Source organism: Thermobia domestica, chromosome 3 (assembly GCF_964235325.1).
Source record: "Thermobia domestica chromosome 3, izTheDome1.hap1.1, whole genome shotgun sequence".
NCBI lineage: Eukaryota > Metazoa > Arthropoda > Insecta > Zygentoma > Lepismatidae > Thermobia > Thermobia domestica.
Window position 1 is genome coordinate 61,621,049 of NC_137456.1, and position 288,358 is coordinate 61,909,406.

At 35.6% G+C, this 288,358-nt stretch overlaps 5 protein-coding genes across 12 annotated transcripts in view; 1 reads left to right on the top strand and 4 right to left on the bottom strand.

Moving 5' to 3' along the window:
- Positions 1–13,133: 13,133 nt before the first annotated feature.
- LOC145680435 (juvenile hormone epoxide hydrolase 1-like) lies at positions 13,134–143,573 on the bottom strand. 4 transcript variants are annotated; one of them, XM_081750960.1, is made up of 7 exons: positions 142,897–143,570; positions 89,664–89,703; positions 52,504–52,695; positions 37,577–38,118; positions 34,016–34,215; positions 24,680–24,914; positions 13,134–13,631 (listed from the first exon to the last, which is right to left on the bottom strand). In XM_081750960.1, exons 2-7 carry the CDS (start codon positions 89,691–89,693, stop codon positions 13,280–13,282), a joined length of 1,551 nt encoding a protein of 516 aa, XP_081607086.1. In that variant the 5' UTR covers positions 89,694–89,703; positions 142,897–143,570; the 3' UTR covers positions 13,134–13,279. The 4 variants fall into 4 exon arrangements, with proteins under 4 accessions (XP_081607086.1, XP_081607085.1, XP_081607088.1 ...); XM_081750959.1 differs by lacking the exon at positions 142,897–143,570 and adding an exon at positions 94,692–94,877; XM_081750962.1 differs by lacking the exon at positions 52,504–52,695 and having other exon boundaries at positions 142,897–143,573.
- On the top strand, positions 127,292–158,953 carry LOC145680436 (juvenile hormone epoxide hydrolase 1-like). Of its 3 annotated transcripts, none has more exons than XM_081750966.1 (6): positions 127,292–127,412; positions 147,066–147,270; positions 149,230–149,774; positions 153,504–153,703; positions 154,959–155,193; positions 158,562–158,953. In XM_081750966.1, exons 2-6 carry the CDS (start codon positions 147,091–147,093, stop codon positions 158,782–158,784), a joined length of 1,383 nt encoding a protein of 460 aa, XP_081607092.1. In that variant the 5' UTR covers positions 127,292–127,412; positions 147,066–147,090; the 3' UTR covers positions 158,785–158,953. The 3 variants fall into 3 exon arrangements, with proteins under 3 accessions (XP_081607092.1, XP_081607090.1, XP_081607091.1); XM_081750964.1 differs by lacking the exon at positions 127,292–127,412 and adding an exon at positions 137,044–137,199; XM_081750965.1 differs by lacking the exon at positions 127,292–127,412 and adding an exon at positions 137,217–137,363.
- Positions 155,193–188,168, bottom strand: LOC145680437 (uncharacterized). Of its 2 annotated transcripts, none has more exons than XM_081750968.1 (7): positions 187,915–188,168; positions 182,034–182,216; positions 178,484–178,675; positions 169,701–169,901; positions 165,883–165,961; positions 162,711–162,819; positions 155,193–155,457 (listed from the first exon to the last, which is right to left on the bottom strand). In XM_081750968.1, the coding sequence occupies exons 1-6, from the start codon at positions 187,990–187,992 to the stop codon at positions 162,716–162,718; spliced, it is 837 nt and encodes a 278-aa protein (XP_081607094.1). In that variant the 5' UTR covers positions 187,993–188,168; the 3' UTR covers positions 155,193–155,457; positions 162,711–162,715. The 2 variants fall into 2 exon arrangements, with proteins under 2 accessions (XP_081607094.1, XP_081607093.1); XM_081750967.1 differs by having other exon boundaries at positions 162,678–162,819.
- Positions 188,169–214,347: 26,179 nt separating this feature from the next.
- On the bottom strand, positions 214,348–214,869 carry LOC145681805 (uncharacterized). Its single transcript, XM_081753415.1, has one exon. It carries the CDS (start codon positions 214,867–214,869, stop codon positions 214,348–214,350), a length of 522 nt encoding a protein of 173 aa, XP_081609541.1.
- Positions 214,870–216,491: 1,622 nt separating this feature from the next.
- Positions 216,492–288,358, bottom strand: part of LOC145681439 (uncharacterized) — a 136,876-nt gene continuing 65,009 nt past the window's right edge. Inside the window, exons 5-8 of one of the 2 annotated variants that reach the window (XM_081753083.1) lie at positions 263,269–263,451; positions 256,665–256,847; positions 229,172–229,360; positions 216,492–216,742 (exon numbers count right to left, since the gene is read on the bottom strand). In XM_081753083.1, the coding sequence (XP_081609209.1) occupies positions 216,590–216,742; positions 229,172–229,360; positions 256,665–256,847; positions 263,269–263,451 (708 nt within the window). In that variant the 3' untranslated portion in view covers positions 216,492–216,589. The remainder of the gene's footprint in view (positions 216,743–229,171; positions 229,361–256,664; positions 256,848–263,268; positions 263,452–288,358) is intronic. The other variant, XM_081753084.1, reaches the window with a different exon arrangement.

A 288,358-nucleotide genomic window follows, 5' to 3' on the forward strand; every position in this document is an offset into this window, starting at 1 on the left:
TTAATATTTTTCGAGATATTTCAGTTTAAAACCCGATAAATCAGTTACATAACCAGACTGTTCAAAAAATACGGTACTCACATTAATAACACGTGTAGACAACCCAAAATGTCACACAAACAGGTGTTCGGGGAGGTATTCTGTCGTAGTGATGGAGAACGTCTATCTGAAATACAGTGTCCCATGATCACTGTAGATCTTAACAAAGCTGGCCCAGGTCCCATCATGCAGCACACGTTTTCGATAGGGCATACTTCCGGATACCTAGGAGACCATGGTAGCAGGCGTATATCGAGTATAGAACACTTGGTGGTATATTCTGCAGCAAGATGCGGCCGGCAGTTTTCGTGTAAGGTTGGGGCTCAGGATTGTCGACGATACAACCGTAGGTCGCAGTAGTCCTTGAATGGAGGCCAGAAGTGAGGAAGATGTGTAGCGTTTTGCCGTCCATACCAGAATGCCATATATAGTTCCTGTATGTCGAATGCGAATACACGCTGGATTTTGCCCTCTCACGTGCACATATACGGCAGTCACTGTGTCTGTGACAGGAATGACTCTCGGCGCTGAATACCACCGTCCAGTCTTTTTCGACACTACTGAAAAGGTTCTTGGCGATGAACAAGTGTCAGGAGTAATAGTGCAAGGGGCACCAGGAACGTGTACCTTCCTCTAGGAATCGATTGTTTAGTATTCGTGTATGCACATGAGAGTCACGGTGGCTGATTGTACTAGCAATGCAAGCTATCTTTCTGTGCAGGTGCTTCCCGGGGTATTGTGGGGGATGTTTGCTGTTGAAACCTTCCTATCGTGTACACTATCGATGAACCACTGACATGTCACAACCTACTCGGGCGGCAAGATTGCGGTACGACCACTCCGCTTGTCCCAGCCTCGCTATGTAGCCATGCACGAAGTCTCTTAATTGGTACAATCGGCATTCAATGGCGTCTTCGTGAACTTGCAGACACATACCACGATCCAAACACAACTCATTCGGTCACACAAATGCGACCTTGAAGCTACTAGTAGGATTCTCTCTATACTGCGATTAGCGTTCTCTTTACGGTGGTGGTTACCATCATATTCCCGGTCTACGAGTTCGACATAAAGATCTAATGAAATGGTCAGCCCGTTCTCCGGACAGAATCCCTGTAATTTCTTATGCGGATTCGTTAAAGACTTACCTACAGGACAGATGTCGTGTTCCTCAAGAATCGCATCATTGAAGTCTTCATGCAGTGACGCCCAACTTATTCATCATGCATAATCTGAAATTGATTACCACCTAATCACATCATTTATGAATACCCAGTATTTTAACTGAATTACCGAAAGGATGTCCCAGTAGGAATGTATGCGTTTTATGAAAAGTAATTGAGAATGCGTGGAAATATTATCAAATGTATGTACTTATGACTTCAGTAAACACTCTTTGAGTTAGGAATACCTGCTTGCAATTGTTATAGTACTGGAAGAACAGCTTTTTGGATCATGTAATAGTATTTTCTATCTTCTTGATGTTTAATCCTTTAATCATTATAATGATGATTCGACGCCCAATTAATGAAATTTCCAAACTTTGGATTTGAACTTTCAGAGGTATTTTATTATTATTATTATTATTATTATTATTATTATTATTATTATTATTATTATTACTACTACTACTTTGGAGCCGTGGTAGCTCCATGATAGATACTCACCTCTCTGCGACAGTTCTCTCGTTCGATCATAGGTCAGGTGAGTTTACAGTGAACAGGATCATGTCTGAGAGTTTTCTATGGACTTCCTTGTGTTTTCTCATTTGTCTCATTTATTATTAGGGTATAATTTTGGGACTTAAGCTAGGAATATTAATGCTACTTTGTCAACATTAAGTGTAAGGATGGAATGTACGTAAATTAAAATTTTTAGTTTAACATCCAACGATTATGCCTTTAGGCTAAAGGAGACGGATAATTAATGACAGTAAATGTTAGTGAGACTAAATGTTCTGTGCTCTCCTACCAGGAATCAAACCCAGGACAACGTATGAAATGTACGGATTATTTCATTCGTACAATTACCAATTAAAAAAAAAATCTGGGATGAATGAATCAGTTTGAATACTATTTGGTGTAAGTTGAAATAGATATTTCCTTTTTCTTTTATTCCTCCCTCCCCCCCAAAAAATGAATTGTTTCATTCATTTCGAAATTGACTAGAATAACTGGTGTTCCAAACTTTTCCCTCAGTAATTGTGCTCAACGGACGAGTTGGCTCGAAAGTCACAAACTGTTTTTTTTTTTTTTCTCCTACTCAATTATGATGAATCACTTGTGTATAGCCTGATGTTTCCATCCTGGTGGAAACCAGAGAAACTTTTTGACTTGGCGTGACGTAATGAAACTGTTAAGGAACTACTTGTATTGAGAAGTAGAGAACTTCGGTCTATAAAACCAGAAAACATTCTTAAGGAACTGATGCGCCGACCCGGCGGTCCGTCCATAGTCCTTCATGTGTTTTCATATTTATAATGTTGCTCATATAGAAAATTTTGTGTCGAATCGCATTCAGGCTATTAAAAAAAGTATAAAAACGCATGAAAAATGTAAGTTCTGAAGACGTATTTCATGTATTTCCATTCCAGTTGCTTCATTTTTTTTTCTAAATTTATCAAATAAATGCTTAGTAAACTGTCGAATGTGTGTGTGATTTTAGCAGTACTCAAATCTTCTTGCTGAATTTGCTCCCAGTTTATACAAGGTAAGCTGGTTTCGTCTTAAGTAAATAAATAAAAACTTAAGCATTTTAAATATTTCATTTAACTTAATATTACACATTAATGCACAAATTCGTAACCAAAAATGAATATGTTAACGTTTTATATAAAAATCTAGTGAAAGTAATAAGCATTATATATATATATATATATATACTCAAACCGAGAAAATCTTTGCAATGTATAGGAACTCGTCGAAGTATGTGACATTAGTTTTTGATCACAAACGCAGGTGTCTTAAAATGACCGACAATGTTGTTTAATTTTGACAACGTTCCGTGAATGAATTCGGTGTTAAAGAGAGAATTTCTGCAGCTGATATTGACGGTAACTTGCCACCAATTTCCTATGTGAAACATACGAAAAAAAAAAAAAAAAAATAATAATAATAATAATAAAAATAAAGAAAATAGGCGAATCATTGAGGGTACGATTGTAGCAAAATTTTATATGGAATACATTGCAGTGAATGAAATAATTTCAAGATTAGGCTATCGAAAATTTGTCTCCTTAGTTTCCACGTTTATTCATGGCTGAACATAAAGCGCGTCTCAAAATATATTACTTCAGAGATATCTAAAGACAAGAGATGGTTTTTACTGAGCAGTATGACCAGTAATGAAAGCTGGTTCCATCTGAACCATCAATAAAACGGCAGAGCACGGAATGTCACTATTTCACATCGCCGGCATATTAGAGAGCAAAGACTGTTCCGTCTTCTGGAATGCAGAGCGTTGCATTCTGGTTGAATTTTTTGAACTTGAATAAACCGTAAATGCTTACAGTTACGATGTGTAAACACTTCACAAGTTCCGTCATTCATTGCGGGATGAACGGCCTGGAAGAAGAATTATCCAACACGATAATGCACGCCCGTACTGTGCTCACTGCACCAGGCGGGAAACTCTGCCTCTCATTCCCCACAGTCCCGAGAATTCACCTTTCGACCGTAGGCTGTTCGGTTTTCTGAACAATCAATTTATTAGACAAACGCTGTCAGACGATGGAGGCTCTACAAAAAGCAGTGCGAGCAGCTGGAACGGAGTTAAATTTGCAATGGTATTTTCAAGCTTTCATTAAAGGAAGATGTATATATATAAAGGATGTTGAAAAGAAAGAAGTCAGCAGATCAAGATATAGTGTGTTTTCTTTAATAAAACGAAAATTGGTTCATAAAAAAAAAAAAAAAGCTCTACTTTCGGTATGATCCTCAAATACTCTAAATGCAAACGAAGGAATTTCTGTATATAATTAACACCGATTCATAATTATCGAAGTAAAGGAATCTCTACATGCTGATGTACTACATGAATTTGATTTTACGAATAAATAAGGTACCACCTCAGGTGCTTCCTTAATCAAAGAACTGCAATATTTTTTGAGGAATTTATATCAAGCATTCAATCTTACAATGGTAATATTTTATCATACAACCTTCCAGACTGTTATATGTAGCCTTTATCCACTTTCCTGACAAAGAATCCGCACTAGCAGAGTACCTCTATTCTTCTTTCCTCTAAAATATGCTTCTCTTGGGAACGAGATACTGGCAATATTGTGACATTGTTCCTCATGAGTTGTGGAATTTTTAATGTGGAGGCATACAAAATATGAATTTGTGTATTCTTAATTAATTGAAAATTTTATGTTAACTCTGTTCCTATTGCATTTCTACCGTTAAGAAGTTAGTTTATTTATTTGTCTCATTTTACATATATGAAGTTAAAGCTAACAAATGCCTTCCCTCTCCACACTCAACTACGTGTACCTGAAGCAGTTATACAGGAAGTCAATGAAACTCACTCACCAATTATATATTCACATACGTTCATATAGTAATATCTATGGAGCAGTATAAAATTAAATATAAATAAAGACAAAACATGAAATTTAAGAACCTAAAATGTAGTATGTACGTGGAGGAGAATAGTGCCACTGTTAGAGAAACACAAAATAGGCAAAATATTATAGTTAGCAATGTCTTTTGTTTTAAATCCAGTACACATTTGGGCGTTCCATATTGATTGAGACTAAAGTTCATTCAATAAACCTTCTGATCCTGATATAAACATTACAGAATAGTATTACTCCGCCTGTCATCGGATGATTGGCTATCGGTCAGCGCTTCCTTGGAGAAGCACGTGCTTTTACCCTGTCAGTGTTTTACATATTTCCCGCACGCGGCCATATTGTAAACTGTGATTCGTTCGTAAGGTGGGCCAAAGCTACTTAAGGTGCACTTGCGTATTCTCTTTTATTGCATTGATTCAATTTAGTTCTGAGATACAGTGTTGTTTCTGTTATTTAATTGTAAGAAAATTGCATTTCTTGTAATAAGTCTTATAAGCAACAAAAACATTGAAAAACAGCTTACTTAACAATGGACTATTTTCTTCTGCCGCATGGATGCTCCAAGGCTCTTTAACCAATAAAATGAAACAATCACCACGTGTATTTGTTTACATGAGGTATCGAATGTTCCTTGAATAAATTATAGTCTTACTGCAGCTGTGAGATACAAGGCAGAGTGTTAAGATGTTACGGCGTCCTGCACGTACTCCGTCTGCGTGGATATACAGTCGCCATCGTTGCAGGAGTTTCTAGATTTCCTGAAGTTGCATTATATAAGGATAGGCCTTTGCAAAATTACACACACATGTTTCTGATCGATGCTTAGTTCATGCGGCTCCCAATGGGAACACACTTTCTTCATCTCAGATTTTGTCATAATGCGATGGGTTGGTGCCCTCCTTAAATCTGACGCATTTTGTAAATCATGCACAGTCACACGGCTATCACTCATGGCTTCGCTCATATTCTGGATCATCACCAGGGTTCACGATTTACGAGCTCTTCCAGGTCTAGTTTCTTTCCCCACCTGTCCGAGCTGTTAAATCAACTATCTAGCGGAACAAAATCGCACGACGTGAAACTGCTGTACCAGACACTGTTTGGAGGTGCTGATGAATTAACTCTGCAGACACACCTTCTTTCCACAGAAACCACGTGTTCGGCCTTTGACTGTGATTGTCGCTTTCCATGTTTTTAAAACAATGCACTCGGACACTATTTCACTTCCCCTCGTGCACACCAACATTGTATCGTACAAATACGTGCCATAGGCGCTGTCTATGAATAGGAATGTGAAGTGCACCCTGCTGCCTATATGACAACACCAGCTGTATCATTCTTCAGCCAATAGAATCTAGACTTTTTCATAAGAATGATATATATATATATATATATATATATATATATATATATATATATATATATATATATATATATTATTAGGGTGTCCCTTATTTTGGATAATTTCGTGTTGCGATACGCACACACCCTAAATGTATTCTATGTGACCATAAACACGCATTAGTGAAATAGCAGCTCTCTACGAGAATGTTAACCCGTGCCGACTTGACGACAAAGTCATGAAATGGCGTTTCCACATTGTAATATAATTGAGAATTTCCAACCGTGATAACGGAGAAACTAAAAGAGACAGAGAAACGAAACTTTGCACGAAACATATATATATAGTTAGTGTCTGTATCTTCATTTATGTTCTATAGTGTCTGATGAAGGATCCGTTACGTATCCGAAACCGTTACACATTATAGTTTAAAAAACAGTGTGTGTTGACGCTTTGGTCAGTATTTCTTTTGTTACACCTCTTGTTCTATAACCACAGTGGTAGTTTTATAATAGGAATGTCGCACCCATAAGCCATGTCGACTGTTACTCTATAATTGCTAATTAGTAAGAAATTGTTTTAAAACAAAGCACCTGTTACACACTTTTTAATTGTCATGATGGCAACCGAAGTTGCAATCAAAATGGCGCAGGCATAGAGCCGGAAGTCGCCCATGTTAATCAGTTTGTCATATAGCTAACTTTTCGTGATATTGAAAATTAGAGTCACTAGAAATGTCCACACTCGTTAAAGTTTGTAACAAACTTAAAAATGAACTAAAAATAACACTTGTAAAAAATATAATGTATCAAACTGGAGTTCGAGACAGTGCTGCCTGTCACGACGCCTTGCTGTGCCGAACTCCCTTTTATTTTGTTATTCGGGACACAAATGTTCTCATACGGGATACAGCCTCAATCAATACGGAACGATCTAAATAAATAAGTAGTTCAATTATTATTGACAAGAAAGGATATACCATATAGCACCACGAAAGCGTTCCTTTCGACTTTCTCGAAAACTACACATGGGAATTTACTAAAGCATATTATTTTGTTCAGCTCACCGTGGTCTTATCTCTGAATAATATTTTAGTGAAACAGAAATTAAATTTTAAAAGATAATGATATCTATGCCTCATTAACTGTACTATGTATTGGCGTTTAGTTACTGCCATAATAAAAAAAGCTTGATAATGGTATATTTTAGGATCAGTTTCATGTCAATAGTTCCCGTACAGCATATATTTTTAAATTTACAAAGACATTCATTTTTTTTTTTTTCGAAAACTACAAATGAGTTTTTATCATAAGTTCAGCTGAATAAGATATATCGATTGGTATATATATATCTTGCCTTTGAACATTTTTTCCCGTTAAACTTATAATATTTTAGAATTAATCCATTAGTGCATGAAGTTTCCTAGAGATAATTTTAGTTTAAAGTTTGTGAATTTGGATTGGTTTACGATATCTAAAACAACTGTAACAGATTCTACCTGAGATTTTGATTATAGTGGGTGGGAGGCGCCATACGAAAATTTAGATCACATGCATAGGGATCACTGCGAGTAATATATTTTACTAATACTTTTATAATAAAAAAATAGTTTATTGTTCATACAAAATTAACACTTGTTTACTTGTCAAAAAAAATAATATATATATATATTAAGAGTCTTCACCACAGTAAAATTAAACTACCGCAAAATTTAGTTTTTCTGCGATATCTTCAAAATAAATAAAAATAATCGAAAAGCAAACACGTTGTGTACTAGACAATATGACTTTGCATATGATACTTTACTTCAGCTCACCTATCTGCGTTTGGTGTGCCGCTATTTACAGAACCTGCAAAAAATTCTAAGTTATGGACAGTTGCAAATCGAAAGCAGATAAATGAGTTTAATTTCGCAGTGGTTTAATTTCGCTGTGGTGAGACCCTTAACAAGAATTCTATATTTTTTCACTAGTCATATATTTGAAACTCTATTGTCCTTTCAATAATAACAGTATTCCTTAAACAATTTGTCCTGTAAACACAAAGTTGCCAGCTTTTCGAGAATAATAACACACTCCCAGGGTTATTTATAAGATTACGCATCAATATTCTGCCGGCAAGGACTGTGAATGGGTGGTTATATTGAACTTAAAAGTATTAAAACATGACATCTTAACGCCTTCTTTTATAAAGGAAAAGTGCCAAATACATTTACTGGAGCAGTACCAGGACATAATATCATCACTCAGTAATGATCAGAATTTTGCATAGTAGAGGGAAAGTAATGCTTCAGTTATAAGAGTAACACCACCTCTTGTAGGAAGTCCAAAGCAGATACTACTTAATTTTTTTGTTGTTGAAAGTACGGTCATTCCATTTTAATGTGCTACTAATGTTAACACCAAGAAGTGTAGTTGAACTAGAAAAGTTGATTTTTTGTTGTTATTTACCACTGCAAAAGGAATACGTATGATTTTAGCAAAGTTGTTTTATCAATATTTAAAAGCAATTTATTGACATTTAATCAGTCGATTAATCGATGGAATTCTATGTTCAAGTTATTTTCAAAATCTTATCTTGATTTTCCAGTAGTAATAAAATATTGAAAAGGTGAAATAGCGTGTTCCGAATATACCTTATCACGCTATTTCACCTTTTTCATATTTCAGTACTACTGGAAAATGTATTGCTCCAGTAAATGTATTGTAATGACCGTTTATCAACTAAACAAAAAATTAAGTGGTATATATATATATATATATATATATATATATATGAAACTACTGATTCTTGTGGTACACCAGTTTCCATTTTACCTGTAGAGATAATAAAATTTTTGAATTTTTTCATTGATTCCTTTCGTAATTTGAACTAGAAAGTATTCTTCATGCAAGATTCAATCCATTTCTTAGCAATTCCTCGTATGCCATAAGAACGTAATTTTTCAAGTAGAAGACCAAGATTGACAGTGTCAAATGCCTTCGTAAGATTAACAAAGAGACCAATGGCCCATTCATTATTTATTGTGTTCATGACAGTACTAAGAAAATAAAATAAAAAAATAAAAAAAATAAATGAAGAGTTAGTTACGAACGCGATAAATACACGCTCCCCCTGTTGTGTGCGCCACTCTCCTTTGCTACCGCACACAAAGACAGGGCAGTGCAAAACATGAGACTAAATACGCCAACCCAATGACAACACTGCCCCCTCCCTTCTCGCTTCTTTTCTGAATGTCATGCATTCTTTACGCAGAATTCGTAACTTCGTGAAGAATTTTTTTTTTCTTGGATCTAGCAGCGAATCATCGTGTGCATTTGGACATTTTCATCATCTTTTGAACATATTCAAGTTTAATATGACATACTAACCTATGTAGTTTGCCCCAATTTAGTAGCTTAAATAAAAAATTAAATTACGAAGTATTGCATTTTTAGTTAATTTATTTATAATGTCGCAACCTATAGTATTATATTGGTGCAAATGAAATGTCCACTTGGACAGGAAGCTCTAGGGTAGGTACAAATCTGTGCAATGAAATGTTTATACGTGTATCTGGTACACTAATAAGATCTTTATTTGAAAATGTTTACTTGATGACACTGAACCAGGGTTCGAGCACTATTTTTATCTTTTTTGTAGGCATTGATGTCTTGATGTTCATAATTTCATATTAATGTTTTATATGGCACATTCCACGAGACAGCACTAAACACTTTTTTTAAAGGAAATATGTTCTCAGATTTGATTATTAAGAAGCAACAATACGATATGATTATATTATAAATCCGATTCATTATTGCTTAGAATTCCAGAAATTATTAACGATTTCCTTTCGTGCTGATATTAATAAATCTAAATGTCACTGTGGATTTGAATTCCATGTGTTCTGGTTCGTTGAGTTATGAAGAAGTTTTCTTTCTTTTCTTTTTTTTTCTTTCTTTAATAAGAGCGCTAGAACCGCAGCTGGGGAATTTTGAAGTGCTCGTTACGAGCAGTATGTGTGTCCCACTGTTAGAATGAAATGAACAACCGTAGATACAATTCGACTAAGTTGAGTGTTTTTTATATATATATATATTTATCTGAACATAATATAATCTGTTCCAACAGAATAAAAACTAAATTATTATTGGCAACAACGAGCAACATATCGTTTAGCGCCACAAAAATTAGTTCTTCTCGAGAACCACGTATTGTAATTTGCTCTCAAGAATCCATTTTGTTCAGTTTGATATCATTTATCGAATAATCGTGTGTGTCACTTTTGCACTGTAAAATAAAAATTATCACGTTGACTGTCATGTGTGTGAAATTCCATACACACGGCTCTCCCGTGCAGCGCCGCGTGTATGATTTTCAATACATAAACAATATATTGCACTTTCGCCGTTTTCGTTCTATAAATGTGTATGCAATTACGTACATACGGCGTAGAAGTCAAAATTTAATGTCCACGCCGAGTATATGCAAAACCATACACAAAGCAAATTATACATTTATGAGGCTAAAACAAAGGCAGAAACAAAGTATTACTGATGGACTATTGCCTGTGGCACACAGATAATAACGGTCCACAGATATGGTAGTAGTCAAGCAGTCAAGGTGTTAAACTTTTGTAAGAGTTAATCATAATTTTATTTAGTCTATATCTCATTAACTTATATTGAGGTCTTGCTAATATTGTAGTGAAAAGTTTGATTAGGATATACTTCAGTATTAAGATTGAACTTAGTTACTTGCATAGTTATTGTACGCGTCAACTTTTAGATGTACTCTCCCAAGAAAAATGTTTGTGTGTTCGATTTTCTCAAAAACTACTCATAAGGATATAAATACTCACCATCATTTTGTCCAACTGAATGGGACTTATCGAGTATATGTGTCTCATTTTTGGACACTTTTTTCATTAAACTCTTAATAATGTAGAATTAAGTGGAATCCCCTCTTTGATTAGATAAGGTTGCCTACTCTGAAAAATAAAGTTACCGGAACCCCTTTACAAATCAAATCTGCAACTTCAAAATTATCCTATTTTCACGTGTTAGATATGTTTTGACCGTATATTGTTCAAGCAACGAAACTACCATATTTCTAGCATTGACAGGCGTGTGACGTATTAACAAGTTGCAAACAATGCCTTTGGAAAGAAAACTTTTCTATGTTAAACTATAGTAAATTTCTCTTGGTTGTCTTGTTACCGATATTGTAATTGGTTACTTTAAAATTAAAATACCAGTCATATTCAGGGTGTTTCAAAACAACACCGACAGCGTTTGGGAGGTGATTGCTGACACCAAGATAAGACAAAAAGTATACAGAAGTTGTTCAGCCTACGTTTGGCCGATTTCGTTCCTTCCCCCTCCCGGGCCGAATGGACTTACCCGACCTGGCTCGTGGCTTCCTGGGAACGGAGTTGTTTTTCCGCGTGGACGACAATAACGCACAAAACAGGACCATTGTTGTGAGGGTTGTGTTAAATTTGTTTCCAAATGTGTAGGTTTCCGCTCTGTGACCAAAATGCCGCCCAAACTAACCTGGTTTTGGGAAGGCTATGTTGCGGCTCTTTATGACGCCCACTTTAGTGTTTCTGTCATTAAAAAACAGTGCAAGAAGAATGGTTGCAACATCAGTTTAAGTGGAATAAAAATGTTATTAAAAAGTACAAGGGCAACGAAGCTCCACCATTTGGATTACCAACGAAGTTGCCTAGGAAGCGGGAATGCACCAAGGCCACCTCCACCATGCAGAGGAAACTTCGCAAAATGGCAATGCAAGAAAATCCGCCAACACAAAGGTGTATGGCTAATCGTCTTGACGTGTCTTGACGTTACACCAACTTAAGCTGAAAACAGTCATGAAAGCTCGCGGTCATCTTCTCACGGATGCCCACCAAAAGATACGAAAGTGTAACGCCCGGAAGCTGTACGAACGGCATTTGGCAAAACAAAGGTGGATGTACGTCGTAACGCTCGATGAAGCATGGATTTACCTTTCCGACTGCGGCAAACCGAGAGCCATCATGTACCGAGAGAAAGACGCCAAGAACTTCAGAAGGTGGGTCCGTGTCTGTAAAGAATTCATCCCAAAAGGGTTCATGGTCGTTACTGGCTACTGTTACCGAGGTAAACTGAAGATTCGTAGGGTGGCGAAAAACTACAAAATAAATTCGCAGTATTTTCAGGAGTAGATCATGCGGTCGATCTACGAGCATAAATTCCAACAATATACGGAAATGACGCCAATCTGGTGCGCATTCACATGGACAAGGCCTTATCACATACCTCACGATCGTCCCTCGCATTCTACAGGGAGATGGAGGAGGCAAGTGGTATACAGGTGATACCTTTCAATGAGGTACCTGTTAAATCTCCAGATGCAAGTCCTATGGACTATTGTGGATATGGATTGCTGAAGCGGGCTTTGGGAAAACGGAACAACTGTGAAGGACTTTGGAAAGCTGTGCAAAGGGAATGGGACAAGATTCCCCTACCAGTTCTTCATAGAAGCCTATTACAGTGGAAATTACGCTGTCGGGCTATTGTTAGGAACCAAGGGAAACACATCGAGCACTTACGGACCTGGCGCCATGGATTCTTCTAAATTTTTAGGTAAGTCGAAATTGGCCAAATGTAAACTGAACAACTTCTGTAGACCAACCTGGCTGCACAAACTTCCGTTGAGTGTTATAGACTGCCGAAAACATGAAAAAAAAAAAAGAAAAAAAAAAGAAAAAGAAAAAGAAAGAAAAGAAAAGAAATTTAAGGGTCCATAGCTCCAAAACTGAGACCTACCGTAGTCGGGTCAAGACTTGACTTAGGAACTAATATGTGCCCTATCCAAAAATACAATACTCACGCAACAATTTTTGTAGGGCGAGTTTGGCTAAGGGTATATAGTTTGAAGTACTCACCCAACTACCTCTGTAAAATCTGTTGCCAACAACACCGACAACATTTGTGCACCTAGATTGGTCTATACTTTTTGTCTTGTCTTGGTGTCAGGAATCACCTCCCAAACATTGTCGGTGTTGTTTTGAAACACCCTGTATATGGCCGATAAGTATTCTGTACCGGTTACTGGCCTTATCTAGAATAGTAATATAATTTCCTACCTTGTTGGTAGAATACCGGTCAATTCGCAACCCCAGGGTTAGACAACATGATATACTTGTAGTTAATTGTAAATTTTTATTTCATTTCGAATTAAGTACATTGTGCTTCTTTAACACGTTTCAAAATTATCGAAATCAAGTGTAAAATGCCATATAAATATTTTAAAATAACTAATTAAATACAGATTGAAGCTTTTTGCTTCTTTTCTTATTCTGGTAGTGGTTGCTTTTTCTTCTTACTGTGCCTAATAGTGGTACTATTTATTTTCGTTGAAACTTCATCGGACAACGTTTCATCACTGCATTCTCCGTCTGCCAGCTCCTCAACGCAAGAGTCACAGCTTTCGTTCTCACACGTAATGCTCATTACAAGCTCCACAAATGTCAAGATATCATTGGCTAACAACTTAGGCTCCTCAAATGCTGCAAAATGACCTCCTCTTGGCATAAGACTGTACTGCATTAGATTGTAATAGCGATTGCGAAGAGCACTTTTAGAAGACGTCTCCACAAATGCATTTGGAAACACAGCACACGCTGTCGGCACTTCTATGATATAACTGAAAGGATACAACAAAATACCACTTGATTACTTTAGAGTATCTTCATAAAAATAGCGTGGCATTTGTGTTAAAGTTAATTCATTACTGAATTTTCTTTTTAATTACACAATGGTCTGCAATGTTTGTTTGCTCCAATGTTGGTTATGTTTGTGCCCTTACAAGTTGGTGGATATTGAACTACTTTGATGGAACACAGTTGCATTTAGGACTGCATTAAACGTTAGCATTCTAACCTTTGGACTAATCGGAGCTTCTGGAAAATACTTAAAACACAAACAGTTACAAGTAGCCGTGTCACGTGTACGGTACACCCCGTGAAAGAGTTTGGTTTGTAGGTATGATATTTTCACAATTATTTAAACCAGAAATAATATAGATTTATGCCACTTCCACTTTTAATAGAGAGATTAGAGAAGAGATGAAATATATTCGTGGGACACTTGACTGATTACAGAAAATGGCTTTTCGCTATTTGTTACCGTTTTTACTCTATAACAATCAATGTTAAAACCGGAAATAGTTGATTTCTACCACTTTGGTTTGAATGCGGGGTAAGGGAGAAGATGGTACCTATTCTTAGAACACTAAATTAATTCTATTAAACCGCTTCTCACTATCTCTTACCGTTTTTGGTCTATGTAGACCAATATTGAAACCGGAAGTCGTAGTGGATTTCTATCATTTCCGGTTTTTAAGTAGAAACTTTATGATGGAATACAGTGTTGAGATACCTAATCTATTGCTGGTACAGCTGGAACAAAGTCTGCTGCATCGAAAACCGTGATGCCCTGTCAAGGTCCATACCGGAGTCAATTACATTAAACATGACAGATAGTGGCAGGATGGAATGTTTTAGTAAGCAGCAACTTGAATTTGTTCAGAAAGAAACGGATCGACCTCTGTATCGTAAGTTCTCCTATATTCTGAGTTAACGCAGAATCGAAATATTGTGATATACTAAGCAGTGAATCAAAAAAATGTATGAGAAGCACTGCCTAACCAGTTTCTTTTCCTCTTGTTTCATTCTCATTTATAGAACGATGCTGCCTCTCTGAATTTATGAACGGAAATCAAGATGGCGAGAAACTTGAAAAATGTCAGGGTATTTGAGAAGACTAGAAAAGTCAGGGAATCCCACTGAGAGCCAGGGAATTTTGATTTGCTGAGAATGAGATTTTAAAAATAACATTTGAAATGACAAGACGATTTCAGATCTGGTTGATGCTTGTTTTATGGTTGGCATCTTCAGACTTAGAAACTTCTCACTGTTTTCCGAGCTTTCGCTTGTGCAGTGCAATATCATATTGATGAATCATCCACCAAATGTAACTAAATCTCAACGCTCCAATAATAAGTTCATTTTCGACACGCATAATTGTAACTTTTTTTTTCTTCTTTCTTTTTTGATCCCAGTAGTTTCGATTTTTCGGAGTTTCCTGTCCTGTATTAAATGAGAGTACTTATCACACAAATAAATGGATTTTGGAATACGGTTACTCTATTTGAGCTTCTGTGTTTTTATTGTAATATTCTTTAATTCGTAAGGAGGTTTATTTCGGGAGTGTTGATGAGTTTACGAAAATAGCTGATAAAGTTGCACATCAGCATATACATTGGGTTGATATTCAGCGGTTTTGAACTAGGGAAACAACGAGGTTCCTTCTTGCTAACGGTGACGGTTACTTATCATGTGTTACATTGAATGAAGGAAAATGATCCAAGCGATCAATCATATTTTGGATTGCGGGTTTGAAATATTGTGCCTGTTGATACTAACATAAATATAATAAATTCAGTGGCTTAGTCGGTCACTTCAAGGGTCGAAGTTCCTGCGTTTAATCGATTGGAGGACGATATGGGTTTCGTGGTAAATAAGTGTCGAGCGGACGGGTTTCTCGGGGTTCTTCTGTCCCTCCCTATTCTGTTCACATACATTTCGTTCTTATATCTTAACTCAGTAATTAGTATATCGTGTGTGGAACGTTAAACTAATGCTTTAATGTGAAGTATAAATGCTAAGCAATTAGTATTCTCTGTCAATAACTGGAAGGTGCGTTCGGAAATTGTAAAAGTATGAATTTGCAATGGTTAACTTCATTTACTCGTGTAAAAAATGTTCCGGGACACGTTTTTACTTTCTCAAGAATAGACTGTTCTCTGCTCGATTTGTGGCGTGGGAATTCACTTTGCTTGCTGGACAGGACAGTATTCTTGCTGGAAAATAAAATTTTGTAAATATCTAAATGTGTATACTTAATAGTCAACACATAGTAATAAAGACATTATTACAAATTATCCTAAATGAATAATTAGTAACCTGGGAATAAGTATGTATTAAGACGCAATATTTACATGTTTTACTTGAGCATATTCATTTCTTACCTTAGGAACCTAATAAAGCTTAAATATTAAGACCAAACACAAAAATTGCGTGTAAAAAAAAATAAATAAATAAATAAAAAAAGCAAATGCCAGTTGATTTAATGCAGTGGATCGGGGTGGCATACGTAAGAGCAGAAAAATATTTTATACGATAGTTAACAACAGACTTTTATTAACGACAGCATATTGTTGTATAGAAAGGCGATTGAGAAGCCGAGAAGGGGGAGAAGTGCATAGTAACAGCTTTCTGGTGGTGTAGCGTGGTTGTTCAAGGGGCAGGATCAAAAGTGAAGATGTGGTGTAGTTCTGGTATTCTGTGTTCGTTGTATCCAGTGTTCCTTTGCAGGTAACAAGCATGCCGGTTCCTAAGTAATCCAAGACCACGTTCGATCCTTCCTGGTATTCAATAATTATCATGGATTCGGTAAGTACAAGGTGACAAATTTTGTGCTTGCTCCATTTGTAGGAGCGTCTTTTTGCAAAGTTATATGGGACGGCGAACTGTAGTATATTTACATGAAAGTTAAAGAGCATATGCAAATGGTTACGTCCCTTTGAATATTGGGAACAGTGATGCCTTTGTGAATTAAGGTAACAAGCTAGTACCTCATCGTATTTGTGATTCTATAGTGTCATCTTATTTGTACCTCATCTATGTAGAGCTTAAAGGCTTCTGGTGATATTGCATGTTCAAATGTGGATTCTACGATGCAAGTTGGAAAGAGTTCGGGAACGAATCTAAGTAGTTTACAGGGATTCTTACTGAATGATAACACTACAAATGCAGAATTACAATTTTGTATTGAAAGTGTCATGGCATACATCAATGTACACTGCTGCTAAAGATGTTAATGTATCACTTATGTTCTCAGAAAGTGAGATTGCCGAAGAAATATAGCTTCAACGTGACAAAACAGTATACACTTATGTGTTATTACCGACATAAATATGCGGTTCTGGTGTACCGTAAAAAGACAAATGGGCATGTACTATTTGGTGTGCTCGATTTAAGGGAATTGTACAGTTTCTGATCTTTTAATAGCTTTCAAATAAACGCTTTCACACTTAAACTTATAAAATATTATTTCAAGTTCAATGGATGACCCTAGCTAAGTAAACTTTACATTTCTGCATCTCTTCAAGTCAGATATTAAGACGTCGCCAAATGACCCAGTATACTTTATATAGGAAGCTGTGGGTTCCATACTTAGCAGGGTGTTTTTAAAGCTGCAATTGAAGTGACAAATTAGAGAATCGTTGAATTTCTAAGACTTATGTTTAACTTATTATTTAAGGATGTTTCACCACGCTGTGCCAAATACACTTAGAAAATTTTCCAGTGAAGTTTTATTCTATGTTGACTTGAAAGTAATACAGGGTGTCCGAGAAGTCCTTCCCTGATTACAGAAATTGATAACTCAGGCTAGAAATAAGATAGAAATATGAAACTGGTGTTGAATTGTTTACAAACTATGAAAGTTTTGGTCACATCAGTACACTTCCACATGAGCACCCTTGGTAGAACGTAGCACATCTAGGCGATATTCAATTTCCATCCACACATTAGCCAACATCACTGGAGGGATCGATGCAACGACTGTGGTTATTCGTTGCTGCAGGGTTTCAAGATCTGGTACACGTGTTCGGTAGACCTCATCCTTGACATAACCCCATAAAAAGAAGTTAATGGGGTTATGTCAGGAGAGCGTGGAGGCCAAGCTGTTGGTCCATCACGACCAATCCATCGCCCAGGAAATGTCCTATCGAGATAGGCACGGACGTCCAAACCCCAATGAGGTGGTGCACCGTCTTGCTGAAAAACGACATCTGGGCGATACTGAAGCAGCTGAGGAACAGCATACAGCTGCAACATATCCAGGTACACTGCAGATGTGATGGTATCCTCAGCGAACAAGAATGGCCCGATAATTCGATCGTGCAATAACGCGCACCAAACATTCACCTTTGGACTGCCTCTGGTGAACTCCCTGACCTCCCTGGGGGGTTCTGAACCCCAAATGCGTACATTATGGCGATTCACTACTCCACTGACAAAGAATGTCGCTTCGTCGGAAAAGGCAATTCGTCTGAGATAACCATTATCGTCCTCAATACGTGATAGCATTTCGACCGCAAAGTCATATCGACGTGTACCGTCGTCGGGCAACAAGGCCTGAACGAGTTGCACTTTGTAAGCACGAAACAATAAATGTCATGGATAGAGCTTTTTGGCATCTGTAATTCACGTGAGGCCCTGCGCACCGATTTCTTAGGACTTCTCAGAAAAGACTGCCGCACAGCCTCCACCATGTCTGCTGAGGTTCTTGGTCGACCAGACCTCGGAAGGTCAGCAACCGACCCTGTGTTCTTGAACTTCTCGTACCAGGCTTTAATGCTCTTGACATCAGGTGGAGTCCTCCCAAATGTTGTCTGGAACTGTCTCTGCACCGTGGTTGGTGATCGTGTCTCATGGTACCACAGGACACACTGTGCCTTCTCCTGGTTGGTTGGCATGGCTTCTTGGGCTTCTTACTTACGTACTACAAACCTAAAACAAACAAAACAAAAAAAAAAAAAAAAAAAAAAAAAAAAATTGAGACTTGGTAAAACAGAACAAACCTAACACAGACAAAAACTTTTATAGTTTGTAAACAATTCAACACCAGTTTCATATTTCTATCTTATTTCTAGCCTGAGTTATCAATTTCTGTAATCAGGGAAGGACTTCTCGGACACCCTGTGTTACCCAGCAAGCCACTGACATTTATCCATGTCTTCTTTATACATTGAACGTGTCACAAAGGATAAGAAAGTTTCCAGCTCTTGGAGCTACCAGGTCGTGTCAGACATGTTGAAAAAAGATAAAGTGTTCATTCCTAATGTTTTATAAAGCACTTGCTTCACAAGTAGAACTTTTCCTTACTGAATTTCAAACTGACTATCCTTTTAGTCCATTTCTTTACAACACTTTATCGAACATGATTTAAAAAAAAAAAAAAAAGTGATGCAAAATAAGTTTGTAAAACCAGAAGCTTTTCATATATACGAATTGACGTGGAAAATGAAGAAAATCTTCCTGTGAAAACTTTGACGTTGATTTTGCTACACATACTACTTTTAAGAAATGTCAACCCATAACTTATTTGAACATTTTGTCTTTTCGCCAGAAAGTGTCTACAGAAATTTGTTTTTAAACTGCTGAAGAAGTCACCTTTAAATTTTAAATTGACAAAAACTATTTCGAGTTTAAATATTAATTATTTTAAGCAGGGTCTCATGTTGGAGTGAATCGCATGACGTCTCTTTTAGCTATGCTAGTTGAAAATTATTAGTCAAATGACTATAGGACAGATATAGTTTTGAGGCAGTTTAAAGAGTTTTGTTCGAATCAAAGTTGTAAGGCAATTGAAAGTTAGTATTTTAGAACTGGATACTACGTATTTTGATAAAATGGTTTTGATTTTCTCTCTCATGAAAATTCAATCCAGAAACAGAATTTTCAATCAATGCACAATGTGTAGCATATAATTTAAAAGAAGAAACTTCAGTAGCACTGAGATTTGTGTACGATTCAGTATGTTCTTCTGATGACCTTGAGAAACTGTCTACTATAAGGAAATCCATGATTCATTATGCACGGAATAGTCGTACACGTTTTCAAAGGAAACTAATCAACGATGAAAGGAAGAGAAAAGAAACAAAACGAAGTCTAAGATTGGAAAAACAAAGATCTTTCTGAACGAGCTGGAAGCTAAGATAATTTAAAAAAAAAATGGAAGCTATACGCAATATGATGAGGAAATAAAACGTTTGAAGTGAAGTGGGTTACTTATTATTATTATTATTATTATTATTATTATTATTATTATTATTATTATTATTGTCTAAAGATATGATCGTTTTCGTCAACGAGTGTTGTGTACATACATACATCATTTTGGTGTCTTACTGTGACTTTTTCCATTCATATGTGACGAAACTTTAATGTGACTAACGTTACAGATTCATGTTTCAGGGAAGATGTTTAATTTCTTGCTTTGTGCAGGAATTATTATTAGGTAAGTGTTCTGTAATTTTAGGATAAAATACGTTGTATTTGTTTCTATGTTATTCATGTTGCAATATTTACAATCTGCGACGTTAGACATAATTATTTTTGTTTGAGAATAATATTGTTTGAGAATATTATTATTATTATTATTATTAACATTCCACCTACGTTCGTGCACCAATGCTAAGGGAGACATATGATGATGGTGGTGATAATGAATGAAATGGTGGAATGAAAATGTGGGAGAAGAGCAAAAATCCGAGAAAATCCTCGCACTCTTGTGTTTGTTTACCACAAAGCCCACGTGGTGCGATATGGGATCGAACCAGGGACCCCATGCTTGTATTTTAATATTTTCTGTGTAAATAATAATAACAACAAAAGACGTGTTGTTCAGCTGAACAGAAGTACAGCTATCAGGATATGATGATATTATTCTAGTCGTGCGATTTCAGTTGTATCAAACCACCTCAAAACATCTGCACACGAGACTTCTAATTTACACTGAGACAGCCCTTATTATATTTCTCCTTCTACGCAGCTCTATATTTTGGGTCGCCATCTGGAGAGTAGCTCCAGAAACATTAGCACATCAGATAACGCTTTCCAGATCCGGAGTAAAAAACATTCTACCCAAGGAATCGAGCATATGTATCAACTTAGCTTATTAAGATATATAGCAGAAATGACCAAGGAAATTTCAGATTCAAAATTATTATTACAAACTCAATAAGTTGGAACAGAGCAAGATTTGAAATACAATATTTTAGTTTCAAAACTGTTTCTATATTCTGTTATCTGTGCATCATTAAATAGGGCCTATTTGCCTTCTTTCTTCTTCAGTTTTTTTTTTTTTTTTTTTTTTTTTTAAATGAATCCAATGATTGGAGTTTCCAGTGATGAATAAATACATTGTCTGTAGGTTTAGTTTGTAACGGAAACTAGGTGTAAATTAAGTTCTATACTTAGGTTTAGTTCCTGGTAGGTTCCTATTATTTGCAAGCCGTTGAGTTGTTTGATGTTATTCCAGAAGGTTGTTTATGTTGTTTAGCATGCTTGGTTTTAGGTTAACACTAGGGACTCTTGCTTAACTATATAACTTTAAATAGCACTTGGTTCATAGAAGTTAGCTATGTCTGTTTCATTTTCATCATATTTCAGTATATACTTTCTTATATTTACTTGTTTATTTCACTATATTTATTATAAACTTTTATATTAACTTTCATCGTAGAACATTTCATTCGTTGCAATATTTTAATATCATTATATTTATTTTCATTTTATTCGTCGTAAATACGTATTTAACAGACATGCACCAATTGTGAACCCAATAGATCAAATACGTATGTAATACTGCATCAACCTATTGCAAGCAGAAGTATGTAAGTACGTCTCCTTCCGACGTAATCCCCAATCGACATGCAACCTTCGAAATAGTATGTACGTAGTACGAAAACCACTCTTTTGCAAACATTACATTAACGACTTCCTTCTTCCATTGGAACTGATACCATTTGAATAGCCAATGCACAAATAACATAGTATAAGTTAACAGGGAATTTTGACGAGGCTATATCGGAAGATACATTACTTATGAGAACCCGGAGTGGGTTCGAAAAATTCAGTTCATAATTAGATACACAACTTCAAAGCCACGCATACTAAAATATTTCTTAAAAGATACAATTTTAAAATCTTCATTTACATTTTTCACTCCATAGTTGAAATCTGTATTTTTTTATATATATATTTCTTCTTCTTCTTCAGGCAACAGTAGCTTTCCTGGCGCAGAATTTAAAGTCTTTACTTGCCACCAAATTAACAAATCATTTAATAATTATGGATGGATCTAAAATATAATTATAAAGTAATAAATGAATAAGTATTTGGAAATTAAGAACGTACAGAAATTATGTATTTGTAATGCCATCACGCAAGATGATGGGGCATTACAACACATCTGCACACTAGTCTTCTGCTGAGTCTGAACAGTAAGGAGCTTGAATCACCAGTGTGTTGGATCACATGACCCATGTCAACAGGGACGCTATCTTGGCAGATTCTGAGTTCCAAAGGGTATTTTCAACGAACAGCACCATACGTCTTTTCCTCTGCATACTCATGATTCACAATGCAGGACACTCGAACTCAGTCAACGTTATTTTGATTTTGCCACGCACCTAGCGAGCTTACATGCTTCCACTGAGTCAGTTGCACCTTCTTTACTGGGCTGTACACACACATCCACGTTAGGTACTTTGTGAGGATGGTCTGAAGAAAATGGGAATCCTTGTTCGCAAGATCCAACATGTACGAACTTCACAGAATTTTTGGTCGATTCGCTTCATCATTTTCAGCATTAACATTGTGAACGTATACATAATACATTCATTTCCTTGGATCTTGAAGAATGAGTGCCATAGGAAAAATGCATCTGTACTGATATTCAAGAGTTACCTCTATAAAAATATAGTGTTAATCTGTTCAGTTACAACGTGGCGAAGAAACACACGGGAACACAGCAAATGTTCGAAGTACTTCCACCCACAGCTTCATCCATACATCGAGTGATACAGGCTGGAACAGCGATGTCCATCCATCCTCCAAGTGCTTAAGCGCAACTTCCCAAATTTACCATACCTTCTCTCCAGAAAGAAAAGTAGTAGAGATACTGGAGTAAAAATTGAGACAAAACTAAGATAATTTGCTTTGCAGACAAAATTTTATTCAAAGTAAGCGTTTCTAGAACCACATTATGGTACAGTTAAAAGTTCGATTGTCCAATTTTCGATTAAAAATTACGTCCCCCCAAAAATCTCATAGACGCAATCCTGGGAAATCTTTGACACGCAAAGCTAAAGGTTTGTCCATAGTTCTACTAGTATGTGTAAGGATGCGTCAAATAACAACTATCTTGAGGTACCAGGCGTCAATCTTTCTGTATCACCAGTTACTGTTGTTGGGCAACCTCTTTATCAGCAATTCGAATACTTTCGCGTGAATATTTCCTGTATTTCTGAATAATTGTGGCTCTCTATGTAGAGGCCAAGAACCATATCGAAAACATCTTGCTAAATATTGTCATGGTTTACATGACTGATTGAACCTTACTGACACATACTCCTATAGTTTAGTAGGATATTAAAGCTGTGTCTAGTGAGTTCATTGAGCTCTTCCCGTTCTGGTTGTTTATGGATCATTGGTGAGTTGTCGATAAATCGTTTTTTATTTATTTATTTATTTATTTAAATAGTTGGAAGTCATACAGTGCAAGATTTTTAGTGTTGAACAGATTCCAAAGAGAGGAATGAAGTTTCACCTGGTTTTAAGTTATCCAGAGGCAGCCACAGAGAAGAGTGACACAGAAACACAATCTACCTTATAATGAAGAAGAAGAAAAAGACCAAATTGGCGATGTAGTAAAGAAACAGCGTGTGGCAGCTTCGTCTGAAGCTTTCGAAATGACTGAAAATTTAACAAGAGAGTCTATTGAATGACAACCAAATGTTACTAAACGTATTTCACACAATATATGAAATTGAAGATTTTATTGACCGTATAAAAACAATCAAACCAAACAAAGATTACGAACTTTTTTTAAGTGAAAACAGATAATTATTATCCGTGTATGGGGTTTTGTGTGTGTATTCAGTATGTGCGGTACTGCACTTTAGTGATTTTCATGACATTTATGTGCGACTAAATGTCTTTTGTTTGCGGTATTGGATCACATAAAATACCTAGGTAATATTCCCCTTTAAAGTAGTCTTCTTATTATTTTCTTCTTCTTCTTCTTCTTCTTCTTATTATTATTATTATTATTATTATATTATTATTATTATTATTATTATTATTATTATTATTATTATTATTATTATTATTATTATTATTATTATTATTATTATTATTATTATTATTATTATTATAATTTCTCTCTATGGCCTAGGGAACCCGGAGGTTCAATGCCGTATTCACAGAAGCTCTCCACTGACTTCTATCCTTAGCTAATTGGATCCAGTTTCTACTTTGTATTTCTCTTTCTGCGAGATCCATCTTAATATTGTCCTCCCATCTGCGCCTAGGTCTTCCTAATGGTCGTTCTCGGATTGGTCTTCCAGTCAAGACTGAAAGCGTTTCTACTTTCTTCCATTCTAGCTACATGACCTGCCCACCTAAGCCTCCTAAACTTCATGACCCTAACAATGTTTGGTAAACCGTATAAATTATTATTTCATGTAGGTAGAGGAGCTTTGCTAGCCTGATTTTAGACTTTGTACAGTTTTTGAATAATTTGAATTTGGGATAGTCCGAACGTTTTTCATGTCCCATTGGACTTCGAATTAAACAGACTCCGGGGTATTTAAATTATATATTTAATATAATAATAAAACAACATCGTCTAACATCAAGTCTCACAACATTATAGTGTTCCATTACGAAAATCATGTTTACACATCTAGTTAAAAATAATACCTGATTTTCACATTTTTATCACCAGCATCTTAGGAACTTCGTTTTTTTTTTTCCTTTCCTAGTTCGAACAGTGAGTGAATTCCAGGTAAACTAGTCATTATTTTACAGTACAGATTTTTTTAAAAGGTATCCTTACCTGTCCCAGTCATATTTGAGATAATCCCAGGTGAAAGTTTCGCTATATAATCTCATGGACGTGGTAATTGAATTTGTTACCCAATATATCATTATGTTGTCAAGTATCGCATCTAGGTTGTACTTCTGTAGCAAACCACCATCAGATAAATTTCTGAATTGTAAGTTTGTCCATGTCGAAAATTTTTCTATTATATATGCTGCAAGACCAGCTGGTGAATCCGATAAGGAAACTCCTGCATGATTAAAAGATTCAAATGGTAAGATTTTACAATTTTCTATGAGAGTAAATATATTAATAAAAAACAAGACTTTTTTTTTTTTGCCGATATGAACGATTTGGCGTATAGGCATGTTTCTAAGATTAACATATAAAAGTATATTTTAAGAAAATTATAGTATGTATGGGATGTTCGAAATCAAAACCTATATGAATACTCAAATCTATGTAAAAACTAACATGGATACACAAATGCGTCATTTCAGTGCTATAAATTGAGAATGAAATATCGGATGAAGGTCAGGTAAAAATAGTTGTGATTATTTTTAATCGTGGGTTTCATCAATGTACTAGTGGCTGTGAAATGTGGACCAGTTTACACTTTCTGGTTTATCGGTTTTTTTGGTGAAATATTTCTTTTCTTTTAAGGCTAGCCCTTGCACAGCTCTTGCTCCATAAGCTCAGTCACGAATATACACACCTTCAGCACATGTGCATACTTGATGTTAAACAACAATATTACTATTGCGCTTGTAATTTAATGTGTAAGAGAATATATGTTTTAAGATGTATTTTGAAGAACTGAATGCCATTCGAAAGATTAAGGGGGGAGGACAATTTCTTTCCCTTTTCCCCCACTCTATGGGTGGCCATGAACCCAACATTAATCCTACTTCTTGTTCTCTAGTTATAGCCCTTCTTCTTCTTCTTCTTCTTACTACTACTACTACTACTACTACTACTACTACTACTACTACTACTACTACTCTTTATCAATGATCTACCAGGAAAATTCAAGTACTCAAAAATACTATTATACGCAGATGACATAAAGCTCTTTAGAATAGTTAATAATGAGTATGATTGACTCTGAAAAAACAAAATATATGACATTTACTAATAAAACTCAATATTTTGTCAACAAATATAAAATTAATGGAGTAAGAACAAACAAAATAGAACAAATTAAGGATCTTGGTATTATTTATGACAGACAATTGAAATTTGGTAATCACATAATTGATTCAGTCAATCAACGAGAAAAACAATAGGTTTTATCTATACTCCTGATCTTTTAAATGGTAGATCTTATGTGTACTATATAAGACACTTGTTAGATCCAAACTTGAATTTGGTTCAGTCGTGTGGAACAATTTGTCTAATATACTTGTTAACAAACTCGAAGCAGTACAGAAATATTTTATACTACGTACCATGTTATAAAATGAAAAAAGGACTACTATTCACACGAATATGAATATTGATTAACTTTGTGGGGACTTCAATCTCTAGCAGAAACAAGAAATTTTGTGGATAAATATTTTATTCAAATGGTATTGGATAATAAATATAGTAGCGAGTACTGCTTGGAAAATATAGGAATAAGAGTGCCGAGTTACAGTGTAAGAAGTCAGTCGACATTGATAACACTAAATTCAAAACGAGAAATATTGAGAAAAGTGACAATGTCTTATAACAATTTAAAATGAACGTATGTTGGGAGAAACAATAGAGCAATTTTTACAAAATTGAACTATTTTAACTTTATGACAAGGGGTTTGATTTTATTGTTGTTATATATTTTCAGAAAGAACCAGTCTTTTATGTGAAAATGTAGCATTAATAACGAGGATCTTTTGCATACCGGATATGTAATAACGATAGTTAAATGGAGCTTTAATTTCCATAGTTCTGTAAATAGTGTTTTATGCTATTGACTGTTTCTATTTTAATCTTGTTTTATAATCATCTTGAAACTTGTAATTTGAATATAGTAATCTTCTGACAAGGGCCTTAACCTGCTCTAATATTTATTCTATCCTACAAATTTTCTGGTCTGTTTTAAATGATTGTATAATGGTTTTAACATAGTGCTGTATTTTTGCCAATGAGCTGTCCACAGCACTGAAAATAAATTTATTATTATTATTATTATTTGATAATTATGTTTCATCTTTGTGCAGATTCTGCTTTATTTTAAATGTGTCTTTACATAAATAGTAAAACGTAAGCATTATTCTAAATATCTTATTTTCTGCCTATTTATTTATATCTTATATATACCAGTTTCCTTAATACCAATAAACTGAAATCAAATGCTGCATATCAAAATCAGTAATTATTTTATTTATTTATTTAATTTTTTGTGACAGTAAAGTAAGATTGCAAAATAATCTAAAGTTATATAAGTACACACTGCAATAATAATTAAGCAATGCCTAAGAATGAAACTAGTCATAAGTGTCACTCTCAGTCTTTTATCTGCATTACCATTGAGAGATTAGTTAATTGCTAGTTTTACGTAGTCAGAGGTTTCTTGTGACAGACACGATCTTTTAGAATTCAAAATCCAATTGAGCATAGAAATGCTTTTCTCAGTTGAATAATGAATTGAAGGGTAAGGGGAAAAAACAAGGAATGTCCATGTATGTGCTTTTTCGGGTGCTTAGCCCTATCTGTTGTGTGACTCTTGGTACTATTTGACTGTATATGCCATGCATACGTAGATGTAAAATTGTCTATGTAAAAAGGGGCAAAAGATGTAACTATTCCTATTCTTCTTACGCGGTTTTCAACATTAAATCGCAGTTTTCTCGAAAATGCAGTTTTGTGACATTCCTTCTTTCTTTCCCTTACCCTTTAATTGTTCTGATTCAAAGTGGGCGATACTTTACATTTAGTAATGTGATTTTAATTACTGTCCTGTTCTTTACAGGACTGCATTATTATATTTTTAAATTCATTAAACAGGCACTTTTATTCTTTTTTTCTAAAATCATGCTTTATTGTGCTTTTAACATTAATATTTTCCATTGTTTAAGCTTTGCTTTGCTTTTACAATAGTGCACGTCAATTTGATTTAAACTACTCACTATGCAAAACGACATATTTATTGTAAAAATTATTAACGTGTAATAGTTTCGCCAACTATTCACTTTGGCTTCATCAGACACTATCCTGGCTACTGATGAAGCCAGAGTGGATAGTTGGCGAAACTGTTACACGTTGTAAAAATTATTAATGTGTAACAGTTTCGCCAACTATCCACTTTGGCTTCATCAGACACTATCCTGGCTCCTGATGAAGCCAGAGTGGATAGTTGGCGAAACTGTTACACGTTGTAAAAATTATTAATGTGTAACAGTTTCGCCAACTATCCACTTTGGCTTCATCAGACACTATCCTGGCTCCTGATGAAGCCAGAGTGGATAGTTGGCGAAACTGTTACACGTAAATAAATTTTTTACAATAAACGTATTGTTTTGCTTAGTGAATAGTTTAAATCAAATTCTAGCATTAGTTTTTATCTGACCAAACTTACGTCCGTGGTGGCAACCGTATGCCTATAAAGTGTTGTTATGCTTTATATGCTTTTGCTTTGCTCTATTTATGATGTAATATATGTAAATTTCCAAGGTTATAGAAAGTATTTCCCCAGAACGTTGTATGTTTCTAACGTTCTCTGCACTGTGTTACAGCTTCTCGTGGTAAATTTTACCCCCTTGTATATATATATATATATATATATATATATATATATATATATATATATATATATATATATATTCTTCTTTACGACTCACTCGCAAACTGAAGGCGTCAAACAGAAACGCTTAGGTTTTAGTATTCGTGGGCGAATACTCGTCGGAAATATGGAGAAGAAAGAGAGAGAGAAGGAATGCTAGGGAGAGAGACATAAAACTATTGTCCGACATTTTAAATGTTTAAACAGAAGAATATGTTAGTGCAGTATATGAAGCTCAAATTTTAATGAAGAAAGGAATAAATTAGTAACAAGCGGAAAATTAGTACAGATGTTGAGAATGATGTTCTAAACAACATACTAAAAGTCCCCTGAAATCCCACCTGACCTTCGACCGCCATATTAGAAAATGGCCGCTGAAAGTGTCAAATGAGCAATACTCAGATAAAATAGCAATATCTTCGTTATGGTTCAACATAAGGAGATACATTTATAGAACACAGATAACACAATATTTTTAATAGAGAAACAGTTTTTCATAAAACGCATACTTTTGAAATATTTAGCTCTAAATTCTAAAATTCTGAAAACTACCATCAAACTTACATAAAAATTTATTGATCTTAGGTAGTATAAGTATTAGTACATTGAAATTTGATATAGATGTTGAAATTTGAAGTACATATATATCCATCCTCCTCCCGTCCTAAAAAGTTCGAAACAGCCATCAGCAGGGAAAATAATGGTCACCATCTTTTGGGACAGTAAAAGTATGGTGCTGCTTGATTTTTTGGAATGTGGAGCCACTGTCGACTCCAAGTGCTACGTGCAGACACTAACGAAATTGCATGCACGTCTGCGTAGAGTTCGTCCTCACAAAAGTGCCATCCTTCAATAGGAAATGCAAGACTGGACAGAAGCAGGGAGACCACAGCTGTGTTGCAGAAGCCTCAGTGTTTTGCCGCACTCACCTTACAGCCCTGACTTGGGTCCCTGTGACTTCCGGCAGTTTCCAAAGCTTAAGGAACACCTGAAAGAGTAGCGTTTCGCATCCAACATGGGGGTCATTAACTCAGTACGTTCTTGGTGTTGTCAGCAACCGACATCATGCAACAACTAATGCACCGTTGGCGCAAGTCGACGTCGATGGAGACTATATTGAAAAGTAAAAAACTCTTCGGAAAGCAGAAAGTTCAGTCTTTCCTTGAGGGTAAAATTATTTACATATAACAATTAAGAAAATAAATAGAGAGTTGGAGTTCTCTTAGAGAAGATACGTTTTACTCCAAGAAACTGAATAGTTATTGACAGAGACCCAAAGCCTAGTATTTGTGTATTTTGTTGGTGTATGCTTCTAGCATAAGTAAATGAACTATAGATTTCATATGAAGCGGTGTAAATCATGTGTACCAATATAAAAATTATTTGAGAAAACTTATGGCAACTCCGATCTCATGTATACTTTTTTAATACGATTTCTAAAAGAAGCATAGTATTTCCATACGTTCTTGCTCCACTTCAAACGTAAGTGAGAATTATGTTGGCGAAGTTAGAATTCTAAGTTCGCATTGACCTTGAAAGTCAGGGAAATACTTCAAAATATACTGAAAATTAGGGAAATATGCTATATTTCACAGGTGCTGGGGATTTTTTTTTTTTTTTTTTTAGCTGTCCACAGAACAACAGCCGAAAGAATCAAGACATATTGAAGATGATGATGATAAGAAAAAGGTTGGAAAAAGAAAATAATCTTTAAAAATAAAGAAGCTTGAGGAGACCCGAATTTTTTTAAAATTTCAAGCTTTGAAAGCAAAAGAACAAATTAAATATAAAATTTAAATTCTACTGAAGAACGTTCTACATTATTCAAGGAGAGAGGTCAAATTATGATATGTGTTTACTTGTTTATGAATGTATTCGGAATGCAAAGATAATGAAAGATATCGTTAGTGTATATATTTTTTTTTGTAACAGTTAGAAATTAAGCTCATACTGTACTTAAAAGATAAGGGAGACGTTGGGCATCTATGGAGTGCAACTAAAAAAACTATAAACAATAATGCTTGCAGTGTCGCGAGCAGGGCCGTGCCGTCGGGGGGGGGGGGGGGGCGAGCGGAGCGACCGCCTCGGGCGCCGCAGTAAGGGGGCGAAAAATTCGGGAGAAAAAAGGAAAAAAGATAGTCAAAATTGCTTGGAATATATGGGGGCGCCGTCGTATATTCTCGCCCCGGGCGATGATTTTCCACGGCACGGCCCTGGTCGCGGGCAGGGAAAAGTTACTTTTTTAGTTATAGAAAGTCAGGAAAATCCATACCACAAGATCTTGGATCTTGTTCGATAAAAGTCGAGACTGCAGTGTTTTGTTTTATTTTATTTTTGGATCAAAAGATCCAATATATTTCAATCAAAAAGTTTCTTGTAGGCGTTATATCTGGAGCACTACATATAGTCTAGCCGAACCCAAACTAATATCACTTAATTCAGTATGATGTGCTTATTCCGTAGAAAATATGAAAACTCGATTTAGGGGTAGTTCAAAAAATTTGTGACCCTTGATCCAAAAACGCCGGGTTCGATTCCCGGCGGGACCTCATGTGGTTCGGATTCAACATTAATCAGTAGGTTCACGTCTCATATAGCCTCGCTGCTGAAAGAGACGCTACACTAAAATCAACTCAACTCAACTCAATTAATTATTAACCAAGATCGTAATCTCTCGATCCATTTTAGTTTTCCTAAAATTTATGTTTAAGTATAAATGTAAGAAAGCATGTGCTAATAATGAACTTACGACTTTTTCGTATTAAGGAAATCTGATTGACAATATTCTTCGTAGTTTCAATTGATCGTAATGAAATATTATTCTACTTGTCAACTATCTATATAACGTATTGATTTGAGTATAGTTTGGTAGTTTCAATAGGAAAATGCTATCGTAAAAAAAAAAAAAATAATAGTATTATAATCGCAGTCTAACTCTTTACACTTAAAAAAAATTTAAAAAAAAAAACATTATTTACCAGTAGGTACAGTACGCGTATGTTTGTTCGAAGCGTATTAAGTAGGCGAGAGTTAACGAAAACCTCCATCTACTAATTATTGTGGATGACTACTTGGGGATTTATTCAAATTATCATTTTGATGGTTGAAGAAGATAATGATCATGGAGTGTGGAAGAGATAACCAATAGAAGAACGCGCAATGAAGACAGGGAGTTATATCTTAGAAAGAGCTTGAAATTGGTAAGTTTTCCATTATGTACTATTTTCAAAGTTTGTGTAATATTTTGCGCTGGGTAGTTTTATTTCTCCATTAAAATAATCTGAATTAGTTGATATTGTATTAAATTGGACGCCATGCTACATTCAGGGCTCTGGTTTGATTCCTGGTGGGGGAGCATTATAGTTGAAGTGCATTACAATGGTTCGGATTCCACTTTAATTGTAGGCTCATGCCTCTAACCTCGCTGCTGAAAGGTACTCTAAACTTCAACAAAGAAATAAACAATATATTCACGAGGGCACCTATCCAAGTGTAACTCTGACTTCGAGTCGAGACTATGGCCGTTGGATACCTTGTCCCAAAAGAATATAACACGAAAAGGGATATATCCTCGATCGCAACCATTGCGGAGATATAAGCGTGATAAGTTAGAAATTGAGCTCCATACTATACATTACAGAGTCAGATTCCGGCTCAGATTTTTCGGAAACGGTCGGGTAAGGAAACTCAGCGAGTACGTATCAAATTTGTGTGGACAGCCCAGCACGTTTTGAATGAAAAATTTGTGTCCCCGGGGCACTCGCAAGGTCCCAGGCGGGGTCCAACTCAAAATTTGCAAATGGAACCTGGGGTCAAGTAGCATACTATATGAAAACTATTGTTAAATAAAAGAAGATACAACAAATCTCAAGTCTCTACGATAACCCTGTGCAAACGGGCAACTGGTCAAAATGTCAATACAACCTACATCAGAAAATCTATAGCCACGCTTCTAAATCCGTTAAGTTGCGACAATAACAAAACAGAAAAACACGTTTAAAAGTGCAAGGTATTGAAGTAAAGCAAATTGCTGCAGTCTCTCACAGAGTCGCACAACGGACCTTATCCAAGTATAAGTGTGACTTCGAATGACCAATAGACCATAGAACAACCATGACCAGTGGATTTCGTGTCCTAGAAGAGAAAGGATACATTGTCAATCACAACCGTCGTGGAAGGTGAAAAGGTCAAAAGGCAACGGTATATGCTTCGCGCATCGGGACCCCAGATTCACAGATTGCACCATGAAATTTCTATCGGAGGATTTGCTGAACGAGAAACATGATGGTATAGACGAAGATGAGTGACCTTGAAACTCTGAGGCAACTTGGAGAGTAATGGGGTTGGAGAAAACAGGAATAATGGTGCAGAAATAAAATACATCGGAGAAAGCTTTTGAGAGAGAGACTCTGGTGCTGGGCACCCCACACTAATTTGATATGTATTCGCTGAGTTTCCGAAAAATCTGACCCGGAATCTGACTTTGTAATATATAGTATGGAGCTCAATTTCTAACTTTTTACGCTTATATCTCCGCAACGGTTGCAATCGAGGATGTACCCCTTTTCGTGTTATGTTCTTTTGGGACAAGCTATTCAACGGCCATAGTCTCGACTCGAAGTCAGACTTACACTTGGATAGGTTCCCTCGTCAGACTAATACGGTAAAAGCATGTGTATGTGTATTATTTTCGCATGTTTTCCGAAATCGTTTTTTTTTTTTTAATTATTTCTTCTTCGAGACCCTATGTGCAGCTTCTGATTTTATCCAACAATCTTTCTACTTCCTAAAATTATTTTAAACTAATTTTATATCATGGCAGCATTTTACTTGCACATATATCAATTTTATGTAAGCAGTATCATGTACTAAGAATAGCTCTGAAAAGCGTTTCACTTACGACTAGACTTCATTCAGAACTCCCTCATGGTGATATTGTTAGCATACGCAACTTCGGCGTCGGAGACCCGGATTCGATTCCCGGTGGGACCGCATGCGGTTCGGATCTCACGTTAAGCTATAGGTCCACATCTCATATAGCCTTGTGCTGAAAGGGACGCTAAACTCCAAACAACTTCATTTTGATTGTGCCACCACCATTTATATCAGTATTTCTGCTCTTTTTTAATGCAGGGATATGTGGAGTTATATATATATATATATATATATATATATATATATATATATATATATATATATATATATATATACAAGGGCGGATCTAAGGGGGTCTAAGGGGCTATAGCCCCCCCTTGACGCTCAGGTTGACACTGGATAAAATGAGCTTCAATTCAGTTTTACACTGGATACTGGATATAACGGCAAATTATGGTTTAGCCCCTCCCTTGATCATATCCTGGATCCGCCACTATATATATATATATATATATATATATATATATATATATATATATATATATATATATATATATATATATAAAATATTATTTACAGAGAAGCGGTCTGATCTCCCACGCTAAAAGGTGAGAATTCTAAGCAATAGGCCAGATAATTACGAGAAATTTTGAAATCTAACTGGATTTGTATAGTTATCTTTTAGTTTAGTTGTAATTTCGATACTAATTGCTTACCAATAGTGTCTGGCTTTGTTGCCTGTAAGTGCAAATATCCTGTCTCCTCAAGTAGATGATTGTTTTTACAAAGAAGTAACTGATATTTCTTTATGCCCATTAATTCAGAAGAAAACCATTTAGTGATGTTTTTAAGTAGACAGAGTAATATGGCATTAGGTGTACCAACAGTGCACATACTTGAGTGCAGCCCACGAACACTAACGAAAAAAGAAAGAAGAAAGATAATTAGAAAGGAAAAATTCACTGCAGAATGGCAAGGAACAATCTTGGTCACAAAACCATAGACGACTTCCGGACTATAAAGTTCAAGAGGTTGAGCTTAGATCCTTTACAACTTCCACAAATCTGCATACAGGGAAATGCGTTTCCTTACATTCTACTCCAGAGTATAACATGCATAGAGCCTTTCTAGTTCAAGCGTGCCTCTGTTGGCGCTGCTGTCGATGTGTGTTTTCTCGTACCTCCTTTGAAAAAGGAGAGACAAGCTGCTGCTGTGGCCGAAATCTTTCAATAGTTGGATATGGACAGCGTTGTCAAATTGAAATATTCCGAATTATTTCATGGGCTTCGCTGTGCACTGTCTTGTTAGCCATTCTTAGTAGTCTACGATCTTCACTTGCCAAGACCAACTGATTGAATGACAAACTGGCAACACAGCCGAGGTCATTCATAAGAGGACGGCGGGGGTGGAGCCGAAGTATATTTCACATGTTTTTCTAGGGCATACTTGAAAAAGAAAGGCTCTAGTATGTACACTGCTCCACAAAACTTAAGCAACTCGAAGAAAGTGGCAGAAAATAAAACGACACGATCACTGCACCAAGTATAATGAACAAACAGACGGTCCAGATGCACAATGCAACACAAGTGAAGACGAACAATACAGTTAGGATGTACAGAGTGAGCAAAAAGTTCAGCACAACGATACCTCAACAGGTGAAGCTGGATTGTGCGAGGGCATAGGCAATCAATATGGCGTGTGACCACCACGAACAGCTATACAAACACGACATCTGGCCTCCATGCTGCAAATCAGAGTGTTGATTAAGTCTTGCGGCAGATGGCGCCACTCCTCGAGGAGAGCTGTTTGCAAGTCAGGGAGAGTGCGTGCTGGTGGACTGCGCTGCGCTATTCGCCGCCCAAGAGCATCCCACACATGCTCGATGGGATTCAAGTCCGAAGAATATGCAGGCCATGCAATACGCGTAATGTCTTCGCTCTCCAGATACTCGGACACAAGATGTGCACGGTGTGGGCGGGCATTGTCATCCATGAACAGGAAGTCTGGGCCAAATGCTCCGCGGAAATTGCGCACATGTGTATTGAGAATTTCATCCCGGTATCGTTGTGCTGTCAAAGTGCCATGTTGCACAATATGGAGGCCCGTTTTCCCATCCAGCATAATTCCACCCCACACCATAATGGAACCACCGTCATAGGACGGCCGTTCAGCAATGAAGTTTGGATAATAGCGTGTTTCTGGCGCTCTCCACACTAAATTCCGACCAGAATCAGACGACAGGCTGAATCTCGACTCATCGAAGAACATGACATGCGCCCACTGGTGTTCCCCCCATGCAATATATTCCTGACACCATGTGTAACGCACACGTTTTTGCTCCAGTTTCAATGGCACACACAGCACAGGCCTTCTTGCATACAGTCCTGCTCTATTGAGCCGCCGACGAACAGTTTCATGACTGACGCGTTGTCCTGTAGCTTGAAGCAACTCATTGGCCAGTTGAGAGTATGAAGCTTGACGGTTACGTTTGGCAGAAATTGTGAGAAATCGGCCCTCGACGGCCGACGTCTTCTTCGGACGGCCTCCTCTACGACGTCTACTGACTTCACCTCCATTTTGTAAGCGACCCCACAGCCTCGACACAACACTTTTGTTCACGTTGAATACCTGCGCCACTTCCACTTGCGATCGGCCCAATTCCAACTGCCCAATTATTTGCTCGCGGTCGAAGTCACTCAAATGTCGTCCACCAGCCATTGCAAGGTGTGTACCCCACACAAGAACACTAACTCAATGCTTCGAGCCTTGGACACTACTGGGCATGGCATAATTTGTTTATCGCGCTTGCAACGGTGCTGCTTATGCGATGGAGTGGGTGCTTGCTTTGCCTGTGTGTCTCTGTGTATGTGCATGCCACTAACCAGTGTTGAATAGGCCCCACACGTCACTTATACCACGTTCTCTCGGGTTGCTTAAGTTTTGTGGAGCAGTGTATATAAGATGAGTAAAACATCCAAACATTTCCACCATACAAATATGTAACTGACATGTAGAGAACAGTTACAAGCTTAATTAAGAAAAAAAATCAAAACCCGACTTATTAAGTGATAAGTGCTTCAAGCCTGTAGAAGGCGCAAGATTAGAATAGAAAGCATAGAGTTACCTTTGTAGTGTCTCTGTGTAGTCGATAGGATCACATATCTATATGGAGATATTAATTTTAGCATGATTTCGAATTCTATCTATAAAAATTATGTTTTTTTTCTAAAGAATATCTGTTTTATTGACGAAGAAAATTTATGTACAAATATAAGAAAATATAAAATACTAAATGTAGTAAATAGTATAGTACATTCAAATATATGTATTGCCTAACAAAATTACAACTTCTGCATTTGCTTCTACTGCATATTATTGCACAGAAAGCAGGATAGAAAGATGACATCGTGTAAACTTGTATTACAGTATTTTGCGTAGCGAGAATTCTTACGTTAAAAAATTGCCATTACATTAATTTTCTTTTTTCAATATTAACAACGACAAATGTAAGTGACCACACATTTTACATTTTGTAATTTTTTATTTATTTATTTTAGTGTATCGTAGATAACTCTTGTCAGTACAACATCTGCAATTCAGGATACTGTTCGACAAGTATTGTAACATTAACTTTCTCGTAATAACTATTAAGCTAATTTTATGTGGTAAGGAACTTGGATGTTCGTCGCAACAGAAAGAAAAACATGTCCACTGGCCGTTATCTTCTGCCGCTCCAAACCAGTTTGGATTATTGTCCCCCTACCTAACGCACCGTTTTATACGTTATTATCCTTCCAACTCTTTTGTCTATTCAGAATCTTCTTTTGGGCTTCCCGAGTACAAATCTGTGCATTGTGTGTACAGTATTTCACTCGATAGTTACCTGGCCATCTTATACGTCTTGTTGCATTATCCCTATGATATTTGGAGACTTATAGCTGTTGTGAATTTCCGCGTTGTGTAGGCTTATGTAGCCTATGGTCATTATTCAGATTGGACTTCAATGAATCACATGGGTAACCTTTGATTTGCAATATGTTGATTTCAATGCAGATATATTTTATTGCACACTTTGTGTAAATGTGTTTTTTTTTTTTTTAAAGTTCTGTTGTATTTATATAGCTACAGCTCCTGTTTTGAATACTTCTTAAGAATCACTAACATCAATAATACTAACTATAATTCTACAATTATATATGTCTGTTGCATTAACTTAAAAAAAAAAAAAAATCTACTCCAACAAATGGTAACTACAAATAAAGTTATCATTCACTTACTTCTCCGGGTAGAGTATGGCTATATACTCGGCTACAATGGCACCAAATTCGCCACCGTGTACATAAAATCTTTCAAATCCTAATCTTTGCATTAGCTTCTTCATTATCGTGGCAACTGCTGGAGCACCAAGTCCTTGTTTGTTGGTGGCGTCTGAAAATGCAAATCCAGGTAACGATGGGGAAACAACTTCAAAGACGAAATCCTTGTTTTTCATTTTGGTGGTTAGGCGTGCGATTAGATTGTAAAATTCTCGCACCGAACCTGGCCATCCATGCAATAGTAGCAGAGGCACAATATTTACGCCGTCATCAACTTCAGGTTTGACATGAATGAAATGGATGCCTAATCCTGATACGTTGGTTTTGTACTGGGGATACTTGTTAAGGAACTTTTCCCGTTCTCGCCACTGATATCGTGTTAACCAATAAGTCACAAGTTTCTTTAAAAAATCAGAATTTGTGCCGTAATTAAAGTTTGCATTTGTTAAAGGAGGTGAGAGTTCAGTCAAGTCTTCTAATCTTTCATGAAGATCGTGGATAATCTATAAAAGACGCAAGGAAACTAATTCTTTTAAACGGTTTTCAACCAAACAAGAAAAATAAGCAAATTATTTTGACAAGCGTTGAATTATTGCTAAGGAAAAAACAAGTTTAGTCAAGATGATAAGGAATCTATAAAGAAATAGCCACTATGTGCTAAGTGAAGGAGTACAATGTTTTAAAAATTATGTCCTACTATGCCTTGAGAGAAACGAAACAATATCAGACTTCGACCAGTTCTAGTACTAATGCAGAGAATTACTTTATTAATACAATCAGTGAAAGTACTCGTATAAATGGTGACACAATCACAGAATAAAACCAATAAGTCCATTGAAAAAAAAGTTGTTGTTGAGTACCTACTCGTTTTTTTTTTTTTTTTTTTTTAAATTAGGTCATTGATCTACAAAAGAAATTAAATTTTTAAACGACTTCAAAAAAGGAAGAGATTCTCATTTCGACCCTATAATTTTTGTTTGTTTGTTTGAAAGCCTATACTTTTCCAATGGTTCCATACAAATTTCATTAAGATGTGATGATAGTCTTCGGAGCTAGACAAGAAACATCTCAGCAGGTACTCTGTGAAAACAGTGATTAACCGATTTTAATATGCATTCAGGTGCAGCAATTTTGATTTTTTTTTTTTTTTTTTGAAGGGTATTCTTTCTTAGTGATGCCGTATAAACTTCATAAGGATCTAACTATGGTCATCTGATCTAGGCTGTAAAACGCTTCAATGGCCGATAGTGTTTGTACCATTATTTTGCAGGATTACTACTGGTAAGGGAAAACTCAGGGAAAATGGTGCAAGTCAGGGAAGCTCAAGGCAAAAGACTGGAAATCAGGGAAGTCAGGAAAATTTTATAAAATATATTTTTTCTAACATTAATTGCAGACCAATTTCTGCTTAGCAACCGTTATATGAGACGTTGCCCAAACATTTATGGGAGGTAAGGGAATGTACGTATGAGCAATTGATTACTATTTGTTTCTATAGAATAAATATTCACAGTTATTTATTCCTTATTTATATATGGGTCATTCCATGTCAAATCATCTAATTTTAAAACATGACCGTGCTTCAATGTCTCAGATTTTTTTTTTTCAAAATTTTATCATACGTAAATACCAATGAAATTATGCTAAATTATTTTTTCCCTATTTTTTGGATGAGAAATGGGCTAGGGAGAAATTTTTGAAAAATGTGAATTTTGCGCCAATTTCACTTTCCGCACTCAGCATCATGGAACTGAAATTACTATAACTTCCTTATTTTTGAAGTTATTGGGCTCAACCAGGTGTCAAATGAAAGCTTAATTTTCACTCTTTCAGTAGATCCTAAGAAACCTTGCACTGTCAAACATTAATGGGCATACAAAGCAAATTTTAGGGTTTTTTACAAATTGTGTCATTGCTCAAAAGTTACAATGAAACTTTTGAAACATTTTGTACGGTTATCTTAATACGTATATGGTATGGTTAAAAAATAAAGTGGGTGTTTCTTGTATTTTTGTAATTATATATATATTTTTTTTTTTTGTATATTTTACATGTACGGAAATATACAGTTTTAAGTTTTGTTACAAATTGTGTCATTGCTCGTAAGTTACAACTATGAAACTTTTGAAACTTTTTAAGTAGAATCATCGTAGGGCATACATGATATGGTTAAAAAATAAAAAGGCTGCTTTTGGTATTTTTGTAATTACTCGTTTTATTTTTTTTTGGGGGGGGGTATTTTACATGTACGGAAATATAGAGTTTTATGTTTTGTTATAAATTGTGTCATTGCTCGCAAGTTAGAATTATGAAACTTTTGAAGCTTCCTTTTATAGAATCATTTTATCACATACATGATATGGTTAAAAAATGACAAGGGTGCTTTTGGTATTTATGTATTATTTTAAATTTTATTTTACATGTACGGAAATATACAGTTTAAGGTTTTGTTACAAATTGTTATTGCTCATAAGTTACAACTATGAAACTTTTGAAGCCTCCTTTTATAGAATCATTTTAACACATACATGATATGATTAAAAAATGAAAATGGTGCTTTGGTATTTTTGCAATAATAATAATAATAATAATAATAATAATAATAATAATAATAATAATAATAATAATAATAATAATAATAATAATAATAATAATAATAATAATAATAATAATAATAATAATAATAATTATTATTATTATTATTATTATTATTATTATTATTATTATTATTATTATTATTATTATTATTATTATTATTTATTTGTGTTTTAAATGTACGGAAATACACAGTTTTACTGTTGTAACAGATTATGCCTATCCTCTGAAGTAGTGATGGCCAATTCCAGAGTTTTTACTTTCCGGATTCCGGAAAGTAAGATCGGAAAACTTTCGGAATAATTTCGATTTCGGAAAAATCAGGAATTCGGAAAAATTCCGGAAAGTGAAATTTCCGATTCCGAAAAATGTTGGCCATCCCCACTATGAAGTGACAACTGTCACACTTTAAAACTTCTTCAAATAATCATCTTAGTAAATATTACGTATGCTTAAAAATAGAACTGGTATAATGTGTAGTTTTGGTATTACCATAATATTATATTTTTGTACTTTTCCTAATTGTATCATCGCTTACAACTATCAAACTTTTTTAAAAAACTTTTTATAGGATTAATTTGCATTTACTAGGTATGATTAAATAACAAAAAGGGATACCTTTTTTTGTAATAATTTTGCGATTTTGTGAATGGAAAATATAGGCCTAGCAATGTAAGGGGTTGAGTGATTATTACAAAACCTATCTACAGAAATAAGAAATAATAGACTAATGTGCATAGATGAAAACATACATATCGGCAATACTTCTTACATAGATTTACATACAAAATGTTGTATTCTATATTTCACAGCTCATTCTTTTCATTGATGATATGATGTCTTCTTTTAATTTTGCTTTCAGTTGCGTAAGTCCGGGCTGATTGGCTTGTAAGAGATGGAACAGGAACTTCCCAGATGATATTTTCAAAAGTTACCCAACAAAAGTCCTCATTTTCTGGCCAGTAGAATATAGAAGGCCCAGAGCGATTCATGAATTGCACTCTGATGTAAAAAAAAAAAAAAAAAAAAAAAAAAAAAAGTTTCAAAAGTTTCATAGTTTGTAACTTACGAGCAATGACACAATTTGTAACAAAACTTAAAACTGTATATTTCCGTACATGTAAAATATTTAAAAAATAATAATTACAAAAATACAAAAAAACACCCATTTTATGTTTTAACCATACCGTGTACGTACGTGTTAAGATAAATGCACAAAAAAAAAAAAATATCAAAAGTTGTAATTCGTAAAAAAACCTAAAATTTGCTTTGTATGCCCATTATGTTTGACAGTGTAATTTTGCAAGGTTTCTTAGGATCTACTGAAAGAGCGAAAATTAAGCTTTCATTTGACACCTGGATGAGCCCAATAACTTCGAAAATAAGGAAGTTATAGTAATTTCAGTTCCATGATGCGGAGTGCCGAAAAGTGAAATTGGCGTCAAATTCATATTTTCCAAAAATTTCTCCCTGGCCCATTTCTCATCCAAAAAAGTCGAAAAAAGAAATAATTTAGCATAATTTCATTGGTATTTATGTATGAAAAAAATTTGAAGAGAATGTGATTGATTGAAGTACATTGCTCTAGGTGATTTGACATGGAATGACTCATGTCAACGTCATTCGACACCTCTCATAAAAGTCAGGGATTTTTCTGCCAAAGGTCAGGGAGAAGTCAGGAAAATAGATTTTTCTAGATCATTAGAAATCCTGTTTTGCGTATAACACATAACAGATATATATTTGAACCAATTTTTGGATCAAAAGATCCAATATATTTCAGGCAAATTTTTTCTTGTAGGCCTTATATCTGGAAAACTACATACAGTGTAGACAAACTAAAACTATCACTTAACTCAGTATGATGTGGTTATTCTGTTAAAAAAAAAAAGATTTAGGAGCCGTTCAAAATTTTCGTGGATCCTGATCCAAAAAATTCAACATCTTTCATTCAATCAAAAATTTTCTTGTACGCCGTATATAGTGTAGCCAAACCCGAACTAGCACTCAACTCAGTAAGATGTGCTTATTCCGTAAAAAATACGAAAACTTGAGTTGGGAGCCGTTCAAAAATTTTGCTGCACTTTAAAAAATCCAATATATTTCATTCAATCAAAAATTTTCTTGTACGCCCCATATCTGGAGAACTACATATAATGTAGCCAAGCTCAAACTATCACTTACCTCAGTATGATGTGCTTATTCCGTAAAAAAATACGAAAATTCGATTTAGGGGCCGTTCAAAAATTTTGTGGCCCCTGATGTAAAAGATCTAATATATGTAACTCAATCAAACATTCTCTTGTACGCCCCATATATGGAGAACTACATATAATGTAGCCAAGCCCAAACTAATCTCAGTATGATGTGCTTATTCCGTTAAAAAAAAAAAAAAAGAAAAATCGATTTAGGGACCGTTCAAAAATTTTGTTCTTCTTGATCCAAAAACTAATTATTTACCAAGATTGTAATCTCTTGATGCATTTTTTTGATCATTCGTAAAATTATTGGCCAAGATCGCAATCTTTTGATCCATTTTTTGATCATTCCTAAAATTCTTGTATTAATTTACTTTTTGTTTGAAAGAACATACTGTCGCGGTGGTTTCATATAAATTCTATAGAATCTAATGATAGTCTTCGGAGTTCTTCAACGGCTGACAGTATTAATATTGTTATTAACCACTTCATCGTGTGCGCGTTTACGTATAACATCAACATACAGGTAGATGTACTGATTTGGATTGGTCTTTTTTAGCTTCAAAAAATATATTTTTCGCAAGTTCCATGAACATTTTATCAGAATCCGATGACAGTCTTTGAAGTTAGTTAATAAAACTTCTCAATAACTGATTGTTAATATCGTAGGTACCTTCACGTATAATTCTGTAACACGTTGACTGATTAAAAGAAAATATATATTTAGCCATGCATGTTTCGTAAACCGACTGATTTTACAGGAAGTTAAATGTCGTACCTTTAGATATCTAATAAACTGCTGGAGTAACGAAAAAGTGAAAAAAAAATGATTCAACTTTAAAGAAAATAACCAAATTCAAAAATGCACTGAAAAGCAGAAAATAAAACAAAGATACAATACTAACTAGCTTTAACAAAAGCGCTAAGAAACAAAAAATAATGTAAGCGCTAAAAGGGATAAAATAATAGTAATAAGGCGCTTGAAAACAGAAAGTAATGCATTAGTATTATTCTCAGTGGCGTATATAGGGGAAGGGCTATCGGGCTCAAGCCGTCCTCCCCGCCCGAAATAAATTTGATAGTTTTTTTTTTTTTTTTTTTTTTTTGCATTCCACATAAAACAATATCCTTCTTGCCATTTCTAAGAATTTCATTGACTTTCTATTTTCTTATGCTTTTTGTTCAGAAATAACTGTATTTATCAAATTTCATTCCATGTAAGAACTGAGTTCTTTTTTTTTTCTTTCGTCCAGTCTACTCTGCTGTTTCTTTTTCTTAGTTGTCGACCGTCACCAGTAACACTAAAACCAAGAGGAGCTGGTAAGTGAAACTGGTGTTCCACACAACTTGCACAGATAGTTATTATAGCAAAGGAATATTTACATCGTTTAGTTATATAAAAATAAATGTTTGAATTAAAGAAAATCAAGAGGCTGGAATAAGTAGGCTGGAAAATTAGGTAGGGCAAGAGGATACATTCTTTTCCTTCTATGAATAGAATTAAAGGTTAGAATCACTGCTAAATTTTTGTGTATATCATATCACATAAGCAGTGGCGTATTTACGATTTTGTTTCGGGGGCTTTGCTAACTTTCGGGAGGTGGGCTTTGCAGGTCCGTAGCCAGCCCAAAAATTTAGGGGGGGGGGCGGTCGAAGTTTGGGGGGCCCGATCCAACCACATTATAGTTCATCACCATATTATAGTTCACTTGTAAGCCTACCGTGAATATTTTAGGAAGGGCCAGTAAAAATTTAGGGGGGCCCGGCCCTCTAGACCCCCCTGGATACGGGCCTGGGGCTTTGCCTGAAAATGTGAAAATTCTACAAGATATTTTATATACATTACTATAGTAATTAAGATTTCGGGGGGCCTTAAGCCCAGAAGCCCCCCGCTGTAAATACGCCACTGCACATAAGATTTACCAGTCTGCAATTCTTGCCATTAAAACTACAAGCAGTATATTTCACCTTCAGCTTATCTCAACATTTTCTTTCAGGTAAAAACGTACTCAGATAAAACTAAATACTTATATTTTTTTCTAAAATGAAATCATTTAAGTTGAAATAAGATTGCAAATATTCAACCTGTGTTTGCAGGTTTGTCATTTCAGATTTGCCTAAGGGGTAAGATTCTCTACAGACATGCAAGCTTCACGTTTTTTCCTAGTACATTAGTAGACAATCAATTAAAATATTAATTCTCAAACTCAGGTGCGCAATTGCCCCTCTTTCCCATGTGCATAACCGTCCCCGAAACAATCCTAAATACGCCACTGATTATTCATACAAATTTTTTAAGTCTGTGCCAAGTCAAATAAATGAATTTCTCAAGAAATTAGTACCGAAACTAATTTTATATTAGACTGCTTCTTTTTCTTTTTTCTCGTTTTTTTTAATTTTTTTTTTTTTTGCTCTGCACAAACTTCAAATTTTTTAAATGGAGAATTATATTTAATTATTTTCTGCTTAACGCTTTTGTTGAAGTAGATTAATTTTTTTTAATAAAAGAAAGTTTTTATCTTATCTGTGAAATGAGCTGGAATTTAATTATGTAATTTCCATGATTAAATATCGCTTGCTTTTTCAAAATAATTTTGCATCAAATGTAAATTACATTTTTAAATCTTAAAATTATAATATTAATATTTATGTATGAATATTATATATATCGTATGTTCTAAAAATGGCACCCACGGACTACAGAGCACAATTCTACAAGTCAAAATAAAGCGAGAAATATATATAATCATATACCTTTTCTCGTCTGAAGACACGAATTGTAGTACATGGCAGCGTCGCAGATAAAGAACCACATAATACATCTACCAATCCATCAAATAGTTCCATCGATTTTTCCAGAAGGAAGTTAAACTCGGTACACATTCACACCTAGCACCATCTGTTAGCGTGACAATCGATATAACTGTTTGATGGATTCGTAGAGCAATGCTAGTAGTTCCAATTTAATTTACGACGTTGCCACATTGTAAAATTTTTGATTCCCCAAAGCAGTTGAAGGAGGCCCCGAAGAGTATACCATTATGTAACATATTCTCTTTATTTTGACCAGTTTTAGAACACCTGATGTATATACAGGGTGTCTCAAATAGGGTAACTGTTATTATCAGAGTTACAATAAAATGTAAGAATGTTAACCGTCTCCAAATATGATGTTTTCAATCTAAATTGAAGGGATTTTTTTTTTAAATCGGACGAGCCGTTTGGGCTGTACACTCTTTATGTGCCTAATGTTAAATGAAAATGCAACGTTGCTATGTACCTGGATCTACAATACCAAGTAAATGGGGCATGTTTGAAATGGAGGCTGGCCATCGATATGTTAGTGTAAAAGACAGTCACTTCATTCACCTATGTTGTGGGTCCGGGTAAATGGCAACGTTGCATTTTTATTTAACATTGGGCGCATAAAGAATGTACAACTGAAATGGCTCGTTTGATATATATATATATATATATATATATATATATATATATATATATATATATATATATATATATATATATACAGGGTGGTTCAGTAATGTTGGACAGCCCTGAATAAATCGGAAACCAGAAGAGATATTAGCAAGAGTGTGGTGGATCCAGATACTTGTGGAGTGGGGACGTCTTTTGAGGTACCACACAATGTTACCAGGTCAACAGTGTTGCCAGCTCAGTACAAAGTTTTATTTTTTTAAATGGAACATATAGAAGTTTATGCCATCAAAAGAATTAGTACAGAATGTGAATACCAACAAGCGAAAGCGCATCTGTCAGTGTTGCCAAATAAGGAAGTTATAAAGCTTCAAAGAACAAGAAATTAAAGTGTCCGTAGGGCAAAACTAGCAAAAAGGCAAGAAAAATAATACTACGGAATGAAAAGGAGTAACAGAAAGAGTAAACCAAAGAACGCACAGCATCCAGTGAGTAACAGGGTTGCCAAAGCAAAGAGGGAAAAAATTGAAAATTTTGCAGTTGCTATAGGAGGAAAAGTGCCCATATGACATAATGCTGGAAACACCATAGAAAGTCTATGTAAGATTCAGGAATCCTAATAGCGTTTGTTCGAAAGCAATATCTCTAACCGTTTCCGAGATACACCAAAGCTGTGCGGAGTTTGCAACACTGCATAATAATTCCCTCGCCCTCCAAACTACAGGAACGAGTAATGAAAATGATACGCCCAACAAAATGTAAGAACTATACGGGTCTAATCGTCAAATCAATTATGCAGTGTTGCAAACCCCGCACACTTTGGTTTATCTCGAAAACGGTTAGAGATATCGCTTTCGAACAAACGCGATTAGGATTCCTGACTCTTACATAGACTTTCTATGGTGTTTCCAGCATTATGTCATATGGGCACTTTTCCTCCTATAGCAACTGCAAAATTTTCAATTTTTCCCCCCTTTGCTTTGGCAACCCTGTTACTCACTGGATGCTGTGCGTTCTTTGGTTTACTCTTTCTGTTACTCCTTTTCATTCCGTAGTATTATTTTTCTTGCCTTTTTGCTAGTTTTGCCCTACGGACACTTTAATTTCTTGTTCTTTGAAGCTTTATAACTTCCTTATTTGGCAACACTGACAGATGCGCTTTCGCTTGTTGGTATTCACATTCTGTACTAATTCTTTTGATGGCATAAACTTCTATATGTTCCATTTAAAAAAATAAAACTTTGTACTGAGCTGGCAACACTGTTGACCTGGTAACATTGTGTGGTACCTCAAAAGACGTCCCCCTTCCACAAGTATCTGGATCCACCACACTCTTGCTAATATCTCTTCTGGTTTCCGATTTATTCAGGGCTGTCCAACATTACTGAACCACCCTGTATATATATAAGTCCCTCACTTTAGATTGAAAACATCATATTTGGAGACGGTTTCCCCTCTAACATTTTGTTGTAACTCTGATAATAACAGAGTTACCCTATGTCAGGGGATTTTTGAGACATCCTATATATATATATATATATATATATATATATATATATATATATATATATATATATATATATATATATACTGTATATATCGGGTGTTGCAAAATAAGTGTTACAACTCTTGGGAGGTGACTCCTGGCACTGAGACAAGAAAAAAAAGTTCTGTTCAACTTTCTGCTATCGGACATAGTTTCAGATCTACAAGGTGCCGAAAGCGTGGGAAAATGACTTTCGGACGCCAATAGTTCGGAAACTATCCAGCATAAAGAGGGCGGGTAAAAAATTCACTGAAGAAGTCATACCTGCTCTATTGAATTTTGCATGTTTCAAATCCTACCGTGCACGCGCAAGGGATTCCCCAAAGGAACGTAGGGAGTCCTGGATAATCTGCCAAATGAAACTTGATCTAAATGGATATGAATCGATAGGCTTTCTACTAGGTAACAATAATTCGTTTGTCTCAAGTCGATATCTGGAACAAATACAAAATGGCGGATACCTTTATGCCCGTTGTCTGTGGTTGCATAATCGCCAGGTACGGATGCAGGCCAACAGTGACGTTCTGAATATTAATTGTAGCGAATTTGTACTCAAATGTTCTAGAAAGACATCTGGAGTGTCGGTAGAGCATAACAGATGAAGCAGGGTGATTCACATGTGTGGAAACACTTAACGAAAAATGCCCAGAAAGGCACTCATACTCAGTAAACGTGAGTTCAAATCGTCGGAAATGTAAGGATTAGCGTCAAGAACATGAAAGCCATTGCCAATTCACCAATAATATTCCTTCAAACCGATGCAATATGATGTGCATGGTTGCATACCAATAAGGATTCATTTTGATTCAGGTTGATTCATTTTTACATCCAATCATTGCCTGCAATCAAAATGGAAAGTATGATTTAACAAGAATTTTACCTACTTTTTTCCAATTACAGAGATATCTATCTCATAAAAACACATTTCAGATAATTTTGTTGGGTAGATACAATTTGCAAGAACTAACGTTCTCATTTGCAATTCCACTGTTCCTTCCCGCTTCACCCACTTACAAAGGGAAGTTGAAGCGATAATTTCCTAGGAATTAGATTTTCTCCCTTACATTATGACACTTTCACTTTAATCATCTTTTCCTCTGTTGCAACATTCTCGAGCCGTGGAATGATAAATGTCCTCTGTGATTTTCTATTCGAAGTTTTGTTCTGTTCATTTATCTTTAACCGTTTTCATATTAATGGTACTGAACGTTTTATCTGATACAGGCGTCATGTCTTGGTGGTCATTTTGAATACGGTGATCGATATGAAAAATCTTTTGCTTCAACGCTTTTTAGTTTTTAAAGATCTATCAAACGAGCTATCACTCGTCCCATGTTTCTATTTCAAATTTCAAAGTTGGGCCCTGGGCCCCTATGAAGGGCGGTCCTGGAGGGCACCGCGACAACACCATTCGATCTGTCCCATGGCATTTCCTCTTTGAGTTTTTGTTTGGTTAATTTATGTTCAACCGTTTTTATATTAATAGTACTGGACTTTTATGTGATACAGGCAACATATCTTGGCGGCCATTTTGAATACGGTGACCGGCCTAAGGTACTCACGCAACAATTTTTAAAGACGGAGTTTGGCTACGGGCATATAATTAAAATACTCACCAACTACCTCTATAAAAATTGTTGCGGAGGTACCGCAGGATTCTGAAACATGGATTTTCGGATAGGGCACATATTAGTTCCTAACTGAAGTCTTGACCCGACTGAGATATGTCCCATAGTTTTGGAGCTATGGACCCTTAAAGTTCATTTTTTATGTTTTCGAAAGCCTATAACTCCGAAAGGAAGCATTTGTGCACCCTAGTTGGTCTATACTTTTTGTATTATCTTGGTGTCAGGAATCACCTCCCCTTTTCACTTTTTTCTTTTCCTGTTTGTATTATACTCACTGATGTTTTACTAATATGTAAGCCTATTGTAATTGGAATTTATTTCCTGTAATAGGTTCAAATAAAATAAAAAATAAAATAAAGAGTTGTCGGTGTTGTTTTGAAACACCCTGTATACCGAGCGAGTCAAAAGTCCCTTGCCAGACCAATTTGGTAACTATTGAAGATATGAAAAATGATAGGAGAGCATTTTGATTACCGAGTGTAGGTTGTCAATCTAAAATGGTGAAATTTTCGTAATCGGACCAACCGTTTAAGCTCGATACTGATATAGCACCCAATAATTACGAAAAATGCAACGTTGCCACGTCAGTGGAGGACAAGATGGAATGAAATAATTTGGAGCGTGAAATACCGTGGGCCAAGGAGAATAGAAAGGAGAGCAAATTAAAGAACAAAGGAAAAGACCTATTTACAGGGCCCACGACGGTGGCATCAGCACCACAAGGGGGAGGGGGAAGGAGAGAGGAGGTATACGAGGAAGACAAATTAAAATAAGTCTGCGCCTTTGTTCTTTAATTTGCTCCTCTTTCTATTCTCCTTGGCCCAGGGTATTTCACGCTCCAGATTATTTCATTCCATCTTGTCCTCCATTGACGTGGCAACGTTGCATTTTTCTTTATTATTGGGTGCTATATGAGTGTCGAGCTTAAACGTTTGGTCCGATTACGAAAATTCCAAATTTTAGATTGGCAACCCACACTTGGCAATCAAAATGCTCTGTTATCAGTTTTTCATATCTTCAATAGTAGTTACCTAGTTGGCTTATGGCAAGGGACTTTTGACTCGCTCGGTATATATATATATTGTAATGCCCCACGTGGTGCTGTATACAAACAATTTGACGCTTATATTTACAAACACCACCCCATGGTTTAGCAAGAGGATTTTACACACCAGATGGATCCACTATCACCTGCAGACGACGGACTTCTGGCACCTCCCACGGAGCAGACGATGACAACGGAGAAGCAGCGCCACCGCCACCCAAGGATCCCTATAAATTTGATGGACAACAGCAAATAGGTACCAGTTTTCTGATGTCCCTCCTACTGTTTGCAACAGAACATTAGGAATACCCTAACCCCAGGCCTCTAGTATGCTACGGAACTCTTGGCCTATCCTTTCTCCCGGCTTAGCCTGCTACGGGGCTCTGTTTGGGAATCCTAACCTCAGCCGCTTAGCCTGCTACGGGGCTCTGTTGGCCACCTAACCATCTCTCTGCTTGCCACGGAGCATTGGGTCCCTAACTCCACTCTGATTAGCCTGCTACGGGACTCTGTAGAGATCCTGTCTACGAACTAACGGTTAAAGACTACCTACAGGGGTTGGACAAAAAAAATCTAAAACGTTTGCAAAATTGTGAAAATCATACCTAGGATGGGGTGGGGCCTCCTTTTGTGTCCAAAACAGTTTGGATCCTACGTGGAATGGACGTATACAGCTCCTGAATCGTGGTATGTGGAATTTTGTATCATTGTTCCTCCAAAACATGCACCAATTCCTTAAGGGATGCTGGTGAAGGGTAATGGGATCCAACACGCCTTTCTAACTCAGACCACAATGGCTCAATGATGTTTAGATCTGGTGGTTGTGGGACCCAGGGGAGGTGTGATAGCTCCTGGTCATGCTCCTCAAACCACGATTTTACCGTTTTTGCAGCGTGACAGGATGCCAAATTATCTTGGTGGATGCCATCACCATCAGGGAACAATATTTGGGACATGGGTAGAACCTGGTTCCCCAAAATGGCCTCATACTCCTTAGCATTCATCATTCCATGCAGGGCTATGATGGGACCTGCAGAAAACCACGATATCACTGCCCATACTGTAACAGAACCACCCCCATGCTTTACAGTTGAGAGTAGACAGTCTGTATCATAGGCCTGCGACGGTGTTCTCCATACGTAAACAAGATGGAAACAAGAGCGGTTGGTGGAAACAAGATGAAGGTCGATTCATCGGACTACATTACGTGATTCCACTGCTCATGAGTCCACACCTTGTGGTCCTTGCACCACTGGATACGCCTCTTCGCATTTACTGCTGTGACCAGGGGTTTGGCGATAGCGGCCCTGCCATGAATTTTCATTTTATGAAGTTCCCGTTGCACTGTTTTCAATGAAACCGTGTTCTGTAGGCCGGAATTGAGTTCAGACGAAATCTTCATTGCAGTGATCTTTTTAGCTGCTACAATCCGTTTTAATGCCCTCCGCTCCCTATCTGACAGGATTGTCTTTCGACCACTGTTGTGTTTTGCAGACGTCGTTTGCCCATGAATTGTGTATGGCCTCGTGACATTGGACACCGTGCTTTTCGATAACCCCACAATGCTCGCCACTGTTGCCACTGAAGCTCCAACCAGACGGACACCAACGGTCATGCCTATTTGAAAGTCTATCAGGTCGCACATTTTACCGCACCACTTTCACACCACTACACTCACAGGTGAAGTGGTTACTGCTGACGGAAGAGTATTTTGTAAAATACTGTTTATTGTGAAAATTTTATAATAAAAGCCGGTAGTGGGAGTTGATTCCGGACGCTCTTTTTATTAACACTCTACCTACAACCTATATGGGACAGAAGTTTACAATATATATATATAAAATCAAATTTAATTTTCACAAAGGCAGAGACACTAACATAGACGTGAAGAAGAAATAAGTAAAAATCAGTCAATTAAAATTCCAGCTCATTAAAAAAAAAAAAAAAAAAAAAAAAAAGATAAATAACCTCTCGTATAAATGGATGAACTAAACAAGGATAATGCAGGTATTCAACCGTCAGATGTAGAGGTTCTTTTTTTTTTTTTTTAGTTTCTTTTGAACAAAATTTAATTTGCAGAGTGGTGCTTAAAGATGAGAATTTTTATTCTACAGTTTTAACGTTAAGATGAGCTGTATCCATTTTATGTTTTATATTTTAATTCATATTCTCTTAAAATATTATTCTGAAACTCTGGCATTAACTTAGAATTAATAGTTCGCTGGTTGCTGATGTAACAAATATAATTCCATTTTGTGTTCATATCTTTTGTAGATGCAGCTTTTTTTTAATTTATCCTACTTACGATATCACTATATCTTATTCTTAGGACTTTTGTCTTAACCTTATTTTTCGTTGTTGTAAAAATTGTGATCGCATTTGTGTTCGAAATCCTGTAATTTTTAAAAGTTTAGGTATAAGATTAAATAATGTGTACTCACATCATCGGAAATATTTATGAAAAAGTTGTGAATAATTTCTTGTCCATATAACGGTTGTCCTGATCCCCACCAAATGTTCTTTAGTTTGGGAGTTTCACGAATTTTTGGTTTGAAGTAAATATAAACTCCTATACCAACTACGCTAGCCATGAATATAAACAGAATTCCAGCATAGACCGCAAGTCGCAAACACTGTAAAGAAACGTTTTGTTTTATGTGAGTTACGTGATACTATGATTCGACTTGTATGCGTAAAAGAAATTTGTCAATAAAATTATATTGTAAATTCGATGAATTACAGTAAATTCACAGTTACAGTTTTAGAAATAATTAAACCAGAGATGTTAGCTAACCTAAGTAGAATGATGGTATTGAATACATTACGAATTCTTAAAGTCAAAATTGTTAGTTTCGTGCTCAGTCTTGGTTATTCTGAACTACATATCAAAAAAGAAAAACATTCACATGCTTCTAAAAAATATATGGTGTACACTCCACACCAAAAAATTGCGTTAGCTAACGCTGTGCAGTTAGGCCACCCAATATACACCTTCTTATCCCATAATCTTGCCAGATAAAGAGACCCCTCTTTCTCCTTTCTTCTCTCCCATACTAAAATTAGCTAACAACATGAGCGCAATTCTAATTTCAAACTGCGCATGTATTGGTTTCGATAAAATGAAATAATAAAACCGAGACGAAACAACATCCGAGAAGAAACTGAAACACATACAATGAAAAATTGAAACCAATGGATGTCTATTACACAGAGATTCAGAAATGAGACAGAGAAAGAGAGAGAGAAGACGGAAACGAAGAGAGAGTACACAAAAATGTGGAATTCAAAAGTAGTAAGAAAAGAACTTAACATTATTAATTTCCGTATCCAGAAATCCAACAGTAATATAGAAATAACGTTTGTTTTTACATATTTTTTCAGAACTATTCGAATACATAGAGGATGCTTTAAACATTCATTAAGTCACTTTCATAAAGGATAGCATACTCAATTTCCAGTTGAACTGTAGAGCTCCGAGATACATCTAGGATAATGTCAAAAGTTTAACACACATGCTTTGTTTCCGCGTGCTTCGAACGCAAATTCGGTAGTGTTCATTGGACGTAGTGATCCAAAATACATTCTAATAAACCCAGTAGGTAGCGTTGGTCACATCCTCCATTTCAGACTACTAATGCAAACTGAACCCCCCCTAAAAAAACGAAACGAAACGAAAAGAAAAAGGTAGAAAAAAAGATAAAATTGAACGAGTTCTTTTTAATGCTAAATTTCTATCAGAAATACGCTATATTAAAAGTCCAAACTGTATTGTAATGAGAAGGTACAAATGTTCGAAAGGAAAAGTTTATGTTCGTCATAGATGTATCATGTTTCACATTTCAACGTGAATAAAACACATTGAACTATAGGATGGAAACAAATATTGTGTCGAACTAGTATAAATAAAATTTTGTATTCAAATAACCAAAGAGGTTACCATTTTCTAGTCTTTTTCGAAGATTTATCTGTTCCGAACATCCAGCATCGATTTCCTCTCTTGCGGATATAACGTAATTTGCACAGATAGAATGCACAGGCTAGAGCTCAAACGGATCATTGTATCAGTCGGATGATGTTGATTAGGTTATAGACCATCACTCGGTCGAGGATTCAAACCCGTAGTGACCCGGTAATTCGACTGAGACGGTAACCCAGAGGATAAAAAAGATATTTCACATATTCCCTTGTGTTTAAATAGTATTTCTGTCAGAGATGACCGGGACTGGAGATGCTATACCCAGAGCACGAAAAACACGACACCGAAGTTCCCAGTTAATTAGATTTTCTTGCACCGTTTTAACTTTGAAACACGCACACGCACATGGAGAGAGAGAGAGAGAGAGGAGGGAGAAGTGAAAGATACAAATACAGGATAGGGAAACGTCAAGAAAGAGAGGGAGGACGAATATAAATATGAAACATACTTATTGCAGTGTATGATATAGAACGCACACACTATTTATTCGAATTATCGCCAGCGATGCCTTCTAAGTTCTCCAACAGAAGATGAATCTCTGTTTGTAGACATTATTTTATGCGAAAAAATCAAACTACCTGATGGAGAATCGAAGCAGGATTTTCCATTTGGAAGTCTAGCACTTTATCACTACACCACCGATTGCTTTACTCAAACTTTGTTAGCAAATGGTGTAGTTTTTCTTTGCGAGAATGATAACACAAAAAGTTTATACTGCAGACCAATGATGTGTTTAGAATGTCCTGGTAATTCCCTTGCCCTTTCCCAGCCGACATTCATAAATCATCTTTATCATGATACAGGTGTTTCCTTCCACATTCTTTGGTATTGCTCGTTAGTATGATAAGTTGATTCTTCAGAATCACTTTGTGATAAAAATCAACTTTGGCGTGAACAGGATTTGAACCTATGTTAGATAGCTGTATTCACAAGTTCGTTGCGTTACTGCAACACTACTTTTCTTAAAAAAATCTTTGTTGAGAAGCAACAAACAAGAAGTCGATGAACATACTGTGAATTAAAAAAGAATGATAAAAAACACTTGGAATAATGAACAAAAACAATGCATATATACAGAGGTGTCTGCATAGGCAGGCAAGTTACATTATCATCAATAGTTTTAGCATGAGTTATATCTGCGTTATCATTAGCTGAGGTGACAAAGGTATAGTACTTTTTTGTTTTATATTACATGCGTGGAAAAAGACTGTAAAAACAGTTAAATGATTCGCAAAATGTTTTCTTTTTCGTGCAGGAGAGAGAAAGCTGGCTTGATATTTCAGATATTGTTTGTATAATTCTATATGATAAGGCCGATTAGTATACAAAAGAAACATGATAGTCTGCATAGCGAGCCAGATAACAGCGTTATTTTTAAATGTCGGAAAGTAATTACAATGAGGCCACAAAATAAGTTCTGTTATAGTAAAAGTATGAGGTGAAAGACGACAAATTTTACTAAGTAAAATACAAAAATATGTCCAGATGACTGGCACGTTGCAACAGGCATGAAACTTATGTGCTAGCGTATCGATATTGTTGCAGTATGTGCATATATTACTATTTACAATACCTATATTGTGAAGTTTCTCCAATGTTTCGTATATATTATTGACTATGAAATACCAGGTGATTCGTTGGTTGGTGGTGAGAAAGGAAGCGTTGAAGTTTTTCCGTATAGCATTTCAATTTCTGTGTGGGTACTTTAAGACGACATTCGGTATACTAGTAACCCACAAGCGAACATAGCGCCTGTAAAGGTTATTGACCAAACCAGTTTCAATAGGATCTTTTGCTAGCAAGGCGTATATCATATCAAATGATATTACACAAATGAGGAAATTTGTAGCTCCAAGGAAACACGTGCACTGGCACCTGAAGGTCTAAACAGTGGAAGCAGACGTTCATAACGGCAGTCGTAATCGAAGTCTCGTGTTCACAGACAAGCTTACAACTTCTATGGATAAGAAGGGCACGTGCTTGTACTTATATGTGTAAAAAAGCTATGCCTCCTTCACGTGAGGATAGATAGAGTGGGTTCTTGGTCACACGTAAGATTTTGGAATGCCATAAGAAAAACAATGCTTGACTAGTTAACTGGTTACATATTTTAACTGGTAATGGTAGAATCTGTGCAACGTGGCTTAAAATACTAAAAACGGACGTTTTGAAAAATAAGTTTCTACTATAAATGTTCATGTTTCGCTGTCTATGAGTGATAAGAACACTTCGGATTTTATTTGTTGTAAGATTATAGGAATGTTCTACGGTTTGGTTGATACTATTGAACCATCATACATCAAGTATTTTGACACATTGAATTGGGTCATAGTAGTTGCTATATGAAGCATTGTATTCTGCATGAATTCATATTATTTTTATTTTCCTGTGATTGAGTTACGCTCCACAAGCCTGTTGATACGAGGTTAATAACCGTTGTAAACAAATATCGGTCGGATTTTGTAAATAATGGTGGCAATTATCGATGTAAATTTGTACAGCTATATTGGTATTGTAGACAGAGATACCAGGGAGTAAACATTCAGTCGCATACATAAGTGGGGCAAGAGACAAACTGGACAATAGACTTGACATTGGATCACCTTGCAAAATACCATAAGTGATGTTTATTGGGTTACTTAAGCCACCATTAACTTTTGTCAGTCTATGTGTATAAATTCATCGTACAAGAGAAATAAAGGAGGACCTAAAACCCTATTTCTCAAGGACTTTGAATAAGTATTCATGGTTAATCCTATCGAAAGCTTGGGAGTAATCCGTGGCTAAAAGAGCAACAGGTGAAGGAGCAGTGGATTCGTTGTAGGAAATGAAATCTACCATTTAATAAAGCCTTATAGATCGGATTGTTTTGACGAATTCCATGTTGAGAGGAACTTAACAGTTTGTCACTAAATACTTTTATTCGTGCAATAAGACAGCACGTCAAAATCTTTAAATACATACACAGAAGGGAAAAAGGTCTTAGATCATGAATACTCGAAGTGCGAGAATGTTTAGGTACTAAAAGTGTAACACCTGTACGGAGAGGTTCACCTAGAACAAGAGACTGCCTATATTCATTGAAAAGCTTTGTAAGAAAGGGTGCTAATATATCACTAAAGGTTATGTAGAATTCTAGAGGTAGGGAATCAATCCCCGTAGATTTTCCGTCTTCCAGAAGCAATGGCTGATTTAACCTCGTCTACTGAAAATGGACTAGATCCTGTCCCTATAATACTGTAGGAAGATAGTTGAGAATTCAGGACTGTCATAGACGGAAGGAGGCTTGGCATATAGCTGTTTGCTCACCTACATACACGTGACCTGTGGAATCTTTAAGCTGAGATATAAATTTCTGCTTTCCTTGCATGAGTTCTCTTTTGATTTGTACAATTTCTGGAGTTTCTAAGTCGTCATTATTGATGTATTTTACTGCGAGTTGTGAAACCTTGGATGCGGCGTTTGTGCATGGCTAATAAGTAGGCTTTAATTTCTTGAATTTGAGGTCGAAAATTGCTACCTTGAAGTTGTTCTTTCATGTAGTCTCTTAAGAGATTGGTGTAATATTGATATTGAGTGAGTACAATATGAAGCATTCCGATCTTGACAATATTGTTGAGTAACCACTCGAAACTTCGGTTTGACTCGCTTTTTCCAGAAATTAATAAAGGAGCCTTTGGAATATTAATGATGGTGTAAAAGAGCTGCCCATTCTTCTCGAATAAGATGGATGTAGTCAGGCTCCTGGAGGATGGAGGTATTAAAATACCACAACCCACTTCGTTTTAAACATTTTGAGACGAGTAGATCAATGGTCATTGTATCTGCCAGGTAGTCACTAAAGCAGATGGGTATTATTTGTACATCTCCAACCCTATGAAGAGGAGATTTACTGATGTAGAACCTGTCCAAGCGAGATGAAGACGATCCAGACGTGAAAAAGGTATGTCTTGGTTCATTAGAATGAAATATGTGCCACACATCCACTAGATCATAAGTTGCTATTAGTTGACGTAGAGCAGACGAATCATTGAAATGAGAGTAAGCATCGAGGGGGGAAGTGTACAATTATAATCGCCAGCTAGAATACATGGGGAGCGACCATTATACAAAGCCGGAGGGAGTTCACTGGCAAAGAAATTATTTCGTTCCCGCTTATACGAAGAACCAGACTTAGCATAGACACTGCACAAACGAATATGTTACAAATCTCCGGTGGTAATACGCTTACTGGGATGTTGTAAAGGTACCACAAAATTGAGATCGCTGCGGTAAATAATGTCTGTTCCTGAAGCTGTTTCACTAACACTGGTAACATGAGAATGATTAGGTAAGTAATGGAATTCCGTGACTGCGACTTCCTGAGCAAACAAAACGTCGATTTCTTCTTGATGTATAAAGTCACTCAGGGCATGGTGTTTAACTAAAGAAGTGAACTTATTGAGATTAATAGTCGCTAAACGAAAAGTAAACATAACAACAAGAAGAGACAAGAAATATTTGCAAGCGTAACAACACATGATAAATAGGAGGTAATATTACTGCAAAAAGAAGAAAGAAAACACAATACAGTATGATGATGATACTACAGTTTTATGTTCCTTCTCCTTTAGAATTAACCACTGATTTGAACTTTTTGGTGAAAGCTCGCGTTTGGCGTGCATAATTGATAGAAGAATCATGTATAGGATGCAAGTTCTTACTACACACACTACTGAGTACTTTATTTATTGACTTTGCGTTTATCACTATGAATAATTTCAGTATCGGAGTCACTTGTGGAGTCATTACCATGAGAGCGTGATGGTAAGTTAAGAGGTAGTCCTGGTGGAACAGCTAAGGGTTCGGTCTGAGAGACGGAAGAAGTGTCTTTGACTAAACCACTATCACTTACCGTAGAAACCAATGAGACGACTGTTGAAAGACCTGGTGCGGTGCTAGATGGTATGGGTGCTGGAAAAAGTGCGGGACCCTGATTTTCTTCCATTTCCATGGTATTAGAAGGCACAGGTTGTGCAGGAACCGGGTCGAATTGAATGTTGGGATCTGCTAGCTGGTTGTCTTCTTCGTTCGGTGGGATTGAAGAAGTTGATTCCGGAACATCCTTATGAAGCACTGGAAAAACACTGTAACTATCGGTGTCAGGAGCTGATGGATCAACTGGTAAATTATGGGGTACTCGTACAATGGGAGAAATGGAATTGTTTGCCGTATATGGCACAGTAAGACGTAAATTCCTTGCCTTTGGACACTCCTGAACAAAATGTTAGGGTGAATTGCAGATGGCGCAAGTTTGAATTTGACCAGCAAAACTGGTAAACAAACGTAAACCACAGACTGTGATAAACGAAGGAATGTTTCATTTAATAGTCATTTTAACAAGCTTACGGCCGTGCGAGTAGCATAGATGTGTTCCTTTGAATATTGTTCGTCGACAATACTAGTGACATTGTCATATTGGGAGAGCACACATGTTAATTGCATGTCACTAAGTTCTATGGGGTATAAGGACACCTTGACTATCACCATAGAGCTATCCGCCAAATCAATAGGCAACACGTTCCCCATTATTATCTGAATAGGTCACTACTCGATTAGCACTTGCTAGTATTTGTTCACATAACACTTTATTAATTAACTTCAGATATAAGTTCTTACGGATAAAGTCCATCTCAATGGACAGTACCTGGTCAACCATTAACTTAAATACTTTACGGATCCATTCATGAACGGCAATAGACGTGGGCTTTTGACTCACCGTGACAAAGTTGATGCGCAATGTATTAGCTCCTATGCAACTCGTGGCAGTAGTTCGACGATAAACGTCACCAAACTATAAAGAATAGTAAATATACATTGAAAATCCTTATTAAATTATAACGTTTAAACTGAAAATAGACCACACACTGAAACTTAACTTCTCACAAGAAAGTAGAGAAAGTAGTTCGATTTCTCACAACGAAACAATTTCTCGAAACTGCAGCGACGGCAGAGACGATGTTACTCGCTTCGTTGCGAGCGCTGAACTAGACCAATGATGTGTTTCGAACGTTTTGATAATTGACTTGCCCTTTGCCAACCAACATTAGTAAATCATCTTTATCATGATACAGGTGTTTGCTTCCACCTTCTTAGGTATTGCTCGTTAGAATGATGTCGATTCTTCATAATTACTTTGTAAAAAAACTTTCGCGTGAACAGGATTTGAACCTAAGTTACCTGTACTATTCTCAAGTTCGTTACGTTACCCCAATACTACCTACCACGTGTAAATTCAACCCAGATATTACCTACCCTACTTACAAGCCGGCCCTGATCTTTGGAACGAATCGACTACTTCTTGTAAGGTTATTTACAGCAAAGTGTATAACGAATTCATTTATCCGACGACCTAGAGAGAAATTAGTGCCCACTTAGAAAGGAAATAACATAGAATCAAGGAAAAATTACATAAATAAAAGCTATTATGCAGTAATTTCAGCATGCAACTTCAAAAGTACGCTAATAATAATAATAATAATAATAATAATAATAATAATAATAATAATAATAACCTAAAATAAGAGACAAATTCTGACCAAAGCATATATTAACTAATAAATAATAGCGTTACAGTTTCGGCAAATTAACTTTGCCTTCATCAGACACATTATGAAATACAATTTCTAAGATTACAGCTTATATACTTCTTAAAGTAAGAGGAGGTATTCCATGAACCAATCATATTCGTCCTTTCCTTTAACAATTTTTAATTAATACAAATGCAACTTTTAATGATCAACCTTCACTTAAGAGCTAAACTTTTAATTGGCACACCTGTGTATGAATAACTTTCACTTTGAAAAACACAGACTTTTAATTGTCTATCCGTTGTTCAATACATCTGTTTTTACCTCTTCTTTCTTCTCTGTTTTATCCAATATCTTTCTCCATACATCATGTATATTTAGTCCGCTATTCCAATTCATAAGTTTCTCGCTTCCTTCCTTTCTTATCCATTCTGCCTCTTTCCATTTTCTTATAATGCTTCTTTTCTCCTTTTCCAGCCCCTCTACGCCTTCCCAGTCTATTTCATGTCCTGTCTCCCTTACATGTTTATATATAGCGTTACTATCTCTCTTCAATCGAACGTCGTCCCTGTGCTGTTTAATCCTTTCTTGTAACCTCTTTCCTGTTTCCCCTACATAACTCATATCACATTCTTTGCATTTAATTCTATATACAATCCCTTCATCACTTATTTGAATCTCTGTTACCTTCCTTTTCCTCGTTCGCAACGCATCTAACATTCTTCTGCTACCTTTTCTGTACGTTCTTACTCCTCCTTTTCTCAATAAGTTTTTTAATACTTCCGTTTTTTCTCCTATGCTCTCTATCCCGAACCATCTTTTCTTTTCTTCTTCTCTATCTTCTCTCACTTCCTTCTGCCTTTTGCCCTCTTTCTTGCTATTCTTCTTCAATCTATCCTCACTATATCCATTCTGGATTAATAAACTGTGAAATTGCTCGATGTCTTCTTTTCTCTTTCCATGTTTCTAATAAAGTTCCTTTTAGTTCCTTCATCTACATCACTTCTTCTATGGCAATAAACACCTGCTGAACATTCTTTTCTATACCATGTTGTTTCAAATTTCCCTCCTACTTTCCTTATTGTCATATCTAAAAAGTTTATTTTCCTCTCTTCCTCTAATTCTACCTCCAGGCTTATTCCTTTTTCTTTATCTTCTATCCTTCCCACAAATTGCTCGAATTGTCTCTTCGTTCCTTTCCATATACCTAAACAATCATCCACATACCTGCAAAACATAATCAGTCTTTCGCCTCCTTCCTCCTTAACTTTCTCTTCCCATTTATTCATCACAATTTCTGATAACACTGGGCTTAGTTTCGATTCTATACTTAGTCCTTCCTTTATTTTCACTAATTTTTCTCCTATCGTACACACACTGTTCTCCCATATGTTTTAATGCTTTTATCACTTTATCTTTCTTCCATTTCCTTATTGTTCTATTCTCCATTTCTTCTTCCAATACCTTCAAAATATAATACCTTCTTAAGCTGGGAAACATTGCTTTGACATCTACGCCAAACATCAGTATTCTCTCATTTCTTCCTACTTTCTCTATCATCCTCTTGACTTCTTCTGTATTCTTAACTCTATTACTTACTTGTTCCCCCCTTATTTCCTCTGCTATTATCTTTATTTCCTCTTCTAATGGTTGAAAGATATTCTTTCTGCAATCCATTACTGGTCTCAACTTTACCTCGAAGATACACAAATAACCAATATCAATGCCGAATTCATAGTTTTCCGGCTCGCTGGGATGAACAATGACACTGCAGACGCCATGACCCACAACTTAGAGCGGGGTGGGGATATTTAAAACTCGTCGAAAATGAGCGATATCAAAGAGCGCTTTAGTAATAGTAAAAAGTGACTGAATAACGGAATATGTTACTATTTTTTCTCAATTTAACCCAGGGAAGCGGGTAATTGTTGCTAATAATAATAATAATAATAATAATAATAATAATAATAATAATAATAATAATAATAGACAACTATACTGTGAATGTAAATAATAATAATAATAATAATTATTATTATTATTATTAGAGCTCCTCCGTGGCTAAGCGGTTAGCGTACGCGCCTTTGGTGCGGGAGACCCGGGTTCGATTCCCGGCGGGAGCTCATGTGGCTCGGATTCCACGTTAATCAGTAGGTCCACGTCTCATATAGCCTCGCTGCTGAAAAGGGACGTTAAACTTAAAATCAACTCAACTCAACTCAATTATTATTATTATTATTGTTATTATTATTCACTTACTTTTGAACTTACAAGGCGAAATTACTTCGAAATGTGTTATTTCTGTGCTTTTTCCTGGTTTCTTTTTCCTTTATTAGTGGACAATAATTTCTCTCTAGGCAGTCGAATAAATGAATTTCGTTACACACATAGGTGTAAGATAACCTTACAGGAAGAAGCCGGTTCGCTCCAAAGATCAGAGCTAAAGTAAGCAATATTTTTTGGTAATTTAAGGTGTCATTGACAGAGTAGGAGTAACGTAATAGCCTTCTTAATAATATAACTATCTAACATAGGTTCAAATCCTGTTCACGCCAAAGTTAATTTTTTCACAAAGTGATTGTGAAGAATCAGCTTATTATACTGGACAAGCAATACGTAAGAATGTTGAAGCAAACACCTGTATCGTGATAGAGACGATTTACGAATGTTGGTTGGGAAAGACCAAGGTAAGTACCAGGACATTTCAAACACATCGTTGATCTGCAATATAAACTTTTCGTGTTATCGTTCTCAGAAAGAAACACTATACCATTTGTTAAACAAAGGTCGGGAAAAGCAATCGGTGTTGTAATGGGAAAGAGCTAGACTTCCAAGTGGAAAATCTTGGTTCGATTCCCCATCAGGTAGTTTGCTTTTTTCGCATAAAATAATGGCTGCAAACAAAGATTCATCTTCTGTTGGAGAACTTAGAAGGCATCACTGGCATTATTCTAGTAAACAGTGTGTGCGTTCTACATTATACACTGCAATGATAAGTATGTTTCATATTTATATTCGTCTCCCTCTTTCCCTCTCTCTCTTTCTTGACGCTTCCCTACCCTCTCTTTGTATCTTTCAATTCTCCCTCTCTCTCTCTCTCTCTCTCTCTCTCTCTCTCTCTCTCTCTCTCTCTCTCTCTCTCACACACACACACGAACTCCATATGCGTATGCGTGCCCTGAAGTTAAAATGGAGCAAGAGCCCGATATACCTGCTCTGGAAAATCTAATTAACTGGAAACTTTGTCATCCTGTTTTTCATGCTCTGGGGATAACATCTCCAGTCCTGGTCTGAGAGAAATATTTTTAAAACGCAAGGGAATAAGAAAATATCATTTTTGTCCTCTGGGTTACCGAGACTCGGTCGAAATTACCGGGTCACTACGGGTTAGAATGCTCGACCCAGTGCTGATCTATAACCTAACCAACATCATTCTACTGACACGATGATCCGTTTGAGCTCTAGCCTGTGCATATATCTGTGGAAATTACGTTATATCCGCAAGAGAGGAAATCGATGCTGGATGTTCGGAACAGATAAATCTTCGGAATGACTAGAAAACGGTCACCTCTTTGCTTATTTGAAAACAAAATTTTATTTATACTAGTTCGTCACAAAATTTGTTTCCATCCTATAGTTCAATGTGTTTTATTCACGTTGAAATTCGAAAGATGAAACCTCTATGACGAACATAAACTTTTCCTTTCTAACATTTGTAACATTTGATTACAATACAGTTTAGACTTTCAATATAGCGTATTTCTGATAGAAATTTAGCATTAAAAAAGCACTCGTTCAATTTTCCCTTTCTTTCTACCTTTTTCTTTTTTTTTGACGGGGGGAGGGTTCAGTTTGCATTAGTAGTCTGAAATGGAGGATATGACCAACGCTACCTACTGGGTTTATTAGAATGTATTTTGGATCACTACGTCCAATGAATACTACCGAATTTGCGTTCGAACCACGCGGAAAGCATGTCTGTTAAACTTTTGACATTATCCTAGATGTGTCTCGGAGATCTACGGTTTTACTGGAAATTGAGTATGCTATCCTTTATGAAAGTGTCTTAATGAGTGTTTAAAGCATCCTCTATATATTCGAATAGTTCTGAAAAATATGTAAAAATAAACGCTATTTCTATATTACTGTTGGATTTCTGGATACGGAACTTAATAATGTTAAGTTCTTTTCTTACTACGTTAAATTCCACATTTTTATCTCGGTCTCTTTACCTGACACGATTATGGGATAAGGTTTATATTGGGTGCCCCAACTGCACGGCGTTAGCTATCGGAATTTTTTTGATGCGTAGTGCACAATGTAAATAAGCTTCATACTTTCAGAAGTAAATTTCAGTATTAGGATATCTTGTATCTATGAACTGAGCATACATTATGTGCACTATCTAGTAATTTATTAAATAGACAGCCAGTTGGTTCAGTATATTCGGAAAGAGACAAATGAAGTTTAAGGTCAATAAGTACGTGGAAATCTCTTTGCAGATATAGTTAATCCTTATTGCAATACAAAACAGGCCTGTTGCGTATGGTCATGGGTGTCTGTGGCATGTAAAAATTGAGGGAGATGACAAAAACAAAGAATGCTGGAAGACCTAACTAAATTTATGTCAAAATCATGAGCGAAATGGGATACTACTTGAATTAAGTGGTACTGGAATCCGGTTTCTACCTCCATCAGTACAATTGATTTTTAATTTTCTTTCCCCATTGGTAGATCACTTGTTACATATTTAGATGTTTGAAAATATGCTATTAACCTTAGGAAACTTCACCTTGATTTCCGTTGGTTTCTGTCTATTACGAAGAAGTATAATTTCTTTCCCAACAATATCCTAACTTCTATTAAATTATTTTACATTTCATTCTTTCACTCCTCTTATTTCGAATACCCTTCATTAGTTTATTGGTCCAATCAGTTATTATTATTTTTATTTATTTTTTTTTTTTTGTTCTCCTCAGCATTCAAATGCCCAAGAACTCAAGTACAATATTTTTGTTGCCCTTCCGTAATATCAACGTTCCTGCTCCGTATAATGTACTACTTTACATGTGAGTACTTTTTGTACTTTTAATTCAGTAACTAACGTATATCATTCTAACCACAATTATCTTTAAAGATAAACTTCTATAATTGTTACAGCCTTAATCATCCTAGTCATCATTACTTTCTTCTTTTTATATTTAATTTCATTTCAAATTTATTTCACAGCTTTTAATTATCTTTTCTTAGATCGTATTAATTTTCGATTCAGGTTCCGCAACAGTAGCCATATTATCTGAAAAGCAAACACTAGTCCGTCTAGTCGTTATCAAATCACCCTATCCGTAGTCAAACTCTTCTCTGCTCTTCTGTTGATGAATTATGACACTGAAAGGCAGTATTTTTGTAAGTCCACTATCCAAATCATTTGCTGTATGCTAGCTTTTAATGGTAGGTTCATATTAAAGCTTCTGTCGAGTATAACCTTTCATTTTATTCCAAGGATCTTCTAGATTATCTACTTCAAGCAGTTTAAAACTTTCTCTAAATCAAAATACTACATACATACACTTCCTTCCCTTTGTTTGTGAAGCTTTCACCTACATTGTTCGATGGAAGATAATGATTGCTTCTTTCTGTTGTATCTCTGTTTAAATCAAAACTGTCCAACTTCCTTAATTCTTCGTCCATATAATCTCTTTCATATTCCAAGCTGCATTTTTGGTGTGTGCAATGTGAACTAAGACACTATTGTGAAAGTATTTTAGGTCATCAGAGTACAGTACATTGCCCGATTCGAACGAAATAAGCGCAACAGACTATGTGTCTCTAGAAGGTATGCTGATCTTAGTTTGAAGGTCCCAGCATACCGGTCACCATGAATGGCAGGCTGATTGTAGTGTCTATAGAGGTAGGTCTACTAGTAGTATGAATGTTGTCAGACAACAAGAGTGTTATTAAGTGGGAATCACATTCTGTGTATAATCTCAGGACGACACCAGCGAACACCTGTTGTACGATTAAATATTTTCCAGCGTGATCATATACTAAAACAGCGAGAAGTCTTATAGTTGTTGAGTTGAATTGCCGCTCGCGTGTCATATCGGAATACACGATGGGAGGCAGAGCTTTTCCTATAGCCGATGTACCCTTTCAATGTTTCCACGACGTATCGGAGTGTTCCTACAAATAATAAGAATTATTCAAGCCACAACTGGTAGGACTGCGACCTCCAGTGTATTCAGAGCCACCATGCCTCCCCGAACGCTAAGCACCACAGTAAGTACACAAACACTAAACATTTGATTCTTGAAGATTGGTTTACTATCTTGTGTTTTTTTCTGATTACTCTTGATAACAGCTCATCGCCAAAAACATTTTCCGTCATATCGGGAGAGAATGCAAAGACAAGGTGAATGGAGGGTGGTAGTATTCAGCGATGAGAGAGTAGGTATTATGACCGTCCCGTGCTCGTATCTGAACTTGCAGGTGAAATAAAAAAAAAAATCAGTGTGTTCTCATTCGTCATACAGGACTCACGCTTGATTTTGTGGTATTTGATAAGAGAGGGAGAGTAAGCTACGAGCCTAGGTGTTTTGTTCGCCTGTGATCTTTATGAGACTAGTATATCGACTAGTTTAAGGGGAGTATGACTAGTATATCGTGCATTCGTGGTGTCGTCAATCCTGCCCTCCTTCCTTATTTGGACACTTTATGAGATACAATTTGAATACCGCATAAGCACAGTTTGTTCTACTCGGTATACGCCTTCTACTCTAGCCTGTTAGGTTTCCGAACCCAAGCGTTATCGAGCACGCGTCGGCATGGTGGAACGGTCCTTGACCAACAGCCTGCTCCGACAATTACCATCTCCCAGACAGACATGGCCTACTAACTACGCGTCCAAACAGCTGTGCGCCAAGTTATTATAGTTACAAGTTCCATTAAGCAAAATACTCTATGTTCTGCAACTTATTCGGAATATGCCATGGATGCTAAATGTATGTTGGGAATAGTAGTACCTACCATCGGCTTCTTGTTGTAACAACTTTGAGCCAGATTTATGAATACTACTGTGTGTTCTTAAATGTATTTATACCAGTGTAGTTTCCTAGTCCTGAAATATTTTATTTGATTTGTTAGTTAATGGAATCTTAGCTTTCTGTAAGAAATCTTATGACAACTCTCTCTCGTCATTTGATTATATGTTCCCTCCCTTCTTTTCCTACATTCTTAAAAAATACAATAGGTAACCTTTTCATTTTTCATTTCGCTGTATGTTCTTGAACTTGACCGTTAGCATCGTAATTTCTTTGTCACTCCTGATTACTGTTTCCTCCTTTTTAATGCCCAAAATCCACAGTTTATTCTTTCTGTTATAAAACGGAGTGCATCCTTTCCATCTGTCTCAATCTGGATTTTGCTCGTTAAAAATTCATTTTCATCCTTAATTTCTATATTGTCGTAGTAGTTTTCCCTTGATACCTTTTTATTTCCACTGACTTTTATCGCCATATACATTATTCCTCTTCCCTCTTTTACGTGTATTGTATAATTCCCGATCTTTATCGATTAAAAAAAAAACTAACTCTATGGCCTATGGAAGCCGGAAGTTCAATACCGCGTTCACGAAAGCTCTCCACTAGTGCTGTTGAATTTTTGTGACATTTGCGGTTTTCGGTTTTTGAGAAAACCGGTTTTCTGAAAACCGAAAACCGTAAATGCAGTTTTCAAAACCGAAACCGCAAAAGCTCTTTTCGAAAGCGAAAGCCACCCGAAACCGTGTTTGCGGTTTTATAAACGAAACCCTGTTTGTCCTTTTCAAAGCAGAAACAATGTTTGATGTTTTTAATTACATCTTTTAACAATTGTGAAAGCATCTATCGATCGAGACAATTGTATTGATTTATGTCTGTGTTTTAACTTTTTTTATTTGCTCCAAGACTATTATGGTAATATATGCAGCACTGTGCGAAAGGGATAGTTCGATTGTTGTACAAGTCACAGCTAAATTAGGGTTGCAATATTTTAAAATCAGAAAAGTGGGGAGTTTTAAACCGTAAGTACTGATGTGAACTTGTGTGTTACAAATACTGACCTGGGATCCTTGGCACTTTTTTTAGTTACTTCTTTGATGACACTTCCGATGTACTTTTTGGTTGCAGGGAAGCAAACTCTGGACCCCACCTGATTTTCATATATTTTGTAAATTAGAACACGAGGAACACGAATCTGAAGGAATTTTGACATTTAGAATGTCGGAACTCGAGATATTCGAACATAAAGTGACCATGGAAGAAAACTGGACCCAACCTGATTTTTATATATTTTGTAAAGTAGACCACGAGGAACACGAATCTGAAGGAATTTGGACATTCCGACTTCCCGAACTCGAGATACTAGAACTTATACAATAGTTTTACATAGTATGTATAAAATTAACGAAGAAAGTTCTCTCGCTTTTTGACATATCACCTTAGAGCATCGATATGTCACCTAAGACCAGGGGTGTAGCCAGCAGGTTTCTGTAGGAGGGGCCCGTCGTTTTTGAAGGGGGGCCAGCTACAATCTAAAAAAATGTGCTGCAGCTAGTGTTTTTGAAGCCTGAAAAAAACAGGAAAATTTTGGTTTCCTTCCGGAAAACTAAAAACACTGTTTTAGCTTCTTCTTCTTCTTCTTCTTCTTCTTCTTCTTATTATTATTATTATTATTATTATTATTATTATTATTATTATTATTAATCTCATAAATTATATTACACATAGTTTGTATTATGTTTAACTAAGAACTACTGCCCCCGACCAAACATTATACCTTTGTGCATAACTATTTCAATACACAGAACCTATCTATAAAGGTAAAAAAGAAAGTTCTATCGCTTTCTCACCCACCACCTTCGAACATTCATATGTCACCTAACACGTATCTGGAAGATCAAGAATAGATCGACAACCTTCTGCAAACGTTCTGGAATGCCATTTATTCCATCGCCGTAGAGGTTGATGTTCCGTGAAGCGAAGAAGGTATCAAGTGCATTTTGCACCTCTACTTGGGATTTGAGCTGGCATCTTTTAAGGTGATTGTCCAAGGAAGGGAACAGATGACAATCGGACGGTGCAATGTCCAGGAAGTATGGCGGATGCCTCCAGGGTTTTGAATTTTTATTGAACACGGCTCAACTGCTGACAGTAGACAGTTGCATTAATGTTCTGCTCTGACCAACCAGTAGCAGTTCCCGATGCACGATGTCGCGAGCAGTCCACCAAACACACAGCAGGACTTTCTGTTGTATTACTGGTTTCAGCTGTTTTGGAACAAGTTCATGAGATTTTAACCAATTACGACGACGCCATGGAGCTTCTCATCATACGTCAACATCCTGTCCAGAAATGGCTCCTTCCTCAGACGAGGCAGCAAAGGAACACAGGTGTCTGCTCGCGTAGCCTTCTGGCCCGGAGTTAATTCATGTGGGACCAATAGACTCAAATTGTAGTGCTTCCCAAGTTGATGGAGGTGCTGCCGGATGGTTTCTCCACTCACATTGAATGTTAGCCCCAGTTCCTCACAGGTCTCTCCACTGTTAACCTCAATTGCTACCTGAAGATCTTCATTTTGTACATGTGTTGGTCTTCCGGCACGTGGTGCGTCTTTTGTGAGTGTTTTGTCACCGTCCTTAAACTTTCTACACCACCCTTGCACTGTCTGCGTAATCACGACACCCTCATGAAAGGCCTGAGATATCTCCCGCCCCACTGCAGTGTCGTTTGATCCAAGTTTGAACTCGTACAGCATACACGTCCTTATGACGCTCTGTGGAGGTTCCATATTCACTCTGTCCTTACACAAGTTCACGTTGTAACTGAACTGCCACAAGCAGGTAGAATGTTGGATATACCCACACCAACATCTGACTTTCGCCTTTTCTCCATTCGCATTCAACTCACGGTGTGAGGATCAATTGAACACAGACCTCCAGAAAAAGTGACAGAACTTTCTTGGTTACCTTTATATATCTCACAGGATATAATATGTTTCGTATAGAGAATATATCTATATTAAACGTAAAGTTTTAATATCTCGAGTTCCGGAAGTCGGAATGTCAAAAATCCTTGAGATTCGTGTTCCTTTTCCTTGTGATGTAGTTTACGAAATATATAAAAATCAGGTTTACTTCCGTGGTCACTTGATGTTCGAATATCTCGAGTTACGAAATTCGGAATGTCAAAATTCCTCCAGATTCGTGTTTCTCGTGGTCTAATTTACAAAATGCATAAAAAATCAGGTGGGGTCCAGTTTGCTTCCCTGCAGCCTACTTTTCAAACGAAACTGAGTTTTCCAGACTGTACATTTTGCTTCAAACTGAGTTCTGCCCTTGCTAACATACGTAAATTCGCTTCTATAAGAGTCGTTAAAGTTACACTTGAAATTGTCGTTCGGCATTGTTGTAGCTTATGAAGGCATGAATAATTCAAGTATGTTTGTCACAACATCTACAAACGAATATTCATTCGTATAGAACCTCCAATACATTACATTAAAAACACATGAACTACACAAAGAAAACTATTGTGCATTACAGCAGATCTCTTATTAGCAAATGGCCCTACACCCGCGCACTGCTCAGATAGCTCACAGCCTGAGCCTGAGCGCGAGTCCAAATTTAACTCAATCGCGATTAAGATTGTCAGAGGTGTAGCGGTTTACTTTGAATATACCAACACTTTATCCACTAAGTCGTCTTAGATTTTTCTCCAATCCCAAAAAGCGGGAGGTTTTTCGTGATTAAGATACGTTTAAGCGAGGGACAAATATAGAACCTGAAAATCGGGTGATACCCGCAAAAATCGGGTAATATGACAACACTAAGCTAAATAGAAAATAAGGTATATCCCTATTTAAGATTACTACACCTGCAACTCATGAAATCCAATTTGAAATCTCATCCGCTTAGACTGAGATCTTTTATATTATCATTACTCTTTCACCTTGTTTTTAAATAGTACTGCTCACTCTTTCTTTTGTTAACAAAAAACACCACATCCCTTTCTTTAAAAAAAGAAAAGAAAAAAATTTAGATCGCAATACACAATTTTATTGTTGATTTGTTGCCACTCCGATAAATGTGAATGTTGTGGTTTTGCATGTGTTGACTGGTTTCTTATCGCAGGTCCCAGACACCTGCAATAGTTCATACGTGAAGGAAACACCGATCATATTTTATTCTATATCTTTTTACTTCCCAGTAATGATAGCCGTGCCTCTTTGTGAGAAACTGCAACTTATTATTTTTTTTTTTTATTCTGCCAATTGTAAAAGTATACTAAACAAGAATTTCCCTACACATTAAGACATTTTAAGAAAAAATATCTTCTTTCTCCTCTGCAAATTTTGAACACTTTTTCCCTACGCCGAGGGAAATTTCCCTCCATCTGGCAACTGTGAGCCGAAGATGGGAAAGATTCTTTGCTGTTTTCTCGTCGTTACTTGATATTAGTGCTGTCGAATTTTTTGTTACTTTTGCAGTTTTCGGTTTTTGAGAAAACCGTTTTTCTGAAAACCGAAAACCGCAAATACGGTTTTCAAAACCGAAACCGCAAAAGGGTTTTCAAAACCGAAACCGCAAAAGGGTTTCCAAAACCGAAACCGCAGATGCGGTTTTCAAAACCGAAACCGCAAAAGCGGTTTTCAAAATCGAAACCGCAGATGCGGTTTTTAAAACCGAAACCGCAGATGCGGTTTTCAAAACCGAAATCGCAAATGCGGTTTTGAAAACCGACATTTCGTTTTTATGAAATTTCACTTTTTTCAAAAACCGGTTTTCGGTTTTTTCAAAAACCGATTTCAACAGCACTACTCTCCACTGACTTCTATCCTTAGCTAATTGGATCCAGTTTCTACTTTGTATTCATATTTCTGCGAAATACAACTTAATGTCCTCACATCTGCGCCTAGGTCTTCCAAATGGTCGTTTTCCCGTTGGTCTTCCAGTTAAGATTTTGAAAGGTTTCCTACTTTCTTCCATTCTGGCTACATGACCTGCCCACCTGAGTCTAACGATGATCTAACGATGTTTGGTAAACCGTATAAATTACGTAGTTCCTCGGTAAGAAGTTTCCGCCATTCCTCTTTCTCTTCGGCCCGAATATTCGTCTCAGGATCTTGTTCTCAAATACTTTCAATCTATGTTCTTCCTTCCGAGTAAGCGATCATGTTTCACAACCATACAAAACAACAGGCATTATTATCGGTTATATATTTTAAGCTTCAATTTCGTCGATAGAATTCGCGAAGACAAGAGATTTTGAACTGAATAATAACATCGATTCCCGGCGGAAGCTCATGTGGTTCGGATTCCACGTTAATCAGTAAGTCTCGTCTCATTTAGCCTCGCTGCTGATGTGGACGTTAAACTCAAAATCAACTCAACTCAGCTCAACTGAATAATAACACAAATTCCCTGTTTTTAGTCGACATTTAATTTCTTCGTTACATCTTTATCGATTTCCCATCTGAATGCATGGTTCATCTTTCTACACATTATTTTACATCTTCAATGGAACTCTGTTTCCATATTTTTATTTCAGTAGTTTTCCAAAGTTTCTTTTATATCTGATGCTTCGTTGTACTATGCCCATGATACCGTACCTTACTTGCGAAATTGAAAATACTCCCAGCGCTATTTAGTTCTTGTGGCTACTTCCACTCAATTCATACATTTCTTCAAAATTTCAAATGTTTCCACTTTATATCTTTAAACTTTCCAGTATCTAAGTTGTTATCTCCTACCCTCCATACTGGTTACATTTATCAATGGGATTCAGTATAGTCAAGACTGTGTGCTGACAACTTTTTTTCTTAGCACTTACGTGGATCATAATTTTCTGTCGTACTTGTAGGGACTTGCTACAAATTTAAAGGTTTCCATACACAAATTTCATTAGATTACCTCTTTGTATTGGTATAGCAATTAGAGGTTATAATGCTTCTGTATTATCTATTATATGTAGTCTTTGTCTACCTCTTTTGTTTTACTTCCTTCATAATATGGTATTCAGAAGACAACTCCTCCTCAAAAGACAAGTTTCATATAAACAGATAGTGATGTTACTATTTAACAACAGATATAACATTCATTTATTCTTCCTATTGCTTTATTTCATCCAATTAGGTACTTTCACCCTTCATCTGTTTCCACTTCAAGTCTAAGGGGACTTGTCCGCTGTAATCTCGCTAGAGACACCCGTGGTTGCAGTACGAAGTTACGTTTATGTTAAAATTGTATCGTGGCAGACATTAGTATGACCAGGTAATTGCGACTGCTTTGAAACAAATGTACAGTATGAGAATTAAGGCTGTCATATCTGTAGTTTCGTGTGGAGAAGAAACAAACTTGTGAACCAAAGGTTTAAGAACAACTAAGTTATTAATATAAACTTTGCTGAAGATTATTCACTTATATCATCATAAAAGAAATACGAAAGACTTTCTGAATCGAAGAAATATAACATACAACTTTGCAAGCGGAGGCAAAAAACCTGACATAACCAGACTAAAGACGAATCGTTTACCGTGTAGTGATCGCGGTTCAGTGGTCAAGCGCTTGAGCAGTAATCTGGAGGTTCTTGGTTCGAATCCATATCGGGCATTTTTTATACTTTAGGATTTTTAATGGCGATTGATGGGCGATGACATACGTGTTATTATATTCAGATATTTCAATACTCGAATGTTTCAATACTTGAACTATCAAACCTACAGGAATGATAATAATTATTATCTCGTAGAAGATTAAAAGCTAGGAGCTAATTATAGCTCAGATCACACCATTACAAGCAGAAACGTGACATTTGAAAATAATACTTCGGTTTTGTTTAATGTTGCCCACGGGAAGGGGAACTTATCATCTCCTTTCTAAAACAAACAAAATAACATGAGAACATTTTACATTCGAGACGGGACAAGGTTAACTCAAACTATCGTCTCGTTATGGAGATGAGAATCGAGACGAGACGAAAAGTATCGTAAACATTTCTCGTATTGTCTGGAAATAGTGTATGTCCATTCTTTCAGTAACAATTCCTCTGTAGACTCAATCTTATAGGCTATTTTGTTACTTTGCATTTCAGAGCTCATTGAATTATGGTCTGTGTAGGTATTTTTGTAGCAAAGCTTTTATAATTACCTCAGCATATCATAAAAATTAGCTTAATATATGCCTTCCTGTTGTGTGATATTAAGTTATTTTTATTACAGTTATTTTCCTTAAAACACACAGTAGAATACTTTGGGGGGCGCGGTGGCTCAGTGTTAGAGCGTTCACCTCTGGTGCTTGGGGTCCCTGGTTCGATCCCAGCTCGCGCCGTGTGGACTTTAGGGTGGACAAACACCCTGCTCGTGGGTTTTCTCGCGGTTCTCCCGTTTCCTCTCACTTTATTCATTCCACCGTTTCATTCATTTGTCATCATTACTGTCTCCTTTAGCCGAAACGGCATAATTGTGGGACGTAAAACTTAAAGATTTCATTTCAATTTTCGTTTTTCACAGTAGAATACTTTCTACATGAAATTTTAGTGGAACGCTTTAGTTTAAAATTTGGGTAGTTTCAGAGGTGTGTCTTGATGGTACGGAACCCTTTCCCCGAAATCTCTACTTTTAAGTAAGTTTTGCCAAATTTTAGGGCAACTTTAAAATTTTTATTATTATTATTATTATTATTATTATTATTATTATTATTATTATTATTATTATTATTATTATTACTAAAGTGTTGTGAATTTAATGGTTCACTCTGTTCCACAAACTTCCTGTCTAGTACGCATTGTGCTGGACAAACATCGTATGTGTAGGTTTTCTCCGGGTTCCGCTTCCTTCCACTTTCTTTATTCCAAAATTTCTTTCATTCTCATCTTGGACGTCTACTGGAAACATTCCGTTTAACATTTAGCTAGTTATAGGGACGTATGCAAAGGATATGTCCTGATGATCCTGACACTTCTCTCCAATCCCGACAATTTTGTAACTTTTGCCTAGCGCTAGGGGCGATTTTACAAATTTTAATACAATCTGTCCTCATAAGAAATTTATCTTTTTATTATTATTATTATTATTATTATTATTATTATTATTATTATTATTATTATTATTATTACTGAATATTTGAGACCTCAATATTACTTCCTATTAAAATGCAAATAAGCATCCTGAAGTTAAGAAAAATGAAAAGAATTTTTTGGACCCTCTATAAGGATGAATTGCCTTATAAGATATACTTTGGAAGGAAAAGAAGGGGAAAAAGGTGTCAGCTCCTGGACAATACGACAATCGAATATTAGAATGCCTTAACAGAAACTAAGTAGAATTTGTATTCATCACGGTACATAGTAACGCCCTTTCTTTCGGTAAAAGACTTTGGATTATGTATGCGTTATATTTATATTTTAACAAAATATGCATACAAATATAAAAAGAAAATAGTTCCTATTTATAAATTTTGGTTGAACAGATGTATGGACCCTGTTGGAAATGGCAAACGAAAATAATATTATTTTTTCTAGTAAGAGTGGAATAACTTATAATCAACTTCACAATGAAACAATAACGTTTCAGACACATTTATGACTCATACTTTATGTATTCATGAATTGTTTGCTAAACACGCTAAATTTTCAGAGAGTACAAATAGAGATTGTATACTGTGACGTCATGTTGTCAGTAGGACTATTTTCCCTGTGAAGAAAGTCTTTCAAATCTAACTTGTAACAACGAGAGAAATTGACTATTTTTCATGTTAATATACGTCAGAAATATCAACATTGTAAATTATAAAAATTGTTCTTAATTTCCTCACAGGGAATCGATCCGTGGACCCCTAAGTTACGAAACGAATGCTCAAGCCACTACCCTAAGACTGCTGTGTTAAGTGAGAGTCAAGAAACACTTGTCTATGTAGCAAATTGGATACGTTTAGGATTCCAATATTTTGTTAACGATGAAACACTGATTTTGGTCATAATAAAATATTATAGTCCAGAGAATTCAAATTTAAATTTAAAAAGACTTACAATCATGAAGAACATGAAGGAGAAATAGTCTTAAGAATAATTCGAATCCTTAACCTGGAGTCTCAGACCACTTTTTTTTTTTCTGATTCACCGAAAGTATCTCCGTAACTTGTCTTTATTATATTCGGTTATTCTCGTTTTACAGTTATTTCCAGTGACCCTGAACGACAGGGACACGAACACAGATACATCGAGGACATTTAATATTTAAAGGCTCTCCCACCGGGAATCGAAACTAAGACAGAAGCTAACATTACAAATTTTATGTCTATTTTTCTCAACTTTGTGGATTGATTGCCTTGTGCTCTAAGTGCTCCATATAATAAACAAGCTTCAGCAATTATTATAGTAGAAAGCGTATGGTAAGCATATATGGATATATGATAGGAAGCACTGTATTGCTTGTTTCTCACCTACGAGTAATATCGATCGTTTTCGATTATTTTTACAAACTAACCCGCTATGAATTTACCATATATACCTAGGTAGAAAGTGCCGCTCTTCTCCATAAAGGAGAAGTTGAAAAGATGCTAGAAAACGTTCTGTTCATTTTCAGTATAGTTAATATACGAATTTGAGCTGCGTAAGTTGAGCAGCTTGTTAGATACTCAATTTTTTCGCAAAAATTCGTATCCGCACTATCTATTAGGAAATTATTATAATAAAAGCAATATGGTAACATCCGTTTGGATTGATGCCTAACTATAGACCAAATTTCATTTTATTTGACTGCCATTTGGCTGTGATGATTAGGCGCACATATTTACATACATTTTTATATAATAATTTATATATTACAGTGATTCAAAACTATTTTTTCCAGTACTTAGCTCCTCTAAAAACTCACAGGCTGTGTGTCTTGTAACCCAAGTAGTAGTATAAGTCCTATTGCTCTTATTACAATTATAAATATCTATTCAAAAATGCCTCAGGCTCTATTTTTTCACTTAGAGATACTTAGGAAAATGAACAGAAACAAATGAAAAAGGGAAATGAAGGCCTTGAAAATAAAACGTAGATAAATTCGCCAGTGTTCAAAAGCGGATTTTTAGATCACTCTCGACCCTACTAATATGAGCTAAATACGTGGTTCTTGTTAGTTGGAGTTATCAGTCTTTCGCCACGTACCAAAATATGGCAGAAATCAAATGCCTGTTACTAGTGGTTTTGGTGTCCGAGCGTACTAGCGCAATGAGCTCGAAATTATAATTGCTTTTTATGTGGGTTCAAACCCGGGCTAAGGAATTTTATTTTTATTAAAAAATAATACTCAAAAGTGATTTACTTACCTTACGTGTGCAGTTTTGCTATACGATTCCACTGTATAAGTAGTAGTACTAGTAAGAGTAGTAGTAGTAGTAGGAAGAGGAGGAGAAATGGGTTAGAAGCTCCGCGGGGCTCGTTTTGTTCCACCTTGACTGACATGATATAAATTTAATCTTAACTGCTTCTTCATTGTTCTTCAATTCCAACATAAATTTAATCTCAACTGCTTCTTCAATGTTCTTCAATTCCAAAAAGTGACAATTTTCTTCTGTTACTACTATAATACACCAGAAGGTTTGGACAATGGCAAGCTGCAACCAATCAGAAATGTGTTTTAATTTCTATGGCTAGAGTCGAGGGTGAAGAAAAATATGTTCAGAAAATGCTGTCTACAATGTAGTAAGCAGAGTTGGTCTGTGAGTCAGAGTGGATGACGGTGGGTGGTGGGTCGCAGTGGGTCACATGCTGTTAACCCACGACCCACTCAGAAACTTGACCCACTTGAGCCACTGACACACTCCAACAACTATGGTGGAGCACGTCTAGTATCTAGATTGTACTTGATGTTACTATTGTATCGTGAAATAAACTGCCATTAGAGATAAAACTCCTATAGTCCGCTCTTTCCGCTCATATATATATATATATATATATATATATATATATATATATATATATATATATATATATATATATATATATATATAATATGGTATTAATGAACTATACCGACAAACTGTAAGAGGTGGTTCCTCACATCAAAATAAGTCAAAAAGTTCCTATGGACCTGTGGGAAAAATTGCATAGTTTCAGAGCTATGGCTGTCCAATTCGAGGAGAAAACAAATTTTAAGAGGCCCTATTTCGAATTCGAGAAATCTTGCAGTTGGGGCTCTTATCATCGTAAAGGAAGTCATGCCTATACAATCCAAAAATGCATATTTCATTAATGTTCAATGGGTGTGATGAATATTTCCTGCAGGGTGAAATTCCCAGACATGCCATCAACCAATTTAGAGATATGTTCTGACTTCATGATTGGTCCAAAGTAGGCAACGATCTGCCTTGACATCCGTAACACAGAATCCTTTGGCGCGAAGTCGGAAGTGTTAAGAATCGTCAATAGCACGGTCTCTCGTACTCGGAAAAAAGCATGCTGTGATTTTTTCTTTCACTCTTATAAAGTAAAGAAAACGTGAAATATACTGTGACGAAATACATCGCATCATACGTTATTCGGATCACAAAAAACATGGATCTGCAGGTTCCTAACACTTCCGACTTCCCTCCGAACCACTGGATGTCGATTGTTGTTAAGGCTTACCTCCTGCCTACTTTGAACCCTGCTTGAAATCAAAGTATATCTGAAAACTCTATTGAGAGGGTATTTGAGAATTATACCCTGCGCGGAATACTCTGTACATCCATTGAAAATTGATGTAATATGTATTTTTGGATTGTGTATGCGTGACTTCCTTTATGCTGATAAGGGCCACCATCAACAGTTTCTGGAATTCGAAATACGGCCTGTTGAAATTTAGCTTTTTCGCGATTTTAACAGCCCTAGCTCTGAAACTATGCACTTTTAGCTCATTGGTCCATATGAACTTTTTCTCTTATTTTGATGTGAGGAATCACCTTTTACAATTTTCGATATAGTTCGTTAACACTATATATATATATATATATATATATATATATATATATATATATATATATATATATATGTGTGTGTGTGTGTGTGTGTGTGTGTTTCAAAACAACAAAGACAACGTTTGGGGGGGGGGTGATTCCTGACACCAATATAACAGAAAGTATAGACCAACGTGGGTGCACAAATGCTTCCTTTCGGAGTTGTAGGCTGCCAAAAACAAGAAAAAATGAACTTTAAAACGCCCATAGCTCCATAACTATGGGACACGTTTCAGACACATTTACGGGGGTGTTCCTAGAAAACCCACGACCACGATGTTGTCCATCTCAATCTTACTTGCCTTGGGAACGAACTTACCTTGATTTCGGACTTAAAAAATTTCATCCGTTTCTCCACTGAAAAGTATCGATAATTCAACAAGGAAATAATTATAGGATGGTAATTTAATTGAAATGCATCGTAATTTTACCCAAGACAAACACTTTACCATTTTATATCGTAAAGGTCAGATCCATCGTTATTGTAACAGAGCGGTGCTTGAGCGATTGACCATAGAAATTCAAACTCCAATTAGTTAGAATTTCACAACCTGGTTTTATTTTAAGAGTAAACTCTTTAGTCGGTAGAAAAGAGGCCGTGGATCAAGTGTCAGAGTAGATGACGATGTGTTTTGGTGTGTCAGTGGTTTATGATGGGTGGTGGGTCGGAGTGGTTCATAATGGGTGGTGGGTCAGAGTGGGTCACGGTGGGTGGACGATCATGGGTCAGAGTGGTTGACGGCGGGTGGTGGGTGATGGTGGGTCATGGGTCACAGTGGGTGGTGGGTGATGGTGAGTCATGGGTCACAGTGGCTGGTGGGTCAGTGGGTCGTGGGTCAAGTTTTCAATGACACTGGTTTGGGTTCTGTTTAAGTTTGAAACAGAATGTGACTGTTTATTTCAGAAAACGAACCGTAATTTGGTTCAGTTTTTGAAAACGGACACTATATTGCCACGTTTCAGAATATCCGTGTATATTTTGGAAAAGTTCGAAACCATATGTAATGGTTTCGTTTTAGGTTAAGGTATTATGAGTCTGCTGTTTCACTTTCGAATGAATTACGATTCCCCATGTTTTTTCCTCTGTAATATTTTTTTGGTGAAAGCACGTTAATGAGCAATGGAAAATACAACCTTTTCGGTTCGGATTGGTTTGTGTTAACAGCCTGAAAATGTAATCTTTACGTTTAGTGTCCCACGATTATGTCTGTTAAATTGAGAAAGACTGTGATTAAACCAAGTGAATTATGATGTACGAATTGGTGGAATGAGAAAGTGGGTGTGTCCCGAGAAAACCCACGAGCACGATGTCTGTCTCAAGCTTACATGCCTTGGGAACGAACCAGGTATCCCACCCATCAGATATTTTAGTAGATGGGGTCTCAGTTTCGATTCCCGGTAGGAGAGCCTTTAAATATTAAATGTCCTCGATGTATCTGTGTTCGTGTCCCTGTCGTTCAGGGTCACTGGAAATAACTGTAAAACGAGAATAACCGAATATAATAAAGACAACTTACAGAGATACTATCGGTGTCAGAAAAAACAGAGGTCTGAGACTCCAGGTTAAGGATTCGAATTATTCTTAAGACTATTTCTCCTTCATGTTCTTCATGATTGTAAGTCTTTTTAAATTTAAATTTGAATTCTCTGGACTATAATATTTTATTATGACCAAAATCAGTGTTTCATCGTTAACAAAATATTGGAATCCTAAACGTATCCAGTTTGCTACATAGACAAGTGTTTCTTGACTCTCACTTAACACAGCAGTCTTAGGGTAGTGGCCTGAGCATTCGTTTCGTAACTTAGGAGTTCACGGATCGATTCCCTGTGAGGAAATTAAGAACAATTTTTATAATTTACAATGTTGATGTTTCTGACGTATATTAACATGAAAAATAGTCAATTTCTCTTGTTGTTACAAGTTAGATTTGAAAGACTTTCTTCACAGGGAAAATAGCCCTGCTGACTACATGACGTCACAGTATACAATCTCTATTTGTACTCTCTGAAAATTTAGCGTGTTTAGCAAACAATTCATGAATACATAAAGTATGAGTCATAAATGTGTCTGAAACGTTATTGTTTCATTGTGGAGTTGATTATAAGTTATTCCACTCTTACTAGAAAAAATAATATTTTCGTTTGCCATTTCCAACAGGGTCCATACATCTGTTCAACCAAAATTTATAAATAGGAACTATTTTCTTTTTATATTTGTATGCATATTTTGTTAAAATATAAATATAACGCATACATAATCCAAAGTCTTTTACCGAAAGAAAGGGCGTTACTATGTACCGTGATGAATACAAATTCTACTTAGTTTCTGTTAAGGCATTCTAATATTCGATTGTCGTATTGTCCAGGAGCTGACACCTTTTTCCCCTTCTTTTCCTTCCAAAGTATATCTTATAAGGCAATTCATCCTTATAGAGGTTCCAAAAAAATCTTTTCATTTTTCTTAACTTCAGGATGCTTATTTGCATTTTAATAGGAAGTAATATTGAGGTCTCAAATATTCAGTAATCATAATAATAATAATAATAATAATAATAATAATAATAATAATAATAATAATAATAATAATAATAATAATAATAATAATAAAAAGATAAATTCCTTGTGAGGACAGATTGTATTAAAATTTGTAAAATCGCCCCTAGCGCTAGGCAAAAGTTACAAAATTGTCGGGATTGGAGAGAAGTGTCAGGATCATCAGGACATATCCTTTGCATACGTCCCTATAACTAGCTAAATGTTAAACGGAATGTTTCCAGTAGACGTCCAAGATGAGAATGAAAGAAATTTTGGAATAAAGAAAGTGGGAGGGAGCGGAACCCGGAGAAAACCTACACATACGATGTTTGTCCAGCACAATGCGTACTAGACAGGAAGTTTGTGGAACAGAGTGAACCATTAAATTCACAACACTTTAGTAATAATAATAATAATAATAATAATAATAATAATAATAATGGTATTCAAAATTTTAAAATTGCCCTAAAATTTGCAAAACTTACTTAAAAGTAGAGATTTCGAGGAAGGTGTTCCGTACCATCAAGACACACCTCTGAAACTACCCAAATTTTAAACTAAAGCGTTCCACTAAAGTTTCATGTAGAAAGTATTCTACTGTATGTTTTAAGGAAAATAACTGTAATAAAAATAACTTAATATCACGCAACAGGAAGGTATATAATAAACTAACTTTTAGGATATGCAGAGGTAATTATAAAAGCTTCACTACCAAAATGTCTACCCAAACCATAATTGAGTGAGCTCTGAAATACAAAGTAACAAAATTAGCCAATAAGATTCAGTCTTCAGAGGAATTATTACTGAAAGAATGGACATACACTATTTCGAGACAAGACTAGGAATGTTTACGATACTTTTCGTCTCGTCTCGATTCTCATCTCCAAAGCTAGACGATTATTTGAGTTAACCTTGTCCCGTCTCGAATGTAAAATGTTAAGTCTCATGTTATTTTGTTTTAGAAACGAAATGAGAAATTCCTCTTCTCGTGAGCAACATTAAACAGAACCGAAATATTTTTTTCAAATGTCACGTTTCTGCTTCTAATGGTATGATCTGAGCGATAATTAGCTCCTAGCTTTTAATTTTCTACGAGATAATAATTATTATTATCATTCCTGTAGATTTGATAGTTCAAGTATTGAAACATTCGAGTATTCAAATATCTGAATATAATAACACGTATTTCATCGCCCATCAATCAGCAGCAAAAATCCTGAATTAAAAAAATGCCCCACATGGATTCGAACCAAGAACCTCCAGATTACTGCTCAAGCGCCTTGACCACTGAATCGCGATCACTACGAGATAAACGATTCGTCTTTAGTCTGGTTATGTTAGGTTTCTTTGCCTCCGCTTGCAAAGTTGTGTTATATTTCTTCGATTCAAAACGTCTTTCGTATTTCTTGTATGATGATATAAGTGAATAATTTTCAGCAAAGTTTATATTAATAACTTGAGTTGTTCTGAAACTTTTGGTTCACAAGTTTGTTTCTTCTCCACACGAAACTACAGATATGACATATTTAATTCTCATACTCTACATTTATTTCAAAGCAGTTGCCATTACCCAGTCAAAGACTTATGTCCGCCACGATACAACCATATGCTGCAACGATATATGAAGTACCATATATAAAAAGAAGTGGACGACATTTATTGAACGATAAACGCTTTGTAAAAGGCCAAAATCATATGTGCGGCAGAACTTTCAGAGTGATTTTAGTCGTCAGGATGTCTGCATAGTCATGATAAAAGTGAGCACAAGTTTGATTGAAATTTTGCTTTAAAAGGCGATCGAAGCTAAAGCTATCTTCTTGTGCAGTTTAATACACTGAAGAGGGATAAACTTCTTTTCACCTGACAGTGTCAGCCGAGTTACAATTTTGTTGACTGAGTTGCAGCTTTATCTGTTGTCTAAGACAACTTGGGGTCAGAGATGTTTTCACATTTTTTCCGGGGGATGAAGTTAGTGCTGAAAAAATACTGCTAACCCAGGCTGTGCATAATGAAGAAATTCCCCGGAGGAATTTTATAACATCGGGGAGGAGAAAATTACCCCCCGGACCACCTCCGAAATCATCACTGTTTCGAGTCCATTCGAATTCGAAAGTTAAAATATGTTAAGATAATGGCCTGAGCAAGAGGATTGAATATTTTGTAAATAGAGCAAAATACGGTTGTTGACTAATACTATTGATAAATATAATTCGTAATATAAAATTTTTAAACGAGAATTTAACTTTATTAACTGTTTTGTAGGGCTAAGTTATGAGCCCTACAAAATGCATAATTGATTACCCATTCTTATTTCCCATACTTTTACCCACCTTCCCTGTTTCTTTGTTAAACATTATTTTGATTGAAACAAACTGTATGACAAACTTCCTTGCTTCCATTTCTTACGTTGTTATGCCGCACTGGAATTAGTACTGAAATACTTACCTACGAAATATGACAAAATTGTAGTAAGTGTTTAAGGAAAGCTTCGTCCGAAGAAGCCTCAGCATATCAAGAAGTCATCCTTTATGGGTTATTCAGAAACAATTATGTCATATTATAAGATACATATCGGAACGGTAGATCCTTAGATCTAATGCGATTTAACTTAATCAGAATTTGAAACGACTTTTCTACAATCACAATCCGACAAGAGCTGCTTAACCTCATCATCTGCAGCTAAGTTTAAAGTACTCCCACCAACCCAATAGCGCGAAGAAGATGGTATCGAGAATAAGTCATGGACCGCTGGTAATTGAACGGGAGTAATATTGTCAGTTTCATCCTTCTTTGCTTCAAAAAGCCGTGGTTATATACGGCAGACACCTAAAGAGTGGTGTGCTCCAGACGGCCTACTCTCTACTATTATTTATTTTAATATGAGTATAGTTTCAGATAGTGTTGCTCAGGAAACGAGACTAAAGGTAAGCCGTTTTCTTGTCGTCTCGTAAGTTTTGTAGAACTCTTTTCTCGATTCTCGAATAATTCTTTCGTCTCGTTTTGTAAATGTATGTATACTTTATTCCAAAAAGAATGAGAAAATTGATTATGGCTGTTTTGAGGTAAAAATCAATAAATAAATAAAAATAAAATAAGTCCATCTTCGTGTATTTTCGAAAACTAGTAAAGCAATGATGCTAGGCTCGAGCCCCAAGCCAATCTTTGCAATCAGCAAAAAATGTGCAGATGTGTTTTTTCTTCTTTTAAGTGTGATAAGACATGTAGAAATGCTTTTAAGTGTAGAAGAAAATAACATTCATGGAAATACATAATGACACGTTATTTAGGAGCTACACTTGTGAGTATAAGCTGGCTTTGTCATTTACTTTTCCATACGTAAACGAACATTTCCAATGAAAGGAAAGACAGTAAACATAGTTCTTGCATCCATAGTAGAATAAAAAGACAATGAAGAAAAAAGAACAGCATTTGCAACGAATATGAATGTCATTGTCTTAGAAATTCACTTATATTTCTTCAGAAGGGGCCCGTAAGGAGTGTTCATGTTAGCTGAGTGGTAAACCGCGAAACTTCTACTCTTAAGGTTGTGAGTTCGATTCCCGTTTCGGTTAAAGTTTTGAACACTCCTGCCGAGCTCCTTTTGAAGAAATATAACTGAATTTCAAAGACAATGGCATTGATATTCGATGCAATTTTTTTCCTTTGTCTTTTTCATTCCATTATGGATGCGAGAACTGTGTTCTCTGTCTTTCCTTTCATTGAAAATGTTCTTTTACATATGGAAATGCTCTTTTATGTAGGCGACAAAACCAGCATGCGCTCACATGCATACATAGTTTAGACATACCATATTATTATTATGTATTTTAATGAATGTTTTTTTTTTTTTTTTTTTTTTTTTTACAATTTCAACGTATTTTATTACACTTGAAAGAAGAACATATGTGCTGAATTTTGCAAATTGCGAACGTTGGCTTAAGGTTCGAACCTGGCGCCTGGTTGGTTTACTGTTTCCGAAGATACCCGAAATTGAACTTAGATTTTTTTTTACCTCAAAATAACCATAATCAATGTACTCATTCGTTTCGGAATAAAGTGTACAAAATTTACGCCCTGATTTTAAAAATAGTTTCATCTAGACGTTATCATAATTATTTTGCATCATGAGAGGTCTACGTAGGTGGTGATATAACAACATTTAAACCATATTTGTTATTAGAATATATTGTGTAATGAGTTGTGTATCTTTAAACGTTGATAAATAATCGTTGTGTTCGTACAATCACTTAATCAATTTATAATTTTAAATAGTATGGATCATGTAAGACTAGAAGAGTGTTCGAGATATAAGACGTAGGTGAACTAGTATTTCCCACGAAACTTGTGAATTTTTTCGTCTCTGAAACGAGACTAGAATTGTAATGTTCTCGTCTCGTCTCGATTTTTTTTTACAAAAGTACTTCTCAATTTAACTTTGGTCTCACGACAATCGAGACGAGAGTTTTTTTTTTTTTGCAGTACTAGTTCCAAATAAAGCATGTTAATCATTTTAAACTGAAACATATAACAGAAATTGAAAAAAATCAAGAAAATATAACAATCAATATTTAGAACTTAATTTTGCACAATTCGAATCGAGAGATTTTTTCAGTGGTAAAGATATATGTGGTAGATAGAAGTATGTTGAACCCACTAGGAAAGCATGAACATAAATAAGTTTTAGACCATTCCAATTCTAGATTTCGATACACAGAAAACACTCGTACTCCATATTGCACTCTGTAATAATACTCTGAAATTGTGTGTAAGTAGAGGGTGAGAGTTTAATTTTCCATTTACTATTTTATGTAGAAGCTAAATATAAGCTTTATTTATTTATTTGTTTTTTGCGACGAGTACTGCATGGTTCTATACTGAAAAAATGAAATCTTACGTCCCACGGTTATGCCGGTTAGGCTAAAGTAGACGGGATTCTATATTGGATGTTTTCATGATAGTTTCATTACTAGATCTACGTAGCCCTGAAACTACGAACGATGGCTAAAAAGAAGTTGAAAATAGTGTCTGGCTTGGAAAGATCTCTGGGACAGGCTATAGACCAAATAGACAAATACGATTGTACTACAGGGAAAATGAAGGCCTTATAATAAGTAGCTAGTGTTGTTTATGTTTGAATTTCTATAAATCTGTACAACATGGAGGTGACTCTATGTCGCATGGGCTACAGATTGATGGTATTCCATTCGTATTATTATTGCTTCCAAGAACAAACTACTGCCGATGATTATGCTAACATTTGTATCACCGCATACATATTTAAGTACAGTTAGTTGTTCCCTAACAATACGTTTTCCAAGATGATATATAACCAGATATGTTCAAGCATAGTTTGAAGAACAGCAGGATGAATCTCAATACATACACTAGTCTCCTCAGTCCTCTATGACTTAAGGAGTATTTAACACCGCTGGCCATTTTCGTACCAGAGTCCAGACCAGAACTTCCTTCTGTTTCACGAAAAATGTATCTCGGTTCCACTACGAGGCTAAAAGTGGACCAAGTCTTATTAAGCAGGTAAGTTGTATTTTGTTAAGATTTTAATTATTCAATATACAAAGTGTCCGAATTGAAATACTCTAATTTTAACGAAATGTAATGCATTAAGTCGATTTATACAACAATGAATACATATAGGCGTGAAGTTTTGCCTGTACAATCAGTAAATTTCTGTGTGCTCCACGAGTGGCAGTGAGGATGTCAAGGCAATACTCAATATTTATCTAGGTCTTCTACAACATCTGTGGCGTAACTCTCTCAATGGTATAGCGGATACTCTAACGAAGCTGTTCTATAGCTGTAACTCTTGTTGTATAAAGCATATGCTTAACAGACCCCCACAGGAAAAAAATCCAGTGAAATAATATCATGCAACCGCGGTGGTCAGGAAATAGGATCACCTCTTCCAATACTTTTTTTGTGGAAATTTTCATTTAATGCTTACGGTCTTTCAAATGCCAGTGTAGGGGTGCTCCATTCCTCTGGAAAGATAAGTTTGGATGTCAATGTTTTATCTGAGGTAACAAAATTCTGGAACATATCAAGATATATGAAACAAGTGATAGTTTTCTGTGCAAGAAAAAGTGATGATTTCATCCACCATTAATCCAGACCACATGTTGTCTTTGAGGGTCGCACTGATAGTCCACGACATCTCGAAAATGTTCTCTACGCCAAACGCACGTTATGTCTATTGATCATTCTGTGTAGTAAAATGATGCCTTATTAGAAAAGAGTACCTTGGCTAAAGAGTGTTTTGTTTATATCGATGCGCTCAAGAGTGTCTACGGCAAATGTTCATTTAGCTTAGCCATCTGGTTTTAACTCATGTAAAACTTGTAATTTGTATGCATAAATCTGAAGACACTTGTGAAACTCATTTTGGACTGTAGATTTTGGAAGAGCAAAATCATGTGACGCCATACGAACAGATTTTTTTAAAGGACTTTTTGCCCATGCATCTGTTTTCCTTTTAAGTCTGTGATCGGCACCACTGTGACTCGTAGTGACATATACTTCTCTAGAAACACGTCTTTCCACGTATTAATTCTCTTTTCATCCGGATATTCTCTGTTATACTCTTTACGGAACCACCGTTGAACTGCTACCACACAAGCTCTGCGTACTACCACACAGTTTGGCGCTTTTTCAGCATTGATTGTCGTTTTTATTTTCCACTACTTGTAGCGATAAAAAATAAACGAATCCTTGCTATTCATTATCTATTTAAAACTCTTACAGCTAAGCTACCATCTGTCACCTAACAAACTGTTCTTACCTGTTTATTATGAGTATTTGCAATTAGGTTGTTTCAATTCGGACACTGTATAATCATATCATTATTGTTTTATCATGAAATTACATTTGAACCTAAAGCTTGAACATTTGTTCAACTTTGTAAATCTTTGCAAAAAAAAAAAAAAAAAAAAAAAAGTGACTATGATTTCACTTTATATTAATTACTCTTATATTTGCAACTAGTAATGAATACTAAAGGACCAATACCTTGCCAAATGCATATTCTTTCGCACATGTTGCAAGTGATTCACAAGTTAAATCGAAATGCGTTGCTGATTAGTGATGTAGCAGGCTAGAATAGAAGTTCCTGCAAATGATTCAGTGAAAGAAATGCACTTCAGTGTATAAAGACTGGGCGCAAATTATATGGTTGGAAGTTAGCGTATAACGAAAATTATTGTTTCACTTCGAGTGAAATTAACTGATGTGGTATATGCATTCAAACTTGTTAAAAATTGTAGAGTTGAGAAGTTCATCTTTCGAATTGACATTATGATTTAGTACAAAGTAGAAGTGTAATTTTTGAATTACACTCCACATTAATCATGCAGTGAAGAGAAATCAACATCTTTTCCAAATTTTATAACTTTTACTCTACATTGCATAACGTACAAATTATTTTCACTGTAAAATTATCATGAATATCATATTAAAACTACTGTAAAACAAAATTAAAGTCGTTACCAGAATAGTTCTTGCTGTTCCATTGTCCATATTCTGTTACCTGAAAGAGGCCAGAATATAAATAACTAAAATTTTATTTTAAATTTTGTCTTGTAAACTTATAAAATCAAAAATTTATGAATAAAATTTTATGGAAACTAAAGCGAAATGAATTTTCTTTTATATTTTAGCTGTAGTGAAACTTTCTGAAACGTTAGAAGTTTATAGGGATGCCCACGAGACAAGATTTGAGGTTGTCTCGTCTCGAAAATGTGCTGTAAAAGTGGTCTCGACTCGAAAAATATATTCTTCTCTATTGGAAGAGCTGTGTCTCGACTCGAATTTTGTCAGGAAAATTCTGTCTCGGCTCGTCTCGTGCGCATCCCTAGAAGTTTACCTTCCCGGATCGGAAATTTCGAAAGAAATTATTTATGTGCTAAGGAGAGGCTTGTAATTAATCCGTTAAAGATTAATGGTTAAATTAATTAATTTCTGATTTAATCAAATTTTCTAGATGTTAATTTTTAATTAGTAATACGGAGCGATGCAATATGAGGTGATCAGGCAGTAGAGCATAATATGACAGTGTTTCAAACTCACTGTTATTAACTAACGTAAGATGTGTATGTTGCTGTAATGGAGGCAAATATATAAATGTGGAGCGGAAACCAGTAAGAGGGGAGTTGCATCTGAGATAAATGTAGTGAAATGGAGCAAAATTTTAGGTGATATCCTTTGTTATAGGGCATGCATTTCTAAAAATCCACAGATTTTTTTTTTTTTTTTTGCAATAGGTTTGTAAAAACAATAAAAAATATATGGCGGAATGTTACACATTAGGGATGTATAATAAGTTAGAACTGCGAAGTGAATAGTGTCCTCTGTAACACATAATACTCAATAACAAAGACATGATGAAAAGTAGCACTATATTAAGGCAGTATGCAAAGTAATAATGCAAATGTCGCAAAGCTTTGCGACACGTAGTGCATATGTTTTGTGCCATATGAAATGCTTTTCCACTATCCTGATTTGTGCGTATACTCGTCATCTTTGACGCGCCTGCTTCCTGCGGACACACGCCCTCACTGCCGCTCGGGGCCCCTGCTTTTGCCCTGACTCGATGAAACAGCATTCGTATTTTTAGTAGCCACCTAGCACAAGTTGGTTCGAGCTTAATGCACTGTAATTCTTAAGCCATAATCTACACATTGTATTTATATTCAGCCCTCGTGAAATCAGTCTGCTTCTATTACTGGAGCTCCTCCTTTAAGAAACATTTTCTAAGTTAGTAAGAGTAGCCAACATGTAATGCTGAAATATAAGTATTCCTCCACTGAATGGTTAGCACGCAGGAAAGAAGTATTTTCCTATGCGTTTTGTAACTTTTAATGTGCCAGAAACATGTCTTTGATAGGGGACTGAACCCCAAGCGCCCCTGAAATACGTAACAAGATAGGATAATATAATTCACGAATTTGTAGTAGGCCTACCAGTTTCAAAGCTATATCCTCCATCACAGTAAGAAGGTAAGATTTATTCATTTAGTAATTTCAGAGCAGTGCGTAGTTTACAACACTTAAAAGTTCGAGGGTACTAATTTTGTGCAGTAATACTATATATACGTATATGGATGTAGGAAGGAGCAAATGTGAAGAATGAAAATAAGAAATATTTGTGATTAACAGTGAATAGTGAATGCCCGAAATAAAAGAGGGGTTACGTTCCAAATTTGTTCGTCCATTTTTAGCAGAATTTTGAAAATTTACCGGGCAGAAATGGATAATTTACTCGTTTGTGTGCTTGTTAATATGTAAGGAGAGCGGAAGTTGTGTATATTTTCTGTTATAAGCTGTTTTGGCTAAACCACCGTAGATGACAGACAGCCCCGGATGAAACCCACATGAATCTGTTTTCAACGTTGTATTACAGGGTGTCTATTGGTCACGAAAGTCATGAAAAAGTCACGAAATCAGAAAACGGTCATGAAAGTCATGAATAAGTCAGAAATTAAGCTTTTGGGTCACGATTTTTTTACCTGTACAAATATAGGTCAGGCACGTAGCCAGGATTTCGTAATAGAGGGGGTCCGTGACGAAATACTGTAGTTATCACACCAGGGGCTTGACCATTCTAAACTATTTTACTAGCAACATATATTGGTTCATTTATCCAGAACTTCGTAATGAAGGGGAGCGTGACATGAAATACTGTGGTTACACACCATGGGCTCGGTCCATCTAAACTATTTTACTGGCAACATACCCATATTGGTTTGTGAGGACAATAAAATGAAGATATGTTAATAAGTATTTTAATTATAAAAAATGAATAAAAATTATTGAAAAATATATAATCTTCCGAGGACATTCGAACTCGGTTCTTCTTGTCTTCTTTCTTCTTCTTTTTCTTATCTTCGTTTAATGTCATCAAGGATAGCAACGACATCTCTTTCGGTAGTAAAGACATCCTATAAAATGGATTAGTGTTGCCACGAAATTGAAAATTTTTAACAAGTGTAAGTGGAATCTATAATGCCAGGTTCATCTTTATTGGTGATTGTAGGCATTTCTTACGTTCTACCTGAGAGTCTATCTGATAAAACCGGCTTACCGATCATCATTTGTAGTCCATAGGAATAGCATGGAGTTAGATGGAATTCGGAATGCTCGGTTACAATAAGTATTCATTTTTAACTTGACCCCCGTTTCCTCCACACAAAGCTCCTCGTCTTTTACTCCTTTTTTTGTTTGTTTCACCCTTCCTTAATTTTTAATTTCTGGTCTCGAAGGGGAGGGGGGTCCGGACCCCCCGGCCCCACCCCTTGGCTACGTACCTGTATAGGTGCAGACCGGAAAATTTTGTTCTATAAAACGTCAAAGTTCACCATCAGAAATGTCTGTGGCCAGCTTTAGACGCTACCAAATCGCGACCAAAGTACGCTTGTGTTGCATGTATGAAAATTCGGCCTAATTCGCACCCATTTCGCGAATGTTACTAAATTTTATGATTTGGTATAGAAAAGGTCACGAAAAAGTCATGAAATTTCATTTTGAAATTTTAGTAGACACCCTGTAATTACAACTTATCTTTACTTATAGTTACAGGAGTAATTGTTTCATTTCATCCCCTGTTTCATTCTAGCAGTATTCACTATTAATCATAAATATCTTATTTTCTCGCTCCTTTTGCTCTTTTCTACACCCGTACATACATATCAGTATAGTATCACTGCGCAAAATTAGTCCGTGGAACTGTTAAGTGCTGCAAAGTACACACTACTGGTTAATAACTAAAGCAATGCGGCCGATTAAAGATTATGTCTTCCCGTCACTCAGTGGTAGAGCGTTCACCTCCGGTGCTTGGGGTCCCTAGTTTGATCCCAGCTAGCGCTGTGTGAACTTTGTGGTGGACAAACACCGTGCTCGCGGGTTTTCTCGGGGTTCTCCCGTTTCCTCCCACTTTCTTCATTTCACCATTTCATTCATTTCTCATAATCACCGTCTGCTTTAGCCTAATCGGCATAAGCGTGGGACGTAAAACTTAACAATTTCAGTTCATTTTTCAAAGGATGAGGTTAAATTTACATTGAAGTTGTACCACCCGAGTGTGACGTAATGTCACGTGGTATTTAGTCCACTTCGCACACAGAACTTTATTGGTAAAGAAGTGCGTGCAGTTTTACTATGCGGATCCATAGTATAAGGAGTAGTAGTAGGAACGGATTAGAAGCCCTGCAGGGCTAGTTTTGTTCTACCTTGACCTCATGATAATACAGCAGCATAGTTAATAACACAGTGGGTCAGAAACACTGTCAGACTGCCACCTCACCACATATAGCATCAATCCGCGAACACACAGAGTGCACAATCGAACTTACGTTTTCTCTCTTATTAATCACCCTACAGTGATGACCTTTCTAACATTGTTAATCTCTTATCATATTTAGTCTGATTCTGTTCATTTCTCCCTAAATTTTGTATTTCGGAGCCGCCATCTGCGGCAGTTAACCTGCCGTTATAAACATGGGACGATCTGGTAAGCTGAGGGAACTATTTCGCGCAAGGTTACCACGTGGTTAAATTTTGGGAAAGTAGCTAGCATTTGTATTCTGAACATGGTTGCAGGTCTCAGAGACGCTCCAGTTGGTGTCCTTACTCAGGGAAAAGAAATTACACATCTATTAACAAAATGGATCCAAACTGTCCTAACCTTAAGCGAACACTACCCTACTTATTCCTACCTTACTCTACTCTGCCCTAACCTACCCTATTACACCCTTTTAAAGCGGTCCTAAAATTCATGATTTTTAAATTTTCGTAGCTGTTATTACACTTTTTGGCGAAAACCAGGCGGATGACCAACTTCGGAATAAATGCCTAAAACAGGGATAATTATAGATAAAATATTTGAAAGTAAGAAAAGATAACTAGTAACGACGTTGAAAACTGGTTCGTGTGGTCTTATCTGAGGCCGCCATCACAGGGGCGTAATTTAGTGGGTCAGGGAGGGGCATTTGCCCCCCGAGTTTGAGATTTATATAGATTTTATCAATAGAATATAAGTAAGTTAGTGAAAAACGCGAAATTTTACTTATATCAAGGGGTCTTGACCCCCCAAGCCAAATCTGAAATGACGCCACTGTACCATCAGCAACAATTTAGCCCATTTTTGCTTTAGTAACTACCTAACAATTCAAACACAGAACCCTTCCTTCTGATTTAGTGCCTAGTACAAGTTGGTTTATTTCTCTCATGGATAATAGTTAGCACGCCATATTAGTTAGCACTACATACGCATATCAATGTGTACGAAACTGCTGGGGCATATACTGTAGAAATATGGCATTATTTAAAGTCAGAATAGTAATATATATAGAAATGGGGACCATATTGTTAATCTGTGTCAATTGAAATGAGATCAATGTCACACTTGAAGTAAGAATCATTGTAAGAAATAACATGTCAAATTTCACTGAGGTAGATAATCTTATGATATTAAATATAGCAATATATTGTACAATAAGTTTGTCAAACAATAAATCCTTACCGAAGTCTTAATTTTTTTTACAATGATTTAAATTATTTAGCCTGGTATATATAAATTACTTAAATCAATAAATAAAATTGGTATTGACTTTCAAATAATTAAATTGAAAATGCATGTATGAATAAATGTCAGTTCTTCGCGAAACTGTGATTCTTAACTTCTTTCTTCCTTTCATATCCTTAATTAAGTCTTATATCTTCCGGTGCAGACCTAGGTACGACTCACCTATATCACGAAGAAATGTTTTTCAGGGTCACCAATATATTCACAGTACTAATTTCATCCCATGATTATTTCGAGTCTCCGTACGAGAGAAACCTCCAGAAATCGTCATTGATTTTACATACTAAATAAAAAAATATGAATTAAGTCTCCCTCGATCAAGAATTTGAACATAATTCCAAATTAATATAAATGAGAAACATCAGGAGTTTTATTTTTGTATTCTAAAAGACCAGTCACTTGATAGTGAGTTTCCTTAAACATGTAGCTATATTCATTAAGCAAATTTGTAGTTTGAGACCCCTAGTGTATACAATTAAAATTGTCATTAATTCGTTCCATTAATTACATCCGAAGAGTCCTTTATAAACTGTTCAAACTTATTTTTTGACAACTGCCAAATGTAAAGTATTCTTTGACGACTGTATAAAGTATTGATTTGATTTGATTATATACATGAAGATATTTTCTTTCTCGGTATTCATAATAATTTTATTGCGAATAAGTGCATAATTTTTTGTGTTGCTTGCACTTTTGTCAACGGCATAATTCATTTCCTAAACAGGATACAGTCACAATTAAGGAAACATTGTTCGTTTGTAGAACTCTTTTGGGAATTATAATGTAAATCATTATTATTTGCGAACGAAGAATCCCCCTTTATCCACCTTAATATTCATATTAAGCGTAAAATATTCATGGCTGTTAAAACATATGCTAAATGACGGTCTCTTAATGTATATTTCTTTTGCTTACAGCCGTGTGCACCAACGAAGTTTAAACGAGCATTCACTTAAACGCATTCAACATTAAACTTTCAAGTTTAAAAGTAGTTCCAGGACTTTTGGCGCACCATTGAAAGTCGAAGTTTAGTACATCTCGTTTAAGTAAACTTCGATCAATTTGTAAAATCGACTCTGATTGGTTGTCTTTTGTCTCTAATCTTTGTTTAACAAAGTAACAAATGAAGAAGACACAGCGTACCAGTCTTTCCTACTTTCGAGATTGTGTGCATAGAGTTGTGAGTATCTAATTTCAGTGATCGAAATTGTGATGAAAAAAATAATGAAACCACAAGCAAAAAAATTCTCTGAGCACGAGAAATGTATTGTTATTTTATTAGTGGAAAAATACAAAGACATTATTGAATGTAAACGGACTGATGATGAGGTTGCAGTTGCACAAAAACGCAATGTAATTAGCAAGCAATTTAAAGGCGAAACACAATCGTTCCTTTTGTTGGGAAACAACACGACCCACTCGCGAGAGTAATACTCCCGGAAGTACGTTTTTTCGTGCGCTACCCTAACCAGCTGTTTTAAGTTGATCACAAAATTTATATCATAGGGTCAAGGTGGAACAAAACGAGCCCTGCGGGCTTCTAACCCGTTCCTACTACTACTACTACTACTACTACTACTAACTACTACTACTTATTTGCACAAAAGTAAATAAATAACTTTCGAATATTATTTTAATGAAAAAGTGTTATGCATTTTTAAAATTAAAAAACACTTTCCATGGGCCGGATTTGAACCCACGCCAAAAGCTGTTTTTGTTACTAGCCCGTAGCGCAAGCACACTCGGCCACGAGTACCGACAGCAGCAAGCGTTTGATTTCTGCTATATATATGCAACGTGGCAAGAAGCGGATAACGCCAATCTGAACCGCTTATTTAGTTTCTCCTTCCGGGAATATTACTCTCCCGAGCTAGTCCTAAACTTAACTGCTCTCCAATATTCCCCAACAACATTAAAACTGAAGTTTTGTTCAATCAGAATCTTTTTTCGAAAATCTCTCGCTGAATATTTCAAATGGATTACAGCGATCTTTCATTACTCTATGAGGCCAAATCTCCTGTAAATCCTAAATACTCTAAATCCTAAATATTACTTTCGGATATAGCGTGCACCACAATAACAAATTCCACTAGTATTACAAACTGACTTGGATCAACGAAGTTTAAACCACCAAATTCGGCCGTTCAAGCTAAAACCAAGTTTATCCATCATTTGACCTAGACTTAATCTTGAACGTTGTTGGTGCAACAGACATTTTCACCGAGCTTGGTTATGACCCTCGTTCAACAGTTGAACTTCATTGACGCACACGGCCATTAGTGGAACTACTTATTTTATGTAATTAATTTGTTGATTAACATTTCCCTTAGACGGAATTAAATATATTTCTTCGTTTTATGAAGATTTATTGGACAACTGAAATGAAACCTGAATAGGTGATGAAGGTGTTTAGGTATCAATAACGTTTGTCGTACGAGGTGTACAAATGGTTGAAATATTTATTGTTTTTTTATATCATTTGCACACTGTTTATTTGCATAGTTTTTCTTACTCCACTTTCAAGTACCTGTCCTAGTTAATTCATAAAAACAATAAAAACCTGAATTATTTCACACTCCGAAAATATGTTGGTGTTTTAGTTCATTAGAAGTTCTTTGTTTTTAAATTATTGATATCTTTTAAGTCAATTTTAGTCACAAATCTTGTGTGGATTTTCATTTGATACCGTCGCTTATACAGTGAAACAAGTAGCAGCCATACAATTGGAAGACAAATAACTGCTCAATGGTCAACACATGCATGTAGCTTGAGCCACATGGATAGTGGTCCCAATTTTCCCTCTAGTGATTATTTATTAACTATGATTCGCACAGGTTTTCAAGCTTCCTATACATAGCAATTTCAGAGTATCTGTGGTTAATCTATTACTGTATTTAATCGAGTTTATTATATTACACAATAGATACAGAAAGCTCTTTAAAATGTCTACTGGTATATATTGGATCATTACTTTTAGAACCCTATGCTGCGGACTTGGACAGATTTCACTGTATTGGGTTGTACTCGTTTAATGTCCCTTCCAGTAGCACTAAAGTTATATGGGACTTGTGCCTAAAGTTTAAGGTGGAATCCAAACCATAATACTGTGTTCGAATTTCAAGGCTCATACACTTGGAACCGAACCTAGGATTCTTTACAACCAGCGCGCGCACGCTACCGACTAGACCAACGGAGATAGCAATGTCTACTGTATGTTGGACAGTTTTCAGTAGGGTTATAACTATCCTGATTTCTTAGAGGAGACAAAAATTAATACTGAGGAGACAAATGACAAAGACATCAAAAATTATTTTTGAAATCTAAAAGAGAGCCGTATCCTCTTACAAAGGATAAACTATACGTACTGACGGGTATTATGGTACGCAAATCCAAGACGATGGCAAAAGCTTGCTGGTCTGTTGTTTTAAATAGATTTTATCACTCTTTGTTCTTAAGGTATAATAAAAGGGGAGGGGAAGATATACACTGATGTTCTAAATGTATGGGTATAAAATGTTTAATTCGTTCCGCCTTTTGGAATAATTGTCATTTTTACTGCATTTATATTGTTTCACCTTTTGCTAGGAATGTTTTCATTGCTGTTTTTATTGCATTAAATTGTTCCGCTATATTGATAGTGCCATAAAATAATTGGAGGTCACATATATTTATTTTAATAGTTTCAGCAGAATTCTGGCGTTTTGTAATGTCGATATTGTAATTTTTTGTTTTCCTGACGGCGTGTTTGTGAACATTTTGTTTCGTCGTTTTTCTTGGGAATAATTGATTTTATTGCGTCAAAAACAAATTTCTAATTAATTTATTTTCTTGCATCGTAAACCGTATTTTTTGAATAACACCTATTATGATTTATTTAATAAAAACCTTATTTAACAATAAGGAATATAATAGTAATACACTTTTAAAGTTTGTGTAAAACACAATGAAGATAGCGTTTGACTCGTAGCATACTCGGTGTGAAACAGTTTTGTTTAAGGTACCTATATCACATGATACACTAATGGTAAAAGTGATTCTGTGTTGAAGAACGTTATTATTTAAAGTAGAAGGATAGCTTGGCGTGGGTCTAGGATTGCAACATGTTATGTTACATTATATATTTAGATTAACATCAACAGTGTGTTGTAGATTTTAAATTTTGGTGTGCGGAAAACATTGGCTGAAGTAACACAAAGAAATGCGGGCAAAGGCAGCGGTTATTGTGGGGCGGATGCAAATGCGAAAATGAAATGAAATGAAATCTGAGTTTTACGTCCCACGGTTATGCCGGTTAGGCTAAAGGAGACGGTGATGATGAGTAATGAATGAAATGGTGGAATGAAGAAAGTGGTAGGAAACGGGAAAACCCCGAGAAAACCCACGCACACTGTGTTTGTCCACCACAAAGTTCACTTGGCGGGGGCTGGGATCTAACCCGGAACCTCAAGCACCAGAGGTGAACGCTCTACCACTGAGCCACCGCGGCTCCGGATGCAAATGCGAGATTTCGATACGGAGAATGAATATGAAACCTTTTGTTTGAATGCTTATATTAGACATTTGGTATAAAGTTTTGCACACGAGTAAAATTGTGAATATTTTGTAATCGTCTTTTTATGTTATGTGAAGTTTTAGCATGGACACACAACTGTTTACATAATCTAAATTGTCTTTAAATAGTAGATTGAAAATGTTTTTTTTATCAAACTATCCATGGATTCCTAAGATAGCGTAATTTTAAGAGGGTTGAAAGGCGTTGAAGCGTTTGATTTTGACACTAATATTCCTATGATGATTCGCAGGAAACAATTTTTGTTTTACTGTGTTTATCCAAGTCCCTATAGGTATTCATTGAATATGAAATATTAGTGATGGTGCGGAAGATGATGTTATATCGGAAGCAGAGATAGATAAACATAATGTAGAGAGAGGATGACGGCTGGAAAACGTGGAAAGTTTTCAATCTATATCTTCTTTACCAATAGTGAGCCCATCTCTTCATCTCCCTCATTGTTGGACGTTTATTGAAATCAACAATATTAATAAAACAAAACTGACCAAAGCATCAAATATACTGTGTATATTATTAATACGTGTGTAACAGTATCGGGAATAACATCGAGTCTGATGAAGGCAATGTTACACTACCCAAAACTGTAAAAAAAAACAAGTATTATTAATATGCAAAGTGTGTTTGGTGCTTTGGTTACTTTAATTTTATTAATATTGTAAAATATTTCCAAAGAGTGAACAAGATTACACATTTAAATTAAAATTTTGATTGTAGTTTTTATGGATTGACGAAAACTGTCAAAGGCAGCATTAAGAAATGAACAGTTTCACATTCATTACTGTGTAACGTATGTGTTTGAGAATTATTTAATCAGCTTGGTCATGGTACATATTAAGCAAGTACCTTTGGAAACACTGACATTGTAACAATTTTTTAGGTCAGGTGTTGAAAATGAAATATTTGAGGAATCGCACTTGGTTACACTGTAAGTTTTTTAATGTGCTAAGAGGAGCGTATTACTACGTAAATTAAATTGTTTATTGGGGAAAGATCAAGAGAAAGGTGATAAAAGGCTGGAAGCATGATGTATGTGGACATTTCGAAAGAAGTAAACTGTCCAATGAACTTTAAATTTTTTGGTAAAGGGATTTCATAAATAATTAATGAATTTTACATATATTAATTTGGCGTTAGAAATGCTATAATTGTGAAAACCTTGTTTGTACTGAACATATAAGTGGTAACAGGAACTGTGTAAATACTGTTTAATCAAATTGCGTGTGTGTGAACGACAATGTAAAAGTATAAGCATATCATAAATGTTCATTTCATTTTAAACTGCTTAAATACATAATAGGCCAGTAATAGTGTATAGACCAGTTCATAATGGAGAACCAACAGTTTAGTAAGAATACTAATAGCAAAATGGCCGTAGTTAAGAAAATAAAGTTGATTATTCACATTCTTCAGATATATATAAGTTAAAACGTAAACTTGTACCGCACATGCTCTGCGGAGAGGGAAGAAGTTTATGGAAGTTGTAGATCTTTGTCAGAAGAAATTGCTGTTGTTTCTGATGGAAGGAAGGATACATTAACGCAGTACCGGTATTAGTGTCGGTGATCCCAAAATCTACACCGTCGGAAATATATTGGTATATCCAAGGTTACCGTGTAAAAATGAGAATACACAGTTCAAAAATACATTGAAAAATTGAAACAATATTTTTCTGTTGTTACATTAAACAATTAAACAGAAATTAGGATAGTTGTAATCAATCTGAAATGTTGAAAAGTACAGCAAGACGCGAATTAATGTTTCGCAGTGTAAGAGAAGAAATTCGTTATACTTTTTCCAAACAGATAGGCATTGTGATCATCTACGTGAGATATTTAGTATTGATTGTAGATACTTGTTTTTATGCCCCGAATTATAAAGTTGCAATATATTGTTGAAGAAAGATAATTTAATATATACTAAGCACCTATATTCATAAATAAAATGTGTTTTTAGATTTATCGACGTCGAAAATAAGTAAACTGCTCTTCATTAAACTGAAATGAATTATAAACTTTTTAAAGTGAAAATAATAATTTGAGTATCTAAAATAATTCAAAACTGCTAGAAATGTGGACATACAGAAGTGTTAATATTACATTCATACTTACGTGATTGAAATACATGTTTTTTAAAAGAAATTCACTACCTCAAGTGAATTTTCCTAGTTACCTAATAATTACATTATTTTGTGTTTCAAAGATACTGTGCATGCATGGTTTTAAAATGTACTTTGTATGAAATTAATTTTTACAAATATGTAATTTATATCACATTGAGGCATTGAGGCATAATCATTAAAAATTATTCGATTTTATAGATAAATGAAATAAATAAGATTTGTTTCTTTGGAAATTATCTTTCTAAATAAATAAAATATATTTACTTGTAGAATAAAGTTTATAATTATTTGGATTTTTCTCAATCTTTTTGATTGTTATATACAACCATCTTAAGATTTTTCTTCGTGAAAGTTTCGACATTTTTGAATTTTTTCATCAATATGATGAACAATAGGAGTAAATATCAACATAATGTTCCTTTTTGATCTTGTGTTTTGTTGAGTATTTTCGAAGTAAATCTTGGTATTGTTACTAAGACGATCTTCGATTTCATTTGATATTGAATTTGCTAAACAGTCAAAATAATATTCGCATTGATCGTCATTAATGTAATGGACGGTGATCCCAATACGATCCAGTAAAAGTATTTAAATTTATTATAAATGAAGCAGATACTCTGTAACATCTATAGGTAAATTCTCTATAGCATAAATCTTATGATCACGATATCAAGAACTGAAATTTTCCCCATTTTAACAAATGTTTAACACTTCTTTTCATAGTATAGAGATCTTTGGGTTAGTTATTGCAGAATAACAAATATTTATTTAAAAATAGTATACACTTTTATATATGTTTACGATATTACGATATTATACACTTTTATATGTGTAAACGTTTATATACGTTTAAATTGTTTGAAGTCGATATACAACTAAACTTATTTTGGATACTAACATTTTTAATAATTTACGTTTTATATATAATACTTCACAATTAACGATTTAAGTTCAATCACTAAATTTTAAATAACGGGCGCGGAAATAATTAAATTACATTTTTACTTTTGGTTTTAACATTAAAAGTTTTTTGATATTTTTGTTTCTGTTATACAAATGTATTATTCGTTTTTACATAATTATTAAGTGTATTTTGTAATTTTATTTTCGCAATTTTGAATTTAGATGTTTTTTATTTTCTCAAGTTTTATTTTCTTATTTTCCTAATATGTATTAATCGTTGTTAAATTGTTAATAGTAACGCATTTACTTTTTCATTTAACATTTTCATTTTTGTATTCTAATTTTGCATATAGCATTTTAGGTTTTGCATTTTGTAATTTAGTCTATCCATTTAACATTTTGTTTTGACACACTATATTTGATTTTTGAAAATTTTATTCTAGTTTCTGCATTTTGTATTATCGCCTTTGCGTGTAAGATTTTCAGTTTTGTGTTACATTTTAGCCTGTGTTATTCGTTTTACTTTCTACATTTAAGATTTTTATTTTGTTACATTTTACGTTTTGTATTTCATATTTTAGTTTCTGCGTTTAACGTGTTACTTTCTGTATTTAATGTGTTTATTTTGTATGTTAGATTTACTTTTGGTACATTAAGGTTTAATTTTTACATTTAACATTTTCATTGTGTTACATATTACTTTTTACAGTTTGAATTTTAAAACGCATCAGGTAGTATTTGCATATTGCTTTTTAGTTTCTGTCTAGTATTTTAGTTTAAGAATTCTGTATTTTGTTTCTCAGATTGAACATTTTTAAATCTTACTTCGACAATTTTCAAATATCATTTTACTGAAATGTTTTCTTTTGTAACTTACTATCCTTCGTATTATTAGCATGATCAATTCAAATTTATTTCGATCGTAGCTTTAATTTTCCTAATAAAATTGACGATAAGGAAACTACAAGTTCGGAAAATAAGGGTAGAAGCCATTTGATACACTAAAGAATTGCAATGTAATGAATAAATTACTCGTAGGACAGCATTGTTTGAAAACATTTAAACTTAGGTTCGAAATAGTTAAATGCCATAAAGAAATATTTGAAACAACTTAGAGAAGAAAGATAATAATTATTTGGTTGACTTGCAAATATGTAACTAAAGAACGCTAGAGTACGGCCTTAGGAATGTCTTTGTTCCTTCATTTTACATTGCCGCTAAGTTTTACTTTGATATTGGATAACATTTAAACACGTTACGCTGGATATAAGCTTATATTTCCACTATAATTTTCCATCAGTTATCAAAGACGTTGAAATAGTTGGTGAAAAGTTTTTTTTTTTATTTTTGGGAATTCTAACAAATCTTATAATTAGCCATTTAATGATAGGAGGAAACAAACTGCAAATAAATGAAAATGTTAAATTATCTACTGATGATATCTTTTTCTCGCGTTACTTACGTTTTTTCCCACTTTCATCCCACCAATTCTTCCATCACTTGTTCTTATCATCTTCTCCCTTAGCGTAGAGGGCATAATCTTGGAACGATAAAAAGAAAATCCATTTCATTGTCTACACGGTGATATGTACGAATGACAATGTATACCGATAAAAGTTGCATTAGAATGTACCTAGTAATGTTTTATAGAACGGATTACGGATAGGACAACTTTGTGTAGTGGAGTACTCATGGATACGAACGTGAAACTACATGAGTATGCTGTGCATGATTTTGATGGAATAAAAGCACATGCATTATAAATACTTAGTGACAGAAGTACGCTGAGAAATTTCAACATTTGAAAACAAACGTGAAAAATCTTTTGTGAAATTGCCAATTTATAGTATATGGGGATATGATATGTTTAGATAAGTTTTTTTGTAAATTAGTAAACAGTTTCTTAAATAAGGGTAAAAGGAAATGGTAAAGTGATGAACTAAATGCTTAAATATATGTGCACACTTGGTAATAAAATACATATATATTTGATATTTGTTTTATATTTATAAATTAATTTTATCGTGGTAATTATTCAACATATATTCTAAGAATTGTTTACGTTTAATGTAGTAATTAAGAACAACATGCTTAACGATTAGTATTAATTTCATTATTCTTGTTTTGAGATAATTAAGAGCTCCCATGGTGAAGCGGTAAGCGTACGCATCTTTCGCTTTGAAGACACGGGTTCAATTCGCGGTGGGAGCTCATGTGATTCGGATTCACGTCAAGTTATAGGTCTACGTGTCATATAGTCTCGCTGCTAAATAAGCGCTAAACAACGTGAAATTAAATCTATTCAAGTTTACAGATTGCATAATGTAACTTAATGTTACCCACAAATTTGATTTCCACAATATGTGAAGGAATATTTGTTAGAGTAGTGACTTTGTGCCCACTCTGTATACACGATAAGTCATAGTTTAAAATTTTGCACATAAATTGTAGCACGTCTCGTACGAACAAATATTTTGAAAACTATGCCCGTACCCATACAGTCAGTAGTTAACATACTACATAAAGACGCCAGCATGTACATTTACAAGGATTAGTTTGTCATTTTTAAACAGTTTGTTAGTTGGTGTTTATATGTTTTAGCCCAATACTTGTGTACAGTTCTGTATATCATATGAATCGTGAAATTTTGTATGTAAGTACTATTACGAGATATTAAAGAGTTATTTTACGAGATATTAAAGAACCTGTGAATTAGAATTTTCGCGTCAGATACTTATTGCGTAATTTTTCATAAAAATGAATTGCCTTTGTACAAATACATGTATTTATGTAAGCTGTAAAGAAACATCCTAATTATACGAACCAAATAAACCTTTATTATATTTTTATCTTAATTTGTAATCGATGTTTTATGAATTCTGAAGAATTGGAAATGCATGAATGTATAATAAAAATTAAGAATGTGCTTTGATCATATTAACACATAAAGAAACCTGTAATCCATTAATTAGAATATATAAAGACTCATGTGTGAGTATTGTAAGTTGTTCGTAAATTATTACGGATCTAAATAAAATTAATGTAAAGATAAACTTGCTCTTAACAAAGTAATTACTCGCAAAGAATGTGAACATTCGAACTGCTATAATAATTCACGTAAGAAATATTTTTTTAAAATTATACACAATGCCGATGATACTAGGATCATATTTATTGAATATAATTTTAATTTATATATAAGCCATTTTTGTATACAAATAAAATATATTTGTATACAAAAATGGCTTATATATTATTTGTATAATCTATTGGCGTTTTTGATCATGATACATATATAAGTTATCACACAGTTTATTGCGCTTTAGTTTTGCGTATACTGAATTTCTAACTTTACACAAATGTGTATGTGTTCATGTAAAATTATGTAGAATATTTCTGTACAAAGCCATCAATGTAAGTTTGTAGCGTGTCTGTGCATGTAAAAACTTGTAAAACTGAAGTGATTCATTTATAGCTAAAGGTTTAGTCAAGAGGACTCTTGCACCGATTACGTGTTATCAAGGGATACCGAACTATATGTTTCATAAGAAAATAAATATATAGATATTCAAACTTGTATTTTAACTAAAAAGAGTTTGAAATTAAATGAATTTTTATTATATAATTCAAAAGAAACTAATTTAGTCTTCATTTAGTGGAAAATATCATTACCCTGATGAAATTTCTCTTCAAAAGTTAATCTCTTACCGAACTCTGTAAATAGAAAAATTAAAATAAACTATGCAGTCGCAGGAAATTCAGTGTTTTCTGTGTTGAAAAACTAAAAAAAAATATCAAACATGTCTTCCAGTACTGTGTTGGACATGCTCTTTATAATAAAAGTGAAACTACATAAATATTTATCTAAATTTGATGCTGAAAAGAGCCAATTAGTGGAATTCCTTAATCAAGGAACTCAACTTATTTATGCTTATAGAATTTTCTTAAACCTGAAGCCAGTACGAACGAATACAACGCTTGTGTATCGTTTTAATCTTGGATAAAAAAAACCTACAATTGATAACGAATATTTGGACGAAATTCAAGTTTTTTTTAGGATAAATAAAAATGCATAAAAATTGTGTGTGAGAGATCATTATTCTGATTCCTTTAACATTAATGAATATTGTGTATTAAGAGGTGTACTTAATTGGGTGCCGGGGGCCGCGGTGGCTCAGTGGTAGAGCGTTCACCTCTGGTGCTTGGGGTCCCGGGTTCAAACCTTGCTCACGCCAAGTGAACTTTGTGGTGAACAAACACCGTGTGCGTAGGTTTTCTCGGGGTTCTCCCGTTTCCTCCCACTTTCTTCATTCCACCATTTCACTCATGTCTCATTATCACCGTCTCCTTTACCCTAACCGGCATAACCGTGGGACGTAAAACTCAAAGATTTCATTTTTTAATTGGATGCCATAATATAAATTGCCTTGTAAAGAATGTTTTAGTAATTGCTATATATTTGAAGCATTATTGTAGCACCTTGAACTGTGAAATGTGCTGTAATGCCATGCGTATTACTGTATATATAAAAACATTAGCTTTTTGGTGTATATACGACATATTACTGTATATATAAAACATTAGATTAACTCTTTGGTATATATATAAAAGTAATCATAATCTTGCAATTGAAGAATTGAATTTTCATGTGCATTATTCAATGTTCTGGTAAGAAAGAAACAATTGATATTATCAGTGCTATTATCACAAAACGTTTTTGTATAATTCCTAATATTTTTAGAGATTTGCTTTTTCAGCTTGTGAAAATCCAGAGAAGACTGTTTAACTTAATAAAATTCTTTTGTGAAGTGCAATATAATTTTATTTATAATTTTTACTACTTTTGTTTTACAAAACTCAAAATTCTATTTTGTAAATGTTCTTCGTACTTTGTATCAGGGTTGTTTTGTTTAAGACAAAATGTTTAAAACAAATGGTTAAAACTTGTTTTAAACAATTGATTTTGTTTAAAACAAATTTTATATACGTTTTAAACATTTTGTTTTAAATACGTGTATTTTTAAGGCTTGTTTTAAACATATGTTTATTTTATTTAATTTTTGTAAAAAAAATCTGCCAGAGAAAGAAAATTACCAAAAAGTGATCCCGTTCAGAAGACTATTTTCTTCCCGTACAGTGTTGCCACACTTGGTACAATTATCAATTACAGCCCTTTTTGTCATTCATCGGTCCGTTGGTACCACACTGGCATTTTCAGCCCCTTTTGTGAAAAAAGTTGGCACAATTCTATCCAATTCAACACCATTTAACAGATACTTGGCACATTTTCAAAAGTGTCAGTAAGACTTTTCCACATCTCATGATTGATTGATTTGTTCCTCATTTTATATATTTTTTCGTATATGGCCATAATACCGTTCTGGATTATTGGTCACTTTGAAATAGAGGCGCGTTTGGTTTCGTTACAGTACATATCGAAGATGATAACTGTTTTCCCTTTTAATTTGTGGGCTGTTATACTTCCTACGTGCGAGAAAAGTTTCATTTACTTCCACAATTGTTCGGGGTTTTCACATTAGGATGCTTTTAAAAAGTAATTTTTAAAAAGAGCAATTTCTTGATTTGGACTCTTGGAAAAAGGGAGCCGAGTGTTCTAGAGTTTGGTATTAAAGTTTTTTTTTAGTTTGGTATTAAAGAGCCATGTATTACACTGTGATAAAATAATGAATTCAGCCCTTTTTGTATTAATTTGATACTATTTTTCAGCCCATTCCAGAGCTAGGACTGTGACAACACTGTTCCCGTGTGAATGTTTTGATTTCTCTTGGCTACTGTAGGTCGATGTGGTGATCCACAATTTATTTCATCTCTTTCTCCATTGTTTTTCTTTATCGTCTATTGTATTGCTTAAATGCTTATCAGTTAATTTGGAAGAAAGTGTTGTAGTCGAAGGTTGGACTACTTGTAGAAATGATATTAAACAATAAATAAAAGAATTGTCATTGAAACAAGTTTTTATGTTGTATTCAGAAGACAAAGGGCTCTTTACTAAATTGTGGTTCTGAAATTAAAATATCGCATACATTTGTTAATACATACTGTACATGTTGGTTCTCAGTCTTCGTACAACTTGGAATCGTTTAACATGAGTTTTAAGGAAGAAAAAAGGACACCATTTCGAGTAAACCAAAGAATCTAATTTTATACTTATCGAACAAACTTGGGTTGCAAGATAAATTTGGCTCCAACTTAGAGTTTTGTAAAAATACTTTTAGATATGGGTCGTTCAGAGCACAAGGATCCAAGTTCATTTTCAAAGAGGTTCATTTTTGCTCAGCAACTTCGTAGCGAAAAGTCCGAAATAAATGAACCAAAAACCACGTGAAAAGGTGTAGTGTGGGCTTGAGTTTCATAGGACAGAGCTAGACAAGAGCGTTTCTAGAACGGGGGAACAGGACGGCGAATTTCCCCCTCTCTGCTTATAAATTTAAGATATTGTGTATGCTGCAACGTGAGAAAGATTAACAAGTCAAGATCCAAATGTCATTGTCAATGATGCATAATTTACATTAAATGCAGGGTGTGTCAGAAAGAATACACCGACGGAAAACGTCATATATTCACAACCACGAATCCGAAAAGAAAGGAAGAAAACTACGTGACAAGGTGCAATCTAGAGTTTTATATGATTACCCCTAGAGAGGGATGTCTGGTTAGAGGTCATCCGCCTTCCTACCGCCTACCCTGAATTTCAAATTTTGGGAGTGCACAGCAATTATTAAGAATGCTTTGTATTTTATAACCAATCCATTACTTTAATCTCTCTTTTACCTTTCTTTGTTTTCGTTTTCTCTCTCATTTCTTAAATTTTAAAATATACCCTTAGTGTGTTTTCATTCCTGAGCTAATTCATTATTGAACTTACTATCATACGAATTTCTAACTTTATTACATATGTTACCTGACTGTCTTTTCCGTCTTACTCTAATACGTTCTGCTAGTAGAAGTTTCATACACACGTTTCGTTCGTGGTGCCCTTCCACTTTTCATGCCCTAATATGTTTGTGATACCCCGAATTATGTAAAAGTTAGGAATCAGTGATAACACCAGAGGGGAATAGAAGTACGAGCGTCCGTCCACGGTGACGACTCCGGCCCCTCGCACACAAATTGGATTATGATATAGGTAAAGTAATATAAAATTACCCTTTTCGTACACAAAAATTTGCTGTATCCTAGTTTTTTCTGTCCCCCCGCTTACCCCCACTCAATTAATTAAAACTGGCGTTCACTGTTAAGAATCTTTCAGTGAGTTCCTGTATCAATTTCATTCGAATTTAAAATATGTTCACTAATATTTTATAGGTTAAGAAAGAGTTAATGAAGCAATGGATGCAATGTAGTTCACTATTGTTGAGTACGTAGTTCTTGTAGAAATGACCTTGAAACGCCTATTTAATCGTAATGTGAATATCCTAATATGAGGGGTGCTCAATACATATTCTCACTAATGTCTAGACCTTATCGAATATGAATTGAAGTAACCTGTGTTATTTTTCGGCGCACTATCCTGCCACTACGTTTTTTTCCTCCTGGCTATGGGCCTCTTTACTCAGTCATTGTAGAATTATTTTCCCCGTTCCTCCAAAATAGAAAATTGTCTAAACTATTTCTTGTCCATAATACGACCAATAATGCTGAAAGACTCACAAATCGAATTTAGTTCGTTCCTTTAACATTAATTACAATCAACCTACAACTGTAGTTCTCAGCCTTTCGTAAATTATAAGCCCCATAGACTCTTTCTTCCTTACAAAGAATAGCAACAACAATACAACGTACTGAAAACTACTGTATCTTAACGGTGACCCTTTAACAAACTGTAGGGTATAAGCAACCCCTGAAAAATAAAATGAAATGTTTCAGTTTTAATGATCCACAATTATGCTCTTTAGACTAAGGGAGACAATGATTAAGGCAAGTGAATGATGATGGAAGATATGGTAGAATGAGAATGTGGAAGGAAATTGGAGTATCCCAAGAAAACCCACACATGATACGTTGGTGGACACCACGAAGTTACTTCGCTGGGAATCGAATCAGGGACCCACGTACCACAAAACAAGCTGTTTACCACTGAGTCATTGTGCCTCCCGTAATCCCTGAGAGACGCGGTCAAACAGTTAAGAATAACTGACTTAGAAAAACGTACTTACCGTTTCCGAATGAAGGAAACTCTACGAATTCCACATTTTGATCGTTTGTACTTCTTATATATTGGTTTATCACACAATATTTACTAGACCAACACTTCTGTCAGAATCATAGTGCTTTTCCAAAGTAGGGGCATGGTGGCTTAGAGATAGAGCGCTTACTTCTGTTGCGGGATGGACCTCGTTCGTTCCCAGACTATAAAATTTGGGGTGGATACCATTGTAACCATAAGTTTTCTCAGGATTATCCTGTTTTCATGTACATTCTCATTATTTCCCAATAATTAGCTTCCATCTATTATTTGTCTCTATTATTGGATTGGATTTGAGTTAGCACTCCTTTGGTAGCAAAGTTGTATGAGACATGGAACTACTCATTAACGTGAGATCCGAACCGCTTGCGCTCCCGCCAGGAATCGGAGCTACGTTTGCTATGCCAAAGTCGCGTACGCTACCCACACAGTCATGAGTGATCTCTGTCTTCATTAGCCTACAAGGCATAACATTTAAAGGTTACGGACTTCATATAATTTCAGTTCTTCCTCGATAGCCAATTCTGTACTGAGACAAATGTGTATTAGTATCTTTCCTTTCGAAAGATACTAACACACATATTCGATTCCTTTTTCGAATTCTAACAATGTTCTTGTAACTTGGATGACGTTCTAAGACTTTTGTTAGTTGAAATATCGTATTTAATTGTAGTTAATTTGTCTTAGTCAACGTTCGATAAAATATCCCAGGAATTCTTCAATTTATTTGTTATGACCCTTGCGCCGTCCCTGTACCACATGAAATTGTGTATTAATGGAAACTACGGCGAAAATAATAGACATTCCCTTTCCCTCTACTTCGATCCGACATTCTGTTCTCGAGTTATAGCTGGTTTTTTTTTTTTTTTTTTTCATTTTTCCGACAGATTTTTTGCTGGTCATAGCGCCGAAAGAAAGCATTTGTGCACCCAGGTTGGTCTATACATTTTGTCTCATCTTGGTATTAGGAACCAGCTCCCAAACATTGTCGATATTTAAAACACCCTGTATATTTCTATCCTGTTTCTGATTAGCTCCTGTCTGCTAATCACCTTCCAATACTCCCAAAGCAAACCAAAAGTGAAAATTCACTAAATCATCTCCCCTCTATGCTTTCTTGTTGTATATTACTTATTATATAGTTATATTGTAGTTGACAGAGATTACCAATATTGATTGAAACATCTGGTTAAAGCGGTATTACAGGGATTCCCTCTTTAGTGCAGAAATTCCCTCCTTGCATGTTACCGCCATTTTAGGCGAGGGGAGCAGGCAAGATAGGAATGGCAGTCATTTTTATCTTGAAGACGTGAGTGGCCAATAAATCGTTAGGCGAAGTGGGATTAGGCGAGATGGAATGGAATCGTACTGATAAATCGGAAGATCAGTATATATATTTTTTTTAAATGTAGATGCTTACCTATCTAATCAGCCCATCATCTTAAATATAAGCCACATACCAACGATTGAGAAGCCTTCTTGACCTACGGTCTTTGAAAGACTCTTGAAGATATTCCTTCCCTCTTTAGTAGAGTCTATCCTTCATAGCATTCTTCAAGGACTATCTTTTTATCGCGTATCATACCTTCTATCATATCATTAAACTCTCGTGGACGCAGGTGACCAAAGTGGCACACACGTGTGTGTCACTATTTTAATCCGCTCCTGTGTGGACACTAATTAAGGTATCGGGATATTTTTTGGCCAAATATAGTTGGACCATAGTTTATCGTATTAGTTTCTTTTTCTTCTGGGTGTCGAATTTCCTTCTCAAATTTCAGCCTAAAGTAAAAAATTCGAGAATTTTCGAATTTCGAATTTTCTTTCTTTTTTCCCTGTAGCTTTCTTCGTTATAGAGAGATCTCCTTAAGACTTGTCAGGTAGATACCTCGAATGGATACCTAATCAATTGGGCCGGTCCACGCGCAGTGTTGCCTACTAGGGAAATTAAAATTTACCTAAATTTGGTAAAAACTTCGAAATTTTGTTTATAAATCCGTACTTATATGTCCGAGCACAAGTCAAATTACGCCAGTCGAACATTGGTCCTTACTGAACAAAAGCGGGTACAGATTGTTACAATGAGGTAATTAGGGGGCGCACGAAAAATTCATATTTAGGTTCCAACCCTTGATTTTTCTAGTTTTTCCCTACTTTTCTGTTTACCGTCTATTTGTGTAATTAGAACCTTTGTTTCTTACATATCTCCATGATACTCTTAGGATGTATTAGTGGTTTACCAATGTTTATTTAAAGGTAGTTTGCGTCTGTCTGGTCGCAGTGTTTGCAGCCAAAATTCCTGATTTTAGGTGAAAATCCTTTTCCCCTCTATTATTTCCCTCTTGTTGGCTACATTCGAACAAACCACTATCTGAAAACCTCCTCCTTGGCCTACACAACGCACCATAAAAAGTTTCACCTGGATAATTAGAAGTACAGTTGAGGTTTACAATAAACTTTGTTCTGTAAGTGGTAAGTGATAAGAAAATAGTAAATTTTTAAAGTAGAATGAGATTTTTTTAAAAAAAATTTCAAGTTTAGTGGGCTTCATGACTTGTGGGCCCACACACATTTTTTTTTTTTTTTTTGAATGAGGAATGTCAGATTGTGTATTATAGCTGTTTTGTATGATAGTCCTAAGACTTCATTATGAAGAGAAGAGAGGAATCGTCGGAATATCAAATATTTCCACGTTTAATTTCTATACAGACAATCATGGTGAAATTATTAAGAATGCTCATTGTCTCAAAAACTAACTCGTATTACCGATAGTGTATTCGCTTTTTCGCACGCTTTCCTTTCTCCTAGTGTTGCCATACGTATCAACCATGACTTTAAAACTTTCCAACATGGAGTAGCAGAAGATACAGTATGTCTATTATGGAAAACTAAAGTACAAATGCAATTACCGATGAACTTAATAATTATGACACTCTTTCCACCCCCGTCCAGCTAAGAAATTCAAGATTAATAAATATGTCGTCAATAGTTTGCAGTTTCTGTTTCAAGTAACTTCTATTCTATTTTAGGAAATTCTAAAATATTTGAGCGTTTAACAAAAAAAAAAGAAAGAAAAGAAAAGAAAAAAGAAAGAAAGAAAAGAAAAAGAAAAAGAAAGAAAGAAAAAATAGTCCAAAGATGGGACGTGTACCAATCGATAGATCACACACAGCTGAACAAAATGATACGAATGAATGTGGAAGGTCGTGCATAGTTTTTTTTGAGAAAATGGAGACAAACGAATTTCTTTGTAAATCTAAACATTGATGCTATACGAGAACCATGCTACTTAGTGAAGTGAAACTGATATGGAAACACACTCTCATTAAGCTCTTCATTATGACACTAACAAGATGACAGTACATAATATAGTTCAGGGGCGGATCCAGGGGGGGCGATCGATGCGATTGCCCCCCAGAAGAGGAAACTTCCTTATTTTATATATATAAATAAAACCCATCCCAAGGTTTGGAGCACTTAAAAGCAGCAGTATGACAATCCATCGCCCCCCAGAAGTCGGTCTGGATCCGCCCCTGGTATAGTTAATGAAATAGGCCGAAATTATTATTAACTCTTAAACTTTAATTTTCATTTAATTATCATATTGTACAAATGATGATGCATATTTCAATCGATAGACATCAACCTGAACAAAATGACACGTTGGAAGGTAAATTTCGATGCACAGTTTTTCGAGAAAAATAGTTAAAAACTAATCTTTTTTTAAAGGCACTAAAATGTAAGGTAGAGATGTACCCCCTGGTTGAGACGAACCAGGGCCATAATTCGTAAACTGTCCACCACAGTGCAGCGCGAATATTGGTGTAGTGTCATGATATGCGTATGCTAGACACCGTAAACAATATGCAGAGTCGTTTTGACGTATGATTAGCATCATACTAAAGGCCTGACTACTGCAAGAAACATGTTAGTCGAACTTTTTTAGTATGGTACTAATCACGCGTTAGAACGAATCTGCATAAGGCCCCGTGTGTTTTCCTGAAGCAGAAATCCACACATTTCTTTAGTGCACAAGATTTTTTTTTATTTTAGGTAGATGAAAACTTTATTTACCATATTTCATTGAAAGCACTATTTAACGTTCTTGATGTAGATTTCCTCGGATTTGTTTTTTTACTAGCACATTTCGTCATAAAAGAATGTGTTAATGAAAGCAATGACGTTTCCCGCTTTCAAAACCTACGACAAGTAAACCACCCTTCTTATTTCTCCTTCTTGGGATAGATGAATCACTGTCATTGTGGGAGAGATGGACCACATAGGAAATATCAGAATGTTTTAATTTCCGTGGCAAAGTTTTCAAATATACAAAACAATATGCAATGTACGGTGCAATGTATGAGTTATCCTTTAGTGTTACAACTGGCACTCATTTTTCTTTTTAAAACATGATACTTATGTATTCATGCTATTTACAAATGTTTCTTTTCTAGATCCCATGTTAAAATCAAGTTCACTTTTAGATTTTCTATGTTTCTGTCTTACATATTAGTTTAATCCAGTGTTGCCCCCCCCCCCTTATGTCCATGACACACACCCCCAATTGTCTATTCGTAGGTGTTCTTCCATGAAAAAATCTTCTTTTCGATTAATTTTTACACCCCCTCAAACATATTTATACAGATTTTTATCCCCCCAATATTTCTATGACGCAGTTTGCGTCATAGCCCCCCTTTGTGGGCACCCCTGGTTTAATCAGTATTAGATTATATGAGATCAGTATTAGATTATATGAGATCAGTATTAGATTTCAGTAAAAACTTGGTAGCTGTATAATATCTATCTACTTTATTAATATAATGTATTTAAAGACAAAACTGTTTCAAATTATGTATTTATTTATTATTTAGGTCCTGCATATGGTCATCAATTTCACAGTGCATATTCCATCTAACCCGTACTACTGTGGGATAGATGGACCAGTCAGCCATTTTTTCAACCTTAAGTTTCGGGTAGAAATAGATATTTTTTTGATCCTTTAGTTATGGTTACAGAAAGTCCTTTCTTGGACTTCGTACAGAAAAACATGCTCTACATGCGCAATTGGATTCAGAAAAAAGGGGTATCTCTACCGGACTTACTATATGTCGTTTGTTGCCAATAATATTTGGCAGCTTTTATTCTGATCAAAAAGATAATTTATTTCCATACTGTACAGACTCTATATGAAAAAAAAAACTGATTTTCCGAATTCAGAGTTTGTCTAAATTTCAGAATTTTTCCGAATTTGGGATTTTTTCCGAGATGCGAAATTTTTCCGAATTCCTGAATTTCTCGGTTTTACTTTCCGGGATCCGAAAAATAAAAATTCTGGATTCGTACATCTTTAATATGTGCCAAATAAACATTGATAATTCAGATATGTCTAATACTTAGAATTGCGGTACGTTTTTACTTCCTATCTGGGAATATGCTTCTACTATGCATACAAGACTAACTCCTATATTCAAGTAATTTCACTATCGAATTCAGTAGTTTCACAATCAACACCAATATTTGTTGATTGAAAACTGATAAATACTCCAAACACTTTAATATTTATTAAATGTTAGGGAAAGAAGAAAGACTATTTAGATTTCATGCCTTTTTACACTAGAGTAGTAGAAAGGAGAATACACGATCACTTAAAATTGAATTCTGTTCTCTGTTAGTATCATTATCATTTATCTACTATATAATTGAATAACTCCCACACATATTATAACCTAGTAATGTCAAACAATTGCATTTTTGTTTCCTATAATATACCACAACTAATTGTAACTCATTTAGTTCTTGCAAGTTTTTATAGTATCTTTGAAGGTCTTATATATATATATATATATATATATATATATATATATATATATATATATATATATATATATATATAGGCGGGCTAGCATAGTTGCCAGTACAACATTGTTTATTGTATGGAGGAACGGATCATTGCCAAAGACATTTGAACAATTCTAGAGATTTCAAAGATTGTACCTCAAAGGCGATGAACAGGTTAAGATAATGACACACTAATACTTATAGCAAGTCTGGTAACAGGTTATTTGATAAACATGCTGCTGAGGTTGAATGGTACTAATGAAATCTATGTACTTCCCTTGGGAAGCGATCCCAGGTCTTCTTCAAGCAGCCAAGGGCACTTTATTAGAAGAACATTAGGCCGGTATATAATTCATAAACAGTCCCCACCTTTACATACTTTTCTTATTTTTGATCTAGTTTTCTTAATTTAGACAAAAATTACAATTCTCTCTTTTATTATAATGTGTATAGGCCAACGCTATATACAGGGTGCGGTAGAACCAACCAAGCAGTTTTAAGGAGCAATAAAAAGTAAATCTGGATATATAGAGAAAAAATGTTTTTATTTTCTAAATTAGTACAATATACCATTTTATATTAATTTAGTTTTGAAAATAATGTCCTCAAGATGGCGGCCGTTAGCATCAATACATTGTTGTAGAAGATCCCTGAAGTTTCGAGCAGTTCTTGCACACATATCGCGGGGTATGGCATTCACTTAGTCAATATCCACTGTTTTAACTCTGGTAGGATGTGAGGGCGGGTTTTTGAAAACCTTTTCCTTCAGATATCCCCAAAGAAAGTAGTCACAAATGCTAAATCTGGTGATCGCGCAGGCCACTCGACATCACCCCTCAAAGATCATTGTGTAGCGATCACAGATCTGTTGTTTTCATAATAAGCGCGAACGGCAAAACCATGATGTGCACCGGTCCAGACTAGGGATGGTATCGAGACGAGACGAGACGAGACTTTGTGCAGTCTCGGTCTCGTCTCGGTTTAAAAATATCTGTCTCGGTCTCGTCTCGAGTCAAAAATTGCCGTCTCGGTCTCGTCTCGGTCAACAAATGCTTGTCTCGATCTCGGTCTCGGTCTCGAGGGCCAAATCTCGGTCTCGTCTCGGTCTCGTCTCGAAAGTCTCGAAATAAATAGATGAAATTAAAATTGTCAAAATTTTTTTATTGTAAAGTCTGTCGTTTCTGCTTCCTATTTTTGGCCTTATCCTTGACTTAGAATTATAGTATGGTGTACTTCTTCAGAGCTAATTTGCTACCGCTGATGCCTTCCATGTGTGTGTTCCAGGTTCAATCATCAGTGGGTATATCATATCTGGGATAAAATTCTAATAGTAACCCATTTTTCACTTTCAGCAAAAGACTTTCTCATATGGCCTCAGTACTGCCTATACAATTAAACTCTATTAAATTAACTTCAGTACTATACAGTAGTTTATTTCTTTTCTTAGAATAAGAATTGTTCAATACATTCTAACGGATAACGCAACACATAGCAGCATGAATGTATTTAATCGTACCGAAATTGAAATTTTACAATTTCTCATTTATTATCCAATACATTCTGTTTTGACTGTCATTTTAAAAACATAATATAACTTTCATTATCTGAACAAATAGGGTAAATTATTACTACAATATATTTTGTTTAAAATTGATCAAATGCTTTATTACCGTTTCACATCTACGTGTTTAATTGACACCTTATAACACGAAATTCCTGTACTTTGTGGTGGGAGCTACTGCACTCATCTTTGCTATGTGTGGTCTCGGGTTGCATCACGAAACAAGTTAGATTCAAAGTCAGATGTTTCGCATAGTTCGTGCCTAAATTTAAGTACATTCTGTTCCTTATACAAAATGAAATCTTTGAGTTTTACGTCCCACGGTTATGCCGGTTAGGCTAAAGGAGACGGTGAAGATGAGAAATGAATGAAATGGTGGAATGAAGAAAGTGGGAGGAAACGGGAGAACCCCGAGAAAACCCACGCACACGGTGTTTGTCCACCACAAAGTTCACTTGGTGAGGGCTGGGATTGTTTCTTATACAAGTTCCTAAAGTTGTAATGCATTACATACGCATACGTATATCCACTGCCGTAACATAGATTAAGCTTATTCCTGAGCTCTTAGCGGTGCATGTGATCTTTATTCGAGAAAACCGATCGTGCGTTCATTACGTTGAAATTTTATATTGATTGAAAATTACTTGCGAAACATGAACATACATAGGGGAAGGTCGTCCGGTATCGGACAGCGGGTGGTATCGGACAAAAGCAGTTTTCGTTATTTCCCGCTTAGGACAGCACCTAATAAGCTTACAGTGAGTTGATCGGAATGAATTAACCAAGCCCACACCATAGTAGATTTGTCCCATGAACGGTGTGTCTCGTGCTTCAAGGTTTTTGTATTTTTGCAAGTGATCAGGTGCATGGAGATAGATTTATGTGGCTATAACTTATTACAAAATAAGTGTTTTGATATATTATTGTTATCAAAACATTTATTAGGATGTATATATTATAATTTAGGAGTATAGTTGCATTCGTGTTGTTACAATCCGGTAGATAGCCATTCATACGTTGCAAGTCATTCGGCTGGTATCGGACAAAGTGGAATCGGGTGGTATAAGACATTACATTGGTAAATAAACATGACGTTTCTGGCTTTTTCAGGAAACCATTGGGAAAGTACATGGCAATTGGGATGAAGAAAATATAAGGTTGGCCATGGATAAAATTATTTCCAAATAAATGGCACTACGTGTAGCCGGTTTTAGATTTAGTGTTCCTAAGAGTACATTAGAAGATTGTGTCAAAAAAAGAGAAAAACTGTTGAAAGGAAAAGAAGCCTTGCTTCTCGGATAACAAAGGCACGTTTAGTAGAACGTTTGATCGCGACCAAGAGGAAACACTATACAGTCATGTAAAGGCTTTGGATAGTCAACTAATGCCACTAAGCAAACCAGAATTATTAAAACTAACTTACAAACTTGTTGAAAAACTAAACAGCATAATCTGTGGGAAGTGTTTTGATGAAGATTGGATGTAGTGTAACGTATATAAAGACTGGGTCCATGAACAATATACCAATGTTGATGACAAACTGTTTTATCATTGTGATTTGTATTACAATAAAAAAAATAAGTGGAGATGAGACTAAGAAGTTTGAAATTTGTGTTTTACTTTTATTTTAGACTGTTTCAAAGCCTAATAAAACTGTGTTTTGTGTATAAGAACTCCTGTAAGTAAACAGCTAGCAATTGTAAGTGGTTCTATAAGTAATTGGTTTATTAAATTACCTCAAAAGAGCGATTATCTATAGTTTTATGTTTGTCCGATACCACCCTCCACTTTTTAAGGACGCTAATTTCTATTATCTTTGATTTTTTACAAAAATAAATATTATTAGCTTCTACCTGTCAAATCACTTTTAGCATGTTCTGTATAAGATACCAAGGTATCGTTTTGTGCATTAAGTAATTGGATATAGGTATTTTTCAGCCTGACAGACTAAAAAAAGCTAAGGTGTCCGATACCAGACGACCTTCCCCTATTATGTAAGTATATACGTAATTCAAGCTAGCTGTATCTATTTTCTCTCTCTCGCCAAAACAAGTGATTCTTAACTTTCTAGTTTTCTTTTGTATTCATTTTCGTAATTTTTGCAGCAACATGAAGTATTAAATAGTCAAAAATATTTTTTTCGCTGTATGTCTTTCGTTAAATTTTGGATCCAATTTTACCCTACATTACCTAGTAAATTTACACAGTATATATAATACGAAATTATGTCGTGGTTTAGTTTACCTCTGAGGTCTCGATATATCATCGCCATCATCATAATCAAGCATTATCAACTATCTATCTTGGGTAATTCTTTTCCAGGTTACTCCCCAGTGGTTCCTGATTTTGCCAGAATTTCTTGTATGCGGACATTTCCTAGGCTGTTTTTGTCACGTGGTATCCAATCTAAAATTGTTTTCGTCTATCGATCATAATTTCGTCTTGCAATATGCTCATCACATTTTCCGGTCTATTTTAAACATTATTTCATTAGTACCAGTCATTAGTTGCCAAATAATTCATTTCTATATATTTGGGCTACAAATAGTTCATATCCTGTACTTTTGGAGCACAGACACTACTTTTTGATTTTCGGATCTGACAACACTGACTCAATTATTTAAATCAACACAATGTAAGAACCCCCATTTGCTGTAATGGCTAGTACGCTTGATTTTGGTTCGCATAGTCCCGAGTTCGATTCCCGGTGGCGGTAATGTTCAACGACTGAAGTTTTTCGGATTCCACTATAATCAGTAACTCCACGTCTCCTTTAGCCGCCCTAGCATAACTGTGAGACGTTAAACTAAAACAAAACAAACCAAAAATCAACACAATGTGTATTACTAACTGTAAGTCCTTGAATAATTGCATATAGCTATATGGTATGGATCAAGGTCGGTGGTCAAACTATAATAAATGAAATGCAGTTAGGGCGTAATTAAAATTTTAATAAAGCAGTGTTTTAATCTTAAAAAAAAAAAAAAAAAAAACAGGCCTAAGGCTTAGGGAGAACAACTAATGCTACTGAAAAGTTGTCAGTTACGTTTAATTTCAGTTACAATTTGCTTTTACATGTATTGCTGGAACGAAAACTTTGACATTAACATTATAAGTAGTCCAAAGACTATGAAAAACATCGTGTTCTGAAAACATTCTTGCACCATAAAACAAATTACGAGTAATTTTAAAATATTTTGCACTTTAGTTACGTTATTTGTACTATATTTATAATAATATTTAGCAATTTATTTAAGTTCGCAACACTGCTTAAAATAATGTAACTGCGACTTTTTGTAATTAAAACTACTGAACACTAATGTTATAATGTTCCTGCCATTTGAGTTATTAGAGATCTCCAAAATGTTGATGTTAGTGATATGTATTGTCCTTTGTTACACTGAATAATATATGTGCTTTTGTGGTTTTATTTAATATCTAAATTAGAAATATGTAGAGCTCTTTCGTGGCTAAGCAGTTAGCCTATGGCGTGAGAGACCCGGGTTAGATTCCTGGCGGGAGCTCATGTGGTTTAGATTCAACCTTAATCAGTAGGTTCAGTCTCATGTAACCTCGCTGCTGAAAGAGGCATTAAACTCAATTAAAAAATGAAATGAAATTTTTGAGTTTTACGTCCCACTGTTATGCCGGTTAGGCTAAAGAATACTGTGATGATGAGAGATGAATGAAATGGTGGAATGAAGAAAGTGGGAGGAAACGGGAGAATCCCGAGAAAACCCACGCACTAAACTAAATTAACTGAACAGAAATATGTAATATCAAACGCAGTGCAATTTGAGAAATTACAACTTTATGTTGCGTTGGCAACATTGCTTGTTTATCTAGTGGTATCGCAGAGTATCTAGAAGAATTTCCCCTTCCATATTTCACACAACATGTTAAAAAAAAATCAGCATTTTTAATATATATCACTATTACTAGATGAAATACCCATTTTTCGCATGGGACCAGTATTTGGAAGTCAAGGCCTGTGGGAGTATCACTATCTCAGCAACCGAGAAAACTATGTATTTGACACTAATATCGGTCATTTTGTATTATTTTTACATGTCTCGGTACCCCCTCCCCAGCAGGTGAACCCCGGCCCGCATGTACTGATAGCTGAATTTGAAAGTAATCGCTAATGGAAGTATCATCATTGATCTCAGCGACTGCGAAAACTATGTATTCGACACTAATATCGGTCATTTTCTACTACTTTTACATGTCCCGGTAAACGCCTCCTGATTCAAAATTAAAAAAAAAAAAAAAAAAAAACGCTTCTTCTTGGTCTGACGCATTGGACATGATACTAGTCACCCAAATTTCGTAACTCTTGGACTCTCGTCTGGTCCCCAGGCTGCGCACAGGCAATCAGAAAGACAGGCAAGCAGGCACACAGACAAACAAACTCTTCCTTTTACTTATATTAGATATGATATACAGGCGAGGATCTAAGGGGTGTTAAAGGGGTTATACCTCCCTCTGACGCTCAGCTATACACTGTATAAAATGGGCTTCAATCCTACTTCTTTCTTTACACTGGATAAAATGTCCACCCTCGATCCGCTGGTAATATCTATCTATCTATCTATCTATCTATCTATCTATCTATCTATCTATCTATCTATCTATCTATCTATCTATCTATCTATATACAGTAAAACCTGCCTTCAACGGACCCTTTATTAAACGGAAAACTGTCTTAAAGGGAAATATTTCATGGTCCCATGGATTTTGGAGTAAAAGACATGTAAAAGTCCCTTCATTAAGCGGAAACTGTGTTATGCGGACAACGGAAAGCAAAATAAACCTTTAACGGAAAATTCTGAGTTTCAGACTACATCGTTTAGAAAATTTTTAAACATCCTGTGAGAGGGTAAACATATACTGTCTGCGATAAATACTTCGTTCTTTTGTTAAATCTTTATAGGCAGTGTTAACCTTCGTCAATCACTACTCATATTCAGCTCCCACAATTTTTCGCTAGTCCTACGTAGCATGTCAGCTGCCAGTCTTCTTTGTAGGCGTACTTCTGTTCCGCTTCTGTAGCAACTAGCGACAGCAAAAAAAAAAAAAAAAAAAAAAAAAAAAAAAAAAAAAAATCTGACAAAACAAAGTTCTGGAAAAAAGAAATTGAGGTAAAGCAGAAGTTATATATCTCCATCACGTGTCGTGAAAACAAGGAGGAAAGAGTTCAGAGGACTTTCAAAATTCCAGGGAAAGCTTTTCTGTGTCCTGAAGTATACCGCAGCCAAGTAGTAGCAATGTATGCAAAAATCCTGCTTGAATATTGGGAAAAATAAAGGAAAGTATACACAGCATATTTTGTGTTTATCTTAAGTTTTTTTTTTTGGGGGGGGGGGTATTAATCCGTAGAAGGAAAAAGTACTGTAATTGAACAAGTTGCGTACATCAATATATTTTCTCATTATGTCCGTTATAAGCATATATATTTTTTTAACGCAGAGGTCTATCTCCATTAAGCGGAAACCTGTCTTTAACGGAAATTTTTACGAGTCCCGCTCGATTCCGCTGAAGACAGGTTTCACTGTATATATATATATATATATATATGTGTGTGTGTGTGTGTGTGTGTGTATAAATGTGTGTGTGAGTGTGTGTGTGTGTGTGTGTTGAGAGAAGGAGAGAGAGATAGAGATGACTATACACACCAGCAGTGGATTTTGTTTCGGGAGAGGCTTGAGAACGAGTAAGAAATATTTTTATTGTACGTGCAATGCGAAAAACTGATCACAAATCTATTTCGGGAGGGGCTTCAGTCCGATAGCCATCCCCTAAATACGCCACTGAACATTAGTCAACTGTTCCCATATACCTAATACAGGAACGAAAGCAATTTTGAGTAAAGGTCAATCTTAATAGTTTTCTATATCAATATTCGAGACGAGACCGAGACTTTCGAGACTCACCTAAGTCTCGTCTCGATTTATAGAGCTCCGTCTCGGTCTCGGTCTCGTCTCGGTAGATAAAAGGCCGTCTCGGTCTCGGTCTCGTCTCGGTATATAAAAGGCCGTCTCGGTCTCGTCTCGATAATTCGAGACGATACCGAGACGAGACCGAGACTAAGTCCAGACCATATTAGCTACTGAAATGGGGTCAACGACTGAACAAAGGCAGACCACGTGCAACTGCCTACCTGCACCACAGCTCTCGCGGTAATCAATAGAAACTGTTTAGCCGGTTCTGCCGCACCCTGTATAAGTTCCATATGTACAGTATCCAGATATGTTATGGGACAAACTCCTTTGTATGGTAACACGTGATATTATTACTTATTCTTTACGTCTTTTATCAACAGTGGGGGGAGGGCATAGAAAGAAAAAAGTGAATCTGTATCACAACAGCGCCCTCCGGAAATTAAACCCAGAACCTCGAGTATGGAAGATACACACTTTAACCACTAGACCGGGGATGAGAGATTTGCCATTTATCATCCTTGAGCGTTTTGTTACATCCCCCTTTTCCATTATTTCTCGTGCATGTATTGATGAAAATAATACTTAGGTTTTTCAACATTCCACTGTTATTCATTGCTGACTAAAGTTGTCGGTGATGATTGTAAATGAATATATTGGGCAAGTGATACAAGCTAACAAGGAAATGATCCCAACCTGACAAGTCTGAATTCGACGAAATTTCGTATAGATACTAATTTGAAGTCGGTGAATGACGTGGGAATAGTCATTCGATTCGCTTTTGCGTACTTTGCGAGATATATAGGGTGATGCAAAACAGAATGCAACATAAGACAACTAAGTAATCTGAGTCCATGTTGGACGAAATTTCGTATAGATACTAATTTGAAAAATAAACACACTGCTGAACAAGACTGCACTTATTTAATATAAAAACACATTTACATGTGACGTTTCGATCTTCTAGCCAAAATCCTCATCAGACGTACACTCATGAGGATCTTGGCTAGAAGATCGAAACGTCACGTGTAAATGTGTTTTTATATTAAATAAGTGCAGTCTTGTTCAGCAGTGGGTTTATTTTTCTGATTTCATTCGCAAGACGTTGACTATGTTTGTGTGTCAATACTAATTTGAGGTCGGGGAATAATGTGGAAGTAGTCATTGGATTCGCTTTTGCATACTTTACGAAATATACAAGGTGATGAAAAACACAATACGACATAAGACTACTATGTAATCCGAGTCCATGTTGGACGAAATTTCGTATAGATACTAATTTGAGGTCGGTGAATAACGTGGGAATAGTGGTTCAATTCGCTTTTGTGTGCTTTATGATGTATATAGGATGATCTAAAGCAGAATGCAACATAAGACAATTAAGAAGCAAGTGCTGAAGATCTACGCTTTACCCTAATGCATGTCATATTAGCACACAAAGGAAAGAAACTACAGTTAAAATATATTGAATGGAAGTTAAAACGATACATACCCTATCGATGGTAGTGTGGGTTGCAAACGAAGTGAGTTGGACAAAAAGCCATGGAACAGTACGTGCAGGTAAGAAATGCTGCTGCCTCACAATCTTCTGTTGCACATACATATCATCGTCAACTTGAAATAGAGTTTAAAGAATATTTCGGAAACCACTGTTCAGTTCTTTTGTTACATATCCAGCCTTGCGCCACGCATACACTAACATGTCTTGCAGTGCAGGGGAACAGAATTGATGATAGACCACGGAATGTAATTTCATTATAAAGACTTTATCATGTAACTTTTCTGTACTATTTTCAAGTATAATCTTGTGTCTTCAATTCTCCGAATGGCAAGTTTCTACTACCGGAAAAAGTAAACGTCAAGTGGCTACACAAATCTCGTAGTCTTGGGAGGAATTATTTGTGTTCGAAGCGTCTTTTTGTTTAACATCTGCTGTATTTGGGAGTCGTTAAAAATATCATGATCAGTCTGTCCACTCCAGAAATCTAATAGCAGTAACGTGTCATCCGTACCATCAGGAATGAACACGCTCATCAGTTATGTTTTTACATGTAGTTTCGTGAGTTTTCCCGACTTGTTAGCATCAGTGACAAGGTTAAATGCAAGGTGTCTGTCTAGAGCTTGTTTAATTTTAGGTCCGAACTCTTCTTTCGGTTCTTGGAAACATATGTAAAATCGTGTCCTTAATGTAACTAGTTTCCTTTCTAATATTGACCTTCCAAGATGCTACTGCAATTGGTAAACAATGCTATTTCAGGGACAAGTGTCCTCAAAGACTCGTACTTCTTTCCTGGATCTCAACATCGAACACGGTTTCTCCTTTCATTTTCATGTGTGACACGTTTATTCAACGGGAGATTTTCCTGTGACGCCACTGCTTTCCTCATTATCGCCATAAGATTCCGCATATTCATTTTGGTATCCACGTGTGGGCTTTCATCGTTCTATACCGGTGTATTACAGAATGCTTCTATGTTATTTTACTTTTGCATCAGCCTGTATATCTAGCAAAGTATTCAAAAGCGAATCGAATGACTATTCTCACGTTATTCCTTGATCTCAAATAGTACCTATATGAAATTTGTCCAATTCGGACTCGGATTATATAGTTGTCTTATGTTGCATTGTGTTTTGGATCACCCTGTATATCTCGTAAAGTACGCAAATGCGAATCGAATGACTATTCCCACGTTATTCACCGACCTCAAATTAGCATCTATACGAAATTTCGTCCAATTTGGACTGGAATTACATAGTAGTCTTATGTTGCATTGTTTTGCGTCACCCTGTATACCTCGTAAAGTACGCAAAAGCGAATCGAATGACTATTCCCACGTTATTCACCGACCTCAAATTAGTATCTATACGAAATTTCGTCCAATTTGGACTGGGATTACATAGTAGTCTTATGTTGCATTGTGTTTTGCGTCACCCTGTATACCTCGTAAAGTACGCAAAAGCGAATCGAATGACTATTCCCACGTTATTCACCGACCTCAAATTAGTATCTAGACGAAATTTCGTTCAATTCGGACTTGTGAGGTTGGAACCATTTCCTTGTAACAATCTACTTTGAGATTATATTATTATGTGCACCACAAATCGTGTAATGCACGACCAGGATTCGAAGCTTCGAATCTTGCTCCGGAAGTGAATGTTTTATTCGTAAATCATCTTATTACTCCATTCAAGAAATTTCAATTGTTTTGTTGCTTGTGTGGTAGTTTATTCTATAATGATTTAAAAAAAAAGTACAAAACCACCTTGAAAGCTGTCTTGCCGCTGGCATTTTTACAGTTATATGTTTGAAAGTTCATTTAGCTTTATAATTCTAATCACACACGTCTGAGGCGTACACAGCACACTACACAGAGTTCATAGAACTTTCACGTGTTTCCTGTGCAGTTATATCGCGAGTTGCAAGTGCGTAAGTCAACATTTATTAGAAATTATGATAATGTAGTAGGTAATAACGGAAAAATCGGAGCGAAGTAGAAGAAATACAAGAATGAAAAATCGGTGAGTACATGTTGAATGAATATAATCTGCTCATGTTATGTTTAGCCCATATTTGCAAGTATTCAGTCATGTTATTTCCTATGCATCTGTATTGTACATCCATGTTAAAAAATATGAACACATTTGTATTTTCGAAGCTTTTTACCCCAATGCATTGCCGTAACTGGGATATTTTACTAGGAGGCAGCGTGGCTTCTTACTTCTGATAATTGAAAAATTATACCTATGGTCCAAAGGTGTTATAGTGGTGCCAATATTGTTCTAAGAGCCCTGCTTCCTGACCCTCGTGTAGTTACGCCTATGTTTATAGGCATGGTTAGATCTCTTAATATGTAGGTTATATTGGGCCTTATGCAGAGTTGTTTTGACATATGATTGGCATCATACTAAAGGTCTGACTACTGCAAGAACCATTATGTTAGTCGAACTCTTTAGTATGGCACTAATGATGCGTCAGAACGACTCTGCATAAGGCGCATTAGGTTTACCTGATTTATTTTAACTGTCCCATGTTTTAGGGTCGAGGATGTTTCCGTGTACGGCCATTTCGATATGAGAATATTTGGCTGTAAAATACTTTTCAGTGTATAAAATATTTGTTGTAAAAATTTCTTTGGACGTACTTAATTGATGTGTGTGTGTATTATATAGATTAATCTAGTACGAGCAATTCTTGCTAACTTGATTATTTTTTATTTTTTTTTTTATCTCGGAAACAGCTGGAATGACCTTCATAAAGTTTGGTGAGAATAAATTTTCGGATACGAGAAAGTAATTTACCGAAATTTCATCTTTTGGAAAATTCATGTACAAGCGTCTCCTTTTTTTGGGAGAGAGTGGGAACGGGATTAATTATGTCTTAATCGTGGATCTGGAATTTTCATGATACTGCGTTTGCGCAAACATATTGCGTTTTAAAGCAAAAACACAAAGTGAGTAGTAACAGTAGCAATACGTAGAGAACATTAATTATATGTTTGTAAGGAATAGTCATGGAATAGAGAAAATGAAAATTAATTCACACAGAACGTAAAAAAAAAAAAAAAAAAAAAAAGAAAACCTTGAAATATTTATTTTTAAAGTAATTTGAACTTCACGGTCTGATACTCGAAGTGCCATAATGTAGTTACTATGCGACAATATAAACTATTTAACATTGCTATTGAGACAATTACAGAATTGTAATACATCGCGTTCATGATAGAATGAAATGAGTTCATGCTAATATCTTTGATTTACTACTGAATTATCAATCTGTGGAAAAACATGACGAATAATACTCAAATTTAATTAAAAAGTTTAATTTAAAGAGCAAAAGTGCTCATACGTAATATATACGTTTTATATGTCATTTATATATGTTATACAGATAAATATAAAATACGCAGTGTCAATAAATATATTTATTCCACAATATTCCTGGGAAACAGTAGTACTGAATACTACCTTATAGCAATTCTCACATATTTAAAGACAATATAATTCTACTACTACTGATTCTACCTAGGTATTTATGTGTAGTATATACATTACTTAATGCAAAGTATTCGGCGTCAACAAATAAATCTACTGCACAACGTTCCTGAAACAATCTAAAGCTGATTAATATCTACCTAATATGGCTGATTGTCCGAAGTTGGAAAACGTCAACAAATGCTTAACTCTCATTTGACACTTCCACTAATAATACCTTAGGTTTGTAATAAAATTTCTATCTTCTATTGGTAGCAACATAGAAAAAAAAAACATGTGTTTTTAATTAATACTCAAAAAATCAACAAGGAAGATAATTAGTTCATGCAAAATACATAAATTGCAGTACTTAATTTTTATTTTACTTTTCTTTTATTTTTGCAAGGACTTATTTCTACGTAATGAGTAACTTTTGTTACAAATAGTGGACGTTTCGGTGTAAAGATTGGAATTTTTACATTGACCCAGCTTTACCTTTCTAAACATACTTACACTGAAAAGCCTGTACACCGAAACATCCGTATCCCTATTTTAAGTAGGCTAACTTTAGCCATTGTTCTTATTTCTTTTAGTGTTAATATCTCATTTCCCGCAACCATAATGAATAAGACACATTCTTATAGTTAGATATATATCCAGCAAATATTTCTGTTGTGTCGTCCTTTCCTCCGAAAGAAGTATAGCAGAGTGCTTTGAAGCTTTTAGTAATTCACCAGATCTTTGTGGTACTTCGGGGAGGGGAGGGGGAGACGAAAAAAATTTAAGGGATGAAAGTTGCTAACCATGCCCCCCTATAAATCAATCATTACCTCTGTCGGAATACTTTAATCATTCCCAAGAGGAGAGAATAAGAACTATTTTCGGTGAACTACTCGTAAGTACTAGATAGAACCCCCGCTTGGTCTAGTGGCTAGCACGATTGACTTCGATTCGCGTGGTCCCGGGTTCGATTCCCGGTGGGGATACAGTTGAACGACCAAAGTGATTCGGATTCCACTATAATCAGTAGACCCACATTTCTTTTAGCCTAGCAGGCATAGCCGTGCGATGTTAAACTAAATCAAACCAAATCTAAGTACTAGTTGAAAAATAAATCAGTTTTAGGTGAGAAAGTAAGTTAGGTAAAATATCCACCTTCCAAATTGCGCATGACTGTCATTCAGTACCATAGGGATTTCGCTTTACCCTCAGTAATTCGTATACTACATGTGGGTAGTTTCTACCGTTCACAGAGGGGGATATGGAATACTCCCTGAGCTTCCCTCCTCGAATAATAATATTATTTTTATTACATTTTCAATGATTATTTCTATCGCTCGACGCAAAGCGATTGCGAGCGATTTGACAGTGAATGTTTTATTATTTTTAATAAAATTTACCAGGACTTGGCAGTGCTTTAGAAACCAAAATTAGAGAAAATATTCGAGCTAATGAATTTAGACATCCCCCAAATAAACACATTATCTCCCGTGAATAGTTATAATCATGACCACTAGAGAAAGTGGTCAATGCACTATTCTTAGTTTCAGATGAAATTGTAAAATAATTTTAGACAGAAAATCAAATTAATGGAAATATTTCTGTGCTCTCAAAATTACTCATGACAATCTGCGCGTCATATCATCCATTCTGCGCACCCCCTGAGTACATAACATGTTGATACAGTGTCACAATGATTCCTCCTTGTTACGCCTTTTCCTGTTTCGCCTTACATCTTTAAGCCATATTAGAAAACATGTTGATAAGCTTCTTATCTTAAGGTGAAACAGGAATTCCCGCTTCGCCCTAATGTTTGATACAACACGAAGCAAAATTTCTCAAAGGGGAATTTCCTGCTCACGTTGGGAATTTCTACAAACGAAATAAAAGCAAACTAGAAGAAACTCAGTATATTATCAGAATGACGTATATATCGTCGCATGAGAACCAGAGGAACGTAACTCTATTTTCGTAGGTCTACAAGCGAGAGGACAAAAATATTATTTTCTTAGAAAGATGTGTTTTTAATAAGATGGTAATTGAGCAACATTACAAGAGATGATTGACAAGGAGAACAGATGGCGTTACGTTCCATTTACACAAAGTGGGGCTTTCAAAATTATTTCCAAACACGAAGAAAACGGAAACCGCACGTTTGGAGTTACGTTCCCCTGGTTCTTATGCGACGATATATAAATGTAATTTGCACTGCACATTATTATCATAAATGTCCAAACACCTGAAAGCTTATGAGTCTAAATGAACATAATGCGAGATTCCAACATATGATATCAATTTCACCTTCTTGGAATTTTGTCTTTAATACTTGAATCATCCTATCCAAACGTTTCCATTTAAGCTTCTTCGCAACATTTCCAACTTCAAGTAGATGCATTTGCGATTCATTTTCACGTTGTTCTTGTTTCTAGCTATTAGCTATTTCTCTGTCGAAATGTTTATATATATATATATATATATATATATATATATATATATATATATATATATATATATATATATATATATATATATATATATATATATATATATATATACAGTAGAGCGTCGATTATCCGAACGTCGGTCAATTGAACGACCGCTTAACCGAACTGTGTACTCGCTCGCACCTGTTACTCTCCCACCCTACCGTCCATCACCCCCTCACTCCCAAATCAAGTTTCTCACAGTAGTCGCCGCACTGAGCCACCGCTGGCGGAACATTGCTTCTAATGGGGCCTTCATAAGGCGCTGCTGACCGGCCAAGCCGCCAGTCGCTGTGTTTCAACAATCAGCACACTTCTGTCGGTTTGGCACTGGCTGTAGAAGTACAGTACAGTACAGTTCGATTATCCGAACATACCAGTTTTCCGAACACCCATGTCCCCCAATTACTTCGGATAATCGACGCTCTACTATATATATATATATATATATATATATATATATATATATATATATATATGTGTGTGTGTGTGTGTGTGTGTGTGTGTGTTTGTGTGTGTGTGTGTGAATAATAAGCTTCTGTACATTTGGAATTTCCAGTGTACTATTGTAATTTTTTTCTTTCTTTCAATCAATGAATTTCAAATAGCTTTGTGAGGTGAACTCTCTCTCTCTCTCTTAAATTGTTTGTGATCCTAGCAACATTCTTCTTTGAAACTAATCTCGTTAAAAAAAAAAAATTGCTTTCCATAGTTGTTGGACCAATCACAGCCTATCTCCCGTAAGCTTAAGATAATATACATTAATAACAATTTTGTGAGGTGAACACAGATCGGGAACAAAATCCAAGCAGAAAGATCCAAGGGGACAAACTCAAACAAAATTCTGGAGAGAGAGAGAAAATCAAATCGAAAAAAAATCCAAGTGAGAGAACCACAGGACTAGGTACGGGATGTACCCGTCTACACCTTAATAAAACCCTAACAGTAGATTTTTTCATCAAGTATCATAAATTCTAAAATGATATCTATAATTCTCTAATTTAATGAAATAACAATGTTTTATTTTTAAAGTACTGAAAACCCAATGAATATAAGAATGTTATAATTAGAGGGCAGATGAGCTTTAATTACTTTTACGCACACCCATATGAAAATGTGTTTTAATTGCCTTTACGCATATTGATATAAAAAGTCTGGCTATTTCTATTTATTATACATGTAATGCATCTAAAATATGCTCAGCATATTATTGTAAGATCATTCATTTAATTGTGAAAAGTAATTGTGATGATATAAAAGTAACCAATTACCTTTATACCAAGTGATTACCTTTATATTTATATTTTCTTTCTAAATTTCATTCTTATGAGGTACCCTATAGAGATCTTTTTCTTATTTCTTGAGTTTTATATAAATGTTTATTTTAATTCTGAAATACTGATCAAATTTTCTTTAGCAAATACCAAAATGTGAAATATGTGTATATGGCTGGTAGAATAACGGAGTTACTTTAAGTAGTCCTAGTGTTTCCTGTATGCATTCTAAATAAGTAAAAAAGTAGTTGACTCTATCGTTTTTTCCTTCTGAAAACCATTTTGCGAATCAGATATAATGTTATATATTTTTAAAAAAAGATGTAATATTATATCTAATAAAAAAAATGTGCAACTCTTATGTAGATGGGCGTCTTGCTCCCTGCAAGCAAACTCTCAAATGATGCTTCTGGTCCGAACCCTCCTATGTCCAGACTTTTCTGAAAATTTTGTCTGATTTTAGGGGCAATTTTACAAATTTTAATACAATTTTTCCTCATATTGAGTTTGGATCTCTTCGGAAAATTTGTAGCCCCTCCCCTAAATAAATTCCTGTGTACGTCCCTGGTACCAACAGGATAGGAATTTCGTTGCATTCTTATATATATATATATATATATATATAATTAACATTTTTCAACAAATCAGTGAAATGTTTTAAAAATGTACCTATGTTCGGGATTGCCCCAATGGTCGGGGTAATCCCGAACATACTGTTTACTTTAAACTTTCCTTTACGAAACAAGCGAAATGCGTTAAAATACATTAAAACTATACCGTAATATAATATTTAAATTTTTAATAAATTAATAAATATAGCAAATAATAAATATATCGAACTATTCTAATTAATAAAGCTAATAACACAAGATATGATCTATTTCCCAAACCAATTTCATTAACTTATTACTTATTTTTCAATAAATTTTTTTTTTTTTTTTTTTTTTTTGAAAATTTTACACCATGATGCAATCCCGAACACTCCGGGGTAATGGCGAACATGTCTGACATTTCCCCATGAGACACTATTTTATTGTTAAAGTTTAAACTAATTGTTGACTGCATATAGGCTAGTAAGATTACAAAGAACTAATGCTCAAATATAGGGGAATATATAGCTTCATCGGTAACAATATAGATAAGAGCCAACTTACTTTGCTCACATTGTTGAATCAACGTTATAAGTGAATCGACAAAAACAACGAAATGTCTTCTTCCTGACAATCCACTCAACTGACTGTCTCAAAATTTATATTAAATACTATGTGTGGACTTTGTGGTGGACAAACACCGTGCTCGTGGGTTTTCTCGGGGTTCCCCCGTTTCCTCCCACTTTCTTTATTCCACAGTTTCATTCATTTCTCATAATCACCGTCTCCTTTAGCCTCACCGGCATAACCGTGGTACGTAAAACTAAATATTTCATTTCATTTCATTTTCAAAATTTATGCTACACTTTTCCAGGTCTCACCGCCAACGTGAAGCAAAATCGTCTGTTTTCTAACAAGCTTCCCTGGGCATAAACTTGGGCGTTCGGCATTACTTCAGTGTTCACGAATACTCCGGTTTAACCCCTCTGTGTATATATATATAGAATAGCCTAGATTATTTCCCTTGGATTTTATTCGCTTGGGTTTTGTCCATTTTGTCAGACTTTTGCTTGGATTTTGTACTGCCCTCTGTTTGATTGTTTATGTTCTTAGTAACATTCTTCCTTGAAACAGAGTAGCTTCAGCTTCCCATACCATGCAGACCAATCGCAACCCGCCTTTTGTAACTTTAAGAACATTTTCGTTTTAATAATAATTTTGTTGAATGAATTATCCCCTTTAAAAAATCCTCTAATCATATTAAATTCCCTTCAAATTGTAAGTCGAAACAGAAAAAGGCAAAACAGGAATTCCTGTTACGCCTTAAACCAAAGTTTGATCTTGTTATGTTGGTAAAGATGCCAGGAGCAGAAAAAGCGGGAAAACTTGTGTAAGGCGAAACAGGAAGACACCATCACACTAGCTTTGAATCTGGAAATTGCCTTCACGCTAGCACCATCTATTGTCAGCAGGCATGCAGCACACGTAATGAAACGATGAGTGCTATAGAGTGAGACGTGTTTCTTTTAAAATAATGATTGTCATTATTATTTATTACTATTATCTCATTCTATAATTTAGCTTTGATATGAGTATCAAATATACATGCTTTTGAATTTAACGACGGAGACAATAGTTAAATAGGCTACTTTTCTTTACTAATGAAGTTCCAGTTAAGGCATATAATAATGACATTTTAGAGTGAGGTCATTGACAATATGAGATGAGAAAAGAAAGCACTTCGTGCTGGCTATGTGCCTAGCACATTCTTTTTCGCCGTGGGTATCTGGGTTCGATTTCTGATGAGAACTCATGTCGTTCGGTTCCCACGTTAAGATGTAGGTCCACGTCTTACAACCTCGGCGCTGAAACGTACACTAGACTTCAAAAGAAACCTAAAGCTAGCCTTACCTCGCTCAGTAGCGTAACGCAAAAATGTCGGGCCTCCCCGCAGGATTATTTTTGGGCCCCGCTTCCCCTGCCCATTAATTTCCCAAATATTATGTCCCTGTAGAAGACAATGGTTATCCGCGGAATATAATAAAATTACAATTAAAATTAATACTCACCGAAAAAGGCAAAAATTATTTTCCCTTAACCTTCGAGTGCTAAGATGATTTTTAAAACTGATGTTGCTAGAAAGGATGAATTTTCACCCAGAGCATATGTTTCTTTTCAAAAGTAAATAATGTTGTTCAGGGAAATGGATATTCCGTATTCAGGTCATTTTTGTAGCCTATATTTCTTGGCATTTGCTTCGCGGTGAGCCCCCAAACTCTGCGCCCCCACTGCAATGCAGGCCCTGCGGGCTCCTCAGTTACGCCACTGACCTCGCTAGCCTAGTTGTTAGCGCGCGCATGCCTTTGGTGTACGGGGTCTGGAGTTCGATTTCCGGTGGGAGAGCATTGAGTACATGATGGTGGTTTGGATTTTACCTTACACTTTAAGTCCACGTCTTATACACAATAGATAGCCTATGTATTAAAAAAAGAACGCTAACCAAACTGCCAAACCTGAAACTAAATGGGAAAGAAATTTTGGAAGAAAATCATCCAAGGTATTTATTTGAAATAATGTTGGGCATTAATAAATTAAAATCAATTGCAATTAATCAATGAGTTGAAAGAAATTGCTCTGAAAATTAATTGCAATTGATTGTAATTGCAGTTAATTTCAATTTGCCCGTCTAACGTTTCTATTGAAGATCAGAGGTCCTACATAAAGACTGAAACTTTACATGGCAAATCCCCCACAGAATTTCACAGTGCCTTGCGTGAAGTTTATGGTGAGACAACAGTGAACCGTAGTACAGTTTCTCGTTGAGCTTTCTCGTTTTCATAATGGTCGTGTGAGCATAAAGGATGATGCAAGATCAGAAAGGCCGAAAGCATCAATCGATAGAGGAAGTGTGTAACTTTTATAGATGTATTGAACAAGATCACCGTGTGACATGTGAGGAACTTTCTGACATCTCGGGGATTCCATTGCGTCAGTATATCGAATTCTGACAAGTGATTTACAGAAGAGAAAACTTTCTGCTGGATAGGTTCCCCACTTTTTGACTGCTGAACAGAAGCAGACACATCTGGACAACGTAGCGGTGCTGAAACAAAGATTCAACGTTGAAGGTGAGGACTTTCTGCGTCATATTATTTGAGCCGTAGTTGAAATCACAATCCAACGAGCGGAGGGCTTAATCTTTTCCAAAACCAGAAAGAAGTGTCGTTGATTTCAATTAAAGATTAAGCAAATGGTGATTTTTTTTTTATTACGATCATCAGCCTATTATAATGAATTCCTGCTGAAACTGCACAGAAAAATGCACAAAACCCGACCGCAGTTACTCAGGGGGCGGGTCCACTGATTCTCCATGACAACTCTCGCCCGCACACCGCTAATGTAATGGTGTGCGTACAAAGCTTCACAAATACAGTTTGGAAATGTTACCTCATGCTTCCTACAGTCCGAACATGAGTCCACCAGACTACAACCTGTTCCCAAAGTTCAAACAACGTATGCGTGGACGTCAGTATCAATGTCAGGACTTTCTGCAGCCGTTACCCGAACCACTTGACAGCTTCACAAAGATGGCGTCCTTGATGGAATACAGAAGGACTCGGACGTTGGGATTCCGTCCTTGCCAAGCAAGAGGATTACATTGAAGGTATGTAAAGAGATCCTCTACAAACAATAAACATGTAAGTCAGAAAAAATAGTGTGCTTTATTTATGAAATGACCCTCGTATTTCGTAATGTGGCATTAGTTTCGAACTAGCATGAACAAACAAATTTGTAGTCTAAAGTTAACAATTTGAATAAGGAACAGATAATATACGAAGGCAGAGTTAGAGGTCACACCATATCATCACGCAGATCAAAGTCTTGAGTTGTCCTTCACAGAACCTTCGTATTCACAGACAATTTCGTGGCCAGTAGAAGTTACGCAGAAAAACAAAACGTTTATGTAGTAACAGCGGTGAATGTCAAGGTAAATACTTTCACAGCAATCTTCTGTTTTCCTTGTATAGTATAGTAAATAAGAAGTTGTATATTGCAGTTGTGTTTCACAGCGTATGAAAAATTTCATTACATTTAAAGTGAAGTGTTGTTGCTGTGTTCCGTACCAGGTGCCAATTTTGAGGAAAATTACAGGTAAAACATTAATATTTGGATTTATTATCAGAAATCGCGCACTGAACTAAGTTAGTTCGTCGTACAATACTTATAGTGTTAATATCTCGGAGATAATATTTATAATGTTATCAAAATTTCACAAATAATAGTTAATATACTGTGTTAGAATGGCAATTATGCACCCAAATTTGTGACTCTCGGCAAAATTAAATTAGAAAAGGGGACAATTTTTACTGGATTTTTCTTGTTTGGTTCGCAGAAACCCTTTTATCTTTTAGTTGGAGCCTGCCAAGATAGGTTTCGGTGATTTCATTAACAGACAGGTCACAACATTCCAAATGAACCATTAAGTGACGTCAACGTTGCTAACGTGTATAATTATTGAATCATATGATAATTTTAATTTTGACTCGTACAATGCACACAGGGCCGGCCCTAGGCAATTTGCGGCCCCGTGCAATTGTATCATTTGCCAGCCCCTTTCTTCACAAAGAACAAATCTTAATAGCTAAGTTTTAAGTTTGCTACCTCATCATGAACAACGAAGGGGAAGGAAAGAACACTCGCACTCGCACTAAAACACTACAAATACAATCTCGTTGTCTCTGTGTTTTCCTTTAAATAACAATCAATTATGTTAGTGAAAGATAAAGCAAACACACTCGCAGAGGAAAGATTTTAACCTTTTTGTAGAATTCAATATTGAACTTCAATCTCAATATACCAATTTGCAATTCCAGTGCAACTAGCTCTTTAATCTTTATTTCTTGATTTGTCTTCTATATCTGTTAATTTCTTTTTCTTTCTTTTTTTTTTAAAAAAAAAAGAAAACTTGTTTCCATCTTCAATGATGAGGAACTTTTCATATCAAAACTGTGATAACTAACTAAATGGAACAGGTGTTCGTTACTGTTCGAGAATTGCGTTCTTGTATTTGACAACAATCAATAGCTGGGGTTTGTTTGACCATTTGCTTTAGCATTGTCTATGTGACCTTAAACTAATGCGACCTAAACATGATTTATGAATGTAGTATTTAAGTAGAAGGTCAGCTGAGTAAATTTAATTACCATAATCATGAAGTCTGCTTCCAATAACAAATATTTGTTTTAAATAATATAGTTATGACAGATTTTGCCGCCCCTGCAAATGAACGTGTTGCGCATATGCACACCTGGATGCACAGGATAGTTCTGTCTACATTTTAAGCATGTAATAATAATCTTGTATGCTCTTATTGGATTAACTTCTACTTTTAATAGTTAGTAAGCAAATTAAGGGCGTATAGATATGACTTCTATTTGATAAGAAAATCATCACACAAGAATTTTGCAGTACACACTCATATAAGCACATCCTTTTTCTTTTCTTTTTTTTTACAAAGAGGGATTTCCTCTCATTCTCCAGTAATTCAAACACTTGATTACACTATTTCGATATTAGAGTATATTTCCATTTAGGACTAAAACTAATGTACTGCATAAAACTACCACATGAGCTGTGAGTAATCTAAATTTGTATAACCTCTCGCTAAGGGACACTTCTCATTTACAGACAAATATTCATGTCCCATCTGTGTTCATTATTCAGAGGTTTCACTGTATTACTGTGTAATGTATCGAATACCTTCCATACCTTCGTCTACGTATGTTTAGAAATATGAATACTCACATATTAATAATCTAACATTTCATTCTAATAATTTATCTGTTTAACTGTTTTACATTGACTAATTTTCTAAGAACTCTTCATTTACCTAGTATGTGTTAACTTAAAATACATTTTTCTCCAAACTCATATCTACTCCCAATAAAATGAGTTTCGTTTCATATTTTAAAACCACAAGATACTTCTAAACTATATTACTTTCTTCAAGTTTAACGTCCCAAGATTATGCAGTTTCCAGTTGCAATAAAAAGAGAAAAAATGAAATCTTTAAGTTTTACATCCCACGGTTATGCCGGTTAGGCTAAAGGAGACGGTGATGATGAGAGATGAGTGAAATGGTGAAATGAAGAAAGTGGAAGGAAACGGGAGAACCCCGAGAAAACCCACGCACACGGTGTTTGTCCACCACAAGGTTTACTTGGCGGGAGCTGGGATCGAACCCGGGACCCCAAGCACCAGAGGTGAACGCTCTACCACTGAGCCACCGCGGAATAAAAAGAGAAAGTCTGAGATAGAATCTTTTCTTCAGACACCATATATATATAAACAGTTTCTCGCTATCTCTTACAAAATTTTTTAGTTTAATGTCCTATACAAACGATGTTTGTCCACCACAAAGTTCACTTGGCACGGAATGGGATCGAATCAGGGACATCACGCACCAGAGGTGAGCACTTTACCACCGAGCCACCGCTGTCCCCTAAGTCTTGGAACCATTAATATAAGGAAGCATTATTAAAACCGGATATTGCATTAGTTTCACTACTTCCTGTTGCAGTAGAAGAATAATAGCTAAGATGAAAACAATCTTGGAACACATATAAAAAAAAAAAAAAAAACGCGAAGTCGGAGTTGGACTCTATCAATACGGTACTGAATCCATATAAGGAAACTTTTTATCGCTTTCTATTACTGTTTTTCTGCTATGGAGATCAGTGCTGAATCCTGGAATCGTAAATTTCTTTCACCTTTAGTTTGTGTTTGTGCTTATCTGAAGTATTCACTAGCTTTACAGGTTCTGTTCTGTACACAATGTCTAATCGGTCAAAGGATCCTAAACGATCCAAAGGGGTCAAACAGTCCAAACGAGGCAAATAAGTCAAACGATCTAAACGAATCTAACAGATCAATCGGTCCTATCGGATCAACTGCTTCTTACGGGTTAAATTAGAATATCGATCCAAAGGGAGAGCGAGCGGTACAGGTATCGGTTTTATTTTCCGAACACACTAGGATAGCCAGCAAGAGAAGTGTCTAACAGCTCGGAACGCTACGCACGTGTCAAAGCTTTTTCGGTGCATCTATAATGTCAGTTTTCTTAATTATGTAAAACAGAATGACCATGGTTGGTAACACTAGCACCACAAAAGGGGTTGTATTTTCTCTCCGAGATAAGAAGCTTCACAGACTATCTTCTGATGACTCCTCTGCAGTATATGAGAGCCGGTGACTTCATGAATTCAAATGAATGTAGTCCCTTCATTTGCATTCAATATACTGAAACTCCGCTAATCTGATCTAATTGATGTCAGAGAATGTTCAAGCTAATCGAAATCAATGCTGAAATTAAATGTATTATCATTCAGACACCAAATTGTGGCAAATTAATTTGCTTGCGTTTCTTGTAAGGACTATAAACAAATAACTCTTTAGTTAAATACATCTGAAAGGAACAAAGGGCAAGGGTCTCCTAATCTGTAATCTGATAATAATCAGTGAAATGCTTTGTGTGTTTATAAAGCTAACGGTACGTTAGCTAGAGCCTGCGGTGACTCTGGTGCATGGTCCCTGTTTTGATCCCAGCCCGTGCAAAATGGGCTTTGTGGTGGACGAACGCGGTGGTGTTTAGGGTTTTCTCAAGATTTCCTAGTTTTTCTCCCACTTTCTTCATTCCATCATTTCATTCATTCTCATCATTTCTGCCTTCTTTAGCCTACGCGACATAATCGTGGGACGTAAAACCGAAAGATTTCGTTCCTTTTTAGCTTTTCTCGTTACATGTAACTGTGTAAAAACTGCAAGATTTTCATCTCTTTTAACATTTTGAAAGGTATTTCGAATAAAAGTAAAATGAATTTCTAATTTTCATCCCACGATTATGCCCTGTAGGCTATTTGATTCGATTGACATTTGTGTTTGTGTCTGTTTCGCGATAACTCTCGTGAAACGTATCCGATTTTAATGAAATTTATTCTATTACTTTCTCTAACCTTCTGAACTAAGCCTATTGCGATGAAAGGGGATCAAAGCCACCCAATGCTCAAGATTTGAACATATACATACAAAACAGTTTTGCAGGAGTAACAACGTAACAGTTATTCGATTTTAATAAAACATAATGTTTAGTTAAAACATTAGTTTTAACAGAGTAAACAATGTTTAGTTAAACCGTAGTTTCTTTAAGGGATTCCAATGATTTCTACAACTTAGAGTTAAAATTTCCAAGAGTGAAAAGATGAATTTAATCCCCTCACCCGTGGTATATATTTTCTGTGAGGCTTCCGAATAAATCCCTCTGGATGAAACTAAGATCAGTTAAAAATAAAGAGGAGTTTTACGCCCCCTCTAATTCTTTTAAAGAGCGGCACGATAACTTTTGTATCCAATGTTTATAGAATTTTAGTTTTTTTACAGTTCTCAGTGCTTGGGCCTTAAAATTAGTCAGGAATGAACTATGAATTAGCCCCTAATGATCACCCTCTTACCAATTTTTGTAAAAGAAAAAAGTTCCAAGATAACTTTCGTAAAGCGGAATTTACACTTGATGATATAATCAAGGGTAGAGATAATCTTCAAAACCATCAAGTCTACATTAGTTTATGTGCTCCCTGGCTAAGCGGTTAGCATACGCGCCTTTTGCATGGGAGACACGGATTCGATTCCAGGCGAGAGCTCATGTGGTTCGGATTCCACCTTAATCAGTAGGTCCATGTCTTATATAGCCTAGCTGCTGAAAGGGACGTTAAATTCAAAATCAACTCAACTCTAGTTTGTCCCAGTGGTTAGCTTATTGAAAATTTTGATCAGAAAACTCAGAAATAATCAAATTAGAGTCGAAGCTCTGAAAACGCTTTTCTCTGTTATCCAAGGCAATATTTTCTCATTTTATTTTGACTGTATTCAGAGATGTTTTGACTGAGAAAAATGACTAGAACCACCACGATGTATGTATGTGATGGCAATGTGTAAATAGTGAACATGTGGAAAATATTTAATTTAAATGTCTGAAGGTGAAAATTGTCCTTCATAACGCTTGGTACTCTCCTCTAGTTTACGTGATTAGTGAGGGATATTTCGCAAAATCTGCTGGATATCGCGACATATCTTATTTCGCCCTAGAAAGCAGAGAGGTGCTAAGCGCCACTTTCCTTGATTTCCAACTAAGTGTACATCCTGACGTACCCATTTCATGTTTAATGTTGTGCAGAAAGGAGACAAGTGGCAGGAGACAATATGAAAGGTCTGCAGTAAAAACTGAATTCTAGAAAAAAAGAAAAAATCGTAATTAATTAGTATTTCATTCGTTTTTATGCTCTCCTGAGAAATTTACATTTTGGCGCTTAGCACCTTTCTGCTTTCTGGGGGCGAATTGAAACCCTGTAAGCCTGTAAGTGTTGGATAGTTTCTCGATGGTAGTACCTTGAGTGTGATATTCATATGAAAAGAACTCTCATGTGCTTTTATAGGGCGTACCTTCTAATACTATCGTCTTTAACATAAAGAAAGAAAGGAGAAATACCTGACTTTATAACCTTTGTCATCTGTCAAACAATCCGTCTAAAATGTCCAAAGAAACTTTCTGTAAGTTGCAAAACATGGAAGTGCCTGACAATTATACATACACAAAATATTTTATATAATAAAACAACATAATTTTCCTCACCTTACATAATGATTTCTTGAAGCCTCTCACGTGTCTCAGTCTGCTGTGTATTAATTAGACAATGAGGCAGTTCCGGATCTTCAATGACATAACCTTTGGATAGCAGCAACCAGCATTTCTCTTCATGGGAATACTCCGAAGGATGAGCTCAGGAGTTCTTCTCACAGTCAGTCATTCATCACGAAAGATGTCGAACCAGACGAGACATGTTGACGACTGTCTACCCGTCACTGGGCAGGGAAAGTGGCTAAAGACTACGAGATACCCGTAAACTCAAGAAGGCCAGAAGAAATAGAGGCCGAGTTCTTAACTATTTACTATTGTTTCGAGATGGAGAGCAACCAGAGAAGTACAGACGCGGCATGGCAAATTAACGTCAAGTATTAGAGTTTCCCATTATTACCTCCACCCGTCTACGTATTTTGTTCTCTTCGAAATTCTGCTACCATTGAAAAAAATCTAGAAGCTGCTTGTTTTGACATCTACATATCCATATCTATTATAAAAGTGAGATAGTGGCCCTGTATAGCGTAATCGCAAACTCTCTTGCCTTTGGTGCGAGCAGTTCCGGGTTCGATTCCCGGTAGGGACACTTCGAAAAAGTGTAACAACTTTTTCATGCTAGCCCTCGTGAGTGAGCTTTTCTCTGGGTTCTTCATTCACACCAGGATGATCCTCACATAGGCAATTCTTTCCTTCCACATTCCTCTCTTCCTCCCCAATTTCTTGGGCAATGTGATCGCCGAGTGACCTTATCCCTCATACGTGACAGACTAACATGGTCATAGGTGCCAAAATCTAATTCTTAATACAGAAATCCTAAAAATGAAATCAACGTTATCCGTTGTATACATCATTACAAAAAGAATGACTGAGCCGTTTCAAATGAACTTTTTGAACAAAGGTCAGAATTAAATGTTTATTATGTCAACTTGAATAAAATGCGCATCCTAAAAGAAGTTCAAGATATGTGCCAAAAATATCTGAGAAGACTCTCAAGTTAAGATGAAATGGTATTTATTTATGGCTTCAACAGAGTAATTAACTCCAATTAAAGAAGGCTTGCAAATAATGCTTACATAAATTATATATATATAATATATCAATGAGCAATACAATAAAATAATTACATGCTAAATAACGTACAAAAATTATTTACATGCATAGTAAAAAGAAAAAAATATAACAAAAGAAAAAATATGAAGATAAAACCAAAGAATGAAAAGAAACGCTCTAAATAAATTGCTACTTACATACTAAAATCTACTATCCAGTAATCTAATATTCATGTCGGGGAACTTATTCTTGTTAACATTATATTTACCGAGTGTCTAATACAGTGCTAAAATTCAAATTTGACAACGATTTTCAAGAATATTCCTACCATTAGCCATTTGAATCTTTAATTATAGATTTTATAATTTTTATATACTTTATCAAGGGAACTCCTACATCCAAAACTGGATTCTTTGATGATAGATTATTATAGAATTTGCACCAACCTACTAAAGAGGAGTTCTTGAATTTTTCAGTTCTTGAATTTTTCAGTTCTTGAAATGTCATGTTTAAATAAATTTCTATTTCTGTTTCTAATTCCAACGGTATGTAATGGGGTATTTTACCAAAAATTCTGAAATACCTATCTAATAGTTTAAATTTTTTACAACAAAATTTGCTGGTGTACGACACTCTTAACCTCATTTATATTTATCTTGACACATAGGCTTTCTATATTACGTTTAAACTCTCTTTTATTAGATATAAATAATATTAATATGCCTTCCCACCCCTATCCATACTCTCGTCTCTATAAACAACATAATTATTACTAATGAACTCTCAACTGTGGACAGCTATGCGGCCAACTTTCTGCATAGTTACATATCATACATAGCATCGGCGCTATTAAAATAAAATTCGTTTAGATTTGTGTTTAGTCCCCTTACATTTTGGTAATATATTCATATATTAGTATCATTTATTGCCATTAGTATGTGTTACACAGCTCATCTCTGAGAATTGGAAGTTTTACAATTTTTAAACATCATACGTTATCTTTAATACTACAATACCTCTATCAGTATCTCTTTTCTTTAATTTTACCACTCCATCATTATCACCCAAACAAATATAAGCTTTTTCTTCTTTTATTTTTCTTGCTTTTCCTAAAATAAATTCCTTATGTAATTAGTTGTACTATAATTAACATAGATTGTCTGCATATCATTCAAACTCAAATTGGTTGTATTTAATTTCGCTTCATCTTCGTACAACCTTTTCCTTATCCGTTTTCCTAACGAATGTAGCAATAATACCTCTGTCTTTTTGATTCGACACATGTATCATTCTCTGACAAATGTAAACTTGATCTTTCCTGATATCAATGTCCAAAGCTTTACAGACATTCCTGACAGTTTCAAAAGCATTTTCGTTCTGGTTTTCGGGTACACCATAAATTTCAGTAGAATTACGTCTATTGAATTAATTAATCTAATATAATAGGGTACTCAGCTAATTGCTTCATTAATATTGCATTTTCACTCACTAAATTTGAATTTTTTTCAACACACTAATTCAACTTTTTACATTATCTTTTTAAAATTAAATCAGTGTTTTGATTTAACTTTTCATGTAAAACGTTCAGCGACTTTCGTATGTCACATTTAGTTTTTCTATTCTGTTTTCCGAAATTTGCTTTTTCTTTCTTTAACTCATTCAGTACTTTCAGTACTTTCTGCATTTTTTCGACCGTAATTAAATCTTCAGGTACAGTTTCTTGGAACAAACTCTTTTATGTCTTAATTTTGAGCAACTATATCATCGCCATTTCTGATTCTTCGACCTTATATACGTCTCATCATCATATCTTTCAAATTGACGCATTCTAAGTAGCATAAATCAGGCCGTGTACACGCTGTATTTTTTATAAATCCTGACGCATAACCGATTCATTGCACTCTAAACAAACACGTATGATTATTTTATGTTATTACTTAAATTGTTCTATCTGAATTGGCAACTATGAAAATTCTGGCGTCTTTGACTATTTCTTGTCGATTTCAATTCCAGAAAGGCAATTTAGCGTTTGTACCCTGAGTAATTTCAAGTGCGAACTGTCAACTTTGAATATACCAACGTGCCTGGTATTATTGCAGATCGATCTTAACTTCGATCGAGGTTATTCCGCTTTTAGGGAGGGAGTATTATATAATTGTTTCCTTCACACTCAAATTGATGTTGTTTGTCTCATCATCACGAGAAAACGGCTGAATGGTTTAATATGAACTTTTGAACTATTACTTGGGTGAAGCCGGGTTTTTATTTACTTTTATTAAAATGTATATTCTGTGGATGGAGAGGGGATATAAAAGGTATGTTAAAAATATAGTGTCTCAAGATCCTTTCATACAAGTGAGATGAAATTTTGCAGCTCTTCATTAACTCTTCATTAAAAATAAGTTAAAACTTGTGCAAGCGTTTTCGAAAATTCTGCCTCTAAAGGGATGAAAGAAGACCATTTCTGTAATTTGTAATTTCAAACTTTTTTCTATTCATAAAACTGACAAAAATAAGAAAACGATTATAGTGTTTAAAATGATTTTTCTATGAATAGTTAAAACTGGGTTGACGTGGGTTTTATCATTACGCTTTGACTGAAATGCTTAACCAAAGGGTGGTGGTGGTGGGGAAATGGTTTATATTTTTCACAAAGAATAATGGCTACATTTTTTAAAATGAATTTTTGAACATAACACTTGAATTCAGCTGGGTTTTTATCATATTATTTCTATTCAAATAACGTTCTGAGAGGAAGGACAAGTTGAAATATACTCCTACTTTTCATTTTTTTATTAACCTATTCTTCCCATGGGAAAATGAGCATTTCAGCAAGCTTGTTTATAACTATAGGTTAAATCTATATTACTTCGAAATTATGTCTCTATAACCTGGAAGAACCGCTGATACTCCTCATTTTAATGTTTTCTTAGTGTAACTAGGTTTGATACTCGAAATAAACAAGAACCTTTTCAATATGTACATTTTAAAAAGAAAAACTTTACTATGGACGTTAAGGTAGCTTTATATTATTATTATTGGTTTAAATTTTCTTTTACCAATTTGTAAAATTATGTAGTCATATAAGTAATTATTGATATTTATTTTTATAGGTGATTCATCAGTGTTGTCGTTATCATGGGATTATTTCGAAAAGCTATAGCGTTTGGGATAATTTCTCTGCTTGTATGGATGGCTTTAGGACCATTTTTGCGAACACCACCCCTCCCGGATCTGAAAGAAACTTGGTGGGGCCCTGGTCGACCAAAGAAAGTAGATCAATCCATTAGATCTTTCAAAATCAACGTTCAAAATGAGGTAAGTATTCTTTTTTAAAACTGTGAGGTGAAGAAGGGAGAAAGGTAAATTTTGGTAATCTTGAAATTACTCTGTCGTCTTGGAAGTAATTTCCTTTTCTTCTTCTTCTTCTTCTTAATAATAATAATAATAATAATAATAAAAGGATCGGATTTCTATGACGTTGTATTTTTTATCCTGGCATCTTTTTACATGCTTAATTAAGTGTAAACACATTTCTAATGGTCATATAAGTGCATATTTGAACAATATTTTAGTTTTAGGCCATATTTAGGCCTGAAGTGATATGTAAGTATATTTTTCGTCATATTTAAGGTGAGTTTCATTATTGGTCAGAAATATATATTTGGCAGTATTGGTAACGAGAGTATTTGAAGCTTTATTCGATAGAAATATTTAGCCTTTTGTAATAGGATTTGAAGAAATACTGTATAGTGAAGGGTCAAAGTGTTGACCTGACGTAGGATGAACCACTTTGAAAACAGAAATTGGCATATCAGCTTCTGTCTGTCTGCGTCACTTTCCCCTTTCTTGTAGTAATACTTTAAGTCTAATTTCTTTGTGAGCTCTTTCTTGATTATACGGTTAGCGTACGTTCTTCGGCGTGAAAGGCCAGGATTCGAGTCCTGATGGGAGCTCATGTCATGTGATTCAACTTGCATCCTAAGCTGTATTTCCATGTCTCATACAGCCTCGGTGCTGTAAGGTATGCTAAACTTTAATTCATCCATCCTTCCAGTTTCTTTGCTGCATATTGGAGGAAAATATTTCCATTCATATCCGGGGAAGTCTTTCAATGTACAGGGGATGAAAGTAGTACTGTGGAAATATTGGTAATGCACATTTAATACGATTGGGTAATGACTCCAAGAGAATTTTTGTATGGGCCATCCCCACAAGTTATCAGAGGTAGTTACAATGAGACCTATTTTTAACACTAAGTCATTCTGATTTCTTATAGCATATAGCATTGACAAAGAAAATATTCTTGACATATTGATCACCTTCATCTATTCTGTAATCTGTATGATTAATCTGGAACAGCAGGGTGAGATCATAGTTCAAGGATTTATTGATCTTGATTGCAAGTATGCCTATAATTACTAGTCTTTATTAATTAAAATGATAATTATAAAGCTTTAGAATCACGTATGGGGGGGGGGGGGTTGTAGATAGTGCAAAAATGTACCTCGTTACTATAGAATCAATGCCGAAATGTTAGTGGCGCACCATCTAGGAAAGGGCTTGTTAGCATTTGCTTCTCTGAGTTTCAGGTTTAAATGTTTTAATCATTGCATAGCATTGACATTAACCCTGGTAGTGAACGTATGTCGGTGGTGAAACTTGTTCCTTTCCGCGAGAAAAACATAAAATGGCAGTTTTCTAAAGCAGTTTTGTATTTTCTGTATGGGATGAACACGTTCGAATTTCGGAAGGAGGTGACATTAAGCTAACATCATTTCAAAACATTTTATAAGATAATCTGTTTGGTTATGTTGTTAAATGAAGTTTATAAGGATCTTTTGACCCTCACAAGTCAACTAAAAATAAAAAGAAAAAATAAAGAAACAAATGAAACCGCCATTTACCATAAGGTAGCTTTTTTCCAGGTCTTTGTTTTGTATAATATTTCCTTTTTGCTATTTCCTAAAATAAAACATAGAAAAGAAGCTGGAAATATGGCGAATACAGTTTGTTAAAAGGGTGAAATATGTTTATTTCTCCTCTTCTTGTTAGATAATTCAATTGTAGGTAGCTGATCTACGTAATTCCAAGAGAAACTTACGTTTCCAAAGATATGGGTGACAAAAATAGCGGACGTTGTCGGCAATACTGTTTTACTAGCATTCTCTATAGGCTACATATCTAATTATCCTTTAATCATGTATCTTACTTTTAAATCACTCTTAATAACCATACTACTTACTAAAAATAAGTTAACAATTGATTCTTTTCCAGATTATAGACGATTTACAGGACCGACTTGAAGGAGCATCCAATTTCACTCCCCCTCTTGAAGGCGCCAACTTCCGCTATGGCTTCAATACTGATTTTTTGAGGAAAGTGTTAGACTTTTGGAGGGATGAGTACAACTGGAAGAAGCGAGAAGTGTACCTGAACAGTTTACCTCAATACATAACGAAGATCTCAGGACTGGACGTCCACTTCATTCACGCAAAACCTGAAGTGAAGTCGCCAACAACTCGTGTGATCCCATTGCTACTGATGCATGGGTGGCCAGGCTCTGTTCGTGAATATTATGAAGTAATTCCGAAGTTAACGAAAGAGCAAAAAGGGAGGGACTTTGTTTTTGAAGTGATTTGCCCATCTCTTCCTGGCTATGGATTTTCAGAAGGAGCTCATAAACCTGGTCTCGGCTGCCCAGAAGTGGCGGTTATGATGAGGACACTGATGAGACGATTGGGATTTGACAACTTCTACGTTCAAGGTGGAGATTGGGGAGCAGTAATCGCTATGTATATGGCCACGCTTTATCCGCAGAAGTAAGTATCTTTCTTTCTTATATTCTATTTACATCTCCAACGTATACTGTTCTGTATTTACGTATTACGTACCTTCACTGCTGATCTTGATTCTTTAAGATTACAAAGTATGACATTTAAGAAAGAATGGAGTAAAATTTGCAGTTTTAAATTAGGGATGGGCAAAACCGGTTTTTATAAAAACCGAAACCCGAAAAACCGACATCTCGGTTTTCTCCAAACCGGTTCGGTTTCGGTTTTCTGGTCAGAAATAGAACAAATTTTGAAAAAAAAAACGGAATCGGTTTTGAAGAAAACCTTAACCGGACCAGGTAAAAAACCGAACCGGTTTTGGAGAAAACCGATAACCGGTTTCGGAGAAAACCCGAACCGATTTTGAAGAAAACCAAAACCGGTTTCGGTGAAAAACCGAAACAGGTTTTTTGAAAAAATTCAAAAACCGGTTTCGGTTTTTCTAAAACCGAAAACCGAAAAACCGGTTTTTGTGCCCACCACTATTTTAAATACGACGTTTATGCCTCGTAGGCTGGATTATCACTGAAAGTGAATGATTTTGAAAGAATTCGTAGGATGAGAATGAGCTAGAAATGGGAGAATTCCGAGAAAACCATCAGACACGATTTTGCCCACCACAAAGTTACATGACCTGGGATCAAACCAGAGGCTCTTCGCTCCACAAGTGATCGCTCTATCACTAACCAATCGTGTCTGCATCTCATTTGTTAATCTCATTTTTGAAATTAATGTTAGTTCCTCGTACTAGATGTTTCAACAAGTTCTAGAGTACAGTATAAATTCTATTAAATCAGCCAACGCTATTGACAAATAAGTTCTGAAATATTTCGATGTGATAAGCAAGTATGGTAATGATCTTCAGATTTTATTATTTTAAAAAAATCAACTTATACGTAACATGAATTACATGTTTAGAATACTTTAATCTGTAGTTGTAATTATAAAGAATGATTCAGTGTCGTGTAATATGTTAATGCAGACTTCGTGCAATACTTCAGTCATATAACTTGCCGTCTATTCTGTCGGTCTACAAATATTAGTTGTCCTAGATCTTTGACCTCCAGAAAGATAAAGGTTTATCTAATTCTATTCAGAGGTTAACATAGGAAGATTATTTTAAAAGGAAAAGGCAGACCTTGATATTGAATTTAGTTTATCGTACTCTAGGGTGTGTGTGACGAAAATACTCATCTTTAATCTGGATAATGGGCAAAGCATTAACGTAATTGAGGCTTTTTTAAAATAAAATAAAAAAAATCATCAAAATTTGTAATTAATATTTAATGTATATTATCATAGGTATTCTGCCATTATTGGCAGGTCATTTGCTGCAACTGAGAAGCTTCCATGCTCCATGGTCTTCCGCTAACCTCTTCCTCTTCACGTACGATTCCTCTGTTTTGATATCGTCCATTAATTGTAGTCTTTTTCGCCCTCTTCCTCTCTTTCCTGCCAACATACCCTTTAGCAAGTCCCTTATGATTCAGTTCCTTCTTACCCAGGAATAGGAAAAATTCTCTCCTTAGGTTAGCGGAACTTTCGATATTATTGTCTGCGGTTTTTTTTTTTTTTTTTTTTTTTTTAAAGGAATTACAACGTTCCCTTTTTGTCCTATATTTCACCCATCTACTTCAATAGGTAGAGATACACTTGCCATACGGAATACTTCATCTGTATGTGGCGTCAAAATAAAACCTTCGTTCTACTTCTTTAAGTAGGTAATACATCAGCCTAGCATTGTCTATTTTTTTTTTTAATCTTCTTTTGTTGTGCTTTTCACAGAGATAATAATCTCACTGTTCTCACTTAAGTGTTATTCATGTTTATAACCGAGAAGAAATTAATATCATTAACCAGCAAGAGCCATGGTTCGTGCATGCTATGGGTCCGTATAGAGTGCATCGTGTAGTCCAGATTTCTATGTAACCAAATTAATCTCCGTGCATTAAAATTTACGATATTCTCTCATATGCCTTCATATCTGTCATGATAGTTTTGCAGAGCACATTTGATTTGGACCATTTGAATAACTAGTCATTCAACAGTTTTAAATTCGGTGTATTAGAAATTTATTAAGAGAACATCCTGAAGTTACAACATCTACGAGTAGTACACACTACATAAGCTAACACCATTTCTTCTTTTGCTGTTGTTTGTTTACTTGGCATGCGACTACATATAGAACATTTGTGATTGCGGAGCCGTAGAAAGCATAAAACAATTTTCTCTGTTCTAAATTTCACACTTGTTAAGCATAGTACAAGGTGACCCAATGAAACCTTCCGTATTTTAAAGAGTAATACATCAAAAAGTATCGCAGATAGAAACTTATTTATTCGAAAATATAAAATGCTATTGATAAGAGTTTGTAATTTGCTTTGTTCTGATTTGAACACTCTGTTCTCTTGTGCATTGAAATTATACATCAATTGACAATATGGTATTGTCAATAATACCCAAATAATCTCCTCCCCCACTTCTTTATCTGTTGTAATGCTGTTAGTGGAAGGGCGAGATAAGCGTTCATTCCTTCCTTATCATTCCACTGCTGGTTTCAGTCAGTACGGTTTGGTCTGGAGCTCATTGCGCGTATGCGCTTGAAAGGTTTTTAAAAAAGCAGCAGTTCTGTGATTACTGTGCAAAGAGCTTGTCGCTTAAAGTTCGTTATTGCACGTACGACTAACTTGCACTGTATTGAGAATTTCCGAACAATGGGCTCAGTGTTGAAAAAAATAATCTAGCCGACCTAAAAGTGCTCATATGTCTGAGAATACTAAGTAATTACAGACTGTAGCGTTCAGAAATCATTTTCAAATTGTATTGTCAGTTGTTTAATTTCAAATTCAAACAAAGCGATTACATTCTGGTTTCAATACCCTTTTGTATTTTTGAATAAACACATTTCTATCTGCAATGCTTTTACCTTTAAAATGTGGGAGTTTATATTGTGTCATCCTGTATAACCGAGGCTTTCAGAACCATGGCCACCCACAGCTGGAGCCAATTGCCCACTTGGATTATCGAAAGCGGTTCGGTTCTTTCAAATACATGTCAAAATATATTAGATTTGCTTAGTTACACACATACATCAGTATTTAATATAGTTACTTACTGTAATTACTGAAGTTACGAAATGTGCTTAAATAAAAGTGTTATTCGGGGCCGCGGTGGCTCAGTGGTAGAGCGTTCACCTTTGGTGCACGGGGTCCTGGGTTCGATCCCAGCTCGCGCCAAGTTAACTTTGTGGTGGACAAACACTGTGTGCGTGGGTTTTCTCGTTCTTCCGTTTCCTCCCACTTCCTTCATTCCACAATTTCACTCATTTCTCATCATCACTGTCTCCTTTAGCCTAGTCGGCATAACCGTGGGACGTAAAACTTCAAGATTTCATTTTCAAAAGTGTTATTTTACGTGAAATATTATGTCCATTAAGGTGTGTGTGTGTATTTGCGACTTCTCTTACGTGTCGGTCTTTTCATTCCCTCCCACCTTTGGAAAAATTTTGTGTTCAGAACTGTTCCCTTCTTCCCACGTAGCACTTGATGAAACCAGAATTACAAAATAGATTGATAGTAAATCTAATTTCAGTCTTTTGATAATTTGGAATTGCACTTGTGAGGTTGATATATATCAAAACTTTGTGTATGTAGACTTCTGGAAACATTATTGGTTTATTCTAATTTAATTTTCATTATTTTCATTTGTCTGTTGCAGTGTTCGTGGAATGCATGCCAACTTTTGCGTTGCTAATACAATCGGCGTACATCTGAAATTAGGAATTGGTCAGTTTTGGCCCTCACTATTCATGGACAATCAACTAGCAGAAAAACTGTATCCTGTTGGCAAGATTATTTCTTTCGCCCTCGAAGAGACAGGATATTTACATCTACAAGCATCGAAACCAGATACTGTCGGTAAGTTCTGAAATTGTAAATTTTTGAAGTAATAAAGTTAATATCGGAATCGTCCAGTATGTTTAGATATGAAGCAAGTACGAAGTATGGAGTAATTACCAACTTCAAGAGCTTCTAAACTTAAACGTTTAGCTAGTCATCACAGGATTTTACATAAATTCTGCCAGTAAAATATTTATAATAAGCATTACTCTTCAGACAAGGAGACTACATGAGGGATTATCCGGAAAGACCAGAAATAGAACTATTTTAAAAGTAAAAATAACTTTTACAAATAAAACCAAGGTGTTATGTAGTTGTATTGCGGATAATGTTTAAACAGAAGCAATCAACAGGGTCTGTTTTTCAGCTTCTCAGGTACCCAAATAAGTTTTCTTCACAAAGATTATCCTTTTTTATATTTTCCCAAACTAAATCCAGTAGTTTTCCTCGTTGGACTTCCTCTGGTTAATAACACTAAGTTTAAACTGTGGGATTCTCAAAAGATACGTGGTTGATAGTTGCTGTTAAGTTTGCGTTCGTCATCAATGTAAGGGTAATCTTAATTAACTTAGAGACATAGAAAACAGAAACATCTTGTTTATATATATATATATATATATATATATATATATAGATAGATAGATAGATAGATAGATATAGATATATAGCAAGAAAGAAATTAAGAGACAAATTATGTTGTCTACCTTTTCATTCAGTCATTAAACGTATCAAAATAGTTATCTATCCTTCCAAAATATTTATTTTCAGGTGCTGTAATAAGTTATCTTAAAAAAAAAAGAATCCCTTAATTGGATTGTATTAAATTGTGTTTATCCATAGTTTAAATTGTGTAATTCAGAACTATCACTGTGCTATTCTTAACAATAATTTCAAAATTCAGAGGTTTAATAAAGCAATTTAAATAAGTTCTGTACAATATTTCAAAGCTGCAATTTACATTGCTGAGATTAATTTCATATAATTTTTATAGTAATTTATGTAGTACTTAATACATTTAATAAATAAGTTAATTATTTTTATTAAGTATTTATGAAAATATTACAAGTTTTATAGTAGAATGTGTAGACCTATATTATCATTAAAATAATTGTAAAATGCATCAACAATAATATAAATACTTTATCATACAAGTTGAGTCCATTTCACATCCTCTACATAAATATGACATAAATAACTACACGTGTCGCTCAGTATACTTATATTTGTGGCAAGATGTTTGTCTCACATTACATTGCCTTGTTTCTTTCTGTAGGAGTTGCTTTGTCTGACTCACCGATTGGATTGGCTGCATATCTCATGGAGAAATTTTCTACATGGACCAATCAAACATGGAAAAACTTACCGGATGGAGGATTGACACAAAAATATTCATTGGAGGGTCTGTTGGACAACGTTATGATTTACTGGGTTACCAATTCCATCACTACGGCCATGCGACTATACAGTGAGACGCTGAACCACAAATACATCACATATAGTTTAGACAAGTAAGAGAAAATGTAGAGAATAATACTTGCATTAAATTATAAATTTTAATCGGTTGTACACTGCTAGTTCTCCAAGTTGGATTTCTATTCCTTTCAGTGGAAAAAGATATTTGACCCAAGCAGGAGACAGTTATCATTAATTGACAAAAAGGTGAAATCTTGTTCGAGCTGACCAGCCTGAACCATCTTTAGTCCTTTCAAACAAATGACAGAGTAACGGACATTTCTTACTCCACTTCTTTTACCAAAATATATATCTTCGACCTAGAAAGTCAAGTGATTAATTTCAAATAAGATGAAGTAATAGTAAATATTACGGAAGTATTAAGTATTAATAAACAACCAACTACCACTAGGTAATCTACTATAGATATTACATCTGATTAGTACGAGGGGTATCGGAAAATTTTAATTATCTCCTAGAAATTATTGGGTGATTTTTTTATATAACTTGACCTGTATAAACATTGCACCTTACTTATATATCAGTTACTCTCCTTACAGATGGCACTAGTTGTCAGTATGGTACAAGATAAAGGTAGAATATCGTAGCGTGATTAAGTTTCTGCGTTTGAAGGGATACAATCCCGACATATTTATGATGAATAAAGCTTGTGTATGGTGGTGGTTGTTCATCCTATGACATTCTCGTGAGATGGAAGTGGAATTTCAAAACAAGTCACATGCTCCTTACAGATGACCTAAGACCTGGACATCTATCAGTCACAGACACCGCCGTCACAGTGAGGGAAATCGAAGAGCTGATCCTGGAAAGACCGATGAATAACCATCTATAACATCATCTAGCAAAATGGACTCAGTTATGGTAGTTTGTGGAAAATAATTCATGAAGAATTGCACGCATGTTGGTTTCCGCGTTTGGTGACTCCTATTTGGAGACATACGGCGTGATATGTCGAGTCACTTGTATCTTTTGGAGCAAGATGAGGATGACTTTTTCCCGTCTGATAACTATAGATGAATGATGGATCTACCTATATGATTCTGAGACAAAAGAGATGAGCAAGGAGTGGAAACATTCATCCTTATCTTCCCCAAAAAAGGCAAAAGTGCTAAAGTCTGCTAGTAAGGTCATACTTTTGATTTTAGGGACTGTTGTGGGATCATCCTTACAGACTATCTTCAGAAGGATAATACTATTACTAGCAAATACTACTTCTCACTTCTGAGGAAGTTACCAGATGCTGTTAAGCAAAAACATTGTGTATACTCAGGAAAGAAATATGCCTCCTTGGGGACAATGCACATGCTCATGCATCCCATGCTGCTAGATGAAATATTACCCCACCTGCCCTATTCTCCTCATCTGGCACCAATTGACTTCTTCATGTTGCCACCGCCTTTGGCGCGGGAGACCCGGGTTCGATTCCCGGCGGGAGCTCATGTGGTTCGGATTCCGCGTTAATCAGTAGGTCCACGTCTCATATAGCCTCGCTGCTGAACGGGACGATAAACTCAAAATCAACTCAACTCATGTTGCCACTGATGAAGAGTCCATTTCAGTGTCGTCATTTTGATAAATTACGTCATAATGGAGGTGGAACAACGATTTTACATGCAGTTTTGCAGAGTTCTATAATGACGGCCTTTGGCAGACCAAAAAACTGTGAGGTAAATGTGTAACACTGCACGTAGACTAGATAATGATGTCGAGAAAGGGCATAAAACTCGACATTCTGTCTCTATTAGTTCATAGTGATAATTAAAACTGTCCGATACCTTTTCGTATCTGTTTACTTTTAGAACTTCATTCGTATTTATCTCTACAAATCAAGTTATCACGCAAACAAGCATATGGTTTCCACTTATAACAATAAAATCCATTGGTAGTGATAATGACGAACTTCAGCGAGCGGAGCTCTTTAGCTCCATTTTAACATATTTCCCCCTCAATATTTCCCATTATATGTGTGCAGTCTTAACTAAATTTATCATATCGTTAGAAATCACGAAATGAAAGGATTTCAGGCCGAAAAAATTTCGTTCGAGCGCGCCCGTGAGAAATGGCGGCACAAAATCTGTGGAAGGACAAATCGCCATGCCAGCTGAATCCGAAAATTCTCACATGATAAAATACCTCGTGAAAAAAAGGAAAAATGCCAAAAGAATTTTTTTGAAAACACATTGTCAAAACTAAAGGACTCTGGAACTTCGTATACAATGGCCAAAAAATGGGCCCACTTATTTCAAAGGCGAGAGAGAGCTGTGAAGATGACTCCAGTCCAGGGCGTCCTGTGGGGGTAGTCATTGAAGGAAACATCGCAAAAGTCGAAAATTTAGTTCTGGTCAACCGAAGAACAAAATTGTGGCAGATAGCGGAAGAGTTGCAGTTTAGTAAAAAACGGGTCGGAGAAAATAAAATTCGCGCGCTGGGTTTGCGAAAATGTTTACGTCGCTCGACAAGCAACGACGACTAAATAGTAGTATTTATTTTAATTAGCCGGAGACAATCTCGACGAAATTTGCGCCCGAAACTGTAAATGAGACTTGGATTCGTCAATCTGATCCGAATTTGAAACAGGAGTTTATTCAGTGGATTAAAAAAGAAGAAAAACCACCAAAGAAATTCAAGAATCAAAACTCGGCTTCAAAGCTTATGGCGACTGCTTTTTGGGATTGCGAAGTTATTTTACTGATCGATAATCTGCCAACGGAGACTACGATAGTAGTCAATATTACGCATATTTATTGCTTCAAGTTCGTAGGCAGTCTTATAGGAACGACAGGGAAACTCAGGCGCGGAGGCTGTTTTTGAGGTACGCTTTAAAAAATACGTCATATAGCCATCCTACAGCCCAAACCTGGCCCCGAGCGACTATTTTCTTTTTTCCAATATGGAAAAGGAGTTACGAGGCCGGAAATTTGATGATGGAAACGAATTCAAGGCGCCCGTAGAAAACCATTTTAAAAGCAAAGAAAGAACTATTTCTTTCATGGTATTAAAGCTCTATGTTCCCGATGTGAAAAATGCAATTCACTAGAGGGAGATTATATGGAGATTTTTTAAAATTGCAACTTTCTTTTAATTTAATGACTTAGGCCGCGAACCTATCAGCTGCTCCTTATATGCTATGACGTTCAGGTATGTTAATCTAGGTTCCAACAACAGGAAATTGCATGATATGCTAAGGAAATTTAACATTTCATCGCGTATCTTTTATATTTGTGGTTGCAGTATACCTTATTTAAGTTACGAATGTGCCAATCGAGTTATTACTAGTATATTATAGGAGCAATCGTTTGGCTTTAGGGTTGGTATTAAAAAGAATACTTTAAAATGTTATCTACTACAAAGTCTAACATGTGTTAAACATTTTAATGTTAAAAAAAAATCTCTTTTTTTCTAGCATTCCTACTTATGTACCTACAGTCTGTTCCAATTATCCGAACGAAATGCTGAACATGCCAGAATCATTTCTTCGTCATAAGTATTATAATTTGTTAAGAGTCAACAGCATGCCCAGAGGAGGACATTTTGCAGCATTTGAAGAGCCAGATTTATTTGCAGAAGATTTGTGGGAGAGTGTTGCTTTAATAGAGAAATCATTAGTAAAAGAAAGAACTCCATAAATATTTTTATGTTATTTTCAAAGTTGCGCAAGAATTAAGTACAAGACTGAATAAAAATATGTTATATGTGATTTCTGTGATAACACAAAGAAGGAATGTGAAAGTTATTTCGCTTTCAAAAAATAAAATCTACTGTTGAGTTGTTTCGAATAAAATAAAATATCTTCAAGTCGTTGCATTTATAACCTTGTTAAAGAATTCTCAGGGATTATTCTCAATCACAGTAAACCAACTTTACTTCCGTAACTGGTGTGAATTGTTTAACATACACAATGCATGATTGTACTATAAGTTCTTGCTATTCCTGTAATCTCTTTTGTATGTGTTTTTAAACATTGTAAATTGAAAAAAATATAGAAATATCCTACTTCATAGAATCATCTTGAAAACAGCAAAAAAGCAAACGTCACTGACTATTTATGTTTTTAGAAACATCATTTTATATTTTTACTAGCATATATTATCCGCTTCGCTGCGTTGAAATGAAAATTTAAATGCACAACTCCATATCTCATGTGTTTAGTACCCGTGAAATATGCTGTTTTCGTTTTTAATGGCATCGATTTAAACAGCTCCGGAAGATCATTGATCATCTCAGCGACCCCGAAAACCATGTATCCGACACTAATATTGGTCATTTTCGATCATTTTATTATCTACCCCTCTCCCCAAGTTGCGGGGCTGAATTTGATTTTAAACGGGATCGGAAGTGTCACCGGTTCATCGCAGCGACCCCGGAAACTATGGATTCGACACTAATATGGGTTATTTTCGATCATTTTATTATCTACCCCTCTCCCAAGTTGCGGGGCTGAATTTGATTTTAAACGGGGGGGGGGGCTCAGTGGTAGAGCGTTTACCTCCGGTGCTTGGGGTCCCTGGTTCGATTCCAGCTCGCGCCGTGTGGACTTTGTGGTGGACAAACACCGTGCTTGTGGGTTTTCTCGGGGTTCTCCCGTTTTCTCCCACTTTATTCATTCCACCATTTCACTCATTTCTCATTATCACCGTCTCCTTTAGCCTAACCGGCATAACCGTGGGGCGTTAAACTTAAAGATTTCATTTCATTTTTGATTTCAAACGGGATCGGAAGTGTCACCCGTCATCTCAGCGACCCCGGAAACTATCGATTCGACACTTATATGGGTTATTTCTGATCAGTTTTATGTATTTTTCTTTCCCCCTCCCCCAAGATGCGGGGCTGAATTTGGATTTAAACAGCATAGGAAGTGTCACTGTTTATCAGGGCGACCCCAAGAACTATAGATTCAACACCAATATCGGTCATGTTTGATCATATATGTATATATATAACTCCTCATGGCATCGGAAGTGTCACCGTTCAGCTCAGCGACCACAAAAAATTTGGATTCAGCACTAATATCGGTAATATTTTTTAAATATCTTCCTCCCCCTCCCCCAAATTGCAAGGTTGAATTTGAATTTAAACGGGATCGAAAGTATCATTGTTCACTGTTCATCTAAGCGACCCCAAAAAACATAAATTCGACACTGATAGTGGCATTTTCGATGATTTATATATATATATATATATATATATATATATATATATATATATATATATATATATATATATTCCCCTCCCCCAAGTGGCGGGATTGATTTTGGATTTAAACCGGATCGGAAATGTCATTGATCATCTGAATGATCCCGAAAAGTAGACACTAATATTGGTCATTTTCCATCATTATTATATAAAGCTACCCTCCCCCTCCTCCGTGAAGTGGCACACTGCATCAAAATTGTCGCTGTTAATCTCAGCTCCTCCTAAAACTATGGATTCGACACTAATATTAGTAAGTTTCGATCATTTTTAAATGTTTATCTTCCTCCCCTTTGTTGTACCCTCCTCCTTCCCAACTATCAGGGCTGAACTTGGATTGAAACAACATCAGAAGTATCACTGTTTCTCTCATCAACCTCGAAAACTATGGATTCAGCACTAATATCGATCATTTTTGATCATTTTTAAATTTCTCTCCCCCTCCCCTACGTTACATCGTCAAAGTGAATAGCCTAAAGTAATCCCTGCCCCTAAACTCATGTATGTTGAAAATTTGATTGAGATCGGTCTGGTAGTTCAAGAGTGATGAAGTCACAAAGGCAGTCATTTTTTTTATTATTATTATTATTTTTTTTACATATATCTTCCCCCTTCCCTAGGTTGACTCGTCAAAGTGAAACGACAGAAAACACCCGAGGTCCGACCCTCATATATGTTGAAAATTTGATGGAGATTGGTTGGGTGGTTCAAATCACTATTATTAGGTTTTATTAGTTTTTATTTATACGTCCCCCTCTCCCTCCTCCTCCCCTATAATCTACCGTTAAAGTGAAATAACAAAAATGTTTCTAGATCCAAACCTCATGTATCTTGAAAATTTCACTGAGATCGGTCGGATAGTTCAAGAGTTATTAAGCTACAAAAATAGTCACTTTCAGTCTTATATAAATTCATTTTCATATATATATATATATATATATATATATATATATATATATATATATATATATATATATATATATATATATATATATCCCCTCTTTCTCCTCCCCTAAGTTGCTTCGTCAAATTTAAATCATAAAAACGATCCCAGGCCTGAGCCTCATCTATGTTGAAAATTTGATAAAGATCGGTCGAGTGGTTCAGGAGTTATTAAGTTTTATTTACTTTTTATACCTCCTCTCCCTCCCCCACCCTCAGTTATACCATCAAAGTGAATAGTCTGAAACCAGCCCAGCCTTGAATCTCATCCGTGTTACAAATTTGATCGAGATCGGTCGCGCGGTTCAGGAGATTTAGAGTCATAAACATAGTGATTTTCAATTTTATATATATATGGAGATTTCAAGAAACTTGTTTGAAGCTCTTTATCCATAAACCTATTATACGAAAACTAACTTTTTTTTATGTCAAAAGTTTGAAAACTGAATTATGACGCATAAACTGTAGGTTTTGTATTAGATATGATATGAGTATAGGTGGAATCTGGAAATTTGTTACATGGAGGCTCTTTGACACATGGAGTACGAATATTGTTTCTTCATGTGCGAGAGTGCAACGTAGCTCCTATAAAGGAAGGAGGCACTTGACTTATTGGATGTGCATTGTAACAGAGTATAGTTTATAATAAATAATATATTGAATTTTTTTTGAAAACTCAGCCTCGATGGAGGGGGGAGGATATAAATGATCTAAAATTTTACTATATAGCCTACTTGTACAACTGGATAACTTGCTTATGTCCAGTTAAACTCCTAATCAATGACCTCCCGCGTGGCTATAGGGTTAGCTTAACGCGGCTTTGATAAGAGAAACCTGGGTTCGATCCAGAGAGGGAGCCCATATGGTTTGGATCCCACGTCTCATATAGCCTTGGTGCTAACAGGGAGCTAAAATCAAATCCAACCAATAACCAACACTAAACAGTTATTTAAAAAAGTGGAAAAGTGATTTTATGAGCCGTTATCTTTACTGAAAAAAACTATTTTGTAAATTCTGGTTATTTTTAGTATAATTATTATTTTTAGTGTTATCACTTAGTTAACTTTCTATTTTTCAATTCCCCCCTCCCGAAATTCTACCACTCAGAAGAGGAAAATTTTTCTTTTAACCTCTGGACGTAGAGGCAAGCAGGTTGATATTGCGAGCTCCTTGCTGCATAGACTATGATTTTTTTTTTTTTTTTTTTTTTTGCGTGTCTGAACTATACAGAAGAAATGGAAGCTGTATGTCGTAAATAACAACTTTCGTAAGATTTTTGGAGCTGCTTTACGCGATGATGTATTTACTTCATGGTGGGATACGCTTACTGTAAATACAAAATCAAATGTATATACCATCAAATTTAAGTTACAAAAATATAATTTACCGGGTACAAAAATACGTTCTTTTATAACCGTACTTAGATTAAGACTTCACATTTGCTGGTGCAGTGGTATCTTCGTGTACGCTTTGCTCCGGTGATATGTGCTCCTTTTCTTTCGCTGCTGCACTTCTACATTTTTCAAAATCTGAAATGTATATTAAAATGAATTTCACATTACACTATACACATACATTGAAAACAACTACAGAAAAAATAAACATATTTGCGTCTGTCAGTGTAAAGCAAGGTATGTGAAATTTTTGTGAAAATTTAATTTTATTATACTATATATTGCAAACCTTATGTGTCAGCGCAAAACAGAGATATGTACGCTTATAGACTAATGTTTAAAACTTAAGGACGAGATAGATAAAGTAACATAAAATACTGTATAGTCTATGAAATGAATGAAAGTCCAGCTGCATGTTGCTAGAGGTCTCCGATATGTACACAGGAAGCAAGAGGTTTTATGGCGTGACGTTAGCATAACCATAGCGCCGAATGGATTTACTCTCCAAAACAAGGTAGGTGAATGAAAGGGATGAAGCAATGTAGTATGTCTCTCAGAGAGGTGTTAAGCTGCATTGTGCTGCTTTTACTTAAAACAAGATGTCCAGGAGACACCATTTTGATCATTTCAGACGGAGAAGAATCATTGGGAAACTGGAAGAAGGGAAAGTGTGACGAGTGTCGCCGTCAGCATGGAGAGCGTTCCGAACCACAGGTAATGCTGTGCGAAGGAGAGATGGTGGTCGACCACGGTCTATTTCAGCAGCGGAGAAACGTTAAATTGCGCATCAAGCACGAAGGTACCGAAGTTAAACAGTTGCTTAAGTTGTAAACACATTCAACAGGACCGCAAAGCGCCCAATCTCACGCTCCACATGGCACATCGACTACATGAGGGCGGTATATACGCCCGACCTTCATTACGTTGTGTTCCATTGACAGCCGAACATTGGCGGCACCGGTTGTGGTGGTGCTAAGAACATCAGGGCTTGAACAAGAAAAAATGGGGTCGCATTCTTTTCTCGGATAAGAGCAAATTGTGTCTAAGTACATTCTCGACGTACACTCATCTGGTGAGATGTGGGAACACGCAGATTTTTGAACGCAATACACTCATCGATCATCGTTATTGTAACACTGTAGTCCTTGCCTACATATGTCTTTCTAGAGATGCAGTCGACCGCAACTTCATCCTTCTGGGTGAGAATGAGCTACCGCATCGAATAGCTCAGGGTTGGAGCTCTTGAAACGAGCGGATATTCGGAGAATGAACTCATTTGCCTGTTCTTTCGTCTTGAATCCCACAATCAAGTTTGGGATCGTATGAGGAGATGTTTTACAGCATTTCCAGATGTACCATGGATCTTCCAGCGTTTCTCCAAAGTGCTGGAATACAAATGGAATTCCATACCACAATATGTCATTACCAGCCTTGTGGCAGCGTGGGAGAACATTGCAGCAGAGCATGCGTCCGTGTTGTTCATGGTGATTACTTATCCTTATAAGCACCATTTTCTCCTTTTGTAATGTCAGGAGTCATCATGAGTCGCAGTGCTTTCAGTGAAAGTTATTGACTCTATATAAAAGTGCCATTTGTTCCTTCTAATCACATGTTCCTGTTATTTCCTGTATTATACTGTAGACTACTTTTTATGTATAAGCCAAGTTCTATTGCTCCATACCACTAGGAAGAGACCCAGTATACCAAACATACTTTCGCCATTAAGTTTTATTAGTTGGTTAAGCCGCTCGAAACATGATTTTTTGAGATGGTAAGACTCGAATATCCTTGCTCGATTCTCTGGCTTCTTTTTCTTATTATACACAACTGGAGTGAGAATATCATTTTTTCCAAATGCTGATACTGAGATAATTCGAGTTTTCCTCATTTTCTTAAGTCGTTAAAGATAGACAACTTAGTATTTGGATATTACCCTATTCGACCATTATCTTTTGATAATACGAGTATATGTATAACTCATTTGTGTGACATGTGTATACACTTTCTATTAATATGTGAATCACTATACTGGCTCAGTTTTCTTTAGAATTTTTACTAATTTATTTTTGAGTTTGACATTTTGTCTTCCACATAACGGAAAAATACAGAAGATTATCGGACTTTTAACATTATAGAACCTACAGACTGTTAGGAAGGAAAATGGTATAGTAAACTCTGTCTATCAAGTCCACGTTACTTATATCCTAAAATTTAGCTCTTTACCTTAAAAAGGGATCTTGCCATGTTATAATCTTTATCATATCATTGCAATTCATTTACGAGCGGCAAAATTAAACTATTCAGAGTTTGAAAATGACAAACATAATACAATCATTTTGTCTCAGCTTTCTTTTTCTTTAATAAGCCATTGTGTTTCTAATTCATTCAAATCTATTGCTACTCTCTGTAGAATTTTATGAACAATGGCAGAAACTCGAATCTAAAGTAATTATGTGGGGCCGCGGTGGCTCAGTGGTAGAGCGTTCACCTCTGGTGCTTGGGGTCTCGGGTTCAAACCCTGCTCCCGCCAAGTGAACTTTGTGGTGGACAAACACCGTGTGCGTGGGTTTTCTCGGGGTTCTTCCGTTTCCTCCCACTTTCTTCATTCCACCATTTCATTCATCTCTCATGATCACCGTCTCCTTTAGCCTAACCGGTATAACTGTGGGACGTAAAACTCAAAAAATTTCATTTCTAAAGTAATTATACTGGCTGTCTTTAGAGATATATATCAACATCGCAAGAGATATATATCAAAAGCTGATAATACTTCCCACACATCAATTAAGAGCGAGGCTACAAGTAGAGAAGTGTATGTTGATTGTAAAACTCAAATTTCTGTATTTCCTAACGATTTTTTTAAATCCTCCATCGGAGACAGAAATTTTGTTAAGTGGATAATAATTTTGTTTTGCAAATAATTTTCATATTTGAACAACTCATTAAGATGTCATAAGGAATATCGTTATAACTAATACATTGGAACTAATGTTCTTTTCGTCTGATAGTACTGCTTTGTAAAATAGGCTAGAGTATTGAAATTTGAAAACATGAATAATTTTCCACAAATCTAAAAGTAACTTTCAAGTAATGCCTTATGTAAATACATAAATAATACCTGTAGAGAGACGAGATTGGGTTCTTTTTATGAAATAAATGTGAACTTGTTTCAAGTACGACAATGTATGATTTCCTTACCTTTCATAATACGGTCTCGTTTCACCTTTTGTTTATGAACAAAACAAGAAGTAACTATTGTGAAACCAACTAGTAAAACCTGAAACGGAGAAAAAGAGCATAATATTAGCTATTGAACAAGAATTATGCTACATGAACAAGATTTTAAAGAAATATTCTTACTCATAGTGTCTTCAGTTGTTTTGAGATTGTGGGCTTGTTTATGAAATATAAGAAAATTGTCTTTGATCTGCAATTGAAGGAAACGAAAAGAAAACCTGTTCTATTGCATTAAAAGTACTCAGTTTCCATATATTTCCAATATAGTTTTGGAACATTTGCACTTAAAATTAACGCATGTTATACTTGATCTATTTCAAGTCCTCTGCCACCACTGACAGGCCACTAATGGTGCAAGTAGAGGCGCTTTCATGCAGCAAAATTCCCTTCTAACCTCTTTGTGAAATAGCAGTGTTCCTTAGCTATCTATCTATTTGAATGCTAGGTTTATATGTTTGTGGTCAAGAAAAGTTTATATGTTTGTGTCCAATTGTTTTGACAATGATATCTCGGAAACCACAAGCGCTAGAAAGATGCCGCTTTCACCGATCGATTGCAAATTTTGTGTAACTGTTCAGTTCTAATTGAATATTAAAAAAAAATTGCCGTTATTTCTTTATTACATTTTTGGTGGTACACTGGAAGTATTGAAATTTTAAAAAAGTAAAGCTTCATATCCTACGAGTTATACATTCCAACACTATACATTTGTACACGGGGCTAGTATATCTCCATGGGCGTCTCTGGCGGGGAGGACGAGGGGGACGCGTCCCCCCCAATATTTTGAAGTACAAAATATTCCATATTTTATTCTAATTTAATTTATTTACTAACGACAGTATTTGGAATATAATATTCAAGCTGTGAAACCATTATAACAGAGTTCGGAGTTCTCAGGGGTCCGGGAAAGTAACAAATGGAATCAAAGATAATACATAGCTTGGGTTAAGTAGTACCATTTAAGTAGCTTTTTTATTTCCCCCCAAAAATTTACATGCCAGAGACGCCAGTGTATATCTCTCTGGAGTAGAGTTGAGTGGATTTTAACGTTCCTTTCAGCAGCGAGGCTATATGAGATGGGACCTACTAATTAACGTGAAATCCGAACCACATGAGCTCCCGCCGGGGATCAAAGCCGTGTCTCCCACTCCAAAGGCGGCGTACGCTAACCGTTTAGCCACGAAGGAGCTCCAATGATAATGAAAAATGAAGGATAACAATTTCTTCAGTCTAAGATGAATCTTTATTGTTTGGATTGTTTTGCCCAATGAACACCATATATCACTGACATTATAATTAATTGTGTGCTCGATATAATTCTATTATAATGAATTGGACTGTATGCAGTATGTATTTGCTTAGTGCATATAAGAAGAAAGAAAATAGTGAACATACATGAATTAGAAACTCCAACTGGAAGTAGGCTCAAATGTTGCAAACGGTGTGAGATATTGAAAAAATCTCCCCTTTAAGGTACCCCTTGCCGATTTTTACCAAGACGTCCTTCACTTGTGTCTGTAAAGGAACATGTACAGATGTTGTGAGGAATGACAAGGAGACTCATGCTCATATGTGAATGATGCGCTATGTAGAGAGCGCAGGTTCAGCTAGTTCACTAATTATTTTTTTTCATAATCTATAGTATTTAATCTCTATGTTCTAACCAGTTACTTTTCCTGTTTATTTAGATCTCATATTGTTCTCTGTTCTACTTTTTCCATTGCTTATTCAGTACTTTTGAGTTCAACTTAACTAATATTCCTGTTTTTCTTATATTATTAGGTAGAGTGCCCATATGTCTGTGTGAACAGTTTAAGTTTCTAATAAAACAATTGATAAAGTTTTTCGCCTTAACTATTTTTACTAACACTCATAACATTCATAAAATACGATTTCTTCTTCAATGTTATTTGGTCATTCATACTTTTTTCTATCTTATTCATACTTTTTATGTCACTGCCCTAGTTTGGTTAATAATCTTTATTCTTGGTCAACTAAACTCATTTCCATCTGTGATATCGTTTTGTTCTCTACAAGAATTTTGCTGTCTATTTAGAATTTATATTTTTATTTAGAGAAAATATTTACATGCACACACAAATGCAAATGGTGAAGTTCATGTAGAAATTAAAGTTGACTAAATATAGAAAAAAAATGAAATGAAATCTTTGAGTTTTACGTCCCATGGTTATGCCTGTTAGGCTAAAGGAGACGGTGATGATGAGTAATGTATGAAGTGGTGGAATGAAGAAAGTGGGAGGAAATGGGAGAACCCCGAGAAAACCCACACACATGGTGTTTGTCCACCACAAAGTTCACGTGGCGGGGCTGGGATCGAACCCCGGACCCCAAGCACCAGAGGCGAACGCTCTACCACTGAGCCAATGCGGCCCCTGACTAAATATAGAAAATCACTAGCCGAAATGCGGAAAATTGGGCTCTCGATTAATATTAATATGAATAAAAATAATTGTAAATACATTTTTTCTATCTCACGCTAATCGGCGCTTCGTCTGGGAAAGTAAATCCAACTCCACCCTCTCACAACTAATAGCAGATAATGTAACTTTGCTTCTGTTCAGATACGATGCGAGTACCTGACACTCCATAAAATATGTCCTTTCTTGAAATTTGTTTTCGAATTAATATTGCAAAATTTTGCTTTGTAGAGTCAATTAAAAGTCTGGGAACCACTCACCATTTTATTATAAAAATTGTCTTATAAAATTTACAAAATTCTTGTAAATAATACAAAGTTTATAAAGTATTTTCCAGTGTGGATACACAATTTCAGCACACGAAAAGTGGCTTCACATTCAAAAGGTAGAATGTCCTAGCCCACAGCGACGTCGGACGATGATTCAAAGGATGCCTCTCTTATTCATCGCAGTTTCAGCAGATTGTGTAGTTAAGGATTACCCTTTTGCTCATTGCAGCCTTTCGAGTAGGTAGTTATAGGAGTACCCTTTTGTCCATAGCGGCTTCTGGACTTGGGATTAAGGAAATCTCCGTAACGTAAGGCAGTCTTGGAAGATAGTTTAGGAAGGTTAGCGATCAGCGCTGGAACTGATGCTTATGTCCACTTGAGGTCCTCTTTTATGAATGTCCTCTGAAGAGGAGGTCTGTGAGCAGAGAGTCGTCCGTCTTCGGTTTAATTTCCGAATAGGGGGGCGCGGTGGCTCAGTGGTAGAGCGTTCACCTCTGGTGCTTGGGGTCCCGGGTTCGATCCCAGCCCCCGCCAAGTGAACTTTGTGGTGGACAAACACCGTGCTCGTGGGTTTTCTCGGGGTTCTCCCGTTTCCTCCCACTTTCTTCATTCCACCATTTCACTCATCTCTCATCATCACCGTCTCCTTTAGCCTAACCGGCATAACCGTGGGACGTAAAACTTAAAGATTTCATTTCATTTAATTTCCGAATAAACATCGTGTCTTCCTGGTATCCTCTTTTCATCGTCTGCTGGTGATTATGCTTTAAACACAATAACACGTGTTTATAGTTGAAGCGTGTGTTTATAGTAGTTGCTTACACGTGAGGATATGAAACCTTACAATATCAATTTTCAAACTTAAGAGATTTCCATCTTTGCATTTCAAAATATGAAATATGAAGTGCAGTTTTGTTCATTGAAAAGTAATTACGGATGAAAAGCTTTATATAAGCGACTTCTACAGAATTCGACTAGGAAGAGCGTACTGTAGTTCAGTGATAGCTATAGATTAAAATAATACCACCATGTTCTTTTCGTAATTCGTAATGTTAATAGAGATTTCTCTTACCTCGAATACTGATGATAGTACTACAGTCAATCCAACTATTCGTGCATTATGAATGAACATTTGTGTAATTTTCTGCCAACATCCCTCAGTATATTTTGCTTTATAACGGTTTCGGTTGACATAACAAGAGTCAGGAAGGCCAGTTTGATTGTCCCCGAGAACATACCACTGATTTGGATATTCTATACCACAACATTCAGCCTACAATAAAAAGTATAAAATATCATTATAAATCTACCATACTTGCATCCTTTATATACAGCAGTGAATATTGATCGCTTTCGTTGATTCTGTGTTGAATATGCCGAAACATGGTGGCTAATGGCACTGGCAAAAAAGCAAAGCTCCTCGCTACTACTACGGGGAAAGTATACTACGATTTTACTTATTGAGAAGTTAAAATCAGATATGTAAGAATTAAAATTAAGCATTATATACATTATACATTGCTTAATACTAAATGTATTTTAACACTTTCGATCCTAAGCCCGAGTCAGACTCGGGTTGTCTGTTTATTCCAAAATGCCGGAGCCTGACTTCAACTCGTTTTTTACATAATAATCCATATCAGTGACCACGGCTAGTACTTTCGTACTAGATGAGTACCTTTTATAATATTTTAGTGTTCTAGTACGTTCGCCAACAAATCTAGTACTTTTCTCCTCCTGTTCATAAATACATTTGGGAGAGAAAAAGGAATCGCATGAAGAATTGGCAATGTACGAAAATTTTACTGTTTCTGGTATTTTTTCCTTTTTTTTAAACGCGGGTATTTACAAGAGCGGAAGTGGGACATAGGTGCCATCCGGTCACCTTCTCCAACTACTAAATGACCACAGTAAATAATTTTACATATTTGGTGATCCGTTTAAACAGTAGGCTATTAAGGAATTAAAACTCGATTTTCTCAATAAACCCATTTTATATTTCCTGTTTTCTTCCGACATCCTCTATATTTATCATACTTGGGTTACGTTAGTGGTTTTACAGTGAGTTCTAATGCGACAATTAAGCAGAGATTTCCGCAGGAGTTTTAGTTTGGGAGCATACAGTCAAAATTGGGAGGGTGTAAGTGGTTTTCACGGTTTATATCGAATGTTGACTGTAAAAAAAATGTTGGGGGATCTTTCAAGAGTGTGGGGATCACTCCCCAACCACAGGGGAGGGGAGTTGCTAGAAATGTTCTAATAAGATATTAATATCGTAACATGGTATAAATAGGGTGAAACAAGAGCAGATAAAATTCTAGTACTTTTTCCTCCAGACCTAGTACTTTTTTCTGCATAGGTTAATACGAAATATTTTTGCTGGGTGGTCACACTGGCCCCTATGTAACTTATTATGGGTTGCATTCGGTTGTCGGTCATGTTAAACCAAAGATGCAAATAGCCACTCGCCCGGGGCGAGTTGTTCATCGGTGCGGGCGAGTATTTAATATCATACCGAAGATAAGTAAATTATTTCTATTGTGGGATGTAGGCTAGCAGCTTTGTTCTTGGGCGAGTAAAATTTTGTTCCTCATTTGCATCCCTGTTAAATACTTACTGAGACCAGTGGCGGATCTAGGCCTGAGCCGGGGGCCTAGGTCCCCAGTTTTTTTATTGACAATAATTTAAGCTATTATTTATATATTTTTGAAAGTTTATAGTAAACTCATTATATACCTATCGTAGTCTGGGTTCTGTGTGTCCGCCACCGGTTTATACCTTTTAGATCCACCCCTGACTGAGACTCAGTCCTTGAAGAAATCCTATTCACCTGACATCCAGCGAAGAGTAAACGAACTTTTGCAGGTTGATTGCTGTGATCAACTTTCTGCGTTTGACTGCGGCACCTTCGATAAAATGGTGAAATATTTTGTTTCGAAAACTATTTCATTTTACAGAAGTTTTCCCGCAGATTTTCCCTTATTGCACACCATTGTCACTCCTCACACTTCAAAGCCGAGGGAGTATTATTTTTCTATTGTAAAAATTTTTGTTCATTGTTCAAAAAGCACATATTTCAAACAGCAGTGTAGTGAACTACCCCTTCTTGACATCATCAAATTACATATTCGTAATAAAATCCAAAATCCAAAAGTGTGTTTACGATGTTTTAGTGCGTCTATTATTATTTAGCAATGAACTATATATATATATATATATATATATATATATATATATATATATATATATATATATATATATATATATATATATATATATATATATATATACAGTGAGTGTAAAAAGTATTCATACACGCAATATTTTTGTAAAAAATGTGATTTTGTCCCGCTTCCATGATATGTAGATCTAACTCACTGGGCAATTGAAAAAAGCTGTTCCGGGAAGGAAGACTTGGGGGAAGTATAAACAACAAATGCTATTTTGACCTTTCTCTACAGGGACAAAAATGGAAAAGTCTGAAAATTCATGTGCAAAAAGTATTCATACAGTACCACAACTCTCACAGGAATACCTCACTCTCCGTGTACAGAAAGGAATGACAGGCCTATAAAGGCACTCTAATTTGTTCTACATTCCCGTGGAGTGCATTCAAGTTTATAACATTATCGCGGAGTTTGGAAGTGCTGAAGTATGGGGCATAAGGGTCGTGAAACTACAGAAGAGGAACGAAGAATTATAATTCGTCTGCATAACCAGTGTAAGTCACTTTCTGAAATCACAAGCATTGTTGGTAAGCGTAGAGGGACTATTTTCTTAGTATTATTGATAGAATGGGACAGAGAAAAACGTTGAAAAATGCACATAGAACAGGTCGTCCAGTGAAATTAAATACATGTTGTCAGTCATTGATAGTTCGAAAAATCAAAAATCATTTGGGTCTGAGTGTGTCAGAGCTTGCAAGTGAGCTTCATAATGAAGTTAAAGTGCATGTCTTACATTCTACGATTCGCGGTTACTTGAGAAAGCGTGGCTTTCATGGTCGGGTAGCCCGAAGAAAATATTTCGTGAGCGAAGTCAATAGGAAGAAAAGGTTAACATTTGCCAAAGAACACCGATATACACCACAATAATTCTGGAATCGTGAGATATTTACGAATGAAAGCAAATTCAACATGTTTGCATCGGATGGACGAACCATGGTGTAAAGGCAAAAGAATACAGAGTTTCGAAAACAAAACCTGAAACCTAGAGTGAAACATGGTGGTGGTTCTATCATGGTTTGGGGGTGTATGAGTGCATCTGGTGTAGGGTCCTTGCACTCTATAGATGATATTATGAACCCATTATCTGTACACTGTTATATTAAAATCGAATCTCCATTCATCTGCTGTCCAAATGGGCATTAGACAAAACTTCATATTCATGCAGGACAAAGATCCAAAGCATTCCGCTTTAAACACGCGCCTTTGGATCTTGTACAATACGCCAAAGTACATGCTAGCACCTCCCCAATCCTCCTACACTAATCCCATTGAGCATCTATGGGACTACCTTGACAAACAGATTAGAAAACGACCGATTTAGAATAAACAAGACTTGCAAAATGCTCTGCAAGAGGAATGGCAGAAAATCCCCTTATCAAAGACCAAGATTTTGGGAATGTCAATGGCAAATCGTATTAAAGCTATTAAAGCAACTAAAGGATCTCCTACGAAGTACTAAAGTGGCCCAATCTGACCAAAACAAAGGCACTAAGTGAAATGTATGAATACTTTTTGTTGGTTGATATTTCTTTCTTTTCACTAACTTTTTGAATTTCCTGCACGAATAGTAGCTTCCTTTTCAGCTACAGTCCTAATTTGTTTCACATCAGTGTATTTTCGTGTTATATTTCCTACACTTGAAGAAATAAAATACAAATTTTCAGTTCAAGTGGTGTTTTCTCACCGTGATAAGTTATATGTTACCATTTTCTGAGGTGTATGAATACTTTTTACATTCACTGTATATATATATATATATATATATATATATATATATATATATATATATATATATATATATATATATGTATATATATATATTAAAAAAGGCCTAGAAACCCCAGGATACTGGAATAAACAAGGCCAGATTAGCCCAGGATTGATAGTGTTATTATACAAATTTAATATGTAGTATAGCCTACATACGTAGCATACGTAATATGTACTGTAGTATAAATATCTTGGGAAGAAAACGAATTGAGATTACGTAAATATATCTGGACATGTATTTATCAACTAATTTAGAGTAAGCAGGCAGTTCTCATCCATGTTACCCTCCAGGGCCAAATTAACACACTCTTGCACATGCTTTCGAAACCGCCTCTCCCCTCCCCGCCATAAAGTGCCGTCGTTGTATTGTAAATTAAAACGACCAAGTTGTCGTCGAGAATGATTACACGGGTCTGCAACCAAAAAGCTGTTTGCATAAGTGTAGCTGATTTTTACGCTTCTTGGTGCAACGAAGTCGAAAATTACCCCCGTTTCTCCCTGAGACGTCAAGTTTTTGCACAATCGAAATGTAACGTGGACAAACTGGTAGCTGGAAATCGCCGAATCGTAAATGCATCACATGAAAATAAAAACGAACATGGAAGATTAAATGTATTTGTGTTCTCCGAAACATGAAAATACATGTATATTGGTCCAGATGGGGATCACTGACACATATCGTAATGTGTCATGAATGAGAGTACGAGATTGCAAAGAAAAATAAACAAAATAAATCTGTTCTTAAACGAACTTAGTAAGATTATATCTTAGATTTGTAAAACGTTGGTAGTAGTTCTGGCTACACTGATTGTTGCTTAAATACTACGAGTGCTCGAGTACACGGGGTTTTGTTGACCCTGATATTAGAAAACTCATATCCGACAAAGACTTCATCAGTTCAATGACTCCAACTCAAAAAGAGGCTTTGGTTGCCTGTACTGTGGTCATCAAAACGTTTTTGGGAAACCGAAAGGACCCACAGTACAAGGAAATGGTGGGAAAAATATTGCACGCACTTCGAAAGCTTGGTTGCTCTATGAGCTTGAAAGTCCATTTTCTCAGCTCCCACCTTGACTACTTTCCTGACAATGTGGGAGCAGTGAGTGGAGAGCAGGGGGAGTGTTTCCATCAATATTTCAAAGAAATGGAACTACCGTACCAGAGGAACTGGAGTGTTACGATGATAGCATACTACTGCTGGATGTTGTTTAGGGATCTTCCGGCAGCCATCTACAAAAGGACAAGCTACAAACGAAGTTTGATCTTTAAAAAATACGATTTCACAAGCAATCTGATTGACGGTGGTATTACTTTTTTTTGTCTTCTCGTGTGTGAGTGTTTCTGTACATTAATTTGTGTTACGCTGTTAATGGTGTTTCTGTAAATCGCATATTTGCGTTCATATTTTTGTTCAACAATGACCACCCGTTTGTTCGAAACCCAGACATCCCAGGACGAAACGGTTGTCATTCCTGGATTCAGCGCACTCCAACACATACGAATCAATTAACTAAACCGAAACAGCTTAGCTTTGTTTTATTTTTCCAGACCTGTGTTACAGCATTCAGTCGAGAACACACAAAATCTTATTATTTAATACATGATTATACTTCGGTGGCTCAGTGGTAGAGCGTTCACCTCTGGTGCATAGTATCCTTGATTCGATCCCAGCTTGCACCAAGTAAACTTTGTAGTGGACAAACACCGTGTGCGTGGGTTTCCTCGGCGATCTTCCGTTTCCTCCTCCTTTTTTCATTCCACCATTTCATTCATTTCTCATCATCACCGTTTCCTTTAGCCTAGCCGGCATAATCGTTGGACGCAAAACTTACCTAAAGATTTCACTTTCAGGAACATATGGGAAAATGATACTACACAATCAAAACTAATTCAACACAATGGCTCTGTCTAACCTAACTTGTGTTCAATATTGATATATGCATGCTGCTTCTTCAACTTTATCGGCATTTGGAGTAAATCACTAAATAGCCCAGGAAATGAAAGAAAAAAATCCATGATTGTCGGAAATAATTCGAGACAAGCTGAATTTGTGCCAGTTGTTAGGACCCAACTAGAGATACATTTTCCCAAAAGTCCCCATCCCTTCCCCTTTGCTTTCCCGTCCACCCCCTTTAACATCCAATTTCCAAGAATTTCGATTTTCACTCGTATCTCCGTGATTATTAATCTGATTTTCAAACTCTTTTTACACTTCTCTTCCTTGAACTACGATCTAGAAAAAGTTATTCTAAACAATGTTCGCTAGGTCTAATACTTCAAGAAATATTCGTAGAAATATGTAAAATTTTACATTTTTATGTTCTTTCTTCGTTTTCTTTTCATATTTTGTGTATTCGATAATTTGTAGAAAAGCTTGAAATAAAAGTTGTAGAGCGCTTCTTTAGCTTTAAAACGATCTTTATATTAATATGCTTAGAGGTATGGGAACGTGTAAAAGGGCACCTTAAGAGAACGAAGTGCGTGCTCACTACTACCACTCACACTGGTACCGGACAGTCGCTCCTTGCGAATTGTTTAGTCGACTTTAATATGTCAACATAATAGTGGAATCTTTTGTATGGTTTGCATCGTAAATGGTGTTTTCTTATTTTGATCCCGTTTGTGCCCATTAGGACAATCTATTCTTAATTAATAGTTTTACTAAGATAAAATTTTTGGTAAGTAGCTAGTATAGATTTTGGACATACCTTTTACTTAATTGTAACTTTTAAGTTAAAATCTCTTATTTATTCGATGTTCCAAGTCTATTTAATTTAATCCTTTTTAAATATATATATATATATATATATATACCCTGAATTCTTGAAAACATGCCAGTTGTCAGAGCTATATACGAAGGTCAAAATAGTATATTTCACAAAAGTAAATGTACCAATTAGTTTTTTGCATCTAAACTCAACTTTGTGAATTAAATTACGTCTCCTCACTATGAAATTTTATTGCTACTATGGAAGCTTTGGACTATTTTAATTTATCAAAAGTAATACGCAGAAAATTTAATGTGTTTTAATTTATCGAGTCAATTCGCATTTTAAAAAGGGACCAGAGTTACTTCCGTGAAGTTTCGAGAGTACAAACAGTTTTCTGATTCTATGTTCTGTATTATTGCCGTTCACTAATAATAATATAATAATAATTATATATATATATATATATATATATATATATATATATATATATATATATATATATATAATACTATAAGTAAATAGATACCGGAAAAATGAACCTAGGTACATACTACGTAGCGGTGCACAGAAGGAACTACTTCTCGTGGTGGATTTAGTACTTAGAGGTGTCCTTTTGGGGGCAGCATGTAAAGTTTTAAATCTACGTGTAATGGTATCCAGTAAGCCATCAATGACATTCTATATCAGATGGTACTATTTCTCACAGACTGTTTAAGATAATTGTACTTTTATTTGCGAGTCTGAGAGCCCATTTCTTCATCCAGATGCGGGCATTGTCGGTCCACAGTAGAGTTTAAACTCGATTTTCCTCCAGCTGGAGGATGAGGGAGCAATAGCTTTTCCTTATGACTTAGTATTACGTCATCCATGAATGGCATAGCGTCCAGCGTCCAATTTGCCTATTTCCAATAAGGATATCAATCTATCTTGCAATAACCTCGATGTATTTAGCGGCATTGATGTCCCTATTGCCAAAAGTAAGGTTGCTAGGAGCACCTTTCCAAATTTCATTCCACACTATAAGTGTTACGCAACTGTATTTCACCACAGGATGGTAGAATAGTGATAAATGGTGGTCTACCTACTGCTATCCGAAAATTTGTAAAATCGACTTTCATTGGAGAATGTAACGTGATTCCAAAAGTATTGTATTTTCTTATCCATGGCGGTGGCCCAATTTTGTATTCATTATTTGTGTTGTTGTAAGCATAGGTTTTTTTTTTCGACTCGTCGGTATGTTCCTGGAATAAGTAAATACCGCTAAACAGTTACGGCATTGATATGTCTACCTTGAATTCGCTTACACTCGAACATTTGAATATCTGGGTCCGTGCATTCTCAACGTTTGAATTTTCAGGATCAATGACGCTGATCCCAGATCATCCGACCTTGAGCCTATGTATTCTTTTTCCCCCGTATATAATGCACTATAATCCTGTTAAAAGTTGGGTGCGCTGACTTCTGCCATACTCTTATTTCCAAATTATGCAACCTCGAATTTAAACTTCTTAAACTTCTCACTGCCACGTTCGCGCGACATGGTAGTCACACCGGCACATCCGCCATACTTATTGGCCGTTACCATACGACCCGCTCGGGAGAGTAATGCTACCGGAAGTACGTTTTTTTCGCGCGCTACTTAGCCAGCTGTTTCACGCGCTATCCTAGCCATTTGTTTTAGTTGGTCAAAATTTATATCATGGAGTACAAGGGGAACAAAACGAGCCCTGCGTGGCTTCTAACCCGTTCCTACTATTACTACTACTTATCTGCACAAAAGTAAGTAAATCACTTTTTTGAGTATTATTTTCATATTAATTTAATTTAAAAAGTGTTATAAAATGTAAAAAAAAAACTTTCCTCGGGCCGGGTTCGAACTCACGCCAAAGGAGATTTTCGTTACTAGCATATAGCGCTAGCCCATTCGCTCACGAAGACCGACGACAACAAGTGTTTGATTTCTGGTATTTGAATGCAACGTGGCAAAAAATGGATAACGCCAACCAATCAGAACTGTGTTTTTCGTTCCTACTTCCGGGAGCATTACTCTCCTGAGCTGGTCCTGTTACCATGTGCTTGATGTTCTCCCAAAATAGTGTTACTCTACGGATGTCTCATTTATTTATGTCAGGGTAGTGTGGACGTACCTTTTGCTGATAATGGTCCCATCCTCTCAAGAAATCCTTTTCATTTTTATGCCTGTTCAAACGTTCCCACATTGTCTTGCTTAACTGTTTACTGTCATCATCAATCTTCATTTTGTAGTCAAATATAATTTTCCAAGCTAAACTTGATAGAATAATAGCCCAAATGAGTGTGCAGGTTACTATGAAAAGGAACTGAAAGATAAACATTCAAAAAGTATAAATATGCCTTTTGCACAACGTTTTATCTTCTAAAGTAATACGTGTATACAGGGTGTCTCAAAAGTTCCATGTTATAGGGTAATTCTGTTATTGTCAGAGTTACAACAAAATGTAAGAGGATACCATCTCCAAATATGACGTTTTCAATTTAAAGTGAAGAAATTTTTATTTTTAAAAAAATCGGACGAGCCGTTTGGGCTGTACATTATTCATGAGCGCAATGTTAAATGAAAGTGCAACGTTGCCATTTACCTGGACCCACAACATAAGTGAATGAAGTTACTGTCTTTCACACTAACATGTCGATGGCCAGCCCCCATTTCAAACAGTAACTTCATTCAAGTATGTTATGGGTCCAGGTGAAAATGTCAACGTTGCATTTTCGTTTCGAGTGTACAGCCCAAACGACTCGTCCGATTTTTTTAAAAAATCGTTCACTTTATATTGAAAACATCATATTTTATGACGGTTTCCCCTTTTACATTTTGTTGTAACTCTGATAATAATAGACTTAACCTATGTCAGGGGACTTTTGAGACAAACTGTATAATCTCTCTCTATAGTTACTGTTTGTATCAGTATTTTTTAATTTTTTTCTCAAAATTTTACTTTCTGTGTAGTAAACTCCCATATAAATAAGCTTGGAAAAATGAAAATGAATTGAAATCTTTTGAGTTTAGTGCCCCACGTTTATGCTGCAAGGCCAAGGGTAATGGTGATGATGAATGACAATAAAGAAATTAATGGAATGAAGGAAACGGGAGAACCCATGTATACAATAATGGTCCAAAACTCAAATTTGCGCAGACATTTTTTTTATAAGTTTTGTGTAGCATTGACAGCGAAGAAAACGAATTATTATGATAAATAAAAATAATATTAATAAAGGGCATGGAATAGTAATGTTTTCTCCAAATTATCCTATTTCTTCCCTATTTTCATTCCACATATTCTTTTATAATCATTCACTTTCATTAATTAACAGTCCCCTTTAATATACAGGCCATAAACTTGAGACGTAAACTAAAATGAAATAATAAAAATGGCGATTTTGAAAAAAAAATCTGAAATAAGTATTATAATGAAAAGCAAAATAATGAAGTAATGACAATTGTATTTAGAAGAGAAAAAGGTACTATGTCATTCTACAGATGACAATTATATTTAGAGAGAAAAATTTACTGTGGAACAAGCCAAGAATATATCGACTTAGGAGGATGAATTTTCGGGATTGAATAGTTTCTCATGTCTTTACAAACAACCATGGGTTCTAGTATATCCAATGTGATGCTGGCTTTAAACGAAAGGAACTCAATTCGAGTACTAGAACTTCTTGTAGTCATCTCTAGGATCGGTAGACATACACCAACAAAATTATGGTTCTGATCTGTGATGATAGATCTTGGTATCCTATCCTCTTATATGCGTTCAAATGCTGTTTAGCCAGGGTACCTTCGTGTTTCTGGTTGAAGAGGTTGATGCCAGGTGCTGAGGTAGGAAAATTTCAGTTAGCACTAGAGTTGATGCTTAGAAAAATCCAGCAAAGCGATTGTAGAAGAGAAGGAAAGTGTTTCTTATGTTTATTGTTCTCTCGGACATATGGGAAATACACGAATCTGCGTCTTTCAGCATGATCTGATGTCTTGAAAACAAATGAATCGAGAGGACCCAAGTAATATTCTTCTAAAATTTGTAGTTTACGAACTTTTACTGTTCTGTAGGAGTGTACGTAATTTTGTGTATACAAAAAGTTTGTAAGAAAGTGTTACAACGATGTCAATTCAACATTGAACTATAGGTTGAGTGTAAAAGGGAGGTCTGCAGTACTGGTTCAAGCATTTTTTTACTTTAATATCTCAAAGCTACACCAAATTGACTCAGGTTTTTCTGCAATCATCGGTTCAGATAATTACTGTCGTCTTCTAGGCTTCTGGGTGTAATAATGATCAAATCAGGACAAATTCAATATCGCAATACTATTATGAGGTTTGGATGGATTTAGAAAGAATTTTTTTGTCATCAAGAAATGTGTCGCTGGACGTTCGTAAACGATTTATTAAGACTCTGTTATGGAGCGTGGTGCTTTACGGATCAGAGACGTGGACATTGAGAAAAGCTGAAATATTCAAGCTGGAAACATTTGAAACGTGGTGTTGGCGCATAATGCTGCGCATATCATGGACCGAAAGGAAAAGGAATGAAGACGTACTAAAGGTACTAATGAAGGACGACAGATCGTGAAGATAATAAGAAAAAGAAGAAACAGCATGCTTGGCCATCTTATTCGGCACTCCGATGGATCACGGTGCTGATAGAGGGAAAGGCAGAAGGAAGAGCAGGAAGGGAAAGACAAAGGATAGAATATCTAGATGCAGTTGCGAAGAAGAGGCCTTATCAAAGTATAAAACAGGTCTCCCAAGTGAGAGAAAAGTTTTAAAATTTCCATGTTGCCCACCAACCTATGGTTGAGGTGAAGAAGAAGAAGAAGAAGAAGAAGAACTATTAAAGATTCCGAACTAATTTATACAAATTAAACATTTATTTTTCTTTCTCTGGAGCTATTTTTCCAGTAACTTTTTAAATGATTTTAGAATGACTACTCTAGCTTTTATTAGAACTGAAGGTATTACAGTTTAAAGAAAAAACTACTTTGATGAACGACACTTTAAGAATACGCTATGTACTAATGAAAAATTGGAACAAAGGGAAACGCTCTTAGATGTAAGATATGTTTATGTAAAAGCGAACATCTTTATCATGTTTTGTACAAATCGGAGAGAGAGTGAGAACGTTGCTGTGCTGTTTTGGCGTGGAATGACCACATGAATAATATAACTCCTTCTCTACGAGACCAACAAATCAATTGAGCTGTCAATCGCATTTGTAAAACTTAATTCAAAATTGAAAAATGAAATGAAATCTTTAGTTTTACGTCCCACGGTTATGCCGGTTAGGCTAAAGGAGACGGTGATAATGAGTAATGAATGAAGAAATTGGGAGGAAACGGGGGAACCCCGAGAAAACCCACGCACACGGTGTTTGTCCACCACAAAGTTCACTTGGCGGGAGTAGGGTTTGAACCCGAGACCCCTAGCACCAGAGGTGAACGCTCTACCACTGAGCCACCGCGGCCCCTTAATTCAAAATTGAATTATCTTCAATGCAACATGCTTCATATGAATCCCGAACGTTATCATGCTAACGATCATTACGTGGCTTGTCAATTGTTGCATGTGCATGGTTTTCGGGAAAATCTTAGGCTTTGTAGTACCGACATTTTAAGGAAAAATCCATCAAGGTAAAAAAAAAACTTATAAATATAAGAACTTACTAAGATTATGGTCCATCTTCGCCTCGGAGCAAGGGGACCAGTCACACTGCTTATCAGAACTATTGTGTAATAAGCTAGCAATTGTTCCACAATTATTTTAAATTTAGATCCTGCTATTTGGTCGTAGTAGTGAACGTTTTTATAAGTTTCGGCTATTCCAATTATACCGGTGAAACCCATACTCTGAAAAGTTACAAAAAGAAATAAGGTCTATGGTAATCCATCATTTTAAATGTAAAGTTACAAAAAAGAAATTAGATCTATGGTAATTCATCATTTTAAATGTAAAGTTACAAAAAAGGAAATAAGATGTATGGTAATCCATCATTTTAAATGTGATAATGAAATGTTGATGCCAGCTGTATTTACAATTTACGAAGACAAAGAAATAAAAGCTCATTAAAAATCTGTTGAAACTTCGATAGCCACGCATTCTGTTGCATGCCGTTTTGCTTACAGATAACGCAAAATTTGCATTTCAGTTTGCGATGACATTGGTTCGGATGGGTATTCTTATTTTCAAAATCTGAGGTAGATTCCATGTTTTCGAGGTTGCACATTCAGAATCTGACATTAGTTTTTTCCTAATTATCTTAGAATTACTAGCAATTCACTAGTTACACTCGAATCTACTAGACGACCCGCTCGGGAGACGAATACTCCCAGAAGTAAGTTTTTTCGCGTGCTACCCTAGCGAGCTTTAGCGCACAAAATTTATATCAAGGGGGTCATGGTGGAAGAAAACGAGCCCTGCGGGGTTTCCAACCCTTTCTTCTTCCTCCTCCTCCTCCTGCTACTACTACTACTTATCTGCACACAAATAAGAAAACCATTTTTTGAGTATTATTTTCATCTTATTTTAATGAAAAAAAAAGTGTTACGAAAATTTAACCCTTTATTGGGCACTGTTGCTCTCAAGCAACATCGCATTCTATTGTGTTATCCACACGAATTATAACTTCATAACTAACTAACTAACTCTATGGCCTATGGAACCTGGAGGTTCAATGCCGTGTTCACAAAAGCTCTCCACTGGCTTCTATCCTTAGCTAACTGCATCCAGTTTCTACTTTGTATTCCAATCTCTGTGAGATCCATCTTAATATTGTCCTCCCATCTGCGCCTAGGTCTTCCTAATGGTCGTTTTCCAATTGGTCTTCCAGTCAAGACTTTGAAAGCGTTTCTACTTTCTTCCATTCCAGCTACATGACCCGCCCACCTAAGCTTCCTAGACTTGACTACCCTAACAACGTTGGGTAAACCATATAAATTATGTAGTTCCTCGTTATGAAGTTTCCGCCATTCCCCATTCCCGTTCCTCTTGGGTCTGAATATTCGTCTCAGGATCTTGTTCTCAAGTACTTTCAGTCTATGTTCTTCCCTCAGAGTAAGTGACCATGTTTAGCAGCCATACAAAACAACAGGTATGATTATCGTTTTGTATATTTTAAGCTTCAATTGATAATTTAATTTTCATTATTGCTTTCATACAATATTCATATACATGATTTGCGGGTCGCTTCTTTAGACACTTGTAATCTTGGATCAAATGTAGTATTGTAGAAGCTTTATCTCCTACGTTCCGCGAAAGTTCTTTTTTATTTTTTTTTATTTGTGGTTTCTTGCTCTGTTGGAAAATATTTCAACGAAACTGTTGATAATTACTGAGAGTATTCTTGCGATATTTTGCCATAATAGGGCAATGCTGCTCAGTAGCTACACATAAGACCTATTTTATGACAATGTTGCTTTGAAATAAACACCCTGTATTTTGTAACCAAAGTACAAGAATACTTTAAAAATTACGAAATTATGATCAGGAAGACATAAAAGCAAACTAAATATTTTAATGGTAATGCTATCAATGCTTGCCAGTAAAAGGGTTAAAAAATTAAGAGACTTTCTTTGGATCGGGTTTGAACCCAGGCCAAAAGCGACTTCCGTTACTAGCACGCTCGGTCACGAGAACCGACAGCAGCAAGCATTTGATTTCTGCTATATGTATGCTACGTACCAAGAAACGGATAACGCCAACTAATCAGAACCGTGTGTTTAGTTTCTACTTCCGGGAGTATTACTCTCCCAAGCTAGTTCTACTAGTACCTGTTTACTTTATAATTCATCAAGAGCATAGTAGATGGTAGTCATCCATTTACAAGCAATTGTACAGCAGATATAGTTATGAGGAAAGAAAATAAGTTATAAATTTAGCTCATGTAATCTATATTCATTTTTATCTACCAATAAAATTGTGTAATGTGCATAATAATGCCCCTTAAAACTTCTGGTGTAAATTGTTTTGTAGTTCCTAAATTTATTTATTTCAGTTAACCTATGAAAAAATGAACGAGGGTAACATTATGAACAGAAGATAACTTGCATTCGTCAGCGCTAACAAATTTCTGTGATGTTGGAGTTCAGAGCACTGCATTTCTTCTCCATCTATTTCTCCCACTGCATTTGAAATATATTCACTCCGTTCACCGAAACTCAATACGCCATGCCAATAAATGTTTTTTTAAATATTATGTCACACCCTTGGCCTATTATATTATGCTTGTACCTTGTTATATGTTATTTTTTCCCTTACTCATCTGTCTGTATGTATATGGAATAAACAAATTAATAAATATTAAATATATGTATAACTCTTAGACCATCCACATTTAAGTACAATTTAACCCTACAATGGATATTGTATCATATTTGATACAAAATAAATTATTGCTAGTATTAGTGTTCAGGTCGTGAGCTGTATCACAAATACATATTGTATCATATCTGATATTTCTCCTGAGCACATAGTTCACCATATATCCGGTAGATGTCAGGAAATGGTGTTTCAGTACAGAGAGAAAGAAGTTGTGCGCGTGCTTAGCGAAGGTGAGAATAGAAGAGTTTATGGGTCGTCTACTTTGAAGGGCAAAAATTTCAAGTTCATGAAGTAAGTTTTCTAATTGTTTTTATGTATGCTATAATTTGATTTTATACGAGACAGCAACATGAATTATTCATGCATAATGTATCATAAGTGATACAAAGTATTTTTATATTTTAGCACGAAAAATTACTTTAGGACATTTTTCTATTCGGATATTAATTAGAAGTGCCTTATCATACGCCTGTATATTATTTCACTTAATACAAAAAAACCTTGCACTGTAGGATTAACTTTTATATATGAAGCACTTACCTGAAGAAAGGGCAAAACCCTTTAAATGGGACGACGGATCAAAGAAACATTAGGATAACGGAACTAAATCAATAAATAAATAATTCCTGATACCCACTCCTAATACTGTTTACTATTCATAAATTGACGTCACTGGCCCAAGAGAAGGTGTTACCATCTATTGATGAGAATGAAACTACAGTATGAAAAGCCATTAGGATTTAAGTTGTGTTTACTTCTGTGATCCTGTACTCATGTCCTATCGACAAAGAAATGGTAAATCGTGGTTGTAAGATAGTCAGGATGTGTTTTGTTATATCTGCTGTGAGTTTGTTCCTAAGAGACAAAGGCAAGGCATCACGAATATTTTCCCTAGAAACGCATCTTAAGCTTATTTTCTTAGTAACCAATCGAAACCATGCGCTCCACATACAGTGTATCGTTCTTGTGAGGAATCTTTGAGAAATTGGAGTGAGGGAAAACAAATGTCTATGCCATATGGAGTTCCTATGGTTTAGAGGGAGCCAAGGCATCATAGTGATGATTGCTTCTTCTGCTCTTGTGAAATTGTTGAGCTCAATGCAAGATTTAAGAAGGTAGTTTACTGAAACATTCCATCAGCCATAAAACACGTAGGTCACAGTTCAGACATTTCTATCCCAAAACCTTCATCACTTCTAGAGTGCGTTAGTGGTTCTAGCTCGCCAAGTTAGGAAAGTAACATAGAAGATGGCAACTTTGAACAGCCATGTGATTCATTTCAGCCTATACATTTTTTACAAAATGATCTTAATGATTTGGTTTGAAACTTGAAGCTGTCGAAGGAATCAACAGAAATTGTTCGTTCTAGGCTTCACGAAAGGAACTTTCTTTCCTCTGGAACAACGTTTGTCTGGTAGAGACGTAAAGAAAAACAATTTTCACCCTACTTTGTACACAGTAATTTTCACCCTGGAATCTCTTGTGTACTGTTGTGATGTGCTGGATTTGCTTAATGAGTTAAGTTTATGCTGTACATTCGACTAGCATAAACTGTTGATTCTAACACAAAAGTTTAAAATGTATTCTTTCACATAATAGAAATAAGTACCCATCTGTACCGTATTGTCCATTCGATTTCAATGAAAGAAACTTACGAAATCATGAAATTAATTCTAAATAAAATTAAATGTTAATTATATTGTAGTGATGTAGAGTTTCAAGGTTTTGGACATTTTACTTGGACAACAATATAGATATACAAAGATGCTACGCTTTATTCCGAGTATGATAGTAGAGCAAGAATTCAACGTTTGGTAAGAAGGAAGTGGCTGTTAAAGGTAATCTGGAATCCAGATCTAAAAGATTCCACATGAATGTTTAGTTCATCATTACAAAATGTTACTTCCATCTCTTCAGTAAGTTGGGATTTATCAAAAAAAAAATTGTGAAAACACTTGACAAACAGGAACAATGTTTTAAATTTAAATGTAATGAATTTTCATCCTTGTTCTATGGAAAAGTGAAAGAGGGCGTATTTGTTGGCCCCGATATACGAAAACGTATTGAAGAAAGATATTTTGGAGTTTCAATGAATTCAACTGACAGAGATGCGAAAAGGATATGGGCTGGAGCAAACTCTAGTTGCTGTCAGTCACTTAAAGTACTATGGTGAAAATACATAAAGGTGTTCGAGTCACCAGACTATGTCAAAGTCTTCTTTGTGGAATTTTCCATATTAACTAATGTTATTTCCACCTTGTTATTTTGTTGTAATTACAAATATATCATCTCTATTAATGTGTTTTTTGCCCATTGGTCTTTTTTGCCCATTTTTTGGTGAAGTACTACAGGCGATGTATTTTAAGTACCATAATGAGAATTAATCCTGAAATCAAAATTTATTACAGATATCGTTACAAACCTTTATTAATCTTCAAAGTACGCCCCTTGAGCGTCAACACACTTTTGCAGGCGAGTTTTCCACGCTTCGTATGCTCGCTGAAAGTCAGCAACTGGAACAGCCTTCAGAGCACGCGTGGCAAATCTCGTACACGTTATTCGTTGTCTCCGGTTCTTGAGCTTGACGGGCGACTTGCGCGGGGTTAGTCCTCCACATTCTCCTGGAGTTGTTTTAACTTTTTTTTGCCAACTAAAACCATGAGCTTTGTGATAAACTTTCACTGCCGTACGCTTGCCGAATCATTTCCAGCGTTGATGTACTAGATTTTCCAAGGTGAACCAAAATTTGTTACGAACCAAAAGCAAAGGTTCAATGCTTTGCTGCATTTTGCTCTTGCACACACTTGTTTGCAGACATCCACACCACAATTGATCATGCCTCGACAAGTCAGCAGGCAACTGCCGCTTGGAGCGCTTTCAAGGTCAAAGATCCCACTACCGACTTCAACCGATCCCAGTGCGCTCTGACGTAGTCGCATCAGAAAAAAACATTCTCATTACTTAAAATACAGCCCCTATACATTTTAATCTGTTTAAGTGCACCCTTTTGCTTTCGAACTACTATATTTTACCTGCTAGTTTTAAAATAGTAACCTAAAATTAATAAACTCCAATTTCAATTTCATATTCTGAGTGAAACATATTTAAAGATAATAACAATAATTGTTTGTCATTTCCGCACAAAGGACAGCTGAGCATGTAAATTACCAAACTACGAACTTCACCTTTTTTATGCAGCACTAAGAACATAAAAATATAAAGATTTACCAATGTAAGGATACATGCAGTGTAAAACAATGATTTAGTGATACGAAAGTTACACCAAATTAATCTTCGGTTGCACATTATTTAACATTTCTACTATCATTTCTATCTGTCAACTAGAACTCTGAAATATGCTTAAGCCCAGGTCAATATTCTCCTCTATTTTGTAAATAGGTACAACACCCTTTATTCATTTCTTAATGAATAACAAAATAGTAACATAAATGAACTACTGTAAATGAAAGCTATGTAGTGTTTTCTTCTTCTTCTTCTTCTTCTTCTTCTTCTTCAATACTTTTATTAGTGAAAACAATAGTTGAACGGAACAAGCAACATTCTTATATGCTACAAATGTAAAATAGTTTTAACTTACGAGTATAATTGTTTTATGTATATAATTATTCAGGAGTATGGCGATATGACGGCAGTAGAGATATTGTTTCTAAATTGTCCACAATTTAAATTTGTTTTAATTTATAATTTCGTTGTTAGTAATCACACATGCTTTGGATGAAGTACACTATTGTCTACCATCATTTGCATTAGTTATCCTGAGCCAAGGTTCGTATGTCCTGAGCACAGATCACATACTCGTAGACAATAAACTCTGCCACTGAATCACCGAGTTCGTAGACAATAAGCTGTATTTAGTATCGCCTTTAAATCAAAGTAAGTTTACGTAGTGTGGAAGTATTTTACACTGTGCAAGACATGGAAATCAAAGGTTATTAGCTATATATCAAAATACTGATGTTGATCGAGCGGGTATCCAGCGGCTTTTGAGGTTAAAACAGATTTCATTGACTCACTCATTAATGAGATTTTTTTCATACTATTTACCTTTTACACCTCTGAATTTTATACATCTAGAAGAGAAAATATTATACACTTTAATTGAAAATAGAATTTATTTGTTCTTATTATAATTAGTTATGTGTATTTAAAACGTTGTAAACTCATAAAACTCTTCCACATACAAAATAACTCCTCGGTCTAATAAAATTAGTAATTCCTAAATCCTGTGTTAGTATGTTGAAAATTGATAAGTATGCAACTTGTCCATATTAAAATTACTTTTTATTTTTCAGATTGCTTGAAAAGATGCAGATTAACAATAAGAGGGTCACTTTTTGGAAAATTTAAAGGTACATTTAAGGAGTTGTTTACCAAAACTTCTTTATACATGTATCTTGTATGACTTTATGTCCGTTCATCCTCCGGGAAACTAAAAAAAAAAAAAAACTCAAGAATTATTTCGTGGATCAGCGTCAATTTTGACTAACAACGGAAAAGCAGACTTTGATAAATGAACTTCAGGGAATCTTTCGGAAGGTAGTAGTGTACATTTAAAGTATTAATATTAGAAATTGGCAGAGCGCAGTAGAAGCAGACAAAGTATTCTACAGGTACCGTTAGGTACTATAATTAATATAGAAAGTAATGGTGTGTGTTGGCAGTCGGTTGGGTTAGGTTATTAGGGTTTGATGACCTTGTTACGTGTATTAGAAAGTTGTTATATTTCTGTTTTTAGTTGTGCTGACATGGAAAGGTCATGTGTTCTTTTTCGAGTTTGTATACGTGTCTGTAGAGACTTTATACTGGCTATTTTTAAAAATAATAATAATGGAAATTTGAATTAAATCTGTTGATACGTCATTTTGAGAGAATAAAAGATTACACGAACAATATATTTAACGGTTCGGTTTTTATTAATTTAACCTCTTGTAATAAATTTACACGAGCAATATGTGAGAGAGAATAAAAGATTACACGAACAATATGTGAGAGAGAATAAAAGATTACACGAGCAATATGTGAGAGAGAATAAAAGATTACACGAACAACATGTGAGAGAATAAAAGATTACTCGAGCAATATGTGAGAGAGAATAAAAGATTACTCGAGCAATATGTGAGAGAGAATAAAAGATTACACGAACAATATGTGGAGAGAATAAAAGATGTGTAAAAGTTTATGTGATACGCACTGGGATCGAACCCGGGACCCTTAACACCGGCGGTGTATACTGTATGATGGGAGGGAAATATTTATTCATGCGTGACTTTTTAATTTGTTGGATCGTATGCATAGCATACTCGGTGAGCGTGGTAAAACCTCGTGTACGGTATGATACACTATGATGGTACATATACAGAGCGTGGTTTCCGTACGTCTGTTGTTGATGAACTTAAGACATGAACTGAACTTTTCCCGCGCTTTTGGAAACCCGGTTGGGTAGGAGTGATGATGTGTGCTTGCTAAAACTTGAATTTTAATATAAAGGAAGACCGTTGACACGTTTGGTAAACATTACAGAATACCGCCAGACTGATAGAAATAACTTTGGCCCCGCGGTAGGGGAACAAAAGGAAGATTGCGGACGTGGGAGATAAGCATCACAAATTGGGGACAAACTAATAAAAATAACTTTAATGTTGGGAATGCCGAACACGTGATTACCTTGCGGTTATGAAAATACTTTAAATACAGGTTATAAGAGACAAAATATATAAAGATACATCATGCAGTCGTATGAGAAGAAGGATCTTTGCAATAGCAATATTGAAGCAATATCTGATGCTGAAACAGAAATATACGAATCATCGTCAGATGAAGAATTTGATTTTGATGCAATAGATTCACCAGCGCTAACAGTTTCACCAACACCGCCATCATCTCCAATTGTATTATCAAGAACATCACGATTTTGGGCTTTAGATTGTTGTTGTAATAGTGAAAAAGTGGATCGCGAATGTATAAAGAAGGCCATTGAAAAATGGAATTTTAATGAAACACTAATATGTGATGGGTGTACGACAGGATCTAATCATGATTTTGATCATGATTGTATGACGACGCGTCCAGAATTATTGGAAATCCGTGCTTGGAGTATTATAGCAAGTCCTAGTGTTGAAGATGATGTGTTTTATTTGTACGCAAACACACATATTATCGGACTATTAACAAGAGAAAAATTTTATGACGCCTATGTGGAATTATTAAGTGATACAGACTATTTACCGGAATTACTAGAGATCTTCATAAGAAAAGACAAACGGAAAGCGAATATTTCAGATTGAAAAAATGTATTCGAATAGTGCTAGTGTTTCATGTGTGTTATGTAATGGTGAAAACATTAATGTGAACTGTGTAATAAAAACTATAAAAGTATACTTACACAACAATAATCCATTGGAATGCGTGGAATGCAAGTTACATCTTCCCCATGAATGTAGACATTTTCATAATACTGGATCATTTGCAGTGAAGTATTTATCTCTTGACAAAACTCTTAGTCAACTCTTTGAAGTGTTTGAACAAGAACATAGTGAAATTTCATTTCGATGCTTTATGCAAAAAACTTGTGATCTTTTACAAAATACAGAATTTGTTGGACAGATAATTCCGTTTTTTATTTTTCATACAAATGAAATTTCACCATGTGTAAATCAGTATATTATCGATATTCAAGGTTTTAAAATGTCTGATAACGAATTTATTATTCGTGAGTTTTGTTTAACTGCATGCGATGATACAGTAAATTTCCATTGCTTGGTAAAATCACCAGTTGAATATAATTTATTATCACTAGGATGTCAAAAACAAATTGACTGGTTAACATTAAATTTGCATGGATTGAAATGGAATAGCAAAACTGGATATACTGTATCATGCATACGAAACCTTGTATATCAATTATGCGCAAAGAATTCAACCTTTTATTGTAAAGGTTTAGAGAAATCTCTTTGGATTAAAAGAATATTTGCATTAGATAATGTCATTGATTTAGAAACAAAACATTGTCCTTCATTAAATGAATTATGTGGAAATACATTTAATGAATATTGTTCTTTTCACACAAGTATTGTAAAGAAATCAGGATGTGCATATCGTAATGCACAACAGTTGAATTATTGGTGGAAATATGAAAGATCAACAGCATTAACTAATGCATTATCAAGATTGTAATGAGGAATTGTAAATAAAATGCATGGGTGTAAGTTTAAAAAAAAATTATTGTAAATTAAAAATGTAAATTTAAAAAAAATAAATAAAAAAAATTTTAAAAAAAATATTTGTGTTTTCTTTTTAAAAATTTGTTTACATGTTTATAAACAATAGTATCATTCTTTTTCAAAATTTTCTTGTTAAACAATTTTAAACACTTTTCAAATGATTGAGTGCGAATAATATGATGCAGAAAATATAAGACAAAATAACCACATAACACAGAATTATCATGTTGATATTGTTGAATATTTGTAAAGTACATTTTAGTATTTTTCGACAAAAAGTTTTTTATTTCCTTGGGAATGTCCATAGCAAGACTATCAAAGTAGTACCCATGTTTTTTCTTATTGATGTACACTGCAACCCAGTGGGAACCAGCAGAATCAGATGTATCAAGATTAATTACAAGTGCTGCAGGAGGTTTTACCGTTACAGGAAGTTTGTCAATAGGGTAAATTCCAGTAACACTTGCACCAGTCACTTTATCAGTTAGTAACACTTTTAATAATTCATCACTATACATGATAAAGATAATTTTTAATTGTAGTAGGTATGTAATTATCACTGTTATTCACATGTAACACATAATCATACACTTTCACATATTCACTATACAGTAATGCTTCATGAACAGTACATCTATATTGTCCGAAACGATGCTTATTATGTGCACACCGATGAACGTGAAAACTTAATGCAGTATACTTTGGACAGTTTATTTCTTCCAAATTTGTAACTTCTCTTTGAAGAATTTCTTGAAGAAAACACTTTCTATTTATTCCGTATGTGTATATGGTTGTAGTATTTGAACAACATGTTTGAAGAATTTCCTTAAGATGTGAATATTCTACATCCCCTTCGTGCCAGGTAATGCCATACACATTCTCACCTAGATATTTGTTTGTGCTTATGATTGGCTCAGATAAGTTATTTAAAGGAAATGGTGGTTTAAAAACCCAATTTTGAAAAAAGGGAACGTCAGGATTTACAATGGCTAACTCTTTTATAATAAACTCATCTTCGTTATCATGATACGCCGAGAAGTGAACAACAACCCGCATTGTACTCAACTAAATAAATTAGAAGGTGTTATCAGTATAAATATTTCTGTCTTTGTCTATTTGTGCTAAAGAATCGAATTGTGCGTACACAATGCATGTAACAGGTTCAGTTAAAGTTTCTGAAAATGATACTTTTAAATTTACAGGGGAATCGCGTACTACATCCCACGTGTTATCATCTAAAGTTCCTGCTGGAGATAGAATAAATGCATACAGAGCATATCCGTTTGGATACTCATCAAGAGTAACAGTATGTGAATAATTTTGATAATATATACCAGTACCTGAAATCAAAGTATAGTAACTTAGAAGGTATAAATTATTATTAAAATCAGGTGTGAGGGGGTTGGGAGGAAATGATTTTGAACCGACTTGTAATTGCAGTTTGTTAACGTTAAAGTTTCGAAATTCAAAGGGATTAAGATGTGATTTCCCATTGAAGGCTGTGTTGGAGATGAAACCAATAATCAGGCCTTTAGGAACATTACCCAGGAAAAGATTATCAAGGCTGTAAGACTTTACTTGTGCAGGTATAGTATAAGATCTTGTTTCCACTCTCGTCAGAGGTAACTTGGCTGTTTCCGAACCCATTCGTGTATTTAATTGCATCGCTAAATCTGCAGCTACATCAATACGACGTACATGAAGAATAATTTCCTCAAGTGCAACTTTATAACTTGTATTTTCAGCAGACATTAAGCAAAAATTATCTTTACTACGATGTAGTTTTACACGCAAACTTACTTTGTTAGGAAGCATACGATCTAAACTTACAATATCCGTATGAAGACGTCCATACATTTCAAAAGATTTACTATTTTTTACCATATTAGCACGTTTTTGAAAACCAGCATTTGTATTATCTAATTTATTAAAATTTTTTGCAGTATCTTTATGCCACATGGCACATGTTAAATGTGTTTGAGAAGCATCCTGAGAATAATTTAATAATGTTTCAATGTATGCACGATAAGGATAAGATCCTGATGAAGAACTAATTAATTTATCATTTAACGAAATATCAATTTGACTAAATAAAGAATGTAAGAAATTATTTACGGGTGCGACAACATCATCGTCAGCTAAAGTTGTACCATCAGCTTTAGTAATTTTACAACGTACATAAAGATATAGATATGCAGGATGAATAAATTCACCTGTTTCTCCCGGAATAACAAATTCAATAGGTCCTTCTGAGGTTAATGTGGAAATAGGACGATATTCAGCATTTGTAGTTGCTTCAATAGCTGTTTGTGTCATTGGTATAGAAAAGAAATCAAATTCATTGGTACAACATTCAAAACTATTTGAATTTAGGAACGCCATTATGAAAAGATGTCCTGTATATGTTTACGTTTTGTTGGTGGTCCAAACTTTACAATTGCAGGAGCTTTCCTCTTGCGTGACCGTCTCTTGCCGTTACCAGTTAGCAACTGCCCGACTTTATTAATTGCTTTTGTCTTTAAACTATTACCAGCTTCTTTTACACGTGCACGAACCGATTCTTTAAATGGTCGATTTTCTAATACATCACCCGCAACTTGCATACCGGTTTGTAATGCTTGACGTCCTACAGTTTTTGCACCTTGTTTAAGAAATGGTAAAGCAAAACGAAATAATCCTTTAAAGAAACTACCTATACCATGTCCCCTTTGATATACAGGTCCTGAAAATATGGTATTCCGCGCCCACGATGATAAGTAACACGTCTTGCCCTCATTTTTTTATTATTATTTAGAAGATGCCGGAGAGCGTTTAAAATGTAGTGTTACGGTCAGTGTCCCAGAACGAAATGGCAAATTTCGCCCTGCATGATCTTTTAATAGTATTTCAATTGTATTAAAACAAAATTTTGCAAGTGGCATATAATGAATATCTTCAAATGTAATTGTTTGAACTTTTCCATATTTAATATCAGAGATTGTTGCTATACGTAATAATGGTGCTTTTGTATCACCTAAAAATTGATATTGTATAATATCTGTATAAATAAAAATTTGATGTGGATATCCGATATCTATGTATGGTTGTTTGAATCCATGAGATTCTTTTACAAGATCTGATTTTTCAGAAAAACCTAATTGTAAAGCTAATGTAGGCGACAATGTAACTGATTCTACATGTTCATCACATTCAACATGTACAACATTTGAAAAACTAAATCTTATAAAACTCGATATTGCGTTTAATTCTTCTAGTAAATGATGAATGGATGGATAATATCCAACAAGAATTTTACTTTTCACAGGTTCTGCATTTTTAAATTTGTACCATATAACGTTTTCACCCGCGGTAACATTATAACATGTTAATGGAATATGTACTTCACTTAATCCTACATACCAATCGGATTCTGATAAACGAATATTATTTTTTAATTGATTAATAAAATGTGTTGGACTATTTGTAGGATATACATCAGCACTAGCATTTGAAACTAATGTAATGTAAAAACTATCATCAATACTTTCAGAAATCATTTTCGTTTAAAGTGAAGTGTTAGGTTTGAAGTTCCAAAACGAAATGGTAATTTTAACCCGTGTTCATCTTTTAAGTTTACTTCTATTGTATCAAAATATTTCTTTTCAACTTTAACATAATGTGGTGTGTGAAATACAAAAGATTTTACATGACCGTGTTGTACATTATATACACTAAGTTTTCGAACTAATGGACCTATATTTTGTTGTTGTTTTACAATATCAATGCAAACGTTAATTGTATTGGGAATATTATAATCTAAATCACATGGAAATTTTCCACGTGCTAATATTAAATCAACATTTTTAACTTTTGTGTATATAACATTTTTAACATCAAGCGTATTTTCATTAATAAATCCAAAAATCTGTTGTAAACCGGGTGTAACACCAATCATACATTGATCTTCTAATTTTAAAGAATGTTTAATAACAACTTGATTTTTATTTTGTAAATAGTGTAACATACGAACATTTTCAGGAATTAATTGCAGAATTGATTCAATTGATGAATAATATCCCGGTGTTATTGGAACATGGTAGCGTTCAACTTTATCATCGATAACACTAGTAATTATAATTTCTTCATTTTCACCAACATTGTAAAAATTCCACGGAATATTAATTTGTGTTAATGCAACACCCCATTCCCCATCACTTAAATCAATAGGTTGTGCCAATTTAACTCGAAATGATGATGTAGTATTATTCTCAAAAAGATTGCTACTTGCATTTGAAGGAAGAGTAACGTAAAAGTCGTGTGTAAAGTTTGAATTCATTTTGCAGACTGAATAGAATCTGATCTAATCCACGAATTCATACTTGATGGATATCCTAACCATTTTACATACATCCACCCTTTTTTACGTTTTAATACTTTTTCAATGAGATATGTTTTCTTTGAATTTATAATTACTTTTTGTAATTCTTGTGCATAAAATATTCCTTTAATTTCTTCACCGTTCCAATCTTTTAATTTGTAAGTGACAGGATCTGACTTAATACATTTGTCAACAATAAATATTTCTTGTGACCATTTAGGTAAATATCCTTTTTCTAATACATGTTTATACTTACTAACACGTACATAATCACCCTCATAAAATTTACATGTTATATTCTTTTTATTATTTTTATTTCCGTATAATGTTTCCCACACTTGATTCACATTGGAATCATTTACTTGTGCAGGTGCCATTTTAATACTTGAATGGTGTGAATGATTATAATTTTTTACAATTTGATCTAATACATTAATATAACGATAAGTATTCTTTGCAGTAAAATAACGATACAATCTTTCTTTTAATGTACGTATAAAACGTTCTGCTAACGCGCATTTAATTTCGGAATGAACACTATAATGATTAATTTTATATTCTTTAAACAATTGTTTTACATGACGATTATAAAATTCACCGCCTAAATCTGTTTGTACGTTAAACACGGGTAACTTGAAATTTTTAAAAATTTTTGTTATTGCTTTTACCATTTCAGGACCTTTCTTTGTTTTTAACGGAACACAATATGCGTAACGTGAAAAAATATCAATACAACATAATATATATTTATAATTATTATTATACTTTGCAATATTTTGCATATCTGCTAAATCCATTTGTAATGTTTCATTTGGTGCACTAACATAATACTTTTTACGTTCAAAAACTTTACGAGCTGGTGCATGTAATGTATAAGCATCTTGAGAAGCTAACCAATTTTTAATTTTCTTTTTAGATAACTTTGTTTTGCGTTGTAATGTTTGTATACTTGATAAAGAATCAGGATTTGAATAATCATAATATATTTTTGATAATTTTGTCATTTTTACATACTATATTCTTTCCACTGTTTAAATAAATTAGCAACTACTGCAGGACTAGTAGATTTTCTTACTTTACGAATACGTTGTCTACTACTACTACTACTACTACTACTACTATTTACTTTTGATGCTGGTGTGCTAATAGGTGTACCAATAAATTCTTTAGGAACATTAAGATCTTCTAATAAATTTTTAAATTAATGAATACCTAAAGGATTTCTTGAATATTTTCTTGTACGAACAACATCATTTACTAAATCTATAATATTTGAACCTGGTATTGTTTTTCCTTGAATACGTACAATGCCAGACTTATCCCACTGAATTTTATCAGAACTTGTCAACTGTTTTAATAATAGATCTGTTTTCCTACGAAGTGTTTTCGGTACTGATTGTAAAATGTCTGATACAAATGGTAAAATAGAAGTATTGCTATCTTGTTTGGAACTTGATGATAATTTTTCTTCTTCTTCTTGAATGATAGGTAAAGTAATAGGCTTATGTGAAGAAGAAAATGTATACTGTAAATAACGATGCAAGCTTGTTGATATAATTTCCACTTTTGTTGTACACTAAGATCACGGCGTTTTAAGATATTATTCATTTCTTCATCTAAACGTGACTGATGTGAATCTATGGATTTAAGATTTGATTGAATTTCATGTACAGCATTTTCAGGAACTAAAATAATTTTACGTAACTCTGACATATTTAACGACTGAAAATACTACTTCCTACTGCTGCAAGAAGTGGTCCCAAGATTAACGGTAAAAGCGCACCACCTTTTTGTAGTAACAACTTCTTTTTATTTAATGCAGTACGCTGCTGAGATAGAGCACGTAAGATCTTTTTATGTCTACGTAAACGTTGCTTCTGACGAGAATTTAAAGGAATGTTTCCTTTTATTGTGTTTTTAGCTACTTGAGATATTGTTCTTATTAAATCCCCTGAAGCATTTTGTAAAATTTGTTTTCGTTTTGCATTTTTGCATTTGCACAGAGCACGGAGCGTGCTGTAGTGTTGTTTCACCTTCAACATCTTGATGCCGACTAAACAAAAATTTCTGTATGCATGTCTTTTACGTTAGCGTACACATGCATGATTTCATTCGGAAAAATATTTGTACGTATTCGCAATGCATCGTTTGTTTTTTGTGTCAAGTCAAATAATAAATAAGTGTGAGGCTCCCGTGTTACTTCTTCGAACACACTCACGACTTCTTTACTATACCGAGGCATAATCTGCCTTGCTAAATATTGTATTTGTAATTTATCACGTGGATTTTTAAATACTATAATATAATGAGCATTTAAACTAATATCACGTGCATGTTTTCCTTTTGGAAATAAATTTTGAATAATAAATATTACAGTTAACTTTTTATGATGTGCATACTTTGTAAATAAATTAGCAACATCGCCATTAGTTTCCGACATTAAATCATCAAGTATTAATAATGAATTTTCTTTAATTTCAAAATTATTCATGTCAGGTATTCCCTCTACAAAACGTATTTTTGCATTTGCATCTAATTTTGGTATTACTGCACCATAACACCAAACAATATCATTAAATTTTATACTAAACATTTGATCACATTCATTAAGTAAACGATTTACAAAACAAGTTTTACCAGCCCTTGAAGGACCAGCAATTAAAATAGTAGAGGGATGTTGAAACTTTAACATCTTGTAATCAAATGAATGCATCAATAGAGACTGCTTTATATACACACTCACACTCATACATTCACATATTTTTCAACATGTGAATTTTAATATTTTCACAATCGTTGATTGTTCGGAGTATACATACTAATGAAACGGATAAAAAATCACTGGGATATAAGATTAAAGCTTGAATTTCAAAACGAAAATTTAAATAAAATCACAACGTAGCTGCTCTTACGACTTTCTATAAGAAAGGAGAATATAAAAAAAATAAGAAGCGTACCAACTAAAATTGCATAGCAAACGAATTATTTACAAGTTTACAGCGTAGCTGCTCTGGTATACGAACCAATAAAAAAAATCACTGGGATATAAGATTAAAGCTTAAAATGAAAAAAAAATAAATTATGAATAAATTAAAATAAATTAGGAATAAATTAAATATTTTTAAGAACGAGTATACGAGCCGGTTTAAAAAGAGACATTCATACAACTCACATTCATTCATTCGTGGGTCTATAACCGTAAGGTACACTTGCACGTTTTTGTACTGGTTCATCGTCAGTTACGTCAGGTTCGTCAATACGTTTTCGTTTTTTGTTGACCTCACGGTGTGTCTTTGTCTCCCTACAGCTAAAGATACGGAACCCCGGTCTACGAACGATACTGTTTGGGTTTTCTATTACTGTGGACTCTAATTGTCCAGACACTAATTTATAGAAACTCTCAAAGTTAATTTTTTGAGAGGTTCTATCCTTTAGTGTTATCCCCCTAATTTTGAATATATCGCGAACATCCCCTTGGGCATTTGTTAGCCGCATTGCGTAGTTTTTACAGCCAAGACCAATAAAGGTTGTAAACTCCCAACCTTCAGGAATTTCATTTGTAAGATCACCCAAATAGTTTCCGAGCGGTAACAAGGGTTCCTCATCTTTTTTCTGTAGATACATGATACTGTCAGTGTCACAGTAAATGGCTCTGTCAGGTCCTACAGTTGTCAGTAGTTCGTAAAGTCTAAGTCTAGCCCACGAAGTAATAAATGCGGCTAGTATCACATTAGAAAACGCTAACGGAACGTTTTCGTTTTCAATGTCTCTGTATGTGACAATGAGATGGTCATCATCAATTGGTACCACACTTTGAATTTCATACCTTGCCGTAGTTAAATACCTAAGAAATGTAACCTCATCACTAACAATTATACTCTGTGTCATATCTGTGCGTTGCCCCCACTTTCCATACAATGAATTGAGGTATAGTTTCGCACATTGCCTCAATCCAGGGTTCGTCCTAATATTATCATAATTTAATCGTATGCCTTCATGGGCATAATATTCTTCGATATATTTATGTTTTTCTTCAGTGGTACAGTAAGCAGGAAAACCAGAGGCTTCCTGCTTCATCTGAAGGAAGGAATTCACATAGCTCCCGAACAGTCCACCTGAATTCCCCTCTTCAGGATCTAAGAGTTCAAATTCCCATATCTCATGTATATCGATTATTTTGTAACCTTTTTTAAGAGCAAGGTGTAACTCTGGAGTACAAAATGTTCCTGTGAGAGCACACTCAGCATCACTATGAGTACATTCATTAGTGTTTTCTTCTTCCATACATGTGCGGCAAAGGCCGAAAAGTAATCGACCTCCCGCAACGTATGGTAAGATCGGAAAATAGAGGTCCTTTGCAGGGACAATTGTGCATTTGACTACACCGTGAATACTTTCCACATCTGGAAAGTCCGGTCCCGTGTGAATCTTAGGTGATTTAACCGGCATAGGTTTACGTGCCATTACCCATGGGTAAAGGCTAGTTACATCGGCATAAGATATACGCTCATCACTCGTACAATTGACGTAAGAACGAAAGACCTCCGTGCGACCACCGTTGTAACAGTTCTTAGGAATAAGAAAATCAGGTAGATTAGTACAACGTTCTTGAACAAACTTTTGCACTTCCTTGTCCGTCTTTATCTTATTATCCCAAGAACATTCCCATATTTCATATAGGTTTACACCTATACTTTTCAGGTACTTACGGCGGCGCATGGTTTGCTCATAGCGTTTTTCCATCGTATTGTACGAGTCTTGTGCATCGTGCAAAACCGCGTCACGGTTAAAGGGAAAACAATGGCGGCAGGCATGGAAAAAACATCCGTAATACTCGAAGGCAGCGTTGAGTCCTTCGTGCCATCCATCGACCTTGTACCTACCAATATACTTTTCCCCGCCTCTCCTAGCATGCTGGATTTCTATCCCTAATTGGTCTTCCATATACATAAGCCATTGCATAGCTTTTGTACTATACTTGGTCTTATGATGAAATCCCAACGCGGGAATGATAGGAATAGTATTTTCCGGTAAGTGCAAGGTACGATATGTACGCATTGCAAGACTTGCAATGGTTGATGATGTTATGAAACATTGCAAACCCTCCGTTTTCTCTTCAATAATATCGCTAAATTTGATGACCGCTTCTGTTAGAATTCTAACATCATTTTTACAATAAGCCAACATATCCTTCTGCAGGTTAAACTCCTCGCCACTTTCCGCACGTTCTTGGTGCCAGGCTTCCAATTGTTTTCTTTCTTCTGTGCTTCGTCCCTCAGGGTCATAGTACTTAAGCGGAGGGTAGGGACCGACATAATTTTGATTTTCTTCAGTATTAAACAAATATGGGAAATCTCCCTTCTTTAAATTTTGACTAAGGCCTAACGTTTTCGGTAATTTGGATAATTTAGCACCAATATAGAGGAAAAAGTCGCGAAAAAAATACGGTTACCTATGTTAATATTAAAAATCTTTTGACCCTGAATAAGAACACTAGGTACAATATGCTGGTCATCTATTAGAGTTCTAAGACAGAAGAGACCATCGTATCTCGAAGCGTTATGAGCGATCGCCAGGATTTTCTGAAAGACAGGACGTTCTACTAACACGTGGTTAATAAAATCCGTCATTGTCTTAAAAGAAAACGAACGATTTCCAATATTGTCACCGCACGTTTTACAAGGCTCATCGATACCTTTTCGTATACAGACGTGACATACATGATGACAACACACCAGTACAACTTCATGTTCCCTTTCACCGCGCTCATTCGGCGCCTTCAACATTGTCTCTACATCATAGGTGATGTACATAAACCTTTTCGTATGAACAGGTTGCTGTTTCTGAACAAAACATGTATGATTTGTATCAACATACGCGCGGCATGTTGAACAAAAATGTTCACCACACATGTGTTCAGATTTTCGCCCCCTCTTATCAAAGATACCACAATCGATGCAGAGCTTTACATTATCACATACGGATTTAGCCGCTTTATTACATGTCAGATGGCTGTCAAAACAAATACTCTCAGCAAACTCTCTATTGCATGCATTACATTTAATTCTGTTTGCAGTATCGTCCCGTTCGTGAGTATGTTCGCAAAAAGTACAACGAGTTTTACACTTGTGTGCATGATATCTTTCATCATAACCTTCCAAACAATAATAACAATACTTCCGTTTGCTAAGAAAACTTGTAATATTACGAATGGGTTCGAAATGACCAATAGTGTTACCTCTTTGATATAGGATAAAAATCTTATTTTCTGCGTGTTCTCCCGGGTAAAGTACTATATATTCCCGATTATTCTTTTCAACCTCCTCATAAACAACGATTTGATATTCCCCTTTCAAATATGCTTGAAAGAGGTCCAGATCAGAGATGTCACAACCTTGCTTACTTTGAACGTTAACTCCTGCCATTTCGCAGAGAACTTCTGCTTTAAAAAGCCACTTATTATGATCTCTTGTTTTTAAATGATATAAAACTTTACTACTTGCGGTATGTTTTGTTATTCCATATATTATGGCCATGGGGAGGCAGTACATATTCTTATTTTCAATGCGAATTAATCGCTTTTCCAAGTAATCTTGGTATTTGCAGTATTTTCGGACAGCACTCATTGCATTAGGTCTTCCTTGTCCGTGCAAATTCTCTGCTATATGGAATCGAAACAATACTTCTTCCCCTAAAAGGAACACTTCATTCGAATTTAGTACTCGTTCGATTGAAGTGAGGACTGTTCTAGCAGTGAAATTGTCCTTTCTTCTAAACGGCACATACACTGGTTTGTTATTAGTACTATTACTACTTTCAACGTATAAACCAATGTAGTCCATGGGGCGTGCATTGGAGATCACATGTTCCAACGCAAAATCGATTAAACTCTCGATATAGGCCTCTGGGTTATTAATATTCCTTTCATCACCCACAGGTCTGACGACAATTTCATGGCCCGTAAGATGAAACTTACGAAACCTTTGTCTGCTTTGTCTTACAACTTCGAAATTACTATTTCTTTGATTATCCCCGCCATTATTATTATCACTACTACTACCACTTGTACTACCACTATTATGACTACCAGTAGTACTACTTGCACTATTCTTATTTATGTTGCCATGTCCAACCATTGGTGGGACACTAGCAGATGACGGTCCAGGCTGAGGAGAAAAAATCAATTGGTTCCCATAGTCATGATTATCCTGTACACAATATTGAGCTGGGTTGTATACAGGATTTTCTCCCTGGACCTGTTGCGTGGGTATAACCACAGCATTGTCCGCATTTTCAACCAATCTCCTCATTTCTTCTTCAATTGGTAATTCAACGGAATTTAAATTGCCAATCCCATCTGCTTTATCATTTAGGAAAGCTAAATCTTCATTTGATAACAAATATAAATTATTAGAACTCAAGTTATGAGTTTCTCGAGGGGTCATGACTATGGCATTATTATTATTTTCAGATGGGATTAAGCATGGTTCCAAAACAAATCGCGAGCCAAAATCAAAAAACTCAGATAACTCTGTATCATTTATCCTATCTACCTGACCTTCCCCACAAGCTAATAAATACATAACTTTATCTAGAGCCAATTCATATGATTCTTTACTACGGAAAAAACCGTACACAAACAAATCCAGTACGTCAGCACTGCTTACACAGTGCTGGAGAATTAGTGTATCATTACCTTCAAAGACACGAAGGGCCCGCAATAAGGCTTCACATCTCACCGATCCCCTGTGGCCAAGTCTGCTTAATTCCATGATGGCTTTCCACGTACTAAAAACCCTAGGGTACTCGTTGAGACCGCGCAAGACCTCTTGCAGGTAGATTTCATCAATCATGTTAAATTCTTCAGTCGGGCAGAAGAAATCCATCTAAAAAATAAAACAAAGAAAAACTATTTTGAGTAATCAACACCACTTTAATAAAAAAAGATCAAATAAATACATCTTTTAAGCAACGCTCACATGATAATATCATATAAAAGAAAAAATTAATCACCTTTAGTTAATTAGTAATATGTAAATAGAAATCAATCAAGTTACTTTATGAAAAATCAGTAAATATATTCACCTATATTGAATTATAAACTATTCTATTAAAAATATCCACACACACACACACACACACACATACACACACACACACACACACACACAGAGAGAGAGAGAGAGAGAGAGAGTGAGTATCTCTTTGTTCATTAATATTGGTTAAATACAAATCAAGTACAATTAAAAACTATATAATTTCTTTCTTTTTTTTAAATCATAATAATAACCATAAGAAATACATACCTTTCAAGGCTTAGTTCTCCGTTCACAATCCACAAAAAGAAAAAGAAGAAATCTCAGCTGGGATATTCGGTACTTTTAATTAATTGCTAGCACCACAACGCTTAGCACAGCTTCAATATCTGTAATAAAACAGGTCTCAATAAATATAGTGGTAATCCTGTATACTTTATTTAATACTATTAAAATAGGTTTAATAATCAGGAAAGCTTTCTCTGTGATCTTTAACGCACGCCGACGTAAGAAAAAATGATAATCGTACACATCAAATACATGTTATATCATGTTCTATCAAGTGTTCTCCCCCTCCCACCACTAACAGTGACATCTGTCGGAGAACTTTTAAATTAACTTTAGTTTAGTTTAACCCGTGCATCGTGTTGACGTATTTGTTATTAGTCCTGAATATATATTTATATTTTAAAGGTAAAGTATGATATATATATATTTCTTTTTAGCCATTAAATATTACTGATAGCATTAAATAAGTACCCTTCTCGCAGTTGTGTTCTGTTAATAAAACATAGTTTGTGAGGGCATAGTTGATTCTTCTTCTATCAGTAAACCACCAAACGTTCATTATATTACAAATCCCTAAGGGGGACCCACCAACACATATGGACCTTCAGTTGAACATAATTATCATCATTATGTTATTACCTATTCAAAAAAACCCACAATTGTAAGAACCGGTAAAAAAACAGCCCCCACATAATTCTCTTTTTTGCTATAATATAATATAATACTGTTAAAATCTAGGGTCGCCTATAACTAATGGGCCCCGCCAGTTATAGCTACGTAATTTTCCTTTTGCTATAATATAATACTGTTAAAATCTAAGTAAGCCTGGGGGGCCGCGGGGGCTCGGTGGTAAAGCGTTCACCTCTGGTGTTTGGGGTCCCGGGTTCGCACCAAATATTTCAACATTTTCATGACAAACATTGTTTGGATTTATTTTTTTTATAAATTGTGGTGGACAAACACCGTGTCCATGGGTTTTTCTCGGGGGTTCTCCCGTTTCCTCCCACTTCCTATATACTTTTAAGAGCTTATTTTAGCTCCCATATTTAGTTCAAACACCTTATTTTTAACAACGAGTTTGCACAGCAAACGATTTATTTTGCAAGTTCGCAATTTTTAAAATATTTTCGAAACAAGTTTCTCTTTATGAGATTTCATAGAAATCGATCCGTAAAATAAGTTGCTCCGACTAATTTATTAGGAGAATATAAAAATAAGAAACGAACCAAAAATAATCACCGTCTCCTTTAGCCTAACCGGCATAACCGTGGGACTCAAAAATTTCATTTCATTTTTTTTCTAAGTAACCCTGTGACTAATGGGAAAGGGACCCGCCAGTTATACTACAAATAGGACTACATAATTTCCTTGTAATACAATACTGTTTAAATCTAGGGTCACCTATAACTAAGGAAAATGACCCCCGCCAGTTATAGCTATGTGTTACAATACTCGTACGTAATTCTCTTTTGCTATAATACTGTTAAAATCTAGGCAATCTATCTTGCAGGCAAAAGCCCCCGTCAGTTATAGGAGCATGTTAGGAATACTCACACATAATTTCAATTCGCTTCATTGTAATACAATACGCTAAAATCTAGAGGAACCCGTAACTAATGGGGAAGGGCTCCCGTTACTTGTAAAAATATACTACAAATAGTCGTACATAATTCTCTTTTTTTTTGCTATAAGATAATACTGTTAAAATCTAGGCAATCTATCTTGCAGGCAAAAGCCCCCTTCATTGAGGATCATGCTACAAATAGGAAAACCCATACATCATTTCATTTTGCTTCGCGGATATACAACAGGTTTTCAAGTCAAAAGACAGTGTTCAATAACCAATGTATTTAGGGGGTTCCGTAAAATTTTCTTAACATTAAAGCTATTGTTTGCGCTATGTGGCTAACATTCAGTAATATTTACTATTAAAACACGATAATGTTGGGGAAAAGCGCTCCCCCCAAGACTAAAACATTTCTTTCTGCAAATACTAGTCTTAGTTCAAACATTTGCGTTCCTAAAAAGATTATCAGTTGTATTACCAAAGCGTAGTAGTATGACATCTATTGGCAAATGAGCTTACTTAAACAGTTCAAGTCCCATCTGTACAACGTACACATATATATATATTAGGTATAACTGATTTAAAGTGATCGGTATAGCAGTTAAAAAATCGTAACAAATGAATCAAACATATTGTAATTAAGCATCCTATAATTAAGCAAATAAAACTCTACAAGTAAATGGTCCGTCTTTAGGCCTTTTATTTGTAGGTTCACACTGCAAGTGTTCTGAGTTTGCTTAGCAAACGACCCAATAAAATATTTTAAAAACGAGCTTACTTAGTATTTTCGAAACAAAGTTTCTCTTTTGAATTTGCTAAGCAAATGAACCAATAAAATAAAATAACACGATCCAATAAAATAAAATAACACGACCCAATAAAATATTTTAAAAACGAGTTTGTGTAACAAACGATTTATTTTACAAGTTTACAGCGTAGCTGATATTAGCTTGTGTACCAAGCATGAAAAAATGCAAATAACACCGATTTTAAAACGTTCACAAATAAATTTGTTCAGAGTATAACATACGATCCGTAAAATAATAATAATAATAATAATAATAATAATGTCCCTCTTGCATGATTACAAAAAATGGTCGTAGGTTTATTTCCCGGATAATGTTTCTCAGAAGCAAATCGTGTAGTTTACCAATAATTATTCAAAAAAACTTTCATTATAATTAAGTGAATAATACATGGCATTTAAAAAGTTCTCACCTTAAAAAAATCAGAGTTCGTTCTGTTAAATCACTCGCAAAAAAGTTCAACACACAAAAGATCAACACACACACACTATGGAACTGTGTAAAAACAATAATAACAAACTTTATTTCAATACTATATATATATATATAAGGATTTCATTATGTCCCTCCCCCAAGCATCATGTTTTTACCGGGTTTTCAACCCGATTTCATTAATTATAAATAAATAAAGTCATCATGTCCGCTAACATCGTTTATTCATTCATTGCCACAGCGAGAAATCTAAAAATTTCTTATTTTCAAGTTCGTCAACCGCTGGAGAAATCTCATTCAGACAGGGTATCGATCGATCAACATTCAGGACAGGCTATGTACGGTTTTCATCTATTTAAGGAAAAATGCTTACATGTAAAACTTTCATCAGATATTAGATATTCTGCCAAAAATCAGATATTGCCACAAAAATACATCTTCTAAAGGGGGAAGAAACATAAAATTTCTATCTGTCTTCTTCATCACTGCAGATAAGTATCGCAGTGACAAACATCGTTCATGGAAAAATATTTCAGTATGTCGCCAGACAGTTTCTCATGGTCAAGAGAGAAAGTGTCTAAGGTTATTCCAGTACAAGCGGAAATAAAATTAGAAAGTGCATTGACACTCTATACATGCGTGTCACAAGTCATAGTTCTAACGTAAGCAAGGTGAAAGCGTGTAAGGCAACGACCCGGAAATAATGGAATTTACAAAAATAAAACGCTGTTCATTCTAAGACAGCCTTCTCTCAGAGACGGAAGAACAATTCACTCGCTCCGTATTTCAAACTTGGCTGTAAACACGAAGTTAACTATAATAAATAAACAAATCAATAAAACGATGAATAAATAATCCATTCAATCATACATACACACACTTCGTATTTCCCATATGTTTTTTTTTCTCGCCAATTTACATGTGAGAATTGCAATAATTCTCAGTACAATACAATATACATCGCCGGTGCTTGGGGTCCCGGGTTCAGTCCCCGTACAATACAGCATTCATCTCTGGTGCTAAGGGTCCCATATTCAATCCCCGTACAATGCAACGTTCATCTCTTGTGCTAAGGGTACCAGGCTCATTTTCAGTACAATACAGCATTCACCACTGTTGCTAAGGGTCCCATATTCAATCCCCGTACAATGCAACGTTCATCTCTGGTGTTAAGGGTCCCATATTTAATCCTCGTACAATGCAACGTTCATTTCTGGTGTTAAGGGTCCCGGGTTCGATCCCAGTGCGTGTCACACATTATAAGTGTTCTGAGCTTCTTATTTTTAACAAATAAAACAATTTCCTACCACTTTATGAGATTTCATAGAAATCGAACCGTTAAATATATTAGGAGAATATCTTTTTATTCTCTCTCACATATTGCTCGTGTAATCTTTTATTCTCTCAGAATGACGTATCAACAGATTTAATTCAAATTTCCATTATTATTATTTTTAAAAATACCCAGTATAAAGTCTCTACAGACACGTATACAAACTCGAAAAAGAACACATGACCTTTCCATGTCAGCACAACTAAAAACAGAAATATAACAACTTTCTAATACACGTAACAAGGTCATCAAACCATAATAACCTAACCCAACCGGCTGCCAACACAGACCATTACTTTCTATATTAATTATAGTACCTAACGGTACCTGTAGAATACTTTGTCTGCTTCTACTGAGCGCAATAGCTAGAAATGATGGAGAAAAAGCATCCCAAAGTTTCCACCCCGCCACATATATGTTACTACACGTATAGTTAATAAGTGACAGTGTGGCCGAGAGAGGAGTATCTACGACTGACATGCAAAAGGTCCCTTGTTCGATTCCCGCTCGAGTTAACATTTGTTTTTCGCTTTAACCAATAAAGTAGCCATTTGCAACTACATATTAATGTTGTCTCGGCAACACGACAGAGTTCATTTTTGAGTCAAACGATGTTTGTCTTTCGCTAAGACCATGTTTCATTGGGGAGGGATGCGTTAAACCTTTACAAAATATATTCAAGAATGCCTTCTTTGTGTGCGTACTAAGTACTCATATAGGGTGATTAATTAGAAACGAGTCCTGCCATGTTGAGACGTCTTCTTGTTATGAGAAGCAATGTCTCGACCCGGTTGGACCTCTTCCTAAGAGTCAAGCTTATAAGTATATTTTACTCATCTTGAACGTATACAGTCGCTTTGTGTGTTTCTTCCCATTACGGACGGCACACGCGAAGGAGATCATGGCGTCCTTGAAAAAAGATACTATTATCATCTGCCCTACTTTAAGTACTTAGTGAGCGACCAAGGTCCGCAGTTCTTGTCGGGAGTTTGGCGGCATTTTTGTCAAAAACATCGTATCAAACATACCCTGCCTCCCATGGTATTATTGAGAGACGACATCGTGACCTCCATCGTTTCCTCCGCCTCTATTGCAGTGAGAACTAATCCAGATGGTGTAAATTTCTGAAAACAGCTCAGGATTTAAATAATCATTCTTGGTGTGAAGCACTTGGATGTACTCCAACAGAACATTTCCTGTCGTTTTCAACGACAAAACAATTCAGAGATAATTTCCTTTGGTCAAAAGAGACTACGAAAGTATCATAAGATAAGAAATTAATAATTTCCACTCCAGCAGTTCTACCAAAGAAAGAAAAGAAACAAAAGAAACAACAAGATACTGCAGTGAGAGGATCACTGATGAAAACTCATCACATCTCCTCAATACCCAAAAAAGTTTTCGCAAAATTTATGTATACATATGTAAGACCGTATTTGGTAACATCTTTACATGCCAGACTACAACCTCTAAATGGAGAGGATATTGGGATCCAACATTTTGATAATCTAAAACTTTCCCGGTGTTCTGAAAAAAAGAAGCAAGAGTTGCTAAATGGGTAGAAACTTCTTTTAAAAAAGTATGTTAGGTTTGGATTAGGTTAAGGAAATCTATTTTGTCATAGGGTGTTCATATTGGCATGTGTAGATTTAAAGTTAATTTGGATATTTTGTTGTTTATTTAATTTCATGCTTCGTTCAATATATTTTTGTCTTACACATATTGTTAAATTTGAAGCTTCCGGAGGATGTTACATTATATCTGCGTATAATGTATCATGGTCCGTGATTTTTTGAACCACCTGTATATTTATGTTTATATTTATTTCAAAAGACAGTTACACATTATTGTAAATCATTATTATATTTTAGGGTTCACTTTAGACGTGTAATATTTCGTCAAAATAGTAATGTAGGAAAATTAGTTTTCATAAAATTACATATAACATAATATTTTATAATTGTTGCATATTTTGTTCTTGGTATTAAGTTATGAGGGATCAAAGGTGTGTATTTTGTAGTTTCTTATAGGTTTTGTGCTATTTTCATGGAAATTTAGATGTAGGGAATGTTCGCAAAGAAACTAAAAATTTAACTTTGTATCAGCCACGATATCTTCTTGACACATCCGTTTGTTTAGGTAGAAATTATTTCTCATTAGAGCTTAACGAAATCTCAGTTTGTTTTGAGGCTCATCCAGATTTTATCATTGGTGCGGCTTCTTTTGATGTGTCGAGATTTATGTGTTGTCCTTTTGTTGCGTCACTAAAGAACCAACTAACGCTCTTCCCCCTGGTATTCTTTGTCTTTTACCTAAAACCGTGTTGGAGATCGGACATGCAATTCAATTTCTCGTCAAAATTCTGCATTTAATGTAAACTGTGTTACTGAATTTAATGTGAACTGTGTTAGTGGTGGTCAAAATGAAAATAAGTAATTGGATTTGTGGTGAAACACTCAATGGATGATGAGCCGAGTACCAGAGCAACGAATTCCTTGAGGAAGCCGATTGGTAGTTAACGTGCATGTTCGTGTAATAGGAAGGAGTTTAGGTAAACATCATTCTTTTAAAGCACCAGAAGATTTTCATTGCGAAAATCGGTGCAAATATATAATTAAGTAAGTAGCTATATTCTTTCTGGTTCAGATGCATGGAAATTTAGGTTGTTGTGCTCTACCTCTCCGCCTGGAAACTAAATTTGTGGTTTAGTGTGTTTTAACCTCGGAATTTTGTTTTGGACTAAAGTGATGGCTAGTATGTGTTTAGTGATTGTGTCTGAAATTTTCATTCACTTCTAAAACGTAAATTATGTTTCCCTAGAAACTGTGATCACATCCATCTATCATGTGAACGACGCTTCCTACGCAGATGAGTCGGGGGAAGGGGTTTTAAACGATTTAATTGTCGCAATATATTTAATCGACAATGTAATTCAATAGAACAATACTTAACCAAAACGACAGTTTATTCTGATGTAACAAATATACTGCTCCTAACGTATATATATAAAATTTAAAACATATTTTGGCTTGTTAGCAGTAGATCCGAATAAAAATATTTATATTCTCAATTACGATAAATATTTACTTTGAAAACCCGCTGCAAGTAAACGTTGTGGGTGCATCGTGGTATATTCTGGCAAAAGAATTTCTTTTGGATAGCTCGTGGACCTTATTCAAGTCTGTTAAAAAGAGAATATAAATAAAATATTTAATACTGTATTTATTAATTTTGTCTGGAGATATTTTTTATTTTTTTTTCTTAATTTCGTTCTGTCTGATTCGTAATGTTGACATTATTTGTAACTCAGGTGTGATGTGAGGGCTATGAATGTTTTATTGGTGATAATAGAATTTTTCTCTTGTAATAGGTTAAGTTAGTTTAGATTAGATTGGGCTAGAGTAGGTTAGGCTAGGTGTAGGTTAAGTTTTACTATATATGTGATCATGTACTTTTCTTGTGTCGAACTATGTCTATGGTAAATAAAATAAAAGACATAGCAAAGTGAGAGACGCCTACCACTAATGTAATCAAAATATTGAAGTATCAGTAAATATCAGTTGTGAGGGTACGAACTATATAATCAATATGGACGCCGGCTCAGTAATTCGTCAAACCACGTCATTGTATGTAGCAAGCTATTTGAAAATGCTACAGAATTATTTTTTTAAATGTAGCTAATTACACAATGAAAATAGTTTCACATGTTAACTTTTCACGCCACTATTTTGTGTTTAATAAGGAAAATCGCACTTTTATAGTTCTCTCTAATTATAAGTTATAGTTCCCTCTATAAATTGTGTTTTTATAGTTCATAATAATTTTCATGTTTGCGCCAAATCATTTATGTTTCAGGAATGCATGAATAAAAATGGAAAAACTAATAAAGAAACAATGGAATGCGTTATTCATACAGATAGGCTTAGGCCCTAACACTGAAGCCACAGAATTTAAAAACCATATGTGCAGAAAGGTTAAAGAAGTTGCTGCTATAGACTTATTAAGTATTCGTAGAAGAGATGAAAATAGAGTCATGTATGTGAAAACCTTCCAGACTATTGTCGAAATGATCATAAATATTATGTGACATTCTATAGAAATTTCACTGTATGCAATACACCCGATTATACTCCATGGATGATAATATACCTACTAAAGCTTCTTAACATCAGAAAGATACGTCCAAGAGCTAAAGAAGTCCTGTCCGAAGGAGTACTGTTATTAAAGATATAATCATTCCTTTTTTCGTGTTCCTGTTTATATGGAACTGAAGTAAACTGTGAACAAAGATTAGCGGCGCAAATCTGCCTTCAACATTGGGAGGACAAGTAAAACCGTTTCTTTCTTTTTGTTGTTTTTATTAAGCGATGCTCAAAATATTTATGAAGTTGAAAAACAATCCTGTGGAGGATCAGGAAGCAGAATCGTCTTGAACATTGGGAGGCAGACAGATTTGAGGCTTATTCTAGGGGGACATCAATTTCATCCCACTTTCTTTTGTGACGATCGGACACAAATCATCACATTTCCTCCCCCAAAAAAAATACATTTCAAATCGGATTATTGGGGGGACATGTCACCCTCATCCCCCCGGAATTTGCTCCAGTGACAAAGATGCTGCATCAAAATTTGATGGTATCGCAGCATTTGTTAATTCCGAGTATGGCAAACTAAGATGCAGCGGCACAAATTTGTCTTCAACATTGGAGGGGGGGGGGGGGAAGTAAGACCGTTTCCTTTTTTTTTTTTTTTTGTTAAGCGATGCTCAAAATAATTGTAAAATTGAAAAACAATCCTGTAGAGGATCAGGGAGTAAAGTTGTCTTTAACATTGGAAGGCGAGCAGATTTGAGGCTTATTCTGGAAGGACATTAATTTCATCTCACTTTCTTTTGTGGCGACTGGCATAACCGTGGGACGTAAAACTTAAAGATTTCATTTTTCTTTTGTGGCGATTGGACACAAATCATCACATTCCCCCCCCAAAAAAAACGCATTTCACATCGGATTATTGGGTGGGACAGTTCCCCCCAGTTCCAAGATTGGAGGGGACATGTCCCCCTCATCCCCCCAGGATTTGCGCCAGTGCTAAGATGGATGAAGACAAGGAGCGTCAGAGGTGAAGTTGTAGATCATATATTACATTTAAGTGGGTTGTCACATATTGAACGTGTGAAAGCAGAAGGGGCATATTGTGGACTTTAATGTTGCAATTTGACAGCCACGCTTCCTGAATGAAAGAAGAGCATTGACAAATGAAGTAATCAAACATAGTGCCAAGTGCTCGTCGCTTAGTTCCATTTTAAAGAATCTTTGTATGTTTTCAAATACACGAAAAACAAGTGTAAAAATATCGAAAACATATGGCAGCACTTTCCAATATCACTTTCGTGAAAAGTACGTTGTTCATTATTTGGTATAAATGTAAAAAAACACCGCATAAAGCTTTGCGCGTAACTACGAGGGCTGATCAATTATGATAATAAATGAATAAACATAATTACCTGTACTAATTCTTCAAATGTTAATGGCTTTTTACAAAATAGTCCCCATTACATGCAATGCATTTTTCTCAACGTTTCTGCCAGTCATCAAAGACATACTAGAAGCCATTTTCGGACAGATCCTTCAAAATCGCTTTTGCAGCTTTAACCACTGCCCCTGATGATGCGAAACGCAGTCTCCAGGGGTGTTCCTCAAAGTTAGAAAAATAGAGATCACAAGGGGCTAAATCAGAGCTATATGGAGGATAGAATATACACGGAACGCTTTTCTTTGCAATAACGATAACAACATTCGCAATATGGGGCCTGGCATTATCATAGTGTAGCATCCATCCTGTTTCTTTCAGATGTGCTTGTGTCTGATGAATGCGACCTTGGAGGGTTTGCAATACATCCTTATAATACACTCCTGTGACAGTTGTATGTAGTGGACGACATGCTGGTATACCATGCCTCGAATATTGAAAAATGACCATATCTTTGTTAGCAGAAGCAACCACCCTCGCTTTCTTGGGTGTTGGTGACGAAGGAGACTTCGACACAGAACTTTGCTGCTTGGACTCAGGATCATAATGATGAAGACAACTTTCGTCGGCAGTGATGATTTTCGACAGAAACATGGGATCGTTTCGCAGCTTTGATTTCCACTCCGAACACCTCCACACGTATAGCTTTTTGATCGGGAATAAGCAATCGTGCAAACCACCGCGCACACACAGGTAACATATGCAGTTTGTCTGTGAGCAGAGTATGAGCGGAACCAAATGAAATGTCCATTCTTTGCGCTAGTTCTCTCCGTTATTCGACGATCTTCTCTCACTATCACAGCAGTGGTGTTGATGTTCACTTCCATCGGAGCAGTTACTGGAGCGCCGGGTCCACCTTCCTTTGAAGTTGATTGTCTCCCATCTTTAAACATTTTGAACCATCTTCGCACTGTGCTATAGGGAAGAACAGACCCCCCGTACGCGTCCTGTAACATCTCATATGCTTCAGCTGCTGTTTTCTTCAATCGAAAACAAATTTCAATGCACTATACTGTTCTCGCGTATACCTTATGCGAAACTGAAATTACGTGTGCTTGAACGGCTGTCAAGGTCACATTCCTGACGTTATAGCCTCCAAACTTGCTCGATCTATTCGTCACTTCTCCCACTACACAGACGTGTTTCGTTTCCTATGCCTTGCTGTTGTAATCACCTCATAAACACTGATAATTATAGTCTTTATTGATCAGTCTACAAAAATATAAACTAATAAAAATTCTCAACGTCAGTTGCTACAATGTTTATGACATTAATAAGAAAGTGTGCATGCTAATAGTTGTAGTAAGTACGTATCTATTCGACACAGGAATTTTAAGGTGTTGTAATATCTTAGCTAAGTCACTGTTATTAGAAAATAAAAGTTTACAATTATCAGTATTTTATTTTAACTCAATGACGTGTGTTCACCATGCTGGTTGGGGTGCTATTAACATCAAACAATTGACAGAACACCGTGGTATTATTCCTATTTATACAATTATTTGTTCATTCACCTGGTTCTTTAACACAGCAGTATTGTCATTTTCATGATGCAAAATCAACACCATCATTTTATTTAACACCGCTCATCACCGGTTCTGTGCCAAGTGGGTTCTACCAGCCGTGTTAACTGCAAATCTGAACTCTTGGTGTTGAAATAACACGCTACAATAGTGGTTATACTGGGACCATTGTCCTTTATTACACTCTAGTTGTATTAAAACCAACATTTGTTGCTGTGTACTGTTAATTTCTATCGAAAATATACTTTATAAGTTTTAAGTTTCAACCCTAGCTCTGGCAAATAATTATATAAATTAAAAGTGTGTTGGTGTCGCGTACTAAAACGGGTGAAAAAAACATATCTGAACCTAGTCTATTGTTACAATAAAAATCCTTGTAAATAATTAATAGTAACAAGTACAATATATACTAATAGAGTTTAATGACAGATATAATGAAATTAAAGCCTGTGGATTTAGTTCCTTGGCTCGTAGACTCGTAGAATGTATATAAAAAAAATCCGGACACTCCAGGGGCGGCTGGGAACTGGCAACAATAACTACGATTAACAATAGGGATAATTATATCAACGCATACTTAAGTAAGATTGTGTTTTATTGAAACTATGCTTTAAACTATGAAATTCACAACATCATATTCAACTATTATCGTCAGATTACTGGTAGAGAAAAATGAAATCAAATAAATCGAATAAGAAGTTCAAATAAGGATTCGTTTTCATTCATTTCGTTTTTTTTTTATTTTAGAGGCATTCGTAAAGAATATACAGTAAATATATTTGATTGTTATATTATCCTGGATTCTCAACTGTTTTTTCCGGCATAATTGGTTCATCTGGTACAGGTTCTTCCTCGGATATTTTATCTTCGGGTTTCAGAAGCTCCTCTTCGGAGATCTTTCGGAATTCAATAATAAAATAGATGGTATATATGGTCAGAACTAACTGGAACGAGAAAAACAAGCGTGTTCTATAAAGTATAATTTATAAAAGCATGTTATTACACATTCTCACAAACCCTAATTGGAAACTCCTTTCACTCTTCTACTTAACGTGCCAACATTATCTATACATTTACATAACATTTATTGAGAAAATATGAATTTGAAAAATACTTATCCGAAATACTCAAAGGCAAAAATTACATTGTATTACATTATGTCACCAAGATAAAATCTATATATATTAATGTATGTTCCAGCCTAACTCTGGAACACGTTGGGCAATTTCAATCAAACTTGGTACCGGTACACGTATAACTTGCAATATGTACAAAGAAAAAAAAAGACAAGATACTGTGGTAGTATTCTGTGGTGTAAAATATTCCTAGCACTCGTAGAGGCAAGTGGGGATGAGTGACATATAAAAGTATCAGAAAAACCTATATTAGTGTATAATCCATAGTTTTCGGGGTCTCTAAGTGACAGGAATATTGACATTCCCGGTACCTTTTAATTCCAAATTCAATCCCCATCGACATGGGGTAAAAAAAAAGGGTGAAACAGAAAGGGCTTTATACAGAGCCAATCTGACGCGTGATTAGTGCTATGCTAAAGAGTTTCGCTGTTTTCTGCAGTATTCAGACCTTTCATATGACGCTAATCATACGTCAAAACGACTCTGCATAAGGTGGGAAATGTCTAAAATGGCCGAAATCAGTGCCGAATTAATAATTTTCGGGGTATGGAAAACGGATGATTCATATTAGATGACTTTGGAACATAGTTGGTTTTCACCTCAAATTGGGTTAGTCAAATCACTTCGATTAAATGCACATCCATATTCAAGGAAGGAAAGGTGATCCAAAATTTGTCAAAACTAGAGTTACTTATGTATTTTTGATCATTATGCTTTCATTGAAATGCGTACAGTAAGGGCGAAAGGGATTCAAATTTTTCCTGTAAATTTATTCTCCCCGTGCGAAGAATGGTTATTTGTGGTAGTACTTTATATATATTAGGTGTAGTGGTCATCGTCTGTGAAATATTATACAAGTGCATTTCTTTCCTTGTTTTTTTTTATCAAGAGTTTGCTCTTTTAAGCTTAAAAGAATCCTTCCCACCCATTTCAAAATGAGCTTTAAAAAATTAGAAAATCACATTTAGTAGAACCCTTTAAGATTTTGACCTTCTCCAAGCTGTATTATTAATAACGAAGTAATGGTGTAATGTTAATTTAAGCATCGTAAAGTGAGATAGGGATTACATTTTTAGGTAAATTAAAATTCGGAGATAATTGGAAGCTCCTTTCATTACCCACATTATCTAAATATTTGTTTAACAGCCAGCTAAATACGGAATACTTAATGCTGTATAAAGGCAAAAGTTGTGTGTCATCAAGATTAGGTGAAATACTAATGTTAATAGTCAACATCGATTGAAACAAACTCGGCAATACCACAAAACATTTAATCGATGTATAATATAAGGGTTGTTTTCCTTCATGAGAATTTGAAATATCAAAACAATATTCGAAAGGGCATCTTGTAAACGGTCATCATGTGTGGAATATTGTACAAGTTTATTTCTTTTCCATATCTTTGCATCAACAGTTTGTTCTTTTAAGATGAAAAGAATCCTTCCCAAACACTACATGAGTTTAAAAAAAATGTGAAAAATAGATTTAACAGGCACCTTTAAGGTTTGACATTTCCCATGTTGTCCAGTCAACAACCCTCCCTGACTGCTATAACTACATTAGGTCAGGTGTAGACCTAATATCCAGATAATTTCTCATGACATAACAAAATAATTGTAATAGATATTCCGTTCTGGATTTGATTTGATTTTTAGTTTAGGGTCCCTTTTAGCAGCGAGGCTATATAAGACATGGACGAGCTAAACGTGAAATTTGAACCACATGAGCTCTCGCCTGGAAACGAACTTGGGTCTCCCACGCTGAAGGCGCATACTCTAACCGCTTAGTCACGAGGAAGCTCTATTCTGTCCTGGAACATTGCTTCCTGGAAAGGAGGCTACAAAATTCGGGAAAGGAGGTTACAAAGTTAATAAGAATAGGAAAATAGAATAGTAGTTGTAGTAGTAATTGTAGTCGGAACTGTGTAATTTTCGTATATTACTTTACAAAACTTTTACGATACAAGTGTATCTGTTACATAATATTAAGACTTATCGTGTATCATTTGGTTCATAAGACAAAATATAAGAAATTACGTATTTGTGTAATGACTAAAAATGTTAAAGTAAAGTATAACTCAATCCTTTAAAAGCATTTTTCCCATTATTACCTTTTTGTAGAAAAACATGATTGTATTTAATTTCGTTTTCTACTTTCTACTAAGTTCCATTTAGTAAAGATAGCGAAGAAATAAAATTTAGAAAGTGACATCTTCAAGCAGATATAACTGTACGAGCTTAGCATTATAAAGTAAAATCATTACTAAATACGTATTTATCTACAAAATGTAATATACTTAAGAGCCATTGAAATGAAATGAAATGAAATCTTTGAGTTTTACGTCCCACGGTTATGCCGGTTAGGCTAAAGGAGACGGTGATTATGAGAGATGAGTGAAATGGTGGAATGAAGAAAGTGGGAGGAAACGGGAGAACCCCGAGAAAACCCACGAGCACGGTGTTTGTCCACCACAAAGTTCACTTGGCGGGGGCTGGGATCGAACCCGGGACCTCAAGCACCAGAGGTGAACGCTCTACCACTGAGCCACCGCGCCCCCCTTAAGAGCCATTGAATTTAAATGCTTGGAATGTATTCATAACACTTGCCTTAATAAAATAAAGAAAAATTAAAAAAATAAATCTTTGAGTTTTAAGTCCCACGATTATGCCGGTTAGGCTAAAGGAGACGGTGATGAGAGATGAGTGAAATGGTGGAATGAAGAAAGTGGGAGGAAACGGGAGAACCCCGAGAAAACCCACGAGCACGGTGTTTGTCCACCACAAGGTTCACTTGGCGGGGGCTGGGATCGAACCCGGGACCTCAAGCACCAGAGGTGAACGCTCTACCACTGAGTCACCGCGCCCCCCTTAAGAGCCATTGAATTTAAATGCTTGGAATGTATTCATAACACTTGCCTTAATAAAATAAAGAAAAATTAAAAAAATAAATCTTTGAGTTTTACGTCCCACGATTATGCCGGTTAGGCTAAAGGAGACGGTGATGAGAGATGAGTGAAATGGTGGAATGAAGAAAGTGGGAGGAAACGGGAGAACCCCGAGAAAACCCACCAGCACGGTGTTTGTCCACCACAAGGTTCACTTGGCGGGGGCTGGGATCGAACCCGGGACCCCAAGCACCAGAGGTGAACGCTCTACCACTGAGCCACCGCGCCCCCCTAATAAAATAAAGAAGAAACATACATGAAAAAGTGGATATGTTAAGTTTCGTAAAAATTTGTAATTTTAAACACTTTTCCCTGAATAAAGGCAGTAAGTGATTAACTTCAATTATTTCTTCACTAATTCCTATCTAAATGGATGACCAGTTTTAAATTTTTGAAATCTTTTGAATCAACGATATTGAGTACAACTTAGAAAAACCTCTCCTGTAACATTTTATAAATGGCGTTTGTTGAGTTTTTGTTAAAACGGTCCTCGATTCTTGACGCTTCTTGCTTCTTTTTTTTTTTCTTGCAGAGCTAATTTTCAACTCAAGAAACATTAAAATGCCATGAGATTGCCTGCAACTTCTCAATAGTCTGCAATCACTTTATAGCTGCTTTGTGTAATAAAATATTTCTAAAGTTATGTTTCTTTTTATTAATTCGTAATAACCATAAGAACGTGATAAAACTCTTTTAATTTACAGACAAGAAAGAACGTTGGCACCCTCAGGTGTCTTAAAGAAATTTCGATATTATAACATTTGAGCTCGAAATGCTTTGGTCCTGTTTTCAATATTACAATCCAAATGCAATTTCTCCTAGTGGGATACTTAGAAGTTTTCTCCTTATTAACCCATTTAATCCCAAATTATTTTTGTTTCAGAATTTCTTAATTCCATCTAAATTTATTGATTCTGACCTCATTTAATATATTTTGAGGATTTTAGTATTGCTGATTTAGTTGATTTTAGTTTATCGTCCCTTTCAGCAGCGAGGCTATATGAGACGTGGTACTACCAATTAACGTGGAATCCGAACCACATGAGTTTCCGCCAGGAATGGAACCCGGGTCTCCGACACCAAAGGCACGTACGCTAACCGTTTAGCCACAAAAGAGCTCAAGAGGATGTTAGTAGTAGAATATGGACTGGTAGCAGGTCCTTATTGTAAAAAACGAAATAAATCGACAACAAATAATCCACAGACAAAAATTGATAAAAATAAATTGTTCCCATTTGGAAACAGTGGTATTAAAAGGGTTAAAAATTTACAGGGTTTAAGGCTGTGTCCAACACTCGGAATGCAATAGGATTTTTCTATATAATAACATTGCATGTTTCTTTCCAAAATTTTATGAAAACTATTTATTTTATACAGTTCAAAATTCGGCCAAATGTTTGTTACTATTAATATTGCATGTTCACTTTTACTTTTTCTTGCTAAGGTAATATTAGAGCGCGCTAATTAAAAATTAATTTTTTTCCATTTAAAAGCTGTTTAGATATTGGCTGAATTTTGCAACAGTGCAGAACAGCCGCTAGGTCACGTGTGTGAACTTAGGGTTGTCCTCGAAGAAAAAGAAACCGATGGAATGCAGATTGACAGCAGATATAAGCAAAATCTGTTTTCTCTCTCTTCATAGATCGTAAAGATTTCCTTGATTCTACGTAAACTTCTCGGCACGAAAGTTTCAGAAAATCTGTCTATGTTGTTTTCAAGTGAGGGAAGTCTGTTCATCTTATAAAATTAGTTTCGAACTGTATAGCTTAGAGCAAACTCGCTTATTTGTTACATTAACTGACAAAAGTTTACATATAGATCAAAGAGATGTCTTAGGAAAAACGGACGGTATACTAAATGGTGGTACTTACTGTCTAGGGGAACGGACAGAATGGCAGGAGGACAAAATGGCAGGGGACATAATGGCAGGAAATAATGGAAGGACAAAGTGGCAGGAGCACGAAATGGCAAGGTACTAAATGGCAGGCGGACATAAAGACAGAAAGTATAATTTGAATTATCGGGTTTTAAACTATTTTGTTTCTTACTTGGTAAATGAAGATTTCAACATAAATTTTCGATTTATTCATTATGTTCCATAATTCGAACTGCTAATAATATTTCAATTCTGACAATTCTAATGTCATAAGAATTAAGAGAGTGCCACCAAGATTTCCGCCGGAAGTTTGGAATGCTCATGAGGCAACTCTGTCTAACAATCCTCTCACAAATAACTTATGTGAGGGGTGCAATCAAAAGTTTTTCCATTTGGTTGAACACAACCACCCAACGGTATGGAAACTCATACAAAGCCTCCAGAAAGAAAATTTCACCGTTCATTCTACCATTTGCTAGTGTGAAAGAGTACGATACTCCATCAAGAAAACTAAAAGGTTTATGTTGATCTGCAACATATATTGAGGAACCTATGTGTGAATTATGACACAAACAAAAGATCTCTTGGAACATTCTTGCGGGAATTGATCACAACTTGAAATTAACGACAATGTAAGCAGCTAGTCACTCTTATGACTGCAAATTGTTTTTGTAGTCTATTTTACGGTATATTTTATTATATAAAATTAAAGACGGTGTAAATAATTAACCATTCTTTTATTAAGTCTGTAGAATGTTTTTATAGCATATTCTAGGATATATGTTATAGGATGTTCACGACACTGTAAGTAACTAGTCATTCTTACGACTGCAAAGTGTGTTTATAGTCTATATTACGATATATCCTATCCTAACTATATATAAAACTACATGAGCTGACAAATTATTGAGCATTTCCTGTAGGGCTACAATGATTAAATTTGGCATGATTGTAGGTTTCCGGAACTAACCCACAAGAAAATTGCCAAAAGTGAATATTTTTAATTTTTAGGGGATCTAAAGAGGGGTTGAAGAATTTCCCCATGTCATTTAAATGGGCCTTCTTTTGCACATATAATCTCATGTTTTAGGTACTTAGAATTGGAATACAAACTTGAAATTAGGTATGTTTATACGTTTTCGTTGGCACTACCTAAGTAAATCATTAAAATAAAAAATTCCAACTTTAGAGTGGTTTTATAGGGAACTGAAAAATCTTATTCATGTTATTTATATGGAACTCCTTTTACACCCCCAAATTATTGAGCACTTCCTGTAGGGCTACAATGATTAAATTTGGCATGATTGTAGCTTTCGGGACAAACCCACAGGAAAATTGCCAAAAGTGAATATTAAGTTTAAGGGGTCTAAAGAGGGGCGGAAGAATTTCCACGTTTTCGTTAACGTTACCTAAGTGAATCATCAGAAATAAAAATTTCCAACGTTGAGTGGTTTTATGTGGAACTGAAATCTTTCCCATATTATTTATATGGGACGTCTTCTACACCCCCCAAATTTTTGACCACTTCCTGTAGGGCTACAATGATTAAATTTGGCATGATTGTAGCTTTCCGGGACAAACCCACAGGAAAATTGCCACAAGTGAATATTTTTAATTTTTTAGGGGTCTAAAGGGGGATGAAGAGATTTCCATGTTATTTAAACAGACGTTTCCTTTGGATACAAACTCTTATCTTTTAGATAGTTGAAATAGAAAAAGAAATAATAGAATTATGGATTTAAGAGATGCGAGGCCATAGGACGAGCAAAGACAGTGTGTGGGGGCGTAGCCCCCGGTAGGAATGCTCACGAGACGAGACGAGACAGAATTTTCCTGACAAAATTCGAGTCGAGACACAGCTCTTCCAATAGAAAAATATGCATTTTTCGAGTCGAGACACAGCTCTTCCAATAGAAAAATATACATTTTTCGAGTCGAGGCATAACTTTTACAGCACATTTTCGAGTTGATACTGCCTCAAATCTTGTCTCGTGCGCATCTCTAGCCCCCGGATGGGCAGATTCAGAAAATACGAAGAGCAAGTTCACGAAATTCATTGTTGATGCAAAGGCCGATAGATAAGAAATGCGAAGCCGTAGGCCGAGCAGACCTGGGGGTCTGGGGGCAGAGTCCCCAGCTAGCCAAAGATTAGTTTTGTTATATAAAATTAATGATGATGTAAGTAATTGGTCATTCTGACGACTGCAGAGTGTTCCTTATAATCTGAAAATGAAATGTTTGAGTTTTACGTCCCACGATTATGCCTGTTAGGCTAAAGGAGACGGTGATGATGAGTGATGAATGAAATGGTGGAATGAAGAACATGGGAGGAAACGGGAGAACCCCGAGGAAACCTACGCACACGGTGTTACCCTTATAATCTGTTCTACGATATCCGTTATTATTGAGAATTAAGAAAGATATATGTAATTAGTTATCCTTACAACTACAAGCTGTTTTTATAATTTAAAGGATATGTTATAGGAAATTAGAAAAAGAAAACTTTGTCATTCCTGTAACTGTAAAGGAATTATGATATGTATTAGTATTGAAGAACAAATAGTAACCATTCTTTCAGTTACTTACCTTGTTTGCTTTCAATCTATATTTTCTTGTAGTTAGAATTGTTAAAGACCAAGATATCAATTTGAAAATTGGTTAAGTTTGGATAACTGATATTTACCTTCTTTTACGCTCTTGGTTCAATTTAGCTGTATTTATATGCTTTGGACATTCGAAGCAGAAATGACTAAATCGAGAACCGTTACCTACTAACAAACACAATAGGTGAAACCTAAAAATACGAGCCCTAGGAGTAATATTTTTTTTGCCAAATTAACTTCCTGCCATTCTGTCCTTCTGCCATTTCGTCCGCTGCCATTTCTTAACTTTTACTTAACTTCTGCTTAACAGAGAAGTCTTAGCGTAGTGGTGTGAGCATTCGTATCGTAATTCAAGGGTCCCGGGTTCGATACACGGTGTGGTAAGTTGTTTTTATGAACTACAATATGCATACTTCTGATGTTTTTAAAATGAAAAATGCTCAGTTTCTTACGAGTTAGAGTGGAGACAGCTTTCTTCACAGGGGAAATACTAGCAAAATGACGTCACATGTCTGTCTACAACCTGGATTCGTACTCTGATGGAAAACGTACCGTGTCTAGCAAGCAATTCATGAATACGATCCCTAAGGGTCATTCTTAGAACCTAGTATGACTAATAAATGTGTCTGAAACAATATTGTTTCCGAGCAATTATTCCGAACGTCTTTTACTATTACTCCTACTGCTAGAAATAATAATATTTTCGTTCGCCATTTCCAACACGTTGTATATATCCGTTCAACCAAAATTTGTAAATAGGAACTATTCTTTTTTATATTGGTATTATATTTTGTTAAAATATCAATATAACGCATACATAATCCAAAGTCTTTTAGCTAAAGAAAGCGTGTTACTATGTATCGTGGTGAAGACAAATCCTACTTAATTTCTGTTTAGGCATCCGAAGTTTCGATATTAATATTCTTCAGGAGCTGACACCTTCTTTCTCACCTTTCGTTTCCTTTCGGATACTAATAGCTCTTATCCTTTCCCTATCACTATCTCTTATCCTTTCCTTTTCTTTTCCTATCAACTTCAGTACGCTTATTTACATTGCCATAGGACCTAATATTCAGGTCTTAAATTTTCAGTAATAATAATAATAATAATAATAATAATAATAATAATAATAATAATAATAATAATAATAATAATAATAATAATAATAATAATAATAATGGCATTAAAATTTTTAAAGTTGTCTAAAATTAGACAAAACTTACAGATAAGACGGGATTTCGGGAGGGCGTCTGGACCTTCAGGACACCTCTGCAACTACCAAAATTTTAAACCAAAGCGTTGTTTTGTTTTGTTTCAGAAACGAGATGAGGAATTCCTCTTCTCGTGAGCAACACTAAACAAAACCGAAATATTCTTGCCAAATGTTACATTTCTGCTTGTAATGTTATGCCCTGAGCGATTATAAGCTCCTAACTTTTAATCTTCTATAAGATTTATTATTATTATTATTATTATTATTATTATTATTATTATTATTATTATTATTATTATTATTATTATTATTATTATTATTATTATTATTATTATTATTATTCGTGAAGATTTGATAGTTCAAGTATTCAAATATCAGAAGAAAATAAAACGTGTGTCATCGCCGATCAATCGCCACCAAAAATTCTAAAGTGAATAAAATGTACTGGTCGTTCGTGGATCCGATTCGATTCGACTACCTTGAGATCACGGGCGTCGTTAGCGGGAGGGTCGGGGGTTCGCGTCCCCCCAGACTTTAGTCAAGTATATTTAAAGAAACTATACTACTTTGTATATGTAACTTTCGTCGGAAAGAGGATTTTGATTTTGATTCATCCGACATCGCCAGATTTAAAAAGCTAACGACGCCAGTGTTCAGATTACTGGTCTAGCGCCTTGACCACTTAACCACGATTACTACGCAGTAATTGATTTGTCTTTAGTTTGTTAACGAGTATAATACACACGCCGTATTTAATTCAAAATAAAGGAGTTTTGTATTTTGTTTTTTAAAAATCTGTAATGTTGATAATTTAGTGAATACAATGATACAATGCCCTCCGATCCTGAGTGCCAATTAATCTGACTATTAACAAGCTACTATTTTGAGCGAACAGTAAACGCTCTTTATTTAGGCGAACCGGAAGAGGTAACGGTTTAGATGAGTGGTTAGAATTGTAGCTTTTCTAATCTGGTGGCCTGGGTTCGATTCCCGCCTTCGCCGTTTTTAAAAATGTTTCATTTACAAGGCTGAGCTCCAGTTGGATGCTGCTAAATGAAAGATAATCTCCAGTGGAGAAATTCAGTGATGATGTAATCCTGAAAATAAGGAAAGAAAATGAATGGAGAAAACGAGTTAAAGAGTTAATTCTGTGGATGGTTCTATATTTCATATTATCCGTTAATTTTGTGCATTTTTAAGTTGTTTATTGACACTATATTATCTCCTTTTCCCTTTGTGTCTCAATGTGTAAAATTTCACAAATATTGTACAAATCATGAACCCTCAGTTATATTTGTAACCTAACGGAAATACGTTAATAAGGAATAAGTTCTCCAAGTCGTTTGAGTGTTATCGAATTTTGCTTTTTTAATATTTACAAATAAATTGCCAATAGTTAGTATTTTCAAAAATAATGAAATCAACAATTTCTTCTTTCAAAGTAGTATTACGTATGAATAAGCACCGCCGGAACCTAGGAGTTCACGCCCTGTTAGACCCCCAAAATTTTCATTGGGGTTGGATTCTTCCCCTCAAACGACCCATCCATACTTTTAATTGATTTGCAGGTAGGACTAGCGCGAAACTCGACGTAAAGCTTTGGGTTAGTTAAAAGAAAATAACCTACCATATATACCTCATAATCTATCCGTATATTATTTGATACACGGATATGTATAGTTATATGACATAAATATACTTGGTTGTATAATCCTCATTTGAGTTAATTATAAGATTAACTAAGTCCCCCGACTGTTAACTTCTCATCAGCGCCTCTGTTATCCGTATATTTTTTCAAGTGTCTGTGTATAGTTTTACATGTGCATCATACAAACGGGCAGTATTGTGAGTACGAGTATCCAAATACTCCCTTTTGTCATTTCTTCGGCCAACGTTTCACTCCACTTCTGCACAAAAATACTCTTTACTATTTGTGGTTTTAAGAGGTGAGACAACTTCATGCTGCTGTTCTAGCTACTCTACCAGGCGTAATTAATCTTGGAGCGGGCTTTAGTTGGGTTGCCTAACTCACGGACTTTGTACATCAGAAATTTGTGTGGCTCACTGTACATAACATTAAAACATTATCCTAAAATTACAGTAAATTTAAGTACTTTTATCATGCTATAGTTGATGAAAAGGCTCAAGAGGAATCTAGTGCTTCTGTCGATCATATTATTTACAAGACGAGAAACAAAGCCTAACCTGCACGATCTGCTACTTGTATTTTTCTTCTAAATTACATACCGTAGAACAAACGATTTTACTACATTGTTAACATAATAAATTCTTTAGACATGTAAGTCTCAAAATAACCTGACATCGAATATTGAAACAACAAAGAAGTTTAAAAAAATAAAAATATTTACCTTTACGAGCCATGCCGGCTTCAGTTCAGCTGAATGAAACTCTTCAAAGTCCACATGGTTTGCTAAATTGCAACGAAGAAACAGATTAAATTCGTAATACGGAACTCCCTCAATCGATCGAAGCCGTAATGAGCGTGAAAAATGTAAAATTCTCGCTTGTATAATACAGCAAAGCTACCCGCACGATTGTGCGGGCACGGTCGGAAAGGGATATATATAATTCTGTAAATCACGTTTTCAGTCAAAATCAAGTAAAAAAAATATTTTACTTGTATACCTTTAGAATACCAATATCTGGTCAAAATGATCTAGACCCTCAAAAACATTGTAATATTTATTTATTTATTTATATTGTATATTACTGTTACGCACACTCCTAAAATGCCATGATTTGTTCTTTCATCTTCCCAGATATTTCTTTTAAAGTTATAAGTTTTGTTGTTTAAAGTAACATTTCTTATTTTGAAATGTAAAATATTGATGATTATGCTTTTACAATAATTTTGTGTCCCTTCTGTCGTGTCTCTTTTTTTCACCTCGCAAAAATCGAGATTTAGGATCAAAAATGGTTGAAAAATGAAAATAGGGAAAGTTCACCCTGTTTGACAAATCTTGTTCTAAAATACAAGTAAAAAGATGTGTAGGTTGATAACGTTGTCTTGTTTCTGACAGCGGCCAGTCTTGCCTCCTGCAACCCTTTCTTTCTCCGAATCATATAATCAGATTGTCAACTAACATAAATTTGAAGATATCCATTCTCCACATTATTAGATGAACGATCTTTTCTCATTTCGTAACTTGTTTCCCTCCCCTACCAACCTTCTGAAGATCACTGAGGAACAATAATGTGAATGGATCAGGAGAGCATGTTTATTTCTTCACCTCCACAAGTAGGAAATCAAACCCTGATGTTGTTTCCAGCGTTGTCACATTTCCTTGTAAAAAGTAGCCTAATATTAATGAACAATAAGAGCTAGTTTAAAAATAAAAAGTGAACATGTAGTATTGGGGTAGGTTAACATCTGGAGAAAGTTCGAACTGCATAAGACCAATAGTTTTCATAATATTTTGGAAAGAAGTTCACCATGTTATTATATAGGAACCGATGATAGCTCAATACGTTAGACACCGTCTTAAAATTATTGCTTTAAGTTAAAAATTATTATTTGAGAAAAGAGTGAAATATTAGCAATTGAAGGCAAGACAATAAAAAGACTTTTTTGTCCACATACCAGATCCAACATAAGTAGAAGCAGAATTCCTACGACGATTCCCATGGTCTTCGTTATGAGTAATTTAATCATGGACCAACACGCTTTGGTAAAAGCATAACCAGTCTTGTCATCTCTACAAGACTTAGGAATAAGGTTTCCATTTCCTTCATACCAATCTGTTGTTGACTTGATTCCACAGCATCTAAGCTTAAAGAAAAAACCTCGTTTATCTTTAATAATTAATGGAATCTTAAAAAATTTTGTAAGTCATGATTTATATGCGTTTATGTTGACAAAAATATATGAAACACAGTTGAAAACATGCACAAACTACTACAACGAGGTATGGTAAATTTCTTTCAAATCAGTTTTTGTAAACGTGATGTGACTTGACGTTAGCTTTGACCTCACCTGTAGTAAAATTTTCTTAACCTCCTAAGACCTGACACAAAATAAGAAATTGTTCTATCAAATTCCGAATGTCCTTTTAAAAGCTCTTTTTCTATGACTGACTTGAGTCCTAACATGTAAAAAAATGTAGTAACAGATTATTAATGTCCTTTTGAAAGGACATACTATACAAAAAAATCAAATCTTGTATATATTCCGCAGACGCTTGGTCAGTTCGCAGTTAGATCAGAGTGACGCATGTCATTGAAAACGCAGCAAATCGAACATGGCTTCACCAAAGAAGAAAAAAACGCGTTTCTTGTTAGGACTTGGTAGGTAAGGAAATTCCTTTACAATTATTACCAAACATGTTAAAACGTAACTATAAAATATCCAATCACAGACTTATTAATTAAGAGGGCAGACTACTAAATATTTTTCAAAAGCTAACAATTTTTCTTTTGCCAGTTTTTCGTAAGTGAAAAGAGATAATGAAATGTTACTTACCTCAGTAATAGATAATGTTATTCTACACCCGAAAATACGAATCGGAAGAATTTTCAGTGTTGCCATTCATAGAAATTAGAGTGTGACCAGAATTTGAATTACCCAGAAATTTAGGTTACGACAGCGACTAGAAAAATGAACTCAACGTCAATTGATGACTTATCATGCTGTCTGTGTTCCTTGTTAATTACTTTTTTAAATATTTGTATTATAATTCTACTGATAATTAAAAGTTATTTATTTTGTACTCTTTATTACAAAATCGTGCTCCACTTAATGGACATGGCGCTAACTAATGCATGATTACGGTATCGTAATACCAAAATAATTTCTAAATGTGCCATCAAAGGACATACCACAGTTCAGAGCTTTCAACCTGGAACATGGACAGAAACTGGTAGAAGAAAACGGCCTTGCAGCATTCACTAATACAAATGAAGAATCAGATGATGGGGATGAGAATGTCTACGTCAAAGATGGAAGGAAAAGCCCTCTTCCGACTTTAGTTACACGAACTCAAGGAGAAAATCATCTGCCTGACATTTCTTTAGGGATTCATAAAATGAAATGAAATCTTTGAGTTTTACGTCCCACGGTTATGTTGGTTAAGCTAAAGAAGACGGTGATGATGAGAAATGAATGAAATGGTGGAATGAAAAAAGTGGGAGGAAACGGGAGTAGTATGATGTAACGTATTCTTCACACTAATAACTAGTTAATTCATAAGTTAAAAAATTTACTGATTTAAATGTGCAACTGATGGATGTAATTTAGTAGTGGATGAACGAAATAAGTTCATAAAATGCTGAATAGCTTATATTACGTATTAGGGCCTTGGAAAACAAAACATATAACCAAAAATACATATCAGTATGATTGCTTTTCATCTATGTAGTCAAACAATTATATAACGTTAAAAATAATATTCAGGCATATCTTTAAAAATGTATCAAAGTACCAATAAATGTCTTCAAATACGTGTCTAACTACATTACTTGTGAATAACATGCGCGTTTTTAACTGGATATGTCAGATAAAATTATAGAAAATTTTAAAAATCTTTATCAAATATTTTAGTTTAATAACTAAATATGATTTCAATTGTCTCTCTAAATTCACGAATCTCTTATTTCCTTACACATTCTCCTTCTACAACTTTTCAGCATAATTCTGTTTCACCCTTCTTCTGTAACTTAAAACATGTTCATATCACAATACTCTAAGGTTTCCATAGTCGTCTAGCTACACAAAACTTTTCAACTATCTCCTAGTAATTGAAATAATATACCAATCAGTACAGCATCAAATACCAAATAATTAAAACTAACCGTATAAACAAAATGCTTTGCATGATCATGTTTATAATAAAGAAACGAAAATACAATTAATGTATGTGAGACTAAAAACTATTAGGACGTACAAATAAATAATTTAAATCATCCACCGTTTGTGCTTCTAATGTTTTTTCCAGTGTTGCCAACTGATAGATCATTTTCCTATCGCTGTAGAAAAATTGTAACGTTCAGCTTAAATATAAAAGTGTAACTTTCATATGTATTCAAATGATATCAATCATCTCCTGAACGAAGGTCTCCATCATTTTCTTCTACATGTTTCCATCAGCTGATCTTTTCCATTTGTACAGTTTCTGCTAAACGGCAGGTTATATCTATACATTTTGTATTCGATTGTCTTCTATGTACATCGCTTCTTATCTCTAGAAAATCCAATGTATGTTATTTCTCGTCCATCTTCTATCTGTTCTAGGTATGTGACCCACCAGTTCTGTTTCTGCTTCATTGCAGAGTATGTCACATCCTACATAGCATAAGTTTGCGCTTCACTTGCACTAGACTTGCGAAACTTTAAAAAGTTATCTGATCTCTAAGTTAGCAGCAAGCGAGCATCTGCAAGAATCTAACAATCTGTCAGTTACATACTAGTAGCCAACTTGCATTAAAAGTTGTGAATTGCTGATTTACACACAGTTAGGGCCATTTTCGTTTCGCTTGCTGTTCTTCACTTCCTTCTTAGAAGTCTTACGATCATAGTATAGCCGGAAATTCCTCAATATCAAATATAAGAACACAATTATATTTCAAACAAAACAATTTGAATGCAATATGTTTTGTTAAAAATATTAAGCAGTCATTTATTAGGGCTAAGTCTCGATTTTGTTTAAAGTATAGAAAATATAATTATAGTAATAATTATATAAATACAAAATAGATTGCAGCACACTTCCTAATGCAATTTTTTGTCACAGAAATCACAAACTTCCAAAAAAGAAACTTATGAAACATTATTTAAAAATACGTTATTTTTACGTAGCATAAATGTCAAGTATACTGCGTAAAGTTTTCATTATATCTAAAATGCAACCCATCCTAACTCTTAATAGAGCTAGTTACATCATGCAGACGGTGTGTAGGCCAGTTAAATGGTATGCTTTATCCAGTGCTATCTTAAAACAAGCCACTTTTCATTTGCTTGTTTTTATACAGTAGATATTGTTACCGAATTAAAACTACTATCCTTATTGTAACAGCAAGGCGTCTCAGTAACTCAGTCACGGTAATTCCTAATAGGTCGGTTAAGCCAATTGTCGTTATTATCTGAGCTGCCTCGTATCTGACGGCAAACATGGCGCTAGTGTACAGGAAATTTGCGGACCTACAAAATTTCAAAGCTAATAAATCTTGTCATAAACTTAAATACTATAATCAGTATATAAGGCTAATTCCAATAATAAGTACATTAATCACACTATTAGATGCCGTTACCTGCACTGCCGAATAAACGTTTATCTCTTATATTCCGTAACAACAAGTGTCGATACTTTTCCTTGTTTAGATGACTACACGTTGTCCCTAACGTACACTACCTGTTATTACATATATATATCTCCTCTTACTAGTCACTTCTCATACAAAGTCGCTCGGCGAGAAACAAATATGTTTTCTATATTTAAAAAGTGTCTTTAAACCATGCAATCAACGTGATTAATATTAGACAACTTATTATTCTCGGTTCATTTTAGCACACTGCAGTACGCAGTATTAGTACTGTGTACTAATTTCATACACAGATTTCAATAAAGAAGATTCTTCGTTAACTAATACCGTATCATGTTCTAATTACTTTTACATTATCCCCATCTAAAATTCTTGATCTAAAAATCTATGACCTAATGCCTCAATAAAATAGTATGGTTATGTCTCATACGAAATGTCTCCCTTTCATCCTAAAACACATTATGTCTGTTTCCCTCTACCACTATTATTTCTTCCCTTCATAAATTACTTATAAGTATTCGCTTTTATCCGTCTACTTTACCCTAAAACCTGGATATATAATACTATCGAAACAAAATAATCTCACTGATAATGTTAGTATAAAAACGTCCCAGCGTGTATGTCACATACGCACGTAAAATTACAATCTTGGTACTAATTCTTGTTCTCCATACTGTCTAATATATTCCGATAATTTAATGGCTAGCAGGGCGCTTTTCGTAAACGTAGGTCCAAGTTTGATTCACAGTACTTTTTTCATATAAACCATAATAATCGTTTTACTTTTTTAAACTAGTTTCCCATCTTTCATAGCAAGGAAGTGTAAGCCTAAAACGTTAAAGTAAAAAACCATATGCTCTATACCTACAAAAGGCGCTTGTCCGGCATTCAATTAATGAAACTGAGACGCGACTTTGAGCTAAATAACATTTTCAAATACTCTCCTCTCATTTACAACACAAAATTCCTATCTATTAGTTTAGGACCGCTGTAAATCACGAGGTGAATATATAATATAAAACACGAAGCTTACCAAAAAAAAATTAACTATATACCGTATTTTAGTTCCTGTAACTGTTTCAAACACGAATAAATCTTCTTTGTGGCTACGTGGTCTTTGTGGCTACGTGGTTAGCGTACGCGCCTTTGGCGTGGGGATTGAATTCCCTGCGGAAGCTCAAGGATTCTAATTCAACGTTAATCAGTAGGTCCATGTCCCACATAACTATGGTGCTAAAAAGGGACGCTAAACTTCAAATCAAATACGATTATTTGTACCATCAAGAAACAATAAGAAAAAATCTAAATTTTCTCATAAAATGATTACAAAAGTATCACATACCAAGCTTTTATTCAGCTCCTGCATTTTACAAACAACATTTTTTCCAAATGCGCCTCAAAATGAAAAAGGTTGGAAACCACTGACATATGCTAACAATTATAAAAGTATTATTCAAAATTCAAACTTATGTTCAGTTCAATATTACTAAAGATAAAATTCAAAGCAGGTGTAGGCTACCCAGTTCCTTTCCCCTACTGTAAATGTTAATACCACACACAAAATAATAAAAATTAATACCATATTACATAAGTAATCAGTTTCACACATCATTTAATGGTCTTTTCATGTAACACTAACTTCTTATATTCTGAAGATATGCTATGGTCCTATGAACAAGAAAATAATCGCATATTTATTATAAAATGTGTCCGTTTGTGTGTCTATACAACTATTCTTTTAATATGTAAAATAATAACTACGCCTCGTTCTGACGGAGAGGTCCAAACAATCCAAAATTCCTTGCTATTTGTTTATTGTGTTTGGCTTTCGGCGCGGAAGATCATAATTCGATTCCCGGCAAGTCACAGATTGTGTTCAATTTTAGTGCCATATAAGTAAAAACTCCATCGAACAAAATATTTAGCGTACGGTTTTCCACGTGGGAGGGCCCTGGTTCAAATCCAAGTGCAATGACCAATATTAAATCCCTGTAGCCTCCATATTACATTACACTACACCTTAGTTAATTTATAATTACATATAAGTACATCGAGTCATATGATTTTCGATGCCGGAAAATCCGCAATCAATTCCCGATAAAAACAAACACTTCCGTCCCCCTTATACTCCCAACAATTACAAATGTTTTGCGTGTATTTCATTTCCAATGTCCCTTCTCATACGAAAAAAAGAAAACATAAACATAAAACAAGAAAAAAACAAAGCCAGTACTTACAGATAAATTCTTCTTCTCTGTTAACTTCTATAGAATACAATTCACCAACTCAAACGCATCGTGCTTTTATTTCTTCAAATGTAACCACTTGATTTGCATCAAAGTTTGTATACCAACAAAAATAAATCCAGAAAGTTCTACCAAATTCTAGAACCTCACTCTCCATAACTCATATATTACATCCTCTGTGTCGCCCAACCTCCCCTGCGGGCACTTAAACAGATGGCGGTCTCTTTTCTTAAAGAACCCTTGTCGTTCTGAATTAATTTTCCTGTCGCGTCCTAAACCTGCCGGGTTGCAGTTTTGTTTGCCTGTTGTTTCCCCAAACAATTAATCTTTAAAGGATTGCGTTTCCGTTTCAAAAAAAGTCTTTCAAAATCAAACGGTTGACATTAATTATACACTTCAAGAAACATGCGTGAATTCTTTACATTATTACTTCCTTTATATTAAAATGTCCACCCTACCCAGAACTAAATTAACATTATTTTCTCATTTAAACCCAAAACAATTTATTTTCAGTAACTAATGTTGTTTTCTTTACATTTTTCGCTATAATTCAAAGCACTACAAAGTCTGCCGATTCGTTCTATCTCACACCCTCATTACAAATGCATTTACTTATCACTTTACATATGGGCGAGCTCTGTTTAGACATTCAAAATGTTACAAAGTACACAAGAAATAATTAATCAACATAAAGTACAAACACAGCCAACCATTTCGTTCAATTTCATATTTAAACCTTTATCAAAAATAATTCATCCTGTCACTTTAACATGCTCTACAAAGGAACGCATATAAAAAAAAGTGAACAAAAAATATGTAGGTCGTTATTACGTACGCAAAATAATGAGACTACAGTCCGGTACAGCATAATTACATGTCAGTAATTGTACCTAAAGTACCGGTAATAATTCAAGTTCAATTGAACCTTTGTACTTCAATGAGAGTACTTAGAGTAATTACAATATTCATTACTTCAACGACAATATGTACCAAAAGTGTAAGTACTTTCAAGGTCAAAAATGGTGACGTTTGTACATATTCACTACTAACGGGATAACCCTGATAAAACCCATGAGCATGGTGTTTGTCCACCACAAAGTGCCCACGGCGCGATCTAGGATCGGACTGGGGACCCCAAGCACTGGAGGTGAACACTCTAGCACTGAGCCACCCCTTCAGGAATTCAGAAAAGGCGATGGAACATAAATTGTACAATGAAAACAAGCGTCTTTTGCAGCAGATGTGGTACTTATCTCTGGTTCGTAAACAAGCGAAACTGTTTTCCGCTTTCCATAGAAGGCAATAAATTTAACTTGATCTTCAATAATATACAAAATTTATCCATGTATGTATTCAGTAACATACGTACACAAAGTTGTAGGACAAAACAGTAAATTACTGAAAACAAAAGCTTTTTATGAAAGAATTCTGAGAAAATCTGGATAAAATAATAAAATAAACTGTGTGCTGTTGTGCATTTCTAGTAAACGAAATTGTGTTCAATACGTAGATAGCATTCAGAAAAATAAACTTTGGTACTATGTAGTTATTTTGTAATAAAGACCGAAGATCCTTGTAAAAGTACATCAGTATTCATTCAAGTTATTTAACCAACACCGAATGTACTGTACTTCTCAAAGGACATTTAGAAAACATACTTGTACCATGCGAAAATTTTTAAACATTTTTTTTTCGAATACCGTTCACAACTATAAGTCAGAATATATAGCTAAACTGAAGATTTTGAGCAAAACATTTTTCACGACTCAAGGAGGTAAAAAATGAATGTCCTTTTAAAAGTATATACATTAGACTTCTCTTACTACATTGTCCATATTTATTCCCGGACTTCATTAAGTGAAATTTAATGTCCTTCCAGAAGTACATTGGGACTCAGGAGGTTAAGATCGTGGTTACCGCTTTTCATTAACATGATTTGAATTCTTTTCTTTTTCATGATTTGAACTCATATGATACCTATAACATTTTTCATATGTCATTAGTAATTTATTTGTAAAGAAGAAGCCAGGAAAATCCATTAGCTTTCCTTTCCCTGTCACTAACTTAATTATTGTTTTTGTAGGGTGGGAAGAATATTTTCTACTCCTCTAAAATCCTAACCACTCCCATATATTTAGCAATACAACATTTGTCAAGGGCTATAGTATTGTAGATGTTATCTCTATTGTACTGCACATGAACCCAAGCACAGTGTTTTATCAGGAATGCTGCAACATACTTTTAGGGTTTAATAAACTACAAGAAACAATTAAGCAACATATCTGTAAGGCAGTCATAAATACTACACATCACTAAAAATGACTTGCTGTTTATGTAGATGGGGCAGGTAACATGCAAAGAGGAACAAGTGGTGCTGTGTTGTTGATGCAAAAGGAATTAGGCGTTCATGTATTTATTAGCACTCAATGCCACAATAAATAAATAAATAAATAAATAACGAGAAATTGAAACTGTTTCAAAGAACCTATGAGTGAAATTTTATAATATAAACAAAATATTTGAAGTATGGTAAATGTTGTCTTCAACTATTTAGTGCAACCTTCATGGAAGTGCTCTCCTACTTTAGTGGCATACTTTAAAAATAGTTTTACATACAGGGTCGTATCCAGAAGTAGTGGGACTGATTTTTTCCAGTGCGCGCGGTGCAATGTAGGGGGGGCTGCAAGGCCGGATGTTATGGAGGGGAGCCTTGGGATACAGGTGTCGAGCGGCGGAAGTCGCCTGCGAGTGTTAGTTGAGTGTGGACCACTGTGTTACTGACCTCCTGTTGTGACGCCTCGTCGTCAGTTGCGATTAAGTGAAATTTGGAGCAGCGGTACGCCATCGAGTTTTGCGTCAAATTGGGAAAATCAGCGACCGAAGCCAAGGACATGCTTACGGAGGCCTACAAGGAGGATACCATGAGCCGCACAATCACCCCGTAAAAAGAAGGCCAGAATGTCGAAATCGAAAGTAAAATCGATGTTAATTGCATTTTTTGACCGTCGTGGCATTGTCCATAACGAGTTTGTACCTCCTGGACAGAGAGTAAATGCAAGATTTTACGTGGAAGTGCTCACACGGCTGCAAAATTGGATCACACGCGTGCGACCAGACTTGGTGGGGAAATGGAAGCTCCACCATGGCAACGCGCCGTGCCACGGCGCGTGGATTCTGACGGATCTCCTGACCAAATTTGGTGTTTCCACGTTGCCTCACCCCCTACAGCCCTGATGTGGCACCGCCGGACTTCTTCCTATTCCCCCATATCAAGAGGCAGCTCAAGGGGCATCGTTTCGGCTCGGTGGAAGCGGTCCAAGCGGCGACGACGAGGGCGCTGAACGGCATCCCGGAGGACGACTTCCAGAAGGCCTTCTCATCCTGGAAGGCTAGCTACCAGAAGTGCGTGATTGCCCAAGGGGCCTATTTTGAAGAGTATAAAGTCGATGAGCCAAAATGTTCAATAATTAAAAAAAAAAAGATAGTCCTACTACTTCTGGATACGACCCTGTATTTCCATAGAAGTGCTAAGGGTTGTCCAGATTTAGAAACTATCAAAGTGCACATTTATTTATGAAATGACCAGAATTCGGGATATTTTGGAATATCTTCAAACACTTAGCTCATATTTCCAAGATCACCATTCATCATAACAACTGTGTCCAAGATTGAATGCATGTATAATAAGCCCTATAAACTGAAGTTTGTAGATTTCTGGATGACTTCTGTTGCCCCATGCAAAAGAAAAAAATCTGAAATGAAATCTTTAAGTTTTACGTCCCCGCTTATGCCGGCTAGGCTAAAAAAGACGGTGATGATGAGAAATTAATGAAATGGTGCAATGAAGAAAGTGGGAGAATCCCGAGAAAACCCACGCAAATGGTGTTTGTCCACCGCTTGGCGAGAGCTGGGATCGAACCTAGTACCCTATGCACCAGAGGTGAACGCTCTACCATTGAGCCACCGCGTCCCCCTTGCAAAAATATTGTACCTTTCATGGTGTTCTAGTAATGAAACTATCAAAGGGGTCTCTTCATAGATATGAACGGATAAGATTACATGTTTTTTCAAAGCTGTGAACAACATCAAATATAGCTTTTCCCAGAAAAATTCCAGTGGAAGCGTAATGTTGATAGATTCGCACTGGCCCAAGGAATCAGCTAAAAGGTTGTATGGTTATTAAGAATTATTTTAAATTTCAGAAAAGTTGAAGTTTTCTTTTTACGAATCATCTAAAATTTTGCAGGAATTTCGATAGCACAAGATTTCGACAGAGTTAGTCCTGGCTACATAGAATGAAACCCGTCGAAACTGTACCTAAAACTCGGTGATCTTCAAATCTCAAACGCGAAATGTGACTTTTTTTTTTTTAAAGTTTGAACCTTCAATGTAAAGGAAAGTTTTAAGTGCTAAAACAGTAGAATCTGTGAATATTAATGGTTCGTACGTTTCTTCATTCAATACTGAAGATTATGTTGTTAAACGAATTAAATGTGGTGAAAGGCACTCTGCAACTATTAAACCCTCTGACAAAGAGCTAACGTTGGATGAATACCAATCCCAATATCTTTACTGTTCTTAAGTAAGAACTGATATTTGCATAAACTTATGTTCATAAAGTAAGGTTCTGGGTTAACATGCATTCAAGACATTGTTTTCTATTACTTTTATTACATCAAGATGAAAAAAGATACCGTGGCTCAGTGGTAGAGTGTTCACGTCTGGTGCATGAGGTCCCGGGTTCAAACCCTGCTCCAGCCAAGTGAACTCTGTGGTGGACAAACACCTTGTGCGTGGGTTTAGTCGCGGTTCTCCCTCTTTCCCAGTGGCGCATTTAGGGGGCTTCCTGGCTTAAGCTCTTCCCCCGAAATTTTACTTACTATAGTAAAGTAAATGAAATATCTTGCGGAATTTTACATTTCCAGGCAAAGCCCCCCTCCCGAAAGTTAGGAAAGCCCCTTTCGAAACAAAATCGTAAATACGCCACTGATTTTTGTTCATTCCATCATCTCATTCATTTCTCATCATCACCGTCTCCTTTAACCTAGCCGGCATAACTGTGCTACCTAAAACTCAAAAATTTCATTTTTTCATTTCTTTGTCCTCCTTCCTCATATTTCTTTCAACATTACTTCCGTTTAGATTTCCATACAAAAAACAATTACTTGCTAATTCTATGAATTTTAGTATTAAAATAGAAGGCACTGTATAGAAAATTTTGTATACGTTTCAGGACAGTTGTAATAATAATAATGTAATAATTACGTTTAATGTAATTAAAAGCCCAGGTACCAAAATTTAAATCCAAATTAATCAATCTAAGTCTACCTAAATTACTAGCTTATAAGACGGAATTTCAAATATTTCAAATACAGAAGGATGAAAATGAACGCATTGATGCTTTTTATTTTTAACGGAAATTGAAAGTAATTATGCAAGTAATGCTCCAGGCAACGAGAGACAAAAAAAAAAAAAAAAAATCACTATTTATAATTAGGACTGAAGAAAATCTTTATACAAAAAGTTGCATTAGAAACTTCTGAAACCGTACAAACGTTGTAAGGGCATCTCCATGTATTAGAAACTGCACAGGACCTTATAAAATAGAAAGAGACTACTTATGTAGAGTTATCACAAGCCATTTATTCTCTTTGCAGAAAAACTTTAAGCATTATATGAATTAGTGACCTAAATTCATCTCCAGTGGCTAGTTCCTTCATACCTACTTTTAGTCAGCAATCAAATGACACCTTGTATAATCAAACCCCTAATTGGCAGCAGTACCAATATCCACCACCTATACAGACGCTTCCTTCCGCACCTCTGCTACAGGGTGCACATCAAAAAACTCCACCTCGTGTTCCACTGAGAAGCATGTGCAATTTTATTTACATTTAGTGCTTCAGTTTTGCTTAAAAATAATCAAGAAAGTGGCTGATGCATGTATCCTCGGTGAACGAGATTCTGAGTTCAATTTCCGATGGTTGGATTAGAGTTCAGCGTCCATTTCAGAACCAAGGTTGTAGAAGATGTGGTTCTACAGCTATAGTGCAATCCGAACTTCATAAACTTTCTCCGGAATCGAACTCGAGTCTCCAGCAACAAAGACGCGTACGCTAGCCTATAGCCACGAGAAAGCTCAGTTCGCAGTGAGAGAACATCAAACGCATTACACTCCTTCAGATCCTTACTTATACTGTGGGTTTCATTGTATATACCGCCACTCCTCACTGTTAGATTTAAATACAAATCAACCAATCAATCAATAAGTTTGAAGGAAGAACAAGGGCAAACATTTTCCAATCATATTATATTGTAAAACTTTGTCCCATATAGGTTTAGGTAGAGCGTTAATAAAAAGAGTGTCCGGAATCGACTCCCGCTACCGGTTTTTATTATAAAACTTTTCCACTATAAAAGTATTTTTACAAAATTTTGTACAAATAATCTCTCTGGTATACAAGGTTAGTTATAGATAGTCTTTCACCGTAAGGTTGCAGACAGGATCTCTACCTAGCCCCGTAGCAGGCTAAGCAGAGGGGTATTAAGGATCCAACACGCCGCAGAGAGGAAAGGCGGGTTAAGTGGCCAACAGAGCCCCGTAGCAGGCTAAGCGGCTGAGGTTAGGATTCCCAAACAGAGCTCCGTAGCAGGCTAAGCCAGGAGAAAGGATAGGCCAAGAGTTCCGTAGTAGACTAGAGGCCTGGGGTTAGGGTAGTCCTAATGTTCTGTTGCAAACAGTAGGAGGGTCACCAGAAAACTCATACAGAATTGCCGTCGTCCAGCCAATTCAAAGGGTTCCTTGGGTGGCGGTGGCCACAGACAAAGGATATGGCCACAGACAAAGGATATATCCTTTGTCTGTGGCGGTGGCACTGCTGCTCCGTGGGAGGGGCTAGAAGCCGTCGTCTGCAAGTGATTGTAGATCCATCTGGTGTGAAATCTTCTTGCCAAACCGCGTGGTGGTGTTTGTAAACACTGGCGTGTGGAATTGTTTATACACTACATCACGTGGGACATTACAATATACTTTTAATTAGCTCTCTTGTGGATATATGGTTAGCATACGCGTCTTTCTCGCGGGAGGCCAGAGTTCGATATCTGGTGGGAGTACATGTAGTTCGGGTCCCGTGTTTGTCTGTAGGACCACGTTTGATATAGCCTAGCTTCTGTAATGAACTTTAAACTGTCATCAACAAACCAACCGTTGTCTACTTCTAAATCGCTTAATCCAAACATTGAAAAGTGGGTATTAAACGAAACTAGCTGCGGCCTTCTAAATAGCTTAATGCAAGTATCGAAAACTTAGTATTAAGGGATATGACTTACAAGCTTCAGATATTAAGTAAAGTAAATTCTGACCCTGATATAGACTACCTATAAATTACCATTTGTATTATTATTCACTTACTAATATAATTCTAGACAGAACTCAAAAATCACAATTTAATGGAAACACTTTCTCTTGGATAGAAACTTCAATAATCAGTTAATTTAACAGTAAATTTCATCGCATATGCAAGATTCATTCTCTGTGATAATACATGTTTACATTCTACATCAGACAATAGGTCCACGAGAACATCTTAACTGGTCAGTGATTAACGCACGTTCTAGCGCACGTTTGATTCGTGGTAAGAGTATTTGTCGCGGATACAAACCCAAGTAGTAGATCAGGTTTCACATTAAACAAGAATGTATTTATTTTAGCCTAGTCGGCATAATCGTGGAACGTAAAACTCAAAGAATGTATTTATTAATTTGTTCTTCATTTGCTTCGTTACACATATTGATTGGTATTTTCTCGGTGCAGCTCAGTCTTTCCGTTTCATACTGTCTCTGCGCTGAAAAAGGAAATTAAATGCAAACCCGAACAATCAATAGATTGACGTTTGATGCAATATCCGTGATGATTTTCTTAAAAGTATAATCACTCAGAATCTTTAAGAACTTGCAATACGTATTTTGATGAGAAATCTGGTCAAAGTCTAACAAGGAACCCTAGGTATCTATCAGAGCCCGATTTTCATGAAACTTTGTATATAGAGAGAGTACCTCGGGAAACTCGCACAGCCAAAATTGTAGCTGCAGAGTCCAAGACGTTGGGACACTAGTACCCGAGAAAGATCAAAAGTGGAACGTCAGTACATTAAGGACATGGTGACAAAATGCACGTTTTTGTTTAAAACTAATCGTTGTAGCGACACGAAATGAACATACATCGATACGAGATGGTCGATATGATCTGTTAAAAGTTTTAAAAGAATATCCGCCATCTTGAAAGAGGCCATGTTGAAACTGGTGCGATTGGTGTAAATGAAAAGAGGGTCATCCGATGCATTAATTTGAACGTAAATAGCCACAAAAACCTGTTGGTGAAGTCTGCTGTGGGATTATATTATTCCTGTGCTTCTGGTAGTGGTGTAGGTACAAGATAAGCAAAGTGTATCTCATGACACTCGAGCAGATGGAGGGTATGGAGGGCTATAGGTGAACTGATATCACGTTCTGATTTCTGTTCGAATTAATTTAAGTCTAATAAAGAGTTACAAGTTAATGTCAACCATGACATTATTATGAAGATTGAACCCGTCATATCAGCACATCGACACCAATTACATGTTGACTCTGACACAAATGATGTAGTGCTAAAATTATATTGTGCTCGGTTTTCTAGTTCCACTGATCCCACTCATAGCGCTCCATAATGTGCATTTGCTCGAGTGTTATAAGATACTTTGCTCATCTTGTACCTAAATCACTCTACCAGAAGCACAGGAATAATGTAATCCCACAGCAGACTTCACCAACAGCTTTTTGTGGCTATTTACGTTCAAATTAATGCATCGGGTGACCCTCTTCTCATTTACACCAATCACAGCAGTTTCAATATGGCCTCTTTCAAGATGGCGGATATTCTTTTTATAACTTTTAACAGATCATATCGACCATCTCGTATCGATGTATGTTCATTTCGTGTCGCTACAATGATTAGTTTTAAACAAAAACGTGCATTTTGTCACCATGTCCTTAATGTACTGACGTTCCACTCTTGATCTTTCTCGGGTCCTAGTGTCCCAACGTCTTGGACTCTGCAGCTACAATTTTGGCTGTGCGAGTTTCCCGAGGTACTCTCTCTATATACCAAGTTTCATGAAAATCGGGCTCTGATAGATACCTAGGGTTCCTTGTAAGTATTATAGGTATTCACATTATTAGTGAAACTGAGGCAGAAGGTGTAAAAATAGGAATAAGAACGGGACTTAATAACACTTTGCCACGACTTTGCTCCTTACAACCTAGATGAATCAAATCTAGAAAGTAGTCAAGTTTATTTATTCCTAATGTGGACGATTCTTTTGACACGAAGAAGGTGTTTCTTGGTATAGATTGCGTCATTATTAAATATTGTAAATCCGTAATATCTTCTTTACCACAGCTTTTCTACAAAAATCACAGATCGTTGGGAGGGTTATAACCAGGCCCGCAACCAGAGGGGAGCTAGGGGGACTGCCCCCTAAACTTTCCGTAGCCCCTTCAGACCTCAATACAAAATGCTATTATTAATGCAAAAATCATAATTTAGATATTTCTAAGAGAATTTTAATGACTTGGCCCCCCTAACATATTCATGGTACCCCCAAACTTATGTGGCTGGTTTAGGGCCTTGTTATAACCACTTGGGCTTCATTATTTTAGTATTTTTTACGCTGCTTATTATCCGACTACTTCATCAGTGAGCAATTTTCTTTCATTTCCAGTTCATGCAAAAGGACCAGAGTGAAGTATGCAATTCATGTTTTCCTAAAGCTATTTTCAAAAGTTTACAATGTGCAATATGGATTTCCATGGATTTATACGCAAATCCATGTTATGGTATTATTATTACAATATTGCAGTACCGTGTAAAATAAATTTATGGCAGAAAAAGAATGTTTAAAAAATTCACGAAAGTATGTTGAAATGTAAAGTTCAAATGACCCCAAGGTTGGAAATTATAGGTGTATTTTGGATTCATACAGGGTTATGCATTGAATTAAGATATTCAATATAAAGGAAATATTTTGTAGATACAGCAGTTTGAGCCAATGAAACAAAGACTCGTAAAAGCATCTGCTAAGTTAAACTTGAATGCAATTGTGATCTGTAGTTTAACATTAGTCTACGTCATAAAGGCAAAGAAACGAGAAGCAAAGATACAACATTTCTTGTTTGTTTTCATCTGCGTGTGGGATCGTTATTAAATGCGAAGTGACGTAAATATTCATAATGATAAAATACTGAAATCAGGCCCCTCAAAAACTGTATTAAGCTAAGTTTCATTGCAAATCTACGTTCTCCAGGAAGAGAAATTTCGATATTTAAAATTCAAGAATACTGCTGATGTTATTATAATAACCCATACGCGTTATTAATAGTATTCTTTCTTTCAGTCGTCGGATGCTATTAATTTAAAATGGGTAGGGTTATTTCAACATAATGAAATATCAGCAGTATTCCTGATTTTAAATATCCAAATTTCTCTTCCTGGCAAAAGATAGTAATGTCATGAAATTAGAAATAGTTCTTCTTGGAAGGTCTAATTTAAAAATAGAGGGACATTTGTGTTTAGTTTAACGTCCTGCAATTATGCACCGAGGCTAAAAATGGTGTTAATGAGATGGATGATGATAGAATGAAGAAAGTGGGAGGAAGTTACAGAACTGAAATATATTCCAAAAGTCTTCATTTGTTTTCCTAAAAAAAAAAGTAGTTTTAAGATCCCAGCGTGTAAAAAGAGAAAGAAAGAAAATTTACTCACCTTATAAGAAGCAAATTTCGTTCATGTTTTGGTTTATTTTCTGCTAGTTTGTAATACTGACATTACAAGAAAATGTGATTTTACTTTGTTCCTTGACATCTCCAGCCCTTTTAGAAACAAAGCCCAGTTTCCTCTCAGCCTTTATGCAAAACATAGGTCGAATGAATCATATGTTATACCAGAAGAAAACAGAATGTTTTCACATATTCTTGCCTTACCCTGCTCATTTCGAAGGATTTTTCGTAAATTAATGAAACAATTAGGAAATCGCGTGAAGCTAGTGGTTGGTCATTATAGTCTGTTCGTAGCTATGATAATTCTACAGATGGTGATCAGAAAAATGGAAATACCTGAACGAAATTTCAACTTACCAGATTAATATGGTGTCGGGCCACCTTTCGCCTTCAGAACAGCCTTGATGCGAGTGGGATGGAGGCATAGAGGTCGTGAATGGTAGCAAGTGGAATTTTACACCATTCCTCGTGCAGGGATCGGCCAGTTCTGTGAGAGAGAATGGAGGTGGAAATCGTCGCCGGAGTCGTGTTTCCAAGACGGACAGCAGATGTTCAATTATGTTGAGATCTGGGGATTGGGCGGGCCAGGGGACGTGTTGAATTTCATCCCGATGTTCCTCAAACCAAGCTGCAACAACGCCAGCTGTGTGAATGGGTGCATTATCATCCTGGAAGATGGCGTCATTGTCCGGGAACAATACCCGGACCATAGGATGCAAGTGGTCTCCTAAAATTGCGACATAATCATTGGCAGTGATTCGTCCGCTAAGTGTGACCTAGGGATGGCCAAAATTTTCCGGAATTCAGAAAAAATCCGGAATTCGGAAAAATTCCGGAATTCAGAAAAAATCCGGATTTCGGAAAAATTCCGGAATTCAGATAAATTCCGACATTCGGAAAAATCCAGAATTTAGAAAAAATTCGGAATTTTTCCGAAATCCGGAATTTTTCCGATTTTACTTTCCGGATTCCGGAAAGTAAAAATTCTGGAATTAGCCATCCCTAGCTAGTAACTGTTAAAAGAGAAACACAATAATGAATATATATACGTACTGTATTAGTTTCTTGTAGTTGGATATGTCTTTATCACTTACGTAGACAATTGCTACTGCAGATATTTACTGCTTTATGAGGAAGGTCTTATTTTCACACACAAAAAAGTCGTCGCCGGTATGTCTCAAACATTATCGCGTTCCCAACTGCAGCTGCTCCAAAGCAGTGCAAACTACTTTTTAACCAGGCGAAAGGCAGTGAAGGGAAAGAAATCTCAACAAATATTCTAATAACATTCGCTTATTGTCAACATACCTACAGTGAGCGCAGAAAGTGTTCGTACACCGTGCATACTTTATATTGAAAACAGCTAGCATGAGAACGGGAGGTGGAAAATATATATATATATAAAACCAGAATTAAGACTACACATTCATACATTTTATTTCTATATACAAGAGAAAGGCCAAACAAACACAATCACTGTTTTGTTCAGAAGAAAAGAGAGAATTCCTTTTTTGTAAACGCAAAAAGTCACCGTACACTTATGCTTGAATTAATGCTTATAAAGTATGTTACGTTATTTAATATTTTATGGGATTATCCTGTGCGTTAATGATTGTCTGTAGTCTTCGTGGCATTGATTTCGCCTGTAGTAGTTCGTAGTTCTGTAGCTTCGGGACTGATTATGTCCCATTCTTCTTGAATAGCTTTTCTCAGGCCTTCTTTAGTAGAGAAGCTGTGTCTTCTGATTCTTGTCTCCAGAACAGACCATAGATGTTCTATGGGGTTCATGTCTGAGGATTGGGGAGGTGTGCGAAGCTGTTTCAAGGTATTATAGAGTAGCCACAATCGAGTATTTTCCGCTGTATGTTTGGAGTCGTTGTCTTGCTGAACAATAAATTGTTTTCTGCGCACTAGTATGTAGATTTTCCTTTAATATGTTAATATACACTTTGTGGATCATCACTCCATCGATAAAGTGGAGACGACCCACTCCTGAGGCACTCACTCATACAATCCCAGACGAGCACGGACCCTCCTCCGTGTCTTACTTTAGGGACGAGATTTTGAGGATTCATCTCTGTATTCACCTTGCGCCATACCATACGCCTCCCATTGGATTCGATAAGATTAAATTTACTTTCGTCCGAAAATATGACCCTATTCCAGAAAGAAGCCTGATCCCTTATCTTTATACTCTATTTCAAACTTTAGTCTCTTTATACGATTTGTCTTGTTCACCCTGAACATTTTCCTGGCTATCCGACCATGATACCCATTCTCTCTGCAAATATTCCGCACTGTACTGGCTGATACTTTAACACCGCGTGTTTCCAGATCCGTTGTCAATTGCACAGCACTACTTTTCGGAACCTTTTTTCTTTCCCTAATAATGTAACGTTTATCTTGTTCACTCAACACTCTTGGTCTTCCAGTTCTTTTTCTTGTTTTTTTTCTTTTTCTTTTCTTTCTTTCTTTTTTTTTGTTTGTTTCGCACAGTGATAGAAACATTATACATCGCAATTATTGCTTGTACTATTGAACGAGGCCTGTCTGCAAGGTTTGCTATCTTTCTCAAAGACTTACCTTTCTTATGCAATTTAATAATTACTTTTCTTGTCTCCTCATTTGTTTCTGTTCGGTTGCCAGTGACGACGCCAGAGGGGGGCAAGGGGGGCGAGCGCCCCCTAGTAGCTACTTCTGCCCCCCTGACTGCCACCTAGACTGCCCCCCCAGACCCCTACAATTTTTAAACATTCTACATGTAGTATTTTATATCAGTATCATAACCAATCTCATTGTCAAACTGTAGTCTACTTTCCATGCATTTACTGTGTGGCTGATTAGTCCTCAAGCTTTCTTCTTTGAGCGTCTGGGTATGCACGCATATTTCTGTTTTCTAATTAGCCCCTTTTGAGGTAAATTTTAGTTCTACTTCTTTCTTACGATTTTCAATTATTGTGCCTAGCGAACAATAGTAGATTTGGTCGGCTTGGTTTCTTCTCATTGGATCAACTTCGATTGGAAACAAAAGAAAGGTAAAACCATTTACGTAACTTATTTGTATTTAGGTTTGAAGTTTTCAGTTTCATATTTTGTTTTATTTAAAGGTTCTATACTTCTTTTTTCTGAAACATTATTCTCGGCTTTCAATATTCAGAGGATGTGCTTATAACAGCTTAGTTTGCAACTACCAGGGCTTAACTTTTTGAAAGGGATAAAAAAAGTTGTGTTTTCTCTTCCTGCAAATGATAATAATAAATTTATGGAATGAAATTGATTCCCAATAAAACGTATTGTCAGAGTGCTGATCTTTAGTTAGTAATTGGTTTATACTAGTGCTCCCTTACTTATTTTGTTTCAAAGTACTGACGTGACGTCTACCATATTGACTAGGAACTGCTGAAAAATTTGTAGCCCAACTCAGAAGCAGTGCACGTGGAATGGTGAAGTTTTACTTCTTCTACACTTCCCCCGAGAGTCAATATACTACCTTGTACAGTGCTCCAGTTTTTGCAGAAAAGTTAAAAAATCTGAAGATTCCTCGCACCACTGTTCGTAGCACTACCCCTATCAGATCTAAAATGGTGTCCTTTCAAGTGTTATTTAAGTTTCGGAAATAAATACACGTAATAGTTAGACGGAGCTAAATCTGCGGAATAAGAATGATGATCTAGAAATTGAAATCCTAGATTATGCAATGTCAGTTGTGTTCGCAGGGGCTTTATGGACAGGTATATTCTCCTGAAGGAACATAATTCCTTTTTTTTTTAACTTTCCGCGGCGTTGAACTTTGAATTTTTCTTTCAGTTTTGTAAGTAATGTAGAGATTCTGGATTAAATATCTGACCGTTGCGGAGGTAGTCTATGAGTACCACTTCATATTTATCCCAGAAGAATGTTGCAAACAGTTTCTCAACCTACTTCTGTGTCTTGAAGTTCTTGGAGCGATGAAGAACGGAGTGCTATTACTCCATTGATTGTTGTTTCGATTCAGGATCATAAAGGTACAACCATATTTCATCTATGGTTACTATTCGTGAGCGAAATTGATCAGCATTACGGTCAAATTGGAAGAAGACTTCTCTTAATGCCGTCACTCTTATTCTCCTGACATTTTTTGGGAACCCATTATGCCGAGAATTTGAGCATACCCAAGCCATTCTGAATTATGCTACCAACGCGTTTGAAAAGAAATGCCCAGAATCTCTGACACAAGTTTTGCTGAGAAGGTAAAAATTGAGAAAGTGGGGTGCAGCCAGACCTCAGACTATAACTATATACTCAGACTAGTTTACTATACACTTTAAAAACTATATAAATAATAGCTTAAAATATTTTTGTCACTCAAAAACTAAAATGGCCTAAGCCCTCCGACCCAGGGTTATATCCACCACTGGCTGAAATGCTGCAAGAATAATGTCACAAATTCCATCCATGATTTCGGGAAGTCATCGGTTTTAATCATCCTGGATGTAAAGGATAATTTGTTGAGAAATCGCCACGTTTATACTAAGCCACTTACTCCTTTACCACTGTATATAACGGAGGAGAGTCCCGTGGTGTTTCAATGATTTCCTAATTAATTTACTTCGGTGACTTTCCTTGGTGGAACAAAAATGTTATAACAGTTAGGATCTGGATGTTCGTTAAATTATCTGTTTGGGCACACATAATCACTTCAGAGGCCCGAGAAACAATAAGAATTTCATTATTAATATGAAAATTTGTATTTGTACATACAGAGATATGTTTTTTCTAAACTACGGTTTCATTTTTCTCCCTAGTACCTACACTCCTTCTGGATTGGACTACGACATTTTCAGCAGCTCCTCTCTCTCTCTTTCTATATATATATATATATATATATATATATATATATATATATATATATAGACCTATATATATATATATATATAGAGAGAGAGAGAGAGAGAGACTAGCATATAGTACTAGACGGATGTGTTACTTGTAGCATAGGCGAAAGTAATTCAATTTATGTTCAGGCTTCAAAAGTTTCATTGAAAAATATTTCATGTGCAGATGTTACTTATTTGTTAGTTACAAATTTTACTTGAAATAAGTTTAATTTATAATCACATAGGTCTAATATGAAAACAGCAACGAAATACACAATGTAATGTAAAATAAGTCAAACGTAATAAATATGTCATTTTTGGTATGGCAAATAGCCGCCCCCCCGAAAATGTATCTGCCCCTCCTTTGCCCCCCTAAGAACTTAAAGCTGGCGTCGTCACTGTCGGTTGCTTCCCATTTTGACAGCCCACCGTGCAGTTTTTTCACTCCTATTCACAACTAAACTCATTCTGTTACTCGTCATGCTATACAGAGGTGTATACTCAAATGAATACTAGTGAACCCCAGTTGTGGTATCTTTGTTTCGTATTCGTACGTCAGGTGTACGATCTCTTTTTGCGTCTACTCTATACACTTTCTATCGAATTTATTTACTTTCTGACCATTAAACTTGTCTTTGTGGTTCTTTATTGATATATTCATAAAGCTTAGTTTTCATTATTCATATTGTGTGTGTTATTACACTTCTTAAATTTTCTGTTTCTATTTCGCAGGCATTCTCGTTTCAATAGCATAGGTGTACGAACACTTTCTGCGCTCACTGTATGTACAGTAAATACAAATTTATAAGTTTTGACTTTACGAAGTATACAATGTAATTGTTCAATAATTAACATAAGCAGGCATTCATTAATTTATATTAATATAATAATTAATAAAACTAATAAGCGGGTGATTGATGACTCAGTAGTAGAGTTTTCATCTATGGTATTCTAACCCAGGACATGTAGGTTTTCGATGGCTAATTTTGTGTTCGAAAATTTTCACGGTGATAGGCCTACTCTTGGTTCCCTTTCTTATATTTGTTCCATCATCACTCATTAACGAATAGTTTATCAAAACTCTATAGCCATATATTCATTCTGTCCGTCAGTGAAACAAACAGTCTCAAGAACTATCTGATGGATTACCATCAATTTTGGCCATGATGTACAGAGTCAATATTTAAGAATCGAGTTCCCTGATGAATGTAATATTCAAACCAGAAGCGGTAGAAATCAACCATTTCCGGTTTTAACGTTAATCATTATATAGTAAATATGGTAATAGATAGCGAGAAGCGGTTTCCAGTAATCGACATATATAACATTCATGTAGATAGAATGTTACCCAATTTGTGCATCTGCTGAAAATAATGAGCTTAGGTATTTAGAGAGCATTTTCCGCTTTAGAAAATGTGTGCTTGGTAAAGAATGTAGAGAATTAGCTGAGTCAGGCACGTAGCTAGAATATGGTAATAGGAAGGGGGGGGGGTCTGTCACGAAATACTGTGGTTATTTACCAGGGGCTCAATCATTCTATATATTTGCACTGGGATGTTAGCGCCCTATAATTCAACTTATTTTTGTATTGTGTAAAGTAACTTCCACTCACTCTTGAACTAGGCTTGCCTCTCATCGTCTCAGTGAGTTACTCCAACCGTTATTGGCAACATATATTGGTTCGTTTAGCCAAGATTTCTAATGGGGGGATGATATGAAATACTGTGGTTACACACCAGAGGCTCGATCAATCTAAATATTTTACTGACAACATACCCATATTGATTGGTTAGGACAATAAAATGAGGATTTATTAGTAAGAATTTTAATAGGAAGCTATGAAGAAATCTCGAGTAAAAAATATAAAAACGTATTGAAAAAGATATAGTCTTCCGAGGTCATTCGAACGGTGTCGAGAATTTTGCGTCTGGGAAATTTGCGCCCTACCTCAAGAACAGGGAAAATTGTGCCTACGATTTACCTCCACCGGGAAGTTTGAGCCCTGCGAAATAAAAGAACCTATTGGAGCTTACGCATTTGCTCGGAGGGGCTGACATTACAGCATAAACAATCCTCCCCCCACAACCATGCCATTTGTGATTTATTTTCATTGTGGCTATATAAGGGGAGAATAAACTTCAATATAAGCCAAAAGAACACAACGGATCAACGCAATCACTGCTTCTTCCAGAGATGATTTTGGGGGAACACTGACCTCTCTAGAGCTCTCAGAGTGCCCCCTCGGAGGAGACCAAAATAATACGTCTATAATATAATAATAAATGGAATAGAACCAGCAGTGACCCCCCTCCGGAATACTAAGTGTGCCCCCCGGAACATTTTTTTCTGAAAGAACGACTGAGCGCAATTGTGTGTTTGAAGTGTAATTCCAGCAAGTAAACACACTGTACATAGTTTTCTTGATAATATTACTGAACTGATTTTACATTCACTTTACATTTTCTTTTCTATATTTTGTGTCCTGAAAAGCCAAACAACTCGCAAGGATTGTGAACAGAGATATCTGGGTAGAGCCAAACAGCCTTTTGTAGATTAAATTATACTCTTTGATTATATTAATAAATAATTATATATCAGTCATTTATACTTTTATTGTAAATTTTGTAGTATAATGAAAAATTGTATTTGTATGGATTGCCCTTTAGTGAACTAAAATTGTATTTTTTTCATTTGTTCGGAATATTATAACGGATGGAGTAACTCACTGAGACAATGAGAGGCAAGCCTAGTTCAAGTGTGAGTGGAAGTTACTTTACACAATACAAAAATAAGTTGAATTGTAGGGCGCTAACATCCCAGTGCAAATATATAGCCGGCGCATTTTCCCCTTTTTTTGGGGTAGGGCGCAAACATCCCAGTGCAAATATATTGCGAGCGCATTTTTTCCTATTTTTGTGGTAGGGCGCCAATTTCCCAGGCGCAAAATTCTCGCATTCTAGGAAAATATAATGTCCGTGAAGTTGACAAGCCACTTATGTCAGACTCCAATTTCGACTTTAAACGTCGCTAGTGCTATGTTAGTGTTCGATAGTGACGCAAATCGTTAGTACTCCACAGATAACGTGTGCTTTTTAAATAATGGATATAAGTCTTCTAATTGCATGCCAACACGCCCACTTCTAAGAATCATCTCAAAAATGAGGTTAAACGTTAGAGCAAGTAAGTGCTCATTAGTGCCATTAACATTAGCGTTAATGCTTCCATCGTACGGCCGTTTGAGTAATAATAACACCACGCTCATTGCTAGAGTCTCAATGCGTCCCTATATTCTCGCGAACATTCTGACATGCCCAAGTTAGTTACTTTTTTTGCAACTATTGTTTATCTGTTATTGTTTATTGTTTATTGCTAGTCTGCAGAGTAGTCCTTACATTAATATGCCATTGTCCTTGATAATCATTGCGTACTTACAAGCAGTTTGTGATTACTGTTAGAAGATATCAAAAAACAACAGATAAAATCTACTACTTAACATATTTTTCTTTTACAGTACATAAACGATTAATAATAATAATAATAATAATAATAATAATAATAATAATAATAATAATAATAATAATAATAATAATAATAATAATAATAATAATAATAATATTCCAGCATAAAAGTTATCAATTGCATCACAGTGGCAACAAGCGACGCATATTTTAACTTCATAAAAATTCGTTTCTCACGATTTTCTGGAAAACTACATATGATAACTTCTTCATTATGTCAAGTTGTTTATCTCAGTGTGATATATGTCTTACCTCTGGACAATATCACAGTAAAACAAAAATTAAATATTAGGAGTACATCGTACTTTTGGACTACATCTCATTAACCATGGGAAGATTGAGTAGTGTATACTTTAGGATGTAAGTTTCAGCTTAACTTGCATCATACATTCTTAGGATTACAAAGAGGAAATTTGTTCGTTTGCATTTGAATAAAATTCTTAGGATTACAAAAAGAAAAAAATATTTTTTTCCAAATTCCGGAATTTTTCCGAATTCCGGAATTTTTCCGAATTCCGGAATTTTTCTGAATTCCGGCATTTTTCCGAAATCCGGATTTTTTCCGAATTCCGGATTTTTTCTGAATTCCGGAATTTTCCGATTTTACTTTCCGGATTCCGGAAAGTAAAAATTCCGGAATTGGCCATCCCTAGTGTGACCACAGGACCCAATGAAAACCATGATATGGCGGCCCACAGCATCACCGAGCCGCCGCAATGTTTCACAGTTGGGCGGAGACACTGCAGATCATAAGCTTCTTTGGGCGTTCTCCACACATAAACACGGCCCGTGGTTGGGAATAGGGTGAAGGATGACTCATCCGACAATATCACACGTTTCCAGTCCTCAATGGTCCAAGTTGCATGGTCGCGGCACTATTTGCGGCGTGCGAAAGTGTTATGGTCCCTGGTGAGCGGTTTGGCACGTGCAACACGACCCCGTAAGTTCATGTCATGTAATTCGCGGCGGACTATGATTGTCGAAACAGGGTGGGGTAGATGTTGATTGAGTTGCTCCGTCACTTGGTCCGCAGTGGCACGACGGTTCTGCGTGACAATGCGCTTTAATACCCGACGTGACCTGTCACTCATGATTTTCTTCCGCCCACTGTTCCGCTTCCCCGATGTGGTTTTCCCGTGTGTTGTGTAGGCCGTCATCATCTTCGACACTGTCCCACGCGACACACCTAACACAGTAGCCACTGCCGTCACACTCACTCCACATAACCGCGCACCAACAATTTGCCCTCTTTGAAAATCTGAGAGGTCTTCCATTTTATACTACCTCCGCCTGCTGCAGCCACTGGACACTGCTGTTCCACTGCGCCTGACGTAGTATGGAGACCGACCTAACACACCATCACCAGCGGTCCGGCGCTGCGGACGCCACGACACCGCTGCCAACCCATACATCTGACGTGTTGCCAACTACAGGTGTTTCCATTTTTCTGATCACCATCTGTACTTCCACTGCTTTAAAATCGTTTCAGATTAAAAGTATAAATAATATATCAAATTTGCGATTTAAAATTACTGTAATTTCCTGTATAGTAGCTACTTTGTTTAACTACAACGAAATTTTTATATGCATAATGCAATATTATGCACATTCAATTTCCATCCCTGAATGTGGCAAAAATGTCGACTAAAAGCAGGGAATTCGTGTTATTATTCAGTTCAAAATCTCTTGTCGTCGCGAATTATGTCGAGATATTTTAAGCTTAAAATATATAAAACGATAATCATGCCTGTTGTTCTGTATGGTTGGGAAACATGGTCGCTTACTTGGAAGGAAGAACATAGATTAAAAGTATTTGAGAACAAGATCCTGAGACGAATATTCGGACCCAAGAGAAACGGGAATGCGGAATGGTGGAAACTTTATAACGAGGAACTACATAATTTATACGGTTTATCCAACATCGCTAGGGTCATCAAGTCTAGGAGGCTCAGGTGGGCAGGCCATGTAGCCAGGATGGAAGAAAGTAGGAACGCTTTCAAAATCTTAACTGGAATACCAATCGGAAAACGACCGTTAGGAAGACCTAGGCGCAGATGGGAGAACAATATTAAGATGGATCTCGCAGAGATAGGAATACAAAGTAGAAACTGGGTCCAGTTGGCTAAGGATAGAAGTCAGTGGAGAGCTTTTGTGAACGCGGCATTGAACCTCCGTGTTCCATAGGCCATAGAGTTAGTTAGTTAAACTGTGGCAAAAATGCAGGGAAAATGATCCAGACCTAAAGGGAATTCGTAACAATGTAGATAATTATTTCCACTTAGTCCTGGAAGGCAGTCTACGTTTTTGTGACCAGATATGTACAAGCTAGGAGAATATTATACTATCACCTATTTCTATAAATTAGAATTTATTAGGTTTCATACTTGTTTTTGCATATAATCCCATGATTTCTGAAAAGTCGCATTTTTATATTGCTTGTCCTTTTGCCTATTTAACTCTTCTATCATTGCTGTTTTTCCTATTTTATGGTATTTGTGCAGTTTAACAAGGGCTAGTCCAGCCAGAACTATGCACCATGAGAACAGAATAATGACTAAGACAGAATACTGAAAAGAGAGAAGTAATGCACGTTAATGTGTTTTATATTTGCAACTTATAAATTTTCAGTATTTTAAAATTTAGATAAAAAAATGATTCATTAATAAGAAAAAAAAACATTCGATACAGAATTCATTGTGACAAAACAAGATAAGCGGAAAATAAAGTTTAAAAGCCACATGCTCCCGACAGCATGAGGAAGTGAACATTGGATCTAAATAATGCGAAATTCATTGCTGTAGAGCTGATGCAATATGATATCGTGAAAGACTCGTCAGCATCTTTACTGAAACTTGGATAATACTAAATTGTGCAAGGTAGCACAAGGTATTTCCAAAGAAGGTTAGAAATTATGAAATTTTATGAAATGATAGTGACCTTAACCCGTCAACGCCCAATTTTCCTTACAGAAAATATAAAGTTAGATTTCTCCTTTGTCTTACCTGAAGGAGATATTTCTGTTGTTTACACGTTTAGGAAGTAACCATTCTTAGGATCACCTGGCACCACTGTGTGATTTCAAATTCATTTAGCGGCTAATAATTGAAGCAGGGAAATTTGTATGCTGCTGGCTGAGTGGTTGATTGTACGCTGTATTCTTTCGAAATGGCTACAACAAAATCTTTAAATATTCATGTTTACGTTCCAGAAACAAATTTTGCTCAGAAATGAATAAAAGTACTCCTAAATTTGTAATATATATATATATATATATATAAATAAACTCTTTATTTCTTGTCTTGTAACAGAGTTTGGGAATTATTTTTTTTGAGTTTATTATATAATAGAATTCTAATGTCGCATACCAAGTGCATGTGTGATATATTACTCATATATCAACTCGGACTAGGGAACCTATCCAAGTGTAACTCTGACTTCGAGACTATAGCCGTTGGATACCTTGTTCGAAACGAACATAACACGAAAAGGAACACATCCTCGATCTCAACCGTTGCGGAGATAGAAGCGTGAAAAGTTAGAAATTGAGCTCCATACTATACATTACAAAGTCAGATTCCGGGGCAGATTTTTCGGAAACGGTCGAATAAGGAAACTCAGCGAATACATATCAAATTAGTGTGGGGAGCCCATCACCTTTTGAATGAAAAATTTGTGTCCCCGGGGTACTCGCAGGGTCCCTGGCGGGGTCCAACTCAAAACATAGTGAACGTACCAGAAGATAGTGTTTCATAGAATATTGGCACACAAAATACCCTGTGACAATATTGATTTGCAGCAATATGCAATTTATAGGAAGAATATGTGGATGAAATAAAAGTAAACAAAACTATCTGCAAAGAAAATAGATATACAACTTCGCATATACGTGTTGGTATATTTACAGAATATTACTTCAATAAGGATGTGTTAGCTCGTCTCCCACCCCACTTGGTTATCGTTTTCTTTCCCGAGTTAAATTATCAAACTGGTTTCCAACTTCATATTTTAACGAAATATTATTCTTAACCTTTCCCTATAGCCCTAGAAAAGCACCCTCCGATATATTTTATTTCTACACCATTATTTCAGTTTTCTCCAACCCCACTCCTCTGCAAGTTGCCTCACAGTTTCAAGGTCACTCCTTTTCGCCTTTACCATCATGTTTCTCGTTCAGTAAATCCCCCGATAGAAATTTCACGGTGCACTCTGCGAATTTGGGGTTCCGATTCGCGAAGCATATACCGTTGCCTTTTAACTTCTCACCCTCCACGACTATTGCGATTAACAATGTATCCTTTCTCTTCTAGGACACGAAATCCAATGGTCATTGTCACTCTATGGTCTATTGGTCATTCTAAGTTACACTTATACTTGGATAAGGTCGGTTGTGCGACTCTGTGAGAGACTCTACAGCAATATGTTTTACTTCAATACCATGCACTTTTAAACGTGTTTTTTCTGTTTTGTTATTGTCGCAACTTAACGGATTTAGGAGCGTGGCCATAGTTTTCTACACCATTATTCCAGTTTTCTCCAACCCCACTCCTCTGCAAGTTGCCTCACAGTTTCAAGGTCACTCCTTTTCGCCTTTACCATCATGTTTCTCGTTCAGTAAATCCCCCGATAGAAATTTCACGGTGCACTCTGCGAATTTGGGGTTCCGATTCGCGAAGCATATGCCGTTGCCTTTAGAACTTCTCACCCTCCACGACGATTGCGATTAACAATGTATCCTTTCTCTTCTAGGACACGAAATCCAATGGTCATTGTCATTCTATGGTCTATTGGTCATTCGAAGTTACACTTATACTTGGATAAGGTCGGTTGTGCGACTCTGTGAGAGACTCTACAACAATATGTTTTACTTCAATACCATGCACTTTTAAACGTGTTTTTTCTGTTTTGTTATTGTCGCAACTTAACGGATTTAGGAGCGTGGCCATAGATTTTCAGATGTAGGTTATATTGACATTTTGACAAGTTGTCCGTTTGCACAGGGTTATCGTAGAAAGTTGAGATTTGTTCTATGTTCTTTTATTTAAGAATAGCTTTCATACAATAGCTTGCTACTTGACCCCCGGTTCCATTTGCAAATTTTGAGTTGGACCCCGCCTGGGGACACTGCGAGTACCCCGGGGACACAAATGTTTCATTCAAAAGGTGATGGGCTCCCCGCACTAATTTGATATGTATTCACTGAGTTTCCTTATTCGACCGTTTCCGAAAAATCTGACCCGGAATCTGACTTTGTAATGTATAGTATGGAGCTCAATTTGTAACTTTTCACGCTTCTATCTCCGCAACGGTTGAGATCGAGGATGTATCCCTTTTCGTGTTAAGTTCTTTTCGGACAAGGTATCCAACGGCCATAGTCTCGACCCGAAGTCAGAGTTACACTTGGATAGGTTCCTTAGTGAGTTAAGTCTATATTAGATTGAAGGCTAAGGTGTACCAGAACGATCTTTGAGCTACCGAAAACGTTTTGAAGAAAAATGTTTCGAATTATCCAAATGGAAATAATAATGATTGTTGTGATACAAACGAGAATCATGTCTAGAATTGTCCTCTGCAAGAGACAAAGGCACTGAAAAAGGAGAAGAAAGGTTCGTTCTCTTTCAAAGCTAAAAGTGACATGGTTTTAGTGAAATTTCATGGTAATAGTATTGTGATTGTAGTATCTAACTGTCATAACGTATTGCTGATTCAGAAGGTAGATAGGATTGGTGTGATTGCTAAAAAAAATCTCTGTAGACAGCCCATCTCACCAAAGGCCAGAATACAAACCAATTTTAGACTGTGTTTCTTGATTTCAATTCTCAGTAAATAATTTCTGTTTCTTTCCTTTTTGTCCTTAAGTTCGTAGCTAGTATATAGTTATGGCAACCGTAAAACAGGTTTAGAAGTTTAGTAGACCCTTTAAATGCATGATCTTAGCTTCTAACAGAGATAAATAACAAAAATATGGTTCAATGTAGATTTAGGAATAAAAAAAAAAGCAAGTCTTCGGTAAAGATTTCTAAGCACAAAGATTCAAGTATCTCCAAATGTAAATGTCTTATTAATGAGAAACCTTGATAATACATTAGGTAGATTTCGTATAGGTATCTACACACGTAGATATAACGGCATAGTAATGCAGTATTGTCAGCTGAGTAGAAACTTAGTTGTTCAAATGACACAACATCAAGTTATTATATATTCAAAATTCTGTATAGCACGGTACAAAATATACATATATGTTCCATAGAAAGTAGTATTGTAAACTTCAAGAAATACGTAGATACAAATTCAAGTACTGACTAACAGATTGTAAAGTAAGAAAGAAAAGTTTATTGATTTTGTGCAATAATTTTGGCACATTTTGTTAAATCGTGTACTATATTTCGCAATTTAATACGATTTGACTCCTCGCGATTTCTCTCAAAACTCGCAATACTGTTTCGTGTAATTTACAATATAAGTAATACATACATTTTGCACCGTTACATAGACATTCTGAACATGTAATAACGTAACATAGAATCATTTGAATACAAGTTCATATCGAATCGACAACGCTGCGTTTCTTATGTCATTAATGGTAGGGGAGAGTGTTGTACCATGGAACACTTTTTTCATAACTGCTCTTAAATATAATTGATTTGAATTGAAGAAAGTAATAAATGTCACCACCAGAAACTGTCGTATTTACCCTAATTAATTTCATAATTATAAGTTGTAATACCACTGTCTTGTAGAAATAAATGAAAAATTAGTTACATGGTTATTAATGTTCCATGGTACAACATGTTGACGTACCATGCAACAGTACCCTTTGTACCTTGGAACACAGCATTTGTGTAAAAATTAGAAACGCAATTTGAACTGAAATACTAGTATTTGCGATCTAGACAACAATTATTAAAATGAATAAAAGAAATGAACACACTACGAAATAATAATTATAGTAAGTTTCTTCAGAAAGGCTTTTCAAATGAGCTTAGGTTAACCACCGGTATTGCCTACAAATAATAAATTGTAGCATACAGGATAAATTTCAAGTTAGGAACTAATAGCTTTTCTCTTTCAAAATCGAAATCAGTTTTAGGGACGAGTAGCCCTAGAAAAATCACAGATGTAAGTGTTCCAAGTCTTCTCGCCAGAATCGGCACACTGTTCGTGAGTCCATCGAAGTCAATTCACACAATGAATTTATTGTTCTTCGCCTTTATCTTCCCTATAAGGTTGTCTGCCGTATATGCACCCTTCATCCGCACTATCTTCTTTATCATCGGAAAACAAAGGAAAAGATCCCTCCCCTGGGGAATGAGGCCGAAGTAATTATGGACATCCTCAAATTTTTTGAAAAAGCAGTGAACATTTGCTTTGATGATGCTTGTTGAACAAGCCAAACTCGTAGGTTCTGGCTTTTTATTGACAATTCGTTGCCATATCTTCGCATGAAACCACGCATACATTGCTCCTCAGCCTTTTTCTCCACATTCCAAGTGTCAGGAAGTTTCTTACAATTTGCAACCGCATATTTGTATTCCAATAGTCCTACACAATTTTTGACAAACCATAGCTCATTTTTGCAACTTTTTTTTTTTATGTTTTCATCAATCGATTTATCCTGAAGACTAAACACCCGCTTCACATGAAAATTTGTAGCATATTTGTAAGTCTGTACGCCAGATTTCTTAAAGTTGGACAAACTCCTAGAAAGCATAGCGAGTGGTGTACTTTGCAGGCTTCCATAATTGAGAACTTCGTACCAGGTTCAACTGTAACAGCTTCAATAGCTTTTTTCATGGCTTCCGGGTCGACAGGCACCTTCTTTACACCAGATTTACTTCGTGTATTGTAATCTGCAATAAAATAACAAAAAAGTACTGATGTACCTAGGAACATGTTCCAAGGTACATCATGTGTCTGTGTTCCTTGTTACAACAGGACGCCATATTTCAGAAGTTTTATTTTCAAACTTATAAGTTAGAACTACAGAAAGGAAAAAGTGGTGTATTGTTCTTACCGAGAAACGCTGAAAACAATGACTATGTTGTTGATTGTAAATTCATCAACGGTTAATACAAGTTTGCAAAATTGTTACTACGAAAATGTTTACAAAACGCAGCTTAAAATTTGTATCACCTCTCACCACCGCAAGTCTTGTTCAATGGTACAGACAAACGCACTGCAGTCATATCTGCTATCTTCCTCTCTATCTAGCATTGCAGAACGCCGACAGGCTGCAGCGCCTACCAGAAATTACAAATGTTCCCAGGTACGTTATGCTCTAGATACAACACTCTCCCCTATATTCTAATGGTTGTGGTTAGCCTGCGCAGTATGTAGAATTCTTATTTTGAAGATTAGAATAGAATGCTTGTTTTTCCATTTTCTTGTTTACTACACTAACGTTAGTGAATCGTATGGATTGTTAGGTTAGTTCGTCGCTCGTTACTCCACATGATAAGTTTTCAAGAAATGAGAATTGTTAAATTCTGTTTTCAGCAATAGATAGCTAGACCAATTATTCGGCTCAGCTCATTAATGGTGTCAAAAACTTGAGGTTATCTTAAAGAGTTCTTACCAGTATTTAATTTAATGTGCACAAATAGTTATTACTTCATTACTTGTGTGTGTTAAAAGCATTTAAATTTGACACATGTTTAACATTATTTCTCTAAAAGTATGCAACACGGATCTGCGAGTGGCATCTCTTTCGTCTTTGCTTTCATTGCTGATTCAAATCATGAAATTAAATTTAGGTCATTCCATTTGAATATATATATAACTTTATATTGGGTTGGCGACACTCTTCATCTGGTGATGTTACCCTATATATGGATAGATGTCCCCCTATAGTTGCTTTGTGCAGTTTCGCTTCTCTCCCTCTCTTGGTTCATATATATATATATATATATATATATAGTGATCTGTGGGCGCCATTTTTAGAACACCCGATATACGATATACGTTTCCTTATCATATACGTATCTTACTTACCCTCTTCAAGTCCTCCTTAGACTTTACTGAGAAAAACCCTTCAACGCCATTTACTATAGTCACTAAAGTATACGCTAAAATTGCTACACATATAGCACTAGTATCACTACCAGAAATATGGTCGAAATGTTGACTGTTGGGAAAGTACAGGGCAGTTAAAACCATAGTAATCAATCCAGCAATCTGAAATGAAACAGTTCTTCAGATATAATAAAGAATAATGGAAGAATGAACATACAGAAATTGAATCACTACGTACCAGTTTCCCCCGAGTTTCCACACTACATTATATGAGCATAATCAATCATGTCTAAATTATAACGACCCTATCTAACACGAATGTGACAATGGTATATGATGCTATCATTATATTAACAAAAAATGGTAGTCTAAGGAGCGGCATTGAGAATCTCAATATTCATTTCAGCAATCCCGAGAACTATCTATCAGACACTCATATCCGTCGTTTTGGATTATTTTTACATGTCATCATACACGGTGTACAATTTTCCTTATAAATTATGAACTCTGACTTTCCCTTAGAATATGCATTTTAATTAATTTAATATCACAATCCTCGGGAGACCTAAGGTTAATAACCATGCCAAGTACCATTGTAATTGTTTCAATAGTTATTGCTTGATCTGATCAGATAGAAACTGACATTCACTTTTATACAGGATAAAATATTTTGTTTGGTATTTTACTAATAAACAAAAATCAGTATGGCTGGATAATTCATTTTTGGTTCTGTTCCATAAAGCTACGCTAGTCCTTTGTGTGATGTAGCTCATATTCACTTGAAACGTCTACTTCAGAACATCTTAAATGCAGTCGCTTCTAGAGACCAACGTAAGTTCCAGAAATGAGTTTGTATTACTTTAAATTTCTTAAGATCTGTCTAAGGGAAATGTATTTTCACTTCCTTTTATGAGCGTCAATAATATCCATATTACATATATCAAAAATATAATTGACATGTGGAGAAGACACACAACAAATAATATTAAAAGAAGGAAAATAGCTGGTGCAATAGGAAACGTGTCAGACTTACACTTCCCTTTTATCATGGGTTCGGATCCAATCTACAAACAATCAAACAAAATTGTAAAATACTTGGGTGTTCTTGAAAACAAATCTCATTAATGAACTAAAAAGTATATGGAACAAGACGCGGCTTCTGGCATAGTAAAGTAAAGCATACATATTACTTAAACTTCATGTTCTTGTCTTGTGTTGTGACACTTTAAGCTTGGTTTCCCGTAATTGACTACAAAGTAGGCCTAACCAAGATTTGTTTCTTCTTTAATAGTTGAGAACTTATAGTTATTTGGAAAACAAATTTTCAAAGCTGAATCTCCTAGATAAACACATTTTCTTGCAAAAATAAAACGAAGAAGAAAACAATTATATTTTTGTTTATCACACATAATTCCAGCACAACTGAAAGTGATTAGAGTGTCGGTATCTGTGCTGTGAATGGCTGAAAGACTGTGAACAGAATGCTCTCTTAACTCTAAGGCTGAGGGTTCGATTCTGTTCTATTTCTAATTTAATGAAAGCTTCCTTTTATTTTCCACTTCATCATATTTATAGATGTATCCAAGAACGTTTCCAGTAACTTCAGGCAGTAAGCCTCTGTTTAACTAGATTGTGGTGCTGTATTGCCACCTCTACAAAAACAGATAAAAAAAAATAGCTGGGAGCTCATTTCTTCATTTTGTAGAGAAACTTGCCTTGCATTTTAGTTTAGAATGATCAGTCATGTAGAAGTGGTATAACTTCTCAAGTATTTAAATATATGACTCGTGCATTGCAAAGACGGTAATATTTTGGGTGCATGAAATTCAGATTACTTTTTCTTAATTTTCATAAAATAACACTCATTGGCATTGTATTATCGATTAAAAATATACAGGAAATCTCTACCCGAGAGATTCGGCGGGCAATCAATAAAAATCAACTGTATATTTACTTCGTGTCTGCAGGTACTTTGAATAACATTCAGTTAACTTATGATTCTTTGTGATATATGATACCCGAAGTTTATGAAAACATTGGAATGGAATTTGAAAAGTTATTACAACTCCTTGTATACTTTCAAGTAGTGCAAAATACTTTTCGATCTGTCAAATAGTTTATACAAACTGATCCCTTAAATTTGGGATGACATCTTGTTTTGTAACTAGTTTCCATGGCACAGTTGGTGCGCCTGGTCCTGGGTTCGATTCCTGGTGCGACCGAATGGATCGGAATCCACGTTAAATACCTTCAGTGCGAAAAAAACGTAAATAAAAAATCAATAGTAGATACTTTGGTACAATCGATCCAAAATGTCTCAAAAGTTCCCCATGACAAGAGAATAAAATAAATACTATCGTGTTCGTGATCATGCAAACTTCATTTTCAACGTCACAAACTACCGTCAACAATAATAGCATGTCTATCTTACTTTACCATAAAAGATTAAAACGTTTGGCATCTCCTGTCAAGCACGAAAAATTTAAAATATGGAAATTCCTTCAATGGATTCGAACTGAAGCTGTTTAGATTGGTTGATAGTCTCTTGCCTTAACCATTTTTTAAAAGGTTCAACCGATCATACCTCAGTTTCCTGAGCACTCGAGTTTCCTCGTACACAAGGTTTTTTTAACCATTACCAAATTCGACAGGGACACGAACACACACATATCCAGGACAGTTAAAATTCCAAAGGCTCTCCCACCCGGAATCGAACCCGGGACCCCGTATACCAAACGCAGACCAGCATGCCACTAGACTAGCGGAGAGGCTATTCATTAGATCATTACCACTTTGTATTGAACCATTTGCCCTTGAGGCTCTTGTAGTAATTCGAATGTGAAATTACTCCTAATCTTTCAATGTTTTTTGTTATATAGGGTGTTAATGAACTATACCGACAAACTGTAAGAGGTGATTTCTCACGTCAAGAGAAGAGAAAAAGTTCATATGAACTTATGGTGGAAAGTTAACCGAGAGAAGTAGCTCAAGTGGTAGAGAGTTGGCTTCGCATTCGGGAGGTCGCGGGTTTGATTCCCGCTGCCGACCTTCCTGATTGGGGTTTTCCAGGGTTTCCCTCAATCCTACCAGGCAAATGCCGGGATGGTACATACTAAAACAGGCCCTGGCCGATACCTTCCCAAATTCTTTCGATTCTTATTGTTATACGAGTATATCCAGTATAAAATGGCCTCAGATCTGTATCTGGTAACTGTAAAATAAATAAATAAATAAATAAATAAATAAATAAATAAATAAGTGCATAATTTCAAAGCTAGGGCTGAATAAGTGCACATTTAATCAATTTTCAATAGTAGTACAGGGTATTTCCTACATGATGTAATTCTCAGATATGCTCTCAATAGAGTTTTCAGATATACCCTGGTTTCAAGGAGGGGCCGGAGTAGGGAGGAGGTAAGTAATGACAACAATGACATCCAGTGCTTCGGAGGAAAGTCGGAAGTGTTAGGAACTGGCAACTCCACGTTTTTATTTATGTTGCGAAAAACGTATGATACGATGTATTTCGTCACGATACATTTCACATTTCACATTGATTCTTTCACTTATAAGCGTGAAAGAAAACATCGCAGCATGCATTTCCCGGAGTACGAGAGACAGTGCTGCTGATGATCCTTAACACTTCCGACACCGCGCCAAAGATTTTCGCGGCCATTGCCATTCGCGCCAACGTATCGTTTGCCTATTTTGGACCAATCATAAAATCATCTCAAAATTCGGTTGATGGCATGTCTGGGAATTTCATCCTGCAGGGAATAATCTGTGCACCCATTGAACATTAATGAAATGTGCAATTTTCGAAATGCGCATGCATAATAGGTAGTTGGCACCTTCTCCTCACTCATAAATGTTCATAAGTCTCGATATTCTGATATTGTAAATGTTCTTAATGATATGTTTTAGTTCTATTCACGGGTGGTCGACAGTTTGAGTAATTGATACACCTTCCTCCTCATATTAATGATCTTCTAAATGACACAGAAGAAATACGATAATATATACAAATATGAATTACTAATATTACAGAGGTTGTATAGGAAAAGAGAATATGACGTATAATAAATGATTTCCGTTGTTAGAATAGTTAAGAAATGGTTTAGAAATGAAATATACAGATCACACACGTATAACAAGCTAATATATTCTTTGTTTCATTTATATACATGACATTTAACACGGCAGCGGATGTTGGTCGTTGGAAGGGGAAAGAATATTCTGTAATTTGGGTCGTTGCAATGAGGGAAAGAAGATTCTGGAACTTTCCAGGATGCGCTCAAAGTTATTAGAGTTATATAAATACCGACTCATTTGCATGATCCGTACAACGTATACGAGATAAGAAGTGCAAGTATAGTGTTGGAAGAAGAAAATCGACATGTAGAGGGCACTTGTAGAGAAAATTATTGGTAGCTACTAACTTTGTAGTATTTCCATTCTTGTTTTTATACTTGTTCATTTTTCTTTTTTATATGGGAAGTGACACTGTAAACGAAATACATGTAAAACATACTGTAATTGTCAGGAGTATAAGGGAATGGAAGTTTGTTTTTACCGGTAATTGATTGCAGATTTTCCGACATTGAAAACCATATGAGTCGGTGTACTTATATATAATTATAAATTAACTATGATATAGAGTAATATAATATGCAGGCTACAGGAAATCTAGATTATTCATTGCACCGGTACTCGAACGAAGATTCTTTCACTAGGAAAATTGTACGTTAAACTTTTTGCTTGCAGTGCGAACTTGTTACTTGTATGTATTTATAAATGGTCAATGGTCAATAAATGGTCAATACTGTGTAAGAACAATTTTATATTGAACAGGAAGTCAACACACTCACCACCAGTCGAACGGGATACTTACAGGAAAATTTTGTGCAGTAAACGTTTTTGCTTAGCAGACTTCGTTACTTATATGTAGCTATAAATGTTATAAGATGTATAACAGGTATTTTTAAAGTATATGTTAAGAAGGAAGGTATATTGGACACGGAGCCATCACACTACCGGGCAATGAAGCAGGGATGTTTTACGTGGAAAACTACGCCAATCCTTTTTATGCTCGCACTATGGACTTTTCAGTTATATATAATTATAAATGGTATAAACGTTACTGTGTAAGAACAAACTTATATTCTATAGTAAGTTAGGAGACTCACCGGGACTCAAACCAGGATTCTCCCACGTGGATAACCGTACGCTAAATCTTTTGCTTGCACTGCGGAGTTTTCATTTATAAATGTTATAAACTTTACTTGCATGAACAAACTTATATTGAACAGGAAGTTAACAGGTTTACCGGGAATCGAAGCAGGGCTCTCCCACGTGGAAATCCGTACGATAAACTTTTTGCGTAGCAGGGTTTTTTACTTATATTTAGCTATGAATTGTGTAAGACGTATAACTGGTATATATAAATAAATTATATGATATGAAGAAAGTATACTGGATAGGGAGCTGTGACACTGCCGGATTTAAAGCAGAGGTTTTTCATCTGGAGAACCGTACGCTAAACCTTTTGCTTGCACAGTGGACTTTTCAGTTATAAGTGTTATAAACTTTACTGTGTAAGAACAAATAGTAAAATAAAATTATACACTTGTCTTATTATTGTTATTGGTAATATCTTCTACACATAATGTACAAATTCTGATTCAAGATAAAAAAAATTTTATTCACAATAAGGTTACGTTTAAGGTACTTTCGTACGTTCTTCTTGTACATACCATATCAGTATATTTCCCAAAGTCTTTCTCTAGTAAAATTTTAACTAATATACGTCTATATTCAGTCACACACAAGATCTCGGAAACGTTCAATAAAGTTCAATGTAGTCACAAACAGATGTCCATGCTTTTTTCTATAAACTGATAATAATTCTTTACGAACCACAACTTTCCTTACATCTGTAGCTTTCTATTCAAGCGATTCCGTATGCAACATCAAACAATCATGTTTTAACTGTCCAACTTCAATAAAACTGTACGCAATACAGATACATACATCGTCTGGTTTCCAGTATATTATGCATACTTTTATGCAATCCAATCCATCTACACTACATTCACATGGTAACTTCAAAAATTCTTCCATTTCCCAATTCTGAACCAGCAATTACTCATTGTTGGTGAAGGTGTATGGGGATATTCTTTTTCACGATACGCGTACAATACATCAAGTGACGGAGTAATTTCTGTTTTCAGTGGCGGAGGTTGCGAGCTCACCACCGGTTGGGATGTCCCCGATAAAGACGTCAATACATTCAAGTTTGCCGGGCTAACTTCTGTTTCCAGTGGTGGAGGTTGCGGGATCACCTCCGCTTGGAATGAAAACTCTGTCCCCTGCAAAGATGATGACTCTGTAAATCACTTTCACCTCTTGTACTGAGATCCAAAGGTTTCAGTTAATCCATGTTTTAAAACCAACCTATAACTCCTTTACCCTAAAACACCGCTATATTTCAACAGCAAACAATTCAAGAAAATAGACTTTATTCTCCAGTGTTTTTATTGATTATATCAGTTTTCGTTTCCATTAGTTACATACCGCATTACTACTTTTCAAGTTACAAAAATATAATATTCCTATAATATTTAAAGTAGCTCTAACGTTCCCAACCATATTGGTTTTGCATGTGAGACACAAATTCGATTCCCGGTGCGGATTCTACTGACTTCCTGTTCAATATAAGTTTGTTCTTACACAGTAAAGTATATAACATTAATAACTGAAAAGTCCACAGTGCAAGCAAAAGGTTTAGCGTACGGTTCTCCAGGTGGAAAATTTCTGCTTTAAATCTGGCAGTGTCATGGCTCCCTATCCAGTATACTTTCTTCATATCATATAATTTATTTATATATACCAGTTATACGTCTTACACAATTCATAGCTACATATAAGTAAAAAAACCTGCTACACAAAATGTTTATCGCCCGGTTTTCCACGTGGGAGAGCCTGCTTCGATCCCAGTAAACCTGTCAATTCCCTGTTCAATATAAATTTGTTCATACACAATAAATTTTATAACATTTATAAATGAAAACTCCGCAGTGCAAGCAAAAGATTTAGCGTATGGATCTCCACGTGGAGAACCCTGGTTCGAGTCCCGGTGAGTCTCCTAACTTACCATCCAATATAAGTTTCTTACAGAGTAACGTTTATACCATTTATAATTATATATAACTGAAAAGTCCATAGTGCGAGCATAAAAAGGATTGGCGTAGTTTTCCACGTAAAACATTCCTGCTTCAATGCCCGGTAGTGTGATGGCTCCGTCTCCAATATACCTTCCTTCTTAACATATACTTTAAAAATACCTGTTATACATCTTACAAAATTTATAGCTACATATAAGTAACAAAGTCTGCTAAGCAAAAATGTTTAGTGCACAAAGTTTTCCCGTTAGTCTCCCGTTCGATTGCTGGTGAGTGTGCTGACTTCCTGTTCAATATAAAATTGTTCTTACACAGTATTGACCATTTATAATTACATATTAAGTAAGAAAGTTCGCACTGCGAGCGAAATGTTTAACGTACAATTTTCCTAGTGAAAGAATCTTCGTTCGAGTACCGGCGCAATGAATAATCTAGATTCCCTGTAGCCTGTATATTACATTACATTATATCATAGTTAATTTATTATTCTATATAAGTACACCGACTCATATGGTTTTCAATGTCGGAAAATCTGCAATCAATTACCGGTAAAAACAAACTTCCATTCCCTTATACTCCTGACAATTACAGTATGTTTTACATGTATTTCGTTTACAATGTCACTTCCCATATAAAAAAGAAAAATGAACAAGTATAAAAACAAGAATGGAAATACTACAAAGTTAGTAGCTACCAATAATTTTCTCTACAAGTGCCCTCTACATGTCGATTTTCTTCTTCCAACACTATACTTGCACTTCTTATCTCGTATACGTTGTACGGATCATGCAAATGAGTCGGTATTTATATAACTCTAATAACCTTGAGAGCATCCTGGAAAGTTCCAGAATCTTCTTTCCCCATCCCAACGACCAAAATTACAGAATATTCTTTCCCCTTCCAACGACCAACATCCGCTGCCGTGTTTAAAGTCATGCATATAAATGAAACAAAGAATATATTAGCTTCTTATACGTGTGTGATCTGTATATTTCATTTCTAAAGTCTTTTTTATATCCTTCTTGTGTGTGAAACTAGGCCTATACACTTTTCCCCACACGTCCATATGCACGTTTTCTCTTATTTTAATGTGAGGAATGACCTCTTACAGTTTGTCGGTATAGTTCATTATATTTTTTGTATCTCTTTTATGTTGATGACTTTCATCCCTAGTATGCGTAATTTTTATTTATATCTTTTGTTCTCATGAAGTGTGCGTCAGACTTTCATCGCCTCCTACATCAAACTAAGATTTCACTTATTTAATTGCCATATTCTCTACAGCATTCGATGCATGATGCCATGCTCACAAAAAGGTTTGTTGTTTGTCAGATAGTACTTTTTGCATTGTCTTTTAGAGACTATCGTATATAATATCCTTTAGAGACAAGTAATCAGATTCAATCCTAGCTAAAAGTCAAAGCGCAAATATGCGCAACTCCTTGTCTGAAAAGAATCTTGGAAATACGTGTATAGATTTCTAAATTAGAGGTCTATAGAGGAAATGCGGCAACGGTGTTCCACTTAGAGAGCGCGAGAAAGAGATGCAGTTACATTCCGTAAACCTCAGCGCAACACGAAATTTGCCATAACTTTAGGCGTGAAGAGTCTCTCGTCCGATCCTTAGACCATGATAATTTGTATTGAAGAAAATCGTGTCTGTGAATTTTCTCAGTACTTTTCCGTTTTCTCTTATACTCTCATTCCATAAATTATTTTACAATAATTGGCTTTCATTTATCATTCATCTCCATTAATGTAAAATGTATAACCGTACTGATACAAAATCGATCAATCAAACATATGTACTATCTTTCCTTCTTTCAAATTCTAACAGTGTTATTCTAACTTAAACGATGTAGTATGAGTTTCGTTTCTTAATATTTTATTTGATTGTTGTTTATTTTGCTCATTCAATATTTGATAAAACAGCCCAGGAATTATTTGGTTTCGTTGGAGGTCTCCCTTGCGCCGCATAGTGGAGTACTTAGTCTTGAAACCCAGACAAAATTATTTACCATTTCGTGTCATAAAATAATCGATTAAATCAAATTAATTTGTGTTTATCTAGAGTTTTAAAGATACACTATAACCAAAACCCGGTCCTGCAGTTTTGAACAGTGAGGAAAATCAGTGAAAATATATGCGTATTGTTTATTAGTTATTCTTTTATTGATTTAAACTGTCTAAGGTAAATACTTTGAAACAATTTAAGAGAAAATTCTTAGTTCTGCTATTAATTAGCATTTACTACATCAAATAATGGATAAAAAAGGAAATATAAACATAAGATAGAAACAGCAATATACTTTCTTAGTTATACTGTGCAGGGTGTGGACAAAATTCTGGACCGGGCTAAATATTTGTGAAACTGCAAATGCAGTCGATCCGAAGTCAATTGGGATCAATATTGGAGGTAGGGAAAAATATTATGACGTGGTTAAGGTTATCGTCTTCTATCTTGGTGGCCGGCATATTGAACTCGACTTGTTTATTTTAAATGGCTATATGATCATGCGACATATTAAACAACATCCCCGTTCGAAGCGAAATCCAACGGTAAAGTTATTTTTCCAAACTCTCCAACGGTTTTGAAGTTGTAAATTAATTTAGGATAGGTTGTTATCTTTCAGATTTAAATTTTGGTATATGTGGAGAGTTATATGGACGGAAACTGACTGTCTCTATTTTTTTCTTGTAGGTAGGATGGGATATTAACTCGAGAGGAAAGAATCGAAATTATCTGTTTGGCTAGAAGACGTGATTAGGATGTCGTTCATTGAAGACGGCTTCTATTATTGCTGAAGTGCGTCCTGTAAGTCGAAAATGTTTGTTTCTAGCCTCAGCTGCCTCCTCTCAGAGTTGTTCAATGGGTACCAATTATATAATTTTACTTAAAGTTCTTCAGTGGCAGTAGCGAAGTTCTGACATTTCTGCAAGTCTATTTAATGGCCACTAGAAATTGCCTACAGAATAATGTTGACATTTTTTATCAAGTTTAAATCCAAACCAGATATTCGGGCAACAGTTTCGTGGTCAGCAAGAAAACCTCCTTGAAGTGTTCTCGTCGTTCGTATTGCCATGGCCTTGCTCAGGGACGTCCACTAACAAACCCATCTCTTCTTTGAAACTAATTTGAATTTCTTTTCTTCGTATCTTTAACTATGGTTTTCTTGTCTTCTGATTTCCCTTGCCATTGTTTAATAGAGATTTTGTATTGTAAGTGTAATATTGATTCAAAAACCCTGATCGTTATATCCCTGGATTACAAACCATTCGTAAATTTTACGAAACGGCATGACAAAGTTGTTGAATTCGAGGAACCGCGAATGCGCTGCCGCCCTCCTCCCCAATACCATCCTAGTTCTTACAGCAGAGGCTAGTTTTGGTTTTACAGCCGTGTCGGTCGGTTTCATCATGCATATTGTGAAGATCTAGTCGTAATTTTTACGAAAGGTTTGTAACGACGTTAGTTTTATTTTCCACAAATTTTGACAAATTTACTTTCTTGTTTTTAACATGAAATGAGTGTTTTCTGGACTATAAACTGTGCAAAGGATTGTGTAACTATTTTTTGTCTTCGTCGGTGGAGAAACTATAGGTGCAGGCACGTAGCCAAGGGGGGATCCGGGAGGTCCGACCCCCCTCCCCCCTTCGAGACCAGAAATGAAAAAATTAAGGAAGGATGAAACAAAATGAAATGACAAAAAGAAGGATCAGCGTTAGAAATTAAAAACTACTGGAAGCTTTAGGTTACTCTTTCTTATGAGGAGATTTGTATTACTTGCAATACATGGTGGCGAGGTGAGTGAGATATCCTGGAAGAGTCAGGGAATTTGAAATATCTAGAAAAGTTACGGAATACTCAGAATTTCTGCTACTAGTCAGGGAGATTTCAAGCTTCCGAAAGCATAGTGCCGTTGCGTATCAGCGTGGACATTTTTTATCATAATTTTTCGTCATCGCATCCTTGCAGTGTCAAACATGTTATTTCAAAAACAATTTTCTACTATTCCTTTAACATGTCATTTGGAACAGACAGCAGTTGACGAAATAATAAAAACAAAAATTTATGTGGAAAGAAAGTTCTGTTAACATCTGATTCAACAGAGAAAGAAAAACAGATATTGTAAAATAATTTACAAGATATTATTTAGTATGTACTTCTTATAATAGTGAATATGTACTTTTTATAATAGTTGAGGTCATAATGAAAGGAAAATTGTTATATTTGAATGAACAGAGTAAGGACGTAAATATTGTAAAATCTTTTTCAATACATTTTTTATTTTACTCGAGATTTCTTCATAGTTTGTTATTAAAATACTTACCAACATATCCTCATTTTATTGTAATAACAAAAGAATACTTATTGATAGTAAAGTAGTTTAGATTGATCGAGCTCCTGGGCCTTCAGAATTTCATGTCAAACCCCCCCCCCCCTTCCGTTACGAAGTCCTGGCTAAACGAACCAATATATCTTGTCAGTAAAATAGTTTAGAATGATCGAGCCCCTAGTATGATGACCACAGTGTTTCAAGTGACGGACCCCCCCCCCTTCACAAAATCCTGTCTACATGCCTGATGGGTGACAGTGATGAAGAACGTGAAAACAAATAAGAAGATTTTTGGATGAGATATCTTCTGATGAAGACTCTAGTGATACTGCTCATGGAGCACATCACCATCACTAACCCTATGGCAAACCCGCCACGAAGAACAAGAAAAATTTGCTTTTACTGTCCGTCGGTGAAGAGGAGAATGACAACACATTTGTGTAAGCACAGGAGGAAGGAGATTTGTGCTGAAAATAGAGGTGTGTGTGTTGCGTGGTGAGTGACCAGGATTTGAACCTAAGTTAGATAGCTGTACTATTCACAAGTTCGTTACGTTACCTCAACACTACATTTTCTAAACAATCTTCTTTATTGAGAAGCAACGAACAAAAAGTACATGAACATATTGTAAATTAAAAAAACATAACATTAAAATAAAGAATGTTAAAGACACTTGAAATAATGATCCAAGACAATGCATATATACAGAGGTGTCTGCACAGGCAGGCAAGTTACATTATCATTAGTAGTTTTAGCATGAGTTATATCTACATTATCATTAGCTGAGGTGACATAGCACTGTTTTGTTTTATATTACATGCATGGAAAAAGACTCTGTAAGAACAGTTAAATAATTCAGAAAATATTTTCTTTTTCGTGCAGGAGAGAGAAAGCTGGCTTGATATTTCAGATATTGTTTGTATAATTCTATATGATAAGGCCGATTAGTATACAAAAGAAATATGATAGTCTGCATAGCGAGCCAGATAACAGCGTTATTTTTAAATGTCGGAAAGTAATTACAATGAGGCCACAAAATAAGTTCTGTTATAGTAAAATTATGAGGTGAAAGACGACAAATTTTACTAAGTAAAATACAAAAATATGTCCAGATGATTGGCATGTTGGAACAGGCATGAAAGTTACGTGCTAGCGTATCGATATTGTTGCAGTATGTGCATATATTACTATTTACAATACCTATATTGTGAAGTTTCTCCAATGTTTCGTATATATTATTGACTATGAAATACCAGGTGGTTCGTTGGTTGGGGGAGAGAATGGAAGCGTTGATGTTTTTTTAAAAAAAAATCATTCCAATTTCTGTGTGGGGGCTTTAAGACGACATTCGGGTATACTAGTAACCCACAAGCGAACATAGCGCCTGTAAAGGTTATTGACCAAACCAGTTTCAATAGGATCTTTTGCTAGCAAGGCGTTTATCATATCAAGTATGACATCACGTAAATGAGGAAATTTGTAGCTCCAAGGAAACACGTCTACTGGCGCCTGAAGGTCTAAACAGTGGAAGCAGACATTGATAACGGCAGCCGTAATCGAAGTCTCATGTTCACAAACAAGGTTACAACTTCTATGTATAAGAAGGGCACGTGCTTATGCTTCTATGTGTAAAAAGGCTATGCCTCCTTCACGAAAGGATAGATAGAGTTGATTCTTGATCACGCGTAAGATTTTGGAATGCCATAAGAAAAACAGCGCTTGACTAGTTAACTGGTTACATATTTTAACTGGCATTGGTTGAATCTGTGCAACGTGGCTTAAAATACTAAAAACGGTCGTTTTGAGAAATAAGTTTCTACTATAAATGTTTATGTTTCGCTGTCTATGAGTCATAAGAACACTTCGGATTTTATTTCCTGCAAGATTAGAGGAATGTTCTATGGTTTGGTTGATATTATTGAAAAACCATACACCAAGTATTTTACACAATGAACTGTGTTATAGAGTTGCTATATGAAGCATTGTATTCTGGATGAATACATAATATTTTTATTTTCCTGTGGTTGAGTTGCGCTCCAGAAGCCTGTGGATACGAGGTTAATAACCGTTGTAAACAAATCATGTCGGTCGGATTTTGTAAATAATAGTGCCAATTATCGATGTAACTTTGTACAGCTATTTTGGTATTGTAGACAGAGACACCAGGGAGTAAACATTCAGTCGCATACTTAAGTGTGGCAAGGGACAAACTGAATAATAGACTTGACATTCGATCACCTTGCAAAATACCATTATTGATGTTTACTGGGTTACTTCCGGAACATCCTTATGAAGCACTGGAAAAACACTGTGACTACCGGTGTCAAGAGCTGATGGATCACCTGGTAAATTATGGGGTACTCGTGCAATAGGAGAAATGGAATTGTTTGCTGTATACAGCACAGTAGGACGTGAATTCCTTTTCTTTGGACACCCTTGAACAAACTGTTTGGGTGAGTTGCAGATGGCACAAGTTTGAATTTGACCAGCAAAACTAGTAAACAAACGTAAACCACAGTTTGTGATAAACGAAGGAATGTTTGCCATTTAAAAATAAAAAACTCGGTATTTTCGGCTTAACGTATTTAACCCACCGTTCATTTAAGGTTGGATAGTAATGACGTTGTCTGAGTACGCCCATTTCACACGAAAGATGCATTTGGTTTCAGCATGATTAAGTAATTGATTGTTTAATTTCCACGCAGTCTTGCCGTAAGTAACCGAAACACCTAGGTTGTACTTACATGTCCAGAGTATTGCTGCGTGATCACTGAATGGTATAATCTGTAAATGAATATCGGTGACAGAAGCTATTAAGTGAGGTGTTGAATGACATCTATCAATTCAACTAGACATATTTTGAGTCTTATAGGTAAACGAAAGATCCTGGCTGTGTTGAACTCAAGCGTCCTTGAGTTTGAGGGAGAAAATTAATTATTGGAGAGCAAGGGAAGGAATGAACTTCGAGGTAGTGTCTATCCCACGATTCACAACATTAAAGTCCCCTGCGAATGTTATTTTTTCGGAATAGTGGGAAATAGGGGTAAAATATCTTCATTGTAAAACTGTTCTCTTGCATTCCTATTATTTGACACTCGGGGCATAAATGTTAATCAGAGTAAGATCATCACAAGTTATGGCGATACCCTTGCCAGATGGAAGATACACAACATTCCTAACCTCGACACCTCTTTTGCACAAGATGGCAGTATCTCGGTGCTCAGGGCCCACGTTCACATAGGCTCGATACATAGGGAGAAAGTCAAAATTCTGAAACGCTACTTCTTGCATTCCGATGTTTGCATGATAAAATTACGTAATAGATTACGATTACTGTCACTAGAAATCCCTCGAATATTTAACGAGATGTAAGATCGTGAAGTAGAATTAGGAATTGCTTGCATAAACAAAGTATAAACAATTAAAATAAATAAATAAACAACACACGGTAAACACTTCCTTGCAAAACATTGGACTTCCCGACACATTTGTAAACGCTATGTTTATGCTCATAGAATGTAAACACCAGCGATAGCCATGTAGTGTGGATCGAAGGACAATAGGAGATGCTTACCTCTCAAGTATAAACAAGTAACATTCTTGGCCTTGAATAGGAAGGTCATTCCAAACACAACTGATCTACAGTATAAACTTTTCGTGTTATCGTTCTAAGAAAGAAACACTGCACCATTTGTTAAACAAAGTTTGGGAAAAGCAATCGATAGTAAAGTGCTAGACTTCCAAATGGAAAATCTTGGTTCGATTCTCCATCAGGTAGTTTGATTTTTTCGCATAAAATAATGGCTGCAAACCGAGGTTCATCTTCCGTTGGAGAACTTAGAAAGCATCACTAGCGATTATTCTAGTAAACAGTGTGTGCGTTCTACATCAAACACTGCAATAATAAGTATATTTCATATTTGTATTCGTCCCCAACAATCTCTCTCTTTCTTGACGTTTCCCTACTCTGTCTTTATATCTTTCACTTCTCCTCTCCTCTCTCTCACGCACACACACGCAGTTCATATGCGTGTGCGTGCCCCAAAGTTAAAACGGAGCAAGAGCCCGATATACCTTTTCTGGAAAATCTAATTAACTGGAATCTTTGTCGTCGTGCTCTGCGGATAACAGCTCCAGTCCTGGTCATCTCTGACAGAAATACTGTTAAAACGCAAGGGAATAAGTAGAATATCTTTTTATGCTCTGGGTCACTGAGTCTCAGTTGAAATTACCAGGTCACTACGGGTTTAAATCCTTGACCCAGTGGTGGCCTATAACCTAACCAACATCATCTGACTGACACAATGATCCGTTCGAGCTCTAGCCTGTGCATTCTATCTGTGCAAATCATATTATATCCGCAAGAGAGGAAGTTGATGCTGGATGTTCAGAACAGACAAATCTTCTGAAAGACTAGAAAATGGTAACCTCTTTGGTTATTTGAAAACAAAATTTTATTTATACTAGTTCGACACAAAATTTGTTTCCATGTTACAGTTCAATGTGTTTTATTCACGTTGAAATTTGAAACGTGCTACATCTATGAGGAACATAAACTTTTCCTTTCAAACATTTGTAACTTTTCATTACAATACAGTTTGGAGTTTTAATATAGCGTATTTCTGATAGAAATTTAGCAAGAAAATAGCACTCGTTCAATTTTCTCTTTCTTTCTATATTCTTTTTCTATTCTTTCTTTTCGTTTCGTTTCGCTTTTTGTTAAGTTTGCATTAGTATTCTGAAATGGAGAATATGACCAACGCTACCTACTGGGTTTATTAGAATGTATTTTGGATCACTACGTCCAATGAACACTACCGAATTTGCAATCAAACCACGCGGAAACAAAGCATGTTTGCTAAACTTTTGACATTATCCCTAGATGTGTCTCGGAGATCTACAATTCCACTCGAAATTGGGTATGCTATCCTTTATGAAAGTGGCTTAATGAATGTTTAAAGCATCCTCTATATATTCAAATAGTTCAGAAAAATATGTAAAAATAAACGTTATTTCTATATTACTGTTGGATTTCTGGAAACGGAACTTTATAATGTTAGGTTCTTTTCTTAATACTTTTTTATTCCACATTCTTATCTGTTCTCCCTTTTCGTTACCTTCTTCCCTCTTCTTTCAATCTCTCTCTTTTTTTCTCTCTCTCTCTCTGCCTCATTTCTGAATCTCTGTGTAATAGATAGCCATTGGTTTCAATTTTTCATTGTGTGTATTACAGTTTCTCTCTACATCAACTTATGAATGTTATTTCGTCTCGGTTTTATTATTTCATTTTATCGAGACTAATACATGTATAGTTTGAAATTAGAATTGGGCTTATGTTGATAGCTTATTTTAGTATGAGAGAGAAGAAAGGAGGAGAGAGAAGGGGTGTCTTTACCTGACACGATTATGGGATAAGAAGGTGTATGTTAGGTGGCCTAACTGCACGGCGTTAGCTGTCACAATTTTTTATGCGGAGTGTACCATGTTACATCAATGCATGCGCCAGGTATTCATGTATGATATACCCAAGTATAGTTCAGATCGAAATGTTATGACATGAAAAAGTGGGAGAACAAGCTTGGCGTACAAATGGCTTCCGTCATATTGAATATCACCACCGCAAGTCCTTAGCTGCGGGGACTTTTAGGATGTAACTCCTTAGAATCAGAAGAACTTATCCCCAAGTTTCAAAATGTTACTAAGTAGGTTTTGCTAATTTTTGACCTAATCTGGCTGGACTATATACTAACAACTACAGTGAGGTAATAGTATATAACAGCTCCTCATCGTGTTCCGTACTCGAGGATAGTTCTTACTCTTGCACCACGTACAGAAATGGTGATGTGTCATGTACAAGTGTTAATAGAACACATAAGAAACCCAGATCATGTTGTACTCACACTGGAATATGCAGTATGAGTACACCGTGATCTGCGTTTCTTATGTGTGCTATTACAACTTCTACATGAAATACCATCACGTTTGTACGTAATGCAACAGTAAGAACTATCCACGAGCACAAGACATGCAATATGCGTTCAAGTCCCTCCCCCCCCACACACACATAGTGAAATATAAAGTACAAGGGCACTACAGAGGCGCACATAAAGTGCACCGTACTCGAGGATAGTTGAAGCTCTTGCCACGTACGGAAATGGTGGTATGTCATGTACAAGTTTCAGTCGATAAGTAAATGAAAGTCTCTTTGTTACCCCATTTTCAAGTTCCTAGATCCTCAATGAATAATCCGTAAAAAACTGAATTTCGTGAGTCCTCGGAAAATGATGAGGACCTGTTGTATACTATATCCTACAGTGATTTTCTTTGCAATATAGTCATTACACATACAGTATAAGGCATCCAAAGCGCAAGGGATTCTAGTCCAATAACCAAAGTTGAAAGGAAAAAAGACAAAGTTTGTACGTCACACTTAACTTCATAGAAATGTTAACGGTTTTTTTTAAACATTACGAGGGTTATTTACAATATCTGTACATGATTTTTTTAAGCAGTGAAAGGAGTTTCAAATAGAGATTTTGAAGATGATATATATACATTTTGACCAAAGTTGTATTGATTCCCTTGTGCACTGAACGCGCCATATGTATCACTAGTTTCATTTTCCACGAATTTCTCAAATATTTTACTTACAGACTGAATTAGGGATAGCGTATAGAAAATTACTTTTATAGAAGTAAGATAACACATTTTGGTTGTCATGATCCGAGAAGAGCCAGCTATCAAATTAGGAACTCTCCTGGAGTCGACGAAAATCGCCGACTAGCTTAATTTCATTCCACATATGAAGTAAACTTAATTGTAACTCATGTTGCCGTTTCTTTTCCGAAGGCAAGTATTCGTAGCAGAAAGTGTCATTATTGTTTACAAACGAATATGCTTTTTCCCTAATCCAATATTCTTTGTTTCTCTTTCTTAACCTCAATTGAAGTTTCATATCTTCAGGTGTAGACCTAGGTCCTAGTCACCTATATAACGGAGTTTTGTTATGAAGAAGTGAGTTTCGTTTCACAGTGTGAAACTATAGATTTACAGACTATGTGAATTCAGTACTTAAACTTGAACTAATAGCTGTAACTACTGGTTACAATATATTAATAAGATCAGGGCTAAAAGTAGAAATGGAAAGGTAGAGGGGACGGTAGGTAGCGGCATGACCTCACGCCGTCCCCCTGCATATCTTTGCCCATTGTAATTTTTTAGGAACTGGAGGAACGCCGAACATATATTTTCGAGGTCGGGGGACGGCAACCCTCCGTGTTCCCCTTCACTTTTACCCCTGAATAAGATCAAACCTAGAACCCGTCTTGGACCATGAATCCATATTTAAAAAAAAGCATTGGCTATCCCTTACTGTTTCTATTGTATGGCGATAAAGTTTCAAATCAGAAATCATTAATTGGCACCACTTCCGCTTTGAATAGAGGATTAAGGGGGATAAAATCTACAAAAAAAGTTCTTGCTGTCTCTTACCGTTTTGAGACAATCAGTGTTGAAACCGAACCTTGTAGTAATTTTCAACCACTTCCGGTATTGATGTTGCGGCTTGTGATGGCATGTTTCTTTAACACTATGAATCGATTGCAGAAACCTGCTTGTCTGTTCTATGGTGGTAAGTGCTGAAATAGGAAATGGTTAATTTGATTCACTTCCGGTCTGAATAGAGGATTAACGGGGGAAAAGGAACCGATTCTAGGGGCTCTGAATCGTTTATAAAGAAGTGCATCTCATTATCCCTTACTATTTTTGCTCAATGGAAAACAGTACTAGAATTGGACATTTCAGCTACTTGTGGTTTGGTTCTCTTGTGACGCTAAATATATTGAAGAAAACAGCTTGTCGCTATCTATTACCGTTTTTGTTCTATGAGGGTAAACATGGAAATCGTAACTGGTTAATTTGAATCACTTCCGTTTAAATAGAGGAATACAGGAAACCTATTCTTTGGCGCTGAATTGATTCCAGAAAACCACTTTTCGATAGGCCTATCTCTTACCGTTTTTGCTCTGATAGGTATCGTCACACGGACGGACGCCATTCTATAAGACTTCTGACACGCGTAGCATAGTTTTGGAGTCTAATAATTGTTTTGAAATATAGTAATTTTAATACAAAAATTTATGTGTGGTGATCAAAGATGTCGGATAAATCTTGTTCCGATCTCCTTCCTTTCTTGAAAAATATAGGCAAGTCAAGAAAGACTTGGACTGATTTTTTTCCCGGCAGTTCTGTTAACGCTGGAGCTTCATAGTTTGGCATACAAGTAGGGTGGGTCTTGCTGTGCATATATATAAAATGTTGTTAAGGAATCATTGCATGTTTGGTAACCACGACTTTTTATTGCAGGTGATGTTCTGCACCGCCTCTAGAAGTCGCCTGTAGAAGAAATGGAGTCATTACGAGATGAACAATTTGCAGCTATACGGTTCTGCTATCGCCTGCGGAAAAGTGCAACAGAAACTCTAGGAATGTTGAGAGCAGCCTACAAAGATGACGCTCTGCCACGAAGTACCGTGTTCTGGTGGTTCAAAGAGTTTAAAGAGGGCCCAATGACAATCACGAAAGCTGGTGGACCAGGTGTATCAGCGTCAGCTGTTACTGAGGTGAACATTAACACGGCAGCAGTCATTGTTAGAGAAGATCGCCGCATCAGTATCGACGATCTGGCAGCCGCACTACGCATATCTCATGGCAGTACCTTCAAAATTTTGCATGACCACCTCCACATGAGCCGAGTGTGTGCACGATGGATTCCGCGACTCCTGACACCAGAGCAGAAGGCCGTTCGAGTGGAGACTTGCAGGGAGCTGTTGCAAAGGATGGTGGAGACGCCTACCGCACCGTGCGACTTTTTTCTATTCCCTGCCCTAAAATCCAGACTGCGTGGACGCCGCTTCTCCGATAATTCCGAGGCTCTGAAGGCATCGGAGGCGGTTTTGAAGGACCTCTCAAAGAATGGCCTGCGACACGTGTTTGAGGACTGGAAGACTCGAATGAAAAAGTGCATTCAAATGGGCGGGGACTACTTTGAAAAGGATCATGTGCCTATTGCTGAGTAATAATAAATTGCCTAGAAAAAAAAATCAGTCCAAGTCTTTCTTGACTAGCCCTCGTAACTTTTGTCTTGGAGCAGAGTTTAGTCTGTGTCGCCACTTGCACTAAATTTGTGTTTCTTTTTTAATTTTCTGTTTTACTCTTCCTTCATCTGGCGCGCTTCTCGATTTTTCTTGTTTTGCGTTGGTGTAAATAGGATATTTTGTTGGGGAACTATGGCCCCTTATTTCTAAAAATTCTAAGATATTTTCATAATAATGTTTCTCTTTTTATATTATTTCATGAGCCCCCTTTCCCTGCCCTCATCGTTATTTCTATTTTTTATTTTTTACTTTTCTCTCTCCTCTACTCATGTAGTCTTTCAGTGGGGTTTGTTCCAGATCTGCTTCGTTCATTGAATCTTTTGTTTCCATTTCCTCCTTTATTTTCAAAAACACAAGTTTTATGCTTTGACTCGACACTGTAAGAGGAGTAGCTCATCGGAACGGGAAAAGAAGACTCATAGACATTTGAGTGGCAGCAATAATAGTAAAATTAATTTTTTAGTAAAGCAACATTACGTTGATCAAATACATAGATTTAAATTCATTAAGTTACAATATACTAAAAGTATCAAATCTACATCTCCCTTATAAATAAAATCAAAATTTATATTAATGAGGCTCTTAAAGATGCTAAGTGCCTCTGGTCTACAACTCTAACAACATAAATAGTGAGATAGAAAGTGTCAGAAGTCGAAAATTGAAACTTTACGGAATGTAATTTGACCTCTCATTGAATGGATCATGGGAAGCAAACAACTGTTTTAGGGAATAGTCTTTCGTTGCAAAGTTAACACAATTGATTTCTGTATTATTGCATAATAACATAAGACTCATAGTTAATGGTAGCCATTTCGTAAACGGTGCTACACACAAAAACTTCTACTGTATAAAATAAAAGACAAATTCTGACCAAAGCACATACTATATAATAAATAATGTTATTACAGTCCCGGCAAAGTACGGTATCTTTGCCTTCATTAGAAACATATAAATTACAATTTCTAAGACTACAGCTAATATATCTCAGAAAATGACAGAAGGTCTCATCTAGGAACCAACAAGATTCGTCCTTCAATTTTTAACTAATTTTAGACCATAGATTTGCAACTTTTAATGATAGAACTTTCACTTCAAATCTTATTAGTCGGACAGATATAGGAGGGAACCGTACCATGTGGTATAAAGTTTTTTCTTTGCTTTTTATTATAAAATAGAATGTCCTTTTGCAGATTCCGATTGATGCCACCTAGACATCCTTGGGCAATTTTCAATATTACGTCATATATGACGTCACTGTTTCATACTTCTAATTTACGTAGTAAACGCTAATGAATGAATTCAAATCTCTGTAACACAGCAACATAATTAAAAGATTATTTTTGGCAGCATACATGTAGTCAGACCTTCCCACAATTTGGAAAATTTGGTGACCATGTGGAAGAGCTGTCGCCTCGAGACAAAGCAACAGTCCTTATAGTGGAAGAGCTCATAATCTGCATGACCAAAAAATGCAAGGCAGGCAGGTCCGCTGGTCGATTAAGTGCATGTTCATCGTCTTCATCGACGTTCGCGCTCTTGTGCGTTTTGAATTCATCCCCTAGGGCCAAACCGTCAATAGCGAGTTCTACTGCCAAGTTTTAAGGCATCTGAAGGAGGACATTCGGCGAAAATGATAAGATCTGTGGTTCTCGAAAAACTGGCTGCTCCATAACGACAATGTACCTTGTCACCATACTCTCCCCACACATGAGCTTCTTATCAGAAACAAGATTATCGCACTTCCACACCTGCCCTACTCACCAGATTTGGCTCCTGTTGACTTCACTTTCTTGCTGAAGCTGAAGCTCCAGCTCCAAGGTAGACGTTTGGACGCCACTGCGGAGATCCAGAGCGAATCGAAGGTGCTTGGCACACTTAAGAAAGAAGACTTCCAGAACATATTCCAGCTGTGTCAGAAAAGCTGGGAGCGCTGTATTGCTGTACACGGTGACTATTTTGATAATGATAGTGTGTAAACGTAGATAAATAAAATACTTTCTTGTAAACAGAACTAGTTTCGAAACTTTTTGATACCACATCATACTATTGAATGTTGTGTTCATTGCCCCAACAGTACCTGCACTGCAAAAAAATACAGAAACTACTTTTAGACACAGTAGGACACTGTACACATTACCGACACTCTTTGAACACCTCCAGATGACACATATTCACCGCTTGTAGATATTGTGTTGTCCAAGTATGTCCCAGATATATGTACAAAATGTGCAAAATGTATGTCATCACTTTGTTTTCGAACTGGTTGCCGAGAAGAAGTTTAAATATGTCATACTGGATACTGTTTTCTGACAATGAACACGTTTGGACACGCAAAGCACAATTTATAAACACACACTTTGATATATTTCCCTCTCAACATCTGCACTAAAAGTATTTGCTGTTTTATTTTTTTTTACAATGAGAAAAAAAAAATACAATATTTTCTCACTTGTCAGAAAAAAAAGTGGAAAATTAATTCCAGCAAAATAGAAGACATTGTTCATGTTCATTCATATACGTTCTGATTGGAGTACGTATAGGTAAAATCTATTTCTCGCTTGAATTGCAGTTAAGTGTGCTTTCTTTCAATATATGTTATGTTGGGGCACAATGTACGAAAAGAACTAATAGAGGACTTTTAATTTTAAAAAATCTCGCGTTTCAAATTTATTCCCATACTCTTTTATGTTGCAAAAGATCCATGTAAAAATTGTGTTGATATCTTTGAGAGTACCTAAGAAAGTTTGCAATATATTGCCTATTTTCGAGAGTAGGAGAGAAGCGAAGGGTAGAAGTGGATTTTTTCATCATCAACAATACAAAATATAAGATTTATACTATTATTAGTACATCTATTAGACTTCTAATACATGTATTTTAAGAAATCGCAAGCTACAAGCGAAATAAAAAAGAAACGAAAATTTTCATCTGGAAAGTTTCAAAATTTCCGTATTTTAGGGAGTATTCAACCTACATATATAGCAAACAAAAGGCTACTTAACTAGAATCCATAGGGGTATACTGTCAATTCATACTCGTTCTAATTAGAGTACATGTCGTAGAGTTCGTACGTTCCAGGTTCCCATGCTGAAATGAAAGTTATTATTTTCTCCTCTGATGGTTCTTCCCGGAGTAGTCCCCACCCGGAGATCCGAACGGGAGACTATTTTACCTCCGGAATTTTTTGCCTCAGGAAGAACCATCATATTTATTTATTCTTCTCCTTCATCCCTTCTGGGAAAAAGCTAAGGTGGTAGTATTCCCATTTTCTTTCCACATCTCCATGCCGTTGACAATCTAGTGGTTCATCCGCCTTTCAGGACAGTTTCCCCTCCTGAGGACAAGAAGATGCCCTGACCTCCACCCACTCAATCGCCCTCCAAGAAGACCGTTGGCCCTTGGTAGAAACTGACTCCTTATCCCGGAAGTCGGTCGGTCGCCACCCACGTTAGCCGCCAAAGACGTTACCCGCTTTCTCCTGCGAGGATGTGTGGGTTGGGATTTTCCCTTCATTTAGGATGGGAATTGAAGGCTTTTCTCAAACCTCTCCAGTACTTTTAAAAACCAAGCGTTATGTATAATCAAATATTAAAGAAATTTTGTTACTCACTTGACAATATTTCTTCATCGATTCTTTATTCAGACACATAATGTTATAGAGAATGATATAAATAAAGATCAATTCCTATTTCTGCAATGTTACCGAAATGAAATGATTAAATTTGAACAGGTATTGGGTCGATGCATAAGCTCGTGCGGTTTTCTTTGGGGTTGGCAACAATGCATCGTGAAGGGATTGTTTATCGTTATTCCGTTGTTTTACTGTAGTTTGGAATTTGTGTGTTGTGAAATACAGTTTTTTTTTTTATTGTGAACGTATTATTGTATGAATTTCAGACAAACTAATATGAAATATCAAGTTGAGAAAAGTGATCATTTCCGTCACATTTTACTCTTCGAGTTTAACCGAGAATCCAGTGCAGCAGAAGCTGCGAGAACAATTTGTGCAATGTACGTTAATGAAGCAATTGCTGAAAGAACAGCTCAGAAATGATTTTCCCGCTTAAAAGTCGCTTGAATGAGTTACTTCATGAGAATCCTCGTCAAATAACGCGGAAAATGGCGCAAGTATTTGAATGTGTATGCAATGTATTGTTGCAGAATATGTTAATGTTATGTCTATGTTGTATTTGTATTTGAATTTGAACAGAACAACAGAATAAAAATAAAATATAAAATTTAAGAACCGCACAAACTTATGCATCGACCCAATAGATGAATAGATGTTCTATACACTAAACTGCATCCCAACATGTTTGTCTTTTGAATTTATTTTATTCTGTTAAGACACTTTGAGTATTTTTCATGATCTGAGCATACAAATATTAATTCTCAA

Coding starts and splice junctions, on each gene's coding strand:
- LOC145680435 (XM_081750960.1), bottom strand. CDS start 89,693: ATGGACAATGGAACAGCAAGAACTATTCTG. Junction 52,696..89,663: donor GAACAGCAAGAACTATTCTG/GTAACGACTTTA, acceptor GTTTCTTTACAG/TGTTTGCGACTTGCGGTCTA. Junction 24,915..34,015: donor AACAAAGCCAGACACTATTG/GTAAGCAATTAG, acceptor TTAATCATGCAG/GAGTTTCCTTATCGGATTCA.
- LOC145680436 (XM_081750966.1), top strand. CDS start 147,091: ATGGGATTATTTCGAAAAGCTATAGCGTTTGGGATAATTTCTCTGCTT. Junction 147,271..149,229: donor AAATCAACGTTCAAAATGAG/GTAAGTATTCTT, acceptor ATTCTTTTCCAG/ATTATAGACGATTTACAGGA. Junction 153,704..154,958: donor ATCGAAACCAGATACTGTCG/GTAAGTTCTGAA, acceptor TTCTTTCTGTAG/GAGTTGCTTTGTCTGACTCA.
- LOC145680437 (XM_081750968.1), bottom strand. CDS start 187,992: ATGTGCAACCGAAGATTAATTTGGTGTAACTTTCGTATCACTAAATCA. Junction 182,217..187,914: donor CTGCATGTATCCTTACATTG/GTAAATCTTTAT, acceptor GTAACTTTTCAG/AGTATGGGTTTCACCGGTAT. Junction 178,676..182,033: donor GAAGATGGACCATAATCTTA/GTAAGTTCTTAT, acceptor TTTATCTTTCAG/TTCCTTTTCATAGTAACCTG.
- LOC145681805 (XM_081753415.1), bottom strand. CDS start 214,869: ATGTTTCTGTCGAAAATCATCACTGCCGACGAAAGTTGTCTTCATCAT.